This window comes from Pituophis catenifer, unplaced genomic scaffold (genome assembly GCF_029215685.1).
Source record: "Pituophis catenifer annectens isolate HBS135680 unplaced genomic scaffold, rPitCat1.0.hap2 SCAF_7, whole genome shotgun sequence".
Lineage (NCBI taxonomy): Eukaryota > Metazoa > Chordata > Lepidosauria > Squamata > Colubridae > Pituophis > Pituophis catenifer.
In genome coordinates, this window is record NW_027256887.1 from 14,483,452 (window position 1) to 14,771,809 (window position 288,358).

At 38.9% G+C, this 288,358-nt stretch overlaps 2 protein-coding genes across 3 annotated transcripts; one reads left to right on the forward strand and one right to left on the reverse strand.

The window, feature by feature from the left end:
* Window positions 1-9,283: 9,283 nt before the first annotated feature.
* On the reverse strand, window positions 9,284-49,172 carry CERK (ceramide kinase). The gene is made up of 13 exons (XM_070947051.1): window positions 48,588-49,172; window positions 38,185-38,298; window positions 35,976-36,098; window positions 35,033-35,158; window positions 32,877-32,940; window positions 29,034-29,179; window positions 25,449-25,523; window positions 23,647-23,799; window positions 22,694-22,799; window positions 21,792-21,862; window positions 18,498-18,706; window positions 14,681-14,889; window positions 9,284-13,760 (listed from the first exon to the last, which is right to left on the reverse strand). The coding sequence occupies exons 1-13, from the start codon at window positions 48,733-48,735 to the stop codon at window positions 13,676-13,678; spliced, it is 1,629 nt and encodes a 542-aa protein (XP_070803152.1). The 5' UTR covers window positions 48,736-49,172; the 3' UTR covers window positions 9,284-13,675.
* A 30,092-nt stretch (window positions 49,173-79,264) lies between these two features.
* TBC1D22A (TBC1 domain family member 22A) lies at window positions 79,265-212,995 on the forward strand. Of its 2 annotated transcripts, none has more exons than XM_070947295.1 (13): window positions 79,265-79,491; window positions 85,967-86,023; window positions 92,110-92,447; window positions 93,463-93,639; window positions 110,101-110,171; window positions 116,209-116,337; window positions 119,466-119,528; window positions 122,594-122,708; window positions 151,617-151,723; window positions 154,191-154,266; window positions 167,466-167,593; window positions 188,057-188,152; window positions 209,847-212,995. In XM_070947295.1, the coding sequence occupies exons 1-13, from the start codon at window positions 79,430-79,432 to the stop codon at window positions 209,973-209,975; spliced, it is 1,548 nt and encodes a 515-aa protein (XP_070803396.1). In that variant the 5' UTR covers window positions 79,265-79,429; the 3' UTR covers window positions 209,976-212,995. The 2 variants fall into 2 exon arrangements, with proteins under 2 accessions (XP_070803396.1, XP_070803397.1); XM_070947296.1 differs by lacking the exon at window positions 209,847-212,995 and adding an exon at window positions 199,789-199,888.
* Window positions 212,996-288,358: the final 75,363 nt, after the last annotated feature.

The following is a 288,358-nucleotide window of genomic DNA, read 5'->3' on the forward strand; positions in this document are numbered from 1 at the left end:
AAAGCTCCATTTGAGAGGCTGCCTTTGCAAAGAGAAGCTCTTTTGCAAATGGAGCTTTTGGAGGCTACAAAGGCAGCCTCTCAAACGGAGAGCCTCTCAAGCAGAATTTTTTTTTTCTTATTTTCCTCCCCACCAAAATAAGGTGAATCTTATACTCTGAAAAGTACGGTACTTAGTTTGGTAAGAAAACAACTGCAAAAAAGCCACCACGCTCAGAGAACACCACAGACCCCACAGTTCAGCCCTGAGCTACAAATATTCTATTATAATATTCTATTACAAATATTCTATCAGCCTAGCCTAAAGTATTGGTCTGGAATTACTACTCTGGGGTTACTGGGTGTTTTACATACAGGTCGTCCTCGGTTTATGACTATAATTGAGCCCCAAATTTCCATTGCTAAGATGTTAAGTGAGTTTTGCCCCATTTTTCTAACTTTCTTGCCACAGTTACTAAGTGAATCACTGCAGTTGTTAAATTAGTAACACAGTTATTATATATATGTGGCTTCCCTAGTTATCAAGCATCTGAATTTTTATCATGTGCTGAAATTCAAATTTGTTTACTACCGGTTCTGTGGGCGTGGCTAGGTGGGCTTGGTGGGCATGGCTTGGTGGGCGTGGCAGGGGAATGATACTGCAAAATCTCCATTCCCTCCGCACTCCTGGGGGAAGGATATTGCAAAATCTCCATTCCCACCCTACTCTGAGAGCAGCCAAAGGTGGTATTTGCCGGTTCTCTGAACTACTCAAAATTTCCGCTACCGGTTCTCTGAACTACTCAAAATCTCCAGAACCTGTCAGAACCTGCTGGATTTCACCTCTGACGGGGATGCATACGTTTTTCACATAAGTGTGAAAAATAGCAACAGCACTTAGATTTATATACCACTTCACAGTGCTTTGGAGTTGCAGCCCTCTCTAAACTGTTTACAGAGTCAGCATATGTGGGTCCTCATTTTACTGACCTTGGAAGGATGGAAGACTGAGTCAACCTTCAAGTGTTCCTAAGTCACTTTTTTCAGACCCATTGTAATGCTAAATGGTCAGCAAAGGAATGGTTGTAAGTCGAGGATTACCTGTATCAATATTTCCAGATCTGTACTCGTTTGCTTCCATGGCAAAAAAATGATTTTTGTGCTTTAAGACAAATATGGAATCTGGAAGTTACATTCAGTAGGGCTAAGCCAGAAAACTCTCAGAGATTCAAGAGAAGTAGAGCATGGTGCTTGTAAGAAGAAGAAGAGAAGAAGAGTGCTATAAAATAACCAGACCGTCACATTAGCAACAAACATTCAAATATAAAAACTGCATGAAGCAAAAGAGAGAGTTTTCTGAAATACAGTGATTGAAAAGAAAATTTACAGCAGGGGGAGCTAGAAGACAAAGTCAAGTTTCCACAACTTTTATCTGTGTTTATCACTACAAATTTCCACCTTGGCTCTTGTTCAGCCTAACTAGATTATGTAAATATCACTTAGGTAATGACCACTGGGATTACTGATAAATTTCTCTACGTGCCTTTTGGCTGATGAAAAAATGACAACCTAATGTCCATTTTTTTAAATCTCTAGCCTTGCTGGTAAGTTTATTGTTTCTTTTTTTTATCAAGGCAAGAGTGGTGAAAAATCAGCTCCACTTGTCTTTTGATTCTGCTTCTTGGTAAGATGCTGCAGTTGAGTGGATGGATCAAGTGGTTTTATGTACTGAAAGGGCATTGCAGATTTTAATAAATCATGTTAGCAGGAAAAGAGCTGAGGGTTGAGGCAGCTTATGGCATTGGGTAGAGAAAACCCCCAAGCCCTAACAAAGATTCAAGGCCAGTTGAGATCTGCTGGGAATTGGTGCGGTATCAAAAATACCTTCTTCTGTTTAGATGGAAAGATTCTGAAATAGTCACAGCAGAGGAGTGACATAACTTGCAGAAATGGCAAAGTTAACTTGCTTGATTGAAGAAAAGACAACAATTACCGTATTTTTTGGACTATAAGACGTACTAGAGTATAAGACACACCAAGATTTCGAAGAGGCAAACAAGAAAAAAAAAAAGTTTTTGGCCTCCATGCATTGCCCTCCCCGGCCCCCAGGAGCATTCTGCAGGCCTCCCAAACCCTCTGTGAGTCCCGTTTTTGCAAAAAAAACAGGCCCATTTTTGGCCTCCTGAACCCCTCACACATCCCATTTTTGCCTCCAGGCCTCCCAAATCCTCTGCCATCCTGTTTTTTGCAAAAAATGGGCCCCTTTTTGGCAAAAACAGGATGCATGGGGCAGGGTTTCAGGAGGCAAAAAATGGCTGTATTTGGTGTATAAGATGCACCGACATTTCCACCCTCTTTTAAGGGGGTGTGTGTGTGTGGCATCTTATACTCTGAAAACTACGTTACATTTATTAGTGACTGGAAACTCTGAGCTTTTTGCTAAAAATGCAAAATAAATGAATCCGTGACTTACAGATTGATAATTAGAAAGGGCAGAATAGAAGAATGGATAGAAGAGGATTGCAACGTAAGAGGGAGGGCAGATGATAAATGCTTTTGTAACTGCTGTAGAGAAGATAAGAGATAGCTTTTAAAATACATTTTTCTTTTTCTCCAATTTCTTTTTTCACTTGTTTTATATCTTTCATTACTTTTATTATTGTAAAAATGTTTAAATAAAACTTTATATTAAAAATGTCTGTTGCATTTTTCACCACGCTCATTCAACTTCCTGGTTTCCAACCAGCAGTGAATTTGGGGTAAGTTTTCCTAGTAGGATGCAGGCAGAGGTGGGCTACTGCTGGTTCAGACCGGTAGTAGCGACCTGCCCGCCCCCCCACCCTGCCCTGGCGCTATTCCGTCCTATATCGCTCTGCTTCGAAAGCCTATGCTCGTAGTCCTCAGTGAGGTGCTTCTGCTGAGCCTCCTTCTTGGTCAGCTGTTTTGCCAACTCTTTCTTCTGGTGGCTGCTTAGCTCCAACAACTGCTTCCTGTTGGGGTCCTAAGGAGCCCAGGCAGGCAGGCGAGGAGTGGCTGGGAGGGGAGGGGTGTGTAGGTCTGCGAGGTGCCCCTCAATGTGAGTGACATTAAGTTGGCGATGCCCACCCAGTCACATGACCACCTAGCCACGCCCACCCAGCCGGTCATTAGGCAGATCACATTAGTGGTCCGTGGGATTTTAAATTATGAATTTAGTGGTTCCTGAGGTCCAAAAGATTGGTGATCCCTGTGCTAGACATTACATCCAAATACATTTGTTAAGATCAATCTATCCATCATATAAATGCATGCTGACTTTTGAATTATCCAAAATTGTTCCTCAAAAAATGTCATATAAAAACAGGAAATAGGGAGGAAGCAGGTATCTAATACTGTATATTATCAATTTCTTCTGATCTAACTATGGACTTCCTTTGACTAAAGAGTTATTTTTTGAAGCATAGGATTGTGCAGAATACTTAGCTTGTAGTAGTTAGTATTTCATGTATCAGCCTATTATATGCAATTTTTATTTAAACCAGAGAAATGTAAATTATTTTTGTGTATAAGGCTGAATATTTATCTATATAGACAATAATACATGCTGCATCTAATGAGAATAATTATAAGCAATCTAAACATATGTTCCTCTAAATGCTGAGTTGTTAAACTCGAAGTACTGTGATTTCTGTATATCTGTGGAAATTATGGTTTTCATTTGCCTTGCTGAGACTTTAGCTTTGAATATTGCTTTTAAATCATTCCACACTGCAGACTCCAAAATTATGGATGTTTATGCATTCATTTCCCTCCTGATTTGAATAATTGTGGTTACCAAGCAATGCTGTAGCCTTTACTTTAGTTACTCATTAGACAGAAATGTAGCTGACTAGCAAATAGATTTGAAATTGATCTTAAACTTCATGTGGTATTTTAATAACAAGGAGAAAATATATGTACAGTAATTTTAAAGCACTCCTGCAAACAACTAGTTCCCTTGACTATTCTATTTCTTTTGGCAGAGCTGTATATATGTAATATATGTTTCACGTTTCCCAAGAAGAAAACCTATTTCTAGCAAGGCAGTCTCCAATTGCAGTCATACTTGAGGATTTCAATCTATGGTCCCTTACCTAAAATTTCAATCTATGGTTCTTTACCTAAAAGAAGCCACACTGGATTCAATGTGTTTAGTTCAAATTGCATCACACACACTTCTATCCTTACAATTTCTTACTTTCAATTGTATATACCCTGAGAACATTCAAGAAGCCAATGAATTAGTGTAATGCAGGGGTGGGTTCTAATTTTTTTTACTACCGGTTCTGTGGGTGTGGCTTATTTTGTGGGCGTGGTTTGATGTCATGTGACAATTGTTTAGGATTTGGCAAAGGTACTGGTCTACCAGGCTTTTAACTGCTTGCAGAGCTGTACCGGTCTATCCATTTGCTTTTGGAGGCACCGGTCTACCCATTTGATTTTGGAGGCACTGGTCTACCCATTTGTTTTTGGAGGCACCGGTCTACTCATTTGTTTTTGGAGGCACCGGTCTACTCATTTGTTTTTGGAGGCACCGGTCTACTCATTTGTTTTTGGAGGCACTGGTCTACCCATTTGTTTTTGGAGGCACTGGTCTACTCATTTGTTTTTGGAGGCACTGGTCTACCACCACACTGCCTTTTAACACTGATCAGCTATAAGGCGGCCCTTTGAAGCCCCGTGGCAAGAGTTTAAACAGTTTTTTTCCTTCTAGCCGATCAGCTGGGACTGGGAGGCAGCGAATAGATTGGAGGTGGGGCCAAATAAAAGTAAGAATAACGTGGGGGGGGCGGGAGGGCCCAGCTCCTGAACAAAGAGAACTGGTTTGGTGATGTCATATCATCACCGCTACCGGCTCAGCCGAACCAGGCCGAACCAGGAGGAACCCACTAGTGGTGTAATGCATGAATATGCCCAATTTACAAACTGGATAGAATCATGGAGATCGTGGAACAGGAAGTGGAATCAGAACTGGAATTAATAAAGTAAAATGCATTCCCCCCTCTCTCCCCCTCCCTCTCTCTCTCTCAAATTCAAAGCCTCACAAATCTCTATTCATAAATGCATACTCATATTTTCAAACATAAGTCAAGCTGCTTTCAAGTCAACTTCCATACTTGGTGACTTCATGGACATCCACATGAATGTTTTTGGGATAGCAGTATAGAAGTGTTTTGCCATTGTCTTCTTTTGGAATGTTATTTAAATTTCCTAATATACTCTGGAGGCGTGGTGGCTCAGTGACTAAGACACTGAGCTTGTTGATCAAAAGGTTGGCGGTTCAGCGGTTCGAATCCCTAGTGCCACGTAACAGGGTGAGCTCCCATTACTTGTCCCAGCTTCAGCCAACCTAGCAGTTTGAAAGCACGTAAAAAATGCAAGTAGAAAAATAGGGACCACCTTTGGTGGGAAAGTAACAGCGTTCCGTGCGCCTTTGGCATTTAGTCATGCTGGCCACATGACCACGGATACGTCTTTGGACAGCGCTGGCTCTTCGGCTGTGAAACGGAGATGAGCACCGCCCTCTAGAGTCAGGAACAACTAGCACATATGTGTGAGGGGAACCTTTACCTTTACTATACTCTACTGCTCTGGAACTATCTGATGTTCCTCCAACCAGGTACCAATGGAGTGCGACCTTGCTTGTTTTTCAATTCAGCCAAGGTGAATTGAATATTCATTCATTAATATATCTGCTCCAGATATATTAATGAATGGATGAGAAGAAGTCAGGGACAGAATGAAGAATGCAGTGGAAGTGTATGGAACAAAGTTGCCCCAGTACGTTACTTGCAGACCATGGCCATATCATCTGTACACCTTTACTAACTCGTAATCTGGCTTGTTTGGTTTTGAGTTGTTGTGTTGTGTGAATTAGCCAGTTGTAGTGTGGGAAGCCCCCCCCCCCCATGAATGAAATATTTTGGGGAATATTAAAAAGGCAGGATAGAATATTTCCCCTAAAGGAGAAATGGAAAAAAAAAACTTAAGGGAGGCTCTAAGCAGAAACTGAGGAGGCTAACTTTTAGAAATGCAGATTTGGTAATCCATTCAGAAAGACTGGGTCAGGCAGAAACTCAGATAAGCAAGAAGCCAAAGATTGAAATTAGCTCAGGCAAACACCTAGGATTTGCATTTCCCCTTTTGCCTATAGAGCCAGCCATGACCTCTACATGACCCCATAGGAATCCAGAAGGTATAAAACCCACCCACTCTAAACTCCATTTTGTCAGCTGCCCCAGAATCGCATGTGATTGGTGGTTCTGCTTCATCAATAAAGGGAACCTTTCTTTCCAATCAGCTTCCAGCCTCCATTTTATTTCCAGAGCCTTTCTCCAGGGTTGGACCTGGACCTGGATATTTCTTCCAACAGTAGTTTAGTTACAAAACTTGGCTTAACATGGTATGGAACCCTGTCATAGCTTTGAACAAGAGAGGACAGTACACTGTGTATGCTGTTTTTGAGTTCCTGATTGAAAGAAGGGATACAAATCTAATAAAAAATACTCCAGCATCTGGGGATTCCAGATGCATTGGGATTGTAACTCCCAGAAGGAGAAATTCTGGGATGAAAAGTGGCAACAGATCTGAAGGTCCCAGTTCGAGAAGGCTGGTTTTGAGTTGTGTGAAGTGGACCGTTGAGTTCCAAGTGGAAGATGAGGAAACTTGTAATAGGTATACCCTTCTCCCCTAGGTTTCCCTTCCTCAGTTTCACTAGGTAAGCTTCCCTTTAGTTCTTGATTCATTCTTCCCAACATAATACAACCTCAGCTTTCAAAAGATACATATTAAACAGCTGAACTGCCATTCAACTATTTAACAATTATGGAGTTGGATTTTTTTTTCATTTTCAGGAGAAAAGTTATTTGGTTAATTTTTATTCCCTGCAAGCTTTGAATGCCACTCTGTACTGGGTAGGGGTAAATTTGTACAGGTAGTCCTCAACATACAACTATTTATCAGTTACAACGGCACTGAAAAAAATGACTTATAACCAATGGTGGGGTTCAGCCAGTTCGCACCTATTCGGGAGAACCGGTTGTTAACTTTCTAAGCAGTTCGGAGAACCGGTTGTTGGAAGATATCTCCTTCGGGTACCTTCGAGACTGTCTTCTGCCACCAATAGCCTCCCACCGACCAGTCCGTTCCCACAGAGAGGGTCTCCTCAGGGTGCCATCAGCCAAGTTATGTCGGCTGGTGACACCCAGGGGGAGGGCCTTCTCTGTGGGAGTCCCAGCCCTGTGGAATGAACTGCCCCCGGAAATACGTAAGATCTCCGACCTCCGGGTGTTCCGCTGCGCACTGAAGACCCTGTTGTTCCGCCAGGCAGGGCTGTCAATATAATAATTTTAAATTGGGGTATTTTAATTTTTAGGGTTTTAAATCGGCCAAATCTATTTAATTATTTTAATTTTTAATTATTGTTGTGTCTTGTGTTTTTAAATTGGCTGTACACCGCCCTGAGTCCTTCGGGAGAAGGGCGGTATAGAAATAAAATTATTATTATTATTATTATTATTTTGGTTTTTTCCCACTTTACAGGGCTAATCCTGTAAGGAAGGCAGGAAGGAAACATTCTGGTGGTGGTTTCTAGCTTAATTTTTAATCCCCTTACAGAAACTGCCTCTCTGTTTAACCCTTACATTGTAACAGCTAAGGCGAAGTGCCCATCGATGTGAATGACGTTGAGTTGGCCACACCCATGCCTACCCAGCTGGTCATTAGGGCAGAGAACCGGTTGTTAAATTATTTGAATCCCACCACTGCTTATAACTAATCCTCACAATTACGACCGTGATCCCATTCCCATGATCACAAGATCAAAATTTGGGCACTTGGCATCTGGCATGTATTTATAAGAGTTGTAGCATCCCAGGGCACCTATCGTCATTTGCAACGTTCTAAGTCAGCTTTCGACAAGCAAAGTCAACAGGTTGGGCCGGATTCACTTAATGGCTACTTAATTCACTTAATTATCATTGCAAATCATTATACTACCACCACCACCATCTAAATTTATATCTCACCTTTATTTGTATCCTCATGGGTAATTTTGCTTTTCATTGTTTTGGAAAAGTGATTGATGTTGCATCAAGTGCAGAGCCTGACATTATGATTTCAGAGGAAATGTAGAGAATGGCTTATTGATGGCTGTAACAGAGAAACTATGCCTTTCTCTACTGGTGCGTGATTACAACACAAACATGTCCTGGCAATTTTCTTTTTTCTGCCAGTCCCCATGAAACCCTTCATGTCATCTGCAGCCCAGAAACGAAGCAGATCATCCTTAGCTGTTCCAATTATTATCGCAACATCATCCAAGGGCAACTTCGAGGTGTATAAATTCTCTTTTCTCACCCATTACCTAGGAGGGAAGTCAGGTGATTGCGTCATCTTGAAAGGCAAGCAATAAAGGCAGTGTTGTGGTCCACCAGTACCTTGCAGAGCTGGCAAAGGAGTCTGACAGTGAGGAGGCTGGGGAAGAACATGGGCCAGTCTTGGAGTCTGGGGAAGACCTGGACGAGGGCTCTGCATCGGAGGCAGAGAGGGGGCCAGGGCCATCTGGGAGTGATGCGCAGACTCCAGAGCCTCCAGAGTCAGACAGCAGAGAGGCAGAGGAACAGGAGAAGCCTGTACCTAGTGCGCGCATGCGCAGAGGTGCCAGAAGGCAAGAACAGTTAAAACAAAAGGGACGACTTGGGAGTAAGGCCTGGAGATGACTGGCCCCTCCCATAAGGCTTAAGAGGAGCAAAGGCATGTGGGGACTTTGCAGGAAAGCAACGTCGTTCATTCTGTTCCTAGTCAGCAACTCTGTTTGATTCTGGAATCCTTGTGACTTTGTCAAGTAGGTCTTTGGCAGAGTGTCAAGGGAGATAAAGGTTGGTGATTATCCTGAAGGACTTCTCCCGAAGGGCTTTTTGCAACTAATTGGGACTCAGCTGTGAATGAACGTAATTGAACGCTGTTGCAATAAAAGAGGTTTTTGGCACTACTTGTGTGTTTTAATGACTCAGGAAGTCTAGGTTACAAAAGGCAGGATATAGTTCTTTCCAGAGTGAAAGATGGCTAGATAACATTGTAATCCAGGGGTGTCAAACTCGCGTCGTCATGTGACGTATCGTGACTTTTTTCCCTTTGCTACACTGGGTGTGGATGTGGGTGTGGCCAGGATGTGACACATCCGGCCTGCGGGCTGTGAGTTGGACACCCCTGTTGTAACCCAGCAGTAGAATAAAGCCTGTTGAGATACAGTAAGAACTTGAACAGATACAAGAACACACATAACATCTGCAGTATAATTTTATTTCCAGAAATATTTTCAGTTTAAAAACAAAAAGTTGCATTTCAATCTTGAAACCAGCAAGACTGATAAATTCATCCCCATGGCAACATGGAGCTTCCTACCAAACATAGACATATTAAGAATACTGATTCTACTTTCAAACTAAGCTTTAAAAAGTCAGATAGAGTATGTCTTTGTACATTTACTAAGCACCAAACCCCAGCTAGTTTAATGGGGTTACTCTCAAATCAGCATTCATAGGATTGCATTCCATATACAGAGAAATTGCTTTATAATAAGACTTAATGCATTATAATAATACTTAATGCATTATCTGAAGCATGAATTGTGCTTTGTAACAATTAGAGGAAACAGAGTTGTTACTCCAATGTCTATATTTACCATGATTTCACAACTATGCTGGATAGTCTCATTTGTTTTCTGATTTTGAAAAGTCACTTTTTTACAGCTATAACTAGGTTCTGGGTGACACAGAATGTTGCTGACAATATAAGGTCTGGTCAGCTACACGAATATGTTGATCAGTCTTAATAAAACTGTCTATTAATATAATAATGTCCTCAACTTAGAAACCTATTTCAGCAGATTACCTCATGCTAACTTTATAATTGTAAAATTACCACAAGTCAACCTTTAAGTAGCTTGGTTATTAAGTTTTTTTAATATTACTGATTCTGTTACAAAACTTAATAATTGTAAATTTAGGATAGTCATACTTTTTGATCTGTTCCTATTCTTGGAACATTTCCTAGCAAGTATTTGTTACTACACAATTCATCTTTCTGCTGGCAAAAAAAAAAAAAAACCTTTTTGAAAAAAATTGATGGGATACCAATTAACATTAAAGCTATTCTATAACATGTTAGAGAACGGAGCAATTTTCTTTTAGTCAAGATAACATTAATGTTGACGGCATAGATCATCCTGATGAAGACCAGAAACTACAGTTAATAATTACAAACTTATCTGGGAAGCTCATGTAATCTATACGCATGAAAAATATGAATATTTATGGAATGTACATTGAACAAAAATGTTTCCTAAACCAGGCCTCCATTTCAGTAAAATTCCAGTCAAGCTACATTGGGTATAAAGAAATATCCAACAGAGATATTTTATTCATTTAAATGGATGGAAAATAAGCTTTGGAGCTTTACTGTATAACCAAAGTTGGCAAAAGAAATAATGACATAATTTAGATATGAGTTATACAAATGTTTTTGGTGGCAATAACTTAGTTGTCTAGTCATGTGTCTAGCAGCTAAATATAATATCAGCTGGACCATTTTCCAAGCAATTAATTTTGGGGTTGGGGACCCTGGAACAGTAACTAATGTATAGAGTTCAGGAGAAACATTTCATTGAAATAACTGGGTTGTTTCTGGGTGCTATACCACAAATTACTGAAAGAACTTATGAAAATTGTAGAAATATCTTCACTGAGCAGTAGTTTATCATTATTGATGTGTACGGTGATGGAGCAGTGACTTATTATCAAACATTACATTTATGTCAACTGGATATTATAGACATCTAAGAAAATACAAGGAATCCTGCAATTCTTACAATGAATTGTATACATTTAAATGGAAATTGGCTCCCACTGAATTCAACAGGATTTGCTTCCTTGTAAATGGACTGATGGTAAAATGGTGAAATGGAACATTCTCAAGAAAAGCACAGACATAGAAGAAAAAAGAAAGTTACACAAATTCAAAGATAGCAGAACAAAGCAAAAGTTTGGTCCAAATAATACACAAAGTTTCTACAAAGGATATGAATAGATTTTCATTATCTTTGCAAGCTTCTATGGAAAATTCCTATTTCTTTTTCTTTAAACACAAAGTCCCTGACAAAGAGAATGTATGATTATAGCAGTGGCAATGAAATTCCACAATATCATGTATCAATCCAGAGTATCAAAATAAATACAGCAACCCACCTGTTAAATTCTATATGAATTAAGTAATTTCTTTAATCAGCTATTAGACGCAGTCTAAACATTTATTGTTTGGTCATTACAAAATCATATAGAAGGCGATACTAGCACCTTCTGGCCAGTTTATTTATCAGCAAATAAGTCTAGTTTATTTACTAGACACAGTTCAGGCTAGAAATGTAGAATCAGTTGCTTTGCATGCAAGAAGAAACCTAGCATATCAGAAATTAATCTAGGTTTCTCTTTGATATGCTAGATATAAAAAACACTGTTTCGGAAGGGATTAATTTAAACATGCAATTGATTATACACATATAATATGAATTGGTAACATCCAGATTATAATTTTTTTCTTTTCAGAGAAAAAGTGAGCTCCTGTACAGTATAAATACTGTACTCATTTAAATAAATTCCAAGGAAATTTAACAATATCAAATTAAAAATTAAGTAGCCTACCAATTGGTAAAAGTAACAAGGCAGCTCTGTCTAGTTACATTAGTAGTCTACGTGAAACAAGTTGCATTTTCAGCTATCCCTGAAAAAATGCATCAGCAAATGAATTCTGTCCCTTGATTCTATTGCAATGTTTCTAAAACTTGGCAATTTATGATGTGCGGACTTCATTTCCCAGAATTCCCTAGTCAGCATTCTCAAAGTGTCAAGTTTGAGAAAAAACAACAACACTGTTGATTGCACAGAAAACCTTTGGTTGGGAAGAAACACTGGCTGGTTCATGTAAAGGGAGAGGCAGAAGTAATTTAGGGAACCATGAAAAAGGATGAAGGAAGAGGCAGGATAAAACATTCCAGATACTGTGTACAGAACTGTTCCAATTATAGGAAGTTCTGTGAGTCTTCTCTATGGACTGCCATACGCTTCTATCCTGCCCATTTTTGTTCCTGCATCATCTGAGGGGCTTATCCAGGGGTGGGATTCAGCCGGTTCAGGAGAACCGGATGTTAATTTTAATCTGGTTTGTTGAACTGGTTGTTGCAAGGACTGGCTGACCCCACTCACCCCTCCCCTGTCCTCCCCAGTCTCCATGCAGCCTGTTTTGGATGCCAGGTAAGTGCAGGGCCCGCGCAGAGGCTCTGGGAGGACGAAAAACGGGCCTTAAAAGTTCCAGAAGTCCAGAAATGGGCCCATTATATGACATAATATATATAAGATGTTTGCTATTACTTGCAACCCAGAATGTGCATTTGGACTGCGTTGAGGTTGCTAATGCAAACTAGCTCGAACAATCAATGAGTGTATGGTCATTTCAGGAGAAAACAAGATTAATGATAGGATACTATCATATTTTAAATGTCTTTAAATCATACATCGTGATTCAAAATCGCTTTAAAAGAATAAAAAGTTTCATTAGCCTCTGCTGCAAGCAGAATGCACATTATTTGCATTATAATTCAAAACCATATATATTTGATTTTTTAAAATGCCCTCTTTATTACTTTGTAAGTAACTCAAGGGGGCAAACGTACATTATAATCCCTTCTCCTGACATCAACGGCAAAATTTGTACCAAATCTGCAGGCTTGCCTTTAACAACTTGCCATTCATCTAGTAGCCATAAGTAACAAAGAATTCTATACACATGAATGGATGAACATTCATGTAGGCAATTGAGCAGGTTGGAGGAGAATTGTACATGCTTCCATTTCTCTTTCACCAATCCACTCTTGATACTATATTGGAAGGAGATAAAGAGAACGGTGCCTCTCGCTCAGGGGAGTCAAACTCACGTCGTCACGTGACGTATTGGGACTTCCCCCCTTTCGCTAAACCAGGTGTGGGCGTGGCCAGCACGTGACGCATCTGGCCCGCAGGCTGTGAGTTTGACAGCCCTGCTCTACATTTTTAAGCCTAAATAATAATAAGCATCAGAAGAATTCAATTCGAATGAAGGGCAGCATCAATTAAAGAGCTGGCAACTGTGACTTCACATTGTTGTGAACAGACAATAGTCAATTGCAAAAGGCAACTTTGCTCAGAACAGCTTATAACCTGCGACAATATCTCTAACAACATCAAACATCCACATCTGCCTATCCCAGGTCCTTGGGAAGAAATAGATAGGTGGACAAAAATGCAAATTCAGTCTGAACATCTGGCTAACTGTGCGACGGACCATTCTAATAATAATCTGATTTAAGAGAAGGACCATCCAGCTTAGAAACACAGCAGAGAAAACAGAATCCTTTCATAACAAAAGAAAGAAAATATAAGACAAAAATCTTCTTCACTGCCCTAGCATAAAATAATTTAAAATAATCCACTGTCTTTGAAGACATTAACTGAAAAGAAATCTATCCAAAATTAAAATTTGACCAGAAAAATAAAGTTTAAAAACATTTATTAACATGCCAGAAATGCTTGTCTTTGCGTTGCCTTTTTTTCCTTCATGTTCTTGCAGTGTTGGTTTAAATTAATTGTTCAGGTAAGTTGCTTGTAAGGTGATTCAGGTTTGTGATTCTTTTCTATTCCTCTTGCAAAGAGTTTAATTAATTGGCAGTGAACTCTGCAAATGTAAGAAAGTGTAAAATCTTCACATGATAAAATTCTATCAATTCTAATCTGCCAGTCACAAAGAACAAAATCCTCTCAATTATTCATTTAAGAAGCTGTTCACAATGGCAGTTTGAGATAGCAAGTACAGCTATGTTTTGTGTTTTTTTCCTAGTATATTTTTTATTTGGAGAAATGCCGTAATAAATAAATCATCAAGCCAAAATTAAGATCTCTTCACATATATCTGTGTATCTATTATTGCCCTTTAGATTGTTTGAATTGGTCTCAAGCATCTCTACTCTAAGTAAAATATATGTTGGGTTCAGGTATATGTCAGATATAGAATTACTTGGGATTTTGCCTAGAATTTGTAAATTATAATATATATCTTACTCTATTATTTGAACCAAATCCATGGATGCAGGTTGCTCCCAACCCTGAGTCTTAAGATCAGTAGCTTAAGTAGCTCAGTATTAGTCTTACATTCTGTGAATTTATCTAATTTCCTTTCAACATTATTTACATCAGTGACGGTCACCAGATTCTGTAGTAAGGAATTCCACAGAACTAATTAGGCATTGTTTAATCACATTTGGTTGAACAAACCATCTTATTCTCTTTTTTATCATGCATTTCTGCACCTTAGTCATGGAAAACATTCTGCCTTCCTGGGAACTGCTATTGGAGGCAATAAATAGTCTGTTTAATAAAGTTCTGTTTAATAAAACCTGTTGACATTTTTTAGGTGAGAGGATTAAAACCTTTTTTTAGGAGTGCACAGCTATGCATATGTAACAAAAAAGAGAGAAAAAAACAAATCTCTATCTTTAGTGTCAATTTTTAAATCCCGTTAGGGAAAGGACTAATGTGCGAATTGCACTCTAATTTCTTTATATTTGTAGATTCATTTTTAAAAAGAAAGGCACTCACTTGACTTCAATAGTTGAACAATCCAGGGTCTCTCCATCACAGTTCCAGGTACTGCTGGGGGGGAGACAGCAGCAAGCTGGGTGGTCTCTACAGAACTGACCAAAGTGTTTTTTCCGCATACCCTGGTCATCATTGTCACCATCATCAAAATGTTTTGATGTAAAACGAAACTTTTTAATCCGATAAACCTCTACAAAGCTGAAATCAAACTGTAGAGAAATTGTAGGAAGCAAATTACAGCATTTGTTGCCTTAGAAATTGTCAAAAAGACATGTCAGTCTTCTGAGGGTTTTTTTTTTTTTTTTGGTCTAAATAGCACTTAACTAAATTTTGTTTAAATGACACTCAGCACTATAATGTAAAATACAGTTAGGTGTACTCAGACATTCAATAGGTTTAAGCATATCTAACTCTAGATTCTGAGAACTGTGCTATAAAATTCAATTTTCTTAATAACCTTTATCTGTAGAATAAACTGTATGATGCATACAAAACTATTTCTATAAATGAAGTAGATGAATTTTTTGCATTTGCTATCATTTTCATCTGAGCTACATTAAACTGCTTGAATACCTCTAAAGTAGTAGAGGCAGTCCCCATGTTAAGAAAGAATAACTTGAAGAAACCCCTAGATACAAAATGGCTACCCTGTTACAAAATAGCAGATGTCTCACCTGTTAACAGTATTTTAAATGGTGGACCAACAATGTGACAAATGCAAAATGGCAGATGGCGTTCTCCTCTCTTTGAGTTGATGAGCTGCTGAAGCTGTGCAATGCTTTCATCAGCATCATTAAAAAGAGCATCTGCTTTTAATGCAGTACGCAGGCTGTTTTCAGCAGTTCCCGAATGCCCTCTGTGGCTTCAGTGGTTCGTTCTTCGTTGGCTCCAAGAAGGAGCACGCCATCCGCCATTTTGAATTGGATCACTTTGCCTACAGGGAAAGTGAGAGATTGAATTCCAGCAGGTTCTCAAGATGTGAGAAATGAAATTCCAGTGCGTTCTCCTTGCTGGATGTCTGTTTTCCACATAACTTAGTTTTAAGGTATAAAACGTAGTTATAAGTTTAAACTTTACAAGAAGCCTTGTAAACAATGTTGTTGCTTCTCCTTGATGCGAAGAAGTACAAGTACAGTAACCTGTTCCAACTTAAATACAAATTTGGGTTAAAAACAGTGGTGAAATCCTCTGTGGGTTGGCACCGGTTTGCTGCCCGCGCATGCACACTGTGTGCCAAACACACAGTGTGCGCATGCGCAATGCACTCCAAATGCACGCTGCACGCACGTGAAGGCACAGCGCGCACCAAACTTTCCTGCTTTCTAGTGAATATAAATCGTGCGGCACAGCTGATCGTCGGAAATACCGGTTCGGTATTTTTTTACTACTAGTTCGCCCGAACTGGTGCAAATCGGTAGCATTTCATCCCTGGTTAAAAACAGAATTAAGGAACGGAAGTGTTCATACTCTGTGGACTACCTGTTGAATGGGTATGTTACATAAAGGTAACTTTAGATTTGCTCTTCCTACAATTCTATGAACAATATTATGCCCCGTTTTCCAGAAGAAAAGCTGTGAAATACAGTCTTTTTTTTTAAAAAAAAATTTGATTTATATGCCGCCCTTCTCCGGAGACTCAGGGCGGCTTATAATGTGCTCAGCAATAGCCTTCATCCTTTTGTATATTTATACAAAGTCAGCTTATTGCCCCCACAACTGGGTCCTCAATTTACCTACCTTAGAAAGGATGGAAGGCTGAGTCAACCTTGAGCCTTGGCGAGATTTGAACCTGCAGTAATTGCAGGCAGCTGGTCTTAATAACCAGCTTAATAACAGGGTGCCTTAGACCACTGTACTACCAAGGCTACTAGTCTAATGCTATCCAGAGAACATTAAGGAAAGAGAAAGATACAATTATGAAAGCTTACTGCCATTTCTACTATTACTATCATTGGTTATTATTTCTAGAACCTGTCCTATTATAGATTCAATTTAATATTGTAAATCTCAGCTTATTAATCATTCAACTGATGCTCCATCAATTCTTCACTAAATTACATAGAATAAATTCATAAATTGCTATGCAAACTACAGTCGTACAGTTGTTCCTTGTAATACAACAAATCTGGATAAGGATAGTTACTTTCCCCTTGAATGGGTTCGCTTTTTTCTACTTTTCTCTTATTAGCTTGAGGTTGTTAAGATTTACTGCACTTGCTCTTAATAACTAGCAATATGCCCCGGCATTGTGAACCAATGAGAAGCCAGCCACAGAATGTTCTAGGATGGCTTTGGAAACCATGGTCTTTACCTACTCTTTCCCAAAACCGAATAAAGATTTCATATCTTGAGAAGATAAGGTTTCTCTAATTCTCAGTCTGGATGTTGTTTTCTTTTCTCCGTGTCTAAATTTCTGGGCTTGGGATGCCATAGAAGCATTGAACTCACTCAGTGGTGAAATCCAATTTTTTTTTACTATTGGTTCTGTGGGCGTGGCTTGGTGGGCGTGGCAGGGGAAGGATACTGCAAATTCTCCATTCCCACCCCACTCCAGGGGAAGGATACTGCAAAATCCCCATTGCCTCCCCACTCCTGGGGGAAGGATATTGCAAAATCTCCATTCCCATCAGAGGTGGTATTTGCCCGTTCTCCGAACTGCTCAAAATTTCCGCTACCGGTTCTCTAGAACCTGTCAGAACCTGCTGGATTTCACCCCTGAACTCACTTCCTGCAGACTCAGAGCTGCCTTTAAATAGTATCAGAGGGATGTTGTTCTTGGTAAAGACTGAGCTGTCACTCTTGGTGGGCATGTTTTGATTCCTACTTAAATGGGATCTTTTTGTTTTTACAAAGGAATGAATAACAGATGTTTATTTATTTAAAAGCAAGGGAAGTGTTGAATTGGAGACCATGTGTGAGTCAAAAGCGGTGCTGGACTCTATGTATTATATACATGTATTTATAAAGAGGGAACTATAAGACAGGCCTTTTCTGCTGTAGCCCCTGCCTTATGGAGTATTCCTCCCTCAGAGATTCGAGCGGTGCCAATCAGCGCTGGGTTTCACATATTCTTATCACCGGTTCACCGAATGCGTGCCTTCCATGCTTGTGCCCAGCCTTCCACGCATGTGCTTTCCTTGCGTGTGCCTTCCGTGCATGTGCCCGGCTTTGAAAACATGGCTAAATAGGATGGCATTACGTTGGGGCGGGTGGGCAGGCCCGCCCGCAGTCGCTGCTACCGATTCGCCCGAACCAGTCCGAACCGGCTGAATACCACCTCTGGTCCCAATTCTGGTGGCCTTTCACAAGGCTTTAAAAACCTAGCTACATAGTCAGGCTGGTGCTTGGAATATGCTGGCTTAACTATTAGTTGATTAATCATCACGGCTGAGGTTTGTACTTATTTATTTTGTGGATGTTTTTATTGTGTCAATGATTTGTAATTGTTTTGTTTATAATTTTAGAATTGTAAGCTACCCAAGGTAACTTGCTTGAGTTGGTTGGCTGTAAAAAAAAAAAATTGAATATATAAATAAATAAAATATAGCTTCATCAATGGAGTGGTAAGAATTAAGCGGCATCAGTGAAAATAACCAATCAGTCTCCCTCACTCTGAGAACAACATTTTAATGGCGGATGAGGGAATGAAACATTATCTGACCTGTAAGTTCCAGAAAGTCTAGCTTTTTATCCATACTTCTTGCCCGTTATGCAATTGTTCTGTTTTGTGTTTCACCACAAGACCATTAATCTACATCAGATTGTGCCTCCATTCCAATTGTGAAGCTATGATACTGTTAGAGAGAAAAATACGCACCTGATCATGCTGGTTTGTATGCCTTAAGAGATATCTTAAAAAGTTTAACCGGGAACATTTACGGACTAGAATGAGGTCTGCAGAGCCATCTGCCAGGTGAGCAGCTGGTGAAAGGCCTTTAGGACTCCGTGGACAGGCACAGCTGATGTTCACAGCATTGATGGCTAGAAACTTCCCTCTAATAACTTTCCATTCTCCTTCCTCATCCCCTGAAAGAGATATATTTGCATTTTGTTCTTGGTATCATCTGGATTTTGAGACATGTTTTAAGACATTGTTGACTCCATAAAGGGTGAAGGAATGGATGGCAATTTTCCCAACCTTATATCTCCCAGAAGTATCAGGAAGAGCAACTGAGATTCTAACCAAGCTGAGTTTTGTGACTGCTTTTCTTTCAAAATAAATCTAGCGATTTTTGCAATTTTTTTTTAAAGGCAACATTAATATAATGCATAATTCAATCCAAGGTCTTCAGGCAAAACAGAACTTCAGAGAATCACGTGCCCTGTTAACTAGAATCCAAGTTTGGATGTTTGTGTGATTTCTTCTCAAAAGCTCTAAAATTACTGACAAATCACTAAGCCTCATACAGGTAATCTTCTGCTTACAACCATAATTGGGCCCAGAATCTTGGTTGTTGAGGGAAGCAGTTGTTAAATGAGACACAAAGGCATGACCACTGCACTCAACAATCACAATCCAAGCTCTCCCAGTTGCAGTTGTTAAGTGACCACATAGGTTGTTAAGCACAGCACTGGAGAGACAGCTCTGACCTCTCGAGCATGATAGGGTGGAACGAGGACCTGGGCCTCCCACCGTATCTGGGAGGCCTGGGCCAGAGGTGGACTGCTGGGGGTTCGCAGGGGTTCAGGAGAACCTCTAGCTAAGATTGTGTGCAGTTCGGAGAAACCCCAAATCCCACTCCTGGCTGGCCCCGCCCACCCCACCCCGCCCCTCCCAGGAGTCCCCACGTGGCCCGTTTTGGATGCAGGTAAGTGCAGGGCATGCGTGGAGGCTCAGGGAAGATGAAAAACAGGCCTACTAAAAATTCAGGATGGCTGGAAACGGGCCCATTTCTGGCCTCCAGAGGACCTCCAGAGCCTGCGGAGGCTGTTTTTGCCCTCCCGGAGGCTCAAGGAAAGCCTCTGGAACCCGGGGAGAGCAAAAAATGCCTCCCGCACTGTGGTGCAGGAGGCTGACTAGGCCACACCCACCATGGCCACGCCCACCCAGCAATCGGGCAGAGAACCCCTTGCTAAAAATTTTGAAGCCCACCCCTGGCCTGGGCCCTCTTCCTGGGAGAACAATCATAAGAATGATAAGTGTTTGCTAGTGTTTCACCAGATTTAAGATCCACTCCTAAGTGCATTGAGGGATTTTGAAGGGGAAATGCCTTGGCATGCGGTAAGAACAGAACTTTGGAGAGGAAAGCGCTAGCAAACCCCAGCATTTTGAAAGGCTCAGAATGCTGACTTTTGCTAGAATTTTTTTTTGGTTTTTTGCCAGATTTGAGGTCATTCCTCCAGCTTATGTGGAGGATTTCTCCTCTCTGCATGGAAAAGAGGGGAGATACATTGGTGTGCTGGGGGAATGGACCTCAAATCCAATGTCCCCTCCACTGACAACCTTCCCTGCTGATTTCCTCATTGACTTTTTGGGGGGAGCCACAGAGAAGGTTGCAAATGGTGATCATATGTTGGCAAACACCCGAAATATGGTCATGTGGCCAGAAAGATCAGCCCAACATTTTACAATGCCTGGATGTGCTTTAACAGGACATAAAGTACTCAACCATGTTGATAAATGACTGGTTGTAAATCAAGGATTATTTGTTTTTTCTTTACTGCTTTTTATATCTATAATCTGTCTTCCAGGAGTTCAAGGCAGCCTGCATTAGCCTTTTTCTTTTACTAGTCCAGATGGCTGGACTGTTTTTCTTATCATCCCCAACCAATTGTGCTAATGTACAGAGGAGATAAGATTTGAAGCTTTACAAGGGCTAGAGGCTACCCCTAGTTCAGGGATGTTTAATGTTCTATGCTTTCAGTAACCCAAACATTTCCATTAGATTTTTTTTTCAATGTTGGCATGGACCTGAACTAGAATTTAAACCAGGATGAATTCTCAGTCTGGCTACTGAAATCAGAAATCATTGATGGCATGGAGCAAAGCATAATCATGGTGTTTCTTGAAGAAACACCGCCCAGAGTCCCTTGGGAATTGGGCGGCATAAAAATGCGACTTATAAATAATAAATAAATAAGACTGAGAACCCAGCTGAAAACTGAAAATCTACTTGATAATATCAACACTAAATGAACGAGCAGTCAAAAAATACACCATAGGCTAGTATAGTGATGGCTAACTTTTTCCGGACCGAGTGCCCAAAGTGTGAATGCGCATGCACACCCCCGAACCCCCAAAATGCAATGCATGCGTGGGCCTAGTGCATACGCCCCACCCCCGTGCATGCATGTGTGGGCCGCTGCATGTGCCCCCGTTCTATGCATGAGCATGCACCCCGTACCCCATGCATGTGCATAGGGCCCCTGCAAACGCCCCCTGCACATGTGTGCATGGCCTCCCACATGTGCCCCGCCCCCTGCATGTAGGCGCGTCCCACGCATGCGCCCCGCCCCCCATGCATGCACGGCAGAGACCCGAAGACCAGCTGGCTGGTGGGAGGCGCGCAAGTATGTGCAGCGGAGCAGACCTGGGGTGAAAGTTCGCGTGCCATCAGAGAAGGCGCTGGGTGCCACCTCTGACACGTGTGCCATAGATTTGCCATCATAGGGCTAGTATTTGGTAGAATAGCCATGAAGGCCTCAGAAGAGCTATTCCGATGCAGTGATGTGTCTACATTTACAAAGATCAGAATAGTGCAAGCAATGGTTTTCTCTGTGACAGTCTAAGGAAGCAAAAGTTGGACACTGAAGAAGTAGAATACAAAGTGGCTTTTACACCAAGAAAAATACAAACAAATTTCAGCCTTACTTTAACTCCAAATGCGGTAATTGAATATACTTTCATAAACTGTACCAACTGCAGAGTCTGCCATAAATCAGCATTTGTACTGAATGATAATGAATAAGTATAAACAGGATAAATATGAAAGAAGCCTGTCTCATTTTAAACCTCTCTGAATTTTCCTTGGGCTTCTACAGCAGTTAAATCCAATCTTTGTTCTGATTTGAAATCTGTCTTTATACTCGTCATCCAAATAAAAGAGATATTAGAAACTAACTGAGCCAATCTAACCATTAACAAACAAGGTTCCACAAACTATAAAGTTACTTTTAATCTCCTTTTCCGTCTTCTTCTGATCTTTCTCCAGCTGCAGTTTACTTTGCTTGCAAATCCGGCACCTAAAGAACAAAGGTAACAACTTCAGTGTTGACAATATAACTTAGTTATTGAAAAATTAATTTAAGTTTTAATTAATTTAAAATTTTAATGTAATTTGATTAATCAACAGGACATCCCGTGACTCACTGAGTCTTTGTTTCAGAGCTATTTCCTCAGTACCTCCAACAGAGGAAGTAACTCTGGAGTTTCCTCAGAAACTCCAGAGTTTCTACTGCACTGCCTTCATTGGAAAAGCTGTTAAAAATTCAGGGAGATATTCAGAGGAGCATCGTTCTTAAAAATAGCCCATGTTGAACTGTATACCACAGTCAATTAGGAGTCAGAGGCTAGGTTTTGCATTAGGTTATAAAATGTTTTATGACAATTTTTATGTTATAAAATGTTTTATAAAATTTTCCAAATTTCAATTCCACAGGAGTCATGGAGTTATGGACTTATAGAATGCACTCCGTAAGTTACTCCACCTGAGGTAATGTGGTTCAAAACATTTTGCTCTAAGATGCATCTGTTTTGCCCAGTTAATGGATACACACCAACAAGCATGAGAGTTTTAATAGCGCGCACACACACACAAATGACTTCTCTGCAGACCAAATGGATTTAACACCATTTGTTTATCTGCATGATACTGTCATTAGTAGCATTTCAAACGTAATTTAGATAAGCAGAAAAGTTCATGCCTGATGATTTAGAATCGTCTTTATGACTTCTCAGCATGATTAACTCAACTTCCTTTTTGTTTACATTCTTAAAATTTAGCCAAATTAGCAAATGTATTCTGGTCTTTCTATTCAACAGGCATTCGAGGTGAATTGAGTGATTTAGCCTACCCAGTTCTGCAGGGTTTCTTATCTCTTGGAGAACCCATGGAGTGTGCTGCTGGCAAGAGAGATACTGTCCCCTCATAGTAATGATGAGAGAGGAAAGTCTTGAAACCTTGGAAGTGGACAAAGAAATAATAATAATGGAAGAAATCATTAATTTTTGCTTTTTTTTCTACCTATTCTCCCATAGAGCTGGAAGAGAATGATTATTTTATATCTGGTCATTATTCTGTGGATGTTTCTTACAACTTGCTCTCTGTGTGTACCAAATAAGCACTTTTTATATGCAACCTCTTGGCATTGTCTACAGGTTCTCTTTACATAAAGGCCACTATTTGGCGTTTAAATTCCCATTTCTGTACTAACACTGGATGCTTTTCCGGGGAGTCATTCTCTAGAGCAGGGGTGTCAAACTCAAGGCCACCCTGGAAACAGCAAAGGACTGGCCCGCAGTGTCTCTGCAAGTGAAAACGGAGCTCGGGAGGGCTGGAAGAGGCCGTTGCGGCCGAAAATGGAGCCTTGACAAGTGATGTTGAGATGGCCATGCCAAGGGTGAAATCCAAATTTTTTTACTACTGGTTCTGTGGGCGTGGCTTGGTGGGCGTGGTGTGGCTTGGTGGACATGGCAGGGGAAGGATATTGTAAAATTTCCATTCCCACCCCACTCTGGGACCAGCCAGAGGTTGTATTTGCTGGTTCTCCAGAACCTGTCAGAACCTGCTGGATTTCACCCATGAGCTACCCCCACCCTGGCCATGCCCCCCCCCCCCGGGCCCCAAACACAGCCCTGATGCAGCCCTCAATGAAATCGAGTTTGACACCCCTGCTCTAGAGCCATGCCTATCACTTTTTTTTTCTTATAGAAGAAAATAGAAGAGATTTTTAAAAATGGCAGGGAAGGGTAAATCTGTTGGCTACTTGACATAAAGGATGGCTGCAGAAGATATACCAGATGTTACCTGAGAAGTCATATCTGGCAGGGCCCATCCAGCGTTTCTGTTCACTGTCTTTTAATACATCTCCATAAAAACCATATCCCAGTAGCGATACACAGTATTTCAGAAATGTATTATTGCGATGTACTGAACAAACATCCAGAGGTTGATTATCTCCTATTAACAAGAGGTATTTCGTTACTCAGTCACTGTAAAACTGTCTTATATCGAAACGTATAAAATATATTCATATATAAAACATTGTAAAATATTAAAAATTGTCTTACTTTTTAAAAATGAGACGGCAAAAAAAAAAATCCCCATTCTTTTGTCTATAAAAGGTTCTGCAGTACCTGATATAATAGTTAAGATGGAAGATCTCTAATTCAAATACTGAAAACGTGTTAATAATTACTTAGTTAGAAAGCTGAGTGTCTGTGCTTGTGATGCTATAAGCAAAGCAATTCATTCTAGTTTTACTCATTTACCCATTGTAGTTTCACTCATTGAAGAAAAACCAAATGCACAGGTATAAAAGAGGTGGTATCTGGGTCAACAGTAGTGCCTGGGAGAGGGATCTGGGTCTCTTATTGGACAGCCACTTAAGTATGAGTCAGCAGTGTGTTGTAGCTGCCAAAAAAGCCAATGTAATCCTAGGCTGCATCAACAAAGGGACAGTTTCAAGGCGATGTGAAATAATTACACTGCTTTATATTACACACTTGGAATTCTGATCACCATGATACAAAAAAGGGGCTGAGACTCTAGAAAGTGTGCAGAGAGGAGTAACGAAGATGATAAGGGGTATGGTGGCTAAACCATATGATGAACAGTTGCGGGAACTAGGTATGCATGTCTAGTCTAGCCAAGAAAAGAACTAGGAGTGACATAGTCTTCCAGTACTTGAGGGGCTGACACAGAGAAGTGGGGTCGACTTCTTCTCCAAAGCACCCAAGAGTAGGACAAGAAGTAATGGATGGAAAATTATCAAAGACAGATCTAAGCTCAAATGAAGGAGAAATTTCATGACAGTGAGAATTAATCAATGGAATGGCTTGCTTCCAGAAGTTATGTGTATTCCATTACTGAGGTTTTCAAGAAGAGATTGGACAACCATTTGTCTGGAAGGGTATAGGGTCTCCTGCTTGAACTCTCCCTCCCTCCCTCCCTCCCTCTCCCTCCCTCTCTCTCTCTCCACTAGAAGACCTCTAAGGTTCCTTCCAATCCTGTTATTCTACATTCTAGTTGTAAAGAGGAGCATTACGATGCTCCTGTACTAGGATAATGACCCTTCTGTCCTACTTATGACTAACATGGAATGAAGGAGGAAAATACACATAGTCTGAAAATATATCCTGGCAAACCAGGATCCCTGGAATAGTGATTGTGAAGTAGTGATAGTTGTGTACAACTATCAATCAGCTAGAAGTTGCTCTCATTCAAGGGTAAAAAAATAACCTCAATGAGCTATGCATAACACTGATGCTTCCATAGAACAGATGATATTAACATCGTGATGTCTATCAGCTGCGCTTTTGAGTGATAAAGTGAAGTGGTTTCTCATTGTAACTTTCTGCCAGCAGAATGTTTTCATGATCATATCCAAGTGCCATTTCTTCTGTGCCACACTGTATCATAAATTTTAGCGGAATAGCAAGGCTTCTGCAAAATCCTCAGCTGGCGTTAGTGACATCTTAATGGTCAGCAACTATATTCTGGTTCTGCATTTGATTTTTTTTTGTTTGCCAAAAGTAGTAACGATGCTGTAAAACTTCCTAGGGTGTTTAAAATTGTGTCAATGAGCCTGAAAACAAACTAATACTTACCCACAATGATATGTAATGCAGATGTTACTGGATCATTGATGCCAACTGTTGCATAGCATATGCAATCGGTCGAACCTGGAAAGCAAGCGATCTTTACATTGTTTGCAATTCAAAAACATTATGAGGATTAAGTTACCAAATAGAGCCGCGGATTTCAGTTTGGTCAGTTGTGTGGCTTCCTGGGAACTATCATATTATGCTGCTAGAGACCTTGTGAGATGGCACAAGAAATGCTACGAAGGGAGTGGTCATCTAAGAGAGGGCATAGTAGTCCTCAGCTGCATAATGAGCAGAGAAAAGGGCTCAGAAGGGACCCAGCCAACTTCTCAGGATATTAAGGAGATGGTGGGAGATTTGTACTTCCAGATTCTGTTAACGTAGTTTTACAATGAAGAGTGCAGAGCTGAGGCTACTTCAGCTGACTGCTAGCTGCAGTCTGGCAGTTCAGATCTCACCGGCTCAAGGTTGACTCAGCCTTCCATCCTTCTGAGGTCAGTAAAATGAGGACCCAGATTGTTGGGGGCGATATGCTGACTCTGTAAACCACTTAGAGAGGGCTGTAAAACACTGTAAAGCGGTATATAAGTCTTAAGTGCTACTGCTATCTGGTTGTGTTTCCTGTCTGGTTAAACTGGGAAGGCTAACAAACTAGTATCTTTTTGCCAAGACTGGAATAAAATAACTATACTTAATGTGTACAAATTTGACAAAAATTTAAATTTGTCAAATAGACAAATAAAAATATAAATAATGAAAGTGTTTAAAAAAAAAGAAGTAAAAAGATAGACCAAGCATAGTTAAACTGAGCCAACTATACTTTTGGTTACTTTTTACACAGCACTGACTGCCAATAGATCCTTTGCAAGAGAATTGGCATCAAGGCAGAAGTTAAACTGATTCCAGTGGAACACATCCACAGCACAGGCTGTCAGCCCACCAGAAAGCACAGGTTTAATTGTATGGACTGCTGATTTGAGCCCTGACCTCCTTTTAACAGAAACTTTAATTTGCAATGGTCTCTAAGCAACAGAGGTTTATTTTCAGGCAGAAAATAAAGAGCAGGGGAAATCAATTTTCTGGAAAAAGTGTCTTTCTTCCAATCCTTTAGAAAAGCATATTCTTGAAATCACATTGATATCTAGTGCTCAATTGTAAAATAAGAGCAGCCAGAGATTAGGAAACAAACTCTCTTGAAAAGGATGTAGAAACGGCCACTAATCCAAGACAGTGCTGGGATGGCATACCATATTTGGCTGCAAAAAAAATCAGCCAATGGCTAATTGTCACCAATGATGCAAAAGACTCTGTCTCATTTTGGCAAGGATGAGTAAGGATTTTTGCAGTCCAGATAAGACTGCCCTAGCATTAAGCCTGGTTTGCTTTCCCCTTCCACGCAAATGCTCTTTTCAAGATTTAAAGTTCTTCAAAATTTAAAGTTTTTTTCTTCACCTGTGCCTTCACACACAATAATGACAAGTCTTCATAACACGGTCTGCAATATAGCAGATGGCAATGGAAAATTGGGAATGCTCTAACTATGAAAGAATACGCAGCTAGAATTTATGCTAAAGGATCAGCGTTTCTAAGCTTTTTAATCCTCCTTAAATAGTTTTAAATTGTGGTGGGAATGTATTTCTTCCTGCTGATTTTTCTCTATATTGTAGTCTTTTAATTTGTTTTTATCGTAAGTTTAATTTTGTTGTGAGTTGCCCTAGGAATTTCCTGTTGACCCCATCTATGAGTAACTGAGCAATTCTGTGCCCCCTATGCAAAGAGGTTTAGGATATAGGCAAATAGGAATATGATTGCTGACTAAATAAATATACGTTTATAAAGTGTATGATAAATCTCTCATATTGAGCTGCCAATGGTTTGCATTGGAGGAATGAACAGTAAAAACTCAAGTTAGCCAAACGATAAGCATACTTCTTTCAATTATATATTAACAATGTTTTTAGCTCTATAAATTGAATGTAACTAAAGCAAAAGCTTAGAATGCCGATTTATAACGAAACCATGTTTTATACTGTGTGCTTTTCTTTCTTAGCCTTTTTATGCTGAACTGCTAATTAGCATAGTTTGGATATACTATCAACAGTCATGTGAGTTAGAGCCTAAAATTCGTTGTAAAAAATGGATAATTCCATGAAAGGAGTATTAAGGATGCTGACAAATCATAAATCATATGATAATAATTAATATTTACAAAACACAAAACAAGGAGCTTTTACATTAAAATAAAACCCATTCCCCTAAATTGGTCTTCCCCAGTCTGGTGCTCTCCACATTTCATAAATCCATATTCTGTTCGGATCCTATTTAAGATCTTTCACATAAATGAGAACTGTGACACAGAATGGACTTTTCAGGATTTTAGAATGAGAGAATTTTGTCTGCACTCTGAGATGCCCCTTCTGGATTTCAAGTGGCACCTCCAAAACAAGGGAATGAGCATGTCTCCTGGGTTCTATGAAGGTTTGATGAGGTCCTATCCTTGACATCCTGTTGTGGTTGGCCGGCGGCCTGCGGATCTGGCAGCAGAATCAGACAGTGAGGAGGCTGGGGAGGAACATGGGCCAGTCCTGGAGTCTGGGGAAGGCTTGGATGAGGGCTCTGCGTCAGAGGCAGAGATGGCCAGGACCATCTGGGAGTTATGTGCGGACTCCGGAGCCTCCAGAGTCGGATATCAGTGAGGCAGAAGAACAGGGGGAGCCTGTTCCCAGTTTGCGCATGCGCAGAGCTGCCAGAAGGCAAGAACAGTTAAAACAAAAGGGACGACTCGGGAGTAGGGCTTGGAGATGATTGGCCCCTCCCGTAAGACATAAAGGAGGAGCAAAGGCACATGAGCCTTTGCAGGAAACAATTGTTGTTCGTTCTGGTTGGTTTAAATTCTGCAGCTCCGTTTTGACTCTGTGCTCCGTGTGGCCTTGCAAAGCTAATTGCCAATTAGGTCTTTGGCAGCATGTCAAGGGAGATAAAGGTGGGTTCTTATCAGCCTTATCCCAAAGGACTGTGGCAGACTTCTGTCGGACTCTTTACATAAACTATTTGTGACTCATCTGTGAATGAACAGAATGAGAATGAACAGAATTCACAGCCGTTGAAATAAAAAGAGGGTTTTTGGGACTAATTGTGTGCTTTTTACTGTCTCGGGAAACCTAGGTCAGAACACATCCTTTGAAAACTGATTAGGACACAAAATTTACAACTCTTTACACACTCATATACATAGACTGAATCTCTAGAAAAAGATGCAGGTCCTGGGCTCTATTCTGTTTCTCATCGGATTCATCCAGTCCATAAACCTGGACTGAAGTTATAGAAGCCGAGGAGAACATTGCCTTCCCATTCCTTTCCATTTCCCAATTGTACCTTCAACAAATGCATATGTGAATAGGTTTCAATAAATATTAGGCAATCTAAGCTAAGCCTATAGTTCTAGGCAAGATCCAGTATCTGTTGAGGCTCCTACTAGCTAACCATTATGCTGTCCCACGTACGTAATATTACTTTTTCATTTTGGTCCAAGGTGGTAAATACATGATAACAATGTACGGTAGACGTTCACCATGTTGCAGTTCTTACCAGCAGGAATTATGCCAATCCTGAGACAGCATTGGACTAATTGTGCTTTGGGATTATTTTGATCTATGCCCGAATCCTTCTGAGATCTTCCAATTAGACCATGTATCACTTCACTGAACATTCCGTCCCCACCAACACAAACAACACTGCCGGAAAACACACAAATTAAAACTCACACTGACATTCAATACATAAATGTGTCAAAGGACCCAATGTGAAAATACAATTTTATTAAAAGTTATCTTTATGCTTCACTATTTAGTCTCCCCCCCCCCCCAATGGAGAAATGCTTATTATTACTTAAAACAAGTACCGTGTTTCCTGGAAAATACGACCCCGTCTTATATTTTTTTGAACCCTGAAATAAGCGCTTGGCTTTATTGCCATGCGCGCAAAAGCCCAATTGGGCTTATTATCAGGGGATGTCTTATTTTGGGGGAAACAGGGTATTTAATGCACATTTAAAATAATTTACTTAATTGGGCTGTGACAGGTTCATTTTTATTATAATTTTGGATATTTAAAAGTAGTAATTTCTCCTGCGTTAACATCTCACTATGGAAAAGGGGTATCGTTCTATCAATGGTAAATTTCATCCACATTCTTATCATTCATAAATACTTATCTTTCATAATCACTAATAATCACTATTTCTCTTCTCTCCAATTTGATGGTTCACCTCCAATAGCAAAAACTACTCAAGATGTACGTGCAGATGGGAAAGAATATCAACTGTCTATTCCCATGGGCAATATGGAAGTTCTGCTCATTGGGCAGATCTTTTCCACATATCTGATACTTTGTGCCTTTTATGATTGGATATTGTGGCTAGACCCCAATTTTCCCATGACTGGATCGTATGTCAATTACTACCGCAACTGGATATGGCCAAAATTGTGGAAACCTTTTGGGAAAAGTGTATTTTTGAGGTTTGATGGCTAATAACATCACTTTTTGGGGGAGTTTCAAGATAATCCTGTTCCACTGCTGAAATGGCCTGGGAATAGCCCAGACCTTAACCCAATTGAAAATCTATGGAGCCGACTAAAGAAACTTGTTAGTCAGAAGCGACCCAGCAATAAAACCCAGTTAATAGAAGCCATTATTCAATCTTGGTTTCACATTATAACAGCTGCAGAACTAAAAGACTTGGTTCACTCCATGGAAAGACATTGTAAGGCTGTAATTCATGCTAAAGGTTACCCAACTATTAACTGACATGGTGATAAAAGTGATGTTATTAGCTAGTTTTAGAAAATACACTTATTTATTTATTATTATTTATTTTATTAATCATATTTCTATGCCACCCACTCTCCGAGGACTCTGGGCGGCTTACAACAATCGACAGTATACTAAATAGCATATTGCCCCCAACAATCTGGGTCCTCATTTTACCCATCTCGGAAGAATGGAAGGCTGAGTCAACCTTGAGCCAGTGAGATTTGATCTGCTGATCTAGCAGTCAGCTGAAGTAGCTGCAGTACAGCACTCTAACCACTGTGCCACCTCACCCTTTTGGGGAAACCTTTCCCCAAAAGGTTTCCACAATTTTGGCCACTACTGTATCTTGCTCTCTCTTCTATATTCCCAAGATCTATCAGGCTTTCTCCTCATGCTACTGCTCCTTAATGACTCTCACTTTAGTGGTAATTAAAAAAAACAAAACACCTGTTTCTAGTGATTTGCTAGCATTGGGTATATCCCTTAATTTGGGACACATGGGAATAATGTTGCTCCATGGAAAGCAAAACACATTTTGTCAGTGAGCTTCATTGAAAAGTGGAGCTGTGCCATGAATCTATGGGAAACAGCATTTGCTTTCCTGAGTCATCTTTTACTCAGGTGAACAAATGAAGTAAAGAGCGGGAACTTGGTTTTTAAACACAGTACAATCTTGGTTGATGCTTGGCTATGCAAAATGCGCTGGAATAAATGAGAAGAGCTCTCCTATTCATTCAGAGGTGGCTTGCATAGGAGTAAATATTATTATTTATTATTATATTATTATTAAATATTAGGAGCCTGGATAGCTCAGCAGACTAATGCATTGTAATTTAACTCCAGCTGTCTGCAATTAGTAAGTTTGAATCTTGCCAGGCTCAAGGTTGACTCAGCCTTCCATCCTTTCTAAGGTAGGTAAATTGAGGACCCAGTTTGTGGGGGCAATAAGATGACTTTGTACAAATATACAAAATTATGAAGGCTATTGCTTAACACATTGTAAGCCGCCCTGAGTCTCCGGAGAAGGGTGGATATATATATACATACATACATACATACATACATACATACATACATACATACATACATACATACATATATATATATATATATATATATATATATATATATGTCTTTTTGTTTTTTTCTTTACAAGCAAATCCTGTTAGCCTATTTAATGACTTAAGGTGATTCATTATGGAATTTGTTCTGTATTTGTCTGTGAAAGCAACACATGGGCTCTGCTGTTTTAATCCAATTGGGACAAAGCCTTGACCTTGTTAGAGGTAAATGGAAGTCAAAACTATTTCAGCATAAAATGATTTCAAACCTTTTTTAAAAAAATAATAATGATAGGGATGTAGGTTTGGCAGGCAAAGAACATTTTCATAATTAAAAACAACAACAGTGGAGCAGTTGTCATTTGCAAAACTGCTAAAGGAATGCTATGCTGACAGATTGAGCCGAAACTGTATGAAGTTAGCACAGACTGCTCTCCTTCAAACCAAAACTAATGTATGATTTCATTGCAGACTGCTTAGGTCTCCCACAGTTTTGTAATTTGCCCTAGCATATTGCAACAAGAGATAGAATGCTATGCAGGTCGTGTTTAGCTGGAAGAAAATCCAGCTTTTCTATCAGCGCTACATTTTTTTTTCCTGCCTTAACATCTACTGGGAGGTGCTTGTCACCTCTGTAAAAAATATAAACATACATTTCCCAGTTGGAAATGTGGCAGCTCTACTTGGAAAAGCTTATATCCCGCGGCAATACCTTTAATACCATCAAACATCCACATCTGCCTATCCCAGGTCCTTGAGAAGAACTCGTAGGGGTTAAAAATACTAAATCCAGTCTGAAACATCTGGCTGTGTGACAAACTATAATAAAATTAAATCTATAAACTGACCAATTGCCAGCCACTTGGGGTGGTGCATTGGCCTCCTTCTTTGTCAACATGTCCTTAACTTTACTAACACTGATTTTTATTTAATTTGCATGACTCTGCCTGACAAGAGTTTTTGCCTTTACAGTATTTTAACAAACCGGAAAGGTGCTGGGCTCCCCTGTACCCTTTGAAGACACTGACTGGACACATGTAAACCCCACTTACATGCCCCACAGCTTTCAGCAGACTAGAAACTCAGCTCCATTCATAGAGCATGAAATGTAGTGTTACATTGAACGGATAAAGCGAAGCCAATTCTTTTGATTTATGTTTATGAATGCAGACAGAGAAAGTAGGCTAACATAAGCTTGGAAAAACAGATAAATTCAGAAACAAGAGACGCCCAAGAAAAGCAGTCTGAAAATCGAAAACAAGAAATGACTTACAAAACGGTTCATCTGGGAGCATCGGATTATGTGTGTGTGTATCAAAGAAGTCAAAAAGGAAATCATAACTCTATGGTCAAAGCCTTACATGTTAAAAAAAAGGATGAGGCATCAATCATATGGTTGTAGCCACAATCTTTACTTGTTTTTGACACACACACACACCCTTCCCCCCATCCAGAAGCTCCCAGATCATCCATCCCTTGATAACAAATAGCAAATAGACCATCTGTACGATTCTTCAAAGCCAAAGGGGAAAAAATGTGAGAAAAAAAAAGAACTTACCCATCGTATTTCTCCAGATGAATTTCAAGTAAGTTATCCTTAGCATGATTGGCATGTTCGGTGACTACATGAGGAAAAAAAAAATGGACCGGTAGTTTAAGACTTATTTTTACAAAGATATGGATCAAATCAGCTACACTCATGAAACAATTTCTGAAAGTATATTTGAAAATACGTAACTAATATCGATGATCACTTAGAACGGTTTTGGTTGAGGTTCATTTTTTTTCCCCAGCTAATGGAAAATGCACTTCTGTCTGTTATTTTTATGGCTGAAGCCCTTGCTTCATTTGACTTTGTATTTTCTAAAAGATTCTTGTAATTCAAAAATAAAATTTGTGAGGGTGCATATTTATCTTCTTTGGCAACGTTTCTTTTAGCATTACCACTTTCCCCTTTTCTAAATGCCTATGTCCCCAATGCCAGTTCGTTTCTGAAGGGGGTGAGATATTCATGACATCTCTCAAAACTGGAGTTTTATCCACCAAAATGGATGGAGACACCCAGTAAATTTTATTTTATTTAGTTCATAGATTTAGGTAACGGCCCATTCAAATATATGACCTTGGATAAATAATAGTTTATTTATCTCTGTGGCCAGTCAAATCTGTTTTAGAAGTGAATATTTGGGACCAGAATGGGGCTCAAATCTATCCACAGCCCTGGAAATTCACAATTTGACTAATACTAATTACATTTCCTCAGTTCAACTTACTTCCTAGAGTTGTTTTTGTGTAGGTAATATGAAGAAATATATGAAGAGATATAAATTTATCAAACAAAATAATGGAGTGAAAACACCTCCACCAGCAAATACTACACAATGCCTGTGTAAACCATGTTGACACAACACTGATCTGTTAAATAAGTGAGATGTACAGAAGAATCTTCATTATAGTAGTCAATTTAGCAATTGTAATTTCTTGAGGCAAATCCATTGTTTCAGAGGCAGAAAACGAGCCATTACAGTAATATAACAAAGCTAGTATTAAGCAGTTGTGCAAAAGAAAGCACTGAAAAAGTCAACAACTAAGTGGCAATCAAGTTCTTTAAAAGAGTAAAGCAAAACCTCTGGAATGAAAATGCAGCTTAGCTGGTAATGAGCAGAATCTTAAACAAGCAGGCACTCAGAAAAAAATAGCTATTTTTTACATAGATAGATAATTTGTGGGAGGTACTTAGCGTTCCGGCAGATGCTTTTGCTTAATCATTTAGAAGCATTTCTCAGCAATATAATAATCATTGGGGTTTAATGAAAAGTGGCTCAGCAAGAGAGGAAGATGCTAAATTTCTACTTAGCAATATTGCTTCTCAAAATGGTCCACTGTATCTTGCAACGTGAATGTGTATCAGGACACCAAATGTACCTCCTAGATCAGTGATGGCTAACCCTTTCTGGACTGAGTGCCCAAAATGTAATGCGTGCGCAGCCTCCGTGCACGCCTCCCATGCATACATGTGCGGCCACCCGAACGCACATGCACAGCAGACCCGATGACCAGCTGGCTGGTGGGAGGCGCGCATGCATGTATGCGCAGTGGAACTGAACTGGGGCGATGGCTCGCGTGTCCACAGAGAGGGCGCTGCGTGCCACCTGCAGCACACGTGCCATAGGTTCGCCATCAAGGTCCTAGATGATGGGATGTATTTAGCAATACGTTGGCACAGGAGTCTCCAGATTAGTGACACAACTTTGATTGGAATTCTGTAATGGTATGTGGGAGATAGGAAGAAGAACCTCAGACTAGTCAGATAAGAGGCAGCTGAATCAGCAGAAGAAATGGGGGCTGTGGCAAACATCTCAAAAAGTCCAAAATTATGGGCCACAGTTGAGTATAATTAAACAAGGCAGTCAATCAATTGGCTTAATTGTGTCAAGATCTGCATGTGTTCTTCAAGTTCAAGATGAAAAATTGAAAGACCTCTTTATGTTAACAAGCATCTTGGAATTTCAATAACCCCAGAAACCACTTGCCAGACTATTTCTAAAAGTAACTTTCTCAAACTTGGTGTAATATAAGTACATTACGACTACAACTTCTCAATTTCTTCAATGTTTCTGGCAGGCACTGAATTGGGAGAAATCTGCTGTATGAGGAAACTATAATGCTGTAATTCAAGGCAGAGGAATCAGTAAATTCAAATGAATAACTCACCTATAACATCAGTAGAGATGGAAGCCAGACTAAACAATGGAGCCACTTTTTGTTCGTATATTTTTTCTCCTTGTGATTTTCCACTGTGTGGATTAATATATACAAGCAAGCGCTTTGGTCTGGAGGCTGCCAACGTGAAGGAGAGAAAGTGTGCCATGAGATTATTTGCCCTTTAGCTACTCTAAAAGCTGCTGAACGACAAATCCGCAAATCTCTCTTTCTGCTCAGGAAAGGGAATCTAAAGTGAAGTCCATTTTAACTCAGGATTTCCCAGTCATTAGTGAAAGATTTCCAGAGGGAGAGCTGGCCAATAATTGAGTTCCATTATTGAAGTTTTCTCATTCTAAAGCCATTTCTTCCAGCATTCAAATGTTATTTAAGCTCATTAGTCTGCCTAGAAAATAGATAAAACCTTGTTAAGAATTGCATTCTCCATGATGTCAATAGCTGGAGAATTGATTGGAGTGTCTTCATATATTCCAACTAAATACACCTTAGCTAGTGTAAAGACAAGGAGGCTCTACTGCTTGAAATATAAAGATCTGCTTGCACTTGTGCAATTTCTCATCTTATTGAAAATGTAGGTAATAACAGTGTGAGCCGCGGTTGCGCAGGGGTTAGAATGCAGCATTGCAGGCTAATTCTGCTGTCTGCCGACTGCCAGCAGTTCGGCAGTTCAAGTCTCACTGGCTCAAGGTTGGCTCAGCCTTCCATCCTTCCGAGGTCAGTAAAATGAGGACCCAGATTGTTGGGGACAATATGCTGATTCTGTAAACCGCTTAGAGAGGGCTGTAAAGCACTGTGAAGCGGTATATAAGTCTAAGTGCTATTGCTAAAAGCTCCCATCATTACAGGCTTCATTTTTCTCCCCTTCTCAGAAATTGGTTAGGCCCTGAGGAAAACAACAACCACAAAGGAAAGGCATTCTTCATCTGCAACATACTCTGTAAATCAAGTAGTTCCCTCAGTGTACATATCCATTGATTACACAGATGTTCATCAATGCACCAGAAAGTCACTTCGCTGCACCGCCAGCGGTGATGCCGTGCCCTCTTTATGTAATACACTGCAAAAGATATACATACACAAATAAAAAGAAAATTACAGTTATGTACAAGCAACGTTGCTCTCCAAATATAACAACATGTAGCATTTACACAATACCTGAGAATTTTGAAAGAAATTCACAGTCCAATAGTTGTTTAAGGCTCCAGGTCCCGAGAAAAAGAAAAGGCTGCCAATCTGGGCAGGTGGGCAAGGAATTCATCATCAGATGAATCCTAGCCAATCTTTGAGATAGTGTCTTTTCCAAGTCAGGAAATTTTAGCTAGACCAAATTTATTTGCACTGGTATAAAATATTTGCCCATTTTAGAGCAAAAGACAAAGAATTCTGCTCCTTTTCTGCTCCCTGTTGTCCCAATTCCCATTGAACTGAATGGCTAGCAAGATGCACCAAAAAGGTGTAGTGCTGAACAAAGCCGTGAGAGAGCTGTGAAATTTGATTTAAGTCTAAATTATTTTTTTTTTTCAAACTTTGTGACTTTTCAGATGTGTAAACTCCAGCTTCCAGAATTTCCCCGCCCATATGTTGATTAGGGAATTCTGGGCGCTGAAGTCCACATACCTTAAAGTTGTCAAGATTGAAAAAGAGTGATCTAAATTGAATCGGATAAGTTAAATAAGGTTTACTGCATCCCATGCATTAAAGAGTTTCCCCCTTTCATTCTATTCAGTCACATTCCAGCAGCAGCTATTGGAGAGGATTATATTTCTAAGATTTCTAGGGAAATACAGTCCACAGCAACTTACCAATTTATCCTAGAAAATAACTGAGGACCAGGGTTAAGGTGTTGGATTAAGAGTGGGGAGGCCCATCTTGTAATCCACCTTCATTCACAGATGTTCTCTGGGTGACTTTGCATTGGTCCTTTATCTCCCCCCCCCCTTAAAAAGTTGTTGTGAAAAAAAAGATGAGGGCATGCTAACTACACTGTCTTCAGCTAAATGAATAAATTCATTTGTCTTGTTTTCTGCATATTGATTCTGTCTTGTTTTCTGCATATTATTTATCGATGAAAAGAAATGAAGAATGTGTTGGCTCTGGATACTTGACTGATTTCTTGCATATCTAACCTACTTGTTTCTCTGAGAATTCCATGTTGGGGGGCTCCCCTCATTTTATTCCCATAACCACCACCTTGTAAAGATAGACTGAAATCAAACAAACTGTATGTTATTAAGTGGGGGTTAAACCTGGTGTCTATGGTCCAAATCCAATACTTAACCATTATACCAACAGCACAAATTTATTTGTGGTTCCAATTTTTTTTTTCAGTTACTAATCTACAGAAATTTTTTGTGATATGGAAAATCATAGAAATTGGTTGAGGTTTCCCAATTAAAAATTCATTGTACAAAGCAAAGGGACGGTGCTTAAATCTGTAAAAAGGTCACTTTTTTAAAAAAAGAATCTTTCAATGCTTAAGAAAACCATTTGTTACAGATGGTCATGGATCTGCTGCAAACTCGCATAAGCATCAGGAAGGACATCCAGCCAGTAAACGCTCAGCTCCAGTCAGTTGCCCTGACTCTACCCTATTTAAAGGATTACACGAGAGAGTTTATTGTGTATCATGTAAATACTATAAAAGTCAGGCAAATGTTACTCTGCGGCATTTACAAAAGTCTTGAAAACGGAACAGGCTGCATGACAGAAATTCAGAGTTCAAGAAGCCAAATAGCAAGAGATGAAGTATGAAAACGAAAAAAAAGGTCTTTAAAAGACATCTTAATAATCTCCTTTCTGCAAAGAAGGATTTCTGCATAGAAATAATTTTGGATGCTCCACTGTAGCAAATGTGGGGGAAAGGTTGAGTGAATTCAGATCTTCTGTCAAGTAATAACTTAGTTCAATTGGCATATAACCTCTTGATAAGGCAGTCACAATTGTAGCTACTGCAGAAGAGGAATATTAAGTTTCATCAATTTTCTCTTCTCTCTCTCTCTCTCTCTCTCTCCCTCCCTCTTTCTCTCACTCTCTCTCAGGAAGTTATGCGAATCCAGCCTGTTTGATTCCATATATTATGCAAACCCAGCATGTTAATAATTTTAAAACTATTTGCACTAAAATGTGGCTTATTTTTTTTTTACCGGTGAACGCATGAGGCTTTGCCATTTTCTGCCATCTTCCAGGATGAGATTGTTTCGCCTCCCTTTCTTTCTCCTCAACAGCAATGATCTCAGAAATGGGCACAGCATAGCTCTCTGCAAAAAAAAAAAAAAAAAAAAAGGGGAAGAGTTGTAAAATAAACAAACAGCCTAGCTGGACCCAAAGGAATCTCTTGCGCGGCATTTTCTGCTTCTGCTGGGCAACGACATGTCTGTAGGGAGCATTTTTTAGGCATTCACTTCAGAGGATATTTAAATCAAGCATGTTGCCGAAGAAAAGCTGAAAAATAAACTCTCAAAATACATTCCGTGAAAGGAACGGATGTCTGTGGGGAGTGATATAGTTTTTTTATAATCAGAAACTGTAAGTCAAAATATCCTGTTCAGAGGATTGAGAAAACACATGTGACATTTTATAAACACATGAGACAGGTTGGAATAACAAGGTGGATCAAAGATATTAGGAGATGGTCCCCAACATATGTACCACACAGTATATTTTTTTTGATAGAGGCAAAAACGAAAAGATTCCATTATGGGAAACTTGGAGGAATAATGGATGGAGGAAGGAATCCAAGTGGCATGTACTGTATATTGATTTTACTCTCATTTTGAAATGTGGAAAGAGATCAGTGATGGGATACAGTACAGTTCTTCTCAACCTTGGCAACTTTTAAGATGTGTGGACATCAACTCCGGGAATCCTCCCAGCCAGCTTTTAATCAGGTTTACTGATCTAGTAATTCAGTATTATTTTACGAGTTCTCAGCCTTAGACTCTTTGTGCCCCAGATAAGAAGATGGCAATCTTTATAGGATAATAAAACACTTTGCGGAAATGTTTATTATCATAGGAGAAAAGAACTAAAGTAAAATCTTCCCCAAAGTTCCTGGTGCCTTCATGCCACTATGGTCCCGTGAGTGTCTGGACCACTGGATAGAAATGGTTTGTCACTGCCACCTTTTCAATCTACAACTCTGGGAATTCCTAGTACTCATCTAAATACTACCCAGGACTTTGGGTGCTTAGTATATCAAATTAGTAGCTATTAGACCAGGGGTCTGCAACCTTAAACAATCAAAGAGCCATTTGGACCCATTTCCCACAGAAAAGGACACACCAGGAGCCACAAAAACCCCTCCTGTGCCTGACTATTTCCTGAGCGGCCACAAAACTAGCATATGTAATTGAATTAAATGTTATGTTTTCTTCTGAAACTTTTCTTTTCTTGGATTTATTCATGGTTGGCCTACCGGGGGTTGAAAATCATATGCCGGCGGATGTTGCACATTGGCAGTTGTGACGCATATTTTGGGTGACAGGGAGCCACAGCAGAGGGGTGAAAGAGCCACATGCAGCTCCAGAGCCGCAGGTTGCTGACCCCTGTATTAGACCTATGCACCTGCAGAAATTATTCTATAAACTTGCTTCAAACATTAAATCAGGGGTGTCAAACTTGCGGTGTCACATTGTCGTCACGTGATGTATCACAACTTTTCCCCCCTTCGCTAAAATGGGGTGGGCGTGGCCAGCGTGTGAGGCATCCAGGACGCAGACCGTGAGTTTGACACCCCCGCATTAGATGAAGACAACATCTCTCTCTTATTCATTAAATCTTTTTTTCCAGGCTCTGCAGCAGTTTTAAGAGTTACACTAAAGACAGACTGCTTTCATGCTATGAGTGCAAATTGTAAGACAAGAAGCCATTTTTCTCCCCCAAATCATTTTCAAAGCAAGCCCAGCCCTAAGTAATTATGCCAAGAGCATAATGAGATTTGGGCTGAAATGAAAACTGCCACAAGGTAGGTTCTTGCTACCATGATTTAGGAGTTTATGACGATATCAGCTTCATAAAAGAAAAGAACAGTTGCAAGCAGCTAAGGTCTATGAATAAAATCTATTCTTCATGCCTTTGAGTAAAATTTAGAATCTGGATCTGTGCCTTATAGTTCAGTATAACTGCCCAAAGTCTCTCTATGAGGGAGCTGGGAGGTTTAGAAACATGAAGTATAAATAAATAAATAACAAACAAGCAAACAAACAAACAAATGTATATCATGGCTGTCAAAAACAGGACTTTTTATAGGAGGTGAAAAAATAGAATGTGGGAGAAAATTGTCAGATGATTCTCTCCAAAAGATCCCTTGCTTTAAAATTATGTCAGTAAGTGCTTTGTGCGTTCATTTATTTAGGATGAATCTTTTTGTTGTTGTTGTTCAAATCCATATAGTTGCATTGTTCTGGAAAGCCTACATTTAGCTAAACTCTGTTTGTTTCAAAAACAACAATGAACTGCAAACACAGAGCTTATTTTAGCTCTGAATCCATGCATAGCAACCAGCGTGTTAATCCTGTTACAAAGCTCTGTCTCTGAGTCCTGATTGATTAAAGTAGTATGCTTTAGACCTGGCAATTTTAAAATCAATGGATTTTAACATTTGGCCGGGAAATTCTATTGGCTGAAATCCACTCATCTTAGAGTTAAAGTTAAACTTAAAATATATTAGGGTTGGCAAATCAGTAAGAGAAAGCTGATGCCTACAATGTGTAGAAGATCAAGAAAGGGAGGAAATGCTAAAGATATTAAAGGGCAGACAAGACATGACAGAGGAAGTGATTCATATATGTGGGTATATGCATACTTTTGTATTTATTTATTGTCATTTTTATGTAGTATATATTGGAGGTGGTGACCCTTTGAGAGCTGTATGCAACAAAGTTTCATTTTAATGTATGCGGATTAGTGTATATTCAAAGTTACAATAAAGTCATTCATTCATTCATTCATTCATTCATTCATTCATTCATTTTGTCTGTCTGTCTGTCTGTCTGTCTGTCTGTCTGTCTATCTATCTATCTATCTATCTATCTATCTATCTATCTATCTATCTATCTATCGTATCTACCATCTTAACTAAAATTTAAAAATCAAGGGAAATAACTAGGAACAAAATGTACTCCAGCATTTGTGACTATGAGGGATAGTTTTCCCAAGTCTTTTTGTCATTAAAGGGAACATCACATACCCCTTTTACTCCAGCGTCTCTGTAGGTACCAATCCCTGGCTAGCTTCATCGGAGTTTGAATGCTATGCAGATTTAGCTTCCAAGTCTTACATTAGAACTCTGCCATGAATGCATGTCTTGGAACTGTTCAGAGAAATTGATGTGCTATTCTTGGATTGCCTCTTTGCTAGTAAACACATGTCATACCATAAGATCTGAACAGACCCAAACATTAATATCACCCTTCAAAACTATAGTTTATTTAACCATGACTTGTTGAGTAAGCCACAATTACAACTGCTTGTTAAACTATAACCAATAAGTTCTGAGTGCTCATTCAAAAAAACCTATTTTATTGCAATACATGAACTCAGCAGATCCCAGCACCAGGAAAATCCCAAGTAGGTGGGTTTTAACAAAATTCCTGAAAAAAGCAATAGCAACCTATTTCCATATTATTGTCACAAAAATTACAAGACGTTGCCAGCACCGAGTTTAATTCAGGCAGACTTCCCTTATTTACAAATCATATGAGCCAACATCTCTCCCAGCCCTTCCACTCTTGAGGAAAAAGTGGTTTTCTTGCTGGACAACTGCAGCTTTTCTGCTTTTTTCTGAAGACTCAAAGGAGGGAGCTTTTTATTTGCTGTTTCACTATACACACAGTGGACTGAAATATAATTTTCCCCTGCCTAAAACAGTCACGTTGCCCCCTATGATGAATGAGAAACTTCTCTAAGAAGCATAAAAAACTGGGGTGCACCCACCTTGCTTTAGGACTGGATTAATATATCTTGTAGACTGCCAGTCTGGTAAAAACCACTTGTGAAGTAGTCAAGATTTTTGGCTGACTGTCAAGTCATACAAAGTTAATAGTTGGAAAGAAAGCTAAGATTTTCTATTAGTTCTGCCAATTTAGTGGATGTCAGTCACAGAAAATATCATAAATTCAAAGTAATTCCAAAAATACTGAATGCAGTGTACTGAAATTACTGAATATACCATAAGAAATACTGAAAATACAGTAGCAGAAAGTATCTTGGAAAATACCAATAGCAGGGTTTTTGTTTTTGTTTTTTGTAAAGGAAGATTCATCCCATCTAAAGAAATGCATAATCTATAAATTCAAAATACTAAAACGTCTTAAAATTAAGTTCTGTTAAAGCCAGGTACATTTCCTCCAAAAATTGGAGGAAATCTTAGGGAGAAATTCCTTTCTTCCCTTCAGCAGCACTCTCTCTCTCTCTCTCTCTCTCTCTCTCTGCACAACAGAACACATGTTAATTGAATCATGGTTTATTAAATTTACCTATCGTGTTTCCCTGAAAATAAGACCCTGTCTTATATTTTTTTTGAATCCTGAAATAAGCGCTTGGCCTTATTGCCATGCGCTCAAAAGCCCGATTGCGCTTATTATCAGGGGATGTCTTATTTTGGGGAAAACAGGGTAACACACTGAAATATAAACTAGCCATTCTGCCCTGAGTTCACACAACCTGGGTATCAACCAAACTAATGTGTTGTACCAATACAACATGGAGGCTGACCTCCATGTAGTATTGGTACAATACATTAGTTGTATTGGTACAATACATTGGGGGGGGGAGGTCAGCAGGTCTTCCCGCTGAATCAATGGATTAAACAAATTTAATTGTGGGGTCCTTGGTGCTCTCTGAGCTCGGTTGTTTTCTTGCAGATGTTTCATCACCCAAACTAGATAACATCATCAGTGTTAGTAGGGAGTGTGATTTGCTCTCATTTTATATAATAGTGGCTTGCCCTGTCAGTATTGGTGGGAGTGGCCTTGGGGGTTTCTTGACTGGGCACTAGTTTACCGTTGGTCTACTTATCTGAATTGGTATTGATTCAGATAAGGGTATTGTTTACTTCTTGATTGTTGGTCTAATGTTAATCTTGGTGTTAATATCTGCTCATCTGGGTGTTGATTGCTGGTGAGGAGGTGTTTCAGACTTTTTGATTGTCTTTTGAATGGTATGTAGATGTTGTTTATCTTTATGTGCCTGTTGATGATTAATCTGCCCAAGTGCCAGTCTTCTAGGAATTCTCTACCTTGTTTGGACTTGGCTTGTTCTAGGATGGTCACAGTTTTCCAGTTGAAACTATAGTTAAGTCTGTCAATGTGTTATGAAATTAAGGAGTTTTCATCATGTCTTCTGAGTGCTGGTTATTGTTCCTGGATGTGCTCTGCTAGTCTTCTGTTTATCCTACATAATGGCTGTAGTAGTTCTTACACTGTATGCGGTTGTAGTCTGTTGATGGTTTCTGAAATGTTTTTGATGTATGGCAGTGTTATCCTTTTCAGAGCTTGTTTTGATTGGATTGATTGTTCAGGCCTTTTTGATGAAGTTGATGGATATCCATTTTGTTGGAAGATGTTGTATAGATAACCTCTTTCCTTTTTCTAATAGGTGCTGCCATGTATTTGTGCTAATCTAAATAGTGTTCTTACATAGCTTCTTTTGTGGGGTTGTTACTTTGGTAGTGGAGCACTTGGCTGATGTGGCTGGTTTTATGTTAGACTTGTGTTTCTAATTTGCCACCACTGGCAAAATATCCAGGAAGGATAGTGTGGTGTTGTTTTCTACTTTTTTAGTGGATTTTATTCCTTTGAAGATGCTGTTGATGATTTCATGTATATTCTCTGATTGGTCCTTTTTTATTATGACAATTGTGTATCTATGTATTGGATACATACTTTGGGTTGTATGCATGGGAATGCTACAGACTCCAGGTGTTGCATTACAGTCTCTCCTATTAGTCCTGAAAGTGATGGTGCCATAAGTCTTCCTTAGATTTGTTGATATATTGGTCCATTGAACTGAAAGTATATGGTTAGGCAAAAGTTGATAAGATCCATGATTGTGGATATTTCAGTCTTGGTGTATTTGGTTAGGTCAGGTGTGTTATGTAGTAGTGCAGTCATGTATCTCTGGCTATTTCTGGTTCTTTGGGTGCAAAAATTGTTGTGCTATCAAATGAGACCATGATTTCATCTTCATCTATTGTCACCTTTTTTTATTCTTTGGAGAAGCTGTAATAAGGAATTGATGGAGTATCTGCTTCCCTCTGTAATGTGTTCAAGCTTTTTTGTCAATTCTTTAGCAATGCTGTGGGTTGGAGTCCCTAATAATGAAACAATTGTACAGAAAGCAGGGGTGAAATCCAGCAGGTTCTGGAGAACCGGTAGCGGAAATTTTGAGTAGTTCAGAGAACTGGCAAATACCACCTCTGGCTGGCCCCAGAGTGGGGAGGGAATGGGGATTTTGCAGTATCCTTCCCCTGCATGCCCACCAAGCCACACCCACAGAACCGGTAGTAAAAAAAATTAGATTTCACCACTGACAGAAAGGTATATCTGGGCTGTGTGTTTTGGGGTATCAGTAGAAGTGTGAGGGATGGGTCCACTGCTACAGACATTCTCTTCTATTGGAAACAAATTTAAAAACCAGGGAAAAAGTTTAATTCACTTTAATTTTGCTGCCAAGTGAGTTTTAATGAATAACTTCTGAACTGCTTCTTGAGGCAGATCTGCGAAAATCACTGACGCTGGCAAGATGGGTGGCACACCAGTTTAATAAATAAAATTATCTTTGCATTCTATTCTAATGCTCGCACTTATCAATATAACGATTGGTTATGAATCTGCATTGTGTATCTTAAAAATCTCACAACACAAGGACCAATAGGCCTGGTCCTTTGTCCTGAATAGAAGTCCATATTATAAGCAATTTCTAGTTTTTTTTTTTTTTAAAAGTATACATTCATTTGTAAACTATAAATGCTCAATGTCACAATGCATAATTAAAAATAATCTATACATACTCTTTAGACACATCACTTTATTTTTGTTTACTCTCAACACTGTTTTAAAATCCATGGCACACTGTTTATCAGGATTTTGAAGATGAATGGTTCATTTTCCATGTGAAGAATACTAAAGTTTTTTAACTTCGATATTTTCTCCTCCAAGATATAAAATTTCTGCTTTATCTAAAAAAAAATCAGTTTCATTTCATCCAGTGCAGTTTTTAACTGTGTAAATTCCATCACTTTAAAGGAGTATAAATCCTGAGGAAAAGCATTTAAAGTAATACGCAACTTTGCATGATTGGTTTCTTTGCTACTTTCTCTTATTCGGAAATAAGTGTAGTAGAGGTTGCATGTTGATCTGAGGAATTTTCTGTTTATCAAATAAGTTATAAAGTAATCAAAGATGAGGGAGAGACCTTTAACCATTCAGATTACTGTGCTTGGAAAATCCTTGTGTCATAATACTAATCACCAGTCAGCGAATTTCCCTTTTAAATGCTTTGCAATATATGAATATATTGCTCTTCAATGGAATAGAATGTAGTGAAGTTCATGTTACATAATATACATGGGAAATAAAACAATTATATTTCATTTCCAAAGGTCAACTGAAACAAAGTATGTTTGCTTATCTGAAAAAGCCAGGAACAATGCTAATTACCTGCAAAAAGAAAAAAGGTTCCCAAGATAGAGAAACTAAAATATATCAGGAGAAGAGAGACCGTTGTAAAGGAAGAAGCCGCTATAGGGAGGTAGACACTGTGGACTCAAGAATTGGGAAAGATTGCGGCTTTAGTTTTTATGCAGCAAGTACTTCTGATGAAATAAACATCCTGAGGTATTCTGAAATGAAAGCTAGCAATTATCTGCCTGTATTGAAAGAAGGATTATTTCAAATGGACAGCTCCTTGGATTATTGGTTAAAAGTTTATAACATCTTTCCTTAATCAATGGACAATCCTCCCCCCCACCCAAAAAAAAAATGTGTGGAGAAGATGTGGGATTATTGCCAATGGTAAATCATATCTAGATTTTTTCGCCCCAGCTCTGAAAAATGTGATGTTTGAGGCAAGGTGATTTACATAGGGGAAGTCTTTCTAAAAGCACACTTAATTACAAATTTGCTGCTTCCTCTGACTGTAGTTCAGATAAGATAAGGTAGTAAGATATTCTTCCTCAACTGGATGATTGAGTCTTCTGGATATGTGGATTTCAACTCACTGACTTCTCAGCAAGGGAGCTGCTGGCTAGAAACTTGATGCCCACTCATGTGGAAAGTGCCAAGGTTGAGGAAAGCAAATATATGTGGAGAATGTAGTAGAGATGGATTACAAGAGGAGTTTCCTTTGCTTAAGAGACCTTGCAGATAGCCAAAAAACATTAATAAACTCTGAAGAACAATGATAAAACTATGAGCAATCAAAAAAGGCTGGGGTGGAAGCATGTTGTCTGGAATAACCAGATAGGCTAGTTGGCTTCATGTCTCATTATTCACCACAAGTGATGGGTGAGTCTTACATAACAAGGCGAGCTTTTAAATTATGACGTACCTCAACATTTAGTATAACATCTCTCAGAGAAGAGGTTCAAGTATAAGCACACAATACACCTATTGTTCGAGAAGTTAATTAAATGAAAAGTTTTCCAAATTGCATTTTTGTTGTGGTTGCCATTGAAGCTGCAGCAAATCACGAAGTCGTGGCTTCTCTTGCTGTTAAAAAGTCTACGATGGCTTTTTAGCAGAGGAAGCTAATCCAGTCATATCATACATGCAATCATAGAATGGCAGAAAGTTGTTATTGACACTGAGATCGGACAAACTACTGTTGATACTTTTCAAATGGGGTTCAAATATATATGCTGCGTTGACATACACTGGGGATTATTAGTAAAGGTTCTACAGATTGTGTCAATAGGCTCTTAACAGATATTGGCTGAGAAAGCAAATGTTACGTGCGGTTATGTACAATACACAGAAGTAACACTAAACCAATTCACAATTTGTTGGTCCTTTTAAGATGTCAGATAGGAATGATTCACTACGGGAAGACTGATAAAATCATTATAAAACTTTTCACAGCAGTTGTTTAAATACCTGCAGTTGCCACTATAACGAGGGAAACTTACAGCTGCCAAATATTGTGTGCTACTTACATAACTCATACTGATTTCAAAATACTTAAAACATTGGTGGCAGGGGAAGGGACATCAAGTTAAGCCCAAAGCTTTCCTAAGATGAGAAGGTTTTTGACTGCAAGCTACATTTGTAAAAGATATTTCAGAACTGGGCCAACTGAGTCAGTTAATTTTCCTTCCTTTCACAATACAGGATCATAAATTGACAAATAATGAAACAAATACTGAAAGGGGTGTGAGGTTTTTCTTTAGGCCCAGAAGAAAAAAAAAAGGAAGTAGAACCTTCATTTAGGGGCCAGAAACGTCCCAAATGGCTTAAGAATTTAAATAACTTTTCAAAGGCGCATATTTTTAACTAAGGTACCAAAAGGCAACTTCCTAAAATTAAGAGACCAATACACAAGCGCATCTGGTTCCCAAACTCAGCTGCTTTAGTATTTATTTATTTTATTTTATTTTATTAAAATTTATATGCCGCCCTTCTCCCGAAGGACTCGGGGCGGCTCACAAGTACAAAATGACAATAAAAACAATATCACTAAATAGCATTAAAATTCCAATTTAAAGTCCCACAGTTAACTAAAAAACCCAACCAGATCAGGTGAGTTGAGTAAAAAGCCAGGTCTTAAGATCTTTGCGGAAGGAACGGAGATCAGGGGCTGTCCGGAACACGGTGGGTAATTCATTCCAGAGGGTCGATGCGGCCACCGAGAACGCCCTCAATCTGGGGGCCACCAGCCGACATTGTCTGGCCGATGGCACCGGAGGAGGGCAGCCCTATGTGACCGCACTGGGCGGTGGGAGGCCGGTAGGAGGTGGTCCCGCAAGTACCCCGGGCCCGTGCCATGTAAGGCTTTATAGGCGAGAGCCAGCACCTTGAAGTGGACCCGAAAGGCCACCGGCAGCCAGTGCAGCTCGCGCAGTATATACTGGAGTTGTGTGTTTGGTACTTGTGTCAGTGTTGATTCCTTGTCCAATTGCTGGACAAGTCCCTGCAGTTTTCTTCTAATCCCCCCCCCCAAAAAAAAAGATTTCAAATGTTGCCTTAGTTAGGTCTCTTTTTTAAAAGGATCCCTTTTGAGATCTCCTGGACCTTGAAAGATAAAGGAGGTGACAGTTCAGCACTTTGCACATGCCCAGCAGCAACGCACTTTCCAAGGACCAGGGTGCATGTCCCCCACCCTCAACAGGGCTGGGGTGGCTCAGTGGCTAAGACACTGAGCTTGTCGATCAGAAAGGTCGCCCAGTTCGACGGTTCGAATCTCTAGTGCAGGTCTCCTGCGTGAGCAGAGGGTCGGGCTAGATGACCTCCAAGGTCCCTTCCTCTAAAGTCCCTGACTTTAAAAGCTTGCTCCCCCCCTCCACCCCCACCTTTTGCCACGGATGCCGGAGAGGTCACCGGCGGCCACTCACCTCGCCCCCTGCGCGGCTGCGGCTCCAAGCTCCGCCACGCCAAGAGCCCCAGCTCCCGGTCTAAGGTGACCTCCTGGGCGCGCTGCTCCAGCACCAGCAAGGAGATGAGCTGGGTCCGCCGGCCAGCCGGAATGGACCGCTCGCCCATGGCTCTTCAGTGACCCGGCGTCCTTGGATTAGGCGACATGATTGTGGCGGGGGCTGCTCAGTCCGGGGCTGGGCGAGCGTTTGCCGCCGCCGCCGCCGCCGCCGCCACAGGGGCGGCCGGGTTAAGTCCGCCCGTCGGATGTTTCAGAATCTGTTATCCTTCAGAATTTGCAGCTCCGCGCGCAGGGAGCATGCGCGAGGAAGGGTTTTGCGCACGCTCAGAAGCGGCCTCGGGTCTCTAACGCGGCGCCCTCAGGGGCCGCCAGAAGAAGGCGAAAGTCGGGATGGGGTTGAGGGATATTGCGGAGCGGGGTGGATCGGCCCAGCCTGATTTCCCCGCTCCTCCTCCTTTGGCTGGGAGCTGACCTTGCTCCCGTCTGCAAAGCCGGCCAGCCTCGGGCTTAGAGTGGGAAAAGTGCTGCCGTCGTCGTCGTCTCCGCCGCCGCCCTCATGCCAAGTGGGCGGTTGCAAGACGCCGAGCCAAGTTGGCACCGAAGTGCCACGCCAGAGCGACCCCTTAAGCTCTTTCGGGCTGGCGAGACGAGTTTCGCTTCCTTGCCATTTTCTATTTATAAGAAGAGATTGGCCAACCATTTTTCTGAAATGGAGGGGTCTCCAACCTTGGCAACTTTAAGCCTGGTAGACTTCAACTCCCAGAATTCCCCAGCCAGCTTTGCAAAGAATTCCCCAGCAAAGCTGGCTGGGGAATTCTGGGAGTTGAAGTCCACCAGGCTTAAAGTTGCCAAGGTTGGAGATCCCTGGTATAGGATCTCCTGCTTGAGCAGGGTTGGACTAGAAGACCTCCAAGGTCCCGTCCCTGTCCTAATGTTCCTTTTAATTGTATTCATTTTATGTATTCAATTCATGCTTATGTATATATTATCTAATATGTACTCGACAAAATAAAAAAAATAAATAAAAATAAAAAATAAACTCTTGTTATTCTTGTTTCATAGGTGACCTTGCACTTGGCTGGTTTCTTCATCCAGCCATCGAGGATTGGGCCCTTTAAACGTTCCCTTAAAACAGGCTTCTCTGTCAGGTTTTTTTTTTTTTTGTGACTAAAACAGTTGTGCATTGACAATAAAGGTTTGATTTGATTTTGATTTTAAATCACAAATCAGCCCTCTAGTCAGGAGATTGCAGCTTCTTCCTCCCTCAGCTTAAGTCCGGAGAAAACAAGTCGAAAGATGATCTTAACTTTTGCCTCGGCCCTTCTTTCGCATTCATGGCTCTGACAGATGAGGAGGATGTTTTTGAAAATGGCAAAAATGGGCAGCTTTTCAAGGTTGCTTCAGATTTGCTTCCTTTAGCTGTTCAAGGAAGCTGGCAGATGAAACCGAAGCAGAAGTTGGCCCCTGTCCATGTCCTTACAGTGGGCAAGAGAAATTGTGGTTGGCAGACAGATGTTAAAAATAGCCGCCGTCCCCAAAGCCTGATTTTGCAAAATGGGAATACAATAGGATGGTGTGTTTGTGTTAGCAAACTAGAAAATAATTAAGTTTGTCATAATTAGTAACATAAGTATTGCTAATCTTTGGATACTCTGCTATTTTTGTTCATATTTTCCTGTTTGGTTTAAAAAAAATATTACTTTTGGTGGAAAAATAAAGGAGCCATACTTGTTCCCGAATCTCTTTATTTTTAAGGAATTCAAAGCTAATGTCCAGCATAATGTATATCCTGTATTTCCAACATGGAGTCAGGGCACCATATAAACCCCAGGGATGTTTTTTAGAAAATTAGATTTTGGCTGGATGCAGCCTGTAGATATGGTTGCCTTCTACTAAACTCTTGTTTTATGACTGGAGATTTTGTAACAATGACCATAATATGCTTTCCAAATGTGTGTAATGGCCCCAAAGGTTTGGGGCCCTCTGCAATAGGTCCTAGAATGTAAACATAATATTTTCAAATCTATCAAAAATCTTCCTCCTGAAAGGACAACAGCGGGATCTGAAAGATTTTGGAAAATAGGGAAATTCTTGCTCCAGGTTTATGAGTTATTCCACTGAATGAAAATAGAGGTATAGATAGTCAATGACCATTTGTTTAATGAGCATTCAAATTACATGACAGTACTGAAAAATGTGACTTATAACTGGTCCTCACATTTATGACCATCACAGTGTTCCCCATGGTTGCGTGATCAAAATGTGGGTATTTGGCAACCAGAATATAGCCAAGGCAGTGCAGTGGTTAGAATGCAGCACTGCAGGCTACTTCAGCTGACTGCAAGCTAGCAGTTCGGCAGTTCAAATCTCACCAGCTCAAGGTTGACTCAGCCTTCCATCCTTCCGGGGTTGGTAAAATGAGGACCCAGATTGTTGGGGGCAATATGCTGACTCTGTAAACCGCTTAGAGAGGACTTTAAAAGCACTATGAAGCGTATATAAGTCTAAGTGCTATTGCTAGGTTACATGTGTTCACCTTTTCCAGTCTTCTGGCAAGCAAAGTCAATTGGGAAGCCAGATTCTCTTAACTGCGTTACTAATTTAACAAATGCAGTGATTGCTTAAAAGCTGTAACAAGAAAAGTCATAAAATGGAGCAAAACTTACTTAACAATTGTTTTGTTTAGCAACAAAATTGTTCAGCTCAGTTGCGGTCGTATTGAGAACTATCTATACTTACATGCTTTTGAATATGCAATAGCAGAAGTTTTTGTTCTAGGAGAAAAAGGGACAATGGGTGTGAACCTGAAGATGTTCCCTGCAGAATGCCTTCAAAAGAACAATTCATGCTTTTTTTTTTTTTTTAAGGGAGTTGTGCTTGTCTAATCTCCATCTTTGGAAAAGGCTGAATTGGGGAAACTGCTGGAGAATCAATACATAGTTTTGCTAACTAGGAACATTTTTAGATGTTACGCTGAAGAATGATAGATGGAAATTTGGGGAAGTGGGCAGGTTATACCAACCGGAGAATATCATTGGTTTTAAAATGAGGTATGTATACACATGGGTTAAAATAAAACGAAACTATGCTAACATTAACATTTCCTGACGCTCTTAAAAATGAAGCTAAACTTTGAAGAATTGGTGAATAACAATTCTACCACCTTCATCTAACAAAACCAGAAATTAAATGTTCGTCTGGATGACTTCAATTCCTTGTGTCCCAATCAAAACCATGCTGCAGAAATTACATCTTTCTTGTCTTTTAATGTATGTGAAACTGTTTTTAAAAAGCAAGTGATAGGAAATCACACAAGCAATGGGGATAATAGGGGATTTCAGCAAGATAAAAGCTGGCTTGTTAACTAATTTTCTGGATTAATGTTTCATGCTGAGCTGTAAATTGTTTATAAACTGCAAAGGTTGGCTTCCCACAATATGTTAACAATAATGGTATTTGGGAATGACCTTGGGAAGTAGGAGGAAGAGCTGCAGACTAGGCAAATGTTATCTAAAGGGCATGTCAGCCCACAGAAAAAGGAGCATGGGAAGTGTTCCAGAAGAGGCCGTCTAGTTTTCTGGAGAGTCAAAGGAATGGAAGGGGAAAATACTTTCAGATTTGCAAGTTTCTTTTAATGTAACCTTACAATGAAGATAGAGTTAATGTTGTATTTCTTGACTGGACTATATCTCAACAAGCCAACACTAATACTGACTAATCCTCTAACATGCAGCTAACCATTGAACAATGATAGATAGATAGATAGATAGATAGATAGAGATAGAGAGAGAGAGAGAGAGAGAGAGAGAGAGAGAGAGATAGGCAGGCAGGCAGGCAGGCAGGCAGGCAGGCAGGCAGGCAGGCAGGCAGACAGACAGACAGACAGATACAGTAGATAGAAGATAGACAGACAGACAGACAGATTTTTTCCCAAAACATCTGTCTTGGAATGGTACTTTTATGTTTTAGTTTTAAATAACACTTTTTAGCTTTAGAGACACAGTTTATAGTGGTAATAATAGCAATATTAATATCCTTTTAGTTTAGGTTTTATATCTGGCCTTTTTTAAATATATATTTCTAAACAGTTTTAGTTTTGTTATCTATGCTTTTCAATTGAAATAAAGTTTGAACTAGAATCCGAAGAACTTCTCCTTGTTTTCCTCTTAATGATTCATGTCACTCTTACGTGGTTGAGGAAAACTGCCTCAGAGTGACATAGCAGAATTATCCAGAATTTTCCCTTTGCATGAATGTAAATACCATTGACCTAATGAGTTTTAGAAACATCCTTTGGTAAATTAGGTTTCCTAACCCGCAGGCCGCAAGTTTGACACCCCTGATGTAAATCATGGATGGGATAGTCATATTGACAAATGTTCTTATTTGGAGATTTTTTAAAAAAAAAAGTCACAGGCAGTCTGGATGTTTGCTCTGATTTTTCCCATTTTTTTCCTAAGATCATAAAAAGAATTTAGTGTTTTCAGTTTGCAATGCATTAGATTAACTGTTGTAGGAGGAGAGTTGGGGTAATTCAGGCAAAAAATCAGAACTCTATTAGCAGTGTTGCAATATTTTCAGGATCAGACTCAATAAGATTAGTGAGAGTTAGAGGTTTGAATATATTTTCTTTTATTTACAACAGGCATTCTATATTCACTGAATATTCTCAGATAGAAGCAAGGAAAAAGATGCAGACAGCTCCTTATATATACAATGGGAGGAGCTAGATGTGGGAGTGGTGAATTATGAATACATTAAGGAGTGAAGAATAAATTAACCCCTGATACCCCGTTCATATACTATTTACACATTGGAGAATAAGGCATTTACATCTGACAAGCAGCTTCTCTAACAAGATGCATGTATTATGTATTAAGATGCATAAGCTTTTGTGAGCTTCAGCTGACAAAAAGGCAGCTATGTCTTTTAATAAAATTTTAATACAGTCAAAAAAGATGCTACCAGTTTTGCTATGGAACCAGAAAAATACAGGATTATGAGTAACAGAAGAGTAATTAAAACACTTAATTTTCATTTCATTTTCATATTATAGTTAACTGTAAAATGTTTTGTCTTTCCTCCTCCTTGTTCAGTTGAAAAAGACCTGGTGATCTTTTTTTCTTGTATAAGAAACATGCATGAAAGAGAGCAGGTATGCTAATAGCCAGAGTTGAATTATGGTTTGAATTAAACCTAAATGACTTGAACTTGTGTTGCTTAGGCTAGAAATGAAATTTAGCTGCTTAGCCAAAGCTCTTCACAGAATTAAAAAGCTAATCAATTGATTTTAGCTGGATTTAGTTTTTCCGTGTAAATTAGAGACTGCATTAGAGAGGAGTGATAAAGGTACAGATGATGCTAATGCTATTATCTTTTGGCATTCCATATAATATAATCCATTTATTTTGTCCGTGCTTAATCTGGAATCCTGCTTAGTCCATTTGAGGCCTGAAAACTGTTTCCCTTGCAGTGTAAATTGATTAGGCTTTGAGATGGCCTTTTGAATAACACAGAGTGGAAAATATACCTACCAGACTGTAATGTCTTCACAAAGCCAAGTGATAAGCTATAATAAGTTATGTACTTTGCAGTATTATATAGTTGGGCAAATTCTCTCTTAATCTTGGCCTTACTGCTCTTTGTCCTTTACTTGTTGCTTAGGAACTGAATAAGCATAGCTAATTATAGCTGGTTTTGTCAACAAGTACTTGGACTGTTTATGAGATTGCCTACGATAGGAATTAAGACTTTCAAATGTTCTCACTGGCCTACTTTTAGCTTCATTAGCCCAGTAAATATTTTATTTCTGTAGTCAGCCCAAAACAACAACAATAATACACGATAATCCAGGAGGAACATTATCTTTAGCATTCAAATGCTTCTGAAAAGGCTTCAGTATTTGCAAACTTCCACAAGAGAGCTAATCCAATCTGGGCGGGGTAGGACTGCGAGAATCTGTTCTCTTAGCCTTTTGCTAATGAGGACCATTAATAGATTTTTGAGGGAGAGCATACGTCAGAGCGTAAGTCTATTCTATGAGGACAAAATGCTCCTGAAGAAATTAGGAGCCAGATCATACAGATCTTAATGGATTAAAACCAGCACATTGATTTGCACTTGGACTTGTTGGAAGAAATATCCATCTGGTTCAGTTCCAAGCTTGGAAAAAAATACTGGAATCAGCACATGGAGGCTGATTGGAAAGATGATTTATTGATGAAGCAGAACCAAGCACATGTTCGGAGTAGCTGACCACATGGAGTTGAGAATGAGGGGTATTTATACCTTCTCTTGGACTTTGAACTTGAGCTTCCTCTTCCTGTGCAAGAACATGTACTCTATTGGCTGCTGTCAGACACTCATGGGGCTATGCAGGGGTCATAGCTGAGGTTGTCTGAGCTCCCAGGTTTGGTTAAAGCTTCCTGGGTGATGCAATGTCCTTAGAATGTGCCATGTGGTGAGCACTGCTGCTAGATGGGTTAATCCTATTATGTCCTGGAGGGTTATGTCTTAACCCCATCACCCTGGAGCTGAAGGTCTTTTGTCTTGTAGATAGACTAGCCCAGTCCTGCTGGGCAGGGGTGGGTTCTACTTACCTTTACTACCAGTTCGCAACGGGGCTCAGTTCGCTTGCGCGCGTGCTCTTCTGCGCATGCGCAGAAGCGTTCTGACGACGTCAGGGTTGGTGGACAGAGCCTCCCGCCGGTTTTACTACTGGTTCTATAGAATCGGTGCAAACTGGGGGCAACCCACCATTGTTGCTGGGGCTATTAAGAAAAGTGGGGGCTGCTTTCCAAGAGCATGTTTCTCCTTTAGGGAAATATAATATTCTGGCTTTTCAGTATTTCTCAAAACATTTCATTCTTCTAGGAGGGGTGACTTCCCTCATCTATATGCAACTGGTGCAGGCCCACCCTACCAGCAAGCGAGCCACTGCATTTTGGGCCAACTGCAGCTTTCAGATAATTTTCAAAAACAGACTGCAGAGCATATTGCAGCAGTCCAATTTTGTGATAAGAGCTGCGAGGAACATGGCAGGAAAATATAGCAAAGATCTCTTGGCCACAGCCTCCACCCACCTGTGTAGGAGGAACCACGAGTCCAGGTGGACCCTCTTCTGCTTGAATGAAACAATCCTTTTATATGTATGTATGTATGTATATATGTATGTATATATATATATATATGTCTCAATTTTCTTACTTCTTCGTAGGGTTTATGTGTGTTTTTCTTCTAGCCAGGTTTTCCCTACGTAGCCAAGGTTTTTTTTTGTAGCTCCAGCTCAGCAGAATCTCATCTACTCGGTTCTGGGCTTTTTTCTTTTCTAACACCTAGCAAGCTCTCGCTGCTAGGTGGGAGACCTAAATAGATCAATTTCTAGCTCGTTAGCTGTCATCAGTAGGCCACACCCATATCCTCCCTGTAAAGGCACGGTATCAATTTTCTTACTTCTTCGTAGGGTTTATGTGTGTTTTTCTTCTAGCCAGGTTTTCCCTACGTAGCCAAGGTTTTTTTTTTTTTTTTTTTGTAGCTCCAGCTCAGTAGAATCTCATCTACTCGGTTCTGGGCTTTTTTCTTTTCTAAGTAGATGAGATTCTACTGAGCTGGAGCTACAAAAAAAAAAAAAACCTTGGCTACGTAGGGAAAACCTGGCTAGAAGAAAAACACACATAAACCCTACGAAGAAGTAAGAAAATTGATACTGTGCCTTTACAGGGAGGATATGGGTGTGGCCTACTGATGACAGCTAACGAGCTAGAAATGGATCTATTTAGGTCTCCCACCTAGCAGCGAGAGCTTGCTAGGTGTTAGAAAAGAAAAAAGCCCAGAACTGAGTAGATGAGATTCTACTGAGCTGGAGCTACAAAAAAAAAAAACCTTGGCTACGTAGGGAAAACCTGGCTAGAAGAAAAACATATATATGTCTATATATATCCATTCAGCTGAATATTAGAGCAAAGAAAATGACACTTTGGATTGAGATTTTCCGAATGGCCGACACAGAAATGCAAGTAAGCTTCATTACATCGTATGAAATCTGCAGAGCCAAGTTATTTTTATCTTCTGTGTTTTGACATTGCAACACAGAGACTGGACTGAGCAGTTTGGTTTCCTTTCTAATTCTCTTTATAACATCTGATAGATGTCTAAGGGCAACAGGAATGGCACATATAATTAACCCCAGTCAATTAAATGTGCCTCAGAAAAATATAGGGAAGGAACTATTTATTTCCATATATTAATTCTAACTGGTAATTTATAAAAAAAAATAATTACATGCTGATTAGAAGAAAAACAATGCCCTGATTGCTCTTATTATTCTTTTTTTTACTTGATCTACAGAAAAAGATGACATATTTCTGACACTTGAATAGAAATAGAAATAGAAATAGAAATAGAAATAGAATAGAATAGAATAGAATAGAATAGAATAGAATAGAATAGAATAGAATAGAATAGAATAGAATTCTTTATTGGCCAAGTGTGATTGGACACACAAGGAATTTGTTTTTGGAACATATGCTCTCAGTGTACATAAGGAGAATAAAATGCATTCATCGAGAATAAAAAGATACAACACTTAGTGATAGTCAAGGTTACTAATAAGCTATCAAATCGTACTAGGAAACAAATAAAACAATATAATTGAAAGATACAAGAAACCTGATTATAGTAATAAGTGGGAAGAGATAGATAATAGTAAGAAAGAGAAGAATAATAGTAATACAGTCTTAGCAAACTATTTGACAGTGTTGCGGGAATTAGTTGTTAAGCAGAGTGATGGCATAGGGGAAAAAACTGTCCTTGTGTCTAGTTGTTTTGGTGTGCGGTGCCCTATAGCGTCGTTTTGAGGGTAGAAGATGAAACAATTTATGCCCAGGATGTGAAGGATCTGTAGATATTTTCACAGCCCTCTTTATGACTCCTGCAGTATACAGGTCCTCAATGGAAGGCAGGTTGGTAGCAATTGTTTTTTCTGCAGTTCTAATGATCTGGTGAACTCTGTGCTTGTCTTGTTTGGTTGCAGAGCCAAACCAGAAAAACACAGAAGAGAAAATACTGTCATTTTCTCATGAGTCTTCTTCTCATCTGAAATGGTCCAAGTGTGTTCAGTGTAGTTATGTGTCCCACTTTAAGAAGACACATCTTTTTGAAGGTATTATCTCTCACAGGTTTAGACAGCCTTGTATCCTCTGGTTGTGTCAGGCTGCAACTTTCATTCGCATAGCCTGCATAGGGAACAAGTTGTAGTTCAAAAATACAACAGGGCATCTCCTCCCTACACTTCACCTAGACTTCTCTAAAAGCTATCATATAGGAGACCACCATCCTCTAATCAGCAGTCAAAGCAGGCTTAGATGAGTCACGGAGAACAATTTTCTCTGCTAGAAAAACATAGGTTGTAATTTTGTTTGAGAATATATAGCAGAGATGGCTAACTTTTTCTGGACCGAGTGCCCAAAGCTCAAGTACGCACACGCGCGAACCCCCCAAATGCAATGCATGTGTGGCCCCCGCGTATGCATGTGCGCATCCCGCATGTCCCCTGCGCATGCATGTGTGGGTCCCCACATTCTCCCCGCACAGGCCCACCTCTGCCCATGCGCAGCAGAGACACAAAGACCAACTGGGCAGCGGGAGGCACACACACATGCGTGGTGGAGCTGAACTGGGGCGACGACTCGCGTGCCCACAGAGAAGGGTGCTGCATGCCATCTCTGGCACGTGTGCCATAGGTTCGCCATCATGGATATATAGTAATTCTTTCAGCTAGGTGGGTAAATACCCCTCCATTCCAGAAGGTTATGCAAACCAGTATACTTTGTTTGTTTTTTAATTTATTTTGGGGCCATCCTCATTTAGCTATTCTAATACTTGTTGATTGATCTTCCCTTTCTGAATTTTGTCAGTCTTACCTTTAAACCATCTGAGCTTATGGCTATTACTGTATCCTTTGGTACTGATTTGCAAAAGGTTATTGTTTGCTTTATTAAAAAAAATAAAAAATGTTTTGAAATATGGCTGTGTTTTTATTTTATTCTTCTTTCCATCTTTGCAAACATGAATTCACACAATATACAAATTATAACATCAGATTTACCATCTTCAGCGTTTCCGTTCTGCTGGCATCCTGCTATAAAATGCAAGAAGGGAAAGTGGGGCAATGGAATGTAGAGTAGTGAAGGTGGGAATAGGGAAGTAAAGACAAATGGTCGGAGGAGGGAGGAATATAACCCTTAATGGAAACCAGAGGTACCTTCCACCCTAACCCTAACCCTTCAAAGACACCTGCTCTGGAAACAGAATGCAAAACTCCATTAAGTGGTGCCAAGCGTCCAGCTGTTCCCAAAGCAGCTAAACGGCATGCCATTGGGGCGAGAGCCAGTGGAATGGGAAAAAGTGTAACCTTTCCACGGGAATATTCAGATCTAGCCTTTCTTTCCTTGCAATCACTAGACTTCAGTAAAAGGACCTATCCCTTCAACCACATGGAATCGAGGGTCTTTCTTTCTTAAAGATCTGGACTGGGGCAGGCCTGACACATATATTAAGAAAATGAAATTGTATTCCTTTACCATTCCCAAACACTGAAACCTTACTGTAGCTTAACACAATGGTGTCCTCCATACCATATTCTAAGACGACTGGGTTCTTGTAGCTGAACCACAAAGTATGCAAGCCTACTTAAAACATGTCTAATCCATTGTGAAACCTCGGCTATGGAGAATTGGAATGAGAAAGCAATTTCAAACGCTGCTTGTCATAACATGGCAACCAATATAGAATCATCATATAGAGATGTATAATTTAGAATACGTGCATAAATAATCCAGCTCAATATGTTTTAGATTATTTATTTATTTGTTTACATTTGCAAGGTCACCTCTCTTGCATAAGTGACTCTGGGTGGCCAACACAATTAAAAACATAAATATAGTAATGCAAAAGGAAAATTAAGAAATAAGGATACACAACAAGAATAAAATAAAAAAGGGGAACGTTTTTCCAAGCACGGGAGTTAGGAAGTTAGATGTATTTTGTTAATTATTGTGGATAGTTATCCTTAGCTGCCACTTTTTCATATTATTTGCATTTTTAATTGTTATTTCTTATTTTCCTTTTCTATTATATTATGCAAATATTAGTCTAAGGAATGAAAGAGAAAAAGAAGATGATCAATAGCAATCTGGATGGACTCAATTATAGTGGCAATGGGTACACTGTTGGAAGACCTGAAGGGACAGGTTAAAAACAGATCATCTGGAAGAAGTCCTGTCTATTTTATTAGTAAGAATTGACATAATTTGATGACATTTAATCAGGTTTAAAATTGTCTAATTCATATTACAAAATACATGCATCCCAATTCTTAACCTTACAGTGATGGTTATTATTATTGCAGCCCATATATATATACTTACCGTCTCTTGTTCTATGAATAAATGATTGCAGAAAACATTATGTGAGGACATTTCAAAGCTACTTGTGAGTTAGCCAGTTTCAACCCCTTATTTGTAAATCAGTACAAAATACCAAACGGTCAAAACTACTGCTTTAGTGCAGTCAACTTTAAAATGTGAAGGGGAGAATGCTTAAGAGAAATATGAAATAATCAAAGAGTTTTGATGTGAACCCCAGGAACAGATTTTGGATTAGACCTTGGTGGAATGACAGTGGACATGAGCTTTAACCTCATGCTCCACTCTTTACTTGACCAATGGCGATGACTCAGTTTTCTGTGATGTATGCAGGGGTGAAATCCAGCAGGTTCTGACAGGTTCTGGAGAACCGGTAGCGGAAATTTTGAGTAGTTCAGAGAACCGGCAAATACCACCTCTGGCTGGCTCCAGAGTGGGGAGGGAATGGGGATTTTGCAGTATCCTTCACCTGTTACTACTGGTTCTGTGGGTATGGCTTGGTGGGCGTGGCTTGATGGGTGTGGCAGGGGAAGGATACTGCAAAATCTCCATTCCCTCCCCACTCCAGGGGAAGGATACTGCAAAATTGCCATTCCCTCCCCACTCATAGGGGAAGGATATTGCAAAATCTCCATTCCCACCCACTCTGGGGCCAGCCAGAGGTGGTATTTGCTGGTTCTCCGAGCTACTCAAAATTTCCGCTACCGGTTCTCCAGAACCCGTCAGAACCTGCTGGATTTCAACATATAATAAATTATATTGCTAATTGCTGTTGGTAGACAGATATGCCACCAAACCTGAATATTAATGGTTAATCATTTATTTAAAAAGTAATGAAAGAGCCATTCTCTTGTGTGTATGCATGTGTGTGTATGTATTTGACTATAGTATGTATTCTCTCTCTCTCTCTCTCTCTCTCTCTCTCTCTCTCTCTCTCTCTCTCTCTCTCTCTCTCTCTCTCTCTCTTACACACACACACACACACACTCTCTCTCACACACACACACACACACACACACACACACAGGGAGAGAGGAAGGAAGGAAGGAAGAGAGAGACAGACAGAGAGAGGGAGACAGAGAAAAAGAGAGAGAAAGAACTACAAATCATAAATAAATATGATTTGTATCTCATGGAAACACTAGAAAGAAATTCAGGTGCATAGTCTGGATATTTCCTGGCAGAATTACTGCAATACCTCTCTGTTTTTATCCCCCTCTGTCTCTTAGGGAATGATTTAGCAAACAATGTCTGTGTCAGAAAAAATGATTTGAGAGAGCTCTGTGTAGGAGCTGGTCAGTTATTGGCTCTCAGAAAAATATAACAAAAGATTCCCAACCTGAAAACTTGGAGAAATGAAAATATAATGTAGTTGTAGTGAATAAATTCTGATCCAATCACCCAAAGATAAAGGACCACGTATCTTGCTTTTCTGTAAGAGGAGAACTAACTTAGCAAAGCCACTACAATTTCAGGAAATATTTCTTTGGAGAAGACAAAGAATAATGGCAAAATTTTGGCAAGTAAAGATATAACTGAGAAACTTTGGAGCCTTGTCACTCTTAGAGCTAAATATTTTAGTTCTTTTTGTCTATTAGCCTTGCCTCTGCAAGTTGCAGAGGCAACTACTACCCATCTACTAATTCTCCCCTTCCTTCTTTTGGTAATCCTTTCCTTGAGTCTTATTCACACTCTTGAAAATTCTGTTGCCAGGCCTATTCAGCTAAAAGTAACAGAAATTTCTACTTGCAAACTTCTTTCTGAATTGATGTAATGGACAACTAAAAGACCATTGGTGACTTCAGCAATAAAGCATTGTATTCTCAGTTATGCTAACCCAGCAGGGAGTAACTGAGTTTAATATATCAACTCCTATTCAGCTAGAATACAGTACTTTTCTGACATTGTTATTGGACAATCACATCATTACTTAACAAGATAGGTACAGCTGAGTTCTCTGATTACAACCTATTTCAGATCCATTTGCAGTTGCCTTCTGGAACCTGGTAGACTATAAATGTGATGGTTTCCTAAATTCTACCCATTTGGACGAGTTGTCAAACTGGGGAACGACAGATCATAATTTATTTGCATTGATAGTATATGAAAATAACGGTATTATGTGATAGTTAAAACAATCAATTTCCTTCCTTTGCTATTGATAGGTAAACTAATATCTTCCAGTCTGCTGGCCACTGTCTTTTGTAGAATGTTATAATCAGTGGTGAAATCTAAAATTTGTTTCTACCGGTTCTGTGGGCATGGCTTGGTGGTGGTGGGGTAATGTGGGCATGGCCATTTTTAAAAAAACTTTTAAAACCATTTTTTCTACAACCTCTTCGTCGAAGAGGTTGTAAAAAAAATGCTTTCAAAAGGCTCTGACGATCCCAGCTGAGTTGCCTGATCGGCAAAGGCTCTTTTTCTTTTAAAAGCCTCTGCCGATCAGGCAACTCAGCTGGGATCATCAGAGGCTTTTAAAAGTATTTTTTCTATAACCTCTGAAGCATCCTGCAGACATGTGACTGTGAGTTGTGACATTTTTTCCAGGTTCTGGTAAAATATACCAATTTGGAAGAAGGAAATTAGATTTATGATCCCAGTCATAAGTCATTTAACAACCGTAGTTTCAGCCAACCACCACCGCAATAAACACTGCAAGTTATTGTTGCAATAAACACTGTAAAAATGTAAAAGCATATCCAGTCATACGGGTTGTCTTATTTTACAATCATAATGTCTTACGATCCAGAATCCAGATTCAGTTGCATTTATGTTGAGGACTACTTGTAATGACTGAAGTTTTGATCTAACTTTATCTTTTAGTACTAGTGGTTCTTGTGAGTCGAGAATAACTTCTGAACTTCTGTTTTGCATGTTCTATCTCTGTTTATTCTTCTTTGAATCAGTATCTGTCTATTGAAGTCTTTTAGGATGTGAATTTGAAATTGGAACTTCTTAATTCAGAGTTGTTATGGAAAACTTTCCTCCCTTATTTCAATCAATGGTGTAATTCTACTTCTTATCTCTTATTGTTTTCTGAAATTCTTCATTAAGCTCTTTCTTAAGATCTTTGTGTTTCTGTGCTTTGGCTCTCTCCTCTTCTGTCCTTGGCAATTTCTGTTCTGACATCCAGTTTCTTTCTTGGTCTTTGGTAGACAGCTTTCATAGTCATCTTAACTTCGTGGATTTCATTCCACAGCTCCTCTGCTTCCTTATCAATGAGAGATGAACTCTCTCTCTCACAATTATGAAAATTGTGAATATATTGTACCGTGGATAGTGCTTGGTTTAGTTTGTCCAACAACTTTGGAAAGTGTAAGACTAGTGAAAGCCATAATAGCTTTACAAATATGAACTAAGCAACTTTCTTAAACTATTATTCCATTAATGTAGGGTTACTATTAGATGTGGCCTGCATAAACCTGGGACACTTAAGAGATTTCCATATATTTCTTTGTTGCCATCTGGTATTGATCCAGATTTTTGCAGCCCAAATTTGTTAGTCCAAATTAATGGTATCCCAAATTCAGTAGCTACTAGTCCTCATCTTGCCCCTGGATGGAAGCTTTCAGCTAAGTATTCTGCCTGATACTTGTTCTAGACAATATTACTGATCGGATCTGAAGAAATAGCCTAGAAAAAAAAAAGAGCTGGGAATCCTTATGGTACGACAGCTATTTCCATTGGTTTCTCATCCAATTTTATGAGTAATTAAAATAACCAATTTTCTCTCTTCCAGACTGATTGTTCTATGATATTGTAGAAAGTTAGCACCCACCAGAGGTGGGTTCTAATTTTTTTTACTACCGGTTCTGTGGGCGTGGCTTATTTTGTGGGTGTGGCTTGGAGGTCATGTGACTAGGTGGGCGTGGCTGGCTGGTCAGAGTCATTTCTGGAAGGTCCTCGCACTTACGACCAGTCCTCACACTTACGACCAGTCCTCGCATTTACGACCCGACTCAGCTGTAGGACGGCCCTTTGAAGCCCCGCGGCAAGAGTTTAAACAGTTTTTTCCCCTCTAGTCATCAGCTGGGACTCAGGAGGCAGCAATAGATTGGGGGTGGGACCAAATAAAAGGTAAGAATAACTTGGGGGGGTGGGGGGGTGGGAGGGCAGGGGGGGGAAAAACCGGTTCGGTGACGTCGTATCGTCACCGCTACAGGCTCGGCCGAACTGGACCAAACCGGGAGGAACCCACCACTGGCACCCACCCCTCTCCTAGAAGAATGAAATAGTTTGAGAAACATTAAAAAGGCAGAATATTATATTTCCATGGATGATAAAAGAAGAAACATGTTTTAAAGACAGAGAGCTGCTCCCTACCCCCAGCAGATATTTGCTGCCCATTAGGAAAGACTGGGTCTACCTACCAGACAAAAGACCTTCAGCTCCAAGGTGATGGGATTAAGACATGCTGACCCTCCAGGACATAATAGGATTAACTCATCTATCAGCAGAGCTCACCACATGGCACAGTCACTGGGGACATTGCATCACCCAGCAAGCTTCAACCAAGCCTGGGACTCAGACAGTCTACAAAGTTAGCTGTGAACCTGTGACCCCTACAACAGCCAATACAATACACGTTCTTGCATAGGAACAGGAAGTTCAAGTGCAAAGCCCAAGAGTGGGTATAAATACCTCTCTCTCTCAATTCCATGTGGTCAATTGCACCAGGACCATGTGCTCGATGGTTCTGCTTCATTTCCAATCAGCCTCCATGTTTCCAGTGTCTTTCTCCCCATTTGGAACTGAACCAGATGATTATTTCTTCCAACAGTATCAATAAGGCCTCTTGACCTCAGGTGGAGATGACTGCAACGCTGCTTGGCAGTCCCAGCTGCTCTGCTTTATCTGTACAAGTATAAGTATAATTTTATTTCTATACCGCCCTTCTCCCGAAGGACTCAGGGCGGTGTACAGCCTATTTAAAAACACAAGACAAACATCAATTAAAAATTTAAAATTATTAAATAAATTCGGCTCAATTTAAAACCCCAGAAAATTTAAAATACCCCAATTTAAAATATTAGCCCGGCCTGGCGGAACAACAGGGTCTTCAATGCGCAACGAAACATCCGGAGGTCGGAGATCTTACGTATTTCCGGGGGCAGTTCATTCCACAGGGCTGGGGCTCCCACAGAGAAAGCCCTCCCCCTGGGTGTCGCCAGCCGACATAACTTGGCCGATGGCACCCTGAGGAGACCCTCTCTGTGGGAGCGAACTGGCCGGTGGGAGGCTATTGGTGGCAGCAGTTGGTCTCGAAGGTACCCAGGTCCTGTGCCATGGAGCGCTTTAAAGGTGGTGACCAACACCTTGAATCACACCCGGAAGACCACTGGGAGCCAGTGCAATTCGCGCAGGAGGGGTGTCACGTGGGCACAATGAGTTGCGCCCATAATCACCCGCGTGGCCGCATTCTGGACCAGTTGGAGCCTCCAAGTGCTCTTCAAGGGGAGCCCCGTGTAGAGAGCATTACAATAGTCCAGCCGGGAGGTGATCTGTGATCTTGCTAGGAGCCTCCAGGGGCTTATCTCTCATTAGGATCTCACAATGAAGTAATAACTGGGGACTCTGGGGAAGCCACATGTTATTTTTCCTTGAAGAGATAATAAAGACAGCAAGCTTAAAGAAGGCAACTTATGTTATCCTGCTGGGAAACCCAGCACCCATGCTTAGCAAAAGCACCAATAATGAATCGTCTTCACAGCTACTAGAAGTAAGAAGGAAATGTGCTGAAGAATTCTCTTTTGAGAACAATGAGGTTTTCTTGTGTGCCGTCCCACTCTCGCTGTTCCTGCAGCTGAAGAGAAGGGAATAAGATAAGTACTCAACTGCAGTAAGACCTTCAGTGAGATGACTGGATCAATTGCTGTATTTTTGTCTGTTACAGATTCATTCTGTCACCTTAGCTAGTTTGCCTGAAGGTAACACTTTGCTGAAATCAGAAGAAAGTGCTTAGATCAGGATAGTTTAAAAGGTCAGGGTTAATTTGCACCCTGCCTTCTCGATCAGTTTGCTAGTTGTGGATGCATAGAAATAAACATGAAGAGCTTGCACTGCCAATGCAGATAATACAGAACAGAAATACTTTTGTGCTGGAGTTGATAGTTGTGGGAGGGAGGAACAACAATGGCACTCAGAACAAGAGTCAGTGTAGATGAAGTTGTGGTAATTCCTTGTGGATCAGTAGTCCTGTTCTAATGGTCTCCAAATGATGATATACTTCAGTATCATTAGATAGCGTAAATTCTGTGATGGCTCCTGGTCTTCTTTCTGATTTTATCATTATTGCAGCATATAAGAATAAGAGAGAGAATCCTGTCCAAAAGGAATTAGACTGATTAGGTTAAATGACTAATGAAACAATCCATGATGAGTACCCACAGTATGGCAAGTTTAACATTGAATTCAGGGGTAAAATCCAGCAGGTTCTAACAGGTTCTGGAGAACTGGTAGCGGAAATTTTGAATAGTTCAGAAAACCTGCAAATACCACCTCTGGCTGGCCCCCGAGTGGGGTGGAAATGGAGATTTTGCAATATCCTTCCCCTGCCACGTCCACCAAGCCACGCCCACAGAACTGGTAGGAAAAATTTTTGGATTTCACCCCTGATCGAATTCTTCTGTTTCTTGAGTTTTTCTCTATTTTGTGGCCTAAAATTACTGAATAGGTTTTTGTATTCCAGTTTTATATCTTACAATAATTGTAATATCAGGATTAAGTCATGGCTGTTTACCTCATTTCATGTAACTCTGGTTTCAAAAAAATTCCTTGGTAAGCGATCCAGTTCTTCCTTAATATGTGGAGAAGATATCTGCAGATCTTTTCTTTTTTTATATTTTTTTTTTAAATTTTTAAACAAAACATAAAACATAAATCCATCATCCATTACAATTGCAAACAGTGTGTCGGTCAGTTACAAGTCTTTTGGGCTTCCTCCCCATATTCATAATTAACTAATTATCTAATTTAACTAATGAAACTATCATTTCATAAAAATTATTTTCAAATATTATATTATAACATTCATTTCATATTTCATATTTCATTTCCATGTTTTATTATCTAGCCATTGATACTGCAGATCTTTTCTGAGGGCTTTAATCTGTTTGGATGTTTTGGTAGAACAGAAGGCTAATTTTGCCCCTTTTGGTAAGCTTTTTAAATAGATGGTGGCCTTGCTGCCATTTTAAAAGAAGCCTCTTAGCACATTGCATGGCAAGAAAATCTGACATAACCTAATCAGAATTTTATGGGTGTTGTTTCACTTCCCTTATAAGAAAAACTTACCATCTAAATCAGGGGTCTCCAACCTTGGCAACTTTAAGCCTGGTGGACTTCAACTCCCAGCTTTGCTGGCTGGGGAATTCTGGGACTTGAAGTCTTCCAGGCTTAAAGTTGCCAAGGTTAAAGACCCCTGGTCTAAATTACAGAACAGCTTCTGTATAAGCTTTTAGATTGCAAAATTACTGTTTATTAAAAATGGGCCTGCAATGACAATGCTTTTTAAACTCCTCTCACATCTTCCTAGTATATTAAAACACTTGCTAAATTGTTACAAACGATGATTACTAATGAATCCTAGAACACAATCCTGATTGTTACTTTTTGTGTTTTTAAATAACTATGCATGATTGGAAACACTTGCTCCTTGTTTTCCATTGCCTGCCTACAATTATGGACATTATTCTATATTGTACAATTGAAAGGCTGTTCAGCGTCTGAAGGATTCTCAGACTGTTTGGTCATGTGAAGAAAAAAAAAAAAAGGCAGCACCCAGAATCTTTCCCTCTAAGAGCCTCGGTGGCGCAGTGTTTAGAGTGCTGTACTGCAATTTGTTCTGCTGACTATCGGCAGCCTGCAATTTGGCAGTTCAAATCCCACCAGGCTCAAGGTTGACTCAGCCTTCCATCCTTCCAAAGTGGGTAACGTGAAGATCCAGATTGTTGGGGGCAATATGCTGACTCTGTTAAACTGCTTAGAGAGGGCCTCCTCCTGGGAGCAAAAATGGGCCGAGGGGAAGGGCACGCCGCACCTCCCCACACCCCGTTTTGGGCCTAGGAGGCCTCCCTGCACTTACTTGGGAGCCAAAACGGGGTGCGTAGGGACTTCTGGAAGGGGCGAGGCAGGGAGGGGTGGGGCCAGCTAGCAATTTAACTACCAGTTCTCCTGAACTGGCCCGAACCGGATGAATCCCACCACTGGATAGCAGTCTTCCAGTACTTGAGGGGCTATCATAGACAGTTAGGATTGACTTATTCTCCAAAGTACCTGAGGGCAGGACAAAAAATAAATGGCGGAAGATCATTAAAGAGAAATCCAAATTGTAACTAAGGAGAAATTTCCCGACAGTGGTGTAGTTTACCACTGGCTGCTTCTGGGAATATTTCACAACTTTCAAGTGCAGTCCTCGGCTCTGGATAGTTCAATTGTCTCCCCATTAAGGATACTTTACAGAAGTGCAACTTTTGTCAGAGGATGGCAGCATCTACTTACTTTTGATTTACTTTTGGAACTAAGCATGGGTGGCCCTGACTAGTACTACTACTACAACAACAAAATTACATAATTTTTAAATTAATTTTGTAGAACTCTTTCTGTATCATGTTACTGAGAAATGTCTATACATCTGCCACATAAATTCACCTTATTGAAAACATGTCAATAAATTCATGGTGAACACCTATCCTTTCCTCTTAGGTAGGATAGAGAAGACAATTGGGGGGACTTATGGTTGTCCTCTGTGAAATGAAAGTGCAGTTTATTGTACAATAAACTGCACTTTGAAAGTGCAGTTTATTGCACAACGGCTCTTAGTGTTGCTGAACTAATCTGCCTTCCTCTTTCACCAGTGAATATGCTAACAGGCTGCTTGGAGCTGTGCTTTAGGAATATCTGGAAAACTGTTCGCAGCAGATCCTTCATCTATACTCTATATGCCCTCAAATGACTAGCCTTCACTTGACAATTGATTTATCGGATTAACAGATGAATAGAGTTGGAAGGGACCTTGTAGGTCGTCTAGTCCAACCCCCCAATTGCAGGAGACCCTACAACATTTCTGACAGATGGCAATCCAGTCTCTTCTTGAAAGCTTCCAGTGATGAAGCTCCCACAGCTTCTGAAGGCAACTTCTGTTCCATTGGTTGATTGCTCTCACTGTCAGAAAATTTCTCCTTATTTCCAGGTTGAATCTCTCCTTGTTCAGTTTCCATCCATTATTCTTTGTCTGGCCTTCAGGTGCCCTGGAAAATAGCTTGACCCAGGGGTGAAATCCAGCAGGTTCTGACAGGTTCTGGAGAACTAGTAGCGGAAATTTTGAGCAGTTTGGAGAACCGTGGTAGTGGTAATTTTGAGTAGTTCAGAGAACTGGCAAATACCATTTCTGGCTGGCCCCAGAGTGGGGTGGGAATGGAGATTTTGCAATATCCTTCCCCCAGGAGTGGGGAGGGAATGGAGATTTTGCAGTATTCTTCCCCTGCCACACCCACCAAGCCATGTCCACAGAACCGGTAGTAAAAAAAAATTGGATTTCACCACTGGCTTGAACCCCCTCCTCTCTGTGGCAGCCCTTCAAATATTGGAACACTGCTATCATGTCTCCCCTGGTCCTTCTCTTCACTAGACTAGCCATGCCCAGTTCCTGCAACCGTCCATCATATGTTTTAGCCTCCAGGCCCCTAATCATCTTTGTTGCTCTTCTCTACACTTTTTCTAGAGTCTCAACATCTTTTTTTATAGTGTGGTGACCAAAACTGGATGCAGTATTTTAGGTGTGGTCTCACTAAGGCTTTAAAGAGTGGTATTAGTACCTCACTTGATTATCAATTGAAATTCAAATTGAAATGAATTGAAAATGAGATTATTATAAATCTCATTTTCCTCCAGCAAGAAAAGTATGACTATATGCAGGCTGGGTTATAGAGCAATGCTCTGTAGCTTGTTAGATTGGAGAAACACTGAGTACTATAGGCAGATTTCTCCAGCATAATGTGACCACCACTTCAAAGGGTTGTGTTGTATTGAAGCCTCTTGATATAGTCCTTCTGCAATTGTGGGGAAGAGTTTTATAATTCCTGCCCTCCATTAGTATCACTTAGTTGATAGAAATTTTACATTTGTACTACAGGTATGGATATTTTATTAATTATACGCTTTTGTTACACCATAGGCATTTTAAATCTTCTAAGCGGCTCTGAGTCTGCATGGAGTTGGCAGTTTGACCTTTGAAAAAATAATAGTAATAATTATCCATAAACACTTGAACTCTCCCAAGTATTCAACATACTGCTGGTACAATTTATCAGACACAAGTGGAATTTGACAATGGAGTCCTTATTCTCTCTGATGATTCATTGATGATGTTACCTACCATGTTTTCCCTAAAAAAAGAGCCTTGGTGGCGCAGCAGACTAAAGTGCTATTAACTACCACCAGCTGCCTGCAATTACTGCAAGTTCAAATCTCACCAGGCTCAAGGTTGACTCAGCCTTCCATCCTTCCGAGGTAGGTAAAATGAGGACCCGGATTGTGGGGGCAATAAGCTGACTTTGTATAAAAAAGAGCACCGCTTAGGAGGGGCCAAAAGCCCTACTAAGCAGGTATATACAAAAGTATGAAGGCTATTGCTTAACATATTGTAAGCCTCCCTGAGTCTCCGGAGAAGGGCAGCATATAAATCGAACCAATAAAATAAGATTGGGTCTTATATTAATTTTTGCTCCAAAAGATGCATTATGTTTTATTTTCCGGTTAGGTCTTATTTTGGGAAAAATACAATACTAAATGCCCCCGTCTGGTTGACGATCTTAACTGGGGCTTATTTTTGGGCTAGGGCTTATATTACAATCATCCTGAACAATCATGCTAAGGCTTATTTTCTGGTTGGGTCTTATTTTCGGGGAAACAGGGTAGTTTGGTAATGAAATGTCTGCAAGCTCAGAGAGCACAAAAAAAACCCAGAGTACAACCCTGAGTCACAAATCATTACAAAATATCCAGTCTAAAGACTCTTATATTTAAACAATACAGTCAAAAGACAAACAGAGGTAGATGCAATCATTTCGTATTTGGCTGTATTGTTTAAATTATTAAAAGGGACTAATTGTTTTAAACTCTTATATTTGTTGCATGAACAGTCAATAATTATAATATACCAGTAAATTAGTATATCTGTCCCTGAAAAATGCTGCATTATTGTGAATAACTTAATATCCATGGATGTCTTTTATATTTCAGGGTGAAATTCAGACTCATGCAAAGGTGTACTGAATTGTAGCCTGATCACTCTTTCTTTACTGGAAAAAATATTTAAAGATAATGGAGAAGTATCAGTGACAGGAAAACAACTGGAATTTTAGAGTAGAACCCTGACTTCTATGTATGTATTAAGCATAATTTTATCAGGGTACCTCTATAAAATTAATGGGGATGCTGCACCTTTTGAATGTTCCTAAACATATCCCTCTGCAATAAAAGATTGATCTGAAAGACCAATCAAAACTGTGGAGCCTAACTCATAAATCCATCAAGGCATATGAGCCTAAACAAGGTTTATTCAGGTAAAAGATCCTGATTTTATATTACAATTTCATGTGGCTTTGAAGCAAAAACTGGAATGTTCTTAGGCAATTTAACAAATACAAGAGGTGGGAAAATCAAAATGTATTTTGTACACAGAAGGGAAATACCACTGTGCCCCTCTGCCTAAATCATGCCTGCCAACTATTCCAAATACATTTATTCTTATAGTTAGTACGTTATGACTTATGATTAGAGAACTCCAACAGGAGAGCAACATAATCCAACCACCTTAGAGTTTGTATGTTAATGGTATAAAATGACAGCCTGCTTATGTCCATGCTATCATAAATGCTGTATTTGATCAAACTTGTGTAAACCAAATGAATATTTTATGTATTATTCTTTTATCATTTCTGTGGACTGTCAAATATGGTTCGGTTTTCTTTTTCTTTTCTTTTTTTTTACAGACAGTGACACTCCCTGAATTAAGTTTCAATTTATCTGTATAGGACTCTGCAACAAGTTTTTCATAACCTTGTCACTCACACGGACTTAGGTGCCAGCTTCAGTTACTAGAGGCAATTCTTCTCATGTATAATCTATGCAAATCTTCTAACATGAAGGATCAGTAAACAACATGCTTAGTTAATACAGTGAGAAAAACTGAACATCCTGTCTGAAGGACAGAGGACTAAGATAAAAAAATTCAGATATATTGTCCCTGGCTGTTTAGAAATGTATCAAAGGGCAAATGTCAAATTGAATACTTCTGGCAAACACTATGCGGTGATTCCCTGATATAAACAAATAACTCAGTAGGTTTTTGGCGGTAGACAATAGTATAGAACTACGGTGTTCAGGGTATCATAATAAATTGCATTTTCCATTTCTCAAAATTCTTGAAAGCACTGACCTGGTGAAGTTCAAAATGACAGTTGGCTCACAAACTGCCCAGTAGAAGATTCATGTCTGTTACAGCTAATTCTACAGCTAATGCAGCTAAAGATTTGTCAGATGAATCCTGTGAAAAATGATCTGCACCTTAGATCCGGATTTTTGTGTCATAGGGGAGGCAGAAATGATTAGATCTGTAATTGTTACAGCCCTTGACAGGTGTGATGCTTTTTGATGGTGGTTTTAGGTAGAATCCATTGAGAGGACGTATAACTTGGATCAATTTTTGTATCTTAAAGGTTCCTCCAAATAACTGCATCCGGGATGGTTTTTTTTTTTAATTATGTGCAAATCAATGAGATTGTTTAAAGTTTTAGGTTGCCTCCAACCAGATATTTACTTGTCCTATCCCAGTGATCAGTCCTATTAGGAGGATTCACTATTCTCCTTATGACAGACCTTGAATTAAAAGCTTAACCACCCCAGTATAATAACTCCAATGGCTACGCCATGGAAAGCTGGGAGGAAGATCAGTGATTAGTTGCTATCAGATTAACAGATTAACAGAGCTGGAAGGAACCTTGCAGTTCAACCCCCTGCCCAAGCAGGAGATCCTACATCTGTCTCTACCTAGGATCGAACTCACAACCTCCTGATTGTGAGGCAAGAGCTCCACCAAGTATCCCTGCATGTGCTAGATGCATTTGGCAACTATTATTAGGACTAGAACAAGGGTCTCCAACCGTGGGAACTTTAAACCTGGATGACTTCAGCTCCCAGAATTCCCCCACCAGATTTGCTGGCTGGGGAATTCTGGGAGTTGAAGTCCTCCAGGCTTAAAGTTGCCAAGGTTGGAGACCCCTGGATTAGAATCAGTGGTGGGTTCCAACCGGCTTTACTACCAGTTCTCTTCGTGCACGCGCTTTGCGCACGATCGCTTCGCTAGCATGTGTGCCAAACTTGCGCTCCGTGCAAGCATGTTAGGAATCTGCCCAGCTGAGGTGCGGCAATCCACTCTGCCGCACCTATCAGCTAGGCTAAAAAAGAAGAAATAAAAGGTAAGAATAATGCAAGGGCGGGCGGGAGGGCCCAGCTCCTAGACAAAGAGAACCGGTTCGGTGACATCATATTGTCACCGCTACCGGCTCGGCCAAACCGGGCCGAACCCATCACTGATTAGAATGTATCTGTTTCTGCCTGCTTAATTGTCCCATCTTGGTTTCTGTCCCCATTTGAGTATCCTTTTTGAGGTCATGCTCTTGTGCTGTTGCTGTGCCAATATAGATTTCTGATTTGTCAGTGACTTTAGATGGATCCCAAGTAAACATTGTAGGGCTCTGCTTAGGACAAAGTTCTACTTTTTTTCCAGTGAAATCCAGACAAGGTGTGTGTGTGTGTGTGTGTGTGTGTGTGTGTGTGTGTGTGTGTGTGTAAGGAAAATCAATCTGCCTTTTCTCTTTTGTGAAAGCCAGCCAGAAGAGCAAAGAATAAGAAATTCCTGATTTTTCTTTATAAATCTTGGTGTTAACATTTTTGGACAAAGATTAAATTAGCTGACCTTGTTTATGTTCCGAAAGCTAAGCTGGATCAGGTCTGGTTTGTACTTGGATGGGAGACCATTGGGTAATCAGTGAGCTGAAGAGTAAGAAGTAAAAACAAAACATCTTGGAAGAAGGCCGCAGCAAAGTTTCTAGACTGTTGCCATGAAAACTGAACAATTGTCCTCTGTGTATCAATGTGTTCAGGAGGATGTTACAGCTATAAAAAAGATTTATCCAGGGAGATTTGATGAACTGCATGCTGAACCTATCCTCTCTGATACAAACCAATACATTTGAGTTGAGAGAATTTTGATCTGGACTATGTCCACGCAGAGAGGGAGTAATTGAAATAATCAGATACCTTATTCTAATGATGCATTTTATGCTGATACCTGCTGTGAGCTACTAACCCTGAATCTAATCAAATTCCCTAATCATTTTAATCAGTTTTATTTTCAGACACAAATGGATTCTGTTTTAAGTGTGGCCAAACTTTGTCGAATTATATGCAAGATGTGTAGCCGTTTGACTGATATACCTACTTAATCAGTCTATTAATATTAGTTCATGAAGTGTGCTTTATGGACTAGTCACTGACTGTAAAAAAATATCTGTCTATTGATACAGTGTCACTCTGCTACACACACCTTGATCTAGTGTCAGGACATCTATGAATGATTGACTACAGTACAAACCAGCATGCTTCTGAGGCAGTTACAAAGTTTTGTGTGGCTACTTTGGGATCCCACTAAGAGTTTACCCAAATGCAGGGGTGAAATCCTCCCGGTTCGGACCGGATTGCCCGATCAGGTAGCGATGGCGGCGGGTGGTTCAAAGAACCGGTAGCAAAAATCCCTCTCCACCCCCATGCCCAGCTGAGCTGCGCAATCATCAGAGGCTTTTTATTTTATTTTTAAAAGCATTTTTTCTACATCTTTGGCTGAAAAAATGCTTTTAAAAGTAAAAAGAAAAGCCTCAGCCGATCAGGCAAGTCAGCTGGGATTGTCAGAGGCTTTAAAAAAAAAAAGAAGAAAAGCCTCTGCTGATCAGGCAAGTCAGCTGGGATCATCAGAGGCTTTTTTTAACAAAAGAAAAGCCTCTGCCGATCAGGCAAGTCAGCTGGGATCGTCAGAGGCTTTAAAAAAAAAGAAAAGCCTCTGCTGATCAGGCAAGTCAGATGGGATCATCAAGGGCTTTTAAAAGCATTTTTTTACAACCTCTTTGGCCGAAGAGGTTGTAGAAAAAATGGTTTTAAAAGTAAAAAAAAAAGTTGGCCTCGTCCACTGTCATATTACCCCCCCAAGCCACGCCCACAGAACTGATAGTAACAAATTTTACATTTCACCACTGCCCAAATGAACCAAGAATGTTAATTGTACATTTTACATTTTATGGTGTCTTATTTAATTGTATCTTATCTCTAATCATAACCCAATAGATTAAAAAAAAAGAACTTTTCCTGTATTTTTACATCCTTGTTGATCGCCAGGGTTGATACTACATCCTTGTTTTAAATTGGAGTGAAATCTTAATAAGACTGCATTATATTATTCCAGTGTTTCTTAAACTTTTTCTCTCAGCCCTTCCTACTTTTAAAAATATAGTTGATTCCAAAGGCACTTTTGTTGGGTTATATTTATAAACAATTTATATTGAAAATTAAATTTGATCTGTGTTCTACAAGTACTGTAGCTCTTGTCTACAATTGGGACCAGAATTTCCATTGCTAAGTGAGTCACGCCCAAATGTATTACTTTATCAGAGATGTTAAGTAATCACTGCAGTTCTTAAGTGAATACGTGGTCTTCAAGCAAATTTGCCTTCCTCCACTGATTTTGCTTGTCAGAAGCCAACTGGGAAAGTTGTGTTGGAAGAAATGTCCATCTGGGTTCAGTTCCAAGTGGGGAGAGACACTGGAAACATGGAAGCTGTTTGGAAAGATGGTTTAATGGTGGACAGGATCACATAGTTCGAGGTCCTGGGCAATCGAGCACATGGGTGAGAGAGAGATTTATACCCTCCCTTGGGCTTTGAACTTGTTTCCTGTTCCTGTGAAAGAAATGTATTGACTGGTTGTCAGACTCCCATGGGACCATGCAGGGGTAATTTTGTAGGTTATCTTGAGTTCAGACTTGGTTGAATCTTGCTGGGTGATATAATGAAGGGGCTTTGGGCAATTCCAATTATGGCTTAATGGCTTTGTCCTGGTTTGGATCTTGAGTGAGGGTTAATCCTATCACCCTGGAGCTGAAGGTCTTTTGTTTTGTAGATAAGCTGGCACCAAAGTATCTGCTGGGGCTGAGTTTCTGTGTCCCTTAAGATTTCTATTTCTCTTTTAGGGGAAATAGTCTGCCTTTTTAATATTTCCTAGAATGTTTCATTCTTCTAGGAGAGGGGTGGGTGCTAACTTTCTACAGTTGTAACTGGCAATTGCATGACCCTGGGACTATAACTGTGCTAAATATTGTATATGTCAGTTACCAAGCACCTGCAAATTGATCACATGATGATAGGGATGCCATAATGATCTTAAGTGCTAGGGCTGTTGTCACTTTTTTCAGTGCTACTGTAATTTCAAACAGTTGCTAAAAGAATGGTTATAAGTTAAGGACTACCTGTTCAGCTACCGTTTCTCATGATGGCTCGATGGAATTTTAATACTGTATTCCTCTTCTACACAGGCTGCCTTTATTTGGAGGATCCAAATAAGATATTGTGTGGGGAGGGGGGGGGGGCTCTCAGGGTGTCTAAGACCACACTTTAAGAAATACTATACTCTTGCATTTTCTACTCTATTTTCACCTGTTGGTTAACAGTCTCATTTTAATATTATGACCCTCACTCTGTCAAAGACCTTGAAGTACTCATTTCTAAAGATCTAAGTGCCAAAGCCCACTGTAACAACATTGCCAAAAAGGCATTAACAGTTGTTAACCTAATGTTGTGTAGCGTCTTCTCTGGTAATATTGTACTGCTAACTAGAGCATACTAAACATTTGCTAGACCAATTCTCGAATACAGCTCATCTGTCTGGAACCCGCATAGCATATCGGACATAAATACAATTGAGAGAGTCCAGAGATATTTTACGAGAAGAGTCCTCCATTCCTCTACCTACAATAAAATACCTTATGCCACCAGATTTCAAATTTTGGGCTTAGACAACTTAGAACTATGCCGACTTCGGTCTGACCTAAGTGTAGTACATAAAATCATCTGCCACAATGTCCTACCTGTCAATGACTACTTCAGTTTCAACCACAACAATACACGAGCAAATAATAGATATAAACTCAAGGCAAACCACTCCAAACTCAATTGCAGAAAATATAACTTCTGTAACAGAGTGGTCAATGCCTGGAATGCACTACCTGACTCTGTTGTTACATCCTCAACCCCCCATAACTTTAATCTTAAATTGTCTACTGTTGACCTCACTCCATTCCTAAGAGGTCTGTAAGGGGCGTGCATAAGTGCACCAGTGTGCCTACCGTCCCTGTCCTAATATTTATTTTTTACTCTTACTCTTTTGATGTATTCAAATTATGTTTATACTTGTAGGAAGTTAGCACCCACCCCTTTCCTGGAAGAGTGAAATATTTTAGGAAATATGAAAAAGGCAGAATATTATATTTCCCTGGGATAAGCATGTTTTGAAGCAGCTCCCATCTTCCTGCCCCCACCCTTTGTCAATGGGCATTAAGGCCTGGGCCAGTCTATTCTACATAACAAAGATCTGCCTCCTTCAGGCAGAGCCATAGTAGGAATTGCCAAAGATCCAACAAAGATAGGATTAGCCCTCTACACAATAGCAGCAGAAACTCACCACATGTGACCTGGGAAGCACATGTGACCATCAGCCAGCAAGGCTAGCTAAGACCCCCACCCCCTGGGAGTCTGACAACCAATCAGGATACTCTTTCGGGGCCCCAGGAAATGCAGAGCCAGAGAGAGCATAAAAACCCGAGGATTTACTGTATCTGCCCCTTTTCTGTTCAGGAACTCAAGCCATGTGATCCTGTCCACCATTAAAGCATCTTTCCAAGCAGTCTCCATGTCTCCAGTGTCTTTTTCCCCACTTGGAGCAGAACCTAGAAGGAGATTTCTTCCAACATACTTTTACCTGTGTAGGAAGTTAGCACCCACCCCTTTCCTAGAGGAATGAAAATTTTGGGAAATATTAAAAAGGCATAATATTATGCTTCCCTGTATGAGAAATGGAGAAGCATGTTTTAAAGACAAAGCAGCTCCTACCTTCCTGCCTCCACCCTTTTGTTAATGGGCCAGAGGCAGAAACTCAATCTTTGTCAATGGGCCATCATCTGCAACACAATAGGACCCATCTAGCAACAGAAACTCACCACATGACAAGACTCAAGCAAACTTGAGAGACAACCTACAAAGTTAGCTAAGACCCCTAGACCACCTGGGACTTTGACAACCAATCAGGATACTCTTTCTGGGCCCCAGGAAGTTCAAACCAGAGAGGGCATAAAACCCAGGGACTCCCTGCGTCTCACCTTTTTCTGTTCAGGAACTCAAACCATGTGATCCTGTCCACCATTAAACCATCTTTCCAAGCAGTCTCCATGTTTCCAGTGTCTTTTTCTCCACTTGGAGCTGAACTCAGAAGGATATTTCTTCCTACACCTGTTAACTCATATATGCTTGACAAATCAATAAATTAAAAAAAAAGCATGTGTTTTAATATTATTGCATCATCTTATCAATGCTAGCCTTTAGGGATTCTTTTACTACCTCGTAGGTTTTATTGTCAGGATTGAAATGATTGTAGCTCTTAAATTGCTGTTACTTTTTATTGATATGCCCAAAATAAAGACTTTTATGCAGCCCAGACTCAGAAATTTCATGAATCAAGGCGATGCCCGATCAACCCTATTTAAATACAGCCTTCTGTGTTTAATGTTTTGACGTCAGGCCAGTTTACGATGCCACTAATTACCGGGCGGCGATGATATTTCTTCTTATTGTTGTTGTTGCGCTTCTTCTTCTGCAAAGCCAGCACTTGTCACAAGCGCTCTACATGGGGGCGGGAAAAGAATGCTAAAACAGCCAATCTGCCCGAAGCCTCCCAGGGATGATTGAAATCCCAACTCTCCTCCAATAGGATCCGCTGATGTTCACTGTGCTGCCTGGAACACACGCGGAAGTATGTTCACTTGTGATAGGACGAAAGGGACAGCTGATGCTCGGAGCCAATAGGGAGAGGGATTGCTCTGGGGTCTCAAGATGGCAGCGCGCAGGTTTCCGAGGAAAGGGAAAGGGGCCGGGATGGAGTGAGCCCCGAACCTTTCGGCCTTGGTCGGAGAAGAGATCGGGACCCGCCGGTCGAGGTCCGGCATCGGATCCTATTGCCCTTTCGCCGCTCAGAAGAAGGGCTATGAGGTGACGGGAAGATGGCGAGCGACGCGGGGAAGAAGCAGTTTTGGAAGCGGAACGCGTCTCGGGTGCCGGGCAGGTAAGCAGGCGAAAAGTTGAGGGGTGACTAAGCGGAGCGTGTAAGGTAGCCGGGCTCTACGGGGCTTCTTCTCCCCGGGGTGAAAAGTAGGTGGGCGTTTTCATTTTGAGCAAGAGGCACGACGGTGTATCGCGTCTACTTCTCTGCCTCCTCGTTTCTCGAGGCGGTCGGTTCCGCAGGATGTGAAGCGATGACTTTGGAAACGGATTGGCGGGGTGGGGGTGGGGTTTTTGGCAGAAGCCGGGCCTTGAGGGCGAGGGCGGCGGCGATTGTTGTTCGGCCCTGGCCCTACAATGGTAACAGTAACAGAGTTGGAAGGGACCTTGGAGGTCATCTAGTCCAACCCCCTGCTCCCGCAGGAGACCTGTACTAGGGATTCGAACCGCCGAACTTTCTGATCGACAAGTTCGGTGTTTTAGCCACTGAACCACCTAGTCAGGTGTTGAGCTTGCTCGAAGTACTTTGCCGATGTTTCCCTGTGAGAAACGAGGACCTGGCAGGGCGGTTGGAGCAGTAACTAGCAGAGGTGAGGCTTTATGATGATCTTACTGGGCTGAACCCGTTGCCTTTAAATCAAGAGTAAAGTTATCAGTTAAATAATGTTTTAACACAGCCATTCAGAGCGAAGGCATCTCTCTCGGTGTCTGTGCTTGGATCTGTTATTCGTTTTCTGCTGATAGATATTCTGAAAGTATTGCCCAGAAATTAGATATGTGTTTGGCCACTGTGGTGTTCTTCTCATGGTAGAACTGATTAGATAATAAAACAGGAATGGAGAATAAAGTGAAATGTTCTTATTGGATTCTGGAAAGTATCCCTAAATTCCGAGGGGGGGAGGGAAAGGCTTTTTATTTTTTATTTTCTAGCCTCATAATGGAGTGCTTTGGATTTTAATCTGAGAGGCCATTAAGTATATTTTGCATTTCTGTGACCTGACCTTCCTTTTTATGGGAAAGGAAGGGAAGGGAAGTTGTGTTTTAGGGGGAAAAATCTGATTCATAAATATCTCAGAGAGAAAGCTGGCTCTTTAAGTTTAGTTGGCAAAAATATTTTATACAAATTAGCCCTCCACTTACAGCCATTTGTTTATTGACTGTTCGAAGTTACAACAGCCTTGAAAATAAGTGAGTGACTTCTGTTTTTCACACAACTGCTGCAGCATCCCCCTGGTCATGTGATCAAAATTCCAAATTCCCTGCAACTGGCATGTGTTTATAACAGTTGCAATGTCCTGAGGATACCTTTTGTGACCTTCTGACAAGCAGAGTCAATGGGAAAGCCACAATCACTTAACAATTGTGTTACCAACAGTAGAGATCTTCATGTTTCTATAATCTCTCAGGAGATTATAGAAAGGGACACCTAACATTAGAACCATCGTTAAAAAGGCACAACAAAGAATGTTCGTCCTGCGTCAACTCAGGAATCTCAGATTGTCCAAGAACCTGCTGATACAGTTCTGCAAAGGAATTATTGAGTCTGTCATTTGTACCTCTATAACTGTCTGGTTTGGCATAGCAACCAGACAGGACAGGTACAGACTTTAATGGATAGTTAGGTTGCAAAAAATGGAAGGCAGGGTGGTTGCAGAAAAAAAATTATTGCAACTACCCTGCTTTCCATTGAGGACCTGCATACTGCATGAGCCAGAAAAAGGGCTGAGAAAATATCTACAGACCCCTCACATCCTGGATATAAATTGTTTCAACTTCTCACCTCAGGATGTTGTTGTAGGGCATTGCATGCCAAAACAAGTTTCTTTCCCCATGCCATCACTCTACTAAATGCCTAACTTCCACAGCACTGTTTAATGCAGTCTAGTCTAGTCTCTCTCTCTTTCTCTTTCTATTATTTCTCTTTCTATATTTCTATTTTTATTATTTCTAAATTCATATTTTTATTATTTCTATATTCTATTTTTCTAGTCCATTCACAGTTTCAGTGATTCACTTTACAACTGTGGCAAAAAACTTGTAAATGGGGCAAAATTCACTTAACTGTCTTGCTTAGTAGTGAAGCTAAGGCAAAAAAGTTAGACAAGCAGGAATAAATTCGATAATGTAGGATTTTGGGGGTTGAAAAATCACACAGTTTGTTGAATGTGGTCGCTGTAACTTTTCTGTTAAGGTGAAAAATCATACCTTCACATCCTTATCTGTGATGGAAAAGCAATCATCAGAACCTATTGTTATTAGGCAGTTACTATTTTCCCACAGAAAGACTTCAGACTGGAATTGGAATGTAGGAGGTATAGTTTTGTTGGGACTGCTTGGATTTCTTGATTACTGTGGAAGACTTCAAGCTAAAATTTAAAAGTCAATATTGAAGCATAGTTCGAATAGCTAGGAATAAATTTGCATTCAATGTTAGAAAGTCCTCTAGGAACATGAATGGTCAGAATTTTTTTTAAAAAAAATAATTTCTCCATTTCAGAATTAGAGAAGTTCACCTGGAAAATGACAGGCTTTTTGGAAAATCACAAATAAGGAATGGTGAAAGGAGCAGAGTAAGATAGCAGCAAACTTTTGAATTTGACTCAGTCTTATTAGAAAAAGATCTAGAGGCCAGTATTAATTGATGAAATGCAGGAAGCATTCCTGTAAGATAGTGATGAAACTGAGCATTAAAAGGATTCTAAAGGCAATTTGACCAGAAGATACTTTAGCCAAGAAATCTGGACATCAAATTGCTCTTCATGTAAAGGCAGCAGAAGGTGTTGACAACAAAAAAAGGTGTTATCCTGAAGGGAATTTAACTAGATACAACTTAAATTTTTCAGGTTTGTGAGAGGAACCATTAAAAACTTATTTGCTAGGAAAAATATTAAATGATTCTTATTATAACCAAGCTTTACATACATTGGAAGATATAAATATATTTAAGCAATTGCAGCTTACTGTATTGTAAATACATTTATTAAGGAACACTGTCACACTTTTCATCAAAACAGATTACTATATGTAGAGTATTGAGAGCAGTTTTGGGCCTATCTATAGAACTAAAATTATAAATTAGAGGGTTTATTTTAATGGTAGTAATTAAAGTTTTTTTTAAGTCCATCAAAGTGCTTCTTCAAATCACTGGTAGTGATTGTATGAACTTAGGTCTTACAGTTCTCAAACCTGGAAACAGTCTGTTGTTAAGAAATTAATATGTATGGACAGGTATTTCATAATTATCATACACACATTGCAATATAATAATATAATATAATACATACACACACTCAAACATGTCACAGTAGTTTGCAATACATAACTAACTGTTCTCAGAAAAACATTCTACCGTATTTTTCAGAGTATAAGATGCACCTTTCTCCCCCCAGAAAGAGGGTGAAAATCTGGGTGCATCTTATACTCCGAATGTAGCCCCGCCCAGCCTCACAAACAGAGATTTCAGAAGCTTCAGAAAAAAAGCCTCTGAAAGACTTTTATCTAAAATAATATGGCAAGCAACAAAAGAAGAATCAGTAAAGGTTCTAACCAAACTATGTTAACAAATCTGGAGAATGACACAATAACCAACAGATGGGAAGAGGTTAATCTGCATACCAATACCAAAGAAAGAAGATTAACAGAGTACAGATAGTCCTTCAGAATAAAAGCCTCTGAAAGAAGCTTCAGAAAGAAAGCCTCTGAAAGAAGCTTCAGAAAAAAAGCCTTTTTTTCTGAAGCTCTGTTTTGGAGGCTTTCAAAGGAAGAATTTTTTTCCCCCTGAAACAGAGTTTCAGAAGTTTCAGAGGCAGGAAAAAAAAAAAAAAGGCACAGAGCTCACAACCAATGAAACTGTTGCTAAAATTCACCTCTGGAAACAGCTGATTGGGGGTATTCCGGGAGGCCTATCCACCCACCAATCAGCTTTTTTATTTTCCTCCCCAAAAACTAAGGTGCGTCTTATACTCTGGTGCGTCTTATACTCCGTAAAATACGGTAGTTGCTAAATCTTTGATAGGAAGAGACTTCAGTTGAGTAAAGTATTTTTTCATAATAACTAGTTAATATTTTGAGAGGAATAAGCTTTGCTGGAAATATAAATTTGGAAGAGCAACAGATCATCGGATTACTATAAATCTGGATGATTTGCTTCACATAGTTCTTTATTTTGGAGAGGAAGAATGTTATGTCAGGTAGAATATAATATTTCTAAATTTTATCATGACAAATTGAGGTGAAGGTTTGGGATGAAGAATGGACTTGGATGTGGACAATAAACTTGTTCTTAGTATGATACCTTCCAGAGTAGTTGAATCTCCTCCATTAAATGATGATAACATCTACCAGAATAACTTCAGCAACTTTGTTGCGCCTGAAAGCATTTTAATAAATATGAGGTTCATCAAATCTCTTGCCTACTTTGGTATAATATAAATAAAAATTTTGTTAACTATTTCTGACATTTAGTTTTAAAAAAGATGTAGATTGTACATAATTTTCAGTGAAATAACATTATAAAATTAAAAAAATAAAAACGAATGTTCCATGAAAGAGTATAGTATATCCTTTCTTATAAAGTATACTGTATTTCAATTGCAACATTCAGTTATTGCATTTTAAAGTGAGGGTGAATCCGGATTGTTTCTGTGAACAAATTTCCTTGCCGAGTTTTATTGTCTCAGTAATAATGATACTTTGCATTCCGAATAACATAATTTATTAGTGCTTATGGAAGCAGCTAAATGGAGTACAAAGGTTTGCTGAGCATATTAGAAAGTCTTTACTTCAAACCTTGCATAGTAGTAAATTTACTAGCTGTCCAGGACCATATGTGACCTATAAGTAATGGGTTGGACACACTTGCTCTAAGTACTGTTCATTCTTAAGTCTTCTTCAAGAATAAATTAGTTTGGGGGGGGGACATTTTTATCAATTTGATTACTATTTTAGGAAACAAGTAATAACTTTAGAAAATGAGTGATAGAGTAGAAAATTACATCTACATTGATCCCACATTGGCTACATTGATTCTAGCCAATGGAGTGGATTGTAAAATATCTGTTCGCATATGGAAATGATTGTTTTCCTTCAAATTTCCTTTTCATCTGTGTTCACTTTCCATTTTCACATAATTCTTAAGGATTTCAAATAGTGCATTATCTAAAGCAAGAAGAACCTCTTCTATTAGATCTTGCCATTTGACTGGGCAGCTAACAGTCCATAAAAATAACAACAAAATATGCATGAGACAATATCTGTGCCAATAAATAAATTTTATACACACACACATACCTCTTATGTTACTGCAAATAACATAAGACTGATATTAAAGAATGACATTTCATGGGCTCGGACTAACCTTCTGACTCCCATGATCAGTAATGCAACCAGATCTTTAAGGCTTTCCAAAGGCCAACCTAATGTTAGCCTTTTGTGTGTATTAATATCGTGTAGTGTAGGCATTCGTTATAAAAATTAGTGTGCATCTTTTTTGGATGGTCTTTTTAACCAAATTACAAATTTTGCCGGTAGATTTTGTTCCTCCATTCAGAACTGGATGGTGATAAGTGCTTCCATGGAAGGTGAGATAGCCAAGTACTGTATTTTTCGGAGTATAAGACACACCTACTTTTTTTGGGGAGGAAAACAAGAAAAAGAAATCTGCCTCTGCTTCTGCCTCCCAGCAATTTTGCCTTGTTACAGCAAACAGCCTGCTTTACTTTCATTTTCGTTTTCAGCATAGCTTGATTAGCACAAGAAAAAAAAAATCTGCTCCAGCAATTTACCTCCTTGCAGCAAGCAGCAGAAGCCCGTACAAAACAGCTGAGAGTCGGGAGGCTGATCCAATCAACTTGTGCTAATTAGACTGTGCTGAAGCTGAAACAAGCTATTTCTTCTTGCTGCTTGCTGCAAGGAGATAACTGCTGGGAGGCAGAGGCCAAAGGGTGGGGGCCAGTGGGTGGGCAGGGCTACATTCGGTGTATAAGATGCACCTAAATTTTCACCCCCTTTTAGGGGAGAAAAAGGTGCGTCTTATACTCTGAAAAATACAGTAATTGTTTTCGTTTCTCCCCTTCTCCTTCTCCTTCTCCTTTCAGTGAGTATTTAGGGCTACCAGATCTGGAATCAAAAATCTGTTCTTTAGATACAGTAGCAGCACAGGGATATTGGATGCCTGAGTTCTTTGTTGCCATCTAGTGATTGCCCTGATTTTTGCACTCATAGTAGTCAGGCTCAGAATGTCCGTCTTCAAGGAAGGAAACAGTTGTATCATATTTCCAACTCTTTGTTTTCTTTGTCATCTTGGAGTTGGCGATGTAAAGCTCCAGTAATAACCTATAAGCTTCTCCATATTTTTAAAGTTGTTAGGATCCTTTCATATATGCTGTAATCGGTATAATTATGAACTCTGTATCATGAAACCTGCTATAGAAAATTATTATTGAATATGCCACATTCACATTTTGTGGACTCACTTCCAAAAGTATTAGAGACTTGCTGTAATTGAATTGAATGTTATTTCTCTTATTTTTTCTTTTTAGTATTCAACATGTATATGGAGCTCAGCATCCTCCTTTTGATCCACTGCTGCATGGAAAGTAAGTTTTTTTTTCCTTTGGGGACTGAGGGACTTTATTTTTGTGAAAATCACTGCCTTATCTTAAACTTGAGTAAATGCTTTAGTTGTAGTCCTATTCTGCTTCTTTCTGGCATAAGTGCCCTCATGAGTACAAGAGAATACCATTTTGGCTAGGTTAGCTTATTGAATGAATATTTAATGCCATGCATTTTAAAGAAATAAGTCAATCATTTCTCGTTAAAAACTTAGAGATACAAATAGCCTGATCAACTGAGTCATATTAACATTTTCAGTTGTAATGTTTAAACACAAAGTACCTTCATAATGTTTATAAATGACATTTACTATCTGTTCTATTATTGTATATAGCTTAAAAGGAACTGCAATATGCAGTTTTAACAGTGTATTTTTTCCTTTCCTTTATATAAACTGGTGAAATTAATTAATGGATTGTGTATTGTATTATCAATATACTACCCTGTTTCCCTGAAAATAAGATATCCCCTGATAATAAGCCCAATTGCTAAATTTTAGCATGTGCTAAAATAAACCCCCTTGAAAATAAGCCCTCCCCGAAAATATTTAAACACATGTGTAGCCGGTCCCCGCCATTTCCTCTGGTTAGGGTTAGGGAGAGAGAGCTGGAAATCAGGTAAGATGGCAAGAGGAGCCAAAATAATAAGACCTCCCCTAAAATAAGGCCAAGCGCTTATTTCGGGGTTCAAAAAAATATAAGACAGGGTCTTATTTTCGAGGAAACATGGTATTCAAACCATAACTGTAATCTTTAATTGGGCAAAACAATGCATTATAGGGCAAATCAAGGTACTTCATATGGGTTAACCTATAGAATGCATCCGAAATCCAGGACTGATGACTCTCATGGAACTGAAATTTGGCAAATTTTATAAAACATTTTATAACATAAAAACTATCATGAAACAATTTGCAACATAATACAAAATGTCATAAGGTATTTCCTGTGCTGTTGTTTGACTGTGCTATATAGTTCAAAATGGGCTATTTTGAAGGCAGATACATCACTGAATGTATCTCAACCTTTCCAGTAAAGGCAGTACACCAGAAGGTCTGTTGTTATTGAAGGCACTGAGGAACCTGGCAAGGAAATATGTTTGAAAGGATGCCCAAAAAGTTATGGATTGTCTACTTTAATTTAAAACTCTGCTCTATTGCTTGCAGTGCTCTGAATGGTGTTTTGCTTTTACTTTTGTGTTGTGAAACTGTAACTAGATTATTATTGCCATGAGTTCTCTGTTTCATTTGATTGCATAAAGGGAACAGAAATGAACAGGTTTTATGTACCAGCATGTGACTTATTCGCCATAAACACTTAGCCAAGAATCCTGGATTGTAAATTGTATGTGAATACTGCTCATTTCTTTATGTAAAACGAAAGCTTTGTGATTCGCTTTACTGATACTAATGCTGTATACTTTGCCTATTTCCAGACAGGAATCCTACTTTCTAACAAACAATAATTTGATGTTATATACAAACTATAATCTGGTTCACATTTATTTACTGCAATGGTTTCTTTTTCTTACTGTGAGAAATTGGGAAAGCATGTAGAACACTGTCTCATTCTTTTTCATCACAGTAAATATTATGGCATCATTTGGAAATATGCAAGCCATATTGTAGGACCTTGGAATGGCAATCTTACAGATTTACATTGCTCTATATGAAGGATGGGGGGACGCAGTGGCTCAGTGGCTAAGATGCTGAGCTTGTTGATCAAAAGGTCGGCAGTTCAGTGGTTTGAATCCCTAGTGCCGCGTAACGGGGTGAGCTCCCGTTACTTGTCCCAGCTTCTGCCAACCTAGCAGTTCGAAAGCACGTAAAAAATGCAAGTAGAAAAATAGACCACCTTTGGTGGGAAGGTAATAGTGTTCCGTGCGCCTTTGGCATTTAGTCATGCCGGCCACATGACCATGGAGGCTTCTTCAGACAGCCTGGCTCTTTGGCTTTGAAATGGAGATGAGCACCGCCCCCTAGAGTCGGGAACATATGTGCAAGGGGAACCTTTACCTTTTATATGAAGGATGCACATTCATCCATTGATCTTACTTTTTGTGAAGAGAAGCTGATCTGTTTTCTTCTAGTGAATTTACGGTGAACATCAGAATACATTCTGCTGATATGACTAGTCTTGTAAGACATCATGTCAGGTTGAGTAATAGTCCCGTCTGGACTATTGTAATGGTCTCTACATGGGGCTCCCTTTGAGAAGCACCCGGAGGCTCCAACTGGTCCAGAATGCGGCTGCACAAGTGATAATGGGGGCGACTCGTCGCTCCCATGTAACACCTCTCTTGCGCGAGCTGCACTGGCTCCCGGTGGTCTTCCGGGTGCGTTTCAAGGTGTTGGTTACCATCTTTAAAGCGCTCCATGGCTTAGGGCCTGGATATTTACAGGACCACCTGCTGCCACTGATTGCCTCCCACCAACTCATACGCTTCCACAGAGAGGGCCTCCTCAGAGTGCTGTCGGCCAAACAATGTCGACTGGCGACTCCCAGGGGGAGAGCCTTCTCTGTGGGGGCTCCTGCCCTATGGAACGAATTGCCCCCGGATATACGAAGGATCCCCAAACTCTGTGCTTTCCGTCGTGCGCTGAAGACCCTGTTATTCCAGCAAGCCGGTCTGATGGGACAATAATTTTAATTGGGTTTTAAATATGGGTTTTAATATGTTTTATAAGGGTTTTAGAATGGGAATTTTAAATTCGGCCAAAATTGAATTATTTTAATATGGTTTTTAAATTCGTCTTGTATATTGTTTTATTATGGCTGTTCACCGCCCTGAGTCCTTTGGGAGAAGGGCGGTATAAAAATATAATATAATATAATTAATTAATTAATTAAATAAATAAATAAATAAATAAATAAATAAATAAATAATGGATAGAGTTCAATCTAATTCATAGATCAGAAAAGTAAACAAAGGATCCTTACTGTGATAACACAGAAGATGTAGGATCCTAGTCATTCAGCTATCTCAGTTATAATAGATTTTTCAACAGTGCTTGCAGTTCCAAAGAGTATTGTGTAGTGTCTCAGGAGTGGCAATTCACTGTTTATGGCTGTTTTTTTAGTATTGGTAGTAAAAGTTTATAAAACAAAATTAAATATTATTTGCTCTTTAAGCGTCTACTGAAGTTTTAAATTTATTTGTTCATGCTGATGTCTGTTTTGATGCCTAACGTTTAAATTTCTCTTCATTTAATCCATAGTTTTCTTTCTTATATAACCAATGCTATTCTCACAATACTGGTGTTGCATGGTTAGACAAGGTCCCAGTTAGCATGTGGACAGTCATGAACCACTTAGAAATTCAGCAGATGCAAACACATATACTTACAATTACACTAAGTCAAGGTTAAACTCTCTTTTACGACCCTGTAAAGGTAGAGTCAGGGTGACTGGATGGAGCTGAGCATTTAACTGGCTGGATGTCCTTCCTGATGCCAGGTGGAGTTTGCAGCAAATATTTTAGGAGAGAAACATTTGCCACTACCTATAATTGAACTCTCAACCTTCTGAGTGGGAGGCGAGTGTCTTCAGCACTAAGCCACCTCACCACTCACCACTAAGTCAAAGTTGATTACCTAAAAATAAAGTAATAAACCAATAGTATATTGAAAATTAAAAATTGTAGATTACTTCCCTGAGATCTATACATATCTAAAATAAATGCCTAAACAAATATTAAGGGGCAAAAATCCAAGCTATTTGTTGCAGGATGCCTTTAATAAGGTATGTTATAATCATAATCATTACAGATAATTGTGGAATTGCCTGCTGTCTCTTGCATAACTTTTCTGTGGTGTTGTTTTTTGGTATGTAATTAGTACTTGGGTTTGCATGCTCCAATAACTGGCAGTATGTTGGGCAAGGCGTTGACTTGCTTGATGCATAATACTCTATTATTTGCAAATAGCAATGCTCAAGTATTACACAACTTTAAATGAACTGCTTAGTATGTCTTAGTTTGAATGAGTCTTGTCATTGTTGTATCTGCACCAACTGTCATTAATGCAGATCAGAATTCAGAATAAGGTTGCAAGCCCAGCTTAACCAGAAAACGGGTGTTGGCCTACCTGACACACCCCTTTTCTGGAGGGGAGGAGAGACTCCAGGCCAGTGGTGAAATTTAAAATTTGTTACTACCGGTTCTGTGGGCGTGGCTTGGGGGGGGGTAATGTGACTGGGTGGGCATGGCCAATTTTTTTTTTTAACTTTTAAAACTATTTTTTCTACAACCTCTTCGGCGAAGAGGTTGTAAAAAAAATGCTTTCAAAAGGCTCTGACGATCCAAGCTGAGTTGCCTGATCAGCAGAGGCTTTTTAAAAAACCTCTGCAGATCAGGCAACTCAACTTGGATCGTCAGAGGCATTTTTTTTTTAATTTATTTTTAATTTGATTTATATGCCGCCCTTCTCCGGAGACTCAGGGCGGCTTACAGTGCGTTAAGCAATAACCTTCATACTTTTGTATATTTATACAAAGTCAGCATATTGCCCCCACAAACTGGGTCCTCATTTAACCTACCTTAGAAAGGATGGAAGGCTGAGTCAACCTTGAGCCTTGGAGAGATTCGAACCAGCAGTAAATTGCAGGCAGCTGTGTTAATAACAGGGTGCTTTAAACCACTGTAGTACCAAGGCTCAAAGAAAAAAAGGGGTTTTTTTCGTTTAAATTCCTCTGCCGATCCAAGCTCTAACGATCCAAGCTCTGACGATCAGGCAACTCAGGGCTGCCTGCATGTTAGGCAGTTGTATTAACCTCTGAGCCACAAGTTCAAATCCAAGTAAGGGTATGGCTAGCTGATGAGAGCTAAATAACTTGAAACAGATCTATACTAGTCTCCCTTTATTTATTTATTTATTTATCAGTGAAATATAAATTTGGTATAAAATGCAGAGTGCTCTGTAAGGATTTTTGGAAGATTTTAAGCTAGGATTTTAACCAGAATTTTAAACATTTTAACTAACTTATTTAACATGACGCGGGAAAACACCCGAGATTTTAATTTTTTGCATATACACACCCGCGAAAACTTAAGACAATATATATATATATGTATGTGTGTGTGTGTGTGTGTGTGTGTGTGTGCATGGTATTTTATGCATATAAATTATTATATGTCAAACGTTTTTAAAAACAAACTCTGTCTTCTGATTTAGCTGTTTTCATATTGTGTTTTTAAATCCACATCTCATGTCTGTGAAGTCCAGCATTATATTGGAACAGTCTGAGTCTGTAACATATCTGATTGGTACTGTTTGTGATAATTCCAGCTGGCATGACAGAGAAGTTTACTTTGCACAATGGTTATTCAGGTTGAACACAAACAAAGCCTAAGAAGACCATGAGTTCTTGAGGAGGACTTTTTGCTGCAGTGTTAATACCTGTACATAATTGTTACTTAAAAATTGTTAATTGAGAACGGTCTCTACTTTTTCTCTTTTTGCTCGTTTTATTTTAACAGCTACAACTGACTAAATGAAACATTATGGAAATTCTGGGCAGCCATTTTGGACAGCCATTTGTCCAGAAGAGTCTCCTGGGGGGGTTGGACTACCGTGTTTCCTCGAAAATAAGACCCTGTCTTATATTTTTTTGAACCCTGAAATAAGTGCTTGGCCTTATTTTTGGGGAGGTCTTACTATTTTGGAGCGTGTGGAGCAAGATGGGGCTCCTCTTGCCGTCTTACCTGATTTCCAGCTCTGTCTCCCTAACCCTAACCAGAGGAAATGGCGGGAACCGGCTGCGCATGCGGTTAAATATTTTCAGGGATGGCTTATTTTTTTGGGGGGAGGGCTTATTTTACCACATGTGCTCAAAAGCCCAATTGGGCTTTTTATCAGGGGATGTCTTATTTTAGGGGAAACAGGGTAGAAGACTTCCTAGGTCCCTTGCAATTCTGTTATTCTATTATTGTCAAAATGACATCCTCATCTGCTTGCTTTTTCATCAGAAATATATCCCTTTAGTCAGCTTGAATTTTTTCCTTAATTAAATTTTACAGTAATGAACGTATTAGTAAAAGTTGTTTGTTTGTTTTGTTTGTTTTTTTTAAACAGTTTAAAACAAGGACCCAAGCCTCCTACGACCCCAGTAAAAACAAAGAAAGTCAGCACATTTCAGGAATTTGAAAGCAACACGAGCGATGCCTGGGATGTAGGGGAAGATGATGACGAACTTTTAGCGATGGCTACAGAAAGCCTCAACACGGATGTAGTCATGGAAACGGCCAACAGAGTAATTCAGAATCACAGTAAATTACAAGAGCAGCACAAATTGCAGGAGGAACAGATAGAAAGGGAACAGCCCCAGAAAATTTCAGACTTGCCTTCAGCTGGATGTGGTGACAACAGACTGGTTAAATCTGTCAGTGAAACAAACGCATCAAGTTCTGCAGGTATATTACACTTGAGAAACTCAATTGCTGTCCTGTGCTTCCCTGCCCAAATGCAACAGTTGTTCCTGAGCATCCAATTGAAAGGTCATGCTGATTTTCCAAAAAGAAAGTTGGAAAATGGTTAATAGCTCAATTCCGATACTGTGGATATTGAATTTATTATCCTGACTTACATGGAAACTAATCCCTCTTAGCTCTCCGGAGACATTCCTCTGGTAGGAGAAATGGGAAAAAACTATTTTTATTATTTTCAGTATGAGAAAACTGTTAAATAATGGATTTCTATATAAAATAGCAGCACTGTACTTTCTTGTTATAAGTAAAATACTTCCTGTCTTATAAAAGGAAATTCCAATGTGGTACTCCTTAGTTTTTCCCATTCACTTCTTGACAAGCATGAGGTTAATGGCAGGATAGATCTATTCTTATATCTCTTTTGGAGGTAAGGGGATAAATATTGCTATTTGTAGTCAAAGGTTTCTTGAAAATACATAGTAATACTGTATAGGTAGTCCTCCACTTATGACCACAATTGAGCCCAAAATTTATATTAAACATAATTTAATGTTCAACAATTTATGTTGAAACATTTGGCCCATTTTATGACTTTTCTTGCCACAGTTGTTAAGTGAATCACTGCGGTTGTTAAACTAGTAACACGGTTGTTAAGTGAATCTGGCTTCCCCATTGACTTTGCTTGTCAGAAGGTCGCCAAAGGGGATTTACATGACCCTGGGACACTGCAACCGTCATAAATATGAACTAGTTGCCAAGCATCTGAATTTTGATCACATGATCATGGGGATGTGGGAAAGGTTGTAACTGAAAAGCGGTCATAAGTGAATTTTCTCAGTGCCATTAAAATTTTGAACAGTCACTAAATGAACTATTGTAAGTCAAGGACTACCTGTGTGCGTGTGTTTGTGTATGCAGGAAAAGATATAAAATATATTTTCTTTCCCCCATTTCAGATTTAATCGACTTTATGCCTTGTTTCCCCTGTTACATTTTCTAGATGACACTAATGGAAATACTTCTGTGCCAAGATCTCAGTCTCTTCCACAAGCCTCTACACATGCACTTACTGGTGGGGTGGCAGATAATGCCTCGGGTGTTCATGTATTATCTGAAAGAGAAGCATTGCGATTAGATAAATTCAAACAGCTTCTTGCTGGCCCAAATACAAACCTTGGTAAGTATTCATAAACATTAAACAGCACGTTAGATTAAGGTCTCTTAAATTTGTTGTGAGAAAAGAGTAGGTGTTTGCTCTTTCCTAAAATGCATATTGGAATCCTTTCACTGCCTTCTACTCGGTTTAATTCCTTTGGCTTAATGGAAAGATTAGGTGGTCTATTTCAGTACCCCTCCAAGGATTTTAACTGTAAGCCTATTGTTGAGCTTTTGTTGTCAGATCGTATCAATATTAGAGCGGCATTGCAGTTTTAAGGATGTCTGGCTTAAATTTCCTCTAAAATGGCTTGGGAAAGAATAAAAACAATATTATAGGGATAGGAGAAAGATTTTAACTGCATTCTCCAGAGATCTCATTTCTAGGTAGGTTATACTCTTCCCAGACCTTCAAGCAATTGTTTGGTAGCCAAAAGGAATCCAATTTCTTCTTGTTATAATAAAGCGTGCCTGTTAATTAAACAGGCATAAGAAAATTTGAAAGCCAGAATTTTGCAGGCATCCTGCTTGCATAATTTTACTTACAAAGAGCGTCCTTCTTTTTAATTTCTGCATAGGGAGATGTTTACATTTTTTATCCATATTCAGAGACATGGATGGAAAATGAGTCTACATTTATAAGTATCTTGGTCTATTTTTCTCTGGTGGTTTTCTTTAATTACCATAGGTTCTGAAACAGTAGATTTCATTGGCATGAGCAATTCATGATGTCAATCATACTTTAGATATTTGTTAGATAAAGAGATTCCTGAGTCCCCATCATAGCCCTGGTCTAGAATTGCACCAGCTATTGAACTGCTCTGAATATATTCCTGATTAGTTAAAAGATATATTGGTGATGATGACAAAGAAGAAGAGCCTGAGTGGCGTAGAAGGCTAATGCCTCCTACTAAGGGAGCATTTAACATCCAGCTGCCTGCAATTACTGCGAGTTCAATTCTCACCAGGCTCAAGGTCGACTCAGCCTTCCATCCTTTCTAAGGTGGGTAAAATGAGGACCCGGTTTGTGGGGGCAATAAGCTGACTTTGTATAAAATATACAAAAGTATGAAGGCTATTGCTTAACGCATTGTAAGCTGCCCTGAGTCTCCGGAGAAGGGCGGCATATAAAAATTAAATAAATAAATAAATAAATAAATACATACATACATACATACATACATACATACATGGAGCAGTAAAGAAAAGTATTCCTTGGCAGGAGTTTTTTTTTTTCATTCACCCTGAAACAATGAAAGCTCCATCTGTATGTTTTATGTTAAAGACGGAAACATTTTCACATATACACATGCAAAAAATACACATACTGGGTTTTTTTTAGTAAACAGGAACAGGAACACATTTCAGCTTTGTAGATATGTCAGTTTTAGGAAACTTTATCTGTTTTCCAAACAAATGTGGAGGGGAGGAACTGTCATTAAAAATTATCACATAAACCCATAGGTAGCTTTCTTGACATATACAGGGAAGATACTTATCAATTGATGCATCATCCCATATTTTATAAGACTTGCTTGGGATAGTGCTCTTTTTCATAAAGAATTTGAAAATACATCATATTTTTTATTGCAATAGAGAGTAATGGAATAGAAGTGTAATGTGGCAGACTAACATTTCATTATATTTTTGGATTGCTGCCTTTGCTAATTGTTGAACTGTAGTAGTGGTCTACTTTGTACTTTTGCTCTTCTTATTACAACATTCTTACGAAAGTACTTTTTGAAACTATTTGAATTAAATAAGAATACCTCATTCTGTGCCATTTTTCTTTTGTGACAAGCCATTTCTTTATCCTCTCACCTTTGATCCCTCTCTAGATTAGACAGTTTATCCGTTGATAACCAGGCATTGATGTTTACTTTATTCCCAAGTTAAACACAGAACATCAAAAAAAAATTTACACATATTTCACTTGCAATTTTTGCAGCTGCTGTGTTTTGCTACCATGTTTCCCTGAAAATAAGAGCCAACTGGAAAATAATCCCTAGCATGATTTTTTCAGAATGCTCATATTAAGCCCCAGTTAAGATCATCAGCCAGATGGATGTATTCAGTACTGTATTTCCCTGAAAATAACACCTAACCAGAAAATAAGCCCTAATGAGTCTTTTAGAGCAAAAATTAATATAAGACCCGGTCATATTTTTTGGGGAAACGCTGTACTTATCCCTGCTAGGCTCACTCTTTAACTCTTTTTCAGCATATATGTCATATTAATTAACAAATCCAGATGTTAAAGAAAATTCAGAGGTGTGGAAGGTTAGGACACCATATACCATACAGCATATAAAGATTGTGGAAAGATATGATACAATCTAGGAACAAGAACCTATTTAGACAGCTATTGGAATTTGGGGAAAAATTATAAAAGAAAACTGAATTCAATATTAGAATGCTGGATGAGACTCAGAAGTATGTCTGGGTTTGAAATTTCTGTATATTATATTGGAGCTTTAATATACCTCTGTCAACTTTTGTGGCAATGGAAAGTATCCCACTCTAAGTACTCTATGAAACATGGTAACATGGTAAATTATATCTATTTTTAGATATTACTTATTTTATGTTAATAGCACAACATAGAAAGCTAGCAATTAGACTGTAACCAAGTTTGCAATGCTTTACTGAAGAGAAAAAAATTAGCCTTTTTGAAAAACAACAATAACCCTTAACCATAGCCGTACTATTTCGGCTAAACTATTACAGACATGAGGTCATAGTGACCTCTCTAGCTACTGGCCGTAGTCCAGGTAATTGACTACAATATTGTGACTAGTGGTTCTGGATCTATTGCTTCCAAAAGGTGCAGAAGACCATTTGAATTTATTCTTTCCTTATAAATTATTGCACGACGTAGATTCTACTTGGTCATCAATTTCATCAGGAGCTTCATCATTGCTGATGTCAGAATCGGCGGTGGCTGCGGTGGGTTCCTCATTGTCCATTACAAAATTTTCGTTGCAATCTCATTCCACTTCACTCAGATCACTCTCTGCTTCTCCATACCATTTTAGAACAGTTTGGGTCAACAAATCATACTCTTTTTGGCAGAAAACGTGGCCCCGACATTTTAAAAATTATATATGTTAACAAAGATCTGTGGACAAAATGACCACAATTCAAATTCACCAAATAACTTACGTAAGAGCGATGCTGCATACACTCTTATTGGGAAAACAAAAGCTATTCACAACCAGAATGGTCCATTTCTAAAAATAGTGGTTTTCCAAACATTTTGGAAAATCGTTGTGCTCACTATAACCGCAGGTCTGTGGTTAAGGGATCACAAAATCCTATCCTCTCTCATAAGAAAGTGCTAGTCATGTGGGATATTTGAAAGGCCTTGTCTCCTGCGTGAGGACTGAGAAGGGTGCATGAGAGAACTATAAGTGTGTAAGGGAAGAAGAACATATATTTGTATGTGTGCATGAGGAAGCGGGGCACAAGAAGCAAGCAAAGCAGCAAGGCATCTTGTGATTTTATATCCATATATGAAATTGTTCTGTATCTTATTTGGGAAATTTGGGAGCAAATATTGAATTGTTGTTTAAAACTCCCCAAATAAGCTAACCTTGAAAAAACAATAAATATCTATAAATGCCACCCCAATTTCCTGAATGGGAAAGATATTCCATGAAGCACTAAAGCTGTGTAGATCAGCGATGTTCCTATATTTCAACAATTCCCATTTCTCTTGGTAGCCACTCATATTTCAAATTTTCTCTTTAATGGTCTTCTACACAATCTGTGTTGTCATTCAGTGATTAATCTGTGTGGTGCTGTTTTTGTTTCGTTCACATCTCTCTTTCATCTATTTTACTAGAACATTTTGTACTTCAGCTAAGTTCTTTCGGTTGAAGATTGTTTTCCAAGAATATAATGTATTCAACATGCTCCATTTGTCTGATACTTCCTAATTTCTGAATCCATTCAGGAAAAAATAAATGCAGTATTGACATGGGTTCTTAAAAATACGTATAACAGAACTGTCTTTTTTATTTTTTTAAAAAAAGCAGTTACTCTGTTTACCCATAGCAATATCAAACCATTTATTAGATCAATCTCCGTGCTGTTTAACTTCTCAGATACTGTTGGGGGAGCTGCAGTTCCATGAATCTGCATCGTTTTAGAAGAATATTCTAGTTCTTTGGAGTTAAATTATGCTAAGATTTTTATTTCATAAGAATTTGAAGCTTATAAATCTAGTTTATCATGTCCATCATTTAATTGTTCATTCAAACCACGTTACGATTTATAGTCTCTCAGTGAAGTAACTGTTTTGTGTCAAAAGATAAATAATGCATGAGCAAAAATTGTGGGTTCCCTTAAAATTATACAGCCAGAAATATTATGCTTAAAGGGAAATAATAGAAGAATGCTTTTGTGTTTTGAGCAAAATATTGCGTGTAGTTAGTTGCTTAGTTTTCAGCAGGCCTCCAGGCCAGCAATGACTCCTATTTGAAGCGGAGTCTAATTTTTGATAATAGCAGAGGACCAAATCTCCATGGTAAAAGTGTAGTTCGTTGATATTTATTCCATTGTAATTGTATTGTGTTAACTGAAGGTTGCTGAATTGAAACAATATATGAGTGTATCCAGTTCGGGCTGGAGAAATGTTAGAGATAGGTAAATTATATCTGTTTTAATTAAATGTAAATGCTGACGATTTCCAAGAGGTTACAGATAAGGCATACATTTTATATACTGTCTTGGATATTTTCTAGAACCTAGCGATATGCTCGAGTTGTTCGAATGGCGCTCTTGATACTGAAATAGCCAAAGGTCAATCTGTTTTACCAGAAGGAAGAATAGGCATGCTTAAAGTGCTCCCTTTATGAGCTTTCCTTCGTGGAAAGAAGAAAAATTCTTGTATCACAAGAGTGGCAATACTTCATTGCTTCAGGGAAGCCCGAGATTGTGTTCTTGATGTGGTAGGATTTCATTAAAAAAAATCAGTAGTTATTGGGATGAAAAATTATTTTGTTCCTCCACATTAATTGGTTAATTATGACTCCATCGTTTAAATAAGAGGTTAGGAATTTTTGTGTTTGATTGTCTTTTGATCTGGTGCTTCTTTTTCTTTCTGGAAAAGTAGTTTTAGTGACTGCCTTAATGGTGTAATATATTCCATATACAGTAACAGAGTTGGAAGGGATCTTGGAGGTCATCTAGTCCAACCCCCTGCTCACGTACTAGGGATTTGAACCTCCAAACCGCCGACCTTTCTGATTGACAAGCTCAGTGTCTTAGCCACTGAGCCACCTAGTCAGGCAATCTTACTTTCTGTCTTTTTAGTAGCTGTCTTGCGCTTTTCACGCGAGAACTTAAAATATATTTTCTGGACTACTTGATGTTCTCTTGAGCTTGATTGTTTGCTTTGCGGACATTTCATTACCTGACTAGATAACACCATCAGCGAACGGCAAGCAAACAAACTAGGCTCAGAGAGCACCAAGGACTCCACGTTCAACCCTGAATTACGTATGTTCTATTCTATTGAAACCTGCCTTGCCTAAAATCAAATTGGTTAAATAGACGTGCAAACAATTACATGATAGAATGAGTCTTGTTTGGTTCCTGGGTCATGTTTGTGCTTGTTGCGTGATCTAGAACAGAACATGGGAACTAGTCTTACTGAAGTTAAAGGCCATATACCAATGTTTCTCAACCTTGGTAGCTTGAAGATGGGTGGACTTCAATTCCCAGAATCCCCCAGCCAGCAGCGCTGGCTGGGGGATTCCGGGAGTTGAAGTCCACCCATCTTCAAGCTACCAAGGTTGAGAAACACTGCAATATAGTAACCTATGAAAATACAGTAAAGTCTGTTTGCCGTTAAAAGAATAGTATTTAGCCTATTTTTAATTAAGCCAGTTGCTCAAGGAGATATTTGCCTTTTAAGCCTTGCATAGAAAAGAATATACACCAATGCAAACAACTCAAAGAGAAAATAAATGAAGATCCCTTTTCTTTCTTCTTTCCCGTCTCCTTACAAAGAACCTTAAAAAAGTAACTACAGGCAGTCCTTGACTTATGACTACAATTGAGCCCAGAATTTATGTTGCTAAGTGACAACTTCGTTAAGTGAGTTCTGCCCCATTTTACGACCTTTCTTGTTACATTTGTTAAGTGAATCATTGCAGTTGTTAAATTGGTAATAACAGTTGTTCAGTGAATCTGGCTTCCCATGAGCCCAGGACGCTGCCATCGTCATAAATATGAACCAGTTGTCAAGCATCCGAATGTAAATCACGTGACCATGGGGGTGCTGCAATGGTTGTAAGTGTGAAAAATGGTCATAAGTCTCAATTTTCGGTGCCATTGTAACTTTGGTCGCTAAATGAACTGTTGTAAGTTGAGGACTAATTGTACTGTGTTGAATGAGCCAAAACATCTAATGCTCTTCTTCTTGCAATATTTACCCGAAGATTTGGCTTCTCTGGTTGCTGTTCAGCAACTTGCATTCAATGGCATTCTGAATGTTCCTTGAAGTCACCGTTCATATACCAGTAGCACTCACATTCTCATTGGCTCTCTTTTACATAGGGAGCAACTGTACCAGAGGTGGGTTTCAGCAGGTTCTGACCAGTTCTGGAGAACTGGTAGCAGAAATTTTGAATAGTTCCGAGAACCGGTAGTAAAAATTCTGACTTGCCCCACCCCCATCTATTCTCTGCCTCCGAAGTCCCATCTGATCGGGAGGAAATGGGGATTGTGCAGTATCCTTCCCCTGGAGTGGGGAAGGAATGGAAATTTTACAGTATTCTTCCCTTGCCATACCCACCAAGCCACTCCCACCAAACCATGCCACGCCCACCAAGCTACACCCACAGAACCGGTAGTAAAAAAATTTGAAACCTACCACTGATCTGTACCTCTGTAACAATTGTGATTAGGAAACGAGCAGACTTTTCAAAAGCAAACTATGATGCTTTTTGAGATGAAACATGTTGATTGTAGGATCTGCTTCCCCGGTCCCTAAAGGAAGCAGTCATAAGACCTCTATTGTAGAATTTCTGTCTTGACCTGTATAGCTGTAGTTCACATATTAAATTTCATGGAAAAAAAGGTGGTGACTTGAATGATATTATTTCTAGACATATTTTAAAATCAGACTTTGAAGTAAGTTGAAGCACTGAAAACATTCTGATCATTTTCACAGATGACTTATACACAAAAAATAGACAGGTTCCAAAAAAAGCAGAGTTCAGGACATTTATTTTCTCTGGACCTGTTGGTGGCTTTCAAAATAATCAACTGTGGTACCTGATGAGACATCTGTGGGATTGGACGTTGGGAACACTGTTTTATACATATTCTATTTCTCCTCGGGACATTGGTGGAGTTGGAGGCTACTATCCAGTTCCTAGGCTGATATGCCCCATACAAACCACTTGTGGGGATTGAGCTGGACCCATTTGAAACGTTTGGAAAAACTCAGATTTAAGGAATTGATATTCAGTGGTTATTTACATTCTAAGTAGAATAGAATAAGATAGGGGTAGGGGTAGGGGTAGGGGTAGGGAATAGAATAGAATAGAATAGAATAGAATAGAATAGAATAGAATAGAATAGAATAGAATAGAATAGAATAGAATAGAATAGAATAGAATAGAATAGAATTCTTTATTGGCCAAGTGTGATTGGACACACAAGGAATTTTATGTACAGTGAATTTTATGTACACTGACAGCATATGCTGTCAGTGTACATAAAAGAAAAGATCCATTCATCAAGAATCATAAGGTACAACACTTAATGATAGCCATAGGGTACAAATAAGCAATCAGGAAACAATATCAATATAAATCGTAAGGATACAAGCAACAAAGTTACAGTCATGCAGTCATAAGTGGGAGGAGGTGGGTGATAGGAACGATGAGAAGATTAATAGTAATAGTAATACAGACTTAGTGAATACTTTGACAGTGTTGAAATTATTTGTTTAGCAGAGTAATGGCGTTCAGAAAAAAAACTGTTCCTGTGTCAAGTTATTTTGTGTGCAGTGCTCTATAGTGTCATTTTGAGGGTAGGAGTTGAAACAATTTATGTTCAGGATGCAAGGGGTCTGTAAATATTTTCACAGCCCTCTTTTTGACTCGTGTGGTATACAGGTCCTCAATGGAAGGCAGGTTGGTAGTAATCATTTTTTTTTTCTGCAGTTCTAATTATCCTCTGAAATCTGTGTCTGTCTTGTTGGGTTGCAGAACCAAACCAGACAGTTATAGAGGTTCAGATGACAGGGCATGATTACCTAAGACAGCGCCCCCTTCCCCCAACCTTTTGGGCACCAGAGACCGGTTCCATGGAAAGAAATTTTTCTGCGAACCGGAAGGGGCGTGGTTTTGCATGCTGCTTGCATCCCGCAGATGGGATGTTTGTTTGTGCGGTCCAGTTTCTGGCATGCCACAACCCGGTGCCGATCCACGGACCCGGATTTGGAGACCCCTGACTTAAGAGACCATCTCTCATCTTCCTCATTTGTTCACCTGTTCAAGTCCTGTTAAGAGGCCCTTTCCTTAGTTGAAACCCTCTTTTGATGTTTCCAAAAGGAGACAATTCAGGCCAGTCTTTGAAGTCTTTAAGCTCACCTTCCGGGATGTTCACACTCTGTAGCAACAGTGTCTGCAGTTACTTGCACTCTTGTCCATTTCTTTGTTTTATTCTCTTCTTATTTGAATCTAGTGAACGCTGTGTTAAGTGTTTGGTTTCTTGCAGATTGAATGTCAGAGTAGTTGTCTTGTCTCTGGAATCTTGTCAATAAAGTTCAGCTGCCTTTGTAGCGGTTTCTTTCCAGTCCTTTGATACTGGTTAAAATTCCTGGGTACTTATTAAATGTGACAAGTCTAAACGGGAAAAGAGCAGCAGCAAAAGAAAACGTCTTAATTTTTTTGCTTGTCATATCTTTCCTTCTTCCCATCAATCTACTCCCCATACCTCTCGGTTTCAAAAAGGAAAGAGTGTGATGTTGACACCGAGGCTTTTAGTTAAAATAATTGGAACATGTTTCTCATGTGCCAGGGTATTTGTACTACAGGTAGTCTCTGTTTAGAGACTGCCTCATTTAGCAACTGTTTGTAGTTACGATAGCATTAAAAAGAGTAACTGCAAACAATCCTCACATTTATGCCTTTTTCAGCTTTGTAAAGCAAAATAATGCAGTGGTGAAATCCAATTTTTTTTACTACCGGTTCTGTGGGCGTGGCTTGGTGGGCGTGGTGTGGCTTGGTGGGCGTGGCTTGGTGGGCATGGCAAGGGAACGATACTGCAAAATCCCTGTTCCCTCCCCACTCCAGGGGAAGGATACTGCAAAATCCCCATTCCCTCCCCACTCCAGGGGAAGGATACTGCAAAATCCCCATTCTCTCCCTATTCCTGGAGGAATGATATTGCAAAATCTCCATTCCCACCCCACTCTGGGGCCAGCCAGAGGTGGTATTTGCTGGTTCTCCGAACTACAGAAAATATCCACTAACGGTTCTCCAGAACCTGTCAGAACCTGCTGGATTTCACCCCTGAAATAATGGGTAATTTAAAATCATAAACAGTCATGCTTTCACTTAGTGACTGCTCCACTTAACGACTGAGTTGCCGGTTCCAGTTGTGATTGCTAAACAAGGACTATCGACTGTCTGTATTTATCTGCAGGCAGCCAGGAAAAGAGATACTGCTTTCAGTATTTCTTTTTCTCTAGGAACAAAATGAGCATTTCCATACTGCACAAGTGTCCTTGCTGAAGGGAGAATGCTTCTTGAATCTGCATATTCTCCTCTGAATCCATCACTGAGATTTGTTTCTCTCCATCAGTGTTGTTTTCAACCCAGATCTGCTTAAATGAATCAGAAATACTTTGTCTTCATACTTTGAAATATAATAGACATATTTAGTTGCAGACGTCCCCATGGAATATGGACAAGGATGGCAGTCAATTCCTTCAAAGACAGCATGTACTCTCTGATGCTAAATATGGTGGAAATGGCTGTTTGAGCGGGATTTATGGTTTTTTTTTAAAAAAAAATTACAATTAGAAACAAAAAATTGTAAATGCAATTTAAAGAGAATGAAATATTTGTAATATAAATCTAATGATTATCTAACAGACCATATCTCCTATTATTAATTCGCAACACAAAGAAAAGATAGAAATCTCTTTTAACCCAAAGGAAAAAAAAAATAAGAGAAAAGGATTATAATGTAATGTTACAACACAAATACATTAATTGTATTTCTATGACAACGACCATTGTTCAGTTTTTTCAACCTTTGACCACATGGAATCATATGGTCCAGACTTTCCTTTTTGCTGATAAAAAAACCCAATTCAAAGCTTGAGAATTGGATCCAGTCTATCTGGCCTCCTCTTCTTTCAAAGTGATCTTGTGATACAGTCAATATTAGAAAGGGAATATTGCTTTTTGGACCTCCTCCTAGAACGTGCAGCTAAAAAACATTCACATAATTTTCATGTGCAAAAATAATCGTTTGAACTATATCAGTCTGCTGATAGTTCAGTTGCCTTTTAAATTTTCATTTACCTTATTTGAAGCTCGTTAGAGTATATGTACTTGTTTCTATATGCTGTAGGAAAAACATTCAGTAAAGGTCTATGGAGATTTTCAGTCATCCAGGTTATGATTGTCCCCAAGAAGCAACTGAACTTTTTCAAGAAGCAACTGAACTTTCTTTGTTTTTTCCTTGAAGATGTTTCACTTCTCCTCCAAGAAGCTTCTTCAGTTCTGACTGAAGAAGCCTCTTCGATGAGAAGCAAAATGTTCAAGGAAAAACAAAGGAAGTCCAATTGTCTCTTGAAAAAAGCACCGTTGAGATTAAGGAAATGACATATTGAAGAATTTCACCTACATACAGGCAGGACGGTGAAAGCTTCCACCTTATATTTAGCATTTTATGGCAGGATTTAAGATACTGGTGAATTCAGTGAACAAGATTTTTTTTTAAAAAAAAAATATCAAGGAATTCTAAATGCTTCCTAAACCATAACTAGTATACATGTTTAATGCCCTCCTTAATGTCAGTATAATGACTTATTCATTTATTCACTTAGTTATTAGATTTCTATCTCCTCTTTTGTTTAGAATCATAGACTCATAGGGCAATAAGGAGACCTTATTGCATCCCGGACAAATGGCTGTCCAATTTTTTTCTTGAAAACCTCCAGCGATGGAGCACCCACAACTCTAGGAGGTGAGCTGTTCCCTTAATTAATTGTACTTACTGTCAGGAAATTTCTCCTTAGTTCCAGATTGGATCTCTCTTTAACAAAGCTTCGGATCATTGCTTGTCCTGCCCTCAGGTGCTTCAGAGGATAAGTTGCCTCTCTCCTCCTTCTGACTGCCCCTCAAGTACCAGAAGGCAGCTGTCGTGTCATAATACCCAATAACAGATTTGGAAGGGACCTTGGAGGTCTTCTAGTCCAGCCCCCAATACAGGAGGAGACCCTATACTATTCCATACAAATGGCTTTCCAATCTCTTCTTAAAATCCACCAGTGATGGAGCAACCCACAACTTGTTCTCAATGACAGGAAATTTCTCCTTAATTCTAGGAATTCTCCCAAAATTCTATCTAATTTTGATCACCTTCCATCCATTACTTCTTGTCCTGCCCTCAGGTACTTTGGAGAATAGGTCAATCCATTCTTCTCTGGGACAACCTGTCAGATATTGGAAGGCTGCTCTCATGTCACCCCTATCCTTCTCTTTGTTAGACTAGACATACCTAGTCTAGACTAGACATATCTAGGTGCCTTGATGGCGCAGCAGACTAAAGCACTGTTAAGTAATACCAGCTGCCTGCAATTACTGCAAGTTTGAATCTCACCAGGCTCAAGGTTAACTCAGCCTTCCATCCTTTCGAGGTAGGTAAAATGAGGACCCGGTTTGTGGGGGCAATAAGATGACTTTGTATAAAAAAGAACACTGCTTAGGGGGGAGGCCGAAAGCCCTACTAAGCAGGTATATACAAAAGTATGAAGGCTATTGCTTAACGCATTGTAAGCCGCCCTGAGTCTCCGGAAAAGGGCAGCATATAAATCGAACCAAATAGATAGATAGATAGATAGATAGATAGATAGATAGATAGATAGATGGATAGATAGATAGTCCCTGCAACCGTTCATCCTGTGCTTTAGCCTCCAGTCCCCAAATGATCTTTGTTGTTCTTCTCTGCAGTCTTTCTGAAGTCTCAGCATCTTTTTTTTTTTTTGTATCGTGATGGACAAAACTGGACGCAGATTTGCAGAAGTCCAATCCTTCTCTTTGTTAGGAAAGTTCCTTGTATGATTTAGCCTCCACATCCCTTCTCATCTCTGCACTCTTTCTAGGGCCTCAGCATCTTTTTTTGTTTGTATCATGGTGACCAGGAATGGAAACTACTCCAAATGTGGCCTCACGAGTGCAGTATAGAGTACTATCACTTGTTATCTTGATGCTATCTCTCTGCTAATGCAAGCCAGGACTACTATTGAATCAGGTGCTCCCTAATCTATATAACATAATCTAAAAAAGCCTTTGATTTTTTTTCCTGCCTAAATGCAGGATCTTGCTTTTCGCTCCACTGAATTGCATCTTGATCCTTCAGAATCATGACTCTGTCTTCCAAGGTTTTGGCAGTTTGCTGTCGTCTGCAAATTTGATGAGTTCTCTTTCCCCTAACCCTAACCCTGTGAGATAGGTTGGTCTAATACAGGGGTCAGCAACCTGCGGCTCTGGAGGCGCATGTGACTCTTTCATCCCTCTGCTGCGGCTCCCTGTCACTCAAAAGATGTGTCACAACCACCAATGTGCAACACCTGCCGGCATGCGATTTATTGAGCTTTTCAACCCCCGGTAGGCCAACCATGGATAAATGCAAGAAAAGAAAAGTTTCAGAAGAAAACAGAACATTTAATTCAACTACATATGCTAGTTTTGTGGCCACTCAAGAAATAGTCAGGCACGGGAAGGGTTTTTGTGGCTCCTGGTATTTTCTTTTCTGTGGGAAACGGGTCCAAATGGCTCTTTGAGTGTTTAAGGTTGCAGACCCCTGATCTAATATTACATAGTGAGTCTCCATGGATAAAAGTGGACTTGAACACCAGTTTCCCCATTGGAAGTTCATCACCTTAACATTTACACCACACTGGGTCTATTTTGTTAAGGTATCTGTCAGTTTTTCCTCCCATGCCTCAAAATTCTAGACTCTCTACTACAGGCTCCTGCTATTTTAGACTCAGGTATTATACATCCACCACACTAGAGATGGATGTATAATACCAAGCAGCAGTACATTTTTCAAAATTAAAACTCTGGAACATAGGATGCAAAATCAATTATTAGACAACTTGTAACTAGATTTTCTGGAAATGTTTTTTCTCAGATATTATTTTTTGTATTTATTGGAAGCATAGTTAAGCAAATATCAGATTTCTAGTCCTTCTTGGATCTGGGCTCTTGATCCTTTTGGAATTGGATGTTCAAATTGCTTTTCTAATTTAAAAGTAATGTAATCTAATTTTTTTTACTGATTTTATATTTTTTATCTCTTGTGTTTTTTAATCAAAATGTGATGTGAATGTACTATAGAATAAATAATAATTCTAATGCAAACCTTTCCCCATTTTTGAATTAATTTGATACATTTTATCTGTACTGCCCATCATGACTCATTTTGGAGAAGGAACAAGAAGCATAGATAAAAATTATCCTTTGCATGTAGAGAAAAAAATGGAGTGGGATAACACAAACAGCATCATTGGAACGAGGGGTGAAATCCAGCAGGTTCTGACAGGTTCTGGAGAACCAGTAGCAGAAATTTTGAGTAGTTTTGAGAACTGGCAAATGCCACCTCTGGCTTGCCCCAGAGTGGGGTGGGAATGGAGATTTTGCAATATCCTTCGCCCAGGAGTGGGGAGGGAATGGGGATTTTGCAATATCCTTCCCCTGCCACGCCCACCAAGCCACACCCAGAAAACCGGTAGTAAAAAAGTTTGAATTCCACCACTGATTGGAACTATCTGATAGGCGATCCACTGTAGGAGCTCAGGTCTTGCACTTTTTTTCCTTTTCTGATTTTTATGTCTTTATAAAAAGCAGAATTGTGGTTGGTGATGTGATGATGTCCTTAGAGATAGGCGGGGGAGTGAAGGCAAGCGTGTCAGAGCAGAAGTATGAGATCCTTGCTTAATGATGGTGCGGTCCTGGCTTAAGGACTTCAACTGAGCTGAAGATGTCGCTCTTTCGTCAACTCAACTGATCCGTTTGGGGGTACACTGTCATAATTTTAAACTGTTTTTAATAGGGTTGTTGATTTTAATTTTATTTCATTGTGATTTGTATTCGGAATTTGTCATTTTGTAAGCCGCCTTGAGTCCCCTGGGAGAAAGGCGGCATATAAATCGCAATAATTAATAAATAAATAAATAAATAAATAAATAAATAAATAAATAAACAAACAAACAAACAAACAAACAAACAAACAAACAAACAAACAAACAAACTGGGACTCCTGAAACTGCTGTCACCAAGCAGCACGATGTTTCACCTAATGACCACTTGGCAACAGAAATTCTGGCTCCCATTTAGGGACCTTTAAGTGAGGACTACCTGTATTTCCTTACTGGGTTGCCAGCAGATTTTAGAAAACCAGAATAAAATGGATCTTGGGATTTTATGGAGAACCATAGTCTCTTCTCCCAACTGCCTTGTGTACTCAATTTTAATATCTGTCGTATAACTACATAGAAATTCTTCTTTGAGTGAAATCTGCAAAAGAAGAATGTAATTTTAGTGACATTTCACTCTTTCTGATGTTTGTGCTTTAACTCAGGCCATCTCTCCATCTGCAATGTGCAGCTTGTATGTAAATGTTTCAAATGTGGTATAACAAAGGAATTAAATATTTGCATTAAAAATCTTTGATACGGCCTTTCTACTCCCCACCGGAACAGAATGCATATGTATCAACAGATTATATCAGGTAAACAATGCATGTACTATTTATAAATGCCCAGGAATGGCTAGGAAGAACAGTTGGACAACATAGCAATCCTTTGCATCTAAGGAGCATTTCAGTGAATACGTGAATTAAAAACAAAAGCTTAAAGCGAGCTTTTTTTTTTCTTGCTCTTTCTGCATTATGAGACCGAGATACAGGAAGGTTGGTTGGAAAACAGTTGCAAAGGAGGTCGTCTAGATAGTTGCATAGTTAGGTGAGCTTTAGGTAATTTTGAGTTTGCAATTATCTAAGGTACAATAAAGTAAGAGCTTCATATACACCTTCCTTGTTTCCATTTTTAATCATTGCTTGAAAGTGTGGACATATACTGAAGCACAAAATGGCTAAGTTGCAAACATGTTATGGTGGTGTTTTTATACTTTAAGACAGATCTAGAACTCAGTTTCCTGGTTTGTAGGCTAGCCATTAACCAATACACCAAACTGGGTTTTATTCAGCCTCTCTATTTAAATGTATTACTGCAATGTATTCTAAATGTATTAATAATAATAAAAAAGAGAGGTAAAAATGACCTAAACAAAACAAGTTCGCTTACCATATTATTTGAAAAGTTTTCTTGTCTTTTTTGATGACATCCCCCTACCAAATTCAAATATTGTCAAAAGTCCACGAATCCACAAACTATTGCTGAAATTCAAATATAGATTCCTTTTCCCAGTGTTGTTTGATAATTCTTTTTAAAGGCTCCTAGTACCTGAGAAATCTTAAATTCATGGTCTCTTAAAAGATTGCAAATATTGAAGAAAATAAGCAAGGGGGCAACCATCTTTTGCGCACAATGATTCCAGAATCACCATGTTTCAAACATTTTTGCAGTAGCCAGTTTACAAAAGGCATTTTGATTAACCTCTTTGTATGATTTCATGTTGAAACATTTAAGCACTTTGTTCTAGAGATGATGTAAATAAATAATATCAACTTCGTTTAAAAAAGATTTAGAAACCAAATTCGTCCCAAAACTCTAATCATTACATAAACTTCAGAAGCAAAGTTAATATTTGAATAATTAATTAAATCATATTAGAGTTGTATAAACTACCAAGAGGTTTATCATGTTTTTCAGAACCAAATTGATCCAGACTAATAATCCTGTGAAAAGGCAATTTTACCCCCAAGCAGGTTTAGATGCTAACTTTAAGCCAGTATTTATTCCATAATCTTACATGCTTAAAAAGGTCATAATTATATTTGCAAAGTAATATTTTTGAATTGTGTCTTTCATTGTTAAGTGCAGGCATTGAAATCAATCCCTAGGCAACAAAGTATCCAATCACAGAAATTCTTTGATTTACATTTCAAGAACCTTTTAATGGTAGGCACAGGAACTCATGTGTAACAATCAGAGCTTACACATAATTTTATAAGGAAATGTTTAAGGAAATAATCTTAACCCCAATGTATTTTCATGCAGTGTCTTAATTAATTGCTCTTTTTCTTTTGGTTGGGCGAGTAGAAGAATTGCGGAAGCTGAGTTGGTCAGGAATTCCAAAACTTGTACGACCAATTACATGGAAGCTTCTGTCAGTAAGTACTTCAAGATTTTATAATGATGGTGTTCTTTGTCTGCCATGTATAATTTTGCTTGAATCACAACTATTACCATGTTTTCCCGAAAATAAGGCCCATCTTATATTTTTTTGAACCCTGAAATAAGTGCTTGGCCTTATTTTCGGAGAGGTCTTATTATTTTGGGGCGCGTGGAGCAAGATGGGGATCCTCTTGACATCTTACCTGATTTCCAGCTCTGCATTTAAATATTTTCAGGAAGGGCTTATTTTCCGGGGGAGGCTTATTTTAGTGCATGCGCTCAAAAGGCTTATTATCAGGGGATGTCTTATTTTTGGGGAAACGGTAAGTAGCATTACAAACAGTTTGGCCAAAGGAACAAATGTTTCTTTTTCAGTTTCAAGAAAAGCTTCAACATGCTTTCAAAGTTCTGTTCTTCTGTCCTACAACAATAAAGACCATTCCTGAAATCCTTATTGTGGTTATTCCGTGACTTTGCCTACCTCAGAAGGATAACAAAACTCAATAAATAGGCACAAAGTCAGTTGATCATCAACTGTCAAGATCCTAAGACGGTGATGGCTAACCTTTTCTGAACTGAGTGCTCAAAGCATGCACATCCGAACCCCCAAAATGCAATGCACACACAGCCCTGTGCACAGCCCCTGCACATACATGTGGTCCCCCGCACATGCTTCACCCCTGCACATGTGTGCACGTCACCCCATATGTGCCCCACCCTCCATGCATGCGTGCGTGGCCCCCCAAGCGACTCATCCTGCACGCATGCGTGCCCCAATGCATTCGTGTGTGGCCCCCTGCATGCGCCCCGCCCTGTGCATGCGCGCCAGAGACCCGTCAAGCAGTTGGCCAGCAGGAAGTGCGCACACATGCGTGGTGGAGCTGAACTGGGATGACAGCTCGCTTGTCCGCAGAGAGGGCACTGCGTGCCACCTGTGGCATGTGTGCCATACGTTCACCATCACGGACCTTTTTTTTTATATATATATATATTTATTATTAACATATATAAAAAAAGAAATTAACATACATAATATACATGAATCATAATATGTAATATATAACAATATGCACAATACAAACAATCAACGAGTGCTCCCCCACCCCTCGGGATCATTCCTGCTTCCAGAATCTTAAGGCTTCTTCTGGTGGTGGTATCCCTCTTCCTCCAGAAAACACATATATTAGGAACTGTTTCCAGATTCCATTGAATTCGTTTATTTTCATTAGGCCCCTCCTTACTTTAATATTGCAAGTCAATTTATCATTTATGGCAATATCCCATACTTCCTTATACCATTCTTCCAAACTATAATCACCCTGTGTCTTCCAGTTCCTAGAAATCATTAACCTTGCTGCGGTCAACAAATTTATTATCAATTCTTTAGTCTCTTTTTTACATTTTATATCTTCCAATAGTGAGAGTAATGCTACCTTTGGTGCCTCTTCTACCTTTATTCCTACAATTTCTTCTATCTCCTTAAACACCATCTTCCACAATTTTTGCACAAATTTACAATTCCACCACATATGTAAATACGTTCCTTTTTCTCCGCAACCTCTCCAACAGTTATCTGAATAGTGCTGATACATATTGCTTAATCTAACCGGAGTTAAGTACCACCTCCATACCATTTTGTAGTAATTCTCTTTTATTCTTACTGACATATTTCTCAACACTCTTTGTTGCCAAATTCTGTCCCAACTCTGTTGCCCTATTTGTATCTTCAAATCACGGTCCTAAGAGGCAGAGGAACCTGGGACATTGCAGATTCCTCTGCCTCTGGAAATTGCAGAGACAAATGGGATGGAGGAGAGAAATGCATGAGGGAATTGGAAGGACAATCAGGTCACTGTCTTATTTATATTCAGCTTGAGCAAAGAACATCCCAAGTCAAAACAGTAACATGATCTATTTGACTATGTATCTTCATCAAGCACCACAAAAGGCTGATAGAATATTATCAGTGAAAGAGTGGTACTGAAGCCAAGGGAAGGGTATAAAGAATAAAGGAGGATCCAGAATTGATCTCTGACACCTGCCATAAGGGAAAACTCCTGAAGGTATAATTCACTTTGCAAGCAAACCTAAAGATAGACAAGGGTTGAATCAATAAAGAGCTCCATGGGATAGGGATAGGGATAGGGATAGGGATAGGGATAGGGATAGGGATAGGGATAGGGATAGAATAGAATAGAATAGAATAGAATAGAATAGAATAGAATAGAATAGAATAGAATAGAATAGAATAGAAAATAACAAGAGTTGGAAGGGACCTTGGAGGTCTTCTAGTCTAACCTCCTGCTTAAGCACGAAACCCTACACCACTTCAGACAAATGGTTATCCAACATCTTCTTAAAAACTTCCAGCGTTGGAGCATTCACAACTTCTGGAGGCAAGTTGTTCCACTGATTAATTGTTCTCACTGTCAGGAAATTTCTCCTTAGTTCTAAGTTGCTTCTCTCCTTGATTAGTTTCCACCTGTTGCTTCTTGTTCTACCCTCAGGTGCTTTGGAGAATAGCTTGACTCCCTCTTCTTTGTGGCAGCCCCTGAGATATTGGAAAACTGCTATCATGTCTCCCCTAGTCCTTCTTTTCATTAAACTAGACATACCCAGTTCTTGCAACCGTTTTTCATATGTTTTAGCCTCCAGTCCTCTAATCACCTTTGTTGCTCTTCTCTGCACTCTTTCTAGAGTCTCAACATCTTTTTTACATCATGGCGACCAAAACTAGTGGTCGTAGTATTCCAAGTGTGGCCTTACCAAGGCATTATAAAGTGGTATTAACACTAATAAGTAGTACCTATGCTCATATGTATGAAATACTGCAGTCAGGTCCTAAAGCATCAACCTAGTGCGAGAATTTGGAACTTGGTCACCAAAGTAACATTCAGAACATGAGAAAGTACTACTTCTATTGAATTTCACAAAATGCTAATTGATACAGATCATGAAGGCCATTGGAAGACAAATCAAATCATTGTGACAAGGCCAAGTCTCACAAGAATTTTGGATTAAAAAAGGAAATAGAGATATAATTCAGTATTGTGATCACAAAGAGGGATCCTGGAATTTTTTTTTTCCCCAACAAGAGGCAGAAAAGATCATGCTTAAAGGAGTCTGGGAAAGTCCCATTGGGTAATGAAATTTGAATGTCTTATAGAGGTCTCCTGATGTACAGATGAATTCCTTGTTTGTAACAATAAACAAGGCTGCTGTATTATTATTATTTTTTTGAAACTACAGTGATTCATGTTCGTGGGTAGTGTATGTTATTTATAGTTTAAAAATAAAAGTTGGCTTGGTATAGAATATTGAAACTGTTGATCCACAGAGACAATGCCTGTGTTAATCTTAAAAACCGAGTAAGAGAAGACACGTGTGCCCTAAGGAAAACATTTATATCCCACGGAGAGTTAAATTTACTATTGGAAATTAAATTGTTTTTAATGATACTAATAGTATCATACATAAATACAAACTGTTGACAGTGAAGTGAAGCCTAGAATTTAATATTTAACCTTACATAAATCCATGCAACAGGATATTAAATGTCAGATTTCATCTAAAGTCATAATGTAAGCTAATGCAGTGTAAAAAATACCTGGGAAATATTGTATCTCTAAGTATGTGCACACTTTTAACAAAAATGCTTAGCTGGTGCTAGAAAATAGAAGCTGTGCAGATGCCACTCCTCCAGCTAGCTAATCTGACTGCCAGGGAGGTGTAAAGGATCAGATAATGTTTTGTATATCTTGTTATTTAAATAGAGATTAAATAACAGCTTTTCTGATTTGGCCATAATGATAATTGAGCTTAACTTTCCCTGGACAATTCAGTAGGTAAAAAGAGTGAACTGAATAACCAGACAGTTGATTCCCACCCCTGTCTTAGTGTAGATCTTAATAGATTGCAACTAACTTTTTCCTGAGGGGTTTGAAGTCAGCTTTCTTAAAATTAAGATATAGACAGTATTTAAATATGGTATGCTTAGTTTTATTATCCCTCACCGCCATACATGCTAATATGTGTGGTGTAGTTGTTAGGCATGGGATTAGTATTGGGGAGATCCGGTTTCAATTTGCAAAATGTATTAGTTATTCCATTTTTAATAGCTGCCAAGATTAGCTGAAATTGCCCATTACTTCTGTGGCATAATATGAGCGTTTTATGTTTCTGGAAAGCGTAATCTATAATCTATATCTTTGAGTTGCATTAAGAACTTAAGCCTCGCTTCACTGGATCAGGTCCCTGGCTTGTCTAGGCCAACAGTCTCTTCTTTTAGTGGCCAACCAACCGCACAGGACAACTCACTAATCCTCCAACAGATGGTCTTCAGAGGCAGCCTCATTGCCAGTGAAGCTAATAACTATTCATCCTCATGATATCTGTAGATTGGTCCAATTTTTTTTTTTTTTTGAAACCAGCCATCCTGGTAACAATTTCCCAGTTGTGGTGGCAAATTCCAAAGTTTAATTATGTAATGTATAAAAAAAATATTTTCTTTTTGTCTGCCCTGATTCTTCCAGGATCCAGTTGCTGGTTCCAGTACTTTGAGAGGGGAGGAAATAGCTTCACATTGTGCATAATTTTGTAAATTTTTCTCCATTTCTGTTGAATCAGTTTATTTTAGGAAAAAAACCCTGGTAATTCTCACTTAAGAATTTAAGAAGTGGGACTGGCAATTGTCTTTAAGCAATGCAACTGTTAAGCGAGACTTCATGTGACTATGATGGTTTTACAACCTCACTTCCATAGCAGTTGTTAAGGGAATTACCCACTGGTCATTAAGCAGGACAACCATGACCATAGATTGTGATTTTACTGTCAGCTTTTCCATTGACTTTGCTTGTCAGAAGCTGGCTGTGATGTGCAAAATGGTTATCACATAACTACAGGAGGCTGCAATGGTTGTGAATGCGCCTGAATGTCAGCCATGTGGCCACAGAGATGCTGCGAGGAGTAGTCATAAAGTTATTTTTACAGTCATTAAGCGAGGACTGCCTGTATTTGAATTTTGAATCACATTCACCAACTCTCAGTAATTTCATGTATCATTTCTTATTAGGATTTCAGTTCATTTACAAACAAATTAGGGCTATTATCTCATTTTTGTCCCTTATTCTTTAACCTTAGCTTATGTACATAAGAAAATAAGCAGAAAATGGATGTTTTAAGAATTCTGTGGAAGTAATGGAGTTCCATATAGGGATGTTCTCTTCTTTTTCATGCTGAAAAATAAATTGGGCAATACAGTAAATTAATCTTACTTTTTTCAATTATTTTGCACTGAGTGCGATGCCTTTTTTACATGGATCTATTAACATCTATAAGACTGCAAGATGAAGATGAGTCAGGCTACGTTCTTTGCTTATGCTTCAGGGATTGGCAATATGGTTCCTGTGATACACTTTTTATGGTTAATTTCAAGAGACTGTCTAAATTTGTGAGTTTTCAGAGTAATGATTCTGAAAAAATTGTACACTTTGCAGACTCCTAAGATTTCAATCATTTTTAAAATAATTTTCTTCTTTAACGATATTGCCTGTACCATTATGCAAAATCGCATTAGAGTGTCTGGAAAGTTGCCAAAATCTGATTTACATTAATGCTGAATTTATTTGCAAGGAAAGTGTATCTTAGCTTATTTTAAAGTTTTAAAGATAAGATTTTTCTGTTCATATAATATTTTTTTATTTGTGTACCTTTTTAATTTGATTGAATTTAAATTTAATTAGATGAAGTTTCAGTCTATTTGAAATTTAGTAGGTCTTATCCCTTTGAATATTATTTTTTTACTGTGAATACTAAAATCAAAGTATAAGTAGCAAATATAATTTGGGTCTCCACTGCAGTCATTGGCAAAATGGTTCAGTAAAATGCTGCTCAAAATTTCAGAGGTGAAAATTCCCAATTTACTTGGCTATTTTGCTGATTGAAATTAATTTGAAAATACCTGATACCATAGTACTGATTTTTTTTCCTTGAATTAATGATTAACAACTGCCTTTTTTACCTCTCAATTTCTAGGGTTATCTTCCTGCAAATACAGATAGGCGAGAAGGCACTTTGCAAAGAAAACGGAAAGAATACTTCGCTTTCGTTGAACAATATTATGATTCAAGAAATGAAGAAACTCACCAGGATACATACAGACAGGTAAAGGAATCGTTAAAATGACTCTAATTATTAGGACAATTTCAGAAGTGTGTTCTGTAGGAAGACTATCCCTGTTATTTTTTGTTACTATAATACTATCCCAAACTAAATGGACATTTGAAATGCAAACGTTAAAAGTTGACACAGCCTCCATCCTTCCAAAATGGGTAAAATGAGGACCCAAATTGTTGGGGGCAATATGCTGGCTCTGTAAACAGCTTAGAGAGGGCTGTAAAGCACTGTGAAGCGGTATATATGTCTAAGTGCTATTGCTATCTGATCATAAGAAACAGCTTAGGCTATGCTTTCTGTGATGACCTGGGGCGTGGCACAAAGGCAACACAGCCAGAGAACCGGTACAAATCCCTTTATTGGCACAAACTTTGCCCCCAACATCCTGTTTACTCTCCGGCCTGGAGAAAAGGTCTCCCACAAACCTGCAGCAGCTTCTGATTGCAGATACTCCAGTCCAAATGCTGTAAGCAGAATGACCTCAATCAGTCACTCCAGCAGGGCAAGATAATGAGTCATGACAATAATTCCAGCAAGACAAGATAAGCACACAGAAGTACGGCACTAATTCAAACAGTCAGGAGGAATGCCAGGAATGCAGGCCACAACTCTCAACATTGATTCAGCATTTGTTCCTGACAAATGCCCCTCCCAACTACCTCTCCTTTAAACTCCATCCCCAGGTGTGCCTTGTGAAGGGAATCGGGGCCCTCTCCTTCCTCGTAAGCCATGCAACCCACGTTGCTCTGTTCTGCGTTCTTCCCTGCACCCCCTAGGATGAGGAAGGGGTGAACCTTGGTCTTCATCTGAACCCCTCTCCCTTGTTCTACCTCTCCCCTGCTCTGTCCAGCCTGATTTTGCCCTTCCCCAATTTCCTCCACAGCCAACGGAAGACGAACAGCTGCTCTCTGTCAGCTGTTCGTCTTCCGTCTCAGATTCAGACTTCGACGGGGGCGTGACAGTTTCCCATAGGTCCTGGTTGTCGGAGCCCTGGCTTGGTTTATGGACAGCTGCAACTTTTTTTGAGTTTGCCTACCCAGTTATGGAAAGTAGCCTTCGTTGTATTGTATTGCACATAATCTAATATGGTCCTTGACCTGATACAACTGCCTAAACTCTAAACCATTTACGTTGTTCATTTCAGTATATTGCATCCTTCTATTCCTAATACACAGATCATATTCAGTTTCTTCAGTCTTCAAGTCCTTCCTTCTGGAAAAAAAAACATTTGGTGTTTATACCTTTGCTCTTATGCTTTAAAATCCTGGCATCTGGTATCGATATGAGGATGTGCTATTGTTTCTCATGTAAATCAGGAAAGGATCTGATTTTGTAGGACTTCTTTGAGACCTGCTTTAGCACCCTGATTTTTTTTTCTTTCCCCGTCTTTTTCAACTTGTAGCTAACTTTAGAAATAAATATACTGTAACTCATGATATAAAATGGTAATTCGATTTTGTTTTTTTGTTTTTTTTATGGTTATTTTATGTAAAATTGGGTCAGTCTTCCATTCATTCTATTTCTTCTCTACTTTGTTTCATTTTACTTCTCTTTTAATATTAAACTACCTAAACAGTTGGGGAGCCTGAAAATTGAATTAAATGGGAAAAAAATGAAAAAAAATTAAGTAATTTCCAAATCTTATAGCTTCAGAAAGAATTTTTCTTTGTGATTGTAGCTGTGGGATCTCTCCACATATCAGAAACTGTTCCAGCATTGTTTAAAACACATATATTTGGTTTGCCCATGAGCTAAGCAAGCCAGGTTTCCTATATTAATAAATCTATTAAATAAATTAAGTCTCACAAGAGCACTCTGCTTTTTGGTTCTGTTCATTGCTGAGGAAGATAAATATTTTTTTCAGGACAGTCTGAAGATAACGTCTTCCTGTCACAGATTATCCATGAATGCCCCTAAAACAGTGATGGCTAACCTTTTTGCCGTCGCATGCCAAAAGTGGGGGGAGCGTGGGGGGTCGCGGGTGCGGGTGCCCACATCCATAATTCAATGTGCCCCGTCCTCCCGCACATGCGCACATGACCCCCCCACACTTCCCACTGCTTTTGGCACGCGATGGCATGGTGGGCCCGGTAGGCCCGTTCCCCCCACCCCCAGGCTCCAGAGGCTTTCTAGGAGCCTGGGGAGGGCAAAAACAGCCTTCCCCTTCCCCCACGGAGGCCTTGTGGAGGCCGGAAACAGCCAGTTTTCTGACTTCCGGTGGGACCAGAAGGCCTGAAAGTCAGTTGGTTGGTGCCCGCATGCATGCTGGAGCTGAGCTAGGGCAACACTCACGTGCCCACCAATATGGCTCCGCGTGCCACCTGTGGCACCTGTGCCATAGGTTCGCCATCACGGCCCTAAAATATACTTTGGAAACCTCTGTGTTAGATCAAAGCTGGAATACTTGTCATTACCTTCAGAAAATTGCTGAAGTTCAGCTTCTGATTCCTCATCACTGAATTTTTCCAGCGGTTTACTGAAGCTATGGGACTGTAGTCCACCCAACTTTTAGAGGTTATAAGTTTCACTAATGTGATTATATGGTAGTTGTATACAATGAATTAAAAAATAAATATAATTTCCTCCTCTTCATTTGGATGTCTGTAATTCCTTTTTGAAGGATTTCCTCTCTTCTGGAAAGCTAGTATATTATTTGTGAAATAATTGAAAAATATCTTCTTAGCCAAAGGTTGCTATGTAAATCATCTGCATAAATTGTTTCCCGTGTCTTATTGTCTGTCTTCATTTTGAGGGTGTTTGTGTTAAGTGATGGTTTTTATTCTATTAACTGATTAAAGAAAAGATCAAGGATGTCATGAGTTTAGTGTGGTTCAGGGATGATTAAACAGTATGCAATAACAGATGACACTCTATTTTGTACCTGCAAAAGCATTTGGCATGCAGAGAATTTTTTAAACAGAAAATAATATATAAGCTTCCACTCATAATACTGAATTAATTGTAAGTATATATTATAAAGCTTTCTAAAAGATAAGGCTCTTAGGAAGCTAAAGGTGAGGTATTTTTATTTTTGAAAAGTGAAACCTGCAAACACATCTGACTTGAACTTGCTTGTATATTTTGAAGGTTTCTGAATTTAAATGCTTCTGTTACAGATTCATATAGATATTCCTCGCATGAGTCCAGAAGCTTTAATTCTTCAGTCCAAAGTAACAGAGGCAAGTATAACCCTATGGTTCTCCAATTTGTGTTTGGATATATAATAAGTTAGAATATATCTCTACATATATCTCTACATATATCGACATATGCTGTGTTGAAAAACGGTATTTCCTTTATAAGCAATGCTTATTGGATGTGTATGGTTTGCCAATCTTAATACAATAGTATTGTTTAGTTGAAAAGTAAGGAAAGTTCGATCATGCAGCTCTCCTCAGTAATAAAATGGGCCTTAGATTGTGCCGAGAGCTGTGCTTTCATTCAGACAAGAAGTTGCTGTAACATCTCATCTAGTCTTGAACCTTATCATTGCAAGGTTGTGCACTATATTCATGAGGAGCTGACTTAGTTGTATTTCTATTACCTCAAACAGTATATCACAGAAGTGAGTACACCCCCTCACATTTTTGTAAATATTTAAAGTATATCTTTTCATGTGACAACACTGAAGAAATGACACTTGGCTACAATGTAAAGCAGTGAGAATACAGCTTGTATAACAGTGTAAATGTGCTGTCCCCTCAAGATAACACAACACACAACCATTAATGTCTAAACTAGTGGCAACAAAACTGAGTACTGACAAGCTAACACCTCACCCCTTCAGCATCTGCAGCAATGCTGGCAGCACTCATACAGTATGTCTATTTCCCAAAGCCAACCTCTGGATATGATGCTGAGCACGGGCACTCAACTTCTTTGGTCAACCATGGCAAGTCCTGTTCTGAGTGGAACCTGTCCTGTTAAATCGCTGTATGGTCTTGGCCACCGAGTATAGCCTAGGGCTAGGCCATTTTTATGTAGAGCAACAATTCGTTTTTTCACATCCTCAGAGAGTTCATTGCCATGAGGTGCCATGTTGAACTTCCAGTGACCCAGTATGAGAGAGTGAGAACGATAACCCCAAATTTAACACACCTACTTCCCCTTCACACCTGAGACCTTGTACCACTAATGAGTCACATGATACCAGGGAGGGAAAATGGCTACTTGGGCCCCATTTGGACATTATCACTTAGGGGTGTACTCACTTTTGTTGCCAGCAGTTAAGACGTTAATGGCTGTGTGTTGCGTTATTTTGAGGGGACAGCACATTTACACTGTTATACAAGCTGTATACTCACTACTTTACATTGTAGCCATGTGTCATTTCTTCAGTGTTGTCACATGAAAAGATATACTTAAATATTTACAAAATGTGAGGGGGTGAACTCACTTCTGTGATATACTGTATGTCTATCTGGAATCCCAGATGCACGCCTCATGAAACTGAACTCTTAGCTTCATTGTCACCCTACCTTCCAGAATCCTAGAAAAAGAGTGGGTAAAGTTAATTTGGAGAGAAGATAAATACTTATTTTCATCCCAATAATCCCATTACTGAAGATATATCCAGCATAACAAATCCAGAATCTCTAAAGGGGACTTGGAACCACTTCTTCCTTTTTTCCTAATTGGTCTACTACCCCCCCCCCCCTTTTTTTTTTTTTTGCTCATTCATTCATCCTTTTTTTAAAAAAGTTGCATGATTAGCAGGGAAATCAGATTATGTAAGATCCATTTTTCCACGACTTCTGAAGTCCTTTAGTGTATACCAAGCATTTCCTTAGCTCAGTCTACTACATTGCCCTAATTATATTCACAAGAAATGAATAAACTCAGATTATAGGGCAGGGGGAAAGGATCTGCAATTACACAGTAAATTTTGGAGAAAAATAAGCTGTTCTATTCTCCCTTGATATTAATCCTATATTGTAAAACTTTTAGAGCCTTGATGTTAATCCTATAACATAATACATCTCAATGATCTCAATATGTAAAGTCTGTACTATGTTAATTAGACTAATAAGTATACATGAAAGCTAGAGAGCATGAACTTCCCAAAATATCTACATAAAAAAGAATCATTTACAGCAGCCCTTGATTTGAAATATTCCTCCATAATTGGGCATATCAGAGTGTCAGTATTACAGTTACAAAGATTGTTTGCAAGACTTATGGGACTTGATAGCTCTGATGAAGGAATATCAATATATTCATTTATGTATATGAATATGCTTTATGGACATTGATTTTTTTTAAAAAAAATTATTTTTCTTCAAGCTATTTAATTCTTACTGCTTTGTATTTGTTACTTTAATATTCTCTAAAAATTAGCTGATTTCATTGCTGTTATCTTTTTTTCAAATTCAGCAAATATTTATATATGGAATCTCCATAAAAGTACAATGTATAATGGCTAATTCAGTTTTGTTAGCTGAACACTGTATAATAACGCTATTTAAATTCTGTTATAAATGTTACTATTTTCCAAGAGCTAGGCAGGCTTCTTGCATTTTTATTGTAATGTGTTTAACAACTTCACCAATATCTTGGTGCTAATTTGATTTTCTGAGTATGCACTGAGACCTCAAGTAGGCTGATTGAGATTCCTTACCCATAATCTAACTGTTTAATTTCTATTTTTACTTAATATTATACCCTGTTTCCCTGAAAGTAAGACATCCCCTGATAATAAACCCAATTGGGCTTTTGAGTGCATGTGCTAAAATAAGCCCCCTCTGTAAATACGCCCTCCCTGAAAATATTTAAACGCGTGCACAGGCGGTCCCTGCCATTTCCTCTGGTTTCCTCCATGCACCCCAAAATAATAAGACCTCCCCGAAAATAAGGCCAAGCGCTTATTTTGGGGTTGAAAAAAATATAAGACAGGGTCTTATTTTCGGGGAAACACGGTATTTATATCCTACTTTCTGTTCGTACAAATATACAAGATGGCTTCTAATAATTAAGAAATTGCAAATTAGGATATATAACAAAAAATATAATTAAAATCAAAATTAAATACCGTATCATTAAAATCAGTTAAAGGGTTGGTGAAAGAGACACATTTTTATGCCTTTCTTCTGAGTTTCAAAACTTGGTAGCTAAATATATCTTCTTAGAAGTGGTTTCCATTGCATAAGAGCCATCTTCCACATATCCAGTACATGAATTTCAGACATATGTGCCTTTTGCTATAATTATATTTTTGTTCCTTATATCCCCCTCCCCCCCCACCCAGATTTTTGAAAGAATTTTGTTCATCTGGGCAATACGCCATCCAGCCAGTGGATATGTTCAGGGCATTAATGACCTCGTGACTCCTTTCTTTGTTGTTTTCACTAGCGAATATACAGGTAAAAATTCATGTTACTTTATACGTTGCTTTAATCTGATATTTTAAGATTATTGTTGTCTTGTGTTCCTTGACATTTATGTTTTTGAAAATGCACAGTGTATAAAGAACAACCAATTAGTTAAATTTTAAAATTTTATTTATTTTTTAAAAGAATCCCACCTTAGTTATTTTTATAAATAATAATAATAATAATAATAATAATAATAATAATAATAATAATAATAATAATAATAATAATAATAATTTTATTTCTATACCGCCCTTCTCCCGAAGGACTCAGGGCGGTGTACAGCCTATTTAAAAACACAAAAAACACAACAACAATTTAAAATTTAAAATCATTAAATAATTAGGCTCCAATTAAAATCCCAGAAATTTAAAATACCCCAATTTAAAACGTTATGTTAATAGCCCTGCCTGGCGGAACAACAGGGTCTTCAGAGCGCAGCGAAACACCCGGAGGTCGGAAATCCCTCGTATTTCGGGGGGCAGTTCATTCCACAGGGCTGGGGCTCCCACAGAGAAGGCCCTCCCCCTGGGTGTCGCCAGCCGACATAACTTGGCTGATGGCACCCGGAGGAGACCCTCTCTGTGGGAGCGGACTGGTCAAATAGCTCAAAATGGCGAACATACTTAATATTCCTTCCTCCTCCTACGTTCTCCATAGAAACAACTCTGTGAGGGGAGTTGGGCTGAGAGGGAATGACTGACCCAAAGTCACCCAGCTGACTTTCATGACTAAGGTGGGACTAGAACTCATAGTCTCCTGGTTTCTAGCCTGGCACCTTAATCACTAGACCAAACAAATTGAAAGGTGTTTTTTTTTTGTAAGAATACATTTGATAGATTCTAGCATCCATACTTATGTTTTATTTAAATCTTTGTGCTCAGCTCCTCTTCATCCTATAACTCAATTTGCTTTCTATGCCTCATCAACAATTTAAGATTGATTTTGTTTGATTAAGGACAGATTACCCTTGAATGCATGAAAATCTGTCCATTTACTGATTCCATCTATTGTTTCAGTGGATGGAAAGTCGCCCCCCTGCCCCCCCCCCAAACTGAGCAGCTAATGAGAATTACTGCAGCTTGTTCTCCTAATAATCTCTTAAGTAGGAAAGGGGGCTACTCTAGAGAGTGTTTATAGTTTCTGCCTTTTACTCCCTGATTTGACAGATAATGAAAATGATGTTAATGAGCCTAGAACAGTAGGGTCTGTGCTGGTGTACTTTAGAGTTGTTAATTGAAATAACTTCAAATGAGATGTGATTAGAGGATTGATATTCCATGTTAAATAGACCATTTAATTAATATAGTAAATATGTTGGTCTTAAGTACTTTACCATCAATTTACATTGCAAATCCTTAGCGAGTTGCCTGTATTTTCCGAAATGTTCTCTCTACAGATAAGAAAATAACTGTCTAATGTCCACTTGTAGTAAACTAATCATACTACCAGTGAAAGATTGTCACTAGGTCACCTTTAGAATGGAAGATACTGCTACATTACACTAATGGAGAGGTTCTTATTATGATACATAATTATATACTCTACGTTTTCTCTTCATTCTCTTCTGTTTATTATGCCTTGCCGTAAGTTCTCCAGGGTGGAAGCAATAGTAGATGTTCTGGGTAGCCCAGTGGAGAAGAAAGTGAATCTAATCGTCTTGGCTGAGTAAACTAATGGCACTAATTACTGAATGCTAAATTGAAAAGCTAGAAGGAAGACTGGAACTCAGTATGATGCTTCTTCGTTTCCAAATCAGCTACTTGTGAAAGTTCTTGCGTTGCATATTTTTGAATAAATAAAAATAATAGCAGTGACCTACATAACTTACCGTATTTTTCGGAGTATAAAACGCACCTTTTCCCTCCTAAAAGGGGAGAAAAATTTAGGTGGGTCTTATACACCGAATGTAGCCCCGCCCACCCACTGGCCCCCACCCTTTGGCCTCTGCCTCCCAGCAATTTACCTCCTTGCAAGCAAACAGCAAGAAAAAACAGCCCCTTTCAGCTTCAGCACAGCCTAATTAGCACAAGTTGATTGGATCGACCTCCCGACTCTCAGCTGATTTGCTCTCAGCTGTTTTGTTCAGGGCTCTGCTGCTTGCTGCAAAGAGGTAAATTGCTGGAGCGGATTTTTTTTCCCCTTGTGCTAATCAAGCTATGCTGAAAATGAAAATGAAAGTAAAGCAGCTGTTTGCTGCAACGAGGCAAAATTGCTCAGAGGCAGAGGGAGATTTCTTTTTCTTCTTTTCCTCCCCAAAAAAGGTAGGTGCGTCTTATACTCCGGTGCATCTTATACTCCAAAAAATACGGTATTCTGTCAGGACAGGACCTCATGCAGTTCATTATGGAAGGGAAGACATTCTGCTTCACTAAGTATTAATTTAGTGTAGAAGTAGCCCTGCAGTAAATTTAAGGTGTTTTTTTTTTTAATTCAACCTTCTACATCTACCATTGCATGTAATAATTAGCTACTGTATTTGTGGAGCATCAGTATTGTTCTGTTTCAATTAGGCATCAATTTGAAGAGTTTTGTTTGGAAGGAATGCTAATAAAAACTTGCTGGAATAGGAATTTAGTGCTGTTGATGGGGTGTGTGAGGTTAATTGGGTTCTTCCTTTTATTGTGCAAGTTATTAATTTTAGAGGCCAAACAGGTTCTCTAGTAGGGCAGGGTCTAATTGACATTAGTTTAAATAATAGTGAAGAATCCTTTAAGTACAACTTGGAATTATTGATTGCATCAATATTGATTGAAAGGGACAACCTTCCTTTGTAGCAGTTATCTTTATTTCTGCTTTTCAATTTAGAGTGAAGTTTGGTATAGTGGTTAAGGTATCAGATTAGAAACCAGGAGAGTGTGAATTCTAGTCCTATCCTGGACACAAAGCCAGGGTGACTCTCTCTCTCATGCTAGGAGGGAGGCAATGGCAGCCACTTCTGCAAAAAGCTTTGCCAAGGAAACTGCAGGAACTCCATCCAAGCAGTCTCCAAGAATCTGACTTGAGTGAATGAAAACAACAACAGCAACAACTCCATTTAATATTTGATTTGTTATAGACAAATAAGGCTAAGAAGTTTCTGTCAAATTCTATTGGTTTAAAAATGGACAGTCCCTTGAACTAACAACCTTTGTAGAACCTCCACATTTATGGAATAAAAATTGAGGCCCACCCACAATTATTAACCCCCCTGCTGTTATACCTGCTTTTCCAGTGCTGCCACGGCTGATCTTTCACTCTAATTTTTTTATGCAGCTATTTCTGGTTAACCTACTTAAATATTGATTAGTTTTTATTGCTGATGGATTATTTGGAGAATATAGTGGCTGAAAACAAGTTTGAATTCTTAAATCTTTGTTTTAATTCATTGTTTTTGCCATTTTTAATTGCACTTATTCTTTTTTTAAGCTTTTCAGCATTCTACAATCTTTATTATCATGTTCGTAATACAGGTAGTCCTCGACTTACAACAGTTCATTTAGTCACCATTTATAGTTACAATGCCACTGAAAAAAGTTATGACCATTTTCACACTTGCGACCATTGTAACATCCTTATGATCACATGATCAAAATTCAGATGCTTGGCAACTGACTCATACTTATGACCGTTGCAGGGTCCCGGTGTCATGTGATCCCCCTTTTCAACCTTCTGACAAGCAAAGTCAATGGGGAAGCCAGATTCACTTAACAACCATGTTATTAACCTAACAACTGCAGTGATTCACTTAATAACTGTGTCAAGAAAGGTAATAGAATGGGGGAAAATTCACTTAACAAATATCTCACTTAGCAGCAGAAATTTTGGACTCAATTGTGGTTGTAAGTCGAGGACTACCTGTATTTTTGCTTGGAAAAATCATTTGAGAGGAGAATTTATCTGTGTCTAAATCATCTACGGTAATTCACTTCTTTTATTCACTTTGTATATATGAGCTGATCCAGATCTCTTCTATCTTGCTAATAAATTGCTAATAACTGAATAATCCCTACTTGTATTTTGTTAAGATTTTTAAAATCATGTTCATATGATTTATACACTCTCCTCATAATACTGCCCTAACATCCCACCTCATTCTTGCTGATATTTCATTTATCTTATTTTCTTGAAAAAAGTTTCTCAGCGTTTGAGTTAGTTGTTAGCTTTGCTGCTGCGTTGTATAGCATTACACTGTAAGGATTAAAAAGCCAATTGTAAGTAAATGGCAAATCTCTTCTAATTTAAATGTAATAATCATAGAACATAGAACAATAAAATTGGAAGGGACCTTGGAGATCTTTTAGTCCTATACCATTTCAAACAAAGCAGCTGATCTGATACAGGTTTCAATTTGTTGCAGAAATTTGAAAAGATATCCATATGTAATCTATACAAGAATTAGAGTAGAGTAGAGTAGAGTAGAGTAGAGTAGAGTAGAGTAGAGTAGAGTAGAATAGAATAGAATAGAATAGAATAGAATAGAATAGAATAGAATAGAATAGAATAGAATAGAATAGAATAACAGAGTTGGAAGGGACCTTGGAGGTCTTCTAGTCCAACCCCCTGCTTAGGCAGGAAACCCTACACCACTTCAGACAAATGGTTATCCAACATCTTCTTAAAAACTTCCAGTGTTGGAGCATTCACAACTTCTGCAGGCACTGTTTAATTGTTCTGTCAGGAAATTTCTCCTAAGTTGCTTCTCTCCTTGATTAGTTTCCACCCATTGCTTCTTGTTCTACCGCCAGGTACTTTGGAGAATAGCTTAACTCCCTCTTCTTTGTGGCAGCTCCTGAGATATTGGAACATTGCTATCATGTCTCCCCTAGTCCTTCTCTTCATTAAACTAGACATACCCAGTTCCTGCAACCGTTCTTCATATATTTTAGCCTCCAATCCCCTAATCATCTTTGTTGCTCTTCTCTGCACTCTTTCTAGAGTCTCAACATCTTTTTTACATCGTGGCAACCAAAATTAGATTTGGTATATTTACATCTACCTGAATAAAATATTTTATTGCAGGATTCATATTTGGGCATGCATCTATGAATCCATGACTATGCATTTTAAGTTTTGAAACCTCTTTTGCATTCTAGTCTGTGGTTTTAATATGCCAGTTGTCAGCTGTAAGCAACCAAATCTACATGTGTAGAGTTCAAGCTGCCTACTTTATTATATTCTACCGATTATATAGGACTCTCCCCAGACTGCTTGCCTTCTCTTGGGAACAGATAGATAAGACTCTATGGAGGAGGGTCAGACCTGGATCTCTTGTGCCTGTGAAACAATTCAAGGCTAATCCCCCGCTTGAGGCCTCCTCCATACCTGACTGGCCATTTCCCAACACTAATATTGAAGTACCTTCCTATTATAAAATTAGCTGTTTTTTTTTTCTTTTTTTTTTACAGTTCATAACTGATCTGACCCTGACCAGGAGGATACCGTATATAGATGCAAGAATTGATATGCTCTTATCAGATTTCCCTTATGATAAATATATATATGTATATATCTTCCCTATCTTTTAGAAACTTTTGAACCTTACCATTTATGGCAGTTTTGGAAAAAAAAACCCGATTCCCTTTAATTTATTAGATCCTTGAAGAAAAAAAAAAGTTCATCCTAATACCTATCGTTCAACCTGTTTGTTGTTTATGTTTTTTGTAACATAAGCACATGAAGCTTAAATGATTTGACATTATTAACAATCCCTTTCCTTTTAATAAAATCTCCATGTCTCTAATATTTAGGGAAATAGTTTCCACTGAATTTTTTAGAACATTCTACGTGATTAACATTTTCTCACATCCAGGTAAATTTAGAAAGCTTATTCACAGAATTTACCAATATGCTTTCATGATATTATAACATTAAACATGTATAACATTAATATTCTTTTTGCATTGATGCCCTCCACCCTTCTCCCTCCATCCTTTGAAAAGAACCCCTTTCTCTTCTCCCTCCTTCCACCTCATTCCCCACTCTGCCATTACTTCATATCTAACCTGTCTATACTCCAATCCCACTTAGACTACTATTGAATCTTCTTCATTGATTAAAAGAAGAGGTAACCTAGTCAGATTCCATCTCTCCCTTCCCAGCCATTAAACTCCCACATTTAATTTAATTTCTTTAGTTCCTTAGCCACAGTTTTGCCTGTGACTTTCCATGAAACCAGATTGTGCTGGTTGAATAATTAAAGTTAGTTTAATTTTCATACCAAAGCACTGTAGCTTTTAAAATCTTGGTATTGGCAATAGATATCTTCATTGAACACCTTTATTTATTTGTTTGTTTGTTTACTTATTTATTTATAAAATTTGCCACCCATCTCATATCCAATGACTCTGGGTGGTTTATAACAGAAAAATGTTGACAAACAAATCATTCATCCACACAGTAGCTAAAAAACACAGCAGATAAAAATATTAACAGATAAAATCATAGAGAGAAGATGGCATAGAAGGGTGCCAGACACTCGCAATGGGAACATTAACTCACACAATTCAAAATGATTGTCCTATGGGCCTCATAATATTGTTACTGATAAGACCCCTCTTTCTAAGAACTCACAGTGTGAGCTGTCCTGCAGAATTAGGGAGTCACTTAAAACATAGTTTCTGCATATAAGGGAGGAGAGGACAATCAGACTTGCAAGAATCTTTATTAAAAGCCACTCTCATTAAAATAGCCTTTACAATTTTGTGGAATTGTCTGCTGTATTTGGTACAGCCGGCAGATTCTGACTATGAATTGTTGGATCTTGTGATGTTCAAAAAGTTGGTATTTCTGACAGATCTCTATTTTAGTTGTGGAACAATTCCTGCAAAGATTTCTCCAGGACAACTTTTATGCTTTCAGCATAAGAAAAATTCAGGACTTGCTTTTTTTTTTTTTTAAATGACATACAGTACTTGACTTTGAATCCAAGCCATTTCTTTGGCACGCTATCATGTTTGTGGGTTTTTTCCAAAATGTATTTGTCTTTTAATTCTCTTTTATGTGTTTCTGAATTACTTCAAATTTTGTTTTTAACACACCCATTTCGAAGCATAATGTGAAAGATTGCTGCCGATACATTTCAACATAACCAAACATTCAGAATTGATGCCGGATCTTAAAACAATAATAACATGTTTGTACATTTCCTAATTTGTATTCTAGTGAACTATCAACAGAAGGCTCTGTTTCTTGATGATAAATAATTATATGCTTTTCATTGTTGTTTATGTACATCATTTTTTACCTGAGACTGTTTTTAGTCTTGTAGCTAATTAGACCACCTGAAGAATGCTCTGTTTTCCGAGGCTTACAAAGTTTTTATTATATGCATATTAAAGTGAAAGTGACCCACTTTCATTGAGACTCTTACTTTTCCATGCTTGGTGCTTAGTTTGTGCCATTTGAGCTAGTTTGGTGTAGTGGTTAAGATGCTAGCCTAGAAACCAGGAGATGGGAATTGTAGGCCACTCTCATGTAGCCAAAGTTGGCTAGATGACTTTGGGCCAGTCACACTCTTTCAACCCAAACCACCTCACAGGATGGTTGTGGAGAAAATACCATGTTTCCCCGAAAATAAGACCCTGTCTTATATTTTTTTGAACCCCAAAATAAGCGCTTGGCCTTATTTTCAGGGAGGTCTTATTATTTTGGGGCACATGGAGCAAGACGGGGCTCCTCTTGTCGTCTTACCTGATTTCCAGCTCTGTCTCCCTAATCCTAACCAGAGGAAATGGCGGGGACCGGCTGCACATGCATTTAAATATTTTCGAGGAGGGCTTATTTTCAGGGAGGGCTTATTTTAGCGCATGCTCTCAAAAGCCTAATTGGGCTTATTATCCGGGGAGATTTTATTTTCAAGGAAACAGGGTAGGAGGAGGAAGGAGTATTACATACATTCGTCACCTTGAAATATTAAAGTCTTAAAGACTTGGAAAATAACTCTTAGAACACAAATATTTATATATTTATATATACAGACACACACACAGACTTTTTATATACTGTTACATATTATAATTGCCTGAGATTTGAATATTTTTTGGTTTCACACCACATAATCTCACTTTCTAAAATAAGAAATGGAGTCGCTTTTTAAACATGAATCTTTTTCATTATTATGCTTCAAGAATTAGTCTGAAAATGAAGATTTCTAATTGTTTTTTCCTGAATTAATCTTCAGATAAATGGCTTAAGTTTTTTAAAAAATATTTTTATTTATGATGCGCCGTTACTTTTATTAATGTTCTTATGAAAGTATGCAAATGAATAACCCAATTGTTTTCTAACATATGTACGCATTTCTATGTTCTATTTATAGTAAAAGAAGTCTGTTTGAAACTGAGAATACTAGTCTAAAATAAATATATTCCATAGTTTCTGATAACTGCTACAATAGTGCAATTAATGCTTGTGGCTGAAAATAATTATTACTATAGGTATTATAATGCTGCTAACCTCAATACGAACTAGAATGATTTCTTAATAGAATACTTTAAAGGAGTTTATTAATTCCATGACAGTTATAAGAAAAGGAGTTCTGTAGTTATAGCTGTCTCTGCTAACAAAAGATTTAATGTTCCATTAATATAGAACTTAATGTAAAGCCTAATGTTCCATTAAAGTATGAAGATAGTAGAAGGATGATTATCCTTAAATTGAACTTCAGTCTTCCACATTATAGCTACTTCAAAAGTTATGGCTGGCTGAGTTCAACTTATGTTTATAGTTTGGTAAATTACTACACAATGATATGAAATCTTACAGGTACCATATCTCTAAGATTGTACCCTATTTTCCCAAAAATAAGACATCCCCTGATAATAAGCCCAATCGGGTTTTTGAGCGCATGTGCTAAAATAAGCGCCCCCTGAAAATAAGCCCTTCCCAAAAATATTTAAATACATGTGCAGGCGGTCCCTGCCATTTCCTCTGGTTTCCTCCACGCACCCCAGAGTAATAAGACATCCCTGAAAATAAGGCCACACGCTTCTTTCGGGGTTCAAAAAAATATAAGACAGGGTCTTATTTTTGAGGAAACACGGTAGTTCTTGGGCAGCACATCTTTCCTTCTCTAGATTTGTGCAAAAGATTGTAGACTGATTACTCAATGTATGAGGAAAGAATTCTATGTAATGAAACATTCCTTTTTATATATATGTATTGTTTGTCTCTGTACTGATCACATCCCATTCTTAATAAAATAAAATCTTGTGCAGGACACACATCGCATGAAAAAGGTTTTGAAATGTTTTAAAGCAATAAAATCGGTGGCAGGTATTCAAGAATTGCAAACTGCTGGTTTATGATGTGTAGTAATGTATTCAATTGTACAGTGCCCAGGTAAGGTTTCTATTGCCAAAGGGAGCAATTTCTGAAGCGGCATGATTTTCAGTGAATCTGATCTATGGCATGCATGAGACATGCCTGGGAACATAGCTCCTTCGGGGAAGCAGTTTGTTTTTAAAGCAGTATCAGTCAGATGAAACTATTGACCATTTGAATTAAGACTATTTCCACAGTCAGGTTGGACACAGAAATGAGTGAAGAATTACAAAGTTCTTGTTGTTGTTGTTAGTTGCAAAGTCATGTCCGACCCATCGCGACCCCATGGACAACGTTCCTTCAGGCCTTCCTGTCCTCTACCATCCTCTGGAGTCCATTTAAGCTCATGCCTACTGCTTCAGTGACTCCATCCAGCCACCTCGTTCTCCATCTAGAATTGCAAAGATCTATCCAAATGCAAGCCCCAAGTGCTGGAAATGGCGGCCACCATCAAGGTACCTTCTACCATATGTGGTGGACGTGTCCGGAAGCGAGGAAATTCTGGAAAAAAATACAAAAATGGGTCCAAGAAATATTAAATGAGGATATTAATTTTCTACCTGAAACCTATCTCCTGGGAGTGCTAAAACGGAAATTTGTTAAGGAAAAGAAATATTTGATTATTCATATTGTCACAGCTGTTAGACTCTCCTATGCCAGTTGCTGGAAAGAGAAAGGATGTCCGACTGAGGAACAGATAGTCAATAAAGTATTGGACTGTGCAGAAATGTGCAGATTAACATATGTTTTAAATGAAAAGGAAGACTCAGAATTCTATACGATCTGGGATCTGTGTTATAGGTGGTTGAAAAATAAATGCAAAAGTTAACTCTCATTAGGACAATGTATAATTATTAATTAATCTATATATTATTGTTGTATTATGTGTTCAATCTTACAAGGTTTATGTATAAACTGTATAATACCTAGATAATTGATTAGATTCCATATATGTAAATATACAAGATGACTACACATTGCCGAACCGTAGAGTTTGAAATGTAATATATTCTTTACTCAATAAAATTTCATAAAAAAAAAAATTAATTAATAGGCCAGCATTAACAACAAGCTATTAAATAAACAAAAAGTTGTTACATATAAAAAATTATTCAGTCAATGATCAGAACAATAAAAGTGTTTGGACAGTGAAGTTGCATTATAATAATATAGCAGAATAAACACCAATTTAATACATAAAATTTTAATGACATTGCATGTACGTAACTTAACTCACTCTGGAAAACCAACCAACGGACTGGAAGAGGTACGTCTACATACCAGTAACAAAAAAAGAGCATTTAACAAAATGTGCAGACCATCATAGAATCTTTAATTTCACAGAATAGCAAAATAATATTTAGGATTATTCAATACATATTATAGACCTACATGGAAGAGGGAGGTGCCAGATTTTCAGTCTGGCTTCCTAAAAAGTTGAGAAACACGAGAATTATTGCTGAAACAGGCTGGATTGTAGAGAAATCTAAACAGTAGCAAAAAGAAGTGAGTATATTCCTTATTTATTATTCACCAGATATTTAGTGTTACAAGAACTACTGATACTGAGTTAATAATTTCCATACCTTGTTTTTTTTTTTATCAGTTTCCAATTTGAGCAAAAACATCATATTCAATTGGAAATCGCTGCTTCTAGAAAGATGTTTGAATGACTTATTTTTGAAATGTGCTGCCGTGTAGAAGTCATTTTGTAATTATTTTTTAAAAATCTGAGATATCGGAAATCAACCAGTTGCACAAGGAGCTCCTTGAAGAAAGATGCTATATCTCCCTGATGATTTAAACTGCCCTTTATATTTTACAGCTACAGTATTTCCAATTAGTTGGAATAGCTACTGCCACTGTTGTATCCAGTGTCTCCCTCTCTCTCTCTTTCTTTCTTTCTCTCTTTCTTTTTTTTTATTATCAAGTTTTTTATTTCATATTACATATACATATCAATGCATGAACAGTGTGACACCTGGGTGCCATACATTTCAGTGCAGATAAAATAATATTAATCATCGTTATCACATTCATCCAGTTTATATATTTCTAGTAGTAATACACATTTATAATGACCTCCAAGGTTCCTTCCAACTCTGTTACTGTTACATAATGTTACATATCAAATTATAATCTTTCATTATTTCATATTGTTTAAACATACATAATACTACTGCCATTCAGTTTCTAAACCTTCTTATCATTGCACTTATCTTATTTTATAAAAGTGTGTATACTAATATTCCCCCTTTCTCTTATTTGTTTTTATTCTAACTTTTATTCATGTCACCATTATATTAAGATGTTCCCTTTGTATTACAATACTATCCATTATTTCATTGTTCAATATTTAAATATACAATTCTAATACCAATCACAATATTATTTAAACATACAAATTAATTCGATTCATATTCTTTGCATTCGTCCAATCTGATTCCATTATTAATACACCTGTTTATATTAAAATATAAACTTTCATCATTTTATTACTCATTATTTGACTTTATTATTCCACTACAAATCATATTATTTAAACATAATAATAAAATTATTCAGTCTCTAATTTTCCCATTTTAATACTTAGTTCTTATTCATATTTCCCATATTTCCCTTATAATCTGTTTATATTAAAATATCCTTCATTGTTTCATTATTCAGTGTTTCAATATACTATTCTAATGCCAATCACAATATTATTTAAACATACAAAATAGCTCTCATATTCTTTGCTTTCATCCAATCTATATGATTTTAGTATTAATACACATGTTTATATTAAAATATGTTCTTTTCGTTATTTAATTATTCAGCATTTACTAATCACAATCAGGGTGGATTTGATTTAAATCGAGTTGATTTAAATCACAATTTAAATCATGATTTAAATCACTAGTAAAAAGGCTAATTTAAATCAACTCAATTTAAATCATAATTTTTAAAGAGCAACTGTCATCTCTGCTATTCCTTTGACCCACTGTTGACTCACCGATAGTCCCAGTGTTGCAGAATATACAGCATTATGCTACGTAACTAAGCTCCATTTCATGCTGAATAAACTAAATTATTTATGTATCTTAAATAGAAAACTATCTTACAATAGATTTTTACCCCAAAAGTTTTTTATTAAAATAAATTCGATAAAAATAAAAAAAAAATCTGATTTAAATAAAAAAATCTGTTTTTTTTTATTTTTTTAAAAAAATCATTGATTTTTATCCACCCTGATCACAATGTTATTTAAGCTTAATAATACCATCATTCAATCTCTAATTTTCCCATTTTATTATTAATTTTGTTTCATCACGTAAAGGTATATGTACAAGTAATCCCACAATCTCTTATTGAACACATTCCTATCTCTGTTCTAATTTCTCCTCATGCCACCATTATTAAAAAAGGAAAGAAAAAGAAAAAAAAAGATTTTTTTCCTTTCTTTTTCCTATCTGCCTTCTATCCATCATCTCTTGCCCGCATCAATACTTTAATTCTTATTCTATTTTTTAACTGGTAAGTTTCTCTCTATGTTTATGTGTGTGCATGCATATTCTTCCATTGAAGCATATCTAAATCTAGGGCACTACCTAGACAAGTCCCTGCAGTTTTCTTGGCAAGGTTTTTTCCAAAAGCGGTTTGCCCTTGCCTCCTTTCTAGAGTTGAGAGAAAGTGACTGGCTTTGGGATTAGAACTCACGGTTTCCTGTTTTTTAGCTTGGTATCTTAACCATTACACCAAACCAGCTCTCATACAGCATATGTTGATGTACTAATCAATAATTATTTTGTTTACAATCTTTTCTCATTACTTCTCAAGGCATAGATTCGAGGTCTGTATGTGTGTGTGAGATGTCCTTCTATTTCAAAAGAAACAGTAAGCTTAAGTCAATCTAATATATACAATCAGTAATTAAATTTGGCCTTGAAAAACTCTGAATTGTCCAAAATCATATAAGAATTGCCTGTCTGCCCATTTTCTGTTGATTGCATGCTATGTTATGGAGACAATTTTCTATTGTTTATTTCAGTATTTTAATTAGTGCTGAGAATGTTATGTTGATGAAACAATCAGGCTTGTCTTTATTTCAATGATATTATTTTCCTCACTGCTGCCAAAATCTCCTCTCCAGAAAATCCAATTAACAAAATTATGATGAATAAGGTTGTTGCTATTAATGTCTGTTAGTCTGTTTACTGTTTCTGTACTTGCTTCACAGTCCTGCCATTGTGTGTGGGTAAAATACAATACAATGTTAGCTTTAATCTATTTACCATATCTTGTGATTTTTGTAGTCCTGAAAACTTTCCTAGAATCTCTCTCAGTGTAGCCAACATTTATTTTATTGCTTTCAAATTTCTGTTCTGGTACTTTTATTGATAATAGTGAGCAAAAGTGACTTCTGATGGTGTAGTTCCATTAGCCCAGATCAACATTATCCACTATAAATTGTGAAAACATATGTAATATAAGCAGAATCTTGGTATGTTTCGGTTGTTGGAAATTAGAAAATTGTGTCTTAGATTTCTTCTTCAAGTAAGTTGCCAGGGCAATCATACAAATACCAATGGAAGTTACAATTTTAGTGTTTTCCTACTTCTACTTGTTCTTGTTAATATTTAAGAATGGACAATATGCAAAAATGCAAAATGTATAGTTATAACTAAAAACGAAAGTATGTTTTAGAAAGAAAACTGACTAAACTTGAACTCAGAAGGCTGACTTCAAGTTTACAGGATCTACCGTTATTTTTTGGAGTATAAGACACACCTTTTTCCCCCCAAAAAGAGGGTGAAAATCTGGGTGCGTCTTATACTCCGAATGTAGCCCCGCCCAGCTTCTCAAATGGAGGTTTCAGAGGCTGAAAAAAAGCATCAGAAACGAAGCTTCAGAAAAGAAGCCCCCAAACAGAGCTTCAGAGACTTTTTTTTCTAAAGCTCTGTTTCAGAAGTTTCAAAGGCAGAAAAAAAAAGGCAAGACACAGAGCTCACAATCAAGGAACCTGTTGCTAAAATTCACCTCTGGGAATAGCTGATTGGGGGCATTCCAGGAGGCCGATCCACCTGCCAATCAGCTTTTTTCTTATTTTCCTCCCCAAAAACTAAGGTGTGTCTTATACTCCGGTGCATCTTATACTCCGAAAAATACGGTAATATGAATTTTCTAGAGTTCTGAGCGCTATGAAACAGAGATGGACGCTATTAAGGTGTTGTAATGTTGGGATTTGTTGGGATTACCAAAAGGATTTGAGGTTTATAGATATTTCAGACAGTTACTTATGGAATTGTTGTTTGCATTGAGAAACATAAAATTGTATATTCGGCATTATTAGAAGAGTCTAGCATGTCGGGGAAGAACTTGTAATCTACATTGTATATTTTCAAATTTGAGAGACAGATGGCATGGCAGCCACTTGCCTTAAGTATGTATTACCTAAAAGTATTCATATAACCATAGCCGTAATTAAAGCTTTTGCAGTAATTTGGAATCTACTTTGTCTAAATTTATCTACTTTCAGTCATCCAACCAGTCAGTTGGACTTCAAAATATCAGAGCAATACTCCTGTCTGATTAGGAATGACAGTTTTGGTGCTAATATACTTTCTTCTGTTATTGAGAAAAGATGGGCATATGAAAAGATAATCAGTAAGCTTGTTAATTAACAAAAAGAGATATCAAGAGAAATCTTGTTGTATTTTAGGATTTTGTAAGTAGAAAAGGATTCAGGAAAAATGAGCTAAGAACAATAAGAATAATTAGTAGCAGTACTGCTATTAGTAGTAATTTTTTGATAGCAAAATATATACCCTCCTGTGTTCAAAAGTAAGCGCTATTTCGGATTATAATAGTCTGAATTAAAAGCAAGCAAAAGTATATTATTCCTCCTTATATTTAAGTTGCTTAAAATAGAAGGCTAAATAATTAAAATTGATTATTGAAGTGTCTTCTTAAAAACCCTTTGTTTCATAATGTAAAAGCTATTGTTAATATTCAGCAAGCACATTCGTTAGCATAATTTTAAAGACTACTATCTCTTTCATATGTAACATAAAACTGCTGTAATATGGAAAGAAATGAAAATAACTATGTGAGTAATGTTGGTAGTGGTAAAATTAGTAGTGGAAATGCCAAAAATGTTTTAAAAGGTACACATTTTTAAGCTTTATGAAGAGATTGGAAGCTAATTGCATTAATGTAATTATGAAGGCAGAAATGTACTTCAAAGAGGTTATATTTGGTCCTTGTTTAGCTATACTTGATTATTTTTTTAGGAATAAGAAAGCATAAAGTTGTTTGGGCCTTTTGGACATGAAACTTTTAAAATGGTCTTTATTTAAAGAACAAAGAAAAAAATCTCTACTTTATTTTGCAAATAATTTTCTTCTCCCCATTTAATTATCAAAATGGTAATGTTAAAAAAATTAACCAGCTGGTGCAAGCATTGAAACATATGCCTATATTAATAATATTTGGAATGATTAGGCTGTTAGCTTCTTAAAAGTATGAAAAGCTTTTTCATCAAATGAGAATTTTTTCATGTAATTGATGTTTTCTTTATGTTGTTCAGGCTTGAACATCATCAACCATTTTATTAATTAACTTTTTTCATTTAATTAAATTGAAATTTGCATATTGTGAAACCAAGTTAAAACCATATTTTAAGTTGACATGACAGAAGGGATAATTTCTTTTTTCATGAAATCCCAAGGACTAACCCACTGCTAGAAAGAAATTATGTTTGATAATTCATTAAATTTGGTTAATACTACTTAAATATATGTTTACAATAAAGAGCCAGTTGAAAAATCTCAACTTTAGTTTCAACTTATTTGTTTATAGTCATTTTTGTTCTTGGAAGCAAAGCCCATATTAAGCATTCCTTGTTCTCCCATTTTAATTTTAAATTGGATAGAGTGTGTGCTTGAAAATAATACATAGTAAATATGGAGACCAAAACTCTTAACCTCTATTCACCAGAGGTGAGCTGCTGAGGGTTCTCAGGAGTTCGGGAGAGCCTCTAGCTAAGATTCTGTGCAGTTCGGAGAACCCCCAAATCCCACTCCTGGCTGGCTCCGCCCACCCACCCCTCCCCTCCCCTTCCAGGAGTCCCCACGCAGCACGTTTTGGATGTAGGTAAGTGCAGGGTGTATAGGGAGGCTTGGGGAGGGTGAAAAACGGGCTTACTGGAATGGGCCCATTTCTGGCCTCCAGAAGGCCTCTGGAGCCTGGGGAGGCCGTTTTTCGCACTCCCGGACGCTCAAGGAAAGCCTTTGGAGCCCATGGAGGGTAAAAATGCCCCCCTCTGCTGTGGTGCAGGAAACCGACTAGGCCACGCCCACCATGGCCATGCCCATACAGCAACCGGGCAGAGAACCCCTTGCTAAAATTTTTGAAGCCCACCTCTGCTATTCACTGATTGATAGCTGGCAGTCAGCTGACACCTGTGCTTCGATCCACATTCAAGAGGGGAAGATGTTCTTTTTCACATATGGTGACAGATGTGTTTGGTTCACATATACAATCATATGACTGACACCTACCCTTCCTGGGTAGGGAAAAAAAACTTTATTCTTTCAAAAAAAATAAACACAACTTTGAGGAAGTTGTTGCTGTTCATGAATTGGGAAAAGAAGTGGGGTCTGCCATCTTCCCAGCAGGTCTGATAAATGACTTGAATTACCTGAAGAAGCTGGGAAAGGTACAGAAAAAAATATTGAAAGCAATGGCAATAGCACTTAGACTTATATATTGCTTCATAGTACCTTAAAAGTCCCCTCTAAGCGGCTTACAGTGTCAGCATTTTGCCCACAACAATCTCGGTCCTCATTTTACCAACCTAGGAAAGATGGAAGGCTGAGTCAACCTTGAGCCGGTCAGAATTGAACTTCTGGCAATTGGCAGAATTACTTTGCAATACTGCATTTTAACCACTGTGCTACCCACGGAGTTTTGCTTCAAATAGATGCTATTTAAGAAAGAGTAGATAATCAAGTTTACCAAAATACTGTTAGGATGTTGAAATTAATTTGCTTCTAAACCTTGTTGTCTCTTCCTATTTCTGCATGACTAGGGCACCCCATGGAAAATCAATAAACAATGCTTATTTTGCTTTTTATTAATTTCTTGCCATTTTTGTTCTTGGGAATAAAAAAAAATGGTGCTGTAGCTTCTTAAACCATCATCGTGGTTTTGCAAGAACCCTGCATCCATTTGTCTAAATTGGGCTTCGTATTTTATTTTTTAGTTTGTTTTTTAAAAGTTTGATTTTGTTTATGTCTTGCAAGATTTATTTTTTTTCTAAAGTGATGGAGAAGAGGAAGGACAGAAATCTCTAGGACATGAGTTATCAAACTTTTTATGTAAATCATTATATATTTTAGGCTTTGCAAGCCAAGAGGAAAAATCAAAGGTATTATATACTTATGAAGCAAGAGAGAAAACATTTTTATTTGATAAAATTCAAACAATAATAATAATAATACTGTACATACCTTTTTGTAATACAGATCTGCTAATGCTGATTTATCTGTTAATGCTGATCTGTAATTTTAAGTATTTCATTTTTGAAAATGTCTTTTATACAAATATGTATTGTTGATATTGCTATCAATGCATGAGCATATGATTTTAATTGAATATATCAATTGCTCGGAAGGCATTTATAGACTTTTATTAGATCTCTTGAAGCTTGCCTTTTAGCATATTATTACATTGCAAATTAATTGCAATTGAAATTTAGGTGGAAGCTCCTCAGTTGCATAGTTAAATAGAGTTTGAAATATGGGAATTTCTTTTGCACTTGCATCAAGGTGTGGAAACTGCTACTGGAAGTTTAGATTGGACTTGGAAGATTTATTTGCTGCAAATGTGTGTGGCAATGGAGACCTTGATTCTTATTTTAACTTTTGACAGTACAGGAAGTTTATAAAGCAGGTTGGCATTATTTGTGATTGAAAGAACATTAGTTGCCATCAAAATGATTTTATTTCAGAATACATTTTGGATATTAATGATGTTTTGCTTTATAGGTTTAGGCTGAATTCATTAAATACTATCGAGTCTGAAGCAAAAGCTAATTTCCAAAGCCCTTCAGTGTTTGATTTTAGTACCTGAAACAGTACTTACGCAGAAAACTCTCAGCCCTGAACTCAAAAATCAGAATAAAACATTACTACTGGGAATCATCAAACTGCTGTAGGGTAGGGCAAGTCATGTTATTCAAGTTCTGTTTTTGAAAAAAAAAATCTTGGAATTGATTATGGTTAAGTCTATGAAAGTGAAAGAAATTAATCGTTGACACTACTGGTTGAATAGATTCAAATATTTTCTGCAAAGTGCCTGTTGATGAATAGTACAATGAATAATCATTCATTTTAAATACCTTACATTTTAACAAGTTTTGCAAATTTGTCCAGCTAAGCTTTTTTCTGTTCCATTTATATTTTTAACATCATTGGTTGTAACACATCTTAACAGACTCCGTTTAAGATTGTCCGGGGATATTTTCTATGAAAATATTCCGTTCTGTAGTTGTTTCATGCAGACTGCTCATAGAGATTAATCCTCCAGTGATCTCAATGTCAGCATTGATTCCTCGAATAAACAAGAACTCATCAAGAGCTAAGAAAAACCATTCAAAATCATTTCCCTTGTTTTTTAATTGACTATTGATGTTGCTCTCAGTGTCCGCAACTTTTCAAGCAACTGTTTTCATCAAAAAGCTAGTAGTCTTAAACAAGTTTATTTTCTGTAGATACATTTTTTCAGCTGCTGCAATCAAACACAATTTCATTAATCACCACTGGTAAATGGCTTTCCTTCACTAACAAATCTGTCACTTGAAACTTTTCATTTTCATTTTTTATTATTGTGAATTTATTAACATTTTTGTAATGTCGATAACAATAATCAGTATTCCATTATATGACAGTTGAAGTCCACTTTTCTTGACATGATAGATATCCATTGGTAAGAAAAATTAAATATGGCAATATGGCGATATGCATGGCACTTGAAACTCTGTTGTAACCTGCGTTATTGCAATTTGTAGTGCATTGAACAGCAGTGCAAAATGGTAAAAATGTGACATATGGTCTCTGTCTCAGCTATTCAGTTCTTCTGTTATAGCGTGAAAGCAGCCATGAACAATACATAAACAAACAATTTATTGGCTGTATTCCAATAACACTTCATTTATGGACACTGAAATTTAAATTTCATATAGATGTCACGAAACAAAAGTTCTTTTTCCAATCATTTTCAACTGGAAAAGCATTTTGCCTTGTGGGCCATACAAAAACAGGCAGTGGACCAACATTGGCCCTGTAGGCTACAGTTTGCCAACGTGTGCTTTACACATCTAGAGCAGTGGTGGGTTTCAAAATTTTTTACTACCAGTTCTGTGGGTGTGGCTTGGTGGGCGTGGCTTGGTGGGCGTGGCAGGGGAAAATCTCCCATTTTCTCCTGATCAGCTGAGACTTGGGAGGCAGAGAATAGATGGGGGTGGGGCCAGTCAGAATTTTTTACTACCGGTTCTCCGAACTATTCAAAATTTCCGCTACCGGTTCTCCAGAACTGGTCAGAACCTGCTGAAACCCACCTCTGATCTAGAGGGCTTCCTTTGCCAAGAGAGAAGTAAAAATATGGGTCTCCTCTGTTCCTAATCCTAACATCTTAATTATTCTAATCATACTGACTATGATGAAGATATTGCTGTTGGTAACTGAAAAAGAGTACATGTTTCATTTCATTCTTGATCAATATGAGGAGTATAACATTCCTGTAATAAGGCCATGAGCAATGAAGCTGAATGGCACATATTTGTTACTCATTAGCTATGTTTGCCCTCCTGTTTACTACTCTACACCCAGATTTCCTCTTTACCCCATATGTTCTCTGTGTTAATTGCAAAACAGTTCTTTGACAATATTCAAATTTATATGTATGCTCTTTTTTTAAAAAAACAACAACTCTGTAACCCTATTTAAGAACTCTGGCACTCTGCTCTTAACAGAGGAAAACCAGCAAATAGGTTTAATAAAAGAATTATTTGGATCTTCTCCAGTTATTAGTATTCATTATGGCTTTGTACCATACCTCTATTCTTTAAATATTAAACAATTGAATACAAAAAAAATTTTTTTCTACCAAATTAATGAATTTGGATAAATATTGTGTAAGACATTCTAAGAAAGTTTTGAATATGATTTGGGGAGGGTAAGTTATGATTTTTAAAAGGAAATGAAAACTCATTCTTTCTGAACAGTTGGTTTTTGTAAGCTACTCAAACTACTCTGAAAATAGGCTGGCTGCTTATCTATCGATTCTTTTACTTCTTCAGTTTCCACTTTGGATAAACTGTCATACCTCTAACTAGTTCGTTTGTTTATGCTTGTCTTTATGTTTTGTAATGAATAAAATATTAAGTAATTTTTAGTGTTGAGTTAGGAGTTAGGGTTACATGTGCATTTACAATATATTCTAGCAAATTTTGTTTTGTGTAATTGGTTTATACATTCCCTTTTTATTCTATGAAGTTTTTAGCTTGAATTGTTGACATTGTGCATACAAATAGAAGAATCATATTCTGAAAGAATGAATAAGTCAAAAGGGAGGGGAAATCCAAAACAGTTATAGCTGGATGAAGGGGAAAAAAAAAACCCTCTGTATTTTAATAAGCATGGTGGAATTAAGAATATTTGTAGTTATCAAAACATATGGAGAGGTGTAGTGAAAAGTATTTGTGTAAACTAAATACAGTGACTTAGCCCTGTTGGAGCCCGGGGCTGAGGAGGAGGAGGAGGAGATGGAGCTGGGGCTGATGGAGTGGGAGGGCGCAGTCACTATGGCCCATGAGGAACAACCTGGGGATGAGGACAAGGCAGTCCCGGGTCCCTTGAGCTTCGGAAGAGTAGGCAGGGAAGAAAAGAGGGTGCAGGCTGACCGAGGAAGGGAAGAGGAGATGGAAAGGGCAGGCAGCAGAGCAGAGGAGGGGGAGAGCTCCAGAGATGAGCAAATGTTTCCTCCACCCGATTCCCGAGTGCGGAGAATGGAGAGGAGGCAGAGTCAGCACAGGGTGACCCGACTACTTGGGAGGAGGGCGCCCTGCCCCTTCTCCCACGGCTCACCTGGAGAGTAGCATTTAAGGAGAGCCGTGGGGAGAGGTTTTTGATCGGGAACAAGTGTTGTATTTTGCCGCAACACACTCCACGGCTCCAAGAAGAACTTTGCTCCAGAACCCTTGCTGATGTGGACTGAGGTTTGATCCTTTGCTTTGACATTTGTCATGAACTTTGCCAAGTTTCAGAGCCTGTTGTGCCCCTGGAGAGGTGCTGCTCCTGTGAACTTTCACTGCTGGGAAGTTGCACGAAGTGTCTGCGGGCGTGTCTGTTCGAACCTTGCTCTTGGACTGTAAGGGTAACCTGGGGGCAGAGATCTTGGAGAATGGACTTGGGAATTGCTGGATTGTGGGGGATGATGGTTGAATAAAAGTTGTCAAGCTTCTGACTAGCATGTGTTGCTTGTGTGCCAACCCCGGGCGATAGCATACAGTTAGATTTCTTTTTTTTTATTATCTCCTGTGTTTAATTTGTTTTACTTACTTCTTCCTTTTCCTTTTCTGCCTTTTGTACAATGCTGCTTATCTCAAAAGCAAATAACATGGTGATGGGTAATTCATGTCCTATGCCTTCATTCCAAAAATCATGTAAGAAGTAGGATCATACTGTTTTGTTTTCAAATACAGCTCCTTCATCATACTATTTCAAGCCCTCAATAAACTAGAATAAAATGTTAAAAAATGTGGTTTTTAAAAAAGTATTCCCATGCTTCTAAATTAACTGTAGTGCTTATATTTAAAAGAAGCATCATTAACTGTGTTTTAAATTTAAATTAAGTCCCATGTGCTATTTCTATGTTAGAGAGAAAATTTGGATGATTGGATTTATTTGAGGAGGATGAAGTTTTGAATGCAGTTTTAAAATAGAGCTGTAGTGAAAACTAGTTTTTCAATACTTATTTTGATTTGAGTTTTAGATTTCATTTGCCATCAAATGAGACCGGCATTATTTTAGCATTGACAATAATGTGAAATTCTGATCCAATGATAGGGATGTGAAAGAGTAGCCAAATGTTTTGAAAAGATTGGGGAAGAGGGAGAAGAAACCTGCAATTTCAAAACATTTGAAATAAAGAGCCTCCTAAATGTTGATATACAAATTTTGATTAACATCTCAAAAGAGAACATTCCCCCATAGTTATATTTTAATTCTGTTTTTTAATGGAATTGAATATACAGTGTCCTGTCTAAAATGCTACTTCACCTATGTAGATTAATTCCTACATCTGTGGCAAATGGGAATTATTTATTTATTAGAAAGTTCTTTTTCTTGTCCTAACAAAACCTTAAGCACAGTCATACATCAAATGACAGAAAAGATTCATAAGGGTAAGATTCTCATAAGATACATATAATAACAATGTCACCCAATTTTGTAAAATATTCAAGATAGCACATATATTTTGATGCATAAAGTAAATGTAGTTATTAAAGTAACCTTTTAATTACATTCTTACAGTTATAAGATATATGATCAAAACACATTTTGAGGCGTATGTATATATCTGGTTGGAAATAAGTCCTACTGAATACCAGATATATAAACAAGAGACAGGATTGTAGTTTGGGTCCCTCGAAATTATATTTTTATGTTTTATTCTAAGAGGAATCTTTTGTTATATTAAGGTTAATCACATTTTAAGACTTGGAATCTAATTTTTGCATCAATTCTATTCACAACTGTCTAGTATCACAAATCTCTTATGCTATGGCTCAAAAGAAAATGAGTATACTTGCATATTAAAGTGTTTGGAAATACTTATATAAAGTTGAACTAATGAGGATGCCATTTACACAGTAAGATCAGGTGAGTGTAATTTTCTTAACAGAGCAATGCAAAGCATTCGGATGAGATGCTTTATATGCATAGAGCATGAATGAAGTTGCTGTCGTTGAAGTAACTGTACAGGAGCGCCTTTGTGGAGAAAGTGGAAAATTTGATTTGGTAGCATTATGTGGAAATCACCCATTGTGTATTAGTAATTGGATTACTGTGGTTCAACAAGCTGTGGTTTGAAATGTTGGCTTGGTGTTGTTACCTGTCAGTTCAGCCATTGTAGCCAGCAGATATACAATTATTATTAAAGTTGTTTTCTTCTTCTTGCCTAATGTACATTTGTGGCTTCTATGACACTTTTTCTGGGATTGTTAACAGCTAATGTTTAGCAAACAATAAGAGAAAGGTGCATTATGGTAAACTGTATTTAAAATAAAAGAATTTGATTGTAACCAGGGTGGATTTGATTTAAATCGAGTTGATTTAAATCACAATTTAAATCATGATTTAAATCACTAGTAAAAAGGCTTGATTTAAATCAACTCGATTTAAATCAGAATTTTTAAAGAGCAACTGTCATCTCTGCTACTCCTTTGACCCGCTGATGACTCACCAATAATCCCAGTGTTGCAGAATATACAGCCTCATGCTACATAACTAAGCTCCATTTCATGCTGAATAAACTAAATTATTTATGTATCTTAAATAGAAAACTATCTTATGATAGATTTTTACCTCAAAAGTTTTTTATTAAAATAAATTTGATAAAAATCAAAAAAATCTGATTTAAATAAAAAAATCCGATTTAAATAAAAAAAACCTGATTTTTTTGATTTTTTTAAAAAAATCATTGATTTTTATCCACCCTGATTGTAACAGTAGTATGAGCACAACTTGTACAACAACAGAGTGCTTTGGTATATATTTTGTCAGACTGGGGAATAATTAACTGTTTCATTGGAATGAAACCAAACCATTTTGAGAACCAACAAGAGTGATTTCAACCACAACAATGACAAAATCTTTGTAGTGTTTTAATTAAACCTTCAGTTTTATTACTTGTCGTAGAGCAGTCAGTACAGATGGATTGCAATATTTTAATAGTTGAAGGTGGTAATTCTTGACTGATTTCTTTTCCCCACCCTACCTCCAAATTTTGTAAACATGTTTATAATCCTAGTAGCAGTCTTAACAGTTACTTGTGGAATAATGAATTGTGGTGTAATTAGGTTATGCTAATGAAAAACGCTGTTGCATGCTATGAATTCTATTCTGAAAAATTAAAATACAAATTATGATCCCCTATTTGTGATAAATGAACTCTCTAAATTCACTTTCATTCATCCAGAAGTGTTTCTATTAGCAAGGCACCAATATGTTTAATGTTCCCAACTTTGTGGAAATACCTTTTGCCAAAAGATAGTCAAGGGAATCTAGTAAATCACAACCAGAAATAAAATTCCTCTTAAAGAGTATTGTTTCATACATTCCCACTTCTTAATATTTTTCTGTGGCTCTGGCATCTCTAAATGAAATCAATCATTCTTATTTTTTGTAACACCGGTTGTGAATGATTGAAAATGTTTTATATCAGGTTTTTTGTCTGAGGGGAATTGATTCAGAATTGTATTTAACTATCTGGAGATGTTTTAAACTTAAAACCTTAAGAATTTGGTAACTGCTGTGGTGAAAGAAGGGTCAAGATAACGCTGAAGGTGCACATGCTTTGTGAAATGGGACCAAGCATGGAAATTCCAGAAATAAAACATTCTTGTTGTCTTCAAATGTATATTTGTATTTATTCTGCTTCCTGTATTGTTTCATGTGAGTGTATTCATATGTAAGAAATTTTTAGTGTTTAACTCCTATCTGGTAACTGGCAATTTTCAAAGCTAACCTCGTTCAACAGGAAAATAATACACCCATTATTATCTTATAAACTTAAATATTTATTGTAAACCAATAAGAGACCTTATGCTCAGTGGCAGAAAAAAGTCAAGTAATTTTTTTAAAAGATGCCCTTGAGGTCTCAAAAATTCTGTTTTGCTGCAAATACCCATTTTGCTACTCATCTGAAAACAGTTTTAAAGGGTCATTGAGTCATAGAGTCTGTGGATAAATCTGAAGCAAGATAAAGGGAAGGTTAACTTGTGTTATGTCTTAAAAGCGCCACTGAATACAGAAGGACTTCTTTGGCAAACATTTATATCTGAAAAATTAGGAGAGAAGTGTTTTCTCTGTTTTTGGTGGTGAACCAAGAAACGCTGCACTTATTCCATGGCTTTTAAAAGTAAACCATTATACTTTTGTATAATGATGAAAACTGTCATTGGAAACTGAAGAAAATGAGAGACATTGCTTTGAGACATTGTAATTGGAGACTGGTGTAGTAAATATTGATGAAGAGGTGAGCTATTCCTCAACATTTTGAGGTAGAAAAATGACATGCTATTTACAGGTAGTCTTCGACTTACGACTATAATTGAGGCCAAGATTTCTGTTGCTAAGGGAATTTTGCCCCAATTTTGCGACCTGTCTTGCCACAGTTATTAAACAGTCACTGCATTCAGAGGTGAAATGTAAAATTTATTGCTACCGGTTCTGTGGGCGTGGCTTGGTGGTAATGTGACTGGGTGGGCGTGGCCAACTTTTTTTTTTTTAACTTTTCAAAGCATTTTTTCTAATGCTTTGAAAAGCCTCTGCCGATCAGGCAGCTCAGCTGGGCTCGTCAGAGAGGCTTTTTAAAAAATGCCTCTCTGCCGATCAGGCAACTCAGCTGGGATTGTCAGAGACTTTTCAAAGCATTTTTTTTACCACCTCTTCGGCCAAGAGGTTGCAGAAAAAAATGCTTTGAAAAGCCTCTGATGATCCCAGCTGAGCTGCACGATCATCAGAGGCTTTTTTTTTACTTTTAAAAGCATTTTTTCTTCGGAAGAGGTTGTAGAAAAAATGCTTTTAAAAGTAAAAAAAAAGCCTCTGATTGTGCGGCTCAGCTGGGCATGGGGGGGGTGGCACAGGGATTTTTGCTACCAGTTCTCCGAACCACCCGCCGCCATTGCTACCGGATCAGGCAATCCGGTCCGAACTGGGAGCATTTCACCCCTGACTGCATTTGTTAAGTTAGTCACACAGTTGTTAAGTGAATATGTCTTCCCCATTGACTTTGCTTGTCAAAAGGCCGCAAAAGGGATCACATGATCCCAAAACATTGCAACCATCATAAATATGAGCCAGTTGCCAAACATCTGAATTTTGATTACATGACCATGGAGATGCTGTACAACAGTCCTAAGTGAAAAACCATCATAAGTCACTTTTTTCAGTGATGTTGTAACTTCGAACTACATGTGACTAAATGAACTGTTGTAAGTCAAGGACTATCTGTATTCTTACTTTGGAGCCATCTAGGAACTGCAGCGGTTTTTAAAGTGTTGTTTTCCAATAAGATTATGTTGTATATAAACTTCCAGTGTTAAGTACTCTGCTGTTCTTGGTTCTTTTAGCTTTTCTTAAAATGGATCGCTTTTGACCCATTCTAGGCAATTCACTGTAATTGTCTTCTGTCATTTATTAGATTTGTGTCCCACTTTCCTCCAGGGGCTCAAGGTGACATTCATAACATTCTCCATTTTTTACTTTCTCAGCAACAACCCTGCAAAGATAGGTTAATATCTATATATTGAAACAGCTAATGGCATTTCTAAATATGGTGGCTTCCTTATTGTATGTGGGTTTGTAGCACATGGAGTTGTCAAACCCTTATTGAGAAAGATGAAACATTGGTAGGGTTTAACATTTTATTACTAAAAAAACCATCCCAGTGTAGATGTTGAAGTTTCTATATTTGAAAATCTGAAACTACTAATTTCTAAGCTTCTTGCTGATCTATTTCATTATAATTCCATGAAAAAGAGTGTCTTCAGTATATTTCAATACATTGAAATAAAATGTAATCTAAAGAGGGTCTATGAAGATTCTTAGTCATCCAGGTCATGGTTGTCCCAAAGGTGCTTTTTTCAAGAGGCAACTGGACTTTCTGGTTTTTCTTTGAAGATGTTTCACTTCTCATCCAAGAAACTTCTTCAGCTCTTGGAAACAGCACCTTTGGGATAATCTAAAGAGTGTTTCTTCTACTGTAGCCATGAAACATATAGTACTTTGCAGTTATTGGTAGATTTCCTGTGTCCAGCTGAAAATGATCTACTACTGAATTGAAGTGTATGACTTATATTGTATCAAATATTAATTTCCAAATGGTAGGATCCCCTGTGCATAATACTCCCCAAAAGTCTTGATGACTATGACTTTATTATTAATATGGAGATCATAAAGAATGTGAAACCATTTTGCTACTTTGCATTTATCCTTCATTGTAAAGATATGACTATTCATTTCCATTGGTATAGGAAAATTTTGGCATTTAATTTTTTATTAGTTTATCAAAACATAAAATACAAAGAAAAGTGGAAAATTATTTCTACTTGGAAACCTCTTCTGGACTTTGTGCTCTAGGTAGAAAAAAATAAAATAAAACATTGACTTTGGGTTTTGCTGATTGGATAGGTTTGCTGTTATAGACATAGCTAGTATATAGTATATTATTATGTAAAAGTAAAAAGTTGAAGCTGTATATTATTACCTTATTCTACTGCACTAAAAAGAGTCAGAAGTCAGTGCTATTCTTTCTTTTTTCTCTTTTACTCTATACTTTCCCCCTCCCCTCCCACTTTCCTTTTATTTTTTTTTATTTTTTTTTTTGTATTTTATATTTTGATAAAGCATTGGTATAGGAATTGATGGGTTATATCAACATCTAGACTGTTGAAGTTAGTTAAATTCAGTAAAGTTTATTGCATTTTTTTAAAATTTGGGAGATAAGTACTGCATGAATGAAATGACTTACAACCAATTTTGAACTTTTTGATATCGCCATCACTATTAGAAAGCCAAGAAAAACTGCTAGTACCACTTAACAAAAATAACCTTGCAGTGATTTGTGATCTATCTTCATATTAATTACAACTCCCCTTTTGCTGTTATTTAGTTTCACCACAATTATAAGAACAATACCAAAAAAAAAAACCAGAAAAAGTTGGCTTCTTGTTCTTTTCTTGGCTGATTTACTGGGTTATCTGAGCTTAGTTAGAACATGAATCTGAAACTTTCATTATTCCTAGAGATCATAACAATTAATCTCTTAAACTATCGTATACTTTGTCTGTTACACCATGAAATTAACCAATTTATTTCTTTTATCACTTACTGTGTTTTAAACTTTCCTTGGGGATGAACCACACTTTTCATTGGATATGATGATACCTTTGGGATCTTGTAAATATATTTAAATAACTATGGAAGTCTTTGGGATCGATTGAGATAATGATGCAGAATGGAAAGAGAACCTGTGTTGGAAGATTTTCATCTTTTCCAGATTTTGTATTTGTATGCCAAAGTACTTACAATTTTTCACAATGCCTTGTGGGTATTTTTAATATCTAATAAACTGAATTCCCAAATATTGCTGTTGATCAACCAAAGCTCATGCCTTAGTCAAATTGCATTACTTAGAATGTCTAGTCCTTAGCCAAAGACATTGACTTTAACCTTCATAGTTAAATTTAATTAAGATTATATATTGTGTGTTAAATCTTGTGTTTCTCTCCCACAGTTAATTGACATTCTCACCTTCTCTTTATTTCAGAAGAGGATTTGGAAAATTTTGATGTTTCCAGTCTTTCTACTGAGGTACTGCAGAATATTGAAGCTGACAGTTTCTGGTGCATGAGCAAACTGCTTGATGGCATTCAGGTGAATTGTTTTCTCTTTTCTAACCAGTGGGCATATTTCATTTGCATTTGGGTTTGGAGGTACATTAAAGGTAAAGGTAAAGGTTCCCCTTGCACATATGTGCTAATCGTTCCCGACTCTAGGCTCATCTCTGTTTCAAAGCCGAAGAGCCAGCGCTGCCCAAAGAAGTCTCTGTGGTCATGTGGCCGGCATCACTAAACACCAAAGGCCCATAGAACGCTGTTACCTTTCCACCAAAAGTGGTCCCTATTTTTCTACTTGCATTTTTACATGCTTTCGAACTGCTAGATTGGCAGAAAAAGCTGGGACAAGTAACGGGAGTTCACCCCGTTACGTGGCACTAGGGATTCAAACCACTCAACTGCCGACCTTTTGATAGACAAGCTCAGCGTCTTAGCCACTGAGCCACCGCATACCAATTGGAGGTACATTAGAGATGTTGAAAAGCAGGCAATTGATAAATAGGATGTAGCAGTTGGTGATACTGCATTTTTTGGTAAAAGGCCACCTGCCTGATTCTTCCTAGTAAAAATAATTTGTCATGAACTGGGCCATTATCATTTCTGGGGTACTCCCCCCTCCCCCCATAATCAGTTCATTGTTCCTTTCTATGACTGAAACAAAACTATTTTGCCACACATTGGTAGGCATTTTTAGTAGATAAGAATGTATATGCCATCATTCCAAACAAGGTGGCCTTATCAGTATTTTCTTTAAAATAAGAAACTTCCCCTTTTAAAAAAAAAGCCTAAATCAAATTGCAATGCTGAATAGTAGTTAAAATGCAAATATTACAAAATGATAAATTAATACAAGTAATGCGAACAGGAATAGGATTAATTAAAAGATAGCTTAGCACAGATACAAAGAATTTATATTAAAGGACTCAAGGTTGCTCTGAACCTTTTCTCAGTGTGTTATGTGTAATTGCAGTGAATATATTTCAATCAAAGATGAGACCAGTGGTCATTGTTCGCTGTAAATTCATACCTAACCCAATGAATTGATATCAGAAGAGATCAGTAGAGTTAAGCACTTATATTTATGCTTCCCATTTGAGCAGTCAGATTTCTTTTTGGAATAGCTGCAAGTATGAGAATGGTACTTTAAATCATTCCATCTAGTTAGCTGGCATCATGTAGAATGCATTGTGATGCTTTACATTCAGTAGGCTTGTATCAATGAAAGCAGTCTTTGAATGGCCTAGTTTTTAAGCATCCCCTATCATGGCCATGAATATACATGGGCTGAAACAAAAACCTCCATGTAGGTAGATAGAATAAGGCAATTTCTATCTGGGGAAAAAGCACCCGTTTAATTTTAATAAGAAATTAGTTGGTGAACATACTGTATGATCCTGTGAGCCCCAGTGATCTCCTGACTCCTCTTTTTTCCCTGTCAGAATAATTTAGTTATTGACAGATGCACTTTTCTCTGTTTGCGACTACTGCTGCTGTTTGGGAAAATGTTCTCTTTTGCATTGTTTTTACCATTCCTTTCTGTCGTTTCTTAATCATCCTAAAACATATCTATTTGTCAAGAGAATGATGTATAAAGCATGTCGCGTAGCATCCAATAAGAATTTTAAGGTGGTTTGAAAAATGGTTAGTGGATTGAAAGCTTTAATATGGCTTGCGCATTCTTCTCTTTTAAAGTATTGAAAGGAAAATCTGCACCATGTAGCTCTTTTTCAAAGCACAAAAATACGATTACCTCACCGCTTAGAATTTGAACTATCATTTTTTTTATAAGCAATATTTCTCCATTGAGGACAAAAAAAACCCAAAACATACTACTGTTTCAACTGGAATGAAAATCCTTTTTCAATATTTTAGCATGTCATACCTAGAATTCTTAAATACTTTGTCAAAGAAGCTGACTTTTTAGAATACAGAATAATGGAGCATTTACAATGCATTTCTTTTTTTTTTTAACAAGAACTGTGGTATGGGATAGGTAACTATTTCTAAGGTTTGAAATATATTGTTGGCTTTACTATAAAGAAAGTTCCCTTGACAATTTCTCTTGTTTGCAATATTGATGTCATGTCAATCCTTTTTGCTGAAGTAACAATTGACACCCTAATAACAAACATAACACATCAATGAGTCTACACTCTCCCTACTTCTGCTCTCTGTTTGATGTATTTATTTTCTCTCAGGTGGTATAACTCTTAACTTTTAGTTGGTGATACATCAATTAGAAAAAGGGTTTCTTACTTAAATAAGCCACAGTGTTCCATTGTTGAATGACAGATTTTAACAGCAGCTAAGTGGTTATAATTAATTAAAATATTTCTCTTGGTAACTTCATTATTTTGTTGTTGGTCATTTATCAAAAGTGGGAGAAACTGAAAGCAGGTGCTATCTAGAAATGCAATATTCATTTAACCAGGTGAAGTTTTTTGAAGCACCTTTTTTGTATCTCTTGGTCAACAGTTAATTTTTAAAATGTTTTTGTCTCCTAGGATAACTATACCTTTGCTCAACCTGGTATTCAGAAGAAAGTGAAAATGCTGGAAGAGCTTGTTAGTCGGATTGATGGTAAGCCTTAAAAACTAAGCGGAACTTGAATTATGTCCTTTGGAGAGTATTCAATTAGAAGTTTGAACAGTACCATACTAATCAATCTATCTATTGTTGCGGTTGTCCTTATACAGGATAAAAAAAAAATTAGGAAAGAAGACTGGAAAACATAACCAAAAAAAAAAAAAAAAGCATATACAGAAGTTAAACTGTAACCAATAGTAAAATTAAGAGCTTAAAGAATTATTTTTGAGTTTTAAAGAGAGCATGGCAAAGGAAGCAACCTAACTACTAACAGTTGGAATCTCATCTGCAAGGAGGTAATTCTTGTCATTTGGCATCTGACCCCCTTAAGCTTGTTTATCATTAGTATTTTTCCTCTAATTTAATCATAGAGAGGGTACTAAAGGTAAAGGTAAAGGTTCCCCTCGCACGTATGTGCTAGTCGTTCCCGAATCTAGAGGGCGGTGCTCATCTCTGTTTCAAAACCAAAGAGCCAGCGCTGTCTGAAGTCGTCTCCATGGTCATGTGGCCGGCATGACTAAACGCCAAAGGCGCACGGAACGCTGTTACCTTCCCACCAAAGGCGGTCTCTATTTTTCTGCTTGCATTTTTTACGTGCTTTCGAACTGCTAGGTTGGCAGAAGCTGGGACAAGTAATGGGAGCTCACCCCCTTACGCGGCACTAGGGATTTGTGCCATTGAACTGTTGACCTTTCGGTCAACAAGCTCAGCATCTAAGTCACTGAGCTACCGCATCCCTTCTAGAGAGGGTACTAGAGGATGTAATTGTTGGTGCCATCCACTTGGCTAACATTGCAAGAACAGAAGGATCTGCTACTGGAGGTTTACAAAACCTCTCTTTGTGGTCTTTGGTGGGCCTGGTTTGAAACTGAGCAGCTGTAAGTCTTCTTCCATATAGTGTTAATGATATTGACCAGATATTGAGAGAGGCTTTTGTTTCTTATAATGTGGTACGTAGATGAAACATTGAACCATTATCTGGTTTGAAAAGTTTATCTGAACTTTTTTAACTGTTCAAGGAACAAAGTTCCTCTAAAAGAAGCAGAGAATACAGTTGTAGGTCAGGAGATAGGAATTGGATCTATTTATTTCCATCCATATAATGCAAAAGGCTGAGTTTAACTAAAGATTGGTTACCTTGCAACATTTTGCCCTCACTGTGATGCAGCTTTTCTTAAGTAATGTGTTATCTTCAGCCAGTATGGGGCACAATGGCTTTTGTAAACTTACTGCAGGGTATCACCTAAAGAAAAGCTACTGGATCAGCAGTGTCAAACTCTATTTCATTGAGGGCTGCATCATGGTTCTGTGTGACCTTGGGGGGGTGGGTAGGCGTGGCCAGGGTGGCCATGGCCAGCTCGATGTCACTTGTGTCCAGTGCACCTGTGGTGGCCTGGGCGGGGTTGGGGGGATCCAGTGGAGGAAGGTAAGACCTGGGAGAGGGCCTCCAGAGAAGCCTCGCCTTCCCCTCAGGCCACGCAGAGATCCCCTGGACGGCGGCACAGGCTGTCCAGAGCCCTAGGCAGCGGAGGACAAGGAAGTTGGTTTTGTTAGCACTCTGCCAGCGAAAATGGAGCTTGGGAGGTGGACTCCGTTTTTGGCTGCAATGGCCTCGTGGAGCGTTCTTCCAACGAAAAGCCTGCTCCAGCATTCTGCCAGCAAAAATGGAGCTCAGGAAGGGTGCAAGCTCCATTTTCGGCTGCAACGTCCTCCTGCAGCACTCGGCCAACGAAAACAGCCACCACCAGGTTGTAGATCAGTGCCTGGTTGGCGTGTGCCGGGCAAGACACCGCAGGCCGGTCCTTTGCTTTTTCCAGGGTGGCCCCATGGACCAGATTTAAGCACCCTGCAGGCCGGATCTGGCCCCCGGGCCTTGAGTTTGACATCCCTGTACTAGATGATGAACCATTCTCTTTACATTTTATTAAATAATGTAAGCAACATTTAATGTCAATCACTTTGCTGCAGACTGATATCTGCTTACCAAAGGCAGCTAGCTTCACTGTGCATTAAGATCAATAACTCTTAAGAATTTGAGATGATTTTTTAAAAATAATTATAGCTGTTCCTTGATATTATGTGTTGTTTGTATGTTGCTTTGTTACAAGGATCCTGTGAATATTTTTGAAATGGAATCCAATTAATTACTAGCTTTGTAAATAACATATTTAATACTAGAAATAAATTACAAGGGATGGAAGGGTAGATTTCATGCTTTTACATGTTTAGCAGGATCATTTTGAAACATTTTCTGCCTTCATTCTAAAAACAATTCCCATCATGAAATGCTGACTGTCATATTGCTAAAGCAGGGTTTAATTAAATGAAATTCAGGCGATAATGCTTACCGGTTCTGAACATATTCTCTTGGTAGTTTGTTAAATTAATGAGCAAAATGATGCCAAGCACAACTAAGCATATATTTGTGACACTGCCTGTCAATTATTGGTGTGTGCCAAAGAATTCTTCAAATCGGCTAAACTGGACAAGCTTCTTGAGACAATGATTTGTATGGTTTAATGTGCAGTATAAGCTTAGTTCTACCAAGATACTGTAAACTAAGTATTACCAAACAAGAAAGAAAAAGACCTTTTGCTCTATAAAATGGTAGGCGAAATGTTCAGATATTATGGAACCATGATGACGAACCTATGACAAGATACTTACTATCTTTGCGCAATGGGATATGCTGAAGCAGGGGTGTCAAACTCGATTTCATTGTGGGTTAGGGTTGTGTTTGACTTTGGGTTGAGATCAGGGTTGTGTTTGACTTTGGGGGGGGCAGGGGGGCATGACTAGGGTGGGCATGGCCAGCTCGATGTCACTCATGTCGGGGAGCGCCTGTGGTAGCCCGAGTGCTCTACCAGCGAAAACGGGCTCCCGAACTCCGTTTTTGGCTGCGATGGCCTCCTGCAACCCTCTGCCAGCAAAAACGGAGCTCCCGAGCTCCATTTTTGCTGGCAGAGGCACTGCGAGCTGTATCTGGGGAAGCCCCGCGGGCCAGATCTAAGCACCCTGTGGACCGGATCCGGCTCCCATACCTTGAGTTTGACAACCCTATGCTAAAGAGTGATGCTTGATATTGTATGATATGTTTAAATATTAACATACATTTTATCAATGTTTATCATTAAATGAAGTTGTGCATTATAACAAGTTTTTAATAGTGTCAGATGAAACTGTAACATAAGCAATCTTCTAGTAAATGATTTTCTCAGCTTTTTTTTTTTTTAAGAAAAGTGTGATTACTATTCAGACGAACAGAGTGTTCTGTCCCCGTCTCACACACGCACCCCCACAGACAGGCAACAGTTAAAGAATTCAGCCGACAACAGTTTATCCGGTATCAGAATTGGCAGCAACCCAGTGGCTGGCTGCCAGGTATTCTTTACTCACGAGGGGGGAGTTTCTCCCTTCGTCCGGGAACAAAGCCAATACATAATAATCACCAAAGTCCAGTAAATACAAAGAAGATTGTCCGATATCTGTTTTTTGCTTGTCACAGAGCTGAACCGGCCACCACACCCTCTTTTATACCCTGTGGGGTGTGGTCCAGTAACTCAGCCTAATCCCTGGCACGCCTCTTCCTCTGCTGCGCGCGCTTATCTCTGCGATGCTGTCGAGGGTCCAGCCAAGACTCATCATCATCATCATTACTGTCCACCTGTGGCTGCGTGGAAGTGCTTGGCCCCGGCCCTATCTCTTGCCCTTCGGAGGACACCGGAGGCATTGCCAGAGAGGAGGGTCCTGGAGAGGGAGGCCTTGCCAACTCCTCTCCTTCACTCTCGGAGTCCTCTCCTTCTGATAACACAGGCTCGGTGATCGGAGCCACAACACAGAGAGCCATCTTCCTTTCTGTGCTTTTCTTGCACAGAAAAATCATGGCTTGGGATAGGGCACACGTTTTCATCCAAATGGCTTAATCCTTGGAATTTCCAAGGGTAACGAGGAAGAGCTTGCCTAAAACCCTGAAGGGTCACTATTGGTCCCTGTAAATAGACTTGAGTTAGATGATAGAATTTTCTGACTTTAGAGTATCTTGTGCTCTTAGCCACAAGCCAAGCAAAACCTGGATACTTCCTGGTTCTCTTCCCAGCTATTGGGCCCTAGGTCAGATCTGTAGCTGAAGTTCAAACTCCTTGTAAAATCTGAATTAAACCAAGTATTACCAAACAAGACAGAAAAAGACGTTTTGCTCTATAACATTGCAGAACATTTTCAGAGACTCTTCCCATCCTGCTTACAATCTTTTCGGACTGTTGCCTTCTGGCAGAAGATACAGAACAATTAAAACTCGGACCATGCGTTTTCCTAATAGTTTTTATCCCAGGGCTGTAATTGCACTCAACGATGAACTAAAGGGGCACCATCAGTGAGCTGTTGGACAGCATTACTTGGTCTGTTGTATGGATGTTTGGGGTGGTTTAGGGGTGGGGAATTTGTGGTGGGTGGGGGATGTTTGAGGATTGTTATGTGTGTTGGACCTGGTCTTTGGGTATTAAGTGAATTTCGTTGTATGGGTATACTGTGTATACAATAACAATAAAGTTATTATTATTATAATAAAATGGTAGGTGAAATATTCAGATATTATATAGAAGATGTTAGCTATATAACTGGAAAGTAAGAACTGATGCCTGTGAAAACTAGGGTGTAAAAGGACAGCAAAGTATGATGTTATCACAAGCTACTGACTGATTGTTAAAAACTTTAAAGAAAACTAAATGCAGGTAGTCCGTAACTTACGATCACAATTGGAACTGCAATTCTGGTCACTAAATGATGTGGTCATTAAGTAAGTTCTCACACGATCAGGCCCAATTTTACAACCATTTTTATTGTAGTTAAGCAAATCACCATGTTCATTAACAAATCGTATGGTTAAGTCAGGGGTGGGCAACTGTGGCCCTTTTACAACCTGTGGACTTCAACTCCCAGAATTCCTGAGACAGCCAAGCTGGCTCAGGAATTCTGGGAGTTGAAGTCCACAGGTCATAAAGGGGCCATATTTGCCCACCCCTGGGTTAAGTGAATCTGGCTTCCCCAGTTGTTTGTCAGAAGCTGGCTGGGAAGATCACAAAACATGATCATGTGACCCCAAGAGGCCGCAGCCATCATAAATGCGAGCTGGTTGCCAGATATCTGAATTATGATCACGTGACCCTGGGAGTAATGTGACAGTATTAACTTGGGGGAAAATTTGTAAGTTCACTTTTTCCGAGACCGTTGTAACTTTGAACCATCATTAAACAAATGTCATAAGTCAAGGAGTACTTGTACTAATGAATATCACTTTAAAGTAGGCCTCCATAACTTGGTGAGAGGAAAGGACCACACCGATAAATTAAAAATCTAACAATACCTGGCATGCCAATGAGCTCTGTCCAAATGGAAGGATACCTATTATTATTATTATTATTACCTCTTTTATTCATTACACATGAAATTCAGTCAACTGAACATGTAAATATGTGTCACAAATATCATTGACTGGTGCTAATGGTTGATACGGGTTGTTGCCAGCGTCCTAGGTATCAACCAAGTACCTTCTTAAAATATATGATGTTCCGAGTAGCACAGTTTTTTGCAATTCTGCTGGTGTTATTGCAGGAAGCTGCAATTTCTTGAAGTGTTTTATAAAATTCTTGAATATGGTACCAAGTGCACCGATGACAATGGGTATCACTGTTATGTGTTTCACCCATAATTGCGTAGTTTCAATGGCCAGGTCGAAACTATTATTATTATTATTTCTTTTATTCATTAAACATGAAACTCAGTCAACTAAACATTTAAAAATGTATCATAAATACCATTGATTGGTGCTAATGGTTGATATCGGTTGCTGTCAGTGTCCTAGGTATCAACCAAGTACCTTCTTAAAATATACGATGTTAAAATATACAACAACAACAACAACAACAACAACAACAACAACAATAATAATAATAATAGCAAAATTTCACAAACTGACTACCTACAACGCCATGACCACGTTGCTAAAATCATTCACTGGAAATTATTCCAGAAGTTTGGATTTGAGTACAGCAAAAACCACTGGGAATATCAGGTTGAGAAAGTTTTAGAGAATGAGAAACTCAAGGTCTTGTAGGACTTCAGGATTCAGACTGACAGGCACTTGGTCCACAACACACCAGACATAACAATAGTTGAAAAGAAAAAAGTATGGTTCATTGACATTGCAATACCTGGTGATGCACGGATTGAAGATAAGCAGCAAGAAAAAATCACAAAGTACCGGGACTTGCAAATTGAAGTTGAGCAACTGTGGAAAAAGAAATCGTGTGTTGTCCCGATTGTAATTGGAGCCCTTGGAGCAATACCCAAAGGGCTACCCCGCTATTTAGAAATTCTAAATTTGCCGGACTTGAACATTTTGACTCTACAAAAAAACACCTTACTCGGAACAGCTTACATCCTCCGACGATACCTTAACAGTTCCTAGGTCCTTGGTTAGGACTCGAGCTGCTGATCTATTAACCAGCCTCAAAGGCTGTGAATCTCACCAAAGATTAACCAATAATAATTATTATTATTTGTCATCCAAATGTTTAGATTAGATTTGGCATTTTTGTCTACCTGTCAAGTGCTTCTCAAGGACTTGGGATACATTGTTGTTGTTACTATTATTATATTTTAATCTTTTTTTTCCCATTTTATATATCTCTGTCACCTCAAGGCGGTGAGCATACCTAATACCATAACAACAAACCATGTGGTGGGTTGCTGAGAGACAGTCAGTGGTCCAAAATCATGCAAATAGCTTTCAACCCTATGGAAGGACTAGAATACTACTACACAAATTGGCTCTCATTGTGATGAAAGATCATCCTGAAAAATTAAGTAACATGTAATTATCTTAAAGTTAATATAAATTTCCTGTCAAAAACTGTTGTCAACACAATTTTACATGGAATCTTTATTAATCTAGGCATAATATCTCTATTGCCTGTTAGGATTCCCCCCCCCCCCCCCCCATCATACATTTTACAGAACCACTTATAATAAATGTACAACTCTTAGAATTATAGGCATATGTTGTCGTTTTATGAAAGAGTTGCTTTTTTATCTTGATGGATTAAGATTTCAGTTTCAAAGGATTTGCTGCATTATAATATTCATAAGCAAAGCTGTTCTAAACTGTATACCAAGTATTACAAGACAAACTATTTGAATTACTTTTCTAAGGTGTATTTAAGAAGGGACGAGGTGGCTCAGTGGCTAAGACGCTGAGCTTGTCGATTGAAAGGTCGGCAGTTCGGTTCGAATCCCTAGTGCTGCATAATGGGGTGAGCTCCCGTTACTTGTCCCAGCTTCTGCCAACCTAGCAGTTCGAAAGCATGTAAAAATGCAAGTAGAAAAATAGGGACCACCTTTGGTAGGAAGGTAACAGTGTCCCGTGCATCTTTGGCGTTTAGTCATGCCGGCCACATGACCACAGAGACGTCTTCGCACAGCGGTGCCTATTCGGCTTTGGAACGGAGATGAGCACCGTCCCCCCGAGTCAGGAACGACTAGCACATATGTGCGAGGGGAACCTTTACCTTTTTAAGGTGTATTAAAGCTTGCTGATCCAAAAACTCAGTTTTACTGAACACGATCAAACAAACCCTTTTTACAAAGCTTGTACCATTTGATTTTCCTCTCTGATTTATGGAGTTTAGTGATGTACTGGCTGTTGGTTCAGACAGTAAAATTAAATGTATCTATTGACATTAATTTCCTGGGCTAGGGAAATTCAATATAAAGTTCATTATTTGAGTTTGAAATAAAATGGTAATTTCATGTATTAATCCTTTGTTATTTTGATTGATTACTGCAGCCTATCATTTGTACACAATTGTACAAATCTCTGATCTTTTTGTTAATAGAAACTACTATTATTTAATGTTTTTTTTTAAAAAATCCATTCTCCTAAGAACGTATTTTGAATATAGTTACATGAGTGTTACCTGATAGTTTGAAAGATGGATAGAATTACCCATTTTAAACTCTTTTGCTGCTGCATTTATGTTCTAAATATTTCTATAAGGATGGCATAAAAACCACTTTGATTCCTAAAGGAGCAATGGGAAAATTTTATCACTTTCCCACTATGTGCTGTTCTCTATGGAATTCCTGATCATCTATGGCTACCAAGCAAATTGTTAAATATAAGACCAGTTGAATTTAGCTTATAAACACTTTTGCAGCATTTTCAGAACTGAGCATTAGCTAACCTTATAAAGCTACATACATAGCTTTATAAACATATGAAGGTCATTTTCCAGCTAGGAACTCGAGACTCCAGGCGTGGATATCACTCTGTCTTCTGGCTCTATGGACTGAGTTCAATCTTAAAGAGACGCCCCCTTTGCACATGGCCCCAGATTCAACTCAGTCCTGAGCTTGTTCGGACGGATTTGGAGTTTTCTCTTGTTTAGGTTTAAAGTGGAAAGAAATTTTTACATGGGATATATGATGAAACTTAATTAGGAGTGGCGCGGTGGCCTAGAGGTGGAACTCTCGGCTTACAATCAGGAGGCTATGAATTCAATCCTACAATAGGTAGAGGCAGATGTTTCTCTCTCTGGGCACACTGAGAATATATCTGCTGAACAAAACTCCGCATTGGCGACAGGAAGGGCATCTGGCCATTAAAACAGTCTGCTAGCTCCATTCAGTTGTTCACTCCACCCCGCAAGGGATTATGGGATCGTTAAATGGAGATGATATGATGAAACTTAATTCTTTCAGGAATACAAGTAATCAAACTTAAAATAGATGCTTCTGTTTCAGAATTCAGAATTTTTTATGTAAAGGAAGCGTTTCTACACATTAGGTGGAACAACTAGGGCAAAAGAATTTTGTAATGTTGCTGGAAGCATTTGAAGTTGGGTTTCCAACAGTTAGTCTAATTCAGTGATGGCTAACCTTTTTGCAATCACGTGTGCCAAAAGTGGGGGGAGCATGGAGGCAGTCTCACACATGTGTCCACACCCATAATTCATTGCAGCCCAAATCGCGTGCAACCCCCCATGCTCCCCCTGCTTTGGCACGCGATGGCACGGTGGGCCTGGTAGGCCCATTTTTTTGCTCTCCCCAGGCTCCAGAGCCTTTCTAGGAGCTTGAGGAGGGCGAAAACGGCCTTCCCCCACCCCCAGAGGCCATCCGGAGGTCGGAAACAGCCCATTGCCAACTTCTGGTAGGCCTGGAAGGCCTGAAAATCAGCTTGCTGGCGCACCCATGCTCTCCGGAGCTGAACTTGGGCAACGCTCACGTGCCCACCGATATGGCTCCGTGTGCCACCTGTGGCACGCGTGCCATAAGTTTGCCATCACAGGTCTAATTATTTACAATTTGACTATTCCTGAACCATTGGACCATCAGTTGATTGCAACAATGAGGGTTTCACTTGTACTTTCGGAGGCTTCAAGAGAGGCGGTTGGCTTGAACAAGACACACAACAAGCAAAATTCAGACTGCCTGAACTACCAAAGTTTTAAGTTCTAACTGCAGGCAGTACTTTATAATAGAAGTGTTTGATCTAGTGAATACAATGTTCTTAGTAAGTTAAGATACCATTTTCACTAACCATTATGTTTTTTTCACAATTATTTCACATAATTTAAGGATAAATTATGGAGTCGTTTTTTGAATTGTTTGTAAGATACATCATGCACTTGCACAAGCACGTTATCTCTTAAACCCAAACACAGTAAATCTATGATATAAATGGCATGTTTCTAACCATTCTTTTAAAAAATGGACGCCCTGCTTGAAACATTTTCAGTAGTTTTATATAAGATGTAAAAGTGCTGAAAAGACTGTTAAAATAAAATCACTTGTGTTTCTTCATTTTGATACAAGTGCCATTATTTCTTGAAGATTTAGCATAATTTTATTGTTGCAAACTGCTGCATAAGTATCTTTGGAAAAATTCTAAGTCTGAAAGATGGCAATAATTACATCTGCCAAGTCATTTATTACATCTGCATGCTTGCTTTCAATGAAATGGAAAATTTAAATTTAGAATTATTGCCAACCAAATTACCTTTATCAGTGAAATAACATCTGCTCACAATTACTTATGAAAAAAGAGGAATGAATCTTCTCAGCCTGTGCGTTTTCTTTTGTCTGTTCATATATTATCAAATAAATGACAATTAAAAGCTTTGCATTTAGTTGTCCATTTTTCAATATGTTAAAAAATAATAAAGAAAAGCCCATGGGAAATTCAATATTTTTCTTTTTTGTTTTGTTTTGCTTTAAAAGAAATTTGAAACATTTAACTTGCCTTAGTTTGCAGGTTTCATTGTCCACAAGATTTTCTGATAATTGTTATATAAATAAGTGGAAATTGCTGCCTATTTGTTTTAATCATGAGTAAAGCTTAACTTATGATAACATTTAGTTAAAAGTAATATAAATTTACTAATCAGTAATATCTGGTCTTTTCTGATGGCATTTCTTAGTGAAGATAAATGTTCTCTCTCGTAGCACAAATAAGCTATGTGTAACAAATATACTCAGTGATGAACTTTTCTCTGAGTAGTAGTCTGAAAGTTTAAAATTTAGAAACCTGTAAATTAAGTATAGGATTATCAATTACTTCTGGGTAGATAAACAACTATAATTTGCTATCTACAGATTGCCCTTGAATTATAAACATCCATTCAGGGATTGTTGAAAATTGGGATGGCCCTGAACCAGTAGTACTTACAACAAGATTGATTGCAAATTAGATGCTTGACAAGAAGCTCACACTTATTGCAGTTGCTGCATCCCACACTTATGTGATTGCCTCTTACTACTTTGAACTTTGGATAAATTCCCTGACAGAAGAATCAGTGGAACAGGTTGCCTCCAGAAATTGTAGGTGCTCCATTACTGGAGATTTTCAAGAAGAGATTGGACAATTATTTGTCTGAAATGGTATAAGGACTTCTGCCCTAAATCCTTGGACTAGAAGACTTCCAAGATCCTTCCAACTCCTTTATTCTGTGTTTTGTATTCTATTTCCCCCAAGGTCATTGATAAATTCCGTTACAGTGATTGCGATTGATAAGATGTTATACTTTATGACTGCAATGCTTAGCAGCAGCAGTCCTGGTTCTAATTGCTGTTGTAAACTGAGGACTACCTGTAAATGCAATGGTAGCATATACTTTTCTTATACTGCCTGTGCATTGTGAAAACATCAGAAATGATGGTGTCTTTTCTTTATTTTTTTACTATCACTAGAGAGGGAAAGGCTACAATTCAATTATAGAGCAAATGACAGGAACAAACTACGTATTGCAATTTGAACTTTATAGAAAGGAAACTTACCTTATATCCTGGCTTGCATGCAATGTAAGCAAATCATGAAAAAACTTCTATAATTTATTTAGCCACCACTATTAAAGGAAAATGGGTGTTAATATATTTTCTAAAGTATCTGCGAATAGAAGTAGAACCAATGGATGGAAACCTATAAGGAGACAGAGGGAGGGAGCGAAATGAAATAATTGAAATTAGGAGGAATTTTCTGGTCATGAAAGCTATTAAGCAATGAAACATCTTGCCTCCTGGAATTGTGGGTGCTTTGTTACTGAAGATATTCAAATAAAGACCAAATACCAGTTGGTATGGTGATTAATGTTCTGGAGACTGTGAGGTCTAAGTCTCCCTTCATCATGGACCACTTTTTATCTCTCATACCAACCCACGTCACAGGATTGTTATGGGGAAAACAGGAGGCAGGCGTATTAAATACTGTGTTTCCCCAAAAATACTACTTACCCTGAAAACAAGCCCTAACCTGATTTTTACGCCTCTGCCTAATATAAGCCCTACCCCAAAAATAAGCCATAGTTAAGCCCCGCAATTGTCTGGTTGCACGAGGTAGGGCAAGTTGCATGTGTAAAAATCAAGCTAGGGCAGGGTGGGGGAGTGGAGCTGCCCACGTGTCCCGCACCCGCAGGCCTCCTATACCTCGACACCTGTCGGGCGTTGCCTGACTTCTGCAGCCGGATGCCATGTGGCACATCACGCTGGTGCCGCCACTCACAGCACAATGCTGCGAGGCTCATCACGCTAGTACTGCCTCTTGCTTGTGCAATGGCACAAAGCACCACTCAGCCTCCTGCCGCAAGTGGCGGCACTGGTGCAACGAGGCATGCAGCAGAAGAAGTCGGGCAGCAGCGCGGCAGGCGTCGGGGCGTGGGAGGCCTGGCTGCGATGGTTCTAAGGTAAGCAAGTAAGACATCTCCCGAAAATAAGACCTGGTGCTTATTTTGGGGCCAAAATAAAATAAGACAGGATTTTATTTTGAGGGAAACACGGTATGTTAGCTGCTTGAGTTGACTATAGTTTATAAATAATCATGGGGTAAAATTGAATAATAATAGACTGGATGGCTATTTGAAAATTTATATTTCCTTCCTTCATAATCCTGATACATTGTTCAATAGTTAGATGGGCAGCATATAATTTTAATAAATAAGACGTGCAATTATGTAAATGCATTTATTATTTAGATTTTAGTAATTCTTTAATGTTGTGTTAGTCGACATTTGTTTTATTACTCGAACAAAGCCTTAAGATCCTAGCTCCTGCTTATATTCCAGAACAAGAGGGATGGAAGATTTTCTGAACCATATTTGCGGTATATGTGGGGAACATGCCATACTTTTCCGAGTATAAAACACACTTTTTATCCCCCTAAAAGAGGGTGGAAATGTTGGTGCGTCTTATACACCAGCCATTTTTGGCCTCCCGAAGCCTCGTTCTGTGCATCCTGTTTTTTTGCAAAAATAGGGCGTGCAGAGGCTTTGGGAGGCCTGCAGAGTTCTCTTGTGGGCTGGGGAGGGCAAAAATGCTCCTGTTTTTGCAAAAAAGGGGCTTGTTTTTTGCAAAAACGGGGTGCGCAGAAGCTTTGGGAGGTCTGCAGAGTGCTCCTTTGGGCTGGGGACGGCAAAAATGCCCCAAAACGGGGTGCACAGAGGCTTTGGGAGGCCTACAGAGTACTCCTGGGGCCTGGGGAGGGAAAAACTTTTTTTTTCTTGCTTACCTCTTCGAAATCTTGGTGCATCTTGTACACCGGTGCATCTTAGAGTCCAAAAAATATGGTATATGATATTACACAGTTTTGTGACGGTTACATAAATATCATCAGTAGGTTTTTTTTTTCTGTTCTTTTTGTCTTTCAGAGCAAGTACATAAACACATAGAACAATATGAAGTGAAATACCTTCAGTTTGCTTTCCGCTGGATGAATAACTTATTGATGAGAGAAGTCCCGCTGCGGTGTACCATAAGACTATGGGACACATACCAGGTGAACCACTGCGTTGACCCTGCAATTAAACATCACAGGCTGTTTCGAAACACGATTTCTTCTTCCTGTGCTTATTTTAACCTGCTTAGTACCGATGTTTTGGGTGCTTGAAAAATCTCCTTTGTAGGGATTTTAATGTTGACATCAAAATTAGCCAGCAGAGTTGCCTGCAATGGTCTGTGTTTCGATAGGATAATATCTTCCAAAACTATATTTATGATACCGTGGCTAAATGCTTGGTCATATCAACCTCCTATGTTGTAAGTATCAGAAAATACTGTAGATTCTAAGCAAAAAGTAGAGAAGAATAAGCTTTAGGTCTTGACCTGTAATTTTCAGCTCTATCTTTAGTGAAGTCTTAAAAATATGATTTTACAAGTAGTCAATAATACCATTTTAGATCAGTGTCTTTCTTCCCTACCCCATCATCAGAACCTAGCTTATAACTCAAGAAAAGAGATACTAGTGTTGCTCAGATTCCTTGTGTATATTAATGGTACCAATAGGTATCTTACTTCTTAAACTAATATATGTGGATGGTAGTTCGTGGCGCATTCTTGTGATTGTACAGTTTGTTCTGTCTTATTGGTGGAAAGGAGGGGTGAAATTCAGCAGGTTCTGACAGGTTCTGGAGAATCGGTAGCAGAAATTTTGAGCAGTTCAGAGAACCGGTAGCGGAAATTTTGAGCAGTTCAGAGAACCAGCAAATATCACCTCTGGCTGGCCCTAGGGTGGGGTGGGAATGGGCATTTTGCAGTATCCTTCCCCTGGAGTAGAGTGGGAACGGAGATTTTGCAGTATCCTTCCCCTGTCACACCCACCAAGCCATGCCCACCAAGCCACACCACGCCCACCAAGCCACACCATGCCCACCAAGCCACGCCCACAGAACTGGTAGTAAAAAAATTTGGATTTCACCACTGGTGGAAAGGTTAGATACACATGCCTCAATATATTATATAATATAGCTTGATTGGTCATGTGCTATCAGGTAGGCCAGTGTTGATTCTTAGAATCCACTTAGATTTTCTCCATAACAATCTTTTCCCATAAATGAAAAAAAACTTGTTACAAGTTAACATTCCCTAGCTGGATATGGGAAATCTATAGATTCAAAAGAATGCTTACAGAAATTCCTATACATCTGACTTTTTTTCTTTAACTAAAGCTCTTAGCAAATTTTCCAGTTACCTTGGCAGATATCCTTCCGTCCACCAGAAAAACAAAAGCACTAAACAGCCATATAAAATTAATAAAAAACCATGAAGACGTGCATAGATAACAATAGTAGCAGCACGAAAGCTTAATGGGAGAGAACTTAATTTTATAGTTCACACCCTCTGAAATAAACGTCATTAACTTGCCATCTGAAAGTTATCAGTGAGGAATCTTTGCAAATTTATTCTCACTTTCAGGAAAAAAAAATCCACAAAATAATTACCATTAAAATTTGGCTTCAGGAAGCGAAATGCATGAGCAAATTAATGTTGGAGAAGCCTCTTACTTTTTTCTTAAACTTTGGCTGTTTATTTACAATAATTTTATTACTATTTTTATTATTGCTTTTTTTTTTTTACTATGTCGAGTAAAAAGTAACTTGCCGTATGTTAAACTATATTTTAAAAAATGTAAAAATGCAACTTGATGATGTTTTTTTTTTTAAAAAAAAATCAAAATAAAACCCGCAAAGGAAATAATAGTATTTTTAGTATAGGTACTCCTCAATTTATAACAGTTCAATTAGTGACTGTTCAAAGTTACAATCAAAGTTGGAACAGCACTGAAAAATGTGACTTATGACCGTTTTCACACTTATGACCATTGCAGCATCCCCTTGGTCATGTGATCAAAATTCAGAATCTTGGCAAGTGACTCCTATTTAGTGTCCCGTGGTCATGTGATCATCTTTTACGACCTTCTGACAAACAAAGTCAATGGGGAAGCCAGATTCACTTAACAACCGTGTTACTAACTGAACCGCTATGATTCACTTAACAACTGTGGCAAGAATGGTTGTAAAATGGGGCAAAACTCACTTAACAAATGTTTCACTTAGCAACATAAATTTTGGGCTCAATTGTGGTCGTAAGTCGAGGACTACCTGTATCTAAAAAGCACAGATCATTTTGAAAGAGGAAAAATAAATAGCTATTTACTTTAGACAGAAATATTCACCAGAATAAGTGAACCAGTGACCACTAAAATGCAGAGTGACATAGCAAACCCCACAGTATTCCACAATCAAGTCAAGCATTGTCTTTTTAAAAACTACCATATTTTTCGGAGTATAAGATGCACCTTAATTTTGGGGGAAAAAAATGGGGTGGGGATTCTGCCTATCAGGTATTCATCTGGCTAGCGTCCTTAGCCTGGTCAGCTTCAGCACATTTGTTCATTCGCTGGTTTTGAGATTGGGGCTAAAAAACAGCTTCTAAAGCACAGCTGATCGTTGGAGGGAACTCCAGTGACTAAAGTAGGTGAAGCGCGGAAGGGGTAAGAGAAGGCAGCAGCTGTTCCGGGTAGCCATTTTGGGCACCATGCCTCACATTTTTGGGTGGCGATCAGCAGCGATGTGCTTTGGTGATCCCTGCAGCCTTGAAGGGCTCTCAAACGGAGCATTTGGAGGCTGAAAACGCGATGCACGGAGCCCAAAAATACAAGCCATTCTTGGTGGCAATCTCTGCAGCCAGGAAGAGGACGCATGGAGGTCGAAGGGTGGGGGCTGGCGGGTGGGCGGGGTTACATTCGTAGTATTAGACAGACCCAAATTTTCAGGCTCTTTTAGGAGGGAAAAAAATGCGTCTTATACTCTGAAAAATACGGTACATTGCTCAATCCATTTGAGCTCCTAAAAATAATCTTTTTAGAACACAGAACATAGAATAACAGAGTTGGAAGGGATCTTGGAGATCTTCTAGTCCAACCCCCTGCTTCAGCAGGAAACCCTATATCATTTCAGGCAAATGTCTGTCCAGTCCCTTCTTGAAAGCCTCCAATGATGTAGCACCCACAACTTCTGAAGGCAAGCCATTGCACTGATCGTTTGCGCTCACTGTTCGGAAACTTTTCCTTAGTTCTAGGTTGCTTCTCTCCTTAATTAGTTCCCATCCATTGTTTCTTGTCTTGCCTTTTAGTGCATTGGAAAATAGTTTAACCCCCTCATCTTTGTAGAAGCCCCTCATCTTTGTAGGAACCCCTCAATTTTTTTAAGGCAGAATTACAATACAATTCCGTTCTATAAAGATTTATGTGTTTGACAAATGTTGCACTTCTTTTCAATAGTAAATAAGCAAATAAGAACAAAAATTATTTTCCAAACCTTTGAAACAGTGATCCTCAGCTTTATGACCAGTTTGGGGACTGGAATTTTGGTTGCAATCGTTAAGTGAGTCATTATGTGATCATCTGATTTTTATGACTATTTTTACTGTGGATATTAAGGGAATCACACGATTCTCTTAAACAAAACACTGGTCATTAAGTGAATCTGGCTTCCTCAACTGACGCGCCTTATCAAAAACTTGGTTGGGAAGGTTGCAAATTGTAAGCATGTGACTCACAGGATGCTGCAATTGATCATCAACCTGAGCCGTCTGTCAAAGGCCTGAATTCCAACCATGTGACCATGGATGGGGGGATGCAACAGTTGTACATTCAAGGACAAATCACATAAATCACATTTCCAATTGCATCATAATTTTGAACCTTCAATAAACTGTTGTAAGTTGAGGACTATCTGTAATATGACTTTTGGGATGTATCTGAATTACTATTCCTGGCTGTTAACAATTCTATTTTTGATTGGTTAAATATCTAGTTGTCTTGTCCAGTTAGCAAAAAAGATATTTTCTCTACTTTTAAGTTTCAAATAGGCTTAATTTTATATGTTAGAGACAGTGTAATATGTGAATAAATATAATTTTCCAGTTTAGTCAACCGCGTATCTGATGCAAAGGTGCAAAATAGTCGAAAGGTGAGCACTGGAATAAAAAATCTCACTCTTAAATTGCCAATTAGAACATTCGTCGGCTAAAGACATGGAAAGTGTAGAACAGAGTTTGGAACACAGTTATAGGCAATTATGCAACTATGCCCTTCTTTGCTCCTGAAAAACCATAGCATTTTAGCCAGCCGCCAAAAAAAAAAAAAAAAAGTCAGTAGACATATTCTTTATTTTTGCTATTCTGCAGTGAAAATATACAAGTAAACTTAGGGGAAAAAATGTGTCTGTGCATCGGTATGAATCTTTTATCCATTTTCTCCTTTCTGCTAACATTTTGAAATCTATTACAATCTTTGTAGTCACAGTTTTGACATGGCTCATAATTATTCATACCCTTCAGCATTTTCTCCTTACCTTGCCAATCTGTGTTATTGCCCAAAACAATGAAATATGGAGGTCCGTAGCAATCATATGGAAGAAGTCAATATTCAGTTCTTGACTTCTGGGTTGCTGTCTGATGAATCTCATCTTTGAGAGATGAACCACATTTTCTGTCTCCCGTGATGAATATCCTGTTGCAGTCTGTTCCATTGTCAGCACTGAGGAAATTGCCCATTGAAAATTCAAGAGAAGCCTTCCCTGTTTGATTTCAGAGAGCCTTCCCTGTTTGATTTCAACCAGGGCAAAAAAGGAAAAGAAAGGAATAAAGAACTTCTCTATTTCCAGCGCCAACTGTCTCAGGTTCCTTTGTACTTTACAAGGCATTTCCAACTCCATTTTCAATAGCTCCATTGTCGATGAACTCTTACACTGTCCAGTCTTTATTGGCTCTTTTTTGATGTTGATGAAGAGACTAAACCCATATTCTTTAATTACTGAGCTACATGGCAGCTGTGCAGCAGTGGGTTTCACATTGTGTTACTACTGGTTCGCTGCACGCACGCTTGCTTCATGTGTGTGCATGCCCGGTTTGCACATGCGCTTGCCTTCCACCCATGTGCCCAGCCTTCTGTGCATGTGCTTTGCTTGTGCGCGTGCCTTCCACACATTTGCCTGGCCTCAAAAACTTGCCTAAATAGAATGGCATAGAGCCGGGGCGGATGGGCATGCCCACCCACGATTTCCACCACCGCTTCAGGCGAACTGGTCTGAACCGGCTGAATACTACCTGTGGCTTCAGTTGTTTGGTCCATCCACCTTCAGATCTATGACGTACAGATGTGGTACTTCTGCTTCACTTCCTGGAGGCAGTTATAAAACATCACTTCCTCTCAATTCTACTCAACTTAAAAGAAATCCTTCCACTGGCCACTGATCTCATGGAATTTTATTGGGCATTTCAGTGTTGTGCCCTCCCTTCTTAACATTTACTCACAACTGATAGATTTGTGTTCAGAATGGGAGCTTTCTTAATGAGACCTGTGAATCCATTGTGCTTCCTGTAGGCAACATTTCAACAAAGTAATACCTTCCACCTCTTTGCAGTTTGGAAGGCCTCATAGGATCAGGCTATCCAGATTGCATCAGGCAATTCTGTTGTAGTCTGTTACACATAAAAAAAAAAAAAGTGGTACAAAGTCCATCCCTTTTGTATCCCATTTTACAACTCTGTTCTTCATCCTTGCTATCCATATGTCTGGATAGGACACCATCCCTGCTGGTCAGCTTAGATATGCCAGGGTGGCCATCCAATGAAGGGAGATTACACCTGTGGTTATAGCTTATTGAGTCCCATTGTACAAACGCAAGGTTATTCTATCTGCATCAAGAGATTGTAGGGCCAATGTGTTTGGCAATGTCTTCCTCTTTTCTTAGAATGAACTCCGTTTTTTTACAAATTTTTGCCCATTCCATCACTGACCAAAGCCAGCCAGGTTATCAGGCTTTCAGTAGATTTCTCTTCATCATACAACGCAGTCTATAGCATCCATTATTTGCTCCGTTGTTTATTTATCTTCTTGGAAGTGCATCTCCTTCCAGGTTGACCCAACCTCCTCTCTATGAGAGACAAAATCTTTCAGCCATACTTCAGTTCCTTTTGCCTTACAGTTTTGAGAATTCTGTTTCATAGCCCTTCCAAATTAAGGTAAAATCCGTTATGTAGAATCCTTAGAAGCCTTTCAGGAAGGATTCCTTCGGAGCTAAATGGAATCCTTTGAAAATTTCATATGGAAACAAGCAGTTTAAAACTCTAGCAACAGCATGTCCATCACATTTTGGTCTTCTTTCATCCAAAACCATGAGGTTTGGCTTTCTCTTCAGTAAAGGTAAAATTAGTATTTCTCTATCTCCTCCCTTTTTTAATTGTCTGATACTTCTCTTTCTTCTAACCTGCTAATGACTACTAAGGGCAGTGTTTTATATGGTTATGTGTGAATTCATGCAATATGTGAATTCCCTACACTCCTTAGTCTCCGGTGAGAATTCAATGTTCTTTAACACCCACTGTGTCCTCCTTAAGAATTTGAAGTAACCAGCTCTTGACTACATAGCCTATAATAAAAAAAGTTTTTTAAACTTAAAAACTATATTTTTAAAACAAAATATATTACAAAAGGAATGTTAATGTAAAACAGTGATATTAAACATTGAAGAATGCCCTTTTTTTAGGCAATCTAGTTTTGCTTTATAACAATCTTTCATATTTTTTTGGGGAGCAAGCCTTTTAGTAGGAAATTAAGGAATCTTATTTATTTTAGACCTGCATTTAATCATTGGTATGACAAGCTTGTGGCTTATAGTTCATCCTCACTTTTCAAGTATTCTTATAATTTTGATTGTATTGTTCAAAACTTCATTCCCTCTTGGCTGTCTGATGATTTCTCCCTAGATGGCTCATGACAGTTCAGTTTAAAGGAGTTAAACTATTTGTGTCTGTCCGTATACTGAACTCTTCACTTTCCTCACTAATAACAAATCAGACAATTTTATAAGGCAGGTTCATATTTGCTGTGATATCTGAGCTGTATTTAATGCTAAGCCTTTTTTCTTATATTTAGGAAAGAATTAATCTGAATAAAGTCAAATTTACTAAGGAAAAATTAGTTTGATTATAGATAAAGTATCTTTTATCATACATCGAAAAACTAAGTATACAATGGGAAAACTCAGATAATCTTATTCTACTGTCATGGTTGACTGTGCAAACCCTATAATGGGAGAGCCTTTAAGCATCCAACCAAAACTTGAAACAGCTGTGGCTTCTTCTAGCTTTCAAGCCATATATCCAGAGGGGCAATTCACAAAGAAAGCACTCCTCAAACGATCTGCACTGTCCTGGTATATCAGATGATTTGTTTTATATATGAAAATAGCAAGTTCTCCCAAATGAATGATAACTTCATATGGTGGAGTCATATGGGGTATACATGGGGTATTTACAAGCTGCTGTGCAGAAGTCCATTAAAAGGTTAGTGCCGTGATGGCAAACCTATGGTACGCGTGCCAGAGGTCGCATGCAGTGCCCTCTCTGATGGCACACGAGCCATCACCCCAGTTCAGCTCCACTGTGCATACGCACATGCCTCCCACCGGCCAGCTAGTCTTCAGATCTCTGCCATGCGGGGGCGGGGCGCATGCGAGGGGCTGCATGCACATGCGTGGGGGGATGGGGCATGCGAGGACTGTGCATCCATGTACTGGGGTGGGGCGCATGCACGGGGGGCAGGGCGCATGCAGGGGGCTGTGCACATATTGCATTTTGGGGGTTCAAGCGCACACGCCCTTTAGGCACTCGGTCCGGAAAAGATTAGCCATCACTGGTCTAGTGAATCACATTTTCTGCTTTCATACTAACCGTAAATTACAGATCACAAATATTTTATTTTATAAAGCTCAACTATAGATGAGTTTGAATATGGATTAGGACATAGTTGAACTTTTCACAGATTTACTCTCCATAATCTATCCTCATATTAAAGTAGATACACTGACAATATATTTTGTTCATTCTTTATAATTTATTATCTTACAATGAATTCAGGGTGAGATGAATGAATTCCATGAAAGTCCAATTTTGTCTATTCTCCAAATTATATGTGATAACAATGAGATATGCCATAAGGATATGTATGTATATATAAGAGTGTGTATGAGTGAGTGAGCGAGCAAGAGAGAAAGAGAAAAAGGATGAAACTGGAGGATTGGATTGGATTAAAGAAGTGAACCTGAAATAGCTGTCTGAATTTAGGAAAAAACAACTGCAGCCAGACAGAAATGCTTCCTGCCCCAATTCTCCAAGGTTCAGCACAGTTCATGCTCTTCCCCAAAGAGCTAAAAGTTTAAGCTCAGAAATTTGAGAGATGGGCTCATTAATTCAATCACTCTGAATTTACTCACAAGTATCCATCCTGCTGTTCCAACAGTTGCCTTATTGAGCTACATCCTGGTGTTTTCAGGAAGCTTCTGATGTCCAGAGGTAGCCTTCCCTATCCAAGCCCTTAGCTTACCAAAGCATGGTTGACTGGAGAATTCTGGCAGTTGAAATTCAGAGGTCTTAAAGTTATCAAGTTTGGAGACCCCTGAGCAAACTGGAAGCCAACGTTTGGAGATTGACAGCTATGACAGCCAGTAAGAGCTCATGATCAGTTCAACAATAAGTAGCATATGCTGGTAAGATTCCTGCCTTGTAGCTTGGTCTAGAGCTCAAAAGAGCAACCTCACTGAGGCCGCACCTCATCTCAAGCACTGCAAGAATGTTTGGTGAGAGGCAAACGTCATATGCCACTTTATAGATTTTGGGACTTTGCTTTAAGGACTGAGTATTAAAATTTTATTTCATCACCTACGTCAGTATGCTAGGCCTAGGATGGTGAGCTAACTCAGAGTAATAGTCGTTGAGGGGAAAAATATAAAGCAACATGCTAAATTGTCCTTGAAAAGTTTTTGAAAAAGAAAGGAGGATAGGACAGGACAGGACAGGACAGGACAGGACAGGACAGGTTCTCAGAATCTGCCCTAAAATCAGAATGATCCTTGAAATCAGACCATCATCCTCACTTCTCTGTTAAGGAAATCTTGGGCGATGCTTAATTTTATTATTTGCTCCTGTTCTTCATATGGCAATGCTTTGTGTGCTACCGTATGTTAGTTACCAATTGGCTTAAAGGTGGATTTATTTTGTGGAAATACAATGAGTTATTCTTTCTTACTTCTGCCTCAAGAAAGACTATCATGAAGCTGTATTATACTCCTCTGTCCATAAAAACTTTGAACATATGTCTTTTATTACCATAGTTGTAATCTTTACACATTTAATTTCCTTCCCTTCCAAAATAAAAACTCATGATCTTATAAAATCAGTTTCTGAAAACAATTCAGTCTCAATACCTTTCCTGTAAAATTTGACATGTTTCATTCATGTGTAAATTTATTGCAGCTTTTATCCCATTATAGTGAAAAACAAAACAGTTAACAACATTCATGCTATTGTAAGGTAGTGTATCTCAAGTTTAACAACTTTAAGTTGTCTGGATTTTAACTCCTAGAATTCCCCAGCCAGCATATTGCCTGGATGATTCTGGGAATTGAAGTCCACATATTTTACATTTGCCAAAATTTGAGAAGCACTATACTAAGGTTTGGTAGAATCCAATTTTCTAGCTCCTGCTTCAGATACCAGAATCAATTTTGGATTATTTCTAGACAACCTGGATTGATGATACCATTTCTCAGAGCTCCTGATTTTTTCCAAACTGAAATTGATTGTGAAATGGGGAACAGGTAGTCCTTTAAATCAGGGGTCTCCAACTTTGGCAACTTTAAGCCTGGAGGACTTCAACTCCCAGAATTCCCCAGCCAGCTTTGCTTTGCTGGCTGGGGAATTCTGGGAATTGAAGTCTGCCAGGCTTAAAGTTGCCAAGGTTGGAAATCCCTGCTTTAAATCAAAAACTAGCTTGATATGTCCAGAGCTAGTCACCTGACTCTTGAGACCCAATTAAATAAAAGGATGCTTAATATGCTGAGGTATTTTACAGTAGAGGTAAGGTATTTATGCACCTTACAGCTCTTTTCAACACGATACAGTTTTTGCTATTCTTTTCTATAATAAGTAGAACAAGAACAACTTTATTTCTAAGCAGTAGAGAACATCTCTTGACTCAGCCGAGAAACATGTCTTCAAATATTCCACTTACTGGGGTAGGAAAATACCATGGCAACTTAGAGCTTCGGAAATGATGTGATTTAGTCTCTCTTGCTGTTACGAACAGTTTACAAGTTTTATACTCTTAAGGGAGAAATGTGTGCAATGTGTATGATGATTGCCTATAAGATGCAATTTTGGAGCTTAATAATATCATTAGGATTCCAACAATTACGGTGCCATTTTGGGTGAATATCGCTCAAAATAATGATTCTTCTCACCAGTTCCTTTTAGACCATGTTATCAAAATTGTTTCCAATATTGCTTTGCCAATAATTTACTTTCTCTTTCCCTCTTACGTTTTTATCATCCTCAGAGTTAATTCCATTAATAATTTTACTGTTACGTTATTACCAGGTGCTGGAGATAATTGTTTATTGTGAGGTAGTGTTATTGTATAGAAAATCTTGAAACATTTTTAGCCAGAGATCACATGATATATTGTAGGTAAAGATTTGACTTTATAAAATTTTCTAGGTTATTTTACTTGATCAGAATATATTGCATGTTAGTGGAGGATGAACAATTGTAAATATATTTCTAAAAATATATCTTGAGACCTGGCATACTTTTATCACCTCAGTGATTTTCGATCATGCATGGTTTGAAAGAAAATGTGCAAGTTGTATTTGTCTTTATTTTTTTCCCTTAGAAGAAACTATGGAGACAAGAACATGAATGCTCTATATAAAATCTGTTTTGAATATTTTATTAATATATTTTACAATTTTCAGGCTGCCTGGTTCCTATATTTCCACTCTCTTTATGGTAGACCTAATACCATTTTTGGAAAGTTATTCTTTGCTGTATTAGCCTGGTCAATATTATTTTACTTAGCACCATTTATTTAGATAATGGTGATATAAAACTACAAAACATAAGTGTATATATTTATTTGGATATTATTGTGGATATATTTTAAAAGGTCAGTAAAATCATATATACTAAAATGCTTTGAACAAATTCTCAAATACTTTACCCACATCAAGATTTGGTTGAAGCATGGGTCTTAAGGAAGCATCTAAAATTCACAATTGGCATGTCCGAAATATGGAAAGGGGAGATAACCCAGACAATATTTGAATATAGATTCATATGTCCCAAGATTGTGTGATCACCTTTTGCGACCTTCTGACAAGCAAATTCAATGGGGAAGCCAGATTCACTTAACAACTGGGTTACTAATTTAACAACTGCAGTGATTCACTTAACAACTGTGGCAAGGAAGGTTGTGAAATGGGGCAAAACTCACTTAACAAATTTTTCACTTAACAATTTTGAGCTTAATTGTCGTAAGTTGAGGGCTACCTCTACACAGTCCAATGATTGAAGCAATTATGAGAAAGAAACTCAACATAACCCTGCCTTGATTTTGTTGGAATAAGATGGGACAAGTTTGAACAGTGTTTCAAATTTATGTTGTGATATTGTACATCAATAAAGTAGCATTTCTGCCATTCCCTTGGGTGCCTATTTTTTTAAATCTGTCCTACTTTGAAGGTCTGGCAGAACTGTACTCCATGTTATCCAATAGGGTGATGCAAGAATTGCCCAATCTACTGTGTAGTCTAATCTAATATCCCAACACATAACATGGGGACTGTCCCCCCCCCCAAAAAAATCTGGCTCTTCAGCTTTTCCAGTAGTGCACTCATTAATAATCAAGATCATGATATATTACTGAGCTAAATTGTGCTTTTTGACAGAGTAAGTTAGAGATACTTGTCCTAAGCCAAGTCAGTCAAAAATAACTGAATTGCCTCAAATGTGCCACATTCAGGCATTCTGTTGAGTTGAAGTACTTTCCTGATTTGCAACTGCGTCATTTTAAAGACTTCCAAAATCATAATTTTAGATTAAAGTCACTTGCATTTTTTCCTTGAAAATTTCATTCTAACTTTTTTAAAATGCAAGAATATTCTGTCTTATAATATTAGAAAAAATTCACTGAGAAGAATTCAGTAGATTCTAAAAGAGCTGAATTGAGGGGGGAAAAGTTACATCCATACTTACTGTAGCTTTTGCAAGAGATATGTTTATTAAGGATGATAGTGGTATTTTCTTTAGAAAAATAATTCAGGTGTCTTTTAAAAAACAAAAAAGTTAGTTTTGAAGTCAATTGTCCCATAAAATATATTCCTGCTGTACTTTTTGTGTTTGTCCATTTAAATTGGTGTTTTACTTTTAACTATTATAAAATTCTTGTTGTATTTTGTGTTTTTAATTGGCTGTACACTGCCCCAAGTCCTTCGGGAGGGGGGGGCGGTATATAAATTAAATTATAAATAAATATAATAAATAAATAAAGGATATCTACTCTTCATCTGAAAAAGTTGAAATATTAAAAAAAAAACACAAAAAGGCAAAAAAAGAGAAGAAAAGAGAATCATGAGTATTAATTTTTAAAGTGGTGTTAGTTAATTGAGATAACAATTCAAGGTAAGGATTATTCTGTTAGAGTTCATTTCTCAGCAGAGTCTCTGGAATCGGCAAGCAGTTATAAAATTGTGGTTTTACGGTAAGGAATTATGCCGCAGCATGGAAAGCTGATTACATTCTTCTTTTTTTAAAAAAATCTACTTGGAGCTGTTTGACCTTTCGTTCAAAAAACTAACCTGAAAAGGCCTAATGATGCCACATTGAGTTTTATTTCATCTATGGATGTTGCTGTCAGTCCTTCATATAGTGACAAATTATGACAAAAACTGATCTGTGTTTAATCTCTCTGGTGTATTGTTCTGTTACGGTGTTCTTTTTCTCCATCAAACAATTCCATTAAAATTAGAATGGCTGAACTTCGATGTGCCTTTCCCAGTGTAAAAAAGGAAGCATAGATTGCTGTGACATAGAAATTGGTTTCAAAAAAGCAACATTTGACTACTTTAACTAACAGGTGAAATGGATGTCTTTGAAGTAGGCATGGTGAAAATAGTTTAATATCAATAACTACTTGTAAACAGTTTTTTCTACTTAACCATGCTTGATAAATATTAATCTATGATTATAATAAAACTAATTCAAATCCATCATGAATGTAAATGCAATCATATTCATATCAAGCAAACTTTAACAAGTTCCTATACCAGACAGTCAGACACCAGCCAACCTATATTTCTGGGAAAGCTTACATCATGGGTTAAGAACCATTTCAAGCTGGCGGCATTTTCATGAGATTTCATACGGTGTTATGGATATTCAAATGTATCTTGTACGAAAGCGTAGAAACTTTTCAAAACTTTATAGAATTTGACCATTTTTCCGGCAAGGCTGCATACTGTTGCCCTGCCTATTTAACTTATATGCAGAGCACATCATGAGAAAGGCGGGGCTAGATGAATCAAAAGTTGGAATTAAGATTGCCGGGAGAAATATCAATAACCTTAGATATGCAGATGATACCACTCTAATGGCAGAAAATGAAGAGGAACTAAAGAGCCTCTTGATGTGGGTGAAGAAGGAGAGTGCAAAAGTTGGCTTGAAACTCAACATTAAGAAAACTAAGATCATGGCACCTGGCCCTCTCAATTCCTGGCAAATAGATGGGGTAGAAATGAAGGTAGTGACAGATTTTATTTTCCTGGGCTCCAAGATCACCGCAGATGGGGACTGCAGCCAAGAAATTAAAAGATGCTTGCTCCTGGGGAGGAAAGCTATGGCAAATCTAGACAGCATTCTAAAAAGCAGAGACATCACCTTGCCAACAAAAGTGCGTATAGTCAAGGCTATGGTTTTCCCAGTTGCAATGTATGGCTGTGAAAGTTGGACCATAAGAAAGGCTGAGCGCCAAAGATTGAGGCCTTTGAACTATGGTGCTGGAGAAGACTCCTGTGAGTCCCTTGGACTGCAAGGCGATCAAACCAGTCAGTCCTAGAGGAGATCAACCCTGACTGCTCTTTAGAAGGCCAGATCCTGAAGATGAAACTCAAATACTTTGGCCACCTAATGAGAAGGAAGGACTCACTGGGGAAGAACCTAATGTTGGGAAAGACTGAGGGAAAAAGAAGAATGGGACAACAGAGAATGAAGTGGCTGGATGGAGTCACTGAAGCAGTAGGCATGAGCTTAAATGGACTCCGGTGGATGGTAGAGAACAGGAAGGCCTGGAGGAACATTGTCCATGGGGTCGTGATGGGTCAGACACGACTTCGCAACTAAGAACAAAAAAACCCACTATTTTAATTTAATATGTATGCTGCCAAATATTCTGATTACTCCTTCGGATTGTGTGTAATTATTTAATTTTGCAGGGGTCAGTTAGCAATTCTGCATCCTATAGGAACCACTCTGCTGAAACCTAGTTTAGAGTTATGTCTTCTAGGCTTGCTGACTGATCACTAAGAGCAGATGGATCTCCCATCTAGCCCAATTTGCTCTGCAAAGGGAACCTTGTGCCTGGAACTGAAACCTACTCTAACAGGAGCTGCCTGTCAAAATACTAATTCCTGACAGAATACCTCTCTCTCTCTTTCCCCTGTTTCAGCTTCTGTTTCTTATGAACTGCAGATCTGACCTAGGTGGAAAAGAGTTGGATATATGAATCTCATGGTTGGAATGTATGTCATTAGGATCAGATGGGGTATGAAGGTACTATCAGTGTTTCATTTTGTCTTGGCTCTAAAGAACATGTAAACCCAGAATGTTAATCCTGAGAGAATATACCCACAGGCTGACCAAAAGTTTTGCAGCTGATAAATTCTTGTAATTCTAACATTGGTCTGCAGCTGATCCATTTCAGAGAACCTTTTAGTTTATGGCATGGATGTCAAACTCATGGCGTCACGTTGCCGTCATGTGAACGATGTTTTTCTCCTTTGCGGAGCTGGGGTGGGCGTGGCCTATGCGTGATACATCTGGCCTGCGGGCCGCCAGTTTGATACCCCTGGTTTACGGAGATTGCAAGATGTAGTCAAGTGGTGATTGTATCCATTCATCTAGAATCAAAATCATATCAGGATTTCTAGACTACTCGATTTGAATTAAATTCCAGCAGATTTTTGGCTCAGAATGTTGGGATTTCTAATCCAACATAATGGAAAATAATCAGATTACAGAAGGTAAGGTGGGTGGCTCCTAACAGGAACATTCAGCTATTTTAAGTCTGTCCAGACTGCAATTGCAGTTCTCAAAATTTATGTAAAAGAAAAATTATTCAATCTAACAGCTTTGTTGGTCAATATTTGGTATTCCCAAGTCCCCTATCAGTTCTTACTTACTATCAATTGCTCATGTTTTATGCATTGTACTTATAATTGATCTGTATATATGGCAGAATTGCACCTGGTATTAAACAGGGAAGATCATAGCTAAATTTGCAGAGGGAGTGGGATTATCCCTTACTAATTTCTCACTGTTCCTATAATAGTTCTATTATAGGGGAAAACAGTTCTGTTGTCCACCATTTCCTTCTGCACAGCTTTCTGAATGAAAATGGGGAATATCAAAAATATATTAACTGTATTGTATAAAACCCTCCTCCAAAATAAATTCATTCGTTCATTTGTTTATTTTGTCAATCATGAGTTTATATTATGAAAGTCAGGTGGAAGGGAAGCCTTCAATCAAATTTACTGGTTGCTGGTCCAGCTGTGTGATCGTACTTGCATAGCAGAACTATTGAATCCTTGATGTTTATTCTCTAGTGCGGAAGTGGAACTTTGCAGCAGGTGATAGTCAAATAGAAGCAGCCATTACAAAAACTTTTTAAGAAAATTACAGATGACTGCCCCTATTATAGAAAATAATTTTAACAATTTGCTATTTCTTTTATGGATATCCGCTTCTGTTGCTTAAGTTACCCGGACTTTGCAGAATATGCACTTCAAAGGAATTTGCAGATAGTATATTTTGGTAAGAGAGACAATACTAAAGAAACTTAAGATTTTTCTCCTTCTGAAATCTAATCGAAATAATGTAGGATTAGATAATCTATGTCCTGCAACTTAGTCAAGCAAATTGTTGATCATAGCAAATGTTCATTATGGTTCCAGAGTTGAAGCCTAAAAGATGGGGGGTATCAGCTTTGGAAACAATGGACTTTGTTTTTCTTGAGAAGGACTGCTACAGTCTTCTATCACAACTTTTAGATCTTTATTCCTCTATCACAACTTTATGTCAGGTTTCCAAGTAACACCCCCAACGAAAGAAGACTCCGAGGCTTGAGTTTCCACAAAGTTCCATTTTATTAGAGATGTCATATTGGCACATCTGGGAAAAACGGAATCTGAAAGCTTCCAGGTTTTCCCCATCCAAAGGAAAGTCCAAGTCCCTGCCTGTTGTGACTCCGATCACTGTGTTATCAGCAGGAGAGGACTCCGAGAGTGAAGGAGAGGAGTTGGCAAGGCCTCCCTCTCCAGGACCCTCCTCTCTGGCAATGCCTCCGGTGTCCTCTGAAGGCCAAGAGATAGGCCCGGGGCCAAGCACTTCCACGCAGCCACATGTGGACAGTAATGATGATGAAGATGAGTCTTGGCTGGACCCTCGACAGCGTCGCAGAGATAAGCGCTTGCAGCAGAGGAAGAAGCATGCCAGGGATTAGGCTGAGTCACTGGACCACACCCCACAGGATATAAAAGAGAGTGTAGTGGCCGTTCGAGCTCTGTGATGAGCAAAAACTGATATTGAACAAACCTCTCTGCATTGCTGGACTTTTTGAATATTCTCTTATCTGTTGTGTGTTGGCTTTGAAAAACACTCCCTTCGTAAGTAAAAGACTCTTGGCAGCCAGCCACTGGGTTGCTGCCAATTCTGCTCTTAGAGAAACCTTTGTCGGCTGGTTTATTTCACTATTGACTGTCTGTGGGGGTGCGTGTGTGAGACGGGGACAGAACACTGCCCAACACTCACATGTCCATCACATGGTCCAATCAAAGCACCGTCCCAACTGGAGATGCCGCCTAGTTCCAGCCGTCCAGATGCAGGGCAAGATGGCCTTGACTTTCTGAGAAAGGAATGTTATTATGACTATATATCATCCATGCTCCATACAATCCCCTCTCCCAGTTACCCACGGTAATAAATGTGGCAGACCTGAAGATCCAACGAAAAAGATGCCTTCCAGGCCTGACACTTTAGATGTTTAGGAAATGGGTGGCTGGTTTAAAATATGATAGAGAGGACTCCTTGTGCTTACTATTCACTTCTTTGTAGCTCCTAAGCACAAGAGGACTATTTCAACTGCAGTTCTGATATTTTTTTTTCTCCAGGTGACATAACTGCACAGTAAGAAGTCAACATACCAGCAAAGGTCTGAGATATGAGTGCATGGGTAGAATTTGATAGCCCATGAAAAACGGAAGCCATTTGGTACTTTCCACCTAAGACCCATTTCCTGTGCACCATTTTTTTTGTAACCCACTCCCCTAAACTAATTTCAAAACAACCCTGTCCCCAGGTAGTCTTCAAACAACTACCCTTAGAACTACTTCAAGCTACTTAAACAACTAGTCCTATTATTCCAAGAGGTGTAGTTAGACCATGTAGCACAATGCATAAAGAATTCTACAAAGGAATCAGAATAATATTTGTTGTTAAGGTGTTTGTATTGGGATCTGAAATTTTATTTTTTAGAAAAGGGAAAAATCGGTATGTATGTTTTACTGCAATTGGGAATTGACCCTTTAAACTAGCCTGCAAATTTCTTGGTCTAACGGTAGGTTTCATTTCAATTATGAACCAATATAACATTAAGCCTCATAATGACATTTCCTTTTGAAGTGGTGGGATGCAATGCAATAACATAATATGTTCTGCTATACTTCCTTCTGTCTCTCAAGTTAGGTTCATGACTAATTCATGAGATTTTTGAGGGCAAAGTCTGAAATAATGGGTTCGATTTCATCCAGGGGAGCGATAAACTTTTTGCAAGGCAATGTGATATTTGTGGTGTTAACCGTCTAAATGATTTTTATTGATGATGACAGATGGTTCTGTGGTGATGCACTCAGAGTCACGCCTAATATGTTCAGAATAAGTCTTCTGGAAGGCTGTACATCTGTTTTTAAGATCTTTTGCTAAAATATTTAAATCAAGGTCATTGTTTATATTTGATTTCTAAGCAGCTTTTAGCTATTGGCCTGCCATTTTATACATTTAAAGATGAATCTGCTTGTAACTTCAAGGGCTGCAAATGGAAAGTTATAATAGGTAGCAGGTGTTAGGAAAGGCAATTATGCATTAGGTGCTTTGCTCAATTTCCAAAACTGTCCAAGACTATCCATTTGAAATGCTTTATACCTTAGTTTTATCTCTGAACTATGATGAATTCTCAGATCTAAAGGGAATATGCATTTTCCTTTAATGAACTGAATGCTTAAGCCTATTTGATTTAATTTAAAAGAGCCTAGACAAACGGTACTGAAAAACAATGTGAAAACAGAAAATATCAAGAATAAATTTAAATCTTTGGCACAGTTTGCTATTTTATTTCCCTTTCTTGGAGGGGAAAAAAACTTTTGTTACAGCTTGTATAGAGAATGGTATTTAGGCCTTTGCATAAAGGATTATTCAAAGTTTCTCCTGAAGTTTTGCTCAGTTTCTTTGACTTTTGCCAGATGGTGTTGGATTAAGACTGAAAAGCATGGTTTCTTTTTTCCTGCTGCCAGGAACATAAAGGATATACTAGATCAGATCAAAAATCCATTTTAAGCCATTTTACACAGTCACCTTGAAATTCTGAAAATTATGTTTTTCTTTTGCCCTGAATCTCCTGTCAGTTTTGTTGGGTGTAACAGTAGTTAAAAGCTCTGTTTCTGTATGGTTTGGATAGTTTATTGTCTGTTTTCATCCAATCCCTTTAGCTATGGCCTAATTCTTCCCAAAGTCTTTGCCTTATACTCCAGAGAGGTGCTGGGTTCCATTTGAATTGGGTCATCTATAGACGGCATGTTATAACTGGGTCAGGCATTGGGATAGGAAGTGTGTTGTATGAACTGTCAAACTCAGACAATGGTTAGGTTTAAGAAGGAATTAATTTTAGACCCAGACAGCCTCAGGTCTCTTTGGCTGAAACTAAGACTTACTGTGTCTTACAGAAAAGTCTAAGATAGTTAACATTTTTGCAAAAAGGCAGATTCCTAGAGCAGTCTTTTTTTTTTGTATTCCCCATCTTCTTTCTGCAACAATAGTAGTGATTCTGATTAAACATTTGGATTTTTTTTTTCATTTTGAGTTGTTTTATGAGATGTGAGTTTTGGATAAGACATGGACTTTTTTACTGTAGAAGAGTACATCCTTCCGATATATAATTTCCTGGACATAACTTGATTATGAACGTATTGTCATATAGATAGATAGATAGATAGATAGATAGATAGACAGACAGACAGACAGACAGACAGACAGACAGACAGAATTCTTTATTGGCCAAATGTGATTGGACACACAAGGAATTTGTCTTTGGTGCATATGCTCTCAGTGTACATAAAAAGAAAAGATACATTTGTTAAGAATCATAAGGTACAACACTTAATGATAGTCATAGGATACAAATAAGCGATCGAATCATACTAGGAAACAATCAATATAAATCGTAAGGATGCAGCAACAAGTTACAGTCATACAGTCATAAGTGGGAGGAGATGGGTGATGGAACGATGAGAAGATTAATAGTAATGCAGACTTAGTGAATAGTTTGACAGTGTTGAGGGAATCATTTGTGTAGCAGAGTGATGGCGTTTGGGAAAAAACTATTCCTGTTTTTTGGTGTGCAGTTCTCTATAGCATTGTTTTGAAGGTAGGAGTTGAAACAATTTATGTCCAGGATGTGAGGGGTCTGTAAATATTTTCACTCTGGTAAATATGATCACTCCCAACTCTAGAAACTTTAATGATCTTTCCCAGCAAGCTCATGTTGATAGGTTGGGGATTAACACTCAACCCTCTGGAATATTTCCTCCCAAAACTACATTCTACATTCTGTAGTTTTTCTTACCAGGAAAGAATGCAGCCAAAATGCAGTGCAAAATAGGACAGATAGTATAGAACGATGCATTGTTTCAGAAGTCATCAAAGCTAAGGAAGAACTAGTGAAGGCCATTGACTCTCCTCTAGCAAAACCTGCCCATGAAGCATAATCACAGCAGTTTTATTCCCTAAAGTTGAAGCCAGGTGGTTTCCTTGATGCTCAGCAATAAAGCTTATTGGCAGATATTATGTTTTTTGTATACTTGCATAATCTAGTCATTCTTGGGTACTATTGTTTTGTTTATTCCTATTTTCTCTACACAAATGAAAAGGCTTTTATTTGAAATCTGATTCACTAATTAATTGTGACAATTACATTTTAAAAATGAGGAAAACAACAAAAAGACTTTCTGATCAGTATTGAGTTATCTACTCAAATGTATTTTTATGTTGACTATATATATGCTTTATTTAACAGTCTGAACCAGAAGGTTTTTCCCACTTCCACCTATATGTCTGTGCTGCCTTCCTTGTCAGATGGAAAAAGGAAATCCTTGAAGAAAAAGATTTCCAAGTAAGTAAAACATTATTTTTATTTTTTTACTAAAAAAAAAAGTTTTTTTTTTTTTAAAAAAAATGCCTTCATTAGTAGCAAAAGACTTCCACTTTTATTGGGTTTCAACAGCCTTAAATACATTTGGATGTTTTTCTGTATTTCTCTTGCTGAGTTTAAAATGAAAGGAAAGTACAAAGTTGCAGCTGAATAGTTTTCCATTTGTCCATCTCCTTCTTTTGGATGGGGCAACATCAAGATGGTGTGATAAAACAAAAATGTGGCTACTAGGAGCAGGCAAACTTCATTTGATACAATTCCAGCATAGCAACTTTCGTGTCAAAAAGAAATTAAGCTTTCTTTTTTTGATAATTGGTAAAATTTTGATAATTGGTAAAAACTAATTAACCTGGCCATATGGGAAAATAAAGGAAAAATATCTAATTATGTTTAAATGGAGCCCAGAGAGTGATGTGCCCTGTGTAGACAGAGAATGCCTGTTTTCATTGTCCTGAAGTATCTATGTTTCCATGTACATAAGGAGGAGGAATGTTGAAATATAGTTTTGTAATAGCTATTTTCTATCTTATACCAGTTCTTTTTGTCCCTCGGTTTGTTAGAAAGTTTTTTATGCAACCATGCTGGTTTTATTTGTAGTCTCTTTCTTTTCTTTCTCTCTGATATTGTGTTTGATTGGCTTTAATAATCTTTTTCACAGTTTCCCAAGCATCTTCAGTTGTTTTTCCCTTTAGGATGTCCCTCCATGGAATCCTTCCTAATTTCTGTCTTAGTTGGTTGAAGTCAGCTCTCTTGAAGTTTAGAACTTTGTTCAGTTGTCTCTGCCTGCATTATGTTGAATACTATGACCATGTCATAGTGTGACATGCTCGCTCTCTCACAAAGTTCCCGCAACCTCCACCTTTATTTTTTTTTTAATTTGATTTATATGCCGCCCTTCTCCGAAGACTCAGGGCGGCTTACAATGTGCTCAGCAATAGCCTTCATCCTTTTGTATATTTATACAAAGTCAGCTTATTGCCCCCACAAACTGGGTCCTCATTTCACCTACCTTAGAAAGGATGGAAGGCTGAGTCAACCTTGAGCCTTGGCGAGATTCGAACCCTGCAGTAATTGCAGGCAGCTGGTCTTAATAAGCTTAATAACAGGGTGCCTTAAACCCCTGTACTACCAAGGCTCTTTTATCCCTGTTAGTAAGAATTAAGTCCAGTATAGCTGACCCTTTATTTCCCTCCTGTACCTTTTGATTGACAAAGTTGTCAGCTAGGCACGACAGGAGCCTTGTGCAGATTTTGTCTCCCAGTTGATGTCAGGGTAGTTACGGTCCCCCATTACTACAGTGTTTCCTGCACACCTTATTTAACTGACTAGCAAATAGTTCATCTATTTCCTCTGCCTGGTTGGGTGGCCTGTAGCAATGTCATTTCCTCCCCCCCCTCTCTAATATTCACCCAAGTGCATTCAGGAGGGCTTTCATCCCTGGTATTGTGTACTTCTTTACACATGTAGTGATTCCTTACGTACAATGCACCTCCTCCTCTTTTGTTGGCTCGGTTTCTTTTGAATGGTTTATATCCTTCTAGCAATAAGTTCCAATCAAGGGTTCCATCCCACCAAATTTTGGTAACGATACAATATCATACCTGTTCTCATGTATTAGGACCGTGATGGCGAACCTTTTATCCACCGAGTGCCCAAATTGCGCGCGCACATGCCCAAACTAAAAGGTTTGCATGCGCAGACATGAGCGCATGCACAGCAGAGACCCGAAGACCAGCTGGCCGGCGGGAGGCAGGGCATCCCAACACCAGCAGCGTGGCAAGAGGTAAGATCTTTTTCTTTTGTGAGCTTCTGTTTTGTCGTTTGCAGGGAAACAGAAGCTCACGAAAGAAATGCCATGGAGATCTGACCTGGGAAGACGCTGCGTGTGTCAGCAGAGAGGGCTCTGCGTGCCACCTCTGGCACACATGCCATTGGTTCGCCATCACGGTATTAGGATTTCAAGCTTTCCCTGTTTCTTCCCCAAACTCTGAGCTTTAGCAAACTGGCATTTGAGCTCATTATGACTAACCCTGTGTTTGCTTCCTACATCATTTCATTTATATGTGAGTTCCCCTTCCTCCTCAACACTCCCTTCCTTATTGTCTGATTTATTGTGTTGGGGTTTGACCATAAAGATTGGTCACCCTCCCCTTCCATTTCTAATTTAAAGCCTTGCTGAAGACCTGAACCAGTTGTTTTCCAAACATTTTCCCCAGTCCTTGTGAGTTGTGAGAGCAAAGCTATGATGGCTTTGCTTTCCCATCCTCACAGGATACTGGTGCAGAGGAAACCCGGTAAAAGGGAAGGAGGTGGGATCAGTGCAGGGCAGTGGTAATGGAGCAGTTCGGGTAGTAATGGGGCCTGGGGGTGGGTGCCTTCATTGTTCCCTGCTGGTTTTCATGCAAATGTTCAACCTTTCATTCAACTCAACAGAAACGTCTGGTTGTCCTCATGGAGCCATCACTATGGCCACATAGGTTTACTCTCTCACCTGCGTTTTTACAGTGCCAAACTTTAATTCCAACACTGCATTTTAAATTCTTCATTTATACCTTAAGTATAAGAAGTTGAAGCTATAGCAATTGCACTTAGACTTATATACCGCTTCATAATGCTTTTACAGCCCTCTCTAAGTGGTTTACAGAGTCAGCCTATTGCCCCCAACAATCTGGGTCCTCATTTTACCCACCTCGGAAAGATGGAAGCAGGGGTGAAATGCTACCGGTTTGCTCCGGTTCGGGCAAACCGGTAGTGATAAAAACTACCAGTTCAGTCGAACCGGTAGTTTAAAAAAAGCTACCGGTTCCTCTGAACCTGTATTTCCGACGATGAACTGTGCCGTGGGGTTTAGCTTTGCTAGAAAGCAGGAAATCCTGCTTTCTAGCGAAGCTAAATGGCGCGGCACAGCTGATTCCCTCCCCTCGCTGTTCTACTTACCTTCCCAAGCCTCCTTTTGGTGCATACTGTGTATGCGTGCATGCAGTGTGTGTTTGGTGCACACTGTGCATGTGTGCGCAGCGTGCATTTGGCTTGCAGCGCGCATGCACAGCCAGCAAACCGGTAGCAAACCAATTCAGATTTCGCCACTGGATGGAAGGTTGAGTCAACCTTAAGCTGGTGAGAATCAAACTGCCGAACTGCAGGCAGCCAGCAGGCAGCAGAAGTAGCCTGCAGTACAGGAATAAGAGAAGAACAAGCTAAACATCAATGACACAAGTAAGAAGAGTTTGGAATCCGGATAGCAACTCAAAGCTATTTAGTTTATAATGTATTTTTCTATCATTAGCAGTAGCTTCAATGGTCTTTCAGGGCGCAGGATGTCAGGGTTGACCCATGTAGCTGTTAAGCACAATTAGTTCTAAGGTTCTTGATAGAAAAATGTTTTTTAAAAAACCCCTATCTGGCAACTTTGTGGAATATATGTGACTGCTGTCAGTGAACTGTTGCCTTTTGTGGCTTAAAGTTGCCTTCAGGGAAGATGCAAAGGCAACATTAACATTTTATTATATTAACTTTATGCCATCTACCCTTTTGGAGACTGGAGTTCTCTTTCTAGACCAATTAAATGGGCTCATTTAAAATATTGTTTTATGTGTCAGCAGTTGCAGTGTAAAAGTTCATTATGAAACTGCAGAAGCATATTTTCGACTGGTTATATTCTTAGCTGGTGTGTTTCTAAAATACACCAAAAGGCCTGCCAAGGACTGATTGGATGTATTTTATCGATTTGTTTAAATGCTGCCATTATTATTCACTACAGGCAGGTAGCTAATTGGATAATCACCGTAACATAGCAACCCAAGAAGCATATCGCCAACGTATTACTTTACTTCGCCTCTAAAGAGCTGCAATTATAGCAGTTTTGGGGTCAAAAAGTGGCTTGGGGAAAAAAAAAACCCAGAAGGATTAAAAAAGGAGAAAAGTTATATAGTCTAATATTCACCTCAGGGCGTTCAGATCATTCTGCTAACAATGCTTTTATGCAGGATTTTATTTTCAACCCCACTCTGTTTGACTGTGTTTGTGATCCTCACATTTTAATCCCATAAAGCGTACATTTAGTATGTAATGCTACCTTTCTGCACTCTTCAGCAGTATAATAAAATGCAGATCCCATAGATTCTCTTTGAAAGTCCAATATTTTAATATGATTAGGTCGGTGCTATTAACTTTGCAGTGTCATTGATCAGGAATTTGCCTCAGGAATGCTTTCCGGATGTTTGAAATGAGAATATGTGTAATTAAATGCATGCTAACCAAAAGGATTTGTTACTATTAATGGTGGTTTGTTTTTTTTAAAAATTGAGACAACATGTTTAATATGGGTTAATATCCCTTACACGATTGTATTTGCTCAAGGTTTTGGTGGTATTTAGGCTAAAGAGTCCACAAGGTAAAATGAGGCCAAATAGATGTCTTGGAGGAAGATGTGAGGTGACCAGGTGATCCACAAAGAATATACCAGTGCCCTCGTTTAGCAACTGCCTTGTTTAGCAACCATTTACAATTATAGCAGTGATGAAAAAAGTAAGTTTGTCACCATCGTCCACATTTACGACCACATTTTGCAAGTTTATAGACCGTAGGAAAGCCGAAGTGAGATCATAAGCAGAGTTTCTGTTTTACTCAGTGAATGCTTTGCTTAGCAACCGAGTAGCTGTCTAAATTGTGGTTGCTAAACAAGGACTACTTGTAGTGTGTTTTGATCTTATAATCTGTTTTGGTATATATAGCTGCAGCTGATTTTTTTTTTTTTTTTTTGCTTTAATTTATATGCCGCCCTTCTCCGGAGACTCAGGGCAGCTTACAATGCGTTAAGCAATAGCCTTCATACTTTTGTATATTTATACAAAGTCAGCTTATTGCCTCCACAATCTGGGTCCTCATTTACCTACCTTTGAAAGGATGGAAGGCTGAGTCAACCTTGAGCCTGGTGAGATTTGAACTTGCAGTAATTGCAAGCAGCAGATGTTAATAACAATGCTTTAGTCCACTGTACTACAGGCTCCTGATTCCCATTTTTCTGATTCCCATTTTTCTGATTCCCATTTCTCATTTATACGCATTTACAACAGACCTTGAGGCATTTGGGTCATTTATGGCTCAGCTGTTATATTTTTCTCAAGCGAAAGGTGATATAATTCTTCTTTCAAAAAAGAGAGAGATACAGAAGCTTTTCATCTACATCGAGAATCTTTGAAAGTGCACACATGATTCCTTGGTGATCAGTTGTGCTATAGTATGAAATGCCAAATCATTTCGTTATCTTTTCATCCATCAGCATATGACTATTAGCAAATGAAATGGTTACAACTCTAATAATTTGAAAGGTTAAAAAAACCTACTTTTGTTAAAAACTAGGTTTTGTTTTTAGGTATCACATTTGTTATATGATCTACAGGGATATCTTGTTTTATTGTGCTTTGCAAACTTTTTTTTTCTTTGCAAGACCCTTTACCAGCAAAAAGGTTATGACTTGCTGAAGGCTTGGGTGATGATTAGCATTTTTTTTTAAGTTAAAGTATATATGATTTTTTTTTAGACATAAGGCCATTGCACACTTAATAGACTACAGTAGAGTAAATTTAACTTTCACATGCACTGGGAAACCAAAAAATTCATGTGACTTGCTTTATTGTAATATTTGCTTTATTGCCATAGTCTGCAACCGAACCCACCATATCTAAGGAATGCCTATATTGTCTTTTTATATGTTTCTGCAGTAGTATTGTACCCTTTTCTATGTTTTCTCTGTTGGCTTTGATGATTTTTTTTTTTGCCATCTCAAATACTTCCTTTCTTCAAAACTTGCCTGTTCCTCCACAGACCCCTGCTGTTTTTTCTCTGCTTGTTCTAATTATAGTCAATGAAGTATCATGATAAAATAAAATCCTGCAGTAAAATATCAATTGTTAAAACGTAAAGCAAAAGGAAACAAGGAAAAATAATAAAGCTCTAGTTTCTATTTATTTATTAATTTTTAGGATGGACATGCTTCACAAAATGTGTTTTGAGTTAACAGATGTTTTACGTCCCTAAGAACAGTGCCCCCCAACCTTTTGGGGACCAGGGACCGGTTCCATGGAGAAAGGTTTTTCCACGGACCGGAGGGGGCGTGGTTTTGCATACTGCCTTCATTCTGCCGATTGGGCTGGGATGCCGTGGACTGGTGCCAGTCCTCGGACCGGGAGTTGGGGACCAACTTTCAATCAAAATACTATAAGAATGCCATGTCAGTTTCTGGCTACAGAAGAATTTATCTTTTTACTAAAAAATACTTAGATGAAGAATGGTATTGAGTGGATGCTAAAAGAGTTACCATAAGCTGCATGTTCATCTGCGTACCCCAGGCAAGGGTGCAGAGCCATGTTTTTCTGTTTTAAAGAAGGCCAGAAGAATGAAGCCTTATTTCCCCGGGGGAGAATGTTCCATAGTGCGGGGCCAATGGGAGAGAAGATTGAAAATGCTATAGAAAATTTTGAAGATGCTTTCTGCCTTAATGGTCCATCTTTTCTTCAGAAATCCTGAAGCTATGTACATAATATTCCTGCTTCAATTGCAAGAGAAGATCATCTAGAAATAGTAATAGGTCCACCAGTACTCAATAAAGTTAATGAGTTGGAACTGAATCCACAGCTCTTGCATGTAATTTTGAAGTTTATAAGGTAAAGGTTCCCTTTGCACGTATCTGCTAGTCGTTCCTGACTCTAGAGGGTGGTACTCATCTCAGTTTCAAAGCCGAAGAGCCAGCCCTGTCTCCATGGTCATATGGCTGGCATGACTAAATGCCAAAGGCACACGGAACACTGTTACCTTTCCACCAAAGGTGGTCCCTATTTTTCTACTTGCGTTTTTTACATGCTTTCAAACTGCTAGGTTGGCAGAAGCTGGGACAAGTAACAGGAGCTCACTCCATTACGCGGCACTAGGGATTCGAACCGCCGAACTGCCGACCTTTCTGATCGACAAGCTCACTGTCTTAGCCACTGAGCCACCGCGTCCCTCCTTTGAAGTTTATAAATCCTTTGAAGTTTATAAGTCATATGTTTATAAGCATATAAGTTTATAACTCCTTTGAAGTTTATAAGTCATTTTAATTGGGAGTTAAGAGTTGGAATTGCCTGAAATACCAATTTTTCCTGTGTTCTTAAAAATAGAAAGGTTTTCCTTTGTGGGTATCTACACTCATATGATTGTGATGACACCTGTACATTACCGCATATAAATAAATAAGAGGCCTTTTTTTTGCATTCATCTGAATATTGTAATAATATTGGAAGGTTGAATGTTTCACAGCATGGTAACAGCTGCAAAGCGCTGGACTCTCAGATGCTTCAAGGCACAAGGCTGCAAATGCTATCAACTGAAAAGTATTGTGCAGCTATTTCATTTTTTTCTTCCTTAAAGGATTTGCTGTGAAAGAAAATAACTAATGACAGGATAGAGGAAAACAGAAAGGATGTTTTCTACATCCCTTATGAAATTCCATTACTAAGGCATGATAATAATGGCATGAAAAAAAAAAGAAACTGAGTTTGGTAATGCTTCCTCCAACTCTTTTGAAAAGGCGTTATATCTCTCCTTCTTAGTAACCATGCCATAATGTTATGTAATGTAAAATCATGACAAATAGTATTCAATACTACATTTAATTATTAAAAAAACCCCTTTTTTGAGATCTTTACTTTGACATTGTGCTTTGAACTGATGTAGCCTCTTCTTTTCCTAATTTATTTTTTTGTGCCAGACATCAGAATCCAACTCAATTTTACTCATTTAGTTAGAATGCCTTTTCCCTAATTTGTCTACATTTACTTAGTTATTGCATAAAGCTTTTTTAAAATCCTAAATCCAGTCTGAACAATGGATGATGACTGTTACGACTTTTGTGAAATATTTTTATATCAAAAGAGTTATTACTTTAATTGGCGAAACTTTTTAAACTTTTGGGATAAAAACCTTGCATCAGCCAATTCAACAGATTCAGCCTCCACTTACATTCCCTTGCCTATTCTTACAACTTGCTTCAGAGAGTAGAGGACATCTGGGAACAGACTTGAGGAGCAAAAGATAATTTCTATTGCAGAAGCGAAAATGAATACATACAGCTACATTAGATGGATATTCTAGGTCTATGAGAATTTCAGCACAAATATTATAGGAAAACGAAGCAAGAACGCAAGAACCACCTAAACTAGCCAAGATTGTTAGAAAATACCAAGAACCCAATCAAGAACTGATATGCAAAATGTTTAATGGATACTGTATGCCCGTGATGGCGAACCTATAGCACGTGTGCCCAAAGTGACACACGAAACCATGTTGCCTGGCACGTACGGCCTTGCCTGTTTGTCTTCCGGGTTTCTGGTGCATATGTGCGTGCTAAGGTCAATTATCCTTTGCACGTACAGCAGTGCCGAAAACTGGTATGTGCATGCATGCCGGCCAGTTGATTGTCAGGTGCACATGCGCACCAGAACCCGGAAGTTCAGCTTTTCCGGAGCGCAGCCCCGACAATCATGAGCATGCGCAACATTTCCGTGCAGCACTCGATGCTGAAAAGGTTTGCCATCACTGCTGTATGCCTTCATCATTAAAAAGATGTTTGTTTCCCTTTACTGAAAAGAAAATCGAGAGATATAATTGATATAAATCAGTTGAAGATTTTTTATCTCAGAATTGTTTTGTGATTGAATGGAATCATTACAGAACTACTTTAGAATCTCAGTGAATGTTTTAGTATTGGTGGACATAGTTGTATTCCTATTCAATTGCAGTTTTAAATAGTGTTCCTTATGGATTTTTTTTCCAAAAGAGGAGAAGGGGTGCTTTTAAAATGTCTTTATAGAGCCAGAATATGAAAATAAATTTAATCCTAAACTAATTAAAAAATTGTTTCTTTTTAAGAAATCAAATAAATTATATGTAAATTTGCAATAAGCTACGCGGTGGCTCAATGGCTAAGGCACTGATCTTCTCGATCAGAGGTTCAACGGTTCGAATCCCTATTGCCACATAATGGGGTGAGCTCCCGTTACTTGTCCCAGCTTCTGCCAACCTAGCAGTTCGAAAGCACCTAAAAAATGCAAGTAGAAAAATAGGGATCACCTTTGGTGGGAAGGTAACAGCATTCCATGCGCCTTTGGTGTTGAGTCATGCTGACTACATGACCGCGGAGACATCTTCGGACAGCGCTGGCTCTTTGGCTTAGAAACAGAGATGAGCACCGCCCCCTAGAGCCGGAAACGACTAGAACGCATGTGCGGGGGAACCTTTATCTTAAACCAGTAATAAAAGAGTTTTCAAATTAAATTAGGAAAATAAATTAGCTTCTCTGTTTGTTATGGGAGCAAGTCATTTGTACTAATATTTGAAGGCAAGTTACAGCTAGAGTAAATATGGGTCTAATTGAAAAATAGCTACAATAATCTGAAATTATTTAATGTGAACAATAGCATTAATTGAAAGAAACCCATTGAATACAGTTACATGGATTTAAAAAATCTTCAAGGAAAAAAGCTAATTGAACGATGGGGACATTAATACATCTATTTTTTTTAAAAAAAAATATTTCTACAAATGTGATGTTCTAGAATGCTTTTTGATAGCTTTCTCTTCTTTTTCATGACCTCTTTTCTCCAGAACTCTTTATCCTAGTTCTCTGTTAGAGATTAGAGATTTTTTTTCTTTATTCTTTTGCCTTACTAGTGCACATAGAGGCCAATAGGCAAGTTGGTGGCATTAATCATAGGCAGAGTTTTCCATATTTTTAGTCAGATTTATTAAATCTGCAAATACTGCACATTTAAATAAAATTGCAGGCTTTTGTGGCTATTTGAACATATTCAAACAACTAACCTATTCAGAAATGAATGGTCGGTTTCTGTCTGTTATATTCCAGAAACTGCCTTCATATTCTTTGACGTCTGTCAAGCTTGATTATCAGCTTGATTGGTAGAATAATAATTTAAATTCACCGGGCAAACAAGTAACTGCTAACGTTCCCATTTTCTGTGAGAATGCTTATCTTTGCTGCATCAAGGAAAGGATGTTAGAAGAAGGTCGTCTTACTAATATATATTTTATTTTTATTTTATTTTATCATATTTGTATACCGCCCTACTCCCGGAGGACTCAGGGCAGTGAACAGCCAAGATAAAAATACAAAAAACATACAAAAGTTAAAAGCTATTAAAAATAAATTAAATAATTTGGGCTCAAGAAACAAATTTAAAAACATCCAATTTATGTAAAACATTTAAAACCCAATTTAAAAGGGAGAGTTAGGCCAGACCAGCCTGTTGGAATAAAAACGTTTTATATGAGGGTATTTTGGTTAAAAATTAAAAATAGTTTACATGGTTATATTCAGTACTTCAATAAATGTTGTTGAAGAGAAAGAACTTATGCTTAGAAAAGAATCACTTGGTTCATGTAAATACAAGAGCATGACTTTTGGACATCTCTAACAATTCTGATTCTGACTCTTGGAATTTATTCCTTAATTCCTTTATTTATTCCTCAAATATTTTTAATGTGCTTCTGCACACTTTGAAGTGCTTCTGAATATATGAAACCTCTCTTTTATTGGACCTATTTTACTTATCTAGCAACCATGGGTTATACCTCAGCTTGCGATTAATGTTTATACCACAGCTAACGGCCATCTTGTTTTTGTCTAGCATATTTCATGCTATTCAGATGTTAATGATTTTGAATCCATCTTTCCTATTTCTAACATTCCTTGAGGCCCCAGCCCCCAGAGACAACAGGATTTCAGTTTTTGGAGATTGTTGACTGTCTGTTATGAATCTCTATATCCAATTCTCTTTGCTGATAAATGAGTGAAGAATATCTGGTTCATGGAAATTATTTTGAAGACACTTGGATACAGATACCCCAAAAGTTATGAAGAACCATTTAAAATAATTAAGATAGGCCAGCGTCCCTGTAAAACAGGAATGTCAAACTCAAGGATCTGGCCCGTGGGATGCTTAGATTTGGCCCGCGGGGCTGCCCTGGAAACAGTGAAGGACTGGCCTCTGCCAGTGAAAATGGAGCGCAGGAGGGCCGCGCGCAACCCTCCCAGGCTCCATTTTCAGCTTCCTGCAGCCCTCTGCCAGCAAAAAGGGAGCCCGGGGAGGCCTCTCTGAGCTCTGTTTTTGCTGCCAGATGTCTGCAGGAGGCCATCGCAGCTGAAAACGGAACCTCAACAAGTGATGTCGAGCTGGCCATGCCTACCCTGGCCTCAACTCCCTGGCCCCCCAAGGTCAAAGACAACCCTGATGTGGCCCTCAATGAAATCGAGTTTGACACCCCTCCTGTAAAACATGAAACAAAACATCTTTACTTCTATATATTTTTATAAAGTCTGCTCTAATGTTAGCAAGAATAATAACTTACAACTTCATGTACAGAGGTAGAAAGGCCTGTAAAACCATAATACAATCCTTGAGAGAAATATATTAAATCTATAATATTTTTTATCTTAATAGAACTGTTTCTAATTTAAATCTTAGACTAGGATATCAGGAACCAAGCACTATTTGTTCTGACATGTAGTTGATCTCCCACTTTTCTTGCTTTGATCACAACAGAACTCCCATCATCCATTAATGTGATAGCAATATAAATGTAGAAGAGGGAAGAACATGAATTATCAGCATGACTCAGCAGGAGAACAATTTTGCCCTGCCAACTTGTACTACAATCTTATCACCAAGGAACTTGCAGAAATAAATGAACTGATGTTATATTTGGAAGGATTCCAGCTATCCTAAATGGACTGGATTCATGATGCAGGCATGTTATCATGTTTCTTGCGGTCCTGGCAAATACATGTTGCCATTCCCTCTGTTGGCTGGCAGATTTTGTCTCCAGAAAGCAATGAATCACTTCATTCCAAGAGGAACCACATTGTTAAATTGTCCTACACTGCTTGCTTACTTACTTGATTTCATTTTAACCAACCTAATTTAATTCATATATTTGCTTATTTATGATGTCATCCACTCCAGGAGATGTACTACATACCGTGTTTCCCCAAAAATAAGACCCTGTCTTATATTTTTTTTTAACCCTGAAATAAGCGCTTTGCCTTATTGCCATGCGCTCAAAAGCCCAATTGGGCTTATTATCAGGGGATGTCTTATTTTGGGGGAAACGGTAATGAATGGAGATGTCCTCCGGGATTGTCTTGATGGGGGAGATCTTTTAAGACCAAAATGAAATAAAACTAAACTACTGAGGGCAAAAATGGGTAAAATTCCTCTTGCGATGCTTTTAATAAAGTACCTGAAATGATAAAATACTGTTTATTCAGTCAATGAGCAGCAAAAAGTTTTTTTTAAAAAAAAATGCAACACCAAGTAAAATTCAAATACAGGTAGTCCTTGGCTTACAACAATCAATCAGAATAGAACTGGAAGGGACCTTGTAGGTCATCTAGTCCAGCCCCCCCCTCCCCCAAGCAGGAGACCCTACACCATTTCTGACAAATGGCAGTCCAATCTCCCATCCAAGCCTCCAGGGATGAAGCTCCCACCACTTCCAAAGGCAACTTCTGTTCCCTCTCGCAGTTATGCTGGTTGAGCCAGGTTTCACCTCATCTGTACCTGTATGCTTGATTTGTGGTCGCAAGTCGAGGACTACCCATATTTTTTCGAAGGCGACTTCTATTTATTTTTCTTTAACAATTCATTTAATGACCGTTTGAAGTTACAATGGCAGTGAAAAAGTGACTTATGATCATTTTTCACACTTACGACCATTGAATCATCCCCATGGTCATGTGATCAAAATTCAGATTCTTGGCAACTGACTCATGTTTATGACAGTTGCAGTATCGGGGGGGGGCACATGATCCCCTTTTGTGACCTTCTGACAAGCAAAGTCAATGGGGAAGCCAGATTCACTTAACAACCGTGTTACTAGTTTTAACAACCGCAGTGATTCACTTAACAACTGTGTCAAGAAAGGTCGTAAAATGGAACAAAACTCATTTTAACAAATGTTTCACTTAAATTTTTTTGGGCTCAATTGTAGTTGTAAGTTGAGAACTACCTCTACACAGTCCAATGATTGAAGCAATTATGAGAAAGAAACTCAACATAACCCTGCCTTGATTTTGTTGGAATAAGATGGGACAAGTTTGAACAGTCTTTCAAATGTGTGTTGTGATATTGTACATCAATAAAGTAGCACTTCTGGCATTCCCTTGGGTGCCTATTTTTTTATCTGTCCTACTTTGAAAGTCTGACAGAACTGTAGCTCCATGTTATCCAATAGGGTGATGCAAGAATTGCCCAATCTATTGTGTAGTCTAATCTTAACATCCCAACACATAACATGAGGACTGTCTCCCCCCCACCCCCACCCCCAAAATCTGGCTCTTCAGCTCTTGCAGTAGTGCACTCATTGCCATTGTAATCGAGAGCATGATGTATTACTGAGCTAAATTGTCTAAAGCTAAAGAAAGATCATAAAATGGGCCCAAACTTAACAAATGTTTTGCTTAGCAAATATAAATTTTGGACTCAATTGTGGTCATAAATTGAAGACTACCTGTTGATGTGATAAGATACTCACATAAATAATAAATCAATAAATAGCACACATACTATTATAATGGTGGATTAAGTTACCTGTGGAAGTGTAAAATCTAAAATAGAGTTTATGAAATAAAATACGTATCTCTAAGCAAGATAACCAGAGGTGGGTTTCAGCAGGTTCTGACTCAAGTGATAAATAAAACAGAAGTGACTATTCCTGTAACCAATTATGTCTTATTTTCATTAGGGCAACACAGAATTTGGCTACTGCATAAATGGCAAAGGGTTTTGAATCTTCAAGAAGATGGTTCACATAGAAATTATCTGGCCTTCTTGGAAATTTACATATTAGGGACAGAATATAAGCAGATCTGATATACCTGAATAATTTACATAGTAATAACTCATGCAAAATGTCTTCCATCCCTTTGTCACCATTTCAGTAGGTGACAAATTTTATTTGCTCTGGAAAAAAAAAAGAATTATTTGGGTTAAACTGCTAATTTAAAGCCTCTTCTCAGAGCTTTTGCCAGTCTCCATGCTACTCCAAGCTACTCAGCAAATCCTGAACCTTGAATGATAAAATGATCTGACATTTGTTCCTGGGGACTAAATTTATATTTGCAGCCAGATAAATACTGAACTTTGGAATTCCTTACCATCACAGAGCCTTTTCTTAAGCTAATGCTTCCCATACGTCCCTTGGCAGGCAGAATTATTTCTCTTAATCCCTTCTGAAGCACATGAACATCCCTTCAGAGGTCAGGATGTCTTGCTATACATTGGGTTCATATAAATTCTGTGGTGCTTAAAAGTTTGTGATCCCTTTTGAATTTTCTATCTTTTTGCATAAATATGACTTAGTTCAACCTTCATACTTGATCCAAAGCTGCATACACCACTGATGTTCAGCATTCTCTTGTGAACGCTGATAGTCTTAGAAGTTTGAATACTTTTGCTAAATACAAATACAAAGCTTTGGATCATTTTCCTAAATAAATAAATGAAGAAGGATAATTTTGACTTGTTTAATTAGGTCCTCTTTGGCTAGTTTTAAGACGTTTTGGCAAACAGATCTCATTTTAAGTCATATTTATGCAGAAATATTGAAAATTCAATCAGGTTCAAAACTTTTAAGGCTCTTTAGACTTAGAATAACTTTATTGTCACTTTGAATGTACACTAATCAGCATACATTAAAATGAAATTTCATTGCATACAACTCTCAAAGGATTACTACCTCCACTACATAAATATGAATGAATGAATGAATGAATGAATGAATGAATGAATGAATGAACGAACGAATGAATAAATATGCATATATCCACATATATAACACAGAATAAACATCACAGTCTAGTTCGGATGTATACATGTACATAGTGAGAAAAACGAATCTTGCGAGTTTACCAGACGGATGGCATAGGGAACAAAGTTGTTACAGAATCTGGTAGTCCTGCTATAAATACTTTAAAACCTTCTCCCAGAAGGGAGCAACAGAAACAGAGCATAAAGTGGGTGTGTGGGGTCTCTAACAATGCTTTGAGCTCTAAGCACATAATGCTTATAAGCAGTATCCTGAATAACAGGAAGCGAGCTTCCTATAATCTTCTTGGCTGTCCTTACCACTTTCTGTATGGACTTTCTATCTGAGGCACTGGTGCCACCAAACCAAACAGTGATGCCGTTTGTTAAAACACTCTCAATCGTGCCTCTGTAAAAAGTGGCCATGGCAGAAGGAGAAAGATCTGCTTTCCTCATCCGACGCAGGAAATGCAGACACTGGTTTGCATGCTTGCACTCTTTAAAAAAAAAAACTGCCCAAGCCGCCAAGAATAGCATTCCTTCTAACTTTTTTAAAAAACCTTTGGTACTACTATCTATATTGTAGCTAAATTAGCTACATGTAAAATGGCAGCTTGTAAAGTATATCAACAGATGACATGAGGATTCCTATAAAATTGAGGATCCACTTCCCTCTGCAGTTGTGGTGTGCAAACACTGCCTTTGTGTTACTTTTGGAATCCCTGTGTACTGTATTCCTGTCTGGAACTCTAGTTGGTTATTTTAAGTTGTTGGCCTCTGGTAATCCTGAAGGAATTCATTCATATCTTTTATTTAAAAAAAAAAAACACAAATTGAGTTGTTTATTTGTTATTTTAAGCCTAGTCTGTATACTTTCTAATGATCAGATAATAGATTTAGAAGCCCATGTCCATAGGATGTTTCTTAGGTTGCACACACTGTATTGTTCTGTCCAGCAGATGCACACATATATAAGATCTGTGCAATAAATGGAATGAAGCATTTAATGTATTGTTCCCCATCTTTTCGCTTTTTTCTTAATTTAATGCTTTTAAGAAGGGTTAAAACATATTAACTGCCCAAAATACAGTATAGGCAGATTTGATAAATCCTGCTGGGTGTCTAAAAGTTCTCCAGAAGCATGAGTTCCTTAAAATGCCTCAAATTATGACTCATCTGTTGTAATTTGACTTTTAAAAGTTGCATTTTCAAAGCTCAATCTTTGAAGAAAGGAAGGTGTAGTTCGTTGTATGTGGCTTGGAATTCCAATATGTAGTCCTGGCACATTCCAGATTGTGGAAGTACTGCCTTGTCCCTACTGTGGAATCTGCACAGCAGCAACTCTGAGAGGGATCTAGTTGTCCTAATGAACATGAACTAATGAACTTAAACATGAACCAACAATGTGTTGCAGCTGCCAAAAAAGCCAATGCAGTTCTAGGTACTCAATAGTAATACCTGCTTTATACTGCACTGGAATACTCTGTCCAGTTCCATGATACAATAAAGCATTTGAGGCTCTATAAAGAGTGCAGAGAAGAGCAAGAAAGATGATTAAGTGACTGGAGGTTAAATCATATGATGAACAATTGCAGGAACTAGATATGCCTAGTCTAAGCAAAAGAAGGAATGGGGATGACATGATAGCAATCTTCCAATATTTGAGGGGTTGTCACAGAGAAGAGGGGTCGACCTATTTTCAAGAGCACCTGAGGACAGAACAAAAAGTAACGTATGGAAGATTATCAAAGAGAGAACCAACCTACAGTAGAACTAAGGAGAAATTTCCTGACAGTAAGAACAATCAGTGGAACAGCTTGCCTCCAGGAGTTGTGGGTGCTTCATCATTGGAGGTTGTCAAGGAGAAATTGGACAACCATTTGTTCAGAATGGTATAAGGCAGGGGTCCTCAAACTTCTTAAACAGGGGGCCAGTTCATAGTCCCTCAGACTGTTGAGGGGCCGGACCTGTTGGGTGGGTGTGGCTAGGTGGTCATGTGACTGGGTGGGCGTGGCCAATTTAGCAGTCCATTAGACAATACACACAAATTAAACTTTAATTTGTTATGCTCTGGCGATGGAAAGCACATTAGTGAAGGGATGTGCTTGCCTGGGGTGTTTGTGTGAGGAACTTCTGTGTGTGTGTGTGTGTGTGTGTGTGTGTGTGTGTGTGTGTGTGTGTGTGTCTCCCCCTTCCTCCCTCTCCCCCTCTCTCTCTTGAGGCTGGGGAGGCCAAAAATGGCCCCATTTTTGGCATCCCGGAGTCTCCACGTGTCCCGTTTTTGGCCTCCTTGGCCTCCAGAAGGCAGGTGGGGGCCAGCAGGTAGTTGGGGCGATGTGGGTGGAGCAGCCTCACGGTTCCATGTGGGCCGGATTAATGGCTTTGGCAGGCCGTATCTGGCCCGTGGGCCATAGTTTGAAGACCCCTGGTATAAGGTCTTGGACAACCATTTGTCTGGAGTGGCATAGGGTCTCCTGCTGGAGCAGAGAGTTGGACTAGAAGATCTCTAAGGTCCCTTCCCACTCTGTTAATTCTAAGTACATTCTGATTAATTTCTAGGTCATGTTTGTATTCTAGGTCATGTTCATAGTCAGATCTACGATCTATGTGTGAATTTCAGAATAACTTTTTTCCCCAAATCCCCAAAACTCAAATTATTTTTAGCTGTTTTAATAACGATCACCAAAGAATTGCTCTATTTCCAATTGTAGACTTTTTTCCATTTTCTAAAGGTTTTTCTGACAGTTCGTTTAGGTGACCTAAGCTATCCAAAGTAAATGTCTTAGCAGTGATTCTTTTTTGTTGTTGTTGTTGGTAATTCATAGCTGCCACGGGAGAGGCCTTGCTCTAAAGAAAATTGTTTTCTTTTTTTTGTGGTTCTTTCTGCAGTAGAATCTGAATAACAATGCCAATTACTGGCTTTATCATTTTGTAGCCTCTAGTGAAAATAAAAATGAAAAGCACAGACACCCTGGATGCAGCAAATTCAATCAAAACTGCTGATGAGAGCAAATCAACCTTCACCCTCAAAAAAAAAAAAAAAAAAAAAAAAAAGAGAGAGAGAGGGGAAAGCCTTGCGCTTTAAAATGGGTAATATGAAATAAAGTGACACATTCTTGTTTTTTCAGACAAATTGACAGAAGAAAAGTTATTTACTATTTTTTTTCCTTTTTAAAAAAACTGCATCTATTCTCTTACGACTCACTAAATGCTAAACTGTTACCCTGCAACAGCAAGATGGAAAACAATTGATGTAAATATGTCTTGTTTTGCCACCTGATGCAAAGCAGTTAGGTACAATTCCTTGTTATAAATGGCATTCTGCTTTCCAGAGCTGGGTTTTACAATTCGGTTAAAAGCCAGGATGCTACGTTTATTTTATTTGTACTTACGTAAGTAATCTCATTCATTTTCATAAATAGGCCTCACATTTTCCCTTCCCTCTGTCCTACACATTTTGCATTACAATCTTTCTCTTTTAATGCCAATTGCCAAATCAATTTTTATTCAGCCTTTGCCGTTATTTGCCCCCCTTTTGCCCCCCCCCTGCTATTGTACCAGTGAATGTCAGTATTCAATTTTATTGACACATCCTTGATATTCTCTTCACCAATTAAGAAGCATTTGAATTACAAGACTTCCTCTTGAGTCTTCTGTTTCGGTTATTCTATAAAATATTACTTTTTTTTTTTTTTAATAATGTCTAATTTAGTAGGAAAATCCAGCTGGCTGCTTCACTCATGTAGGCCTTACAAGCTTTACAGTTATTTATTGTTTGCCTCACCAGATCAAATAATTGACCCAAATAATTTCACCCCCTCTAGGGCATTATTATTTCTTACCTCAGTTTTACTAAACTGAAAGTCAAGGGTAGGCAGACACTATTTGGGCAGTAAATACTTTCCTTGCTTTCTGCTCAATGTGACTTTCATTACCTTTTTTTTTTTTTTTAGATTTTTCTAATTAAGAACTTAATTATATGAAAAACTGACATGCTCCAAAGGAAAGTACCAGCCTCAAATGTCAACTTTATAACAATTCACACAAGTCCCATGCATAGAATTTTTTTTAAAAATAAAAATGTTAATTAACTCCAGCACAGTTTGCACCACTTTGAAAATCTATAGTATTGTATTCCTTTCGAAATATTAACATGGTGAATAATATTCCCTTAATTTGTTAGCTTTATTTTCTACATCTTAAGGCAGTCACTTGTTTTGGCTGAAAGTTTAATGGAAGTTTGCTCTGTCAAAATGTCACCTTCCTGGTTTCACCTTTTTGGGAACTGTCAGTCCTAGTTGACCAATTGTACAATCTGACAGTTGAGTCAAATATAACTATCACTTATTTTTCTATTTTTGGTGCTAGGTCATCCAGATTTTGGCTAGGATTTTTCCTCCCCAACTAGTAACAGAATTGTCAAAAACATAAAACTGCTTTTATGGATTCATTTGAGGTTTAGAATTATTCTGGAAACCTTGTCAAAGGTAGTATAGAGGAAGATGGACATAAAAATACTGTGCAAATCCAGGTCAGAGTATAGAATTGTTCTAAAGGATAATAACATTTTTAAAGGCAGCATGAGTTTAGTATAAAGAATGAAAATACGTTCTATGAAATCTGTGGATTGCTTGATAAATATGATACAGTGCGGTACACAAAATTGATTGATTCACCACTATGGGGTGGGGTGAGAGACAATAAAGGAAGAAAGGAGACATAAAACTTCCCTAAAATATATACCAATTTTTTTAATATATAGAATTGAGGAAAAAAAAGTCAGGCCATCTTCCCCCCTGGTCACATGACCGCCATTTTATATGCTCAGAAACCCCTTTGCATTTATGACTCGTGGCCGAGAGCTCTGTGGTCATGTGTTTGGCCTTTGCAATCTTCTCTGCTGGTTCCCCAGAAAGTGAATGGAGAAGCTAGCAAGGAAGGTTACAAGTTCAGATTTAGATCTGTCCCTCTAGCCCAAGAGAGATTTCTTCCCCCTCTGTGCATCCTCCCCGGCACTGGAGGAACTGACCTTGAATCTGTCAAAAACGCTAGCGAAGGTCATTATTCTGAATCTTTCAGAATGCTGGTGTTCACTAGTATTTTTTCCATCGTTTCCGGAGGGAAAAGGGTAATCTAATCAGGCAAGTCCCTACTTTTGTTCTCACATAACGTGTTGGCTTGTGTGAAATGAGAGTAGAGATGTTAAGCCATATATTTCCCATTCATTTTAGAGAGATACCCATCTTGCACGTATCACATATGTCAGGGGGAAAAAGCATCCATATTTTGTACAATTGTTATTAAACCATGGCAGCAATTCATTACAATAGCGTAGATTTATTGGCATTACTTCAAACTTTGGTTTAATATTTATTCTACTTTGATATAAAGCTGAGATATTATTTGTTTTCTTTTACAGCTAGTCCATGTCAATATTAGGATATCTAACTATTAATAGCTGGCTTAGTCTTAAGAGAATTCATTTTACAAATGCTTTTCAAGTTTTTAAAATAAGTCTGGATAGTATTATTACAGGTTGTGTTGTATCTTATTCCTAAGAACAAACTTGTTCTTAGAAATAAAGTGCTTAGCCATTTGAGAAAATGGATAGTGAGCAACAGTTAAGCTAGCATGAATTATCTAGCGAAACAAAATCTATTTGCCACTGTTTAAGTTGGCAAACTATTTGTTTTCTTCAGATTTCTATCTCTTGGTTCTTAAGTGTACTTATCTTTGGAGCAGTTGTTCACATCGAGGGAAAGATATTGTAGTGTTTGTATGCCTGGTTTTAACATTATTTCATTTAGGGATGCACACAAGCATTTTTGAACTGGACTGATCAGACAGCATTCCTTGTCAAGAATTCTTTAAAGATGCTTTGTGTTGTTATACTTTGCAGCTGTCCTGGAAAAATATTTTGTTGTTATTGTTGTTAGTTGCGAAGTCGTGTCCGATCCATCTGTCAACCCCTTCTTCTTTTGCCCTCAATCTTTCCCAGCATTAGGCTCTTCTCCAGTGAGTCCTTCCTTCTCATTAGGTGGCCAAAGTATTTGAGTTTCATCTTCAGGATCTGGCCTTCTAAAGAGCAGTCAAGGTTGATCTCCTCTAGGACTGACCTGTAAAAAATATTTACAGAAATACTATTCATGTACAATATATTGGATAAATAAAAGGTTAGATAATAATGTTGTAAATTGTACTCTTTCCAACCTGCTATCCTTCAAGGGTATTTGGCTTCAACTTTTGAACTTGAATTCAACTTCAATTACTAAATTATTAGTAATTAATACTAAATTACTACATATGCCATAATTCCATATTGTCTGAACAGTACTGGACAATATATTAGAAGAAGGTTTCTGTAGATCAATTCTAGTTGTATATGAAATTAACAGATAATAATATTTGGGTCTGGAGGAAAATTAGTTCATTCCAAGTGAGAGAGGGTTAATTAAAGAAACAGTTTTTGCCAGTAACCAAAGTGTGAGTTTCTCCTTTTACTCATTCTACTAGACCTAAATAGAATTTTGCCTTGCTTTTTTCTGTTCTGAATTGCTGCTTTATTTATGTGGCTGTACAGTTTCATTGGTTGTCAGGATATTTTATCTTGATTCACAAATGACACGCTCACTATTTTAGTTGCGCTTTTTACAGATATACCGTACATGGAGATGTCTAGAAAGAACTCAAATTTGGTGAATCCGATCTTGAAGTTTTAGATTGATACTGCAAAACTAACCAGTGAAGTTAACAAAATATATCTTTTGATTTATTTCTCTTCTTTTTCTTCCCACCAGGAACTACTAATATTTTTACAGAATTTGCCTACGATGCACTGGGGAAACGAAGATATCAGCGTTCTCCTTGCTGAAGCCTACAGATTGAAGTTCGCATTTGCAGATGCTCCGAACCATTACAAGAGATAAAAAATAAATAAATTACAAAGTGTGGCTCTGATTGTGACATCAAGTTTCCATATTGTGGTTGTTGTGCTGGCACACAATTGTCTACAGTTTCTGTATTACTGTTGAGCAAGAAGCTATAGGATTACCAAAGAAATGAGCATACAGGCTTGGGGGAAAATCTTGTGTACTTAAAAAGAAATATTCTTGTTCGCTGATTTAAAAAAATTAAATTTTATTTTCATTATGGTCCCTTTTTTCTTTGGTAATTGAGTTACCATGCAAATGAATAAAGTGTGTTACATTCATTGGGGTCTAATGACTGATTGTGTTGTCTCCATCAGTTTTATTTCTAGTCAATTATGTTCAACATTTTGATGGAAGCATTTTTGCTGTCTGAGGTGCATGCAAGCTAATAAGAACAATCAGTCTTGCATTGAAAATGAGTACAACTAAATTAGGCAAGAAGGTCATGTAGAGGTGATTGTACACTTATTTTGTTCGCAAACATGGAATATTTAACTCCTTTTAATAGAAAGTTTGTTTACACAATGAAATCCAGGAGTAGATTTTTATGGAACACAATATTTAAAACTTGAAAATAATGCCACATGCGTGATCAAATGAGATCCTCGGACATTTTACTCAGCAGTGTGCAGATAATGTTTACTATGTTATTTGACTTTAGAGTTTCCAAAACATATTGACTATAGAATAGGAAATAAGTTTGGTTTGCCATAATGTATTACTTAAGCTAATGGTTTTAAAACCTTTTTGTGCATGTAGATCTTTTAGTTTCAATATTTTCCTAATTAAAATCTTACTTTATACATGAAGAATATATTTTGATGTGCTATTGCCTTATGTTGAGTTTATAATACGATGGGGCACTTGATAATGTGATTCGGTATGAGTGTGGGTGTACCTCAGCTTTTATAATATAAGCAGGGAGTTACAGTGTGCTGATCAGGTTTAGAAAATTGGACTGATGAAATCTCCTCAAACGTATTCTCTTGCAACCATCATGCAGAGTTCTTGATTAATTAAGAGCCAATTTATATAAAAATATGTATGTTTAGCAGCAACTTAGTGCTAAGAATTCAGTGAAAGGACGTGGTTAGTAATATAAATGATTTGGCTTTCTAAAATATTCACCAACCATTAATCTTTGGAAGCGTCCAATTTAACCGAGGTGATTTATTCTTTAAGATTGTATATTTAACATACAATTGACCGAGCCAAGTATTTTTGATCTTTGAATAGAGGAAAGGTTATTGCAAAAGTAGCAATGATACCAGTATGCTTTTAGTATACCAGATCTACTAAATATGATCTATGAAAACCTCTTTATCACTCACATCTTCACTAAGTCCTGAACCAATCTGAACTATAAATGGAATAAGATAATATTAGGAGCTCTTCATGTGTGCCTTTAAGTCTTTATTTGAATGTCTTAGTGTGGCTGTATATGTTGACTTCCTTTCTGAATGGCTAGATGCCAAACTACATGATAATTACAGGCAATAGCACTATTTTTCTGGCCTTTCATAGGCTGCACAGATGTTTTAAAAGTTTCTTGTTTAAAAGACATTTTTTCAGTGGAGCATTTGCCATATTCTCTTTCTGATATTGTTTAACTATGTGTTCAGATTGTGTTGGGCTAAATGATTGCGAAACATATTCCAGTTCCATTTGAGTTCCTCATTTTCAAATGCATGCTTTTTAACAGCTTTATTGAACAAAGCAGAGTAGTTCTGTTATTATCGTAACACAGGTGCACAGTCACAAAGAGGATACAATTTATGAGAACTTCCAAGTCAATAGTGACCTGAGGGGGCTACATTATTGAGGAGTTACACCATCCCTTTCTGTTAAGGTATCGGTGTTAATTCTAATCCTATCATCCATCTACTAATATACCATGCAAAGTCATTCACAGCCAATGTATTCCAATAGATTCTTGACTTTAATCATATAATGGAAATGGCATTTAGTTTTTCAGAATCCCTCTCACACACACACACACACACACTAAGTTTGTAAGCCACAAGGGTTAAAGGATTTTTAAACATAAGGATACTTTAAAGTTCAGTGCATTATTATTTTTAAATTGTTAGATTGTGTGTCAAATAAAATAAATAAAATCTTCCCCGCCCTCAAGGAAAAAAATAAAAATCAAACCAGCTGAAATGCAATGAGAGTGAAAATTGTATGAATCATTAAAAAAAGAAGATATAGAGCACATGAATTTGTACTTTTTAAATTGTATAATTTGCATAGGAATTTCTCTTATGTAAAATGGGTCTGTTTTACTGTGTTAAATGTATTTGGAGAAATGAAAAAGAATGTTAATTCCATTTGATATGACTTTCAGGCTTTGTTAGGATCATTATTGCTTCCTCTTCAAAACTGAATAATATTTCATGCTGTGAAAAAAACAACAACCCTTGAGTACATCAGAAACAAAGGGTGAATCTATCCTCCAATGTTGTTTTATAAAAATTGGGTATTTAAGACAGCTAATATCATTCTGGCCATATGATACATTATCTATGTACTTATTTTTTTTCCTTGAAATTGTGTCTTGATTTCTTTGTATAACTCAGGAAAAGTGCCACCCCAACCAGCTGTTATATGGAAAAAAATATTTCTGCCACTTTTACATCCCTTTGTTAAAATTTTGAATTGCTCTCTAATATCAATATTCTTCCATTTAAGATTTACTAATGTAGAAAAGATATTGGAACAATTCAATAATTTAGCATGATCTGTAATGTTATATTGAAGGCTTAAAGCTGCCTTGTCATAAATGCAATATTAAATGTACAGTGCATATAACCGATTTCTATCTATAGTATATGCTTAGTAATGTAAATAAAAACAATGTACTAAATATGTAAATATAAAATATGAAAGATACAGCTATCTTGCAATCACCTGTACATCTCAAATATACTATAACAAACTAGTTGCACTAGTCTTTAATTTCATATGGAAAAGCCCATAGATTTGTATTACATCAATAAAATGTAATTAATACCCAAGATTTTGTATATGTGTCTATTATATAATTTTTGGAATTAATATGAATAATAATAAAATGAATAAATATTTTTATGTCACAATAGCTAGGTATAATAGAGGAAAATCTTAAGGATTTTGAAATTATTTTAATGGTAAAGATTGTATGATGAACGCAAAAAATAAATGTGCATGCTGCCAAGTATATAAAAATTACTAGAAGGGAGAGAGAGGAAAAACCAAGGTTTGGCAAACAAAGCCACAGAGATAGTGTGGTAAGATTTCAGTACTGACATCAAATATTGACCTTGTGTTTCTCATTTTTGCTCAGAGTTTTAAGACAATTGAGGCAATGCAATATATCTTTAAAAGCATATTTGATGAAGTATAACTGCTCTTATATCTGTTTGCTTTTTTACATAACTATTTTTGTCTGACAAGGCTTTTAAGAATTAAAAAAACAGGTCTTGGATGGCTGAAGGGGAAAATATAGCTTTATGTTGAATATTGCAAAAATGAGACGATTCATTCCAGATGAAAGAACAGAATTTTAAAATTTAAGTTTTAAATTCTGACTTGTTTGTTTTGTGTCAAGTTCCTTTCTCACCCAGCTCTTTTGTCATTTAGTAACCTTCATTATAATAGCTCTACAGATTATACTACCTGTTCTGTAAAGATCCTTTTCATTTCTGTAGGGATTTTTGTTTTAAATGCCCTTTTAAAAAAAACAAAACACTGTAAAACACAGTGGCAAAATATATGTGCAAAAGGATCCTGTTTTCTTTCTTTTTTATTTTTTGTAAAAGTTTTTTATTTTATAGACAAACAAACATACAGTACATAATCATTCAGTGTATCATCTGAGTACATCTTTTGTGTCTTCTTCTTACTCCTCAAATATTTATCATATCTTAATATTATTATTTCATTTATTTTGACATTTCTCCCACATTTCTTATTTTTCTATTAATACATTTATCTATCTTCTTTCTCCTCTTTTTTCCTCGCTCATTTCATTACAACCTTGCCCTATATATATTTCTTCTCTAACCAATGATAAAATTGCCCCCATATCTTAAAAAATATTCCGATTCCTCTCTTTCTTTGTCAAAGTCAATCTATTTTTTTCTGCACAATCCAATATTTTTTTAACTAGTTCTCCCTCTATAGGGATTTTCTCTGCTTTCCATCTTTGTGCAAATACTATCCTCGCTGCAGTTATAACATGTATAATCAAATATATATTTTCTTTACTAAATTTCTCTGGTAAGATACCCAATAGGAACAATTCAGTTTTTAAATCCATATGTTGTTGTATCATTTCTTCTAACCATGTTTTAATTTTAAATCAATAACTTCTCACTTCTGGACATGTCCACCACATATAATAATACAATCCTGGTGTCTGATGACATTTCCAACATTTAGGATCCTGTTTTCTTTTGATTGTCTTTATCATTGCAATCACATTGCAACTAGTGATTCATATCATACTTGAAGAAAATGTTTTGGAGGAGGTGTTGTTTTCTTACTAAAGTACCGCAGACTTTCTTTGCTAAAAGAACATTTTACAGAAATCATAATAAATTAATCCAGCTTTGCATGGAGCCCTGCAGAGAAGAATCAAAGGAGATATATAGGTTTATCAAATTCTAAGGAGAAAATAATAACATTAATCATTTACTTGGCTTTCTTCATGCATATGATTTATTATTTCACTTTATAAACCTTGTTTATTAAGAATCAGTGTACAGATAGCACATATCTCTACGGCTAGGATAATGATAGTAGTCTTTCAATTTCAAATTATCTCGTGCCCATTAAGCAGCAGGGTCACATCAAGGAGGTCTACAGAAAGTGTGGATTTATTGAAGAAGGATTATTCTGGAAAACAAGCTTTTTTATTGTCTGACGATTAAAGGAATATCTGAGAAGCTTACTCTGATATATGTATTTCATCTAGGTGTTTATGTTTTTAATATATATCTTCTGAGATTTTAAACTTCTGGAATATTACCAAAAAAGATAAAATTGGAGCAAAACAACCTAGCATAACATCCATATTGTGGCAGACACTAAAAAGTATAAAATAATCTAGCGAGAAACTCAGATTTCTTGGTCCAAAAGCAAATGAAACATCATGACAGGGTAGCAATCTAATGTTGAGCCTGAAATTGGACACATCTCGACCCTCATCCAGTCCAAAACTTTTATTATTATAATTTTTTAAAATTTTGGCTGGCTTTAAACCATCAAAATGAAAAACAAGGACGGCTAATATCACATTTTGAGGATACTTGTTTAACTGATTTATTGAGGTGCAGGTGGCCAGATTCAATTCAACACGCTAAGCCAATAAGCCACAGTTGGGTGCATATAACACAGTACCAAAATTAACTCTTTAAGAGGAGTGAACGCACCCACTAATGCTCATATCTGCAACACTCCTTTGATTTTATATTTTGTCTGGAATTAAACAGCCTGCAAGTTTTACGCCCTCCTGCGGAGCAATATTCCAGGTTCCTTTTGACCCTTTGGGGGCCTGCCATTCTTTTATTTGTATAGTTCAGAAAGGCAGAGCACAAGGATCCATATTAACATGTGCTCTAGCAAGAGTTTGCAATAATTCTGGATGGCATCTCTCCATTTCTTTCCAAATTTTGGTCATTGCTATACTGTTTCCTCAGGCTCCTTGCTGTGGCCTGATCAAAAGAGGAGAGAGATTGCCAAGTCTGGAAGGTAATTACCCCTCCTGTGTCCCTTATGGGCAGTCCTAGAATTCTATTGATGAAGCTTGCTAACAATGAAGTTGTATTTTATGCTTGGCAATGATCAGCACTCTGGACAGAGACCAAGAGATGGTGAAAGTCAGGAAAATCTGCCAATGCATCATGTGCGCCTGCTACACTGAATAATTAAAACAATTTAATTTGAACAGCTTCCATTTGCATTCTCTGGCTTTCATTCCCCATATTAAGAGATTGCACTGGGCAATGGATCCAGAAAATGGATTTTGCTGATTTTCAAGTCCATTTGCGTTAACTTGTTCCACTTTGAAAAGTCGGACTGCATTAAGACATTGGATTTCTTGAAGATCGTTGTGAGATGCAGCTGTCATGCTTCCTCCTGGGAATGTTGTACAATGCAGAACGTCTAATTCAAGACATTTTTCCCCCTATTATCAACACATGTTTTTTAGTCCTTTGGATTGGAAAATCTATTGTTTATTATATTTGTGTTTTCTGTCTGTCAACCAAAGGTTCTTTTATTATTTTCAGTAGCTGATTAGAAGCATTCATGCCCATTTTCTAAGAAGCCCCCTGAACCATTTTACTGTTCAGCAAACTGTCTTGCTGGGTGTGGCAATTGTTGTTTGAAAGTGAAGAGCTGTGATACTTTGGAGAATATATGGTTAATCATGGGACAGAGTAGGCCACGTGGCATCTAATTTATTCAGAACATCCACAAAAACATAGAGAAATCAAGAGGAGTAGGACAATGCAGAATTTGGTTAAACCTGGCACTTCAATAAGAATTAAGAAAGCAAATCTGGATTTGAATGAGCTACAATTTAAATTGTATATTGGCGTAGTTGGAGTGCTTTACTCATTCCTCTCTGTCAAAACAATTTTCAGTCTGTTTCTACCAAGTTTACAAAGTTACTCAAATATGTTCTTTGGGTTTGTTTCTATTTTGGTTTTTGATGTTCTTCATCAAACATCTTCCATTTGGGACATTACTATATAAAGCATATTTAAATAAATGGTTCCTTTGATGATACTCTGCTAGAGAATTAATTTTTAATTTAGTCTATTATCTTGAATTTTAAAAAAATAGTTTCTGGGTTCTTGGAAGAAATCCATCTTTCCAGCAAACTGCTGGACTAACTCATAATGAGTTAGTCATAACTTTTGAAGCTTTTCTCATGTTTGAACTCTGATGTTATTTAACTTGGGATAATTTCTGGACCCATGACTATGATGATGGTTATTGCCATCATCGTAACAGACTGGCTGAAGAAATGGAGGTGATCAGCATCAAATGCAAAGAAGGTTGATAAGAAAAAGGACAAACAGCAGTGGCTCTGAAGAGTAGAAGAAGGAAAACAATAAGAGAGTGATAAGAGAAATAAAGAAAAACAATTAAAGGCAAAGCTACCCAAAAGAAAGTTGAAAACAAAACAGGAAACAACCCCTTAAAGCTACAGCAATGCTAATGGATTGAATCTTCTTACCTTGGAATTTGCACATTGTTTTTCAAAACAAAAACTAATCATTGAGTGACCCTTGCTGGGACTAATTATGTAATGTAAGCATTACATGCTGGCTGGAGAATTCTGGGAATTGAAATCCACCCATCTTAAAAGTTGCCAAGGTTGAGAAACACTGGTTTACTATCTATTGCCCTTGTCCTTCAGCATTTCTTATGCTTTGTCAGGTCAAATTCCACAGCTATCCGGATTATCTGTGGAGTTATCTGAATTGAGCCCTCACTAGAAGGAAGTCACAATATTCAAATTGTGCAAATGTAAATTAGGTTTTTAAATAGATATCACAATTGTTTTTGTCAGTCCTCCAGTTTTATTACTTTAACCATAATGATTGAAGTTTGTCAATTCGTAACATTTCTCTCAGCTGATAGCTTGATTGAAAGCTGTAGCAAATGAATAATCACAGACTCATCCTCTTTTACAGTGTGGTGCTTTACAGGCAGGGGTGGAATTCTACCGATTAGGTCCGGTTCAAGTGAACAGGTTCACTCCATTGTTCAGATGGGCCCTCCTGCCCCTGCGCTTTACTGACCTATATCTTCTCAGCTGATTTGCGCGACAGAATGGATTGTCGCGCCTCAGCTGTGTTACTCCCCAGCAGTAATGCGGAAGGTAAGTTTTTGTAAAACTGAGCACGTGCGTACACCACATGCACACGCAGAGCGCGTGATTACCGAACCGGTTGTTAAAATGGCAGGTTCCCACCACTGTTTACAGGTATTCTGGGACTATGTCTTCTCCAAAACCCCAGCAAGGGTGGTCTTTGGCTGAGAATACGTTTTGTTCCCAAAACATCTGAAGGGTGACAAGAAAAGGAAACTTGTTCTTAGCATGTTGGTGATATAAACTGAGATCAGTTTTAAATGAAGCTCAGATGGGGTTTTATTAATTTCACTCTGTGCAGCTTCTTATGGTGTTAGAATTCCTTCTTTCCATTCATTTATTTTTTGTTTTCCATTTGCTGGCTTTTCTCAGAAAATAACACAATTTCTGCTCTCTTTGGAGACCGGAACTGGTTAAATTATTTAACATGGCAAGGATTTGAACATCTTTGAAAAGGAGAGAAACATAATCTTAAACCAGTGGCCTGGAATTTTGCAGTCAAAGAAATTGTTCCCCCCCTCCCTCTCTCCCTCTCTCCCTCTCTCCCTCCCTCTCTCTCTCTCTCCCCTCCCTCCCTCTCTCTCTCTCTCTCTCTCTCCCCTCTCCCTCTCTCTAAGGGAGGGACAAGGAAGATAATCTCCAATCAAGCTTTGGAAGCTGCACAGATAGAAGTTGATAAGGCAGCAGTTATTCTATTTCTATTCTATTTCTACAGACTGAAAATCAGTTAAGTAAGTCAATGTGCTTTGAAAAATATGGTGCTTTGATTACCTTGAATTATGCCTATCTGTATGAATTGACCAAATTTGGAATAGAATCAAATCTTAATTCAAGATCTCAACAAGAGTGGGTGGTGGTGTGTGTGAACTCAGGTTTTATTTGAATGTTTTTGATTTTTTTTGTTTATTATCATTTTTATTTTATTATATAAAATACAAAGAAAAGAAAATAGGAAATTAAGGGAGGGAAAGGGAATGGGGAAAAGGGGTTGTGAAATACAAAGGGAAAGAGAAAAAGAAAGAAAAGGGGGCATTGACTTCCAACTCTTCCTAGCACAGTACAAGATAAACACGCTCCAACCTCAACTTTTTGCGTTTACACATTAATATTAACATTAACATTAATAGGAGCCTGAGTGGCGCAGCAGACTAATGCTACTGTTAAAGGTAGTATTTAGCTTCCAGCTGCCTGCAATTACTGCGAGTTCAATTCTCACCAGGCTCAAGGTTGACTCAGCCTTCCATCCTTTCTAAGGTAGGTAAAATGAGGACCCGGTTTGTGGGGGCAATAAGCTGACTTTGTATAAAATATACAAAAGTATGAAGGCTACTGCTTAACGCATTGTAAGCCACCCTGAGTCTTCGGAGAAGGGCGGCATATAAATCAAATATATATTTGATTTATAACATTTCTATAACATCAAATCTTTCTAATCAACAAAACCAAGATCAAAGTTTCATTTTTTTTCTTCACAAGCACAAATTCCAGAAATGATATCCAAATAAGAACACATTTCCCTCTTTAAATAAAGTAATCAATTTAACCATTCCTGCTTTATCTTCCTGGCTATGGAAATCATGAGTATTTCTATTTCCACCTAGTCATCTTTGTGCACTGTCACCATTTTGATTTACAAAATTTATTGTATTCTTTCAAATTCTTTGGCCTTACTCAGAAAAAATGTTTTTGATTTTTTTTTTTTATGTGATAGGTTTGGAGATACATGGGCTTATTGGTGGCATTGATATCTGATGGTGGACTTTGATGACCACCTGGAACTGGCCACCTAGCAACGTTGGAATCATTGTTCCTCTCAGACTCCTTCTTTTTGGACTCCTCCTTGGTTTGCTGGCTTTGAGAGGTTGGAATGATATGGTTACCCAGTTCCTGCAGACTTACATCTACAGCAGGAGACCTACAGTATATGCAGGACTATTCGGAAAAAGTTTGCCAGGAGGTGGGATTCAGGGGTGGGTTCTAAATTTTTTTACTACCGGTTCTGTGGGCGTGGCTTATTTTGTGGGTGTGGCTTGGAGGTCATGTGACTAGAGTGGGCGTGGCTAGCTGGTTAGAGTCATTTCTGGAAAGTCCTCGCACTTACGACCAGTCCTCGCACTTACGACCCGACTCATTTGTTTGCTTTTAACACTGATCAGCTGTAGGATGGCCCTTTGAAGCCCCACGGCAAGAGTTTAAACAGTTTTTTTCCCCTCTAGTCATCAGCTGGGACTCAGGAGGGAGCAATAGATTGGGGGTGGGACCAAATAAAAGGTAAGAATAACGTGGGGGTGGGGGTGGGGGGGGTGGGAGGGCGGAGGGGGAGAACCAGTTCAGTGATGTCATATCGTCACTGCTACCGGCTCGGCCGAACTGGACCGAACCGGGAGGAACCCATCACTAGTGGGATTGTTACCATTCTATCTGCTATGAGTGGCAACTCATTGTTGGCCGGTATGGCATGGGTCTTCACAACGATTTTGCTTTTGGCATTTATTTCATGTAATATATATATACAGTATTTTTCGGAGTATAAAACGCACCTTCCTCCCAAAAAAAAGAGGGTGAAAATCTGGGTGCATCTTATACTTTGAATGTAGTATACAGAGATTTCAGAGGCTGAAAGAAGCCTCAGAAAAAATGCCTCAGAAACAAAGCTTCAGAATAAAGCCTCAGAAACAAAGCTTCAGAAAAAAAAGCCTCTGAAAGGCTTTTATCTAAAATAATATGGCAAGCAACAAAAGAAGAATCAGTAACCAAACAATGTTAACAAATCTAAATAATGACACAATAACCAACAGATCAGAAGAGGTTAATCTACATACGAATTCCAAAGAAAGGAGATTGAACAGAATATAGATAGTCCTTCAGAATAAAAGCCTCAGAGAAGCTTCAGGAAAAAAAAGGCTTTTTTTCTGAAGCAATGTTTCGGAGACTTTCAGAGGCAGAAAAAAAAGTTTTTTCTGAAACAGAGTTTCAGAAGTTTCAGAGGCAGAAAAAAAAAGCAAGGCACAGAGCTCACAACCAACAAACCTGTTGCTAAAATTCATCTCTGGAAATTGGGGGTATTCCGGGAGGCCGATCCACCCACCACCCACCAATCAGCATTTTTCTTATTTTCCTGCCCAAAAACAATTAAAATAATACTAATAAATACCGTATTTTTCGGAGTATAAGACGCACCAGAGTATAAGTGCGTCTTATACTCCGAAAAATACGGTATTTATTAGTATTATTTTGATTGTTTTTTTATTTTATGCTATACCCAATCTAAAGTCATTTGTTGAAATGGATAAATTAAAATAATAGAGAATTAAAAGTCTTAAGACACACATGGACACATTTGTAGAGGAAAAACTTACAATCAGTAGAGTTAAATGGAAATTTATTTATTTATTTATTTATTTATTGGTTCGATTTATATGCTGCCCTTTTCCAGAGACTCAGGGCAGCTTACAATGCATTAAGCAATAGCCTTCATACTTTTGTATATACCTGCTTAGTAGGGCTTTCGCCCCCCCCCTCAAGCGGTGTTCTTTTTTATACAAAGTCAGCTTATTGCCCCCACAAACCGGGTCCTCATTTTACCTACCTCGAAAGGATGGCACGCTGAGTCAACCTTGAGACTGGTGAGATTTGAACTTGCAGTAATTGCAGGCAGCTGGTGTTACTTAACAGTGCTTTAGTCTGCTGCGCCACCAAGGCTCTTACCAGGCTGAAGTATTTCATGAAATGAAATATCTGAAGTATACTTGTTATCATCTACTTAAGGTTTAAATATATGCAAAATAACCACACATTTACATCAGCAGCAACTAATTATAGCAAAACTACTCTACCTTGGCTAAACTAATTAACACATGTAATGGAACAGTAGACCATTGTCTATATTCCTGTATGTACACACAAATAAAATTAAACATTCCTTCTAATTATTTCTAACTGAATTTGTTCATGCTGGAAGCTTTCAGGACTTCAGCACAGTACCTAGAGAAATGTAAATGTTCCCCTGTTATTTATTTATTTATTTTTTAACATTGCAACATCTTATATAAAACAATATATGGAAATAGTATTCAGAAACCATCTGGAGAGAACTTCAATGCTAACTGCATTTCCACATGGTTAAAACTAGTTTTTAGTTCATCAGAAAAATAGTAAGTGTGTTAAAATATAATATGTACCGGTAGTTCTATATGAAATATGTATTTAAAGCAAATTCTTCCTTTAAATTGATAAAAAAAAAATACTTAAAACATTGTGATGATTATACATGGATATCATTTCAGCTTCAAAACCATCAAGATTGATGGGTCACAAAAACCACACATATACAAATACATCATATACTTATTAGTATACCCCTATTTATGAAATTTAGCCCATTCCTCCTCTAATGAAGCTTTCTTCTTCTTCGCAACCTAGAATGGGACCAGGTCACTTGATTACTTCTTTTAGAAACCAATGTTTGTCTCATGATGGTCTCTACACCTCCTGTTCTGTCCCCGTATCACACACGCACCCCCACAGACGGCCCAGAGTTAATAAGCCACACGACAAAACTCTTTGAAGATAAAGCTGGCAGTGTCCCAGTGGCTAGCTGCCAATTCAGACTTTACTCACACAAAACAAAGATTAGACTGCAAGTATTCCGATAAAACAGGCAGAGTTTCAACAATACAAGGATTAATCCAAATGCAGTCCGATAAAGCAGGCAAAGTTCAGTAACGCAGAGATCATGGATTATTTCCAGTTTTTGCTCGTCACAAACTGAACCGGCCACCACACCCACATTTATACCCTGTGGGGTGTGGTCCAGTGACTCAGCTAATCTCTGGCACGCCTTCCCCTCTGCTGCGCATGCTTCTCCCTGCGCCTCTGCCGAAGGTCCAGCCAGCACTTATCTTCTTCATCGCTGTCCACCTGTGGCTGCGGGGACGTGCTTGGCTCTGAGCCTATCTTTTGGCCTTCGGTGTCCTCCGGAGGCATTGCCAGAGAAGAGGGTCCTGGAGAGGGAGGCCTTGCCAACTCCTCTCCCTCACTCTTAGAGTCTGCATCTGTTGATAGCCCAGGCTCAGGCAACGGAGCCACAACACCTCCATACATTCCTTTTATCTTCCTGCATATCTGAAAGCCACACTCTTCCAGGTCAATTTTAATTCTCATTATAAACTCTAGCAAACAAATCCCAAATACAAGCCAGGGGTGGGTTTCACTTACCTTTGCTACTGGTTCGCTCACTTCTACACATGCGCAGATCGTATTTGATGATGTCCAGGCGGGTGGGCGGAGCCTCCCACTGCCGCTACTACCAGTTCGCCCAAACTGGGGCGAACCGGTAGCAACCCACCACTGGACAAGCTAACTGAAGGGAAGCATTGAGGTACTGCCATAATGGGAACAACTTCCTGTAGTTTATTTAATCCTAGTTCAGCATACCAAAGGAGAAAAAGCACACATCTTCATTAACACTGCATTAAAATGTAAAAACATTGACATGCATAGGCTGAAAAGCTGCAGAAATACACATAACACTGCTTATTTATATATAGTTTTATTTATATTTATAAATATAGTTATTTATTTATATAGTTTTTATCCCAGAGCTATAATTGCATTCAACAATGAAATAAAGGGCCACCATCAGTGAGCTGTTGGGTAGCATTACTTGGTCTGTTGTGTGGATGTTTGGGTGGTTTAGGGGTGGGGAATTGTGGTGTGTGTGTGTGTGTTTGGGGATTATTATGTGTGTTGGACCTGGTCTATGGGTGTTAAGTGAATTTCGTTGTTTGGGTATACTGTTTATACACATACAATGACAATAAAGTTATTATTATTATTAATGCAAGCACATTACAGGAAAACACAGTTAAACAGGAAAATAGGTTAAGCAGAGTCCTAGAAAGGATGCACCCTAATACCCAAGGCAATTTCCCTAAGTAGTTTTGGGTGTTAGCAAAAAGAGAGGGGTAATGATATTGTAAACAGAGGAGGGGAAAAAAATAGCCCTCTTTGATAGAACATGCATGCAACTGATGTACTGGATATGGTCATCTCCATGTTAACAAATAATTGTGATTGAAATAGCTATACACTATCACTGGAGGGGAAGACTTGAATGAATTGTTCAGCTAAGCAGTGACTCTTCTGCGTTCAGTGTGGCCTTTATAACCGTTCAGATCAAGAGCATATTCAAATGAGAGATTGGTCTCTGATAGCCTTTTGAAAAGAGGCCCCTTTAAATAGAGAATTGTTCTTGAGTTTTACGACTTGAAAGGACACTTTCAAATAGAAGGGGGCCTCTGACAGTCCTTCAAACAGAGGAACAGTTCATTGAAAAGTAGGGCATGCAGTCTGCCTGCGATTATACCTATTGTAATGCTCCCTGTTCCATCTTTTAGCTGGTTTTGAAGACTTACCTATTCATTTAGGCCTTCTCTGTTGGACAAATAGGTTTTCTTTCAATTTTTTATTTATTAAGTAGGTTTCTATCCTGTCACAATAAAAGAAAAAGACTCTTAGCGGCTTACATAGAATATGTTTTATTTTTCCTTCCTTCCATCTCTTTACTTATATCTTTTTAAAAACTGCTTTTCATGTATTCTTTTTATTACGTGGTTTCTACTTTGCAAATCCTCTTGAATGCTTTTGCCCAGGGAGCAGCCTAAAACTCTATTTGATAACAGTAAAACAATGACAACAACTGTATGAACATGTTGAGGCTTGCCAGGAAGTGTGAAAAGGTGAGACTTGTTCGACATCTCAAAAGAGTTCTGTATTTCTCAAATAAGTGTATGTACTAACAATTGAAGTTTAATCTTTATTATACAATAACTTATGCACTATATAACCTTGCCATGATTCCTTTCAGTTACTTCATCCTCTGAAAAGTTACAGTATTAGAATGGTAAACATTAACTGAACTGAATGCAGATGTTTGCTTTCCCAGGACAACCTATTATCGTGTTTCCCCGAAAATAAGACCCTGTCTTATATTTTTTTGAACCCTGAAATAAGCGCTTGGCCTTATTATCATGCGCTCAAAAGCCTGATTGGGTTTATTATCAGGGGATGTCTTATTTTGGGGGAAACAGGGTCTATACAAGATAGTTGTGAAGCCTTGCTCTGGGGAATAGGCCACCCAAATCCCAAAAAGGATTAGAGTTTCAAGAACAATCCCATTCCTAGTATTATTGATCTTTTCCTTTTTTTTTGCCTGACTCTTGCTTGGGAGAAAGAGATAAGAGCAGGATAACCCTCCACCACATCACAGCTCATCTCTATCCACCTCTGGCCCACAACATTACTCTTGAGGGAATATGTCAGAAACAATACGCTACACCTCTAGTAACTATTTTGCAGTAACTTTAAGTTGAGGAAGTCATTATTTAGCCTTTTCACTCATTCATCCTGTCATGTTCCTGTTGGAGCATGAATCTGAGAAGTAGGATGAGCCGGAGCTGGAGCTGACAGTGATGGAGAGGGAAGCTTTATTGGCTTTGGAGGAATGTGGGGAGGAGCAGGATGAGGCAGCCCAGGGCCCCTCAGGATTGGGACAGCATGTTAGCAGGGAGGAACGGGGGCAGGATGACCAAGAGAAGGCAAATGAGGAGCAACCGAGCTCAGGCGATGAGCAAGGACTGTCCCCTCCTGATCCCCAAGTGGAGAGTAGAGAGAAGGCATGAACAGCTCAGGCTGACCCGACAACTCGGGAGGAGAGCGGCCCTCTTCACAAGGCACACCTGGGGACTGAGATGTAAGGAGACCCTGTGGGGAGGGGCATTTGTCAGGAACAAATGCTGAATTTGTGGAGTTTTGTGTGCCGTTGCCGATGTTTGGCATTTCTCGGAGTTCTTACTTTATTCCTTGCTTCCTGGACCTATTGCCTTGTTCCTTTGCTTCCTGGACTCATTGATTTATTCCCTTGCCCCGGTGAATTTCTTGCTTTGCAGCAGTTGTGCTAACAGCATTTTTAGGACTACTTGCAGCTAGAGGCTTCTGGAGGTGGGTGTGTGTGTGTGTGTGAGAGAGAGAGAGTGAGTGTGTGTGTGAGAGAGAGAGCGAGCGAGCACTTTGCTCTGGGACTTGCCATAAATATGGGAGCGTTTGGGGGAAAGTTGGAGCAATAAAGGGGTGGTTTGAACTATCAGCTGACTGTGTTGCCTCCGTGCCTTGCCCCAGGTCATTACACATCCTGTAATGTAATTTATATGGCTTCCCATGTTAGTATGTATTTATTTAAGAAATTGATATGACACAGGAACACTGAAAGCTTTCATCTGAGGTGTTGGAGGAGGTCTGGAACTACCACAGCACATGTAAACAAATAAATAAAAGGAATGCTATTATTGTTGCTTTTATTTTCTGTTTAAGAGTGTCTCAGATGGTAAAGCTTTGACAAAGATAGCTCTTTTGGTAACAAATCTCCAAATAGATGGTAGTCTCAAGTTTAAATATTAATCCTTAAACACTATGGTGAAAAACTAGATAAGCGGAAAACAGGCAAGGTGAAGGGAGACTTCCAGGTTGATTAGTCAGAGGCAGTTGCTTCAGGACAATTTCTTTTTTCTTTCTTTCTTTTTTTTTTGCAGAGTAGTATGTCTTTTCAATACAGATTTGAAGAATCGGCAATGAGTTTTGTTCCAATTGCTGCAGCTGAAATAAGAACACGAGGGTGAGGATAATGATGATGAGATAGCGGTGGAAGAATATGTTCTCACGATTAAAATCCTCTTAAGGTTACATGACTGGTTTTGCAATTATGGTCATCAATCTGTGCAAACATGGTAGGCAGTACGTTTGAATGAATGAGGGATCCCGTTGTGCGCTTGGGCAGGATTACATCATTTGAAAAGAATTCGGTTGGCTTGCTGTCAGGGTTCTGACGGATGCCCTAATTAAATCATGAGCCGCTGTGGGTAACCCTGGGAGACAGCCTTGAGAAAGATATGTCTGGAATGTGCTCCTGTCTTTGGCTGCTGTGTTGCTTCGTCGGTTTCCCATCCCCCTTGCCTATGGCAACTCGAGAGCAGGCCAGGGATGCTTTGTGCATTGACATTCAGTCAGTTTGGGAGAGTTAGAGAAAAGAAGAGGGTTTCACTGGAAGCCACCCTCTCTCTAAATTCAGGGATTGTTAATACATTATGACATACAGTGCTTGTAAAAAACAAACATTTTCACCAAGTTCTAATCTTCCCAACTTTAGTAGCCAGATTGGGAAAGAAAGTGCCAAACAGTGCAAAAACATTCTTTTTAAATAGGAAGTAGACCAGCATACTGTACATAAAACGCAATCTTATTCTTAGCCATTCTTTTTATGCACTGGTCATATTAATTCAGTGTAATGTTTAATGTGACCTGAGTCTGAATAATCAGCCTTTCCCAATATGGTGGTCATCAGAAGGGTTTGGGCTACCAGGATTGCTTGCCATTGTCTACTCTGACCCACAAAACGTCTTGCAGACATTCATCATCATCAGTTAACGACCCCATAATCCCTTACGGGATGGAGTCTGGGCAACTGAATGGAGCTAGCAGAGCGTTTTAATGGCCGGATGCCCTTCCTGTCACCAATACGGAGCTTTGTTCAGCAGATACATTCCCATTGTGCCCAGAGAGAGAAATTTCTACCTCCATCTAGGATCGAACTCACAGCCTCCTGATTGAGAGGCGAGAACTCCACCTCTAGGCCACCGCACCACTCAAAATGTCTTGCAGACATTGAGCTGGGGAAAATCATTTAAATTTCTCCCAAATCTGACACCACATTTTCTGACCAATGTTCACTTGTTAACATGAATTCAATCTCCCCATCTTCTGGATCAGCCAGTCTGAAGGCAGTCCCAGTGGTTAAGTAAGACAGCATTTATTAGATATTACAGAGTTCCAGAATTGTAGATCTGTAGGGTTGGAAAGGATCATATGGATTAGCTAGTCCAATTCTCTACAATGTGCCAGTCAAGCCATCCATGACAAGCAGCTGCCCAACCTTTTCATAAAACCTCTAGAGATGGAAAACCCAGAACCTCCCTAGCCAGAATGTCCCATTGTTGTAGACATCCTACTATCAGGAACAGTGGTGGGTTCTTCCCGGTTCCGCCCGGTTCTGCCGAGCTGGTAGCGGTGACGATATGATGTCACCAAACCGGTTCTGCCCCCCCCCACCCTCCCGTGTTATTCTTACCTTTTATTTGGCCTCACCCCCCAATCTATTGCTGCCTCCTGAGTCCCAGCTGATCGGCTAGAAGGAAAAAAAACTGTTTAAACTCTTGCCGCGGGGCTTCAAAGGGCCGCCCTACAGCTGATCAGTGTTAAAAGGCAGTGTGGTGGTAGACCAGTGTCTCCAAAAACAAATGAGTAGACCAGTGCCTGCAAAAATAAATGGGTAGACCAATGCTTCCAAAAACAAATGAGTAGACCGGTGCCTCCAAAAACAAATTGGTAGACTGGTGCCTCCAAAAACAAATGGATAGACTGGTGCCTCCAAAAACAAATGAGTAGACCGGTGCCTCCAAAAAAAATGAGTAGACCAGTGCCTACAAAAATAAATGGGTAACCAGTGCCTCCAAAAACAAATGAGTAGACCGGTACAGCTCTGCAAGCAGTTAAAAGCCTGGTAGACTAGTACCTCTGCTAAATCCTAAAGAATTGTCACATGACCATCAAGCCACGCCCACAAAATAAGCCACGCTCACAGAACCGGTAGTAAAAAAATTTAGAACCCACCCTTGATCAGGAAGGTTTTCCTGGCATTTAATATAAGATCTAAACCAATATCATGAATTATGAATTATTAATTTTCTTCTTCTGCAGATAAAAATAATGGCCCTGCATTTCTCCCTTTTGGTAGTACACACTGCTTGCTGTTATCTTCTTTTTTTTACAGCCATAATAGAATTTTTCTTTTCCTCATTCTCAGCATGAGGCTTTTAAAATGCACCAATACTCTCTGGCTTTTGCAGCAATCCACCAGAGAGCTATTTTCCCCTCCAATTTCTTTCTATGAGCCTTGACAGATTTCATTTACAAAAGTAGATGGTATTTTAAACATTACCTGTCTGGCTCTTCTCACACCATCCAGACCTCAGGAGTAGGTTTCAGTAATTCCATTCCATTGACTGGCAGCGAGAGCCTTGCAAACTTCAAGGCACCACATGTTGTTTTCTAGCAAAAACTTGTTTATCATAGAAACATCCAAAGAGGCCATCTGGAGACAACTAACCTTATAAACCAAATTGGTTTATATTCCAACCTGAGTCAGCTACTGGAAATGGAGTGTCTTGCATTTTGGAGAGGGGTGGGCGGGGGAAAGCAACTTGAATTTTAGGCAGTGGATAGTAACTTTGCGAAGCCATGTCGAGTGAAATCTATCCAGATGAGTCCTTTGTGCTGGGGACACATGCTTGAAGAATTCAAGTTTTTCTGGATTTCCAAAATGGACTGAGTCCATAGCTTCTGTTTGCAAATTAATCAGGTGTTTGCAATAGCATTATGCTTCAGCTTTCTCATGTACTGTATTTTTCAGAGTATAAGACGCAGCTTAGTTTTTGGGGAGGAAAATAGGGGGGAAAATCTGCCTACCAGGTATTCATCTGGCTAGCGTCCTTAGTCTGGTCAGCTTCAGCACATTAGTTTGCTGGGTTTTTATCCCCTGCTTGGGGATAAAAAACAGCTTCTAAGGCACAGTGGAGAGGAAGCAGCAATGAGAAAAGCAGGCAAAGCATGGGGAGATCGCTTCACTCAGCTAGCGTCTAGTTAGGGCTGAAAAAGAGCTTCTAAAGAACAGCTGAGAGTTGGAGCAAAGCATGGAGATCGCTTCACTCGCTAGCGCCTCATTAAAGCACAGTGGAGAGTCAAGGGAGCAGACAAAACTGGGAAGATCGCTTCACTCGCTAGCGCCTCGTTAAAGCATAGCGGAGAGTCGGGGGAGCAGGCAAAACTGGGAAGATCGCTTCACTCGCTAGCGCCTCATTAAAGCACAGCGGAGAGTCGGGGGAGCAGGCAAAGCTGGGAAGATTGCTTCACTTGCTAGCGCCTCGTTAGCACCTCGTTAGGGCTGAAAAAAAAGCTTAGCTACATTTGGAGTATAAGACGCACCCAAATTTTCAGCCTCTTTTTTTGGGGGGGGGGGAAGGTGCGTCTTATACTCCGAAGAATATGGTAATTGAACTTTCTGATGCTCTTCTTGGCTTAGAAAAACCCAATCAATTTGGGCTTTACAATGCATATTTTATGATAAAATACACTTCAGGAAGCTTGCTACAAGTACATTTATAAAAGTACATCTGGAGAAGAAGAAGAAAAAAAAAATCAGCAATGCATATTTAAACAGATTTTTTTTCATTGATTTTTCTTGAAGATAGAGGAAAAAGGCAACGGAATGTAATGAATGAAGGAGCGCAGAAGAAATTGGCACAGGCTGTTAAAAAAAAAGCTGATGTATCTATCCCCCATAAAGGACAGGCCTGGAATTCAATCAGTCTCTGTTTTCTATATCTCCCATCTGTTTCCATGCAAATCGTTGCTTTAAAAATACCCACAGTATTCTCCTTTAAATATTCAGTTTTAAAAATATACCTTTTGAAGGTGAGTTGTTTCTCAGTTTCTCTCTCTCTTTTCTTTAAAGTTCAAGATAAAGAAATGGATGGAAAATGCTTATGAATCAAGGTGACATAAAAATCAGCCAGAAATGTCTTTGAATCAGAAATTATGGAGATTTTAACCCAAGGATGTGCCAATGGATGAACGTCCCACACGACTGATTGGAGAATTCCGAGATTTGAAGTCCACACGTCTTCAATTTGCCAAGTTTAAGACACACCAGTGCCTTAATGCATCTATCCATCCTCATTTCTTTTCTCCTTTAAGAGTGGCTGTACCTTTAATTCTCAATCCTGTTCATTACAGCTTCATTCATGGGCATGTACGTACAAAAGCACATTCTCTTTCTTAGGAATCAGGGAAAAGGAAATTAAAAAAAACAAGACACAAAATTTCCTCTTCCCAGCAACATCTTTCAAAACCCCCAAATGAAATCCCACCAAAAGAGTAGCCTTCATTTTTTTTTTTAAAAAAATATGATGTTTACTTATTCATGAAAAAATAAACAAATCACAACTTGTTATTTTTGCTCAGTCAACTCCCAAGGTGGAAGTAATAAGAAATATTAGACAAGCATAAAGCAGGTTTACCCCCTTAACATTTTGAGATCAGCCACAGTCAGTTGGGTGCTACTACTTGAATGGCTGTGTTCTGGCCGAGTTGAAAGAAATGCTGGTGATACAGAGATATGCCCCATATCTTGACATAAAAGATTAAGTCCCATGGAATCAATTTTAATTCCTGGTGGCTTCATAGATACATCTGTGGGGTCTTCTTGGCAGCAGGATGTAACTTTGAGGGAGGGGATTTTACTTTTGATCTTCCAGGCTAGACTACAGCCCTGGAAATAAGGGGGACCATAAACTCAAAATAACGAATGGTGGAGCTCTCACCTCACAATCAGGAGGCCGTGAGTTCAATCCTAGGTATTTTTCTCTCTGGGCACAATGACTATATATCTGCTGAACAAAACTCCGTATTGGCGACAGAAAGGGCATCTGGCCAGTAAACAGTCAGCTCCATTCAGTTGCCCAGACTCCATCCTGCATGGGATTATGGGGTCATTAAAGGAAAGAAGATAAACTCAAAACTAGTTTTGCACTGTTTCAGCTCACAATCAGGGGTAGGCTTCAAAAATGTTAGCAAGGGATTCTCTGCCTGGTTGCTGGGTGGGCGTGGCCATGGTGGGCATGGCCTAATTGGCCTCCTGCACCACAGCAGGGGATCGTTTTTGCCCTCCCCAGGCTCTGGAGGTTTTCCTTGAGCCTCCGGGAGGGTGGAAATGTCCTCCCCAGGCTTTGAAGGCCTGTTACCGGCCTTCCCGAACTTCCGGTAGGCCCGTTTTTTGCCCTCCCCAAGCCTCCATGCGCACTTAGAGTTGCCAGGTGTCCACTATTTGAGCGGACAGTCCGCTTTTTTCACATTATGTTCACTATTTTTTTTCACAAAATAGTGGACATTTTTTTTATTCAAAAGCTTTATGATGAAATGGTACGTAATCTAAAGATGTACAGTCTAAGAGAATAAGGATAGGAGAATTGTGTTTTGTCTTTTTTTTCATAAGTTAGAATGAGACAAAGATCGAATATCCATTGAACTCGATTCTCCGAAAAAATTAATGATGAGATTAAAATAAAAATATATTATAAAATTATGTGCAGTTCACATTTTTAAAATGTATTGTAGCTTGTGTCGACTGACCTAAAATGGTGTCGAGTGATGAGAGTGACAGCGGCGAGATTTCGAATTCTTTAAAACGAAAGAGAGGAGTGTGCAAATACACCAAAGACTGAGAAGCTACCTTTGCATGGATTACCAACAACGAAACCGACAGAACAAATACGACGGCCTACTGTAAATTGTTTGTAAGAAAATATATAATTTAATTTAATTAAAAAAAATATTTTTTTTCTACTTAAACACCCCCCCCAGCTTGTCCGCTATTTTTTGGAAGCAGACCTGGCAACCCTATGCGCACTCTGCACTTACCTGCATCCAAAAAGGGCCTCCTGGGCCACGTGGGGACTCCTGCAAGGGGTGGGGCAGGGTGGGCAGGGCCAGCCAGGAGTGGGATTTGGGGGTTCTCTGAACTGCACAGAACCTTAGCTAGAGGTTCTCCTGAACCCCTGCAAACCCCCAGCAGCCCACCTCTGCTCACAATGCTGAAGATAAAAGCTGTTGCTGAGCGGAGCTCTACTTTCTGAGATAAAGAGCTTGAAGGATATGCTTCTGAGATTCAGGAGGGAGGAATTTGAGTTGGTGGCCACAATCATGCAATCAAATGCCTGTTCTTTTTTTATGTGCATCAATGCCCTTCTTTGGGGATAATCCCTACTGTGACTAATTCTGCAAAACTGCATCCTGGGACTGTTTGTACTTCTCTGAAAAGGTCTTGCAAGGGACCCTCTGAAAATGGTTACTACATTTCCATGTTTAATGTGACATCAGTGGAAAATTATTAATGACATGACTACAGAATGATCATGTGAAGTATATTTAATTAAAATTACATTTACATGTAAATTAAATCAAATTAAATTCCTCTAATCCCTTTACAAGCAAGTCAATTTTATAACAGAATCATATAACAAAAAAACACACATGGAGGTCGGAAAGAATTCCTTAAAATTCTACCTACTTTAAAGCATCTGCATGAGGTACAGTCCTCCCATTATGGTAACTTCCAAAGTTGCAGTTGAATTGAAATTTTTTTTATGGACGGTAGGGAGAAATCATAAAATATATGAATAGCAATCCTATTAACAATTAACTTTTTCATTGCAACTGAAGCTAAATGATTTTTGAATAATTCCACCCACTTATTTTATAGCTCTCCCACCTCATTATTAAATGCTTGCAAACACTACTCAGAATAATACACCCTGCTTATAACTAAAGGAGGTTTGCTGGGTACTTACCTAGTCAGGCTACAGAAGCCAGATATGACCTGAAGGAGGTCATAGGAAGAGAAATAGAGACGTCTTCCTCATTTTTATTGTTTGAGGAACATGAGTTCTGAGGTGTTTATTATTCATTGGCTGAAGAGGGCAATGTCCGCCATTACTCAGATAAGGATTGCCTGCAGAATTCTCGGAATTTAAGTCCACATATATTAAAGTGCTGAGGTTGAGAAACGCTGGCCAAGAAAACCACTCCCAGATATGGTGGCAATCTGGTCCCTCTAGACACCAGCTTCTTATACAGGAAGAAGATTCTCTACAATTACTTAGTTACTTTATTGGAGGCTGGGATGACTTCCACAAAATAGATCTTCTTACTGAAGTGCACAGCAATCAACATGCATTCATGTGCGGGCAGCGGTGAAATGTAAAATTTGTTACTACCGGTTCTGTGGGCATGGCTTGGTGGTGGTGGGTAATGTGACGGTGGGCGTGGCCAACTTTTTTTTTTTACTTTTAAAAGCATTTTAAAAGGCCGAAGAGGTTGTAAAAAAATGCTTTTAAAAGCCTCTGACAATCAGGCAACTCAGCAGGGATCATCAGAGGCTTTTAAAAGCATTTTTTCTACAACCTCTTCGGCCGAAGACAATCCCAGCTAAACTGCACGATCATCAGAGGCTTTTTTTTTTACTTTTGAAAGCATTTTTTCGACCGAAGAGATTGTAGAAAAAATGCTTTTAAAAGTAAAAAAAAAAGCCTCTGATGATCGCGCGACTCAGCTGGGCATAGGGGTGGGGGGCAGGGATTTTTGCTACCGGTTCTCTGAACCAACCGCCACCATCGCTACCGGATCAGGTCATCCAGTCCGAACCGGTAGCCTTTCACCCCTGTGTGTGCCCACATATATACACATCTTGAATCTTGCTTCTTCCTTCCATCTTTCTGATACGGTAGATATCCATTCTCTTCAAATCCATGGCATGTAGCCACAGCTTTGTGATGCCCACTTAGAATCTTTCCTCACCTGTCAAGAGCATCTACGGTAGAAGTAAGCAAAATTGTTTTAGGTGGGCATTAGATACATTAGCAAAATTTTAAGAGTAATAAACCCAACAAAATGGCTGCCACCGGAAACACAAATTGAAAAGATGAGATTGCTCCCATTGTAAAACAAAAAAGGAGACCATTACATAAAAAGATAGCTCTGAGGGAATGTTATTGATGAAGAGATCGCAGGAAGGCTGTTAGAAAGAAAAATTAGAAAATCTCCTTCCTCAATGTGTTAGGAGGCTATGTGGGTGTATATGAACATCGATTAGTTGCTGTGATTCTTGCACTACTAGCCTTATTAAAGAGAACTCTACGAGAAAGGTGTTTATCTTTGCTTTGTGGGTTGGGGCAGATGAGCACAGATTGAACAGAGCTTCAGCCCCTGGGCCTCTTTATTTTCTACAAATGCCAAGAGAGGCCCAGAGGCATTCTGGAAATAAAGATGAAGGTACTCTTGTACCTTACTTTGCAGTGTGTCAATTCCCATTTACTATGATTTGGTTTTTAAGGGTGAGAGATGGAGCCTGCTGGAAACCATGAGAAACAGTTATTGTTTCACCACATTATCTACTCCTGTTCCACAGAGAATATCTGTGGTTGCGTTCTATAAAAGATTTTACAATACATGGAATACATGAAAAAAATAATACAATTGTGCTGTCCCGCCCACTCGAACACACATGCAACAGTGGGTTAGTGGGTTTATTAATGTTCCCCAGTGAATTCCCTTCACTAAAAACCCAGAACTGTCCCAATTAAGTCCAGCCAAAAGCAGGCCAATGCTAGTCCATAGAGCAATGGCCTCTGAGTCCACAGGGCACTTGAAAATTTGGCAAACAAGATAAATCCACTAGGCAAAATTAAATCCACAATACAAGAGGACGCATGAGGCAAGACAAGTCCAGAGTTCACACGGCACAATCCAAAGTCAAGGCACAGGGTCAATCCAAGGCAAGGCTGGAATCACAACAACCAGGAAACACACAGCAAAGAAATGTACACATTGTTCCCAGCATTATCTCCATCTAAATTGCCAGCTTCCAGTGCAGCCCATCAAGAGGGACAAGGTTGCCTCCTCACGAATCATCAGGCTGATCTTCGCTGGTTCTGCCTTTTCTCTGCCCTACATGTTCTTGGATCAGGTTCAGAAGGCAGTTCCTTCTCCTCATCACTAACCGGCTGCAATTTCCTCACTTGAAGCCTCAGGGCTGTCCTGCTGCAGCTGTGCTTCAGCCAAATCACTTTCAGCTGGCTGCTTGGAGCCAGGGACTGGTTCATCCTCCTCTGAACTGACATCTGGAGAGACATCTGGGGAAGCATCTGGAGGAGGAGTCAAATGGGTGGTAATTTCCTGGTGGGGTGCTCTTGGATTGCCAGTCTTTCTGACACATCATTAGTGTGCTTAAGAGGAAGGAGAATACATCTAAAATACAAAGTTTGCTATGAAGCTCTGCTATTAAAATAATTGGACATCTTTTAAAAGCCTGAAATACACTTTGCTTGCAATATGCATTATATCCACTTTGTTTCCATAGTGATTCTCTTCTCTGTGATTGGGGGAAGAGAACCTCACAAATAATGTGGCTAAATAATCAGGCGGGGGCATTTAATTTTTTTAAGTGCTATACTTCTACTCTTGCAGAACAGGGTGAAATGGCATGAATAAATGAGTAGTTTAATTTACCACAATAATCCATATCTTAGAATTACATCTCATAATAAAGGAATTTTCTCTGAAGAACAATCTTCTGTAGACCGAAGAGATTTTTCACGCACCAAGTTCTAATAAATTAGAGGTGCTTCTGGACAAGAGAATATTTATTTGGCCCAGAGCCTTGGAGCATGCAAATCGACAAAACAGGGTCTCTATGTAGTTTTTCACATGACCTGGAATTTGCAACAGGTAAGGAAGAGTAAGTCTCTCTGACCTTCCTTATTCTCCTTTGTTTCCTTGTGTGCAGGGCAGATTCTTGCTATCGCTTTTTTCTGTGAAGGCTCTCCATATCAGGCTCTATTTATAATCAAGACAATATGCTCTTGAAGTCTGCCCTAAACATAAAAAAGACAACAGGAAACAAGATAGAAGGAGTCAGTGATCTCTCTCTCTCTCTCCCCCTTCTCCCTCCCTCCCTCTCTCTCTTCCTCCCTCTCTCTCTCTCTCCCTCCCTCTCTCCCTCCCTCCCTCCCTCTCTCTCTCCACACACATGCATGTCCACTTTCATGGACTATGAACGTTAACATGCTTGTGAAGAAGGCACAGAAAAGGCTGTCTCAGATAAATCTATCTCAGCATCTACTTCTGTCCTACTATCGCAGCACCATTGACAGTGTCCTGACATACGGCATTCTTGCATGGTATGGGAGCAGCTCTGCAGCAGACAGAAAAGCTCTACAGAGAATTATTAAAACTCCCAAAATATCATCGGGCTCCAGCTACCAGCCCTGGACGACATCTTCGCATCTTGCTGTTTGAGGAAGTTGCATAACATTCTCAGAGACTCTTCCCATCCTGCTTACAATCTTTTTGGACTGTTGCCTTCTCGCAGAAGATACAGAACAATTAAAACTTGGACCACGTGTTTTCCTAATAGTTTTTATCCCAGAACTAAAGGGCCACCATCAGTGAGCTGTTGGACAGCATTACTTGATCTGTTGTATGGATGTTTGGGTGGTTCAGGGGTGGGGAATTTGTGGTGGGTGTGTGGGTGTGTTTGGGGCTTGTTATGTGTGTTGGACCTGATCTTTGGGTGTTAAGTGAATTTCGTTGTATGTACTGTGTATATACGTACAATGACAATAAAGTTATTATTATTATTATTATTATTATTATTATTATTATTATTATTATTATTATTATTATTATTATTATTATTATTATTATTATAATATAATAATAATAATAATTATATTATTATTATTATTATTATTATTATTATTATTATTATTATTATTAAATCTTTGCTGAGATTCACAGCCTTTGAGGTAGGTTAATAACTCAGCAGCTCGAGTCCTAACCAAGGACCTAGGAACTGTTAAGATATCGTCGGAGGATGTAAGCTGTTCCGAGTAAGGTAGTTTTTTGTAGAGTCAAAATGTTCAAGTCTGGCAAATTTAGAATTTCTAAATAGCGGGATAGCCCTTTGGGTATTGCTCCGAGGGCTCCAATTACAATCGGGACAACACATGATTTCTTTTTCCACAGTCGCTCAACTTCAATTTGCAAGTCCCGGTACTTTGTGATTTTTTTTCTTGCTGCTTATCTTCAATCCGTGCATCACCAGGTATTGCAATGTCAATGAACCATACTTTTTTCTTTTCAATTATTGTTATGTCAGGTGTGTTGTGGATCAAGTGCCTGTCAGTCTGAATTCTAAAATCCCACAAGATCTTGAGTTTCTATTATTATTATTATTATTATTATTATTATTATTATTATTATTATTAAAGATTCGAGAATTGATCTTCCTAGGATTGAGAGAGATCACCCAGCTAGCTTGGTCCTAAGGTGGGACTACAATGCACAGTCTCCTGATTTCTAGCCTGCTGCTTTAACCACTACACCAAACTGGCTATCAGATATAAGGAGGATGACATGAACAAGGACAGATGGACCTGGTGATGGAACCAAGATTACATACATATATTGTGTGCATTTTATTTCCATGCACTTTGCTTTTGGGGTTTATTTTTTTGCCAGTCGCTTTTGAGTATGCTTGAAGAAGGAATGAATGCGTGGGCAGGTAGCTGGGTTACGTGTAAACTTGCCCTATTTGTAAACTTGCCCTATTTTGAAATTTTATTTTGGTTTTCTATTCTTTTCCCTGAACTCCCTCTATTTCAGAGGTGAAATTGTTTTGACTTCTATCTCCTCAAAAGAATAAGAACAGAAAACTAAGAACAAAACTAAAAAAACTACCTTCTAGGTTTGAGTAGGCAGAAAAATATTCTAGCATAAATTGTTTTGCCATAAGAGCAAGAAGGCTGGCAACTGACTTTGTCCTAACTGATAGATTGCAGAATAGTTAAGAAAAGTTTCCGTTGGCCTTGCTTCCCCTCTGCGCAAGGGTTTCCTGCTGATGGGGAAAACAGCCAAAGATATTCTTCATTTAACAGCTAAAATTGGGACTGGCAACTCGATCATTAAGTGAAGCAATCACTAACTGAAACTCTGGCTATGCTTATGTTATTCTTTCTTCTTTCTTTTATTTTACAGACTTGCAAAGTCATAAATGTGAGGGTTGGTCACAATTATTTTTTCCATCATTATTGTAACTGCAAATGGTCACTAAGTGAGGCATTTGCTAGGTGAGGACTACTTGTACCAATGTCAAGCTAAGCCCAAGTATGATGAAGAGCAATTCATAAAGCATTCAGTTCTTTATTTGCTTACACACAATAAACCGAGTCTTATCAGACTAAACTTTACTACTCTCACCCTAAGGGATATACCTGAAAGATTACAGTAGTGGCCAAAATTGTGGAAACCTTTTGGGAAAAGTGTATTTTCTAAAACGAGTTAATAACACCTCTTTTTTTTGGAGTAGTACCATAAAATTATATATCAATGGAATGGAAAGATAATTTAATCAATAATGCAATGCAATAACTTTTATGAAGGATTTGCTATTAGAATAGCAGTTACAATATAAAGAAGAAAAGTGAAACGTGTAAAAATAAAGGAGATATACAAAAATTATCACCATGTCAGTTAATAGTTGGGTAACCTTTAGCATGAATTACAGCCTTACGATGTCTTCCCATGGAGTAAACCAAGTCTTTTAGTTCTGCAGTTGTTATAATATGAAACCAAGATTGAAGGATTGCTTCTATTAACTGGGTTTTATTGCTGGGTTGCTTCTGACTAACAAGTTTCTTTAGCCGGCTCCATTAATTTTCAATTGGATTAAGGTCTGGGCTATTCCCAGGCCATTCCAGCAGTGGAATATGATTATCTTGAAACTCAAAAAAAAAAAAAGAAAAAAAAAAGGGGGGGGGGTGTTATTAGCCATCAAACCTCAAAACCTTTCCCTAAAATGTTCCCACAATTTTGGCCACTACTATATAGGGAGTGTCTATCCTTACTCTCTCCCTTTCTTTCCTATCTAGCTCTGGACTATGCTGCCTCTTGTCTGGTCCTGCTTCCTGGAATGTGCTCCCTCCTTCCTGGGAGATTGCCAGTTCATTGTATTCCATCAAAGCCAATCCCCCTTCTTAGTTTTGAGTGAATGGGATGGGAGTATATATATATATATACACACACACACACACATACTCCCTTTTTACGATGCTATAATTCCTTAATTCAGGGTAGAGTCAGGGCGACTGGATGGAGCTGAGAGTTTACTGACCGGATGCTCTTTCTGATGCCTACATGGAGTTCACAGCAAATATTTTTTCTTTTGCTCCCAAAGAGAGAAACATTTGCCGCTATCTAGGATTGAACTCTCAACCTGTAATCACACTACATCTTCCTTCATCAACGATCTCCTACTTATCATCCCATTTTCAAGGACAGTGGTATATTACTGATATCCTTTATAACTTGAAGTTGCTGTGTACATTTCTTCGATATCTGTGCCTTTTATAGAGCTGTGGGAAAAACCATTGGCTTTTGCATGAAATGTTATGCAGCTGTTTGATGTCTTTTGTGCATCTGTCTGGATGAGCAAGGCTCTCTGGTTTGGCTGGGTGTAAATCTTAAGTACTAGAAAAAAACGGAACACAATAGTTTGAAAGGTAAATGACAACATGTTTTCCTTTGTCATTTTTCAGAATAAGCCACATATCCTATAGCATGCTGCAAACACTTATCTCTACAAAATGACAGAACATCTAACATCACTGCATCACATGTGAATAAATATAAGCAGATCTTCCAGGATAATCTTTTTGCACAGGCACTTCAAATATAAGGGCCAAACAGAGGCTGTTTGTATAGACATGAAGATAATATCTCCTTTCTCAGAACCAAATTGGAATCTTTCATTTTACTTTGTAATAAGACTGATACGATACATAATTTTTTCCCTGCTCCCTCCCTTTCTCTCCTTAGTAATAGATTTCTTTCTCTGAAAACAAATGCTGGTTGGTGATAAGTTGCAAATTTTTAAAAAGCAAAATAGAAAAGTAGTCTATTACCAACAAGTCTAGCTGATTTGCCAAATTAATGTTTTAGATCACCGTGCAGCAGTAGACATAATTAAATGTCAGAGAGAGTGGGAGAGAGGACTCAATGCATGAATAAAGTATCTTTTATTTTATCATTACATTTTGATAATAAAATTTACTTGTCATCTTAATATAATAATGTAGCTAACAAGGTAATTTATTTCTAAATCTAATTGAGATGTACAGAATGAAGAAGCAAAGCCCTCTGAGATGTTGCGTTCCCTTTGTTGGAGAGAAGCTGAGAAGAAATCTAAAGACAAGTCCATTGAACAAAAACCTGGGAATGATATATGAGACAAGCAAAGGGCAAAAAGGAGGAAGCAGAACAGGTTTAGCAGATTAGGGTGGGTGGAATGATGGTCTGATTGGTCTTAATCAGGGGTGGGATTCAGCCGATTCAGGCCAGTTCAAGGAAACCGGTAGCTCCGACGATCAGCTGAGAGCGAACCAGTTTGCTCCAACGATAAACTGGGCACACCCGCCCACCCATTCCTGCGCTATACCAACCTATATTTCCTTTGTTTGAAGCCCAGCTGATAGGCGCGACAGAGCGGATTGCCAAGCCTCAGCTGTTTTACTCACCAGGGCTGCACTAGAAGGTAAGTTTTAGAGCTGTTTTCAAACGCATTGCTCGCACACAGAGCACGTTTGGCGGAGTGCATGCTCAGCGAACCAGTTCTTATACCAGTTAAATCCCACCTATGCTCTAACTTATTTTTAAAAGGGTATATGGATGGCCCCTTCTTTTGAGTCTCAGATTTGGAGTTTCTCATATTCTACATAAATTTAAAATTAGGATCATTTGTGGGAACCCAAATACTAATGACAGTAGCCAGGTTGCTTCGCAAACTGCTTTTGTGTATACTGTTAGGATATAGTTTGAGCCTAACAGTTGTCCAGGCAATATAAGTGTACCGTAACTTTAATCTGAAACTGTATTATGTGGCTTTAATGCTGAGTCATGCTGTAATCACATAATTACTAGTTGTGAGAATATTTAAGCAAAGCTTCTGTAATGTGTTCAGTTGCTGCTATGATCTGCTGTTGATGATGAAGCTGCTATGATCTGCTGTTGATGAGGAAGCTGCAATGCTATGCTGCCATTGTGTATGAAGCTGTGATGATAAACTACCATTGAGAGGAGGTGCTATCTGTAATCATCGTTTGATGGATCTGCAACCATCGTGGTTTGTGAACCAGAGTGAGTTTGTTATTCTAACCAACTACTGTTTGTTGGGTAAGAAGATTCTGTAACTACTGGACTGATTTACTGGCAAAGACTACTGGAATTTGTTTAAAGACTATGAGACTGTTTTTCTACTATAAAGTAAGCTTTTGATAAACCAGTTTGCATATCTCTTATTCATTGCTCTCAGCAACGTTTTCTCTGTGCAATCTACTCTGCTGGTTGGTAACACAACAACAATAACCTTAACTAACTGTAGTGTAAACTTTTTCTTTGTCAGCCCAACAAAATAATTTGGTGGGGTACTTCAGGACAGAAAAGACCCAGGTATTGAAAGAACTCAGAAAGAAAAAAAAAAGAGTATATCACAACATGCTGTCTATGGAGATTCTCAGTCATCCAGGTCATGGTTGTCCCAAAGGTGCTTTTTCAAGAGGCCACTGGACTTTCTGGTTTTTCTTTGAAGATGTTTCGCTTCTCACCCAAGAAGCTTGGATGAGAAGCGAAATGTCTTCAAAGAAAAACCAGAAAGTCCAGTGGCCTCTTGAAAAAGCACCTTTCAAACGATGACGACATGTTCAAGAAGACATAAGACTTGTCTGGAATGTTAAATAGATACCTCTATCCAGACTCAAAGGAGCCACAAAAGTACAGGACCCTGGAGAGGTAGTTTTTTTTTTTATATCTACCTATAAAGCTTGGGGAGATTTTTTATTTTGAAAAAAATAAAAATAAAAATGAATGGAAAACCTATAAATCTATATGTGAACGCTTTCTATTTTCTTTATCCTATATTTTAGGCATGTCCAGATCACAGCTTGTAATATGGCCCTACAAGATTTATAAAAAAATAAAGGAAGTCAATTAGTTATATCCATTAAATATATTATATATTTTATATGTAGCCGAAGATAATTCCTCTTCACTCAATCCAGCCCATGCAAGCCAAAAATTTGGGCACCCATGCTATATTCCATTCTATTGCTATTATTTTTATATTACTATGCTAATATACCATTACTAGCTGGACACCTGTGCTTTGCTACGTAACTATGTGATCGGGCGTGATAAATTAACATTAAAGCCTGAAACTTGATGTAGAAGGTGTAACTCCGTAGCATCAGAGCATGTTAATATAAGGCAACTGGCAGTTGGAACAGAGAGGGAGGGTGAGTAGAATGTCCCAGCCTACAGGCCAGATGAGTCACACGCTGGCCATGCCTACGTCCAGTTTAGCGAAGTGATAGCATCAGAGCGTGTTAATATAAGGCAACTGGCAGTTGGGACAGAGTCCCTTTTAGGTGGGGAGTGGGAATAGAATGTCTAACTCCTTAGCATCAGAGCGTGTGAATATAATACTGTATATGAAATACTAATGATCTGATGGTCATTTCGAAAAATCTTTTCTTAGTGAGCACCTAGAAGCCAAGAGGTACCAAATTTCAAGTTTGTAGGCTTTACAGTTCTGGAGATTTCGTGATGAGTGAGTGGCATTTGGTTTATACATATATAATTACAATTTCTATGCTACTATTCTTTTGCTATTACATTTCCTCTATACCAGGGGTGTCAAACTCATGGCCTGTGGCCCAGATCCGGCCTGTGGGTTGCTTAGATCTGGCCCATAGGGCCGCCCTGGAAACAGTGAAGGACCGGCCCACTGTGCCTCTACCAGTAAAAATGGAGCTCGGGAGCTCATTTTTGCTGACAGAGTGCTCAGGCCACCACAGGTGCCCCCTATATGAATGATGTCGAGCTGGCTACACCCCTCCCCCCCTGAGGTCAAACACAATCCTGATGCGGCCCTCAATGAAATTGAGTTTGACATCTCTGCTCTTGCTATTTACACTTTAGAGTATTATTAGCAATGGTTTTACAAATCCTGTTCTGCTTTAATTCCACCACTCCCCTCCCCCACAACCTGGAGATTTCTTCTGCTTTTTTTTTTCTTCTCTGTTATGGCCAGCAAGGAGAGTACAGAGTTCCACACTGTGAAAGTTTGCCATGCCTCTACACTTCGTTTTCCTCTGAACCATCCACTCCATTTGAAAGAAAAGCACCTTTAAAAAAAAAAAAATCAGCTGCTTTTCTCTGGTAGCTGCAGAGCTTCCGAAACACGTCTCCCATTTTTCTGTCTTCTCCTCCCACATCTGTTTAAAGATTGCACTTGGCAACTGTGCCATGCTGACGTAGGGAAAAAGCCTTAAATGGAGGAGGAGGAAGCGTCTTCTGTGGCGTTTCTTAGCAGCCTGTTTTTCCACATCCTAAATTTATATCTCATTGTGCTGCTTGGATGTTCAAAGCAGATGCAAACTTGGGGATGATTATACATTTCTGATACTGTAGTCCTTGCATGAAGAACATTTTTGCCTGAAAGCATTTTCTGCCACAGTGAAAAGTATGGGCCCAATAAACTATTCCTCTCATTAGAATCTGAGCCAGATAACTCAGCATGGATGTAAGAATCACTTCCCAAATTGGTAAAGACAGTAAATAGCAGTAAATAGCCAACGAAACAACTGCTTCATAAACGCCAGTGGTAGGATTAATTTTTTTTTACTACCAGTTCTATGGGTGTGGCTTGATGGGTGTGGCATGGCTTGATGGGTGTGACTTGGTGGGCGTGGCAGGGGAAGGATACTGTACAATCTCCATTCCCTCCCCACTCCAGGGGAAGGTTACTGCAAAATCCCCATTTCCTCCTGATCAGCTGGGACTCGGGAGGCAGAGAATAGATGAGAGCGGGGCCAGTCAGAGGTGGTAGTTATTGGTTCTCCGAACTACTCAAAATTTCCACTACCAGTTCTCCAGAACTGGTCAGAACCTGCTGAATACCACCTCTGATAAACTCATGGCACAACATAGGAGAACAAATCCATCAGGACTAGATTCAGCAGTCCATCTGCATTTAAAAGACACAGGCCACTCTTTTGAAGACAACGAAGTCCATATGTTGGACAGAGAGGATCTCTGGTTTTGAAAGAGGGGTTAAAGAGGCCATCTATGTCAAACTTGAACAGCCCTCTCTCAACAGAGAGGGAGAGATACAACATCATCAGGGGTGGGTTCCACTTATCTTTACTACCGGTTCGCAACGGGAGTGGCAGTGGTGAGTTGCCCCTGGTTCACACCGGTTCTATAGAACCGGTAGTAAAACCGTCGGGAGGCTCCGCTCACTGACCCCGACATCATCAAAATGCTTCTGCACATGCGCAGAAGAGCATGCGCAGCCCTGTTGCGAACTGGTAGTAAAGGTAAGTAGAACCCACCCCTGGGGAATGCGCACAGAAGCTTCGGTGCATACGCAGTTCGTCCATGATGATGTCTGGGTGAGTGGGCAGAGCCTCCCCCCACCATTACTACCGGTTCGCAAGAACGGGACCAAACCAGGAGCAATTCCAAGAAGGCTCCACATCCATTTGCACCACTCAGGTGACCCTGATGACACAGATAAACCTCCAGGTGGCCTTAAAGACCTGTTAAAAGAATGCAAATGTCCAGCTGTCTGCAAGGAGTATAAATCCTTTTATTCCCCACCATCCAGTCAAAGCTGAAGAAGCTTCCTGGATGAGAAGCAAAACATCTTCAAAGAAAAAAACCGGAAAGTCCAGTTGCCTCTTGAAAAAAAGCACCTTTGGGACAGCCAACATCAAGCTTCCCTATTATCAGTGAAGAGACCTACGGTATCTCCTCACTGCATCACAAAAGTGAAAAGGCTCTTCATTCTAATAAGTCTTAGTTCTAACTTAAAAATAGTTCAGTTGTTGCAACTCGTGTAATCCCATCGCCTTCATTTCAATAAATCTCGCTAAAGAGAACTCTGTGAAAATCTTGCTTAGAATTGAATCATGTTCAGATTTAGGCAACTGCCAGGAAACAAAAAAATTATAACGAGAGATAAAAGTAATGTCTGAGGGACAACGGCATTGCTTCTACCTGTCAGGTTTGCAGTGCAAATCATAGGTGAAAGCTTCATTTCAGCAGTAGCACTATTTCAATTAATCCTCAATTTATTTTCTTTCTTCCTAGAACGACTAACACGGCCTCACCTTTGCCTAGAAAAATCGAGTGAAACAGCCATTCTTTTTCAGGGCCTAATCTACACTGAACATAGGATCCAGGAGTTTTGAAAACCTCTTAACCTGAAGAGCAGTTTTGTGAATTCTTTAAAAAAGAATTTCCTGAACATTTTGCAGAGATAGTGAGGATTTATATCTTGCATGCCATCTTGGGAAGACTGTAGCCTTGAGAAGTAGCTAAGAAATACATAAACGTAAAGTATCTGTAAATAAAATTACTTAACTTGAATGAAATTGCACAGTTACTTGAGAAGGGAGGATGTAGTCGAAGGAACCCTTGACAGGAGTGGATGTTTTGAATGATGTTCTTTGCTTTTTCATGTTGATATGGTAGGGCTTGGTATGTTGTGAAGCTTTGGGCTGAAGGTTGGATTTGCCATAGCTGCAGTGTGTCATAACATCTAACACTGCAGCATGTTCTACAGCACACATAATTATACGGCAACTGTATTTCTGTGACATAAATTAAGGCTGAGAGTGCAGGGCTGCCCATCAATTATTTTTAGTGCTCCACTGTCTCCCATGTACAATTGGTATACTATGGTGTATTATTTAGAGTGTGCACAACAGACTACCTGTAAATTCTGCATTGTTTGTTCCTTGCAGCTGCCAGATGGTGTGTAACTCTATACACAATCTCACAGTTACTGAATTTTAAACGAGCAAATATAATGTTATGCTATCTTTTCTCTTTTTTCCTTGTTCTTCCCCATTGCTCATCTGGTTTAATTTTCACTGCGATGAATAGCTTATACTCCCTCTTTGCCCCTACCTGGGGCTGCCCTTGAGAACCACTCGGAGGCTTCAGCTGGTGCAGAATGCGGCTGCGTGGGTTGTGATGGGAGGGTCCCGATACTCCCATGTTACACCTCTCCTGCGCAATTTGCATTGGTTACCAGTTGCCTTCCGGGTGAGATTCAAGGTGCTGGTGATTACCTATAAAGCCCTATATGGCTTAGGCCCAGGATATTTGTTGGACCATCTGCAGCCAGCAACAGCTTCCCATCGCCTGGTACATTCTCACAGGGAGGACCTTCTCTGGGTGCCGTCGGCTAGACAATGCCGGCTGGCGACCCCCAGGGGCAGAGCTTTCTCTGTGGGTGCGCCCACTCTCTGGAATCAACTCCCCCTGGGGCTTCGGTTGGCTCCTGACCTTCGCACCTTCCGCCGCGAATTAAAAACATGGTTGTTTACATTGCCCAACCTGGACTGAGGGGGTTTGACTATTTTAATGGGTTTTAATATATGTTTTAAATTTATATTTATACATTTGTGTATTTTGTATGTATTTTATGTTTTATTGGGTTTGTTTTTATTGTTGTGAGCCGCCCTGAGTCTACGGAGATAGGGCGGCATACAAATCACATAAAATAAATAAATAAATAATTTTTGTATTTTATGTCCTCACTGGTTATTACGACATTCATGGTGGTAATCGTCAGCATTCAGGCTCGAATATCTCAATATTTTTTTTAGAATTCTCTACCCCAGAAGTGGAGAAGATTTTCCAAGGCACCTGAAGGCCAGACAAGGAATAATGGATGGAAATTGATGAAGGAGAGATTCAACCTAGAAATAAGGAGAATTTTTCTGACAGTGAGAACAATCCACCAATGGAACAGAAGTTGCCTTCAGAAGTTGTGGGAGCTTCATTACTGGAGGCTTTCAAGAAGAGACTAGACTGCCATCTGTCAGAAATAGTGTAGGGTTTTCTGTTTGGGTGGGTGGGTTAGACTAGATGACCTACAAGGTCCCTTCCAACTCTGTTAATCTGTTAAAAGAGATGACTTTTGAGATGTTGCTGATCTACAACTCTCAGCAATTCAAACTACCAAACCAAGATACATGGGAGATGTAATTCAGCACTATCTTGTGGATAACAAGGTTGTCATTGCTTGTGCATAGTGCAGCTGATGCAAGGCCTTTCTGACCCATTTATTAGTGTTCTTAATCACTAATAATAACAACAACAGAATAACAGAGTTGGAAGGGACCTTGTAGGTTATTTTATCCAACACCCTGCTCAAACAAGAGACTCTATACCAGGGGTGTCAAACTCAATTTCATTGTGGGCTGCATAAGGGTTGTGTTTGACCTTGGGGGGCTGGGGTGGGCGTGGCCAGGGTGGGAATGGCCAGCTCAATGTCACTCATGTCAGGGGCACCTGTGGTGGCCCAAGTGCTCTGCCAGTAAAAATGGGCTCCCGAGCTCTGTTTTCAGCTGTGACGTCCTCCTACAACCCTCTGCCAGCAGAAACAGAGTTTGGGAGTGCCACCCGCAGCCCTTGCAAGCTCCATTTTTTGCTGCAACGGCCTCCTGCAATCCTCTGCCAGTGAAAACAGAGCTTGGGAGGGCCACACACACCCTTCCCAATCTCTGTTTTCACTGGCAGAGGCACCATGGGCCGGTCCTTCACTGTTTTCACTCTGCGGGCCAGATCCGAACCCTAGGCCTTGAGTTTGACACCCCTGCCATTTCTGACAAATCCTGTCCGTACTCTTCTTGAAACTAATTTCAGAGCTAAAATGATCAGAAGACACAAATGTCTTCCTTATAAAAAAAGGTTTGGGATTCCTTATGTTAAGAAATAATTGAAATATATAAGTATATAAGATAATGGTATATGAATTATAAGCAGGGTGGGCTTCAAAAATTTTAGCAAGCGGTTCTCTGCCCAGTTGCTGGGTGGGTATGGCCATGGTGGGCATGGCCTAATCGTCCTCCTGCACCATGGTGTCGGCGTCGGCGGCGTTTTTGCCCTCCCCAGACTCTGGAGACTTTCCTCGAGCTTCCAGGAGGGTGAAAATGACCTCCCCAGGCTCCGGAGGCCCTCTGGAGGCCTGTTTCCGGCCTTCCCGAACTTCAGTTAGGCCCATTTTTTGCCCTTCCCAAGCCTCCGCGCATGCCCTGCGGAGACTCCTGGGAGGGGCGGGATGGATAGGGCCAGCCAGGAGTTGGATGGGGGGGGGGGTTCTCCAAATTGCACAGAATCTTAGCTAGAGGTTCTCCCGAACTCTCAGCAGTCCACCCCTGATTCTAAGTATATAAAGTCATGTGCTTGACAGAGTAGCATGGAGAACACTTGCCTATAAAATCACCAAGAGTCAGACACAATTAAATTATTAAAAACAACAACAAAAATCATGGACCATGGAGAAAGTGGACAGTATTTTGTCTTTTTCATTGATCTATGAAAAGATACTTGAGTCAGGGTATATATATATTTACTTGTTCATACCGAAGCTTTTTCCAGAATAACTAACTCCACTGAGTTTGCAAAAATTAAAATATATATAGGCAGTTCAAGATAATTGAGTAAACACTTTAAGGTGATAGGGTAAATCAACAATGCTACAACAATGTAACAGTTGTGGGAGAGGAAAATGTTTTCACCTCCTTTTGCTATTACCTCAGAATATCTGGTTGACTATTTTAGAGAAAAAAAATATTGGACCAGGACTGGTCTTGGTTTCATTCAGGATGGATAGATTTATATGCTTAAGTGCTAAGACAGTCGTTTTTTTAAAATAAATGTTGTATATAGTAATACTTTTTGACATTATATACTTATGTGCCTATTTACATTAGCAAGCTGGTCAATTAAGTAGACAGTTAATTAAAACTCTATTTGAATTACACATGTGTTACAAAATGAAATGATATTTTGGATTCTCTCTCAGATCTCTATCTACCTAAGATGCTTAGTAGCACAAATTGGATCTACTCAAATCACCATTTTTGTACTTTAAATTGGTCCTTTAATAGGTTTGAAATTTGGTGAAATCCAAATTTCTTTACTACCGGTTCTTTGGGCATGGCTTGGTGGATGTAGCAGGGGAAGAATATTGCAAATTCTCCATTCCCTCCCCACTCCAGGGGAAGGATACTGCAAAATCCCCATTCTCTCCCCACTCCTGGGCGAAGGATAGTGCAAAATCTCCATTCCCACCCCACTCGGGGGCTAGCCAGAGGTGGCATTTGCCGGTTCTCCAAACTACTCAAAATTTCCGCTACCGGTTCTCCAGAACCTGTCAGAACCTGCTGGATTTCACCCCTGGTTAGAACCTAAGCCAGATGATTACAATAGATAACTTCTTTTAATATTAAAGAACTGAATAAAATACCTAGTATAGCAGAAATAAAACTCCATATAAAATTTGATTGCATTTTTCCAAATCATATCTCCCATTTTTAAAGATTTTTATCCCACTTGTTTTAAAATATGCAGCTGAAATAAACCACCCTTCTCCTATTTTCTGCACAACAATAATCCTGTGTGTTGGGCTGAGAGAGAGTGACTGGCACAAATTCACCCAGCCAATTTTACCTGGGTCTCCTGTTTTCTAGGCCAACACTTTAGCCACTACACCAAACTGTCTCTCTACCTTTGGCCACAGATTCCTGACACCTGGTATATATTACATATATCTCAGTTTACTTTCTGAGATGTAGATGACTCTTTGAAGTATATTTAGGCTACCCATAGAATGACGAGAAATCCCATTGCAAATAGAGGTCTCCTCTTATATTGCTAGATTGATACAAATAATAGAAGACTTACCGTATTTTTTGGCGTATAAGACGCACCTTTCCCCCCCTAAAAGGGGGTGAAAATTTTAGTGCATCTTATACACCGAATGTAGCCCCACCCACCCACTGGCCCCCACCCTTTGGCCTTTGCCTCCCAGCGGTTACCTCCTTGCAGCAAGCAGCAAGAAGAAACAGCTCCTTTCAGCTTCAGCACAGCCTAATTAGCACAAGTTGATTGGATCGGCCTCCCAACTCTCAGCTGATTTGCTCTCAGCCGTTTTGCAGGGGCCTCTGCTGCTTGCTGCAAGGAGGTAAATTGCTGGAGCAGATTTTTGTTTCCTTGTGCTAATCAAGTATGCTGAAAACGAAAATGAAAGTAAAGCAGGCTGTTTGCTGTTTGCTGCAATGAGGCAAAATTGCTGGGAGGCAGAGGCAGATTTCTTTTTCTTGTTTTCCTCACCAAAAAAGGTGGGTGCGTCTTATAGTCCGGTGCATCTTATACTCCAAAAAATACAGTACTGAAGTGTATTCTTTCTGACAAAAAAAAAAATGGATTTCTGCTGCCTTCTGCTCAGGATCATCAATTTGCACTAGCTTGAAAAGGGGGCATTTTCAGCCACAGAAGTATGCTGTGACGTATGCTTACATATTTAAAAACAAAATGAGCTAGGATGTGGGTGGGAACATCAAAATCCATACAATGTCCAAGTTTGGTTTGCTTCTCTGTTGTTTTTTTCCCAGCAGACTGAGAGTGAGAAAGAAACAAGATACCTTTATATTGTTTTGTCTTGTTTAGGATTGAATACTACTGCAATACTGCAGCAAAAACTGCAAACAAATGTTTATTAAAATTAAGCTTGTTTCATGTACTAGCTACGTGATGGTATTTCAGTATATTGGAGTGATGACTGAATTTCAGACCATGGGGTACAAATACAAGCAATGGATGCTTGCTACAATTTTAGAAAGCCCAAGGGTTTAACTCACAATAAACCAAGAATAAAAAGTCAACATTTTCTATATATTTTATATGTAGAAAACATTTGAAGCATTTGTTGTTGCGAAGTCGTGTCTGACCCATTGCGACCCCATGGACAACGTTCCTCCAGGCCTTTCTGTCTTCTACCATCCTCTGGAGTCCATTTAAGCTCACACCTACTGCTTCAGTGACTCCATCCAGCCACCTCGTTCTCTACCGTCCCCTTCTTCTTTTGCCCTCAATCATTCCCAGAATTAGGCTCTTCTCCAGTGAATCCTCCCTTCTCATTAGGTGGCCAAAGTATTTGAGTTTCATCTTCAGGATCTGGCCTTCTAAAGAGCAGTCAGGGTTGATCTCCTCTAGGACTGACCGGTTGGATCGCCTTGCAGTCCAAGGGACTTGCAGGAGTCTTCTCCAGCACCATAGTTCAAAGGCCTCAATTCTTTGACGCTCAGCCTTTCTTATGGTCCAACTTTCACAGCCATACATTTCAACTGGGAAAACCATAGCCTTGACTATACGCACTTTTGTTGGCAGGGTATTTGAAGCATAGACTATGGAAAAATCATTCTTTTTGCCAATAAGTTTTCAAAGACTATGGAATAGACTTTATTTCCCATTGAAGCGAGACAGTAATGCTGCATTTTGGATTCATCTTATCCAAAGCTTCCCATTGTTGGTTCACTTTTATATTCAGAACGCTGACACTGTTCCTTCCTGATTTTCACCCTCCATGTTTCTTACCTGTTGGTCTTAGGGCTCATTAATTCATTCCACCAAGTGGAACAGTAATGAAAGAAAACAAAGTGAAATACTCTGTTGCGTTCAAATTCAGTAAAGGCGAACTGCCATCATTATTATCCACCAGAATAAGTGCCACAAACTTTGTTGAATTCCTCTGGTCACACCACCTACCTTAGGAAGTGGCACGCAATTCTGAGAGGCATACTAAAAGAAAAGATGGCGGGAACGTACTGAGGGGGATTTTATTCCCACAATCTCTACATCAATTTGCATATTCTTTCACTGATAATCTTACTCCCCTCCCATTTGTGTACCCAGTTCTCTGAGGTGAATGTTCAATACAAAACTTTTATTTATTTATCAGGTTTAATTCTGATAAATTTATTTCAGTCTCAAAACAAGTTGAAAGGTTGGTTATGGATATGTAGCAGTGGTGGGATTCAGCCGGTTCTGTCCGGATCGCGCGAACTGGTAGCGTTGACTGCGGGATGCTCCGCTCACTCACCCGGACATAATGCGTGACTATTGCACATGTGCAGAAGGCTGTGCGCATGCGCAAAGGTGGCGCGTGTGCTCACATTTGCGAACCAGTAGGGAAGATAAGTGAATCCCACCTCTGATATGTAGGGAGAATATTTGCAATGATAACCACTTGCTAAATATTTTCCTTTATTCTTGTCCTGTATATTTTACTCAAATGAATGTCTTTCTTCCCTCCCTCCCTCCCTCAAGAAAAGTTGACCAAATGAAGCCAAATCATGCCTGGGAATATAACAGGTGAGTAACATCAAATGCAGCGTATTGATTTCTCCTGGGTGTTGATGATCTGCATCAGACAGAATGGAAACTTTCTGGCATGTTAATTAAAGGGAGCCTGGGATTATTTACAGAGCAAATGGTTGATCATTCTTTGGGAAGAAAATAATTTTGTGTCAGACCTGAATATGACATGCAACCAAGCTATTGATTAAGTGGAATGAACATTTTAAAAAAAAATGAAAATCAAACAAAAGTCATGGCTCATGCTGTATAACAAAGCAGCAGGCGCCCATTTGGATGAATACAAGCATCGCTCTGCAGATATTTTTTCCCCCCAGTCCCTTAGAAAAGGGCCGATCAATTTTTTCTTCCTTAGTTACAAAAAAAAAGAGACTTTCCTTAAAGTGCTGGACTTCCCCATGCCAATATACATCCCAAACTTTTTGTTAAATAAAAATAAACACCCCCCCAATCCTGCACAATGCAAAAAGAAAGCTGAGCTGTAGGACATCAACGATGGAGTGATTTAATGTCATGGGCAAGAATGGCCGTTTTAAGGGCCCTCCTGCTTACTTTTCGAAATTGCTCCCCTCCTCCATCGCTTTGGTGTTCAAACAGCGGCAATGGCAGCTTCGGTTCCCTGCTTGCCAGCTAAACAGGGGCAAGCAAGGCAGTGAGGAAAATCACTCCGGCCTCGAAGGCTTTCTTCAGTAGATGGCGATCTTCCCTCACAGTCTGCAGGTGAAGCAATTACGCAGCGAGGGGCTTGGGGAGACAGATCTGCAGGAGATGCTGGACCCCTGAGGAAAAACAGAAACAAGATTTTGACTCCATGTAGCTTTTAAAAAACCTCAGTGCTGCTCACTCACATTTCTGAGCCACTGCTTTCGGATTGTTAGAATGCTCTCTTCATCAACATTGATGCAACCGTCTTGCTCTACCTTTTTAATCTGAAAAAAGTCCATGGAAATCAGAAGATTTATTCTCTCGGAAATTCATTAAAAAAAGCCGGATCAGAAACTGACGTATGTTTTTGTCTGTCTGTAGGAGAGAAAATGCACATCAGGTTTGTTCCATTTTTCTCTAGCTCCCCTACTCTCCCATGCACCTAATCTTGTTCATTGTAGAATAGTTTAGGGGTTTCATCAGTCAGTCTTGTATCACCTTTTCTGACTAGCAAATTTTACTTAAAGATGTAAGTAAAAGGCTTTTAAGCTTTTAATAAAAATATGATTTGGAAGAGATGCTGCCAAATTCCTAATTTTTGCCTCTATAAACTCATACAGCTGTTATTTTACAGTGTCTATTGTATTTTGTAGGCTCTTTTCTTTGAACAATTATAATTCGCCGTCCCCTCAAGAGAAAGGAGATGATTGCTGAAACAATTTTCATGTACCAGTTTAGCAGGGCCACATACAAGAGTGTCAAACAGCCAGTTTGGTCCAGTGGTTAAGGCATCAGACTGGAAAACTAGGAGACTGTGAGTTCTAGCCCCATCTTAGGTACGAAAGCCTGCTGGATGACTTTGGGCTAGTCACTATCTTTCAGTGTAGCTTACTTCTCAGATTTGTTGTGGGGAAAATAGGAGATGGAAGGAGTATTAGACATGTTTGATGGGAGTTATTTATAAAAAATAATAAAGGCCGGATTAAAAAAAACTTTTTTTAAAAAAAAAGTTGTGTCTTCCAGGATTATCAAAGTCTTGCCCCTTTTGTCATTTTGATGTTTGTGATTCAAACTGTACTAGAGGGTCAGCTATACTGGAATTAATCCTAACTGATGGGGATGAAATGATTGAGGGAGTGGAAGTTGTAGGAACTTTGAGGGAACTTTAAGCCCAAATTAAAACACAGGAAGAAAAATAAAAGACACCAGGCAAGACCAGCATGGTTGCACAAAGAGCTTTCTAACAAACTGAAGCATAAGTATAAAAAAATGGAAACAGTGACATATACCTAAAACAAAATACCAGCAAATAGTCCGAATCTGCAGGATTCTCTTCACAGTTTCTAGACTTTTAGCATCTTTTTTGTATTATGGTGACCAGAACTGGACACAGTAGTCCACATGTGTGTTCTGTCCCCAACCCCCCCCACACACACACCAACAGACGTTCAGGAGTTAAAGACCAAACCAGCCGGCAAAATCCTTTTCCTTATGATAACGGAACTTGGCAACAACCTAGTGGCTGCCTGCCAAGAATTTATTATTTACAAAGAGGAGAGAGAACTTCTCCCCACTTCTGATACATCAAAGGAAAGCAGCTCAATAATTACAATCAAGTCCAGAGATAATCCCGTCAAGTCTTAAAGCAAAAGTCCGGCAATGCAGAATGGCGTGGAAGCTTTCAGCTTTGTTCGTCACAAGGTTTGACTGGCCACCACGCTCCCTTTTATATCCTGTGGTCCAGTGACTCAGCCTAATCTCGGGCACGCCCTTTCTTCTGTTGCACGCGCTTATCTCTGCGACACTGGCATAGGTCCAGCCAAGACTCATTACCCTCATCACTGTCCATCTGTGGCTGTGTGGACGTGCTTGGCCCTGGCCCTATCTCTTGCCCTTCGGCGGACACCGAGGAGGGTCCTAGAGAGGAAGGCCTTGCCAACTCCTCCCCTTCACTCTCAGAGTCCTCTCCTGACGATGACACAGGCTCTGGTAACGGAGCCACAACAGTGTGGTGTCACTAGTGCAGTATAAAGTAGCACGGTCGCTTTACATGATCTTGATACTATCCCTCTGTTTATGGAACCTAGGACTGCATTGGCTTTTTTTTTGTGTGTCTGCAAAAAAACTCTTGAAAAAAATATTGAGACTAACTTCTCATTTTCTGGTAAGAGACATCTACTAGGTAAGATATGTCAAGTTTTTTTTCTGGCTTTATCATTTTTCAAGTGCATCTCCATGGTGAGTACAAGTCCAAACAACAAATGACACTAGAATAGCATCAGGGTAGAAGGGTAAAGACATGGATTTGCTGGTCAAGAGATTGACTGGTAAAACATGGGCAATGCATGTTGATAGATTTAAAAGTCTTATTTCAGTATTACATAAGCCACTTATAGAACTCAAGCGGCCTAAATGGTAGTGACTCTCAGTGATCTGAAAATGGTCTTTTTCCAAAGAAAACTTTGAAAAGCAACTTTTTTTTTTTAAAAAAAACCCCAAATTAGTTTTGTAGCTGATCTTGGAGAATGGGGAAATCCTGCTTTTCCATTCTGCTCTAATGTATAGATTGTGCAAATCCTACTTCTGCTTTTTTGGAAAGCTCTGTTAACTTTCTGGCAATATCAGAAGATCGCTAACTGGGAGATTATGGAAAGGCTGGAAAAGAGAGGAGACATAAGTAATGAAGAGATAGAAGGAAAATCAGTTGACAATCATCTCGTAAATGGCAATTCGTTCTAGGTGATAGGAATGCTGGGAAGAAGCATTTCAAAGTATTAAAAATGTGTGGCCTTAATTGAAGACACTCTTAGCATCTGGAATAAATGCCAAGAACTAAAATCTTTAGTTCTTGCTTCCTTGATATTGTCTAGCTGTTTGAGGCTAGACAACATGTTCCTACTTCTTTGGGACATTTGAAAAAAGGTAAAATAACAACATGTTTGAGTATAACCTACTGACTGAGAAATTCTGGGAGATGGAATTATCTGCTACAACGTCCTACCTGTCAATGACTACTTCAGCTTCAACTGCAATAATACACGAGCACACAATAGATACAAACTTAAGCTCCAAACTTAAGCTCCAAACTCAATTGCAGAAAATATGACTTCAACAACAGAGTGGTTAATGCCTGGAATGTACTACCTGACTCTGTGGTTTCTTCCCCAAACCCCCAAAACTTTAACCTAAGACTGTCTACTGTTGACCTCACCCCATTCCTAAGAGGTCTGTAAGGGGCGTGCATAAGCGCACCAGCGTGCCTACCGTCCCTGTCCTAATGTCCCCTTTTATTCGTATCCATTTCATGTATTCATAATCATGTTTTTACTTATATCTGTTATCTAATAGATGCTTGACAAAATAAATAAATGAAAATGAAATGAGGTCCACACATCTTAAAGTTGCCAAGTTGAATACAACTGGTTTCCAATCCTTCTACACATAGCACACCTACTTTAGCCTAGTTACACATACCCAGTCATGACTGTAAGACAGTTATGATCCATTATCCCATTGATTTTGAAAGGACAGACTTGGTGAATGAGGCCATTTATCTCTTGTTATAACGTCTTGTTATAATCAACACTAACCCTTCTCATTAGCCTAGATCAGTGATGGCTAACCTTTTTGCCGTTGCGTGCCAAAAGCATGGGGGAGCGTGTGGGGGGGGTTGCATGCACACATGCCTACACCCATAATTCAATGCCCCCCATGCCATGCCCCCCCCCGTGCATGTGCGCACAACCCCCCCTCGTGCTCTCCCCGCTCTTGGTACGCGACAGCAAAAAGGTTACCGGTGGGCCCGGTAGGCCCATTTTTCACCCTCCCCAGGCTCCAGAGGCTCTCTTGGAGCCTGGTGAGGGCAAAAACGGTCTTCCCCACCCACCCAGAGGCCCTCCGGAGGCTGGAAACAGCCCATTTCCCGACTTCCGGTGGACCCGGAATGCCTGAAAATCAGCTGGCTGGTGCATGCATGCATGCTGGAGCTGAGTAGGGCAACAGTCGCATGCCCACAGATATGGCTCCGTATGCCATCGGTGGCACACGTGCCATAGGTTCACCATCACGGGCCTAGATCGAATCTGATGTGTCTCCATACAAGGATTGTACTCCACACTTAATTATTTCCTCTCACTCATGGCCCTTTTTCCATTTCTTCCTGCAGTGATTGACAAGTTTCTCAGGATGCTTTCATTTATACTGTGGTTGTCATTTCTCCCCTTATACCATACATGAACAAATACCTCAATATACTTGATTTCCTTCGGCAGCAAAGAGATATCTCTTCAACACACAGCAATCATAAATCTGGTGCCCTGGTGATCTCCCTTGTGTCCCCGGTCCCTGATTTATGTTGTGAGTCTTCCAAATTGTTTCTTCCATAAGAGAAGATAGGCAGATTCAAGAGACAGAATAATATGGCTGATGAGATTCTTTGAAGTGGAAGTGCTATTTGGGTGCTTGAAAAGACGTCATTTCACTTTGAGAAACTGTCTGTTTCCTTCTGCTTAGCAACTGTGGGCAAGATAGCCTTCTCGCTGTTTTTGTTTTTTTTTTGCAGAGAAAAGCATAGAACTAACTTGCTTCAGGCTTAATAAGAAGAGTTCATCAAAAGGTTCAGTGATGATTATAAACGAAATATGCAAAATGGAGAGAAAATGAGAAGCTTTGGTAATTTATAGAGCCATTTTCACCCCCTCCCAAACAGTTAAAGGCATCTGGGAAGAAAAATCTCAATTATCAGGCTGAACACACAGTTTAAATAGGAAAACATCTCCACAACATGAGGTTATCTCATTTACCTTTTTGGTTTATTCATTATAAATGCAACCCACTCTATTTCCACCCATTATTTCAAGCTATTCTCTGCCCATCTAACAAGGAAGACACTTAGGGCACTGAACATGGAATGCAGGATTATCAGGGTGTTTTCTGAAATCTTACGTATAAAATTGATGATAGGTTATGTTCCCTGGTTAAAAGCGGAGCATGGCTGTTGGTCATAAATAAGATTGTGACTTGCATTGTCAAGTTAAAACCTAATTTCGCTCACGATCTTGGGAGTTAGCTTTGCACCAGCTGCCATTCTCTGCCCAGAAACAATTTGCAAAATAGGGACAGTAATTCTGAACGATGTTATAGAGCTGTAATATACAAGTAGATAATTTATATGAAACATTCTGAACATATTCTGCCTCTGATGTGCATTAATCACTGGCACGGGAAAATTTTGTGCAAAAAAGACACTTCAGAGGAAGAAGCCAAGATTCATATTTTGGTTTGTTTTGAAGAAACTGGATCAGAGGCGGTATTGAACTGGTTCAGATCAGTCCGGGCGAACCGGTAGCGGAAATTTTGAGTAGTTCGAAGAACTGGCAAATCACACCACCGGCTGGCCCTACCCTGCCCTATATATCTTGCTGTTGCCATGTGGCCCAGCTAATCTCCACACCTCGCCTCCGTGCCTCACCTGCTCTGCTCACCAAAGGTAAGCATTCCGCCTGCTTGCTCTTTGCCTCAGGTCGGGGCCCAGGGACCAGTGGTGGGTTGCCCCCAGTTCGCAGTGGTTCTATAGAACCTTTAGTAAAACTGGCAGGAGGCTCTGCCCACTGACCCTGACATCATCAAAATGCTTCTGTGCATGCGCAGAAGAGCATGCGCACGAGCGAGTGAAGCGACCGTGCGCACAGCCCCACTGTGAACCGGTAGTAAAGGTAAGTAGAACCCACCCCTGCCAGGGACGTACCATTCCCCTGCTCCAGCCTTGCCCTGGGACTCTGCCCATATGCCACCCCCCCTCTAGCCTCAAACTATGCCCCCCAGGCCGAAGCAATTTATTCACGTGTGGGCTCACATTTTCGGCGAACCGGTGGTGAAATTATTTGAAACCACCACTGAGCTGGATGTAATCTTGGAGCCACTGAATGTAACCTTTCCAAGCTTTTGTAGTACAGGAGAGCTACCAGAAGATTGGGGAAAAAGCTGATGTGGTTCCAATCTACAAAAAGGTGGTGGTGGGGGAAAGGATCTAGGAAAGTACAGACCAATCAACTTGACGTCAATGCCTGGGAAAATCCTGGAAAAAATAATCAAACAGCTGGGAGATTTTTCTGTACGTGCAAGAAAAATGACTTTAATCAATGCCAGAGCATCCACTCAGCTGGAGTTGATTGACTGGTCTGAAGATGTATATGAGCCACCTTTGACATGCAAGCTGACTACAGCAGAAATAAAGAAGTTCATTGACGAACCAATGCAAGTACCACAGTGGTCCTGTCATGCCCAATCAATAGAGAGATGTGTGAAACAGGACAGAGACACAGCAAGCAGAGTGTATACTGTATTTTTCGGATTATAAGACACTTTTTTCCCCCAAAAAAGGTGCTGGTGATTACCTATAAGGCCCTATATAGCTTAGGCCTGGGATATTTGGGAGGCCATCTGCAGCCAGAAACAGCTGCCCATCGCTGGGTGCGTTCCCACAGAGAGGGCCTCCTCAGGGTGCCGTCGGCCAGACAGTATCGGCTGGCGACCCCCAGGGGGAGAGCTTTCTCTGTGGGTGCACCTACCCTTTGGAATCAACTGCCCCTGGAGCTCCGGGTGACCCCCGACCTCCGCTCTTTCCTTCGCGACCTCAAAACGTGGCTGTTTCGTTTGGCTGGCCTGGACTGATGGGGTTTTAATTTTTAACTTGTTAGTCTTAATTGAACTTTTAACTGTTAAATTATGAGATTTGGATTTATTTTCTTTTTAACTTTTTCATTAGATGTTTTTTACTGTTGTGCGCCGTCCTGAGTCCAGCTGGAGATAGGGCGGCATATAAATCTCATTAAATAAAATAAATAAATAAATAAATAAGATACTGTCCACCTCCCCCCCTTGTGTCACAGATCATATTAGCCAACCAAGTAGGTGATGAATGTCTCAGCACTCCCTCCTGCCATTGCTAGGGAACATTGATCTGGCCTTGGTTATCAGGAGCCTTATCGTTGTTATGTCTGGCACATTGGAGGAAAACATTCTACATTTCATAAGTCCCCTCCCCACCATAAATATGGCAACTAAGAAACGAAGCAAGAAAAATATGGCTTCAGCTAGAGTTGTTTCGAGAGTTGACAGTATTATTTTATGTCACTAAATGAACTTGCTGTCAGCGTTCCAAACTGTGATTTCCCCAGCACTGACATGAATGAGTGGGAAAGAGCCTGTTAGAAGTAGTAGCTTGACTTTTCACCCAGTTCTTTCCCCCCGGCAGATAACGTCACCTAGGTGATGAGAGGAGGGGGGAATTCCTGTGACTTGAAGTAACTGAAATGAAAGATGGACTTGGAAGATGGCCAATGAGACACTGAGATTTGAGGAACGGAAAGGGAGGGGTTTGGGATCGGAGGATCAGTTTCGGCTGCAAATAAGTTCAGGACTGGATCGTTATTCTTTAATAAATAAGAGATTTCATCAAAAACTTTGTGTTTGAGAATGAAATTTATTTGAGATAACATCAGAACCTGACACTTGCTTACATCATTGATGTAAGGCCATTTAGGGATTAATTAAAAGCTATCAGTCCCAGGACAATGCCTCGGCTAATGTCTCTCTTACTGTGAAAATATTACTTATTTTCTGAGGGTTTACTGAGGGCGGCAAAAATATTTAAAGACCCCTCGCATCCTGGACATAAATTGTTTCAACTCCTACCCTCAAAACGACGCTATAGAGCACTGCACACCAAAACAACTAGACACAAGAACAGTTTTTTCCCTGAACGCCATCACTCCGCTAAACAAATAATTCCCTCAACACTGTCAGACTATTCACTAAGTCTGCATTACTATTAATCTTCTCATCGTTCCTATCACCCATCTCCTCCCACTTATGACTGTATGACTGTAACTTTGCTGCTTGTATCCTTATGATTTATATTGATATTGATTGTTTCCTAGTATTTGATTGCTTATTTGTACTCTATGACTATCATTAAGTGTTGTACCTTATGATTCTTGACGAATGTATCTTGTCTTTTTATGTACACTGAGAGCTTATGCACCAAAGACAAATTCCTTATGTGTCCAATCACACTTGGCCAATAAAGAATTCTATTCTATTCTATTCTATTCTATTCTATTCTATTCTATTCTATTCTATTCTATTCTATTCTATTCTATTCTATTCTATTCTATTCTGAAAACTGACCATTATCTATGCTTCTATTGCTTCCTTGCCAACTTCCAATCCATAAATGCTAAGTTTTTCTTTCAGTGTTTGGGGGTTTAAGGAAACAATGGGGCTTGGGGGACTCCAATCACATCTTTGCAATTATTTCTACACTTAAAGTATTTGGGGAAGGGGCACATGCTTTGGTGGATTAATATTCGTGGCACTGTAGATAGTTTGCCTTGGAAAAATGTTAACTTAAATTCTTTATTAATTTTTTTGGGGGATAATTCTTTTACCCGCATCTTAGATATAGCCAATGCTTGGCACAGTCAGATATTGTCCATAGTTATACCATATTCAGACCAGGGGTGAAATCTACTTACCTTCCCTGCCGGTTTGGAAGTGCACATGCGTGTCACGTGCACACTTGGACCCTCTGCACATGTGCAGAGGTTAAAAAACAGGTTACTTCCTGGTTAAAGAGCCTTGGTGGCGCAGCAGACTAAAGTGCTGTTAAGTAGCACCAGCTGCCTGCAATTACTGCAAGTTCAAATCTCACCAGGCTCAAGGTTGACTCAGCCTTCCATCCTTTCGAGGTAGGTAAAATGAGGACCCGGATTGTGGGGGCAATAAACTGACTTTGTATAAAAAAGAACACTGCTTGGGGGCCCCCCGAAAGCCCTACTAAGCAGGTATATACAAAAGTATGAAGGCTATTGCTTAACGCATTGTAAGCCGCCCTGAGTCTCCGGAGAAGGGCGGCATATAAATTGAACCAATAAATAAACAATAAATAAATAAATAAATAAAACCAGGAAGTAACAGCGTCTGGACAGGCGGACGGAGCCTCGCGCTGCCGCCACTACCAGTTCTCCAAACCACCAGCCGCCACCGCTACCCAGTCACCTGAACCAGTGTGAACTGGTAGCATTTCACCCGTGATTGAGACTGAGGAAAAATAGTAATAGATTGTCTTTCACAATACGTGCAATACGTTTTTATAGCGTAGTGACTACTTAAGGGAAATTAAGCCAACTTTTTTCTCAAGAAATGACAGCAATATGTGTCAATAGGAAAGATCTTGCTTAGAGCATCTGGCATTGGAGAGAGAAGCTAGGATAAACATTGCTTATCATTATACAGAGTCTAATACTAATGAGTATTTTCTTTGCTTTAATCATGCTGGTGGTAGACATGTTCTGAAATAGAAGAGGGTTATCTGTATGCAATACCAGTTGGGCTAGAAATCCAGGTTTCAGAGGAAGATTCTGTGTATGCATATTTTACAGCCCTGTAAAATGAAGAAGCATAATTGGAAAGCTTATTGATCTCCAATAGTTTTGAATACTGTATACAGAGTTGTCAGCAGGGAGCAATTGCCAGGACTGTGATAAATGGAAGATATCACGCCTGCAAGGAATATTACATCCCCTCCAGTATTCAAAGATACTTGGTTAATGACCTAGTGCCTGTGCCAATTTTTGTAAGCAATGAAGGGTACTAGACACCTTCGGCTACTGATCAAATAATTTTATTTTGATTATTCTTTTCTTGCCTAAACCTTGTTTTGAAATCTTTTTATTCCCGTTCTGACCTTATAGCTTGACTTCTGAAAGTTCAGTGCTTTTGTGAACTGGCAATTAATTATGTCAATGAATATTTTGGAGGGAGTGATTATAAGATGCAGTTAATGGCCCTACATAGTGCAGAAATGTTGCCTTAGTATTAAGCTTAATAGTAGGAAAGCAATTAACTGTGTGTGTGTGTGGGGGGAAAATCAAGTTAAAATGTCTTAATTGCACAAATTAAAATTAGACAGGGTCAAACACAGAGTTGAGCATGCCACACAGGTGGGAAGATATATAATACAATGGATAAACATGTCTTAAAGCAGTGGTGTCAAATTCAAGTCTCATTTCATCCAGGTTCTCACTTAGTGACTATAATACAATGGATAAACATGTCTTAAAGCAGTGGTGTCAAATTCAAGTCTCATTTCATCCAGGTTCTCACTTAGTGACTATAGGTAAAATACTGTATTATTAATATGTGCCTGAATCAGTAGTTATTTTCACTTACCTTTGCTACCGGTTTGGGACTGTGAGCGTGCATTAGCACATGCTCACTTCGTTTGTGATGCTTCTGAGCATGTGCAGTACCTTCTGTGCATGCGCAGCGCGTCCGTGATGACATCCGGGCAGGTGGGCAGAGCCTCCCACCGCCACCACTACCGGTTTGCCTGAACCGAGGTGAACCAGTAGAAACCCACCACTGGCCTGAATGTTATGATAATATAATAAATATAATATAGTATAGTATAATGTTAATATAATAATACAATACAAAATAAATTTTTGAGGATGTATTGGGAAATCCTCAGTAAGTTTAGCACACAAGGAACAAACGCACACTTTGTAAGCAGCAAAAGGAAACACAATGGCTACAAACTACCAGTCCAAGATCCCAATAACTGAGTGGGTGTTACTCTTAAGAACAGAATGCATGGGTAATTCCACCAGAAATGCATGTAATTCTAGACTAGTCCATAATGTCAACCTTGTAATTTTGTAGAAATGGAAGTTAAATAGTTTCTGAAAGCTATTTTAGCTTTTAGAAAACAACAAGTGTTGTTGTTGTTTTAAAAAGCATTTCTAAAAAGCTGCTTGCTTGTCTTCCAAAAGCTGTACAAGTTATGATATTTTATTTTATTTTATTTTAATTTAATTTATTTTATTTATTTATTTATTTCATCAAGCATGTATTAGATAACAGATATAAGTATAAACATGACTATGTATGCATGAAATGGATACGAATCAAAGGGGACATTAGGACAGGGATGGTAGGCACATTGGTGCGCTTATGCACGCCCCTTACAGACCTCTTAGGAATGGGGTGAGGTCAACAGTAGACAGTTTAAGGTTAAAGTTTTGGGGGTTTGGGGAAGAACCCACTGAGTCAGGTAGTGCATTCCAGGTGCTGACCACTCTGTTACTGAAGTCATATTTTTTGCAATCGAATTTGGAACGGTTTACCTTGAGTTTGTATCTATTATTTGCTCGTGTATTGTTGTGGTTGAAGCTGAAGTAGTCATTGTAGCAGATAATTTTATGTACTACACTTAGGTCAGACTGAAGACGGCGTAGTTCTAAATTGTCTAAGCCCAAAATTTCAAGTCTGGTGGCCTAAAGGTATTCTGTTGCAAGTAGAGGAGTGGAGGACTCTTCTTGTGAAATATCTCTGGACTCTCTCAATTGTATTAATTCTGATATGCAGTGCGGGTTCCAGACAGATGAGCTGTATTCGAGAATTGGTCTAGCAAAGGTTTTGTATGCCCTAGTTTGCAGTGCAATATTACCGGAGAAGAAGCTACGCAAGATTAGGTTAACAACTCTTACTATCATAAAAATCTATGATATCTATGATATCAATGTACCAGAATCTTTTTTGCAGTTTTCCAAAGCTACAATCAGCAAGTCAAGGGGATTTTGGCAGCCTGTATGCAAGATTGCAACTCAAGGTTTTATCATGAATTTTTTTGCAATTAGGGTAGTCCAATGAAGCTTTTATTTTCTTCAGGAAGGCCCCCATGTCAGATATAAATTTCCAAGTATTACTTTGGAAAACAAATGGCAAAAGGGATCAATGTAATAAAAAGTGAAGTTTGATAAAAAAAGAAAAGAAAAAGTAATGATTGATTTACAAAGTTACAGCCAAATGGAAATATTTCCAATTATCACATTTGCTGGTTTGCTCTTAATATAGAAACATCAGGAAAAACAGGTAATCCACACTAAAGTTATAAGATGAATAGTATAATATACAATATTCAGAGAAACAGTTGAAGGGAAACAATAATAAGGATATAATAAATAATACTAGAACATGATATACTGGTATACTAGATTCTGTAACCATTAGGTTCCTGTAATACATATAATTCCTTTCTATTTGTATCTCCTGTTACAAACATATTGTTATTAGGCCTCTGTAATGTATCTGGTATTTGTCAAACGTATGTCCCTGCCATTTGACCTGAACTCATATCAATCTATCTAAAAGCATGGTACGTATCTCAGTTGAAGCTACAGCCATCAACAAAGGGATAATTTACACCTCAGCCCTAATTTATGTTTGATCTGGATAAACTCCTGTCTTCCAGAGCCAGGGGGCTAAGTGGCCAATTGAGTAAACAAAGAAATGCTCAAGATGACTAATTGGGAAGTTTCTATTCCCCCTTGCAGGGCAACAAGGAATACACAAACCTAAATTAGGAGGCCAGAATTGGGTACTAAGCTGATGTCTCTGAGGGTATAAAATGACACCATACTTTCCCCAAGGTGTGGCTATCTCCTCGCATGCATTGTATCTGTATGTTCTGGATATAGTTCCACCCAGTATTTTGTTTTTGGCCATAAATAAAATCTGCTTTTTTGCAAGCCTCGTCTTGAGTCTCTCTCTTTGGCATTCTGGTGACTCAAGTATATTTTGGGACCTTACACAGTGACTAATGTTTTCCTGCAGCCTTGACTAAATGTTTCTGTGTGGTTGCATATATGTTAATGCCCAGATCTAATGATGACACTGGTATTTTCCCCCAAGCCATGGTGCACTGAATATTTGTATGCAGGGCACTGATATTTGTATAGAAATTTTATCTGCATCCAAACAAGCACATTTGTAAAAATGCCCCCTTGTGGTTTTACACTGGAGTTCTTGGGTAGATATGTTTTTTACATGTATTTAGTGCTTTATTTAGAAAGAATCAAGGGCGATTAAATACAATTAGAATTAGTTAAAAGGTGAAAGGAGGGCTTTCAGGATTAATCAGCCCCATAGCTGTATTCTCCTCCATGCAAGGTCACAGAGCCATGTTTTAACTACTTTTTGGAAGGCCAGGAAAGCGGGGCCTACCTTACCTCCTGGGGAAGAATATTCTTCAAGTAGAGGCCACAGCAGAGAAAGCTCTCTTCCTAGATTCTACCAGTTGAAGTCCTTTAACTGACAGGATCTTCAACATACCTTTCCTATTTTTTTAAAATCATGTATTTGCTTCTAGTACCAGAATTCCCTTCAGTTTCTATGTCACTGTAGGAGCAGTTTAGTCTAGAATAGAGGGGGAAAACATGCAAACACCAATTAGCCCAAAGAGTTAAATTAAGGGAAAATATTTGGGGATTTTGGGGGAAAAAGTATTTCTGAGAAGGAATATGCTTCTTTTGCCTCCCTCTATGATTGTGATTTGCTTCCTCGTTGATCAGATTTGTTTCTGTGCTCTCATATCAGGTGAACCTCATCTTCACTGAAAGATATTAACTTGGCGAATCAGTCAAGGGCAATAATTCAGTTCTTAGGAGTTTGATTGTCATAGTTATCCGTTCCTGAAAAAGATTTGATGGAAAGCTTAGCACAGAAGACAAGATAAAAGCATGTGACCCACATAGGAACAGACACACAAAACTGCTCATAGCCACATTTTGAGATCAAAATAATTCTCCATGAAATTTAACCACATCTAGAGAAAGATGATAGTCTCTTTGGATGTTATATGAAACATTATACTTCATAGAATCCTCAGGTTAGAAGGACAAGCCCAACCCCTTCTTTGTGCAGGAATATAGATAGATAGATAGATAGATAGATAGATAGATAGATAGATAGATAGAGATAGAGATAGAGATATGTAGATATTTGTTTTCTGAGGTTTTCGCGGGTGTTTGTATGTAGGTCTTTGGTTATTCGAGTTTTCTCCCATGTAAAATTGGAAGTGTCTTGGTGACGTTTCAACGAAGTCTCATTCGTCATCTTCAGGCTGGTGTTTTCGGCTTCGTGCTTCTGTTCCTAGAAGCACGAAGCCGAAAACACCAGCCTGAAGATGACGAATGAGACTTCGTTGAAACGTCGCCAAGACACTTCCAATTTTACGCGGGAGAAAACCCGAATAACCAAAGACCTACATATATATATATATATATATATATATATATATATATATATATATATATATATATATATATATATATATATATATATATTTCTTACTTCTTCGTAGGGTTTATGTGTGTTTTTCCTCTAGCAAGGTTTTCCCTATGTAACCAAGGTTTTTCTGCAGCCCCAGCTCAGTAGAATCACATCCACTCGATTCTGGGCTTTTTTCTTTTAACTGTTGGCTATCCTGAATAGAGGCGAGTATGGATTTGGAAGAGAAGGTGGCTTGGACCATCCATTTCCATAAGATTTAGAGGGACTTACCAAAGATCTCCCGAAAGAGTTGTTAATTACATAACCTGGACATTAAGACTTTATGCCTGTAAAGAAAGCACTTAGTAATTTCCTGTTCCCATCATTTACTGAATTAAAAGCAACTTGAGATGTCTCAAGCTTTAAAATTAAAAGCAACTTGAGATTTCTCAAGCTTTGTGCTAATTTCTAGAAAAGCTGAATGATTGCAGCCTGGAAAGTCACAAGGCTGTTGGCATTTTAATAGTGTTTACTTTTGTGCACTTTAAATCTCAGTGTATTTATGAAACCCTGCTCTATCGCTTCTGAGTGATTTAAAAGTATCTGTACAGGATTTTTTTTAAAAAAATTCTCTTTAGATCTATAGTATATTTTGTTTTGGTTGCACTGAATGAATACTTTTTTCCTCATACATAATTATCAGTTATTCGAATGGTAAGGAATTAATTATGGTACAGTTTCTCTAAAGCGGGAGTGTCAAACTCAATTTCACTGAGGGCCGCATCAGGGTTGTATTTGACCTCGGTAGAGCCAGGGGCCGGGGTGAGTTCTACTTACCTTTACTACCGGTTTGCAACGGGAGCACGCACGCTTCTGCGCATGCACAGATTGTCATTTATGATGTCCAGGCTGGTGGGCGGAGCCTCCCACTGCTTTTATTACTGGTTCTAAAGACTCGGACAGAAACGGGAGCAACCCACCACTGGCCAGGGTGTGGGTGGCCAGCTCAGCATAACTTGTGTCAGAGGCACCTGTTCTGGCCTCCTACAGCCATCTGCCAGTGAAAATGGAGCTTGGAAGGGAGGCCCTCCCAAGCTCTGTTTTTGCTGGCAGAGGCACCGTGGGCCGGTCCTTTGCTGTTTCCAGGGTGGCCCAAATCTAAGCACCTCACAGGCCGGATCTAGCCCACAGGCCTAGAGTTTGACTCCTCTGCTATAAAGGATTTGATTGAAAAATTAGAAATTACAAAGGTATTCTTCCTAGATAGAGAGGAAGAACATCTACATTAGAAAGCATCCAGCAGTTCCAGAGATTTATGTGGTATCAGTGGAGCTGTGGTGGCACAATGGTTAGAATGCTGTATCGCATGCTAATTCTGCTGACTGCCAGGAGTTCGATTCTGACCGGCTCAAGGTTGACTCAGCCTTCCATCCTTCTGAGGTTGGTAAAATGAGGATCCAGATTGTTGGGGACAATATACTGACTCTGTAAACCGCTTAGAGAGGGCTGTAAAGCACTAGGAAGCAGTATACAAGTCTAAGTGCTACTGCTATTGCTATCAAAGGCAATAGCATTGTAAGACGCCCTGAGTCTCCGGAGAAGGACGGCATATAAATTAACGCAAAAAAAAAAAAAAGGCAACATGTTGTATGTGTCATTTATGATTTCATCTTTTAAAAATGTCTATTCCTCTTTCAGCATAAATTTGAAACAATGCTAACAATGCTTAAAATTCTATCTTTTTCTGTGACAAACCCACACCCCCCCACACACAAAGTTTCCCTAAGAAATATAAGAACCAAGTCCCTAGCTCTAATTCTTACCTACCTTAGTTTTGAGGACATTGTGAAGAAAATATGATTACCAACCACTTAACCATTGTGTCACCTTCACCCACAAAATTGTTATGCTGAAGAACAGAGGATGGATCACATGGTGTATTACTTTCTCTCTCTTTTCTGCTACTCTTATATACATAAAAAGGTTAAAATTAGAATAAGCAAAGGCCACTCTCTTTGTGAGTGTCCATGCTAATTATCCACAGGACTGTTTCCAACTGCTCTGGAAAGTTCTGTGCCTTTTAATACAAAAAGGAGACAGACAGGTAATAAATTCTTGTTATTGAGTTTTCTGCTGCCTTATTATTTCCCTGTTGTTCCTGTGTCTTTCTCTTCTCCCTCCGTTTCCCTGGGTTTTTGTCCCATTTTACCAGTTAACTGCTTTTAATGTTTGCTAATGTTTAATAAATAAACCTCAAGCTATATTTTTTGCTAGCTGAACTGCTCGGATCTGAATAGAGGGACTGACTGGGTGAAAACTAAACTGGAAATTACCCTCACTAATTTTCCAACAATAAAAACGAACAAACATGTTATTTATAATGTATCCCTTGGGTTACAGTGCAACTATATATATATAGTCAACTATATATATATAGTCAAATAATATATATATTATATATATATATATATATATATATATATATATATATATATATATATATATATATATATATATATATAATCAACAAGAATAAAGCATCCGTTAAAATTGTAGGAAAGGAAATTGAAATTATATGTTTAGATAATTTTAAAAAATCTATCCACCAGCTACCTTTACTACTTAGATCTATCGTATTTTCAGCTTTTTCTCATAAGCACCTGTGCACAACATTCTGCTTTACTGAGAAAATCTATATCGTACTAAATCTCCTGTTGTCATGACCTTTAAAGGACAAAATGGTGCATTATAGGACAACAAATTTTGAATTAAGGGACCTCAAATGGCCTAACTTACAAAATATGTTCAAAATCTGGAAACTAGGACTCCCAAGGGTTAGAGTGTCTAGAAGGTTTTAAATCCTTTTTAAATGTGTCCAAGGCCATTAAGAAAAGGTGGCTTATATAACAATTCACCTTCTGATGCTTCAGATATTTATTGTACTGCAGCTACTAAAAAACCCAATGCAATCTTACGATACATCAATAGATGGATAGCACCGAGATCACAAGAAGAAATCGTACCACTCTATATTGCACTAGTAAGGCCACACTTGGAATAAAATGTTCAGTTCTGTTCACCACAATACAAAAAAGATGCCAGAAAGCGTACAGAGAAGAGCAACAACGATGATAAGAGATCTGGAGGCTAAATTCTTTGATGAACAGTTGAGGGAGTTAGGCATGTATAGCCTATCAAAGAGAAAGACTATGGGTGACATGATAGGTATCTTCCAATACTTGAGGGGCTGTTACAGAGAAGAATGGAGTTGACTTATTCTCCAAAACACCTGAGGACAGGACAAGAAATAAGGGATAGAAGCTTGTTAAAGAGAGCTCCAACCAAGATCTAAAGAGAAATTTCCTAACAGTGAGAACAATCAATCAGTGGAACAGCTTGCCTCCAAAAGTTGTGAATGCTCTATCACTGGAGATTTTCAAGAAGTAATTGGGCAAACATTTGTCCAGAATGGTATAGGATGTCCTGCTTGAGCAGGGAGTTGGAACTAGAAGACTTCCAAGGTCCCTTCTATGTAGTTTACTGTATATTCTAACTCTGTTCAAAAATAGAATATCTCCAAATAAGCAATGCAGGTATTTGATTGTATGGATGCATCTTGGTATGCATGAGCTTCTGGGTGCTGTAACAGTTTACGTGCTGGATAGGTGTTTTTACCATAATCACAGTCTAGCAAAAAATTAGTATATAACAAAACTTGCAACCAGTTCAACAAGGAGAAACTTAGCTTTAAAATAAGACCAGACAAAACATTATAAAACCAGAACACAGTAAAAACAAGATTACATTAAATGCAATAACATAAAAGTAAAATTTAACAAGCTACATTATCAAGAGTAATAAAAATATAGAATATAAAAAAAGGCAACCAGCTAGCTTAAATTTAGCAAATCACAACATTAGTCAGACTGGTATAAGGCAAAAAGACAAAATGCTAAAATTAATAACATCAAGTAGCAGACAACATTAATGCTTTTCGGTCTGCTCTGTTCAGGTTTTCGAAGCAACGTTGAGGTCTTGAACTAGGAATGGGGAGGCCAGAATTGCAGCTCATCCTCAGTCGTGCAAGCTGTCTGGCTTTAGAGGATATAAGGAATACCCTTGAAAAACAGGGTCTACATGGCATTGGTTTCTTAGTCTGGTCTACTTTGTAGGGCTCATACTGGATTATTCTGGGCTAGTTGCTGTGATTCAGACCAAGAGGTAATGTGTTATAGCGGTTGAGCTGTTAAATTGGTAGTAAGGCAACCCTGTATCAAGGCTTATTCACCTACATTTTTGCTTCACTCACAGCTTGATAGTAACAGGGTGCGTGGATGGATGGGATGCAAGGGTGGGCGAATGGTATCTAAGCAACTGTTGGCTTCCGTGAGACATTGCTGGCATTTCAAGGACACACCAAGCAGATGTCCCAGCATGGCTGGATGTTTCCCATAACAAAATGAACAGAAGTGATTGGTAGATGGATTCAACAGTGGGCGGCCAATACGTAGGGAAAGGGGAGGAATTAATTATGCTTGCTTTTGCGCGGAAAACCCAGAGCTGGTTTCGCTGCTTCTGTGCCAATGTGGTATTTTTTCAGTAAAGCTTTATACTCTTGCTAAAATAATGTCCTAGGAGTTTCTTTTTCTGGATTCGTCAACTGGACAGTTGGCATCCTGGTTCCAGTCTATATTCATTCATGGAAGCTTACTGTGTAACTTAGGCCAGTTACTTTAGCACAATCTACCTTGTTGTTGTGAGGGAAACTAGGAGGAGGGAGTGCTATGTACATGGCTTTGAGCTCTTAGCAGAAAGGTAGAATCTAAACCTAAAGAATAAATAAATTGCCCTAACTTTTATGTAGCAAAATTGACTGCATTTTAGAGAAACAAAGAGATTTCAAATGAGTGTGGAGCAGTAGTGGGTTTCAATTTTGGCTGCTACCAGTTCGCTCTGAGCAGGTGGGCAGAGCCTCCTGCTGCTGCCGCTACCAGTTCGCCTGAACTGGGGTGAACCAGTAGAAACCCACCACTGGTGTGGAGAGAATTCTATGTACGTCACATCCTCACATTACAAGCATGCCTATTTCAAGCAACAGCATTCACAGCATTTCTCCTTTCTTTGGTTATCGTGCCAATAAGTCAACCAAGCCAGCTCTCCAACTTGCCCCCCCCCGAATTCAGTAAAGGTAAGACTGTGATGGAATCTGGACCTGGAGAAGCAGTGGAGGAGAGTCTTGGCAGCACAGAGTTGTCCGAGGGAGGAGGCAGTGCCTTTCACCAGAGAGAAACCCAAATTAAGAGATGGATCAGTCCTGAACTGAGTGGATGGGGGTGGGAGAGGTTCAAGGTATCCATGCCCTAGAACAGGGTGGTCAAACTCGAGGCCCGCAAGCCAAATCTGGCCCACGTGGTGCTTAGATCTGGCCCGTGGGACCACCCCAGAAACGGCGAAGTGCTGCAGTGCTTCTGCCAGGGAAAATGGAGCTCACGAGGACTGCAGGAGGATCCCCCGAGCTCTGTTTTTGCTGGCAGAGGATTGCAAAAGGCAGTTGCAGCCGAAAATGGTGCCTGGGAGCTTGTTTTCACTGGATGACCATTCGGGCCACCACTGGTGCCCCCAACATGAGTGATGTCAAACTGGCCATGCCCACCCTGGCCACATCCACCCCCTCTACAAGGTCAGACACAACCTTGATGCGGCCCTCAATGAAATCGAGTTTGACATCCCTGCCCTAGAATCTCTCAGGATTTATCTATTAGGGTAGAAAGTTATAGCTTTAGTTTGGCGATATTCTGTCCATTAGGTTTAACTAAATAAAGGATTGGACTTGATTGGAATTCATTGTATCATCTTTGGACATGGGCTTTCTGAAGATGGACGCTGTAGAGTAATAGAAATGAAACAACTCACTTTAAGGAAAATCTAAGATAAATATCAACCTCCTTGAAAATACTCTATATGACTCCAATGTTGGTTGTTACTATACTTAGCAGTCTAGCTTGATCTCTTGACCTGCTAGAACGCACAAACCCCAAACGGGCTTAAAATACTATCAACAATCTCATCAACTACAGGGTGACTAATGATTGCTGACAGCTGACAGCATGATTCCACTGAGGAGAGATTGCTCAGCAGATTAGAGGTTCATATATCCTAAATACAACCCTTCTGTTTGGATAGGAGGTCATTTCTGGAGATGATTCATTGCCCATCTTATCAGATAGACCAGACAGGAATATAAGTTAATTCTACTTTATTGTAAAGCTATACTAACAGAATCTTTTAAGTCTGAAAGTATAATTCTCTCTCTTGTATAGTTTGCAAAACTAGGGAGGGTCTCTTCTGGGCCTCTTCCCAATCTGTTACCCAGCTACAGGCTATGCCGTCTCTTATTTGACTGTTATCAATTGAGCTATTCAATTGAGCTCATGAAGATAGCTTACATAGATAATGCAAAGCAAACTGTATTTGCAACTTGGAATTTTCAAAGGTGTCCCCCTTTCATCCAGAGGTGGGTTTCACATACTTTTATGTGCTCCGAAAATGTGAGTGCGCGTGGCCTTCCGCACATGCACTTTGCTCACACGCGGCTTCCATGCATGCGTGCCAGTGGTGGGTTGCTACCGGTTTGTCCTGGATCGGGCGAACTGGTGACGATGGTGGCGGGAAGCTCTGCCCACCCGCCCGGATGCTTCTGCGCAGGCCACGAGCAAACCAGTAGTGACGGGATTTGCAACCCACTACTGATGTGTGCAGCTTAGAAAATGTGGGTAAATAGGATGGCCTAGCGCTGGGGCGGGTGGGCGGGGCGCAGGTCACCATTACAGGTTCGCCCAAACCTGTCCAAACCGGCTGAATACCACCACTGCTTTCATCTCATGGTAAAGATGATGCTGTGTGTAGGGGAAGTCAGTGTGATGAGCTGTTGGTTTTTTGTTTTTTTTTTAATTTGATTTATATGCCGCCCTTCTCCGGAGACTCAGGGTGGCTTACAAGGCGTTAAGCAATAGCCTTCATCCTTTTGTATATTTATACAAAGTCAGCTTATTGCCCCCACAAACTGGGTCCTCAATTTACCTACCTTAGAAAGGATGGAAGGCTGAGTCAACCTTGAGCCTTGGCGAGATTCGAACTTACTTTAATTGCAGACAGCTGGTGTTAAATTACAGTGCTTTTGTCTGTTGAGCTAAACCAGGCTCCTTGGTTTAGAACCTGGTTTAGAATCAGGTTCTGTCTCATTGTCTCCTGTTTCTGTATTTAATTTATAATATGCCCACTATATTTCTTCACACTTTCTCCTGGCCACATTAAGAATGTAAATTGGACCTATATCATTTGTTCCATAATGAAACCAGTTATTTCAAGAGAATTTAAGATTCTTTTGCCCAATTTCAAAGCCAAGTCCAATATACACACTCTCTGATTTTATTTTTCAGTTTAGCTATCTATTTTGGTTCAATAAGTATATGATTTCAATACCTACATGTCTCCCAGAAGAATAGTTAAAGTTGAGACTCTAGAAAGAGTGCAGAGAAGAGTAACAAAGATGATTAGGGGAGGATTGGAGGCTAAAACATATGAAGAACAGTTGCAGGAACTGGGTATGTCTAGTTTAATGAAAAGAAGGACTAGGGGAGACATGATAGCAGTGTTCCAATATCTCAGGGGTTGCCACAAAGAAGAGGGAGTCAAACTATTTTTCAAAGCACCTGAGGGTAGGACAAGAAGCAATGGGTGGAAACTAATCAAGGAGAGAAACAACTTAGAACTAAGGAGAAATTTCCTGACAGTGAGAACAATTAATGAGTGGAACAACTTGCCTTCAGAAGTTGTGAATGCTCCAACACTGGAAGTTTTTAAGATGATGTTGGATAACCATTTGTCTGAAGTGGTGTAGGGTTTCCTGCCTGGGCAGGGGGTTGGACTAGAAGTCCCTTCCAACTCTTCTCTTCTCTTCTCTTCTCTTCTCTTCTCTTCTCTTCTCTTCTCTTCTCTTCTCTTCTCTTCTCTTCTCTTCTCTTCTCTTCTCTTCTCTTCTCTTCTCTTCTCTTCTCTTCTCTTCTCTTCTCTTCCCTTCCCTTCCCTTCCCTTCCCTTCCCTTCCCTTCCCTTCCCTTAGAATCCGTGTTCTCAAATGGAGATCTGCAAATGGAGATCTGCAATATATTCATGTTTAAATTTTCCAAATGAAAATCCTTGGATACTAAATCTCTTACGGCAAAGTGAAAAATTTCCATACCACCCTCATTTTGTCTAATACAGTCTGAAGCTCATCTCCACTTGTTTTCATTGCTGCTGAAGTCAATGGGCTAACAACAAGCAAAGAACAGCATAAAGCATTTGGTGCTTATCTCCAATTGACCATCCATAAATGTTCACTAATCAGAATTTGTCCCTCTGAGTTACCATAGATCCTGAACTTCTATCACAGCCCAAACAACCCCCCCCATCTCTTTTTCCAAAAGAAAAATAAACTTAATTGCTATCCAACCAGTGGTGGGTTGCTACCAGTTCGCCTTGGATCGGGCAAACTGGTAGCGGCAGCAGCGGGAGGCTCCGCCCACATGCCCAGATGCTTTTGTGCATGCGCAGAAGCATCGTGTGTGCGTGCATGTGCGAGCACCCACGAGCAAACCGGTAGTGACAGGTTTTGAAACCCACTCCGTCTCCAACCCCTGAGTTTACACTATGTATGTTTGCCTAGTTATTTGCAGGAAAAAGAAAGGAAGTCTGTTGTTGCTATGGAAAAGGAGTTATGGAGATGGAAAAATAGCATGTAAATAGTTTTGCAATGAGGCATTTTTAATGCTTCTAACCGTTCACACAGCTACAGTGGCTGAGATGCAAAGGGTGGGGAAAATACATTTAAATGTTACTTCCAGACAGGCACAGAAACTCAGTGGTAGGAAAAAATAGAATCCTTGCCACTGGGAAAATTAATCCCCCACAAGCTCTACAGAGCTATATATTGCAAAATAAAAGTTCAGTGAGACTGAATAATCATTCCTCCTTCTCCTCCGCCAACAAAGGCATGAGAACTGGCCTGGAACTGATTCTGAACAGAATCAAACATCTCACATGGAAGTGCCCTTAGCATTGCAAACAGTAAGAGCATTTAATTTCACAACATATATATTTAACCATAGTTTCAATTGGGAAAATGTGACCATCTTAGACCAAGCCAAATCCAAAAATGCCAGGGAATTTCTAGAAGCTTGGCACTCTGACAAATCAGCCATCAATAGACACATAGACATTAACAACATTTACAGACTATGCAAAGGAGACAATCAACCAGCCCAAAAGACAAAAAGACTCCAGCATCTCTCCATCAATATTCAGCACTTGGATCAGCATAGATTAACTCCAAGATTAACATCAGACCAACAATCAAGTAAACTGTCAACTCGCAAAGCATCCCTGGCCTGCTCTCGAGTTGCCATAGGCAAGGGGGATGGGAAACCAACGAAGCAGCTGGCAGCCAAAGACAGCTACCATACTTACAACCACTGCATCATCCCCATGGTCACATGATCAAAATTCAGATGCTTGACAACTGACTCATATTTATGACAATTGTGGTGTCCTGAGGTCAAGTAAAACACCTTCGGGACCTTCGGACAAGCAAGCAAAGTCAATGGGGAAGCCAGATTCAATTTAGTCATTTAACAGCTGCAGTGATTCGCTTAATAACCCTGACAAGAAAGATTGTAAAACTAACTTCACTTAACGAATATCTCGCTTAGCAATGGAAATTTTGGTCTCAATTATGGTCATAAGTCAAGGACCACTTTAGTCTGAGAGCTTGTTAATTGTCCGGAATGCATTGCCAAAAGCGTTGGTGTTTTTTGGTTGACTGAGACCACAGTACATGTACTATATTGCTTTGTAAAACACGTTTATTTTAAAATCAGTGGGACCAAAGGCATTGAAATTAGGAGCATTGTAAAATCTGGGGGAAGGGAGAACTAATTTCAGAAATAGAGGTTGACATCTATTTCTTGAACTTGGGAGAAAATATCTGGAAAAACCTGTGAAAAACTTTTTCCTTCTTAGATTTGGATTGTTAATAAATTAATACCAGGAATTACACCTGCAAATTATACCCGACTGCTCTTTAGAAGGCCAGATTCTGCAGATGAAACTCAAATACTTTGGCCACCTAATGTGAAGGAAGCACTCACTGGAGAAGAGCCTAATGCTGGGAAAGATTGAGGACGAAAGAAGAAGGGGATGACAGAGAACGAGGTGGCGGGATGGAGTCACTGAAGCACTGAAGCAGTAGGTTTGAGCTTAAATGGACTCCACAGGATGGTAGAGGATAGGAAGGCCTGGAGGAACGTTGTCCATGGGGTCGCGAGGGGTCAGACTCGATTTCACAACTAACAACAACAACACCTGCAAAAAGCACCTGCATTTTGCCATGATGACGAATGGCTTACCTCCAGCTGTTTCAGTTTCATAGCCCTGGACTATCTCTGGAAAAGAAGTAGAGCTGAGAACTAAGCGAATTTGTCCTTCAGAAATAGAATGACCTCCTGTTTTTCAAAACCACTTCTATGGAGCTCCGAAATATAGTCAATGTAAAGCGCTCCGTTTAAAAGCTTTGCACAACCCTGTTAGAGATGCGAGGCTCAACCTACATCTAGTCTATGACTAACATCCCGGATTATTTAAAAAAAAATATTACTCCATTTGGTTAATATTAATACACGGAATAAAATTCAAATGACCAAGAAATTGACTTTTCTTGTTATTTGCAGAGATTTCCAGTGCAGGCAGTGTTGTTTTCTCCTGTGCTTGTTTCTTGTTTCAAATACTGGATATGTTTTCTTTCATAAATGTTTGAGTGGACTCTGTTTATGCATGCCTCTTTGTGTTAATTCTCTTCCATTGAAGTCCTCCACACCGTTAAATAATACCCACATCAGTGGTCACATCTGTTGCTGCTACCTCAAGAAACAGCTTTTCTTCCAAACCTCTCTGAAGATGAAGGTAGCTTTGGAGACTGTGAATCCTAACTAATAGTCTAATTAAGCTTTACTCTTCAGCCAAGGGTTGGCTTGGGCCTAGTAAATATTAGAAAACCAGGTTCAACAAGGGCCCTCTTAGATGCATTAGGCTGAAAATTGCCCATCTGTGCTGAAGTCCAACCAGATGTTTAAAAAGATAATGCAGTAGGTTTGACTCACTTCCAGTTCTGGGACAGACTTTTTCTTAGGATTTTAATGAGGTTGCAGCCTGGTTTATGATGTATGTGCATGAATCTCTCTCTCTCTCTCTCTCCCCCCCCTCCAGAAAAATTAACTATATCCAGCAAATTGCAGGCTAACTTGAATATTATAATGACTGTCATTTTTAATAGCACTTTTAATTTGCAAATTGCAAATTGCATTTCAGTTGTGGCCCCCAACCACTCTGTAAGGTACACTGATATTATTCACTAGGAAAACTGAAAATTGCTTTTCTTTGCTCTCTAATAATAATAATAATATGCTCCTGCTCTTCCATGCCCAGAGTATTTAAGGCAATATAGAGAGTTAATGGTCCCTCTTTCTTTGCTGAGTGGCAATAATAGCATGTCAGAATTAGAATACTGTAAAATGCTTTACTCCCTTTCTATTCATTGTTTTTTATCCATCATTCCCTCAAACTGTCCTTCAGATTTTCTACTAGATAGATAGATAGATAGATAGATAGATAGATAGATAGATAGATAGATATAGATATAGATATAAATATATAGATATAAATATATAGATATAGATATATAGATATAGATATAGTGTCTGCGTATATACATACATACATACATACATATATATATATATATATATATATATATATATATGTATGTATGTATGTATGTATGTATATATGTATGTACACACACACATACACACACACACACATACACAGCATATCACAGAAGTGAGTACACCCCTCACATTTTGTAAATATTTAGGTATACCTTTTCATGTGACAACACTGAAGAAATGACACTTGGCTACAATGTAAAGTAGTGAGTATATAGCTTGTATAACAGTGTAAATGTGGTGTCCCCTCAAAATAATGCAACACACAGCCATTAATGTCTAAACTGCTGGCAACAAAAGTGAGTACACCTCTAAGTCAGTGGTGAAATCCAATTTTTTTTACTACTGGTTCTGTGGGTGTGGTTTGGTGGGCATGGCAGGGGAAGGATACTGCAAAATCTCCATTCCCACCCCATTCCAGGGGAAGGATACTGCAAAATCTCCATTCTCACCCCACTCTGGGGCCAGCCAGATATGGTATTTGCTCGTTCTCCGAACTACTCAAAATTTCCTCTACCAGTTCTCTGACCTACTCAAAATTTCCGCTACCAGTTCTCCAGAACCTGTCAGAACCTGCTGGATTTCACCCCTGCCCTAAGTGATAATGTTCAAAGGTCCAAGTGGCTAGAGTACTGCAGGCTATTTCTGCTGACTGCCGGCTGCCTGCAATTTGGCAGTTCAAATCTCACCAGGCTCAAGGTTGACTCAGCCTTCCATCCTTCCGAGGTGGGTAAAATGAGGACCCAAATTGTTGGGGGCAATATGTGACTCTGTAAACCACTTAAGAGGGCTGTTAAGCACTGTAAAGCATCTAAGTGCTATTGCTATTGTGGGTGTGTTTGTGTATCAGTCTCCGAAGACATACAGAAGAATTCAAACTTTTTGGTACAATCAGATATAAAAATATGTAGACTATAACTGTGGTATATAATCCTGCTCACAACAATACTTATCCCTATAAAGTATAGTATGTTTTCTCTCTTCCTTTCTTTCAGATTTCCTGTTTTAATCAATATATTGATTAAAGAAATCTATTGCTGCTTTCTTTGAAATGCTACCTGTTTCAAAAATCGTGCCTTTATTGAATATTATATCTTGGGAATGGCATTTATGCAAGAATTGTGACATCTAACTGATACTGTGGACCTTCTAAAAACTGAGGTTGGAGTTAGTTAATCACAAGACAGGAAACTACCAGGAATATAGAAAAGCCTAGGTATCAGGTTTCGGCGTTATCTCAAATAAACTTCATTCTCAAACGCAAAGTCTCTGATGAATCTTTTCTTTATTTAAGAATAAAACAACGTCATTCCTGAACTCTGGGTGCAGCCAAAACTGGCATCTCCTTCCAAACCCCTCCCTTTCCGTTCTTCATCCCCAATGTCTCATTGGCCATTGTGCAGATCCATCTCTCCGTCCCAAGCACTTTCTATTCACAGGAATTCCCCCCTCCTTCTATCACCTAAGTTATCTACCAAGGAGCAGGAAACTAAGTGAAAGTTCATCTCAGCATTAAAGCAAGGCTTCTCCCTCTCTCATTCATGTCAGCGCTGGGGGAGATCACAAATTGGAACGCTGACACTAGGAATTTGAAGTCTTGGAAGAATGCAATGGCAAATGACTTCCATTTTGTTCAGGTGGTTCTAAGGATCTATGGACATTCTCAATCATCCAGATCATCATTGTCCCAAAGGTGTTTTCTAAAAGGCAACTGGACTTTTTTTTTTCCTTTGAAGACTTTCGCTTCTCAGGAAAAAAAAAAAAAAAAACTTTTTTTTTTTTTTTTTTTTTTTTCCTTTGAAGACTTTCGCTTCTCTTGGATAAAAATTTGGTGGGTCATGCAGAATGTTTTGAAGAAAAAAATTCAATTTTCTCCACAATTGTTTTTATTGGGTATAGTTAAGGGTTTTACACGGGGTGAAATAAAACTAATATTGTATATGATAACAGCAGCTAGATTGTTGATAGGTAAATATTGGAAGAATGAAGCTTTGCCTACTATCGAGGAATGGACTTTGAAGATGGCCAGCTTTGCAGAGATGGCGAAGATTTCAGCGTATCTAAAAGATTGTTCACAAGAGACTTACGAATGGGAATGGAAAAGGTGGATAGAATATGTTCAGAACAAATACCAAACCAGAAAGTATCAAATAGCTTTTATTTGAAAATAATGTATTAGAAATATTTTTATGTAAAGAGACAAAGAGGAAAAATTATATAGGGGGAGGGATGGGTTCAGGTTTATATATTAGTGTTATTAGTTATGAGTATGTAATAGGGAAGTCTGGGGGGGGAGGGTTAGGGAGGGTTAGGGTGGATGGGAAGTTTGGGGAGGGAGGTGGGGGGGTGAAAAAAGGGGTGAAAATGTAATTGTAAAACTTTTGCAATAAAAAAAAAAAAAAGACTTTCGCTTCTCATCCAAGAAGCTTCTTCAGTGAAGAAGTTTCTTGGATGAGAAGTGAAATGTTTTCAAAGAAAGAAAAAAACCCAAGAAAGTCCAGTTGCCTTTTGGAAAAGCATCTTTGGATCAGGGGTGAAATGGTCTGAAGTCTGCTACTGGTTCGCTGCATGGAGACATGCACAGTGCATGCCAAATGCACGCTTTGCACACATGCACACCGCAGGCGCTACCGCACAGCACTGAAAAAGAAGGCTTAAGAAGCCTTTTCTAAGGTAAGTAGGATAGTGAGAGGGGGGGAAACAGCTGTGCCACGCAATTTAGATTTGCTAAAAAGCAGGATTTTCTGCTTTCTAGTGAATATAAATTGCGCGGCATAGCTGATCGTCGGAAATACCCATTCGTCTGAACCGGTAGCATTTTTTTTTTACTACTGGTTTGCCCAACCCGTTAGCTTTCATTACTATCAGTTCGGGCGAACCGGTCTGAACCGGTAGCATGTCACCTCTGCTTTGGATGATTCTAAAGAGAAAAGCTTGATGTTTGGGGACATACTGCTTTTGAAACTTTTTTTTTTTTGGCTTGGGAATGTGCTTTATGTAAACCTGGGAGAGAATATTATAACAGTTTCAGGCTGGTTTTCTCTGGAGATGTTGAATTTCAACTCTCTGGTCAACTTCCCAGAGGGGTCCGAGTTCACTTTAATATTCAAACTATTCTTAAAACATTCTGGGCTTAGAAGCAAAGCTGTTCTCGTTACATAAAAATATGCTTGTTTACATGTGCCACACTCATCTTCTGGAATAAAGTAAGAAGATGGCTATTAATGGACACAGATTAGGAGCTGACTGTTTTGGGGGGTTTTTTTTTGCTTCTAGCAATAAAATATACCTTGCTGATTCAGATTCCAGGCCTGCAGAAATGTATTAATTCTATATATCACTTGCTACAAAACCCATTTTTGTTCACTGTTAGATAAAATAATTCACGGGAGTAATTTAGCACTCTTATTTCTTAAATCCATGTGCATACAACACATTATAATGCTTTTCCCCCTGCTTTATGTTCCCAATTAATAGAAAACAATATTTCTACAGTAAGGAAGCATATTGTTTATTAATAATATTATAATGTCCTAAAAGTGCATTTTTTGGTTTTCTATAGAGATTATCAAGTACGCTGTTAATTTAAAAAAGAACCTATAATCATGAATAAATATAGGCCTTTGTTGAAAGCTTATAACCTATTGAAGATGAGACAGGCACAGATGAGACATTTTAAGGAGCAAAAAACAAAGAAAGAGCAAAAATCCAGTGCATGGGGACTATGGACATTCCTATTTTCTTCTTGGAGTCCTAGTGGGCGATCACTTAAATATGAGCCAGCAGTGTGTGGCAGCAGCCAAAAAAGCTAATACAATCCTTGGTATAGGGATAGACTCAAAACATAGTAGAAGTATTAGTACCGATTTACAAATCCTTAGTAAGACCACACCCTGGAGTACTGCATCCAGTTTTGGTCACCACATTACTAAAAAGATGTTGAGACTTTGGAAAAAGAGCAAAGAAGAGCAACTAAGATGATTAAAAGCCTGGAGACAAAAACATATGAAGAATGGTGGCAAGAATTGGATATGGTTAGTCTAGAGCTGTGATGGTGAACCTATGGCACACGTGCCACAGGTGGCACGCGGAGCCATATCTGTGGGCACGTAAGCGTTGCCCTAGCTCAGCTCCAGTGCGCATGCGCGTGCCGGCCAGCTGATTTTTGGGCCTTCCTGGCCCACCGGAAGTCGAGAAATGGGCTGTTTCCGGCCTCCGGAGGGCCTCTGGGGGGTTGGGAAAGGCTGTTTTCACTCTCCCCAGGCTCCTAGAAAGTCTCTGGAGCCTGGGGAGAGTGAAAAAATGGGCCTTCTGGCCTACTGGAAGTTAGGAAAGGGGCAATTTCTGACCTCTGGAGGGCCTCTGGGGGTGGGTGGGGAAGGCCATTTTCACCCTCCCCAGGCTCCAAGAAAGCCTCTGGAGCCTGGGGAGGGCGAAAAACAGGCCTACCGGGCCCACCATGACATCATGTGCCAAAAGCAGAGGGAGCGCGGGGGTCGCACGTGCATGCTCAGGGGGGTGAGATGGCATTGAATTATGGGTGTGAGCATGTGCGCGCGCAACCCCCGCGCTTCCCCTGCTTTTGGCACATGACGGTAAAAAGGTTAGCCATCACTGGTCTAGAGAAAAGAAGTTCTAGGGGTGACATGATAGCAGCGTTCCAGTATGTGAGGGCCTGCCAGAAAGAAGAGGGGATCAACTTATTTTCCAAAGCACCAGAAGGTAAGACAAGATGGAAACTACTCAAGGAGAGAAACAATCTGGAATTAAGGTGAAAATTCCTAATAGTGAGAACAATTAACCAGTGGAACAGCTTGTCTTCAGAAGTTGTAGATGCTTCATCACTGGAGGTTTTTAAGAAAAGACTGGGCAGCAGGGGTGGGTTCTAATTTATTTTACTCCTGGTTCTGTGGGCGTGGCTTATTTTGTGGGTGTGGCTTGGAGGTCATGTGACTAGGTGGGCATGGCTAGCTGGTCAGAGTCATTTCTGGAAGGTCCTCGCACTTACGACCAGTCCTCGCATTTACGACCCGACTCATTTGTTTGCTTTTAACACTGATCAGCTGTAGGACGGCCCTTTGAAGCCCCGCGGCAAGAGTTTAAACAGTTTTTTTCCCTCTAGTCATCAGCTGGGACTCAGGAGGCAGCAATAGATTGGGGGTGGGACCAAATAAAAGGTAAGAATAACGTGGGGGCGTGGGGGCGTGGGGGGGTGGGAGGGCAGAAGCTAGGACCTGACATAGGAGAAACAGCAGTATTGGTATGTTGGCTGAGCAAAGGAATAGCAATAACTTCCACACAGCCTTCCCAACTTCTGAGATTTAAACTGGGCCAATATAGGGACTTCTGAATGCTTGCTAATCATAGGGGGGAAAATTGCAATTCCTGAACAAAACTAGTCCAGCATAATCATGATTGTTCATTAGCTCCAATCTAAGCCTATTTGTTCTGAACTGAAACTCAAATCTAGCTTGATAACCACACTTCCCTTCCTGCCACCTGAACAACATTGCAAGAAATACTATTTAACATTCACTCCGTGCAGATTCTGTGAGGATACACCAAAGTTTGTTTTGATAGCATCGTGTCACATTGACACATTTTGCAATCTAAGATTAGCACTTTCAGTTTGTTATTATAGGGCATTGTGCTTGGGTTATTATGATTGTGTTTTGATTTCTGCAACTCAAAATACCTAGGTATGATGAGCAATACTGAAGCTTTAAAAGAGTAACAATGGAAGCTTGTTAAGAGTTTAGATCAGTCTTTTTGAAGCTGTTCAATATATTTTTCAGGGGAATTAGAAAGATGCTAATAAAGAAAGCTGAATCACAGGGAGCTTTCATTTAAGGTTTATACACCACAGCTTCTATCATTATGTCTTGCATCCTTGTAATGCTGTGGCTAAGACACTGAGCTTGTCAATCGAAAGGTCGGAAGTTCAGTGGTTCAAATCCCTAGTGCCGCATAATGGGGTGAGCTCCCGTTACTTGTCCCAGCTTCTGCCAACCTAGCAGTTCGAAAGCACGTAAAAAATGCAAGTAGAAAAATAGGGACCACCTATTGGTGGGAAGGTAACAGCGTTCCATGCGCCTTTGGCATTTAGTCATGCCAGCCACATGACCACAGAGACATCTTCGGACAGCGCTGGCTCTTCAGCTTTAAAACTACAAGTTACTACAAGTACTTTGGGAAGGGAGTGTTTTTAATGGTCAGCTGATAAGCCCTGCCCTTTTTTCTGTACCTTAGAAAATCGCTCACGGACACCTCTGCATTTTCTCCTTTAGTTTTCTCACGGAAACTCATCAAGTTTGCACAGAGTCCTAACGTCCTGTGGAACGTGGTTTGAAAAATCCTGAACAAGGTTTTCTTGGCTGTTCTTGGAAAAAATTAGTTAGACCTACCGTGTTTCCCTGAAAATAAGACCCTGTCTTATATTTTTTTGAAACCTGAAATAAGCGCTTGGCCTTATTGCCATGCGCTCAAAAGCCCGATTGGGCTTATTATCAGGGGGTGTCTTATTTTGGGGAAAACAGGGTAGTTGTTATTTGGACGTGAAATCAATGGGCAGCAGTAGTATTCAGCCGGTTTAGACCGGTTCAAGCGAACCGGTAGTGGTGATCTGCAGATGGGCCCGCCCACCCGCCCCGGCACTATGCCGTCCTATTTAGCCACATTTTCTAAGCCATGCACATGTGTGCAAGCCACGCGCACAAGCAAAGCGCATGCACGTGCTCACATTTTCAATGCGCAGTGAACCAGTGTTAAAATTATGCGAAATCCACCTCTGTCAATAGGGAATTCCTATTCTCTGTGTTAAACCTTTCTGGCAAAAGGTTGCAATGGCAAATCGTTTTTGTATTGTTCACAAAGAAAACTGCATGGAAGTTTGAATCAATATTTGCTAGTAAAGTTTGTCTTTTAAAACGATGGCAACGGTGTTCAGCATTTGTGCCAGTTTTAGGCAAACTCAAGAGTTTCCTTTTTAAAGACATTGCTAACAGAAAATGAGTAATTCCGAATGTTGCAAAAGCAGTCTCTGACAAAGTCCCTGTGTATATGTCTGTGATGGTGAACCTATGGCATGTGTGCCACAGGTGGCACGTGGAACCATATCTGTGGGCACGTGAGCATTGCCTTAGCTCAGCTCCAGCGCACATATGCGTGCCGGCCAGCTGATTTTCGGGCATTTGGGGTCCGCCGGAAGTCGGGAAACAGGCTGTTTCTGGCCTCCGGAGGGCCTCTGGAGCCTGGGGAGGGCGAAAAACAGGCCTACCGGGCCCACTGTGCCATTGTGTGCCAAAACCGGGGGTCACATGGGGTGTCGCACATACATGCACGGGGGGCGGGCGCATTGAATTATGGATGTGGGCACACATGCGTACGACCCCCCTGCTCTCCCCCCATTATTGGCACACGACGGCAAAAAGGTTAGCCATCACTGGTATACGTCATATAACATGTATTTGTTAGTGGATTTTTACATTTTAATTAGAAAATTTGCAGATTGCAAACTATGTGAATTGTCCCATTTCTATAAGAAAAAGAAGTTCTTATTGCACACCTTTTTTTTTTTAAAAAAAAGCAGGTGTCTGGATTATAAAGGGAGATGCATTCATGAAGACATTCACATTTTATTCCTATATCCCTATATGAATGTATGGAAGAAAGAAAAAAGAGATGGCCAGATTGATTCAGTATGAATTTTCGGAAAGAATTGCCATTCTACTATTCTTTAATGGATCTCCCATATATATATATACTACCTAAAAAATGAACTGGACCTCCCTTTAAATATATTTATAGCAACATTGTTACGAATGTAAGTCTAAAAATTGGTTTCCAGATTAATAAACGACTTGGCGATAATTCCAGCTGCAAGTTTCAATGACTCACCTCTTTGCTGGATCACAGGGAGGCTGCTAGAAAGGAACTCTCTAAAATAATGCACATAGTGATAACTTGGTTATTAACTGAAAATAGTTTAGTTGCTGGAATTCTTCTAACCCCATCCGGTTTATTTCAATACATTTTACTAAAGAGAATTGTATAAAAATCATGCTGGCAAATAAATTACTTTTAGCTTTAGGCAGCTTGAAAGTAAGGCTTTTTTTTTTATGTTGACTAGTAATTTGTGAATTCAGAATAACAATAACAGAGTTGGAAGGAACTTCTCAAGTAGCAAGGGTGCTCAAGTAGGAAACTCTATACCATTTCAAACAAATTGTTGTCCAATCTCTTCTTAAAAACCTCCAGTGTTGGAGCATTCACAACTTCTGGAGGCAAGACCAGCTGCCTGCAATTACTGCAGGTTCAAATCTCGCCAGGCTCAAGGTTGACTCAGCCTTCCATCCTTTCTAAGGTAGGTAAATTGAGGACCCAGTTGTGGGGGCAATAAGCTGACTTTGTATAAATATACAAAAGGATGAAGGCTATTGCTTAGCACATTGTAAGCCGCCCTGAGTCTCCGGAGAAGGGCGGCATATAAATCAAATTTAAAAAAAAAAAGTTGTTCCACTGATTCATTGTTCTAATTGTCACGAATGTTTTCCTTAGTTCTAGGTTGCTTCTCTCCTTGATTAGTGTCATTGCTTCTTGTCCTGCCTTCTGGGGTTTTGGAGAATAGGTTGACCTCCTCTTCCTTGAGGGGGTCAATTCAGTAGAGGAATTTGAATAGCTGTCTTCATGTCACCCCAAAGACAACATTTTACTCATATTTGCATATCCCGTTGGCTTGATTTCTATTATCTTACATTTTAATTAAAAACTATAAAGGTATGAATTTGTCTTTTTGGACATTTTTCAGGTTATCTTCCACACACATTTTCAGAAAAAAAAGAAAAGAAATCCTTGAGCAGCTTAACCAGAATCTAACATGTTTCTCACAATTCTTTTCTGGAAGATTCTACATGGACGATGAAC

What these genes read in the sequence shown, in the direction of transcription:
- CERK (XM_070947051.1), bottom strand. Translation starts at nt 48,735, where the DNA reads ATGGGCGAGCGGTCCATTCCGGCTGGCCGGCGGACCCAGCTCATCTCC. An exon ending in GCAGCCGCGCAGGGGGCGAG is followed by an intron (nt 38,299 to 48,587) that starts GTGAGTGGCCGC and finishes TTTTTTTTGCAG; the next exon opens with AGAGCTATGCTGTGCCCATT. An exon ending in TGCATTACATATCATTGTGG is followed by an intron (nt 23,800 to 25,448) that starts GTAAGTATTAGT and finishes TCTTGTTAATAG; the next exon opens with GAGATAATCAACCTCTGGAT.
- TBC1D22A (XM_070947295.1), top strand. Translation starts at nt 79,430, where the DNA reads ATGGCGAGCGACGCGGGGAAGAAGCAGTTTTGGAAGCGGAACGCGTCT. An exon ending in GCGTCTCGGGTGCCGGGCAG is followed by an intron (nt 79,492 to 85,966) that starts GTAAGCAGGCGA and finishes TTTTCTTTTTAG; the next exon opens with TATTCAACATGTATATGGAG. An exon ending in AACTGCTTGATGGCATTCAG is followed by an intron (nt 151,724 to 154,190) that starts GTGAATTGTTTT and finishes TTTGTCTCCTAG; the next exon opens with GATAACTATACCTTTGCTCA.